This window comes from Eretmochelys imbricata, chromosome 3, assembly GCF_965152235.1.
Source record: "Eretmochelys imbricata isolate rEreImb1 chromosome 3, rEreImb1.hap1, whole genome shotgun sequence".
Taxonomy (NCBI): Eukaryota; Metazoa; Chordata; order Testudines; family Cheloniidae; genus Eretmochelys; species Eretmochelys imbricata.
This window is the reverse complement of record NC_135574.1, coordinates 192016674-192305031: the sequence shown is the minus strand read 5'-3', so window position 1 is coordinate 192305031 and position 288358 is coordinate 192016674. Positions and strand designations below refer to the sequence as shown.

Below are 288358 nucleotides of genomic sequence, written 5' to 3'. Positions count from 1 at the left end.
CCACTAGTGCTTGCAGCACTATTGAAAAGTATCCCTTGCGGGTTATGTACTCACCTGCTTGGTGCTCCGGTGCCAAGATAGGGTTATGGGTTCCGTCTATGGCCCCACCACAGTTAGGGAATCCCATTGCAGCAAAGCCATCCACTATGACCTGCACATTTCCCAGGGTCACTACCCTTGATATCAGCAGATCTTTGATCGCGTTGGCTACTTGCATCACAGCAGCCCCCACAGTAGATTTGCCCACTCCAAATTGATTCCCAACTGACCGGTAGCTGTCTGGTATTGCAAGCTTCCACAGGGCTATTGCCACTCGCTTCTCAACTGTGAGCGCTGCTCTCATCTTGGTATTCTTGCACCTCAGGGCAGGGGAAAGCAAGTCACAAAGTTCAATGAAAGTGCCCTTACGCATGCGAAAGTATTGCAGCCACTGGGAATCGTCCCAGACCTGCAATACTGCAGTCCCACCAGTCTGTGCTTGTTTCCCGGGCCCAGAATCGGCGTTCCCCCGCATGAACTTGCCTCATTAGCACCATGATGCCCAAATTGCCAGGGCCTGTGCTTCGAGAGAAGTCTGTGTCCATGTCCTCATCACTCTCGTCACCGCGCTGACGTCGCCTACTTGCCTGGTTTCGCTTTGCCAGGTTCTGGTGCTTCATATACTGCTGGATAATGCGCGTGGTGTTTAATGTGCTCCTAATTGCCAAAGTGATCTGAACTGGCTCCATGCTTGCCGTGGTATGGCGTCTGCACAGAAAAAAGGCGCGGAATGATTGTCTGCCGTTGCTCTGATGGAGGGAGAGGCGACTGACGACATGGCTTACAGGGTTGTCTTACAGGGAATTAAAAGCACAAAGAGGGTGGCTTTACATCAAGGAAAAACAAAAACAACTGTCACACAGAATGGCCCCCTAAAGGTTTGAACTCAAAACCCTAGGTTTAGCAGGCCAATGCGCAACCCAATGCTCAACCCACTGAGCTATCCCTCCCCCTGGTATTTCAGGCAGGACTGAATCTCCATTAAACTCTTCAAGGTGCCCCGACGGACTTCACCGAAATGATTGCCGGCCATTGATTTCATGGAGGGAGAGAGGGGGCAGCAAATGAATACAAAACAAATCTGGTCTATTTCTTGTTTTGATCCATTCCATCTATCTTTTACATCTTTGGCTGGCAGCAGACAGTGCAGTAGGACTGCAAGCCATCCACATCTCCTGGCAGCTCGGCAGAAGATGGTACAATAGGGCTGCCTGCAGGACTAAAGAGAATGACCTGGTTGAGTCACTCCTATTTTAGTCCCTACACCCATGTCTGCCCAGGCACTCCTGACTGACCTCACTGAGGCGGCCAGGAGCACCTCGGACATGATGATGATGGTTATCAGGCCTATTGCACTATCTGCTGCCACAAGGCAATGGGTTGCTGCTGCTGTGTAGCAATGCAGTCCCGCATCTGCCAGCACCCAGGAGATGTACGGTGATGGTGAGCTGAGCCGGCTCTATGCTTGCCGTGGTATGGCGTCTGCACAGGTAACTCAGGAAAAAAGGCATGAAACGATTGTCTGCTGTTGCTTTCATGGAGAGAGGGAGGGAGGGAGGGCCTGATGAAATGTACCCAGAACCACCTGCGACAATGTTTTTGACCCATTAGGCATTGGGATCTCAACTCAGAATTCCAATGGGCGGCGGAGACTGCGGGAACTGTGGGATAGCTAATGACAGTGCAACGCTCCGGAAGTCGACGCTAGCCTCAGTACTGTGGAAGCACTCTGCCGAGTTAATGCACTTAATGCACTTAGAGCATTTTGTGTGGGGACACACACAATCGACTATATAAAAATGATTTCTAAAAAACCGACTTCTATAAATTCGACCTAATTTGTAGTGTAGACATCAGATAAAGTATGTTCTGACTGATCCTAGTGTTAATTCTCTGCTCCCTTAAATTTACCTTTATAATAGGTTCCTATCTCTAAAATACCTCTTTGAGAACGTTACAAAATTTGCTTCACTACATAGCCAGGTGATAATAAAATCTTTATAGGATCCTCTTCCTTTCAAAGCACTATAGAGCATTAGAAAAACTAGACCAGAGGTTGGCAAACTATGGCCCGTAGGCCACATCTGGCCCATGGGGCCCTCCTGCCCATCCACTGAGCTCCTGGCCCAGGAGGCTCGCCCCCAGCCCGGGAGGCTCGCCCCCAGCCCCTCCTGCTGTTCTCCCTCCCCCACAGCCTCAGCTCACTGCACCGCTGGCATAATGCTCTGGGTCGGGGGGCTGCGAGCTCTTGCCGGGCAGAGCAGCCGCAGAGCCATGGCCTGACCCGGTGCTCTGTGCTGTGCGGTGGCGTGGCTGGCTCCAGCCGGGTGGCACGGCTGCCTGGCCTGGTGCTCTGGGTGGAGCAGCTGTAGCGCCATCAGCCACCAGTGCTCCAGGCAGCGCGGTAAGGGGGCAGGGAGCAGGGGGGGTTGGATAGGGGGCAGGGGAGTTTGGGGTGGTGGTCAGGGTTCGGGGGTGTGGATAGGAGTTGGGGCGGTCAGAGGGCGGGGAACAGGGGCGTTGAATGGGGGCAGGGGTCCCGGGGGGGCAGTCAGGAAGGAGGGGGGGTTGGATAGGGTGGCAGGGGGCAGTCAGGGGCAGGGGTTCCGGGGCAGTCAAGGGACAGGGTGAAGAGGTGATTGAATGGGGCAGGGGTCCGAGGGGGCAGTCAGGAGTGAGAGGAGGGGTTAGATGGGGTGGCGAGGGGCAGTCGGGGCGGGGGGTCTGGGGGTGGTCAAGGGACAGGGAGGGGTGGATGAGGCAGGGCCGGTGCAACCACTAGGTGAACTAGGCAGTCGCCTAGGGTGCCAAGTGGCTGGGGGGCGGCCAAAAGCGCGCTCGGGGGAGGTGGTGGAGCGGAGGTGAGCTGGGGCAGAGGGGCGCGGGGAGGGCCACCTGCAGCTAGTCACCGGGGGGGGGCTGGCGCACAGGGGAACTGCTCCCCGCCCCAGCTCACCTCTGCCCCGCCTCCTCCTCTGAGCCCGCCGCCCGGATCGGCTTCTCTCCCTCCCAGGCTTGCGCGCCAAACAGCTGATTGGCGCCGCAAGCCCGGGAGGCAGAGAAGCGGCAGCAGCTGGGTGCTCGGGGAGGAGGCGGAGCAGAGATGAGCCGGGGCGGGGAGTTGCCGCAGGGTTCCTCGAGGGGAGAGGGGGTGGCGGGGAGCTGCCGCTGAGGGGAGTGAATGTGTGCAAGTGGGTCTTAGGATCCTGTAGGCGGCCTGCAGACACAGCAGGGCTCCCCTCCCGAACTCTTCGGCGGCCGTTCAGCTGCCTTGCGGCCGACGCCTGATCAACGTCCGTGAGCCAGAGCGCCAGAGGGTACAGTATATAGCAGAGTGCTTGAGTATGTGTCGCCCTGTGTCTGTCTAGACAAAACCGTCGTCAAGTATTCACGTCATAGGCTTGCCTCAAAAATATAAAAAGAAATGGAGTACTTGTGGCACCTTAGAGACTAACCAATTTATTTGAGCATGAGCTTTCGTGAGCTACAGCTCACTTCATCAGATGCATACTGTGGAAACTGCAGCAGACTTTATATATACACAGAGAATATGAAACAATACCTCCTCCCACCCCACTGTCCTGCTGGTAATAGCTTATCTAAAGTAATCGTCAGGTTAGGCCATTTCCAGCACAAATCCAGGTTTTCTCACCCTCCACCCCCCACACAAATTCACTCTCCTGCTGGTGATAGCCCATCCAAAGTGACAACTCTTTACACAATGTGCATGATAATGAAGTTAGGCCATTTCCTGCACAAATCCAGGTTCTCTCACTCCCTCACCCCCCTCCAAAAACCCACCCCCATACACACACAGACTCACTCTCCTGCTGGTAATAGCTCGTCCAAACTGACCACTCTCCAAGTTTAAATCCAAGTTAAACCAGAACATCTGGGGGAGGGGGGTAGGAAAAAACAAGAGGAAATAGGCTACCTTGCATAATGACTTAGCCACTCCCAGTCTCTATTTAAGCCTAAATTAATAGTATCCAATTTGCAAATGAATTCCAATTCAGCAGTTTCTCGCTGGAGTCTGGATTTGAAGTTTTTTTGTTTTAAGATAGCGACCTTCATGTCTGTGATTGCGTGACCAGAGAGATTGAAGTGTTCTCCGACTGGTTTATGAATGTTATAATTCTTGACATCTGATTTGTGTCCATTTATTCTTTTACGTAGAGACTGTCCAGTTTGACCAATGTACATGGCAGAGGGGCATTGCTGGCACATGATGGCATAAATCACATTGGTGGATGTGCAGGTGAACGAGCCTCTGATAGTGTGGCTGATGTTATTAGGCCCTGTGATGGTGTCCCCTGAATAGATATGTGGGCACAATTGGCAACGGGCTTTGTTGCAAGGATAAGTTCCTGGGTTAGTGGTTCTGTTGTGTGGTATGTGGTTGTTGGTGAGTATTTGCTTCAGGTTGCGGGGCTGTCTGTAGGCAAGGACTGGCCTGTCTCCCAAGATTTGTGAGAGTGTTGGGTCATCCTTTAGGATAGGTTGTAGATCCTTAATAATGCGTTGGAGGGGTTTTAGTTGGGGGCTGAAGGTGACGGCTAGTGGCGTTCTGTTATACATCATGTGCCAGCAATGCCCCTCTGCCATGTACATTGGTCAAACTGGACAGTCTCTACGTAAAAGAATAAATGGACACAAATCAGATGTCAAGAATTATAACATTCATAAACCAGTCGGAGAACACTTCAATCTCTCTGGTCACGCAATCACAGACATGAAGGTCATTATCTTAAAACAAAAAAACTTCAAATCCAGACTCCAGCGAGAAACTGCTGAATTGGAATTCATTTGCAAATTGGATACTATTAATTTAGGCTTAAATAGAGACTGGGAGTGGCTAAGTCATTATGCAAGGTAGCCTATTTCCTCTTGTTTTTTCCTACCCCCCCACCCCCAGATGTTCTGGTTTAACTTGGATTTAAACTTGGAGAGTGGTCAGTTTGGACGAGCTATTACCAGCAGGAGAGTGAGTCTGTGTGTGTATGGGGGTGGGTTTTTGGAGGGGGGTGAGGGAGTGAGAGAACCTGGATTTGTGCAGGAAATGGCCTAACTTCATTATCATGCACATTGTGTGAAGAGTTGTCACTTTGGATGGGCTATCACCAGCAGGAGAGTGAATTTGTGTGGGGGGGTGGAGGGTGAGAAAACCTGGATTTGTGCTGGAAATGGCCTAACCTGACGATTACTTTAGATAAGCTATTACCAGCAGGACAGTGGGGTGGGAGGAGGTATTGTTTCATATTCTCTGTGTATATATAAAGTCTGCTGCAGTTTCCACAGTATGCATCTGATGAAGTGAGCTGTAGCTCACGAAAGCTCATGCTCAAATAAATTGGTTAGTCTCTAAGGTGCCACAAGTACTCCATTTCTTTTTGCGAATACAGACTAACACGGCTGTTACTCTGAAACCTCTCAAAAATATATATACTCATTTAAGTCATATATGGATATAGTCATTTAAAGTCATGTAAGTCGGTATAATCTTTGCTTTTTGCATGCTCTTTTTATTTCTGTATTTGTTCATAGTCCTTGTGACGATCGTAATAAAAGTCATCTATTGTTATCTTCACCTGTTGTCACGTGATTGCTGAAAATTCTCTTACTAATATAAATTTAGTGAGGCGCGCTTACCACCCAGTGGGAAGTTGTGGTCCATCCCCGGTACTGTCTCTTAATCGGACAGCCGTGGGCTAATTTCCTCTTGCCACGTTCCCTTAAACGTTTTTCTAACGTTTCACTGGGGGGCGCGTCAGGGCGGGGGGGGGGTGGCGGGAAGCTACTGCGGGGGGCACCTCAGGGTGGAGGGGGGGTGTAAGGTGGAAGTTTCGCCTAGCGCGCAAAACATCCTTGCATCGGCCCTGTCTGGGGGAGCCGTAAGGGGACATGGAACTGTGTGTGTTTGGGGGGGGGGGTTGGATGGGTCAGGAGTCCTGGGGGGGCTGTCAGGAGATGAGAAGCAGGGGGGGTCAGATAGGGGGTGGGGGCCGGGCCACGCCTGACTGGTTGGGGAGGCACTGGCCATCCATACAATTTTGGAAACCCAATGTGGCCTTCAGGCCAAAAAGTTTGCCCGCCACTAAATTAGACCATCACTTATGTATCATACTTCATTGATCTGTATAGAAAATAAAACTCAGTTCCAATTTTCTAAGAGCCTGAAGCAAAGTCCTTCCATTGCCTCTAAAATTTCCATTGTTGGGTTTGGCCATAGACTGCTGATGAATCCTCTGTAACTCCTGTTGGATATCTGGCAATGTGCACAGTTTATGGTATTTATTTGTACTACCAAGACTGGGGCCTCATCGTGCTAGGCACTGTATAAACACATAATAAGAGAAGTCCCTGCCCCAAGACAAAGGGTGGGAGACAGGAAGTCTTATCTCAGTTTTATAGGTGGGAAACTGAGGCATGGATGGATTAGGTGACTTGCCCAAGGTTACTCCGGAAGTCTGCAGCAGAGCATGGAATTGATTGTAGAACTCTTCATGAGTCTTAGTCCAGTGCCTTGACCACCAGACTGTGGGGTAAGCAGTGCCCCCCAGGCATCAGGAATACGATCTGATGCACCTGGTTTATTTACAGGGCATATAAATATAAAGGAGAATGCAATAAGTCTCTTTCTGTATCCTTTACACTGTGCTGAACGCATGCTGTAGTTGTGCAGATTATAAGTGAACGGGCTGGCTTCCCCTCTCATTATGCATAAGCCAGGAGTCACTCCATTGTGAATAAAATGAGTGTAAATAGGAGACCTCTAGTTCTTAACCTAAGACACTGTTACAGCATACTCTTGCTGTAGTACTATAGCCCTGTGATGTTGGCTAGAAGACATTTTTTGAGTCTAGTTATGTATCAGCGCTAACTAATGCACCTGTATAGTTACACAGGGCTGTCCCTAGTGGGGTGCGGGGCCCGGGACAAATCAGCCCTCACCGGCTTGGGGCCCCACTCTGCATCGGCGGCTGGGCCGGCAGGACAGATCCAGCCTGGTGCTGGGCTGCCTGCTATTGCTGGCAGTTGCCAGCACCTACCACGGGGCTATTGTTGGCCATAGCACCACGGCAGCTCAGGGCTCCAGCCAGGGCGGGGGACTCACTGCACTGAAACATGGGCGGCCAAGCTGGCTGCTGTCTCTGCTAACTGCCAACAAGATGGCGGATCCTGCGGAAATGACGGATTTGTCTTCTGCGACCAACCGCACTGGCCCGTGGGGCCCCCCAAAGCGCGGGGCCCAGAGTGGTCACTCCAATTTGCCCTTCCCAAGGGATGGCTCTGTCGTCACTGCTGTCTTTGGGCCACATTGTCCCTGGCCCTTTTGTTGGGCCTGGGAGGATGGAAGTTTACATCTTATGCTCTTCTCCCATAGCACATATTGTACAAGGTCCAGAAACATTGCACAATCCCCTCCTGAGCTCCTCTGGCATCAGTGCTAATCTGCATAGCCCTAAATAAAGGACAGCCCCTCCCAGGCCCAGTTGAGTCATTTAAGAGCAATAACACTTATTGCTGGGCCAGTTCTCTGTTGATTACATTTACTGGACTCCATTGGGAATGCATCTTTTCTAAGTCTGCGTACAGTTTGTCCTGCTGTTTTTTGTCACATGGCACAAACCCAGTGTGTTGCAACTTAGGCTCCCTCAGCTACAAGTGAGTAAATTTCAAAGCAATCTAATGCACAATGAAAATTGTTCACGAAATGAAATAATACGGGGGCAGCTGTGGCTTTGCCACAAGCCGCATGTGATAAATAGTGCTGATGAAAATATGAATCTGTTGAAATTGATGGGACACCTTGCACGAACAAGACTTAATCAGCTACAGAATAGCTTGTGAGATCAGGTCCCTAAATGAAAAAATAAAAAAAGTTCATGGAGTCTTTGTTATGCTCTCAGTTTCCATTCAGCGAGACTTTATTGGTATGATGAGCTATAGTAGAGTAGTCTAGTATGAAGTTTGGATCCAGGATTTAGGGATATTCAGCTCTACAGTACTGCATCAGGCCCCATACAAAAAATATACATGCATACGTGCGTCTTTATGTATTAGAGGGAAATGTTCAGTTTGGAAAACAAAAATAAAGAGGCCATCTCTTCAAGTCCTGATTCAATTGTTATTCAGTCCTGATGTAGCAAGAGACTGAATGAGGACAGAGTGATCACTGTGGTCTTTGACCTGCTGCCCTATGGTGAATGATGGTGCATGGGGAAACAGGAAGAGCGCAAAGAGCTCCACCCTTTTGCAGTGCTGTTCAGCAACAGGGGGCATCTGTAGTTGTGGCATTCCCCAGAGTGCACATGCTGTTTCCTCTATGTCCTCTTGTGCATAAAACCCTCTAAAGAGACAGGGAGAGAGGTAGGGCCAGGGACCTATTCCTGCCTCATCCCCTGGCAATGGCCAGCAAAGCTGGTCATTTTGATAGGAGACTGTGTTTCATGAATGAGGGGTGTAGCAGGGGACCCTGTCTCTGGGATCCAGACAGTTCCAAGCACCTGGGCTGGCGCATCCTAAGCATGGAATTGTGCCTTCAAGGCACAGCAGAGCCCTGAGCAAGGATTTTAGGACTGGAGCCCATAACGCTTCACACTGGTACCTAGAGGTTTTCATTCTCAGAGCTTGAGACCTGACCACAGCTTCACTGGAACAAGTTCAGAAGTGAATCTCGATTGTCAGCTTGACAGACTTTGACCAAGTTGGTGCTTGTTCTTAGGAGAAAGTGGAAAGGAATGAAAGAGAAACCTGTCTTGTTTTGGCTTAACCGAGTACGAAGGACTGCAAGCAGATTGATGGTGCTGTCAAGAGAAGGCTAATGCCACGTTTCACTGGAATGGTCCCGGAGCTCAGTTATCCATCCAGCCGAAAAACAAATTAGCTAACAAACCAGTTTAATAGGTATTTGCTCTAATGATCTACAGGACTGGATAAAATCCAGAAGAGGCGGGAAATGGAAAATACCCATTTTGGGGGGCATTCTGATAAACTCGTAAAGTACATTTAAAATACAAAGCACTGGTCTGAATACCTTGGTACTCAGTTATTCTCAGGAGGATTAGTGAGAAATAATTTGTGATGATGAAGGAAAGATACAAGTGTCTTCTTTTAAATAATTTCCCTTTTTGATATTGCAGGTCATAGATCAAAAGGATATATATGCGCAGCACACTATTTCCAAAGAGAGACACGGGTCTCACAAACTTCCAGGTAACAATTTTCCATACATTTCATCAATGAACACACAGAGAACAATGACCTTTCAGAGATTTAGAACTTTGTCTGAAAAGCGAACCCATACAGAGCCCAGAGGTGGATGATGTCTTTGTTAGGGAACTACCAGGAGTGCAATTAAAAACAATCCAGCATTTAATGTGGTAGTTTAATTTCCCATAATATTTGTGATGTTCCCCATTTGAAGTAGAGGGAATTCTAGAAGTATGGCACAGTGAAATACTGTGGCACTGAATGGGCTAAATCCTCAGCTGGTACAAATTGGTATAGTTGCTTTGACTTCAGTGAGGCTACGCTGATTTATATCAGTGGAGGATCTGGCCCTAAATGTTGACTTTTCTTTTAATTGTACCTTCTGCGGTGCTGCTTTTGACCATTCATATAGGCGTTTAGGTACCTGTATTAGGTACCTGCACGCTTAAGTGTTCCTTCTGCACTCTTGTGCAGAACCAAGTCCCCTATCTTAGGCACACAAATGTGAAAAGTGGATCTACAGGGCCAGATCCTCACTCATGCGAACTGGTTCTGGCTTCAGTGGAACTATTCCAGTCTACACTAGCTGAGGATCTGGCCCTTTTCATCAGGTATGAGCTGTGATCCTTTCTATTTGGGAAACTAATTTGAAAGCAAATCCATTTAGTTAACACACATGTGCACTGAAGTTTATAGGTTAAAGCAGGGGTTCTCAAACGTCATTGTACCGTGACCCCCTTCTGACAACAAAGTTACTACATGACCCTGGGAGGGGGGCAGAGACCGGGCCCGGCTGCCTTGGGTGGGGGGATAGGAGGCCACAGCCCGAGCCCTGCCACCCCAAGTGGGGGTGGAGCTCAGGCTTCAGCTTCAGTCCTGGTATAAGGCTGGGCTTGGCAATCCCATTAAAATGGGGTCGCAACCCACTTTGTGGTCCTGACCCACAGCTTGAGAACTGCTGGGTTAAATTTTGCTGAGATTTACCACACAAAAATTGCACTGAAAAATTGGTCCTGTTAGGATGCCTCCTTGAGCCCTCTTTACTGAGTCAATAAAGAGATGCAGCCAAAAAATAAATTCACCTCTTTTGGATGTAGCCGAGAGAACTTCACAAAAATCCCAGAATTCCTATTTTATTTGTGAACACATGAGAAAAGGAAGTTTATCTTCAGTGCAGAATCAGTGCTACTTCGGATGTGCCGTGCAATGAAATCCATGTCCATGATGCTAGTTGTGAGTCAGTACTGTACACATGTAATTATGGGCATTATTCTACAAAAAGAAAGAGGGGACATCTACCTAAGGCTCTATGCGCCACGCAATAAAATTATGAAATCAAAATTAGATCATCCACGTAACACCCAACTTCTTTCTCTCGAGTCCTCACTCATCTGATCTCTGTCAAAGGCCCACTTCCACAGCAGCTCACAGAGGACTATGTTGCTCCACTAGGTATCCTTGTCCAACTTAGAGAGAATGTAGATAATAGCCAACCCTTGCAGCCACAGCTGTATGGAATTCAGTGGTCTCTGCTCAGTATTAACTGTGGGTCTGATTTTCAAAGATGGATTTTTTTTGTTCAACACGTCTAAAAATCAGGCATTGTATCATTGTTAATATGGTGCCAAAAGAACGAATGGTGCTTTACGTGCTGTGTCAAATAAATAGCATCCTTCTCCCAATGAGCATACAAACCAAGGACCAAATTTTCAAAAGAGCTCAGCACTCAAAATTGGGGTCAGATTATCAAGAGCCCAGCTTCTAAATTGGCATCACAGTATTTGGCCAGACTTTCAGGAGAACTCAGCACACTGGCTGTGTGGTGGGTTCTGAGCAGGTTTGAAAATCTGGCTCTTATTTAGGTGCCTAAAAGGGAGCTGAACTCTTGACAATCCAGGGCCCAGATGGGGTACGTTAGCGGGAGGAAGTCAGGGCAGCCCCAAGGGGTTGATCCCGTGCAGCGTAAGTGTGGAGTGCTGCGCATGTAAACACCAGGGAAATGGTCAGGAGCTGAGGCTTATAATTGCAAAACCTAATTTTGTTTCTTTGTATGATTTAGAACCCAATTTCAAGACGTATCCCCCTCAGTTACTTCCACATGCGGGCAGCTAGATTTGCACTTAGTTGCCTGAAGCGTCTCTTGGGGTATCTCAGTGTTGATGAGGGTTCTCAAGTGTACAAGCTGGGCCTCTAACGTAGATGTGCCCCTGTTTGAAAAGCAGCCTCTGATAAAAGGATTATTGACAGAGGCCTGATGAGACGCCATCGTAGTCTCTGAATCCCTGGCTGTGGTGCTGGGTGTGGTTCTGGAGGACAGAGCATAGGACAAGTCCTATTTTGCCACTGGAAAGAGAGAAAAGCATTGGAGTCAATGTCTCCACTGCTCACAGGGCAGCGAGTTGAGGCAGGGCTCACTTGCACTTTCTGTATGCAGCTCCCCTTTTGTTCTGGAACAATCACAAAAAACATTAGACCAGGCAAAAGGTAAACATGACTCTTGCTCATCCCCTCATGCAAAACCTCTGATTCAGCAAAAGGATTCCATACACAGTCCTCGTACAAACAACCCCAAGCCCAAAAAACCCCAGCCACCAAATGCTTTGAACTCAAGCCTCTAAAACTGCAAAGTCTTTGTTTTGTGGTCGCTTTATAGCATTCTAATCCACCGACAAAGCTGGACGCCACTCTCTCTTTCATACTGGCCACACACAATTGCAGCTCATGGAAAGAAAGAAAGAAAACAGTCCCCCAAACTGCTGACAGCCTCTGGAAAGGGAGAGAGGAATGAGGCGGGGCTATTTGATTTTATTTAATTTGCTGCTGGTGGCTGGCATTTAGTGCCACAAATTGCAGTGGAGAGAAGTCATAGGCATTGGGAGATGGGTGGCCTCGCTTCTATTTCTCCCCCCTAAGTCCCCCAAACACATTTCCGATCCAAACTGGAGAGACAGAGACACACAGAAGAGGGGATCTTGGGCCTGCACGGCCTCCCCCAAGCCATGTATAGAAGTAGCTACCTGCGAGAAGTGCGCAAGGAGAAGTATGAGCGATCTGATGCCTATGATGAGCTGCAGGGCACCTCAGACTTCAGCAGCCTGGCCCAAGCCCAGGGCCTGGAGAACCTGCAGGAGCTCAATGAGAGGTTTGCCAACTACATCAATCGGGCCCGGATGCTGGAGCAGCGCAACACTATCTTCCGTAAGCAGCTGGAGACCTTCCAGCGCATGGATGTGCTGGCCGGCTTGGAGGAGGCCTTTGCTGAGCAGATTGAGCTGAATCGTCTGCGCATCCGTGAGCTGTCTGCTGACCGGGCCAAACTGGAGCGAGAGGACAAGGATTCACAGCGCATGCTCGATGAATACCGTAACAAGTAAGCCAGCCAGAGTCAAGGGGTGCTGCCCAGCTCCTCGCTCTGGGTGTCTATTACCACTACATGTTACCACTCTCTAGGGGTGTTTATCACTGTTAGGGGTACATACCCTCTTTCATCTCTAGAAGCACTTTACTCTGAAACAACATGTTAATTTTGCCTTGCTCTGGCTCCGGAAAGCTCTCTTAGTTAGATGCATTTCTTTAGGGAAGGGGAATGAGTCCCATTTCTCATCTTCACAGTCTCTGCTTTCAAATTCTGTTATTTGCTAGCACTCCTATACCAAGAGAAGGCCTGGCTGACAGCAGCATACTCTAATTGCCTAATAAGTCCAAAAGCCATAAGACGTAGTACACGGGGCCAGGATCTGCCCTGGATGTTGGTGCATGGCTCCTATATTGACTTCAGTGTGCCCAAGAGCAGGGGCATTCTCAAGGGGGGGCAAGCTGGGGCACGGGCCCTCCCAACAATTGTCAGGGCACAGAACTTCTCTGGCCCTGGGGCCACGGAGGCATGGAAGAGTGAGCTCCTGCCGGGGTGCAGGGAAGAGTGAACTCTTCCCAGAGCCGGAGTGGGGGGGAAGGGTAAAGTGAATTCCTGGTGGGGAAGAACTAGCTCCTGTCAGGGACAGGGCAGGGTGAGGGAGGAAAGAGCAAGCTTCTGCCAGGATGGGGGGAAGGAGTGAGCTCTTGCTGGGGCTGGGGTGGTGGAGGCAGTGAGCTCCTTCTGGGGCAGGGAGAAGGTAGAGCAAGCTCCTAGGGGGAGGGCACAGAATATGCCCCTCCAAAAGGGGTCAAAATTTTAATTCCTGTGCACGCCCCTGCCTAAGAACTAGGAGTTGATGTCAGAGGGAGCCACATGGGAGCATCTGAGGGAAGATCTTGACCCTAACTGTATTTGTTTAGGACTGTCCATATTCACTGCATGAAAAGAGTTACAGCACCACAAATTGCTTTTATTTCTTAATTCCATGAAACCCAGAAGAATATACCTGAGTGTTTTCTTGAGAGATTGCCATATCTAGGCCAGTGCATTTCAATTACCCTAAGCTAAGGATACAGTTATTACTTGCACTGATCTACAGGTTCAAATTGGTGGTTTTTGCTTTGCTTTTGCTATTGCATGTGGCGTCCCTTCACACCCAGCCCTGCACAGCACGTGGGCAGAATATAAGGAGAAGAAGAAAAGTGATGAACATGACTAGGCACACCAGGGAACCCTTAGGCTGCATTTCATGAGAGTACTGCTCTGTGGGCCCCGGTTACTCCTGCCTGTTAGCAGTAGAATGGTCTTTGCAGGGAATGCATAGGTGAGCACCCTTTTAGCTTTACGAGCATTGTGCTTATGCCTGCAAGAAGCACAGTAAAAAAGGCACAACCCAGTTGGGAGGATGAGGGACAAAGATGACTTTTGTCTGATGTATTTTCATGTCTCTCTAGCACAAAACCAATTTGCTGGTTATTCTTAGATGTTTTAAGTCTATCTGAAAACTCATTCATGAGCTCTATGTGAAGACTGAGATTGTGAGGAATAATAATTATCAAAGATTTTTTCCAAGGCCCAGTCATGCAGCCAATAATGCAAATGTACTCCTATGCTAAGGCTATATTTACTATGTAAGCCCTCAAAAGGTAGGGAAATGATGCCTAGTCCTTTGACCTTCTGCATAACAGTAAATTTTACCCATTAAGGCATTAAATGTGTGTGAGATGGTTGTCCTCAAAGGCAGATAGCATCTTGAATGGACATAAAGCTTCTTCTATATGGGATGGTTAGGCAAGAACATCTCTAAACTCAGGCACTAGTTAGGTGAGTTAGGATCTGTAGAAGCAGAGTCCTAGACCAAGCTCTGCAGATGTGCTTATTAAGGAGAGATGGTGGCCTCTCATCGCTAAGATTACAATTACTCTACAGCCGTGCTGCTCAAAGTGGTGGTCCTTGGACCGGTGCCGGTCCGCGAGCCATCAGCTGCCAGTCTGCGTGCACATTGGGGGAAAAAATTGCCGGTCCCCCACATCAGATAGTTTGAGAAGCACTGCTCTACAGGACAATTTATGAGACTGATTTTGATCTCATATATAGAAGAAGAAAGAGAATAGAAAATCCTTGTGCTCTCAAGTGTTTAGGGTTAAGTCAAAAATAGGGATAATGTTACTGATTCCTCTGTAAAGTGCTTTGAGAGCTCTTGATGGAAGGCACTAAAGACAAGCCAGGTATCATTGTTATTGTTACTAAAAAAAAATGATGTAAATCAAGTAAGAACTTTTGAAACTGAAATAATGTTAAATGTCTCCTTTTTGATTTCCCCCCCAAAAGTGTCTAATGCTTCTTCCTAGTCCTCTCTCCTAGTTTTTAAATACATTGGGAAGTAGATCGAATCTATTCTTATCTATTAGTGATATGAAAGAATTACTGTGAAAAGTATGTTTTCTTTATTATCCATATAGTAGAGTGTATTTTTTAACATATAAGTTAATTATATTTTCAGATTCATAAAGTTCTTAGTAGGTTCTATGGGGGTCTTGGACCATCTGGGCTTGGTTCTGCAATCCCTATTCACATTGAGTAGCACTTAGTCTCAGGAGTAGTCTTGTTGAGATCCCTAGAAATATTCACATGAGCACATGCTGCCCATTGTAAGGCATGCGGCAGTGCGCCCTCCTTTTTGTGTCTCTCTTTCTGGGATAGAGATCCTAGAGTAACTACACTGATTACTTTTTGTCCTTCTGGCTTGGATCCTCTGGATTTAGCTGCTACCTGCTTGTTGTGAGTACTCACCATGACCCACTAGAGAACTACAAATCAATGCTCCAGTAGAAAATACTAGAGCCCAGGAAAGAAAAAATTAGCACAGATTAAGGACATGATAGGCACTAATTCCTTCTGGCAAACCAGGAAAGAGTTTAAGCCAAATAAGCAAAAAGAAATCCCAACAATATAGATTTGCAAAAATCAAGGCATAATGCTTCTGTGATTTATATAAAGGAATTCAACCTGGATAGTTGACACAAGAATAAAACAGCATCACTAGAGAAAAACAGTTGCACCTGAAGACATCATTAGAAACTACCATCCCTCCTGGTCCTCCTTTAACAATACAGGAACAAGAAGAATCCTTTCAGAAACTCATACCTATGTAGCCCAAATAGAGTAACAGACTCAGATTGGGTTGCATTACAGGAAAAACTTCTGTAGCGCATTTACACTCTAAAGAATATAATCACTCCCCAAGATCAACATCTTTAACTTCCTGATCATCAGAGCAAATAAATTTGCCCAAAGCCACAAAGTACTCCAGATTTTAATCCGATATCTAGATTACCAATATACAGGTCACTGGGAAGAACCAATCAAAAAAAGCAGCAAGCTAGACGGCTACAGAACTGTCAGGCCATCAGACTACCTCACTACAGTAAATGTGCAAAATGGAAACAGCCTCTCCTTGAATACAGAATGTGATTATAGACTAGAGATCAAAATAGGGAGGCACAAAGCAGTCCAAACCCAGAGAGGAGTAACTATGCAACCATTGTGACACAGTGACAACATAAAAATGGTCATACTGGGTCAGACCAATGGTCCATCTAGCCCAGTATCCTGTCTTCCAGCAGTGGTCAGTGCCAGGCACTTCAGAGGGAAGGAACAATACAGGGCAATGAGCAAGTGATCCATCCCCTGCCATCCAGTCCCAGCTTCTGGCAGTCAGAGGTTTAGGGACACCCCGGAGCATGGAGTTGTGTCCCTGACCATCTTGGCTAATAGCCATGGATTGACTTATCCTCCCTGAACTTCTCTAATTCTTTTTTTAATCCAATTATTCAGTTGGCTTTCAAAACATCCCCTGGGAATGAATCCCACAGGTTGACTGTGCATTGTGTGAAGAAGTACTTCCTTATGTTAGTTTTAAACCTTCTGCCTATTAATTGTGCTATGTGACGGGGTAAATAACACTTACGTATTCACTTTCTCCATACCATTCAGACTTTTGTAGGCCTCTATCATACCCCATTGGTCGTCTCTTTTATAAGATGAGGAGTCTCAGTCTTTTTAATCTCTCCTCATAAGGAAGCTGTTCCATACCCCTAAACATTTTTGTTACCCTTCTCTGTACCGTTTCCAATTCGAATATATATTTTTAAAGATGGAATGACCAAAATTGCATGTAGTATTCAAGGTGTTGTAATACCATGAATTTATATAGTAACACCATGATATTTTCTGTCTTACTATCTATCCCTTTCCTAATGGTTCCTAGCTTTATGATAGCTTTTTGGACTTTTGCTGCACATTGAACGAATATGAGACAGAAAGGCACTCTGCTCCAATGTGCAAAGGATGAAGGTGTATGAGGAAGACACTTCCTAAACTGTCAGGAATCATGAAAAATCTCTCATCAAAAAGCAATAAAGAAAATCGGTACCTAACCCTGGGAGAAAGGAGAGAAATGATAGAGATGGCATCATGCTCATGTAGCCCCCTGGAATAGACATTGCTAACAAATGGGAGCATGGAGCTAGCATGAGTGAATTGTGCCTACCTCTGACAGATATTTAAGGGGTCTGTCTGGTTTTGGTTTGGTTTTTACTCTTGTATAGCTTTTCATGCTAATAGAATCTCACTGAGCTGAATTGTGTACTGTCCTAGCTGCTCTATGTTTGGTTTCTACTGGCTGGACTGGCCGCTCACTGATGTTTTTCTACCCCACCCACTCATGGTACCCACAACTTACAAATGTTTTATATCACTTTTTTACAGTACAGAATACTTACTTCTTTCTGTGACCAAAAAGCAAAAATAACATGGCACATTTTATTACTTATTTTCAAATATACCACCTCTCCCTCCCCTGCGTCTTACAAATACAAAGATTTTAGCATGAGGGCACACACATGCACACACAAACACACACACACACAGAATGTATCCTATTGACTTGCATCATTAGCTAGACCAGTGGTTTTCAACTTTTTTTTCATTGTGGACCCTTAAAAAATTTTGAATAGAGGTGCAGACCCCTTTGGAAATCTTAGACATAGTCTGTGGACCACATGATCCGTGGATCACAAATTGAAAACCACTGTGCTATGGAAACCACAACCCTTTGCGGACCCCTTAGACAGTCTGAGGACCTCCAGGGGTCTGTGGACCTCAAGTTGAAAAACCACTGAGCTAAATCACATGTACTTCTGAAGTTACATTTTAAATGCACTAGGGCTGCTACACTATTTGCAGAATTAAATCCTGATGAACCACTTGCAAACAGATCTTACATTCAAATTCATTTTTTGCTCATCTTTAATGGGATTCACATCTCTTTCTATTAGCATGAATAATTCAGATTCTGTGTCAATGGATAATGACTTCTTTCTCTAGAACTCACTTAAGTATTCCTGGGGACTGCCTACCACAGCTTGCAATATCATTTTGCTAATTATCTTAGTTGTATTAAGCATAATTATCATAGCAGCATTATATTTTGTGTGTAGGAAGGCTGAAAATACAGCGTATATTTCTCTCTCTCTCCGTGGTATCCAGAAAGTTATTATAAACTAGATTATTTTAATGTCAATGTCTAAGCATAAGTAATTTTTAAGTGAAAAAAAATTAAAAGTTTACTCATTAAAACAGAGTGTTTCATTTAAAAGATATTGAAAAATAGAACTCATGGGGTTTGTGTGTAGTGTAACTCCCTGGAAATTGCTAGATATAAAGCTGGGCACTGGATTCTTCAATAATTCTTCATAACTTTTTTTTTATGATCAAATCTAATTGATATTCCTCCCAAATTGGAACCCTTTTGTGAAGCCAGGGTGACCGTGTAACTGGTAATCAGAGGTACAGGCCACAACTCTAGTAGCACAACAGCTGGAATGTGTGAGATAAGAAGAGCTCCATAGTCAGTAACCATCTGTGAAGCCACTTTCCAAACCGCATCTGCAGAAGCAAGTGCTTTTGGCTTGCTCAGAGTGAGAAGCGGCCAGGGCATATGGTATTGTTTAATGCTCTGCGGGAAGGTGCTCAGATACTTTGGTGATGTGCTCAGTATAAGAACCTGAACAGAATAGAATAGACTAGAATAGAAGAGTAGACATGTCCTAGCTCCAGTCTTCTTACTCCCCTGTTACCTATGACTTGTTTGATGTACATACATGGTGACTGGACCCATAAAGTGCACCATGACTGGCGCATCAGGCACTGGACAGCAGTGAGCCTTAGTAAGAGGTTGGAGGAGGTGGCTGTACATGCCTTCAAAATGCCATCCAGCTAAACAGTCCCAGACCATCCTGTACACATTCTGCTGCCCTCAACATCCACTGGCCCATGGTAACCTTAATGCCTCCCAATGCAAGAGGGCAAGGGGCTCACAGATTTTTTAGTAGTACGTTTCAGCTGGCCTGGCCAGTTCAGTGTACCCCAACACACTAATTTCATAAGCTGTATCTAACAGTGTTATGTAAGATATCAACAGAAAGCTAATGACATACTGATCATTAATATTAGTGTGTGGTATACGTATGGAGGACAACTTTAAAATTATAAACATATTAGAAATAATGTTATCAAAGTACGTCTGACAGGCAGCGCTAGACAAAGGAATGTAGTTCCGCCACCTGGAAGATATTTCCAAGGTACATTAAGAGACAATGGGCATGCAAATTCCATAAACGGTCAGTAGGACCATCAAGACAGCAGGGGGAGGAGATTGCAGGAAACAGATCAATTTGCATTTTAGGAAACTCTAGAGTGGGAAGAAGCCAGCATGAAACTCCCTACACCAAGAGACTCTATATCACTTTCCTCACAGCTTGAATGAATGATACTTTGAGGGTGTGGGGGACCTGCAGAAGAATTCATTTAAAGATTCACTGGACTACAAAGGAATGAACAGAGAACCCCAAGTTATCTTTCACCTATGAAGACAAAGGAACTGAGCACTTTGGACTTTGTGGGAGATCCTGACTAGAGGGGTTAGTCAGCCATCTTGCTGGAGATAGTTTTCTTACGAATCTATCATGGACAAAGGCTGTAGCCTGTTTTGTTAAGTCTTCACTTCCAGAAAGCATTTTTCTCTTTTGTTTGTTTGCTAACTTTGTCCTTTATATGTGAACTCATTTATAATCTGATCTCCTTTTGTTAATAAACTTGTTTTACTTTTAATCTAAACCAGGCAGTGCTTTGTTTTGTTTAAAGCGAATGTTAGCTCTGGTTAATGTGGCAAACTGTTAGGTATTGTGTCTTTAAAGGAACAAATGAACCTTAATATCTGTCTGAACGGTCTAGGGGAGAGCTGGACATTGCAGAACACATGGGTTTGGGGAAAATTTGGGACTGAGGGGTGATGGGTCATTTTGCCAGGTGTAACCAAGGCTGCTGGAGTCCAGAGATGGACAGGGTATAACAAGCAGGGCTGCTGGAATCAGAATTGTTGAGTCAGAGCTGCTTAAAGACATTCAAGTGCATGGTTGTATGTTGGCTGGAAGCATCTAGACAGAACCACAACAGCAAAGCAGGGGAGGCGGTGACACCACCCCTCAGGGGTCTGGATTGCACCACAAAATGTGATACCACCTAGAAGAGGGATGCCTTTACACATAAAACACATAATTAGGGCCCTACCAAATTCACGGCCATGAAAAACGCATCGCAGATCATGAAATCTGGTCTCCTCCCATGAAATCTGGTCTTTTGTGTACTTTTACCCTATGCTATACAGATTTCACAGGGGAGACCAGCATTTCTCAAACTGGGGGTCCTGACCCAAAAGGGAGTTGCAGGGGGGTCGCAAGGTTATTTTAGGGGGGGTTACAATATTTCCACCCATACTTCTGCACTGCCTTTAGAGCTGGGTGGCCGGAAAGTGGCGACTGTTGGCCAGGTGCCCAGCTCTGAATGCAGCACCCCGCCAGCAGCAGCACAGAAGCCAGGGTGGCAATACCATCCCATGCCACTCTTCCTTCTGTGTTGCCATCTTCAGAGCTGGGTGGCCAGAGAGTGGCGGCTGCTGACTGAGGGCCCCGCTCTGCAGGCAGCAATGCAGAAGGAAGGGTGGCAATACCATGCCATGCCACCCTTCCTTCTGCACTGCTGCTGGCAGTGGCCACTGCCTCTCCCAGCCAGCTGCCACTGCTCTCCAGCTTCCCAGATCTGAAGGCAGCATCGCCGTCAGCAGCAGTGCAGAAGTAAGGGTAGCAGTACCGCAACCTCCCCCGTGCAATAACCTTGCGACCCCCGCCCCCAACTCCTTTTTAGGTCAGGACCCCTGCAATTACAACATCGTGAAATTTCAGATTTCAATAGCTGAAATCATGAAATTTACTATTTTTAAAATCCTATGACCATGACATTGACCCAAGTGGACCGTGAGTTTGGTCGGGCCCTACACATAGTGGAAGGGCACAGCTGTGCCCTGGTGAACTGAACTATCCAAAGGGGCAGCATAGCAGTGACACTACTTCACGGAGAGTGGTGTATGGTAAGAACTAAATAAGGAAGATTTTGGGATTGGGCTCATTGTTCTTGTTAATACAAGCAGTAGTCTGTAGCTCAGAGATAAGCAGTATAAGCCATGTCATGTATATTCTTAGTCTGCCAATCACAGGTACTGAGAGATGAAATGCAAGTATTTTAGACTTGTGCATCATCTTGGTAGGACTTGCATTCCATAGTTTGTCTTTTCTTTGGCAGAGGTATCTATGGGGAAGAAGGACTAACCAGCCAAAGCATTGCTGTTTCTATTGAGAAAAGGTTAGTGAAAGTACATGTCTCCTTCATTGTGCCATAAGGAGGCAAGACATGGGGTCATCCTAACCTCCTGTACCTCAGAGTTCCTCTGCTGGGCACGCTTTACTGAAAATGTTTTGTCTCCAGCTCTGGCAATCTTCATCCCAGATACCTTCATCTTCATCTTCCTTGCTGATTTTAATATTCTTGGAGTGGGTCAAGGGAGAGGCAGCTTTTAGGCAGCTGGGCACGTTGAAGGCCAGGACCAAGACCATGAACTGAATCCAGCACTGAGTGACTGAATGCTGAGTAATGCTGTGGTGTTTTCTTGTCTACTGTTCTGCTTAGGAGACAAGATGCAACATTTTGAGCCACACTCAACTCCTGGAAGCCTCCCAGTGTCAGACCCAGGGAAAAAACATGGCCGTAGTCCAGCTTTGAATAATAAAGATATGGATCATTGTGACAAGGTCTACATCTGTGAGGAACAGGTTCACTCTACTTGTCCACTGGAGAAGGGAATAGATATTTCTAGCCACTGCTGAAGCCCGGCATTTCAGAAGTGGAGATGAGTCCAGTATAACTTCTAGACTGTGCATGTCCCTCACATTCAATAGGCAGACCCCCTCAGCTAACGGGAGTGCTCATGGATTCTGCTAAATATCTGAACTCTGGGGTGCAGTGGCAGAATTCCCACATTGGTAGCTCTCTGACAGCTGAAAGAGGAAAGCAGTGTGGTGGTGGATCTTTTAAAGGTCTGCTCTAGCTTACTTGAATCAGGCAGCTTCTTCAAAGGACATCTACTAGCTTTTCCCTACTCTTATGGCAACTAATACCCTCTATGCAGCAACACAATGCTGACTTCTGCTTGCTGCTTGGCAGTGGACGAGGCACGAAGAACAGGGCCACCACTGTCCAGCCCTGGATCCACGCTGCCAGCTAAGGATCACATTTATATCAGGACTAAGGATCTCAGTACCTTTATCTGCTTCATGAGGGTCAAAAAATGACTTTGCAGACCTTGGCCTTCATCTCGTCAGTTTCAGCCCCTCACATACCTACCATATCAGCACAGGTACATCAGTTAGTCTGTCCTCTGACTGGCTTGTCCTTTTGCTTTTCAAGATTTTCAAAAGTGACTGGAGATTTTGGGTGTCACAATTTCCAAGTGCCCAACTGGAAGCAACTTAAAGAGGCCTGTTTTCAGAAAACACTGATTTCCCAACCTCTGAAAATCAGATCCCTTTAAGGCGGTCTCCAGTTGGGCACTAAAAAATGGCACAGAAAATACTAGTCACTTTGAAAGTCTTGGCTAGCATGTGATTTGTTCACCTTTGGGGATGGTCAACTGGTCATTGCACTTCTTCAGCACAGTTTCCCATGTATTTTTATATTGATGCACTTTTTTTTTTTTTTTGCATGATTGGGCTCCAGGGTAGAAGAAACAGCTAGAGAGAAAAAGAATAGAATAGAATTTTGTTTTATATCGCGCCTTTCTTATGGGAAATGTACTAATGAGCTTTATAAGGCAACAAATACCGTAAGATCCTGGCAATATAGTGAGTGTATAAAGCCAGTGCAGTAACCATGCATTTAAACATGTGATATCCGTGTGTATGAGTGAAAGACTTTTTCAGATGTCTTATAGATCTCTTAGTGTACAGAGAAGAGCAGAACAGAATGGGGATTGATTTAAATCTCTTCCAAGAGATGGTCACGCTAACATCACAGTATATTGAGTGTAAAGCTCTATCCCCATAGGATACGTGAACTCACAAGGGAGTGTGGAGTGGAGTAATGTGTGTGTATTATAACAGCCTTCTTATGCCATTAGCTTTTGGGCTAAAGGATAATGATGGAAATAGCTGCTAAATATATTTCAGTTAATGGGGCTATATGGAAATTCAAGCAATAGACCAGAATCAGACATCTCCTCCCCTCCCAGATCAGAGCAGCCCTGAATTGTGGTGGGGTTGAGATCTGGATTCAGACTCTGTCAGCCTCATCTCTATTGAATTCAGATGGTTATATTATGGGGAGAGCAGCATTTTATCATGGCTATATGATTTTCATGATGTGTTGTGATCTTCTTCATTCTTTCCCAGTTGCCAGAATACATCTATGCAAATTAATGAACTGTTTGTTTTCAACTGCACATTGAAGAGATTTACAAGGTCCAACAAAATTTGTTTTAGGTCAGCAATTTAATAAAGCTCCATACTGAATATGGTCTTAACTCAGAGGATGAATGGTTTTGCTGGTGCACTGGGAAACATTTGGACAGCTGTTGTGATTTAATGACAAGCTCTGCTTTAGGAAGCTATAGAACAGCATTTCAGCAGAAGAAAGTCATGAACGTATGGAAGCGAGGGTGAAACTAAGCAACCTTTTAATTTTTTTTACCAGTTTGCTAGCAGTTCCCAGTTCCCTACTGGCACTGAATAATAGCATTCTGTCCTGCCCTTACAACACTGTGTAGGGGAGTAAGGAGGCTTATTTAGCCCCACCCCCTCCCTTTCACTTTTGTAGACTGTCTGCACTGTGTGGAAGTGAGGGGCTGCAGAGAGAGACAGGATAGCCCAGTTCTTGGGTGCTAGCTTAGGACATGGGGTAACCCGCTTTCAACTCCCAGCTCTGCTACAAACTTCCTGTGTGACCTGGGCCAAGTCACTTGGGGCTAGACCCACAAAAGGTAGTTAGGCTCATCAATGTGATACTTAACTTCAGGCACCCTGCCACCTCCTGGAATCCTGAGCCTTGAGTTCGGCACCCAGATGCTCCTGTTGAGATGCATGGGGAGAATTAGGAGCCTTAACAAGGGGATGCACGGAAGCCAGCATGCTGAGCAGGGAGCTGCCTAAGTTAGACGGTGATAAATGCCAAGGAGAGGAGTGTGACCTATGCCCCACCCCCACCCCCTGGGCTGGAGGAGCTGCCTTCCTCTGCTCAGGATTCATAGCTGTGAAACCTTTCCTGGAATGAGGTGCCTAAGCTAGATCAGTCCTTTCTCAAGAAACATTGAGAAGGAGAAGTCCCTTTATACTCAATAGCCCAGTGGTTAGTGCACTCACGCAAGATGTGGGCGATCAGGGTTCAAGTACCCATGCTGCCTCATTGGGAGCAGACTCTTCCTCCTCCCAGGTGAGTGCCCTAACCACAGAGCTATAGGGTTTTCTGGGAGTGGGTCTCTTTCTATCTCTCAATAGTCATTGGGTCAGAAAGAGGGTGAGAACTAGTGGTTAGCGCACTCTCCTGGGAGACCCATGTTCCAGTCTCTGCTCCAATGAATATTTAAGTATTTTATACAAAGTGGGACAGCGTCCACAGGAGAGAATGAATCTAGTGTTAAATGAAAGGAGTTTTCTAGTGACTGGACAGGTGCCTTGGAAACCATGAATTCACCTGGAAGGAATTGATGATTTCGGGAGAGAGCTGAAGGATTAAATTATTAGGACAAGAGAACTTTCTTCTAACTCTTTGATGCTTTCCTCCTAGGTTAAGCCTCAAGCAGTGTTCAGTACCATAGCCTATGTTACACCTACTCTAGAGATAAACAGATTTCCATTCCCTGGGCTAACAAACCATATTTTAAAATGTTTAAAGGAGAAGATGAAAAGATGGCAATTTTGTTTTCTGTACTTCTGTAGTAGAAATTACTTCAGGGAGCGAGGAATAAACAGACAGGCTGTGTCTTTCTCACTCTTCAGCCACCAGCAACAGCTTGACTTTGATGAGCAATTTGTTCAGAGTTTGATGATAAAATCTTGTTGCTCAGTATTGTAATACATTTCTAATTGTTTTTTTAATTGCATTCTCTCATTAAATTGCTTCTCTGGTGTAGCAGTTTATTTACAGTCTTGCTTTTCTTAAAGGAAAAGAATCCACAACAGGATTCTTTGGTGCCATCTCCAAAGAAAGAACTACAATCAATCAATCACCCTTTAGGGGTGATGGTGCTTGTTTCTTTCCATGAGAAAAATCTCCTTACAAGAGAATTCTTTGTATGTTACAATACAAAGCTGACATTCTTAAATTATAACTTTTTATGCCATGTTTATCTTAATTCAGAGAGAAACAGCGTAAACTACAAATTATTTCCAATTTTTCTCTAATATAGGAAATTTCACATATACATTTGTGTGTGTTTCTGTACGTATACATAGGAATATATTATAATGGTATAGAAAAGTTCATGTGTTTTCTAGTTTCAGCAGGCAATGTTAATAATGTGCTCATTAAAATCTGCCTTGGAGTTTATGAACAGTATTAAACGGTGGGTAATATTAAAAAAGAAGACCTAAACCCCAAGAAAATCAAAATGTATCCTCATTCTGCACTTCTTTCTCAGATGAAACTCCCATTGAAATCAACTGTACACCACAAATTGCAACATTATTTACAGTGCGCATAACTCAAATATCAACATTTATCATTGATTTCTGTACCACACCAGATTATCCCAGATACACTGTCACAGTTATCTCCTCTAACAGCAGAATGAAATATTGTGATATCTCAGCTATCAAGTCTGGTAACTATTGGTAAATAGTGACTTTTAAATGGTGAGCACTGTTGTCTGATATAGTTTTGTATAATGTAAATCACTGACATTTTATTGGAAATGATCTATGCTCAGACTTTCTTTGGAGAAGTCATGGCAAATGTCCATCCACTTCATTGTGTTTGTTGCTTGATGAAAAGACTTGAGGGACTTAATCAAAACAAGAATTACACTCACCATCTGAAGCCAAAGATCTATGGTTAAGTTATGAATAAACCTTGTGGGCCCGGTCAAGATTCAGAGTCAACTTAAATGTGACGCTTCTGTACTGCAAGATATTGTAGATGGAGCACAGTATGTGAAGAGATAAGCCACTCGACTTCATCTTCACTTTGTCCTATTTGCAGGTACAGAAATGAACGTGAATATCAGCAGATGCTAAAAGAGACCCTTGAACGCCTTAATAAGGTGAGCCTGTTACAGTAGGAAGTGTGCTGTTTGCATCAGCTGCTTCCTTTCATTTCATTTACTAGACAAAATTGCTTTGATGTCCATTCAGTTTGGTTCGATTAACTTTTAAGCAGTTATTTTAGTTCTGATGGAATTTATTTTGGTAATATTATGTAATATCACTTCCCCCCTCACCCCCCGCCATAGTCACACTTACAGGTGCTCCCACAAATCATGAAATCACTACTTTATGTGTAGTGTTCCCATCCTCTCTCCTATTTCTGGCCATAAGCTATTAGTGTGTGCAGGTAACTTTTCTGTCAATAGCATTAAGAAATCAGAATCTAGGATAGTGAGAGAATTTGGGACCTTTCCTCATTCTCCAGTGCTGGGTGATTTTTTTTCATCCTGTAAACTTTGAAGGGGAGCCCTTAGGCACAGATTTTCAAAGGTTGATTTCAATGTGAATTAGGCACCTAACCTGCTTAGGCCCTTATGAGAAGGCCGTTAGGTGACTATCTGCATCTTTAGGCACTTAAATACCTTTGAAAATCTGGCCCTTAGAGCCTGATCCTAAACATGCTGCAGTCTGTGGGAATAGGTTTTGGAGTAGGCCCTTAGCGAGAGACCTATCTGATCACTAACTGGACTTATTGTCTCCTTTGTTATCTTGCATGTCCCTAGACCCATGGAATATAAACTTTGTAACTGATCCAATAATATGGGGCCCCTTTAAGTTACAGTTATGTGCATTAGTAAGTGTTTAGCTGGATTTGGGCTATTAGGCATGAGTTTGAGTTTACTGAATTAAATGAGAGTTTTTCCTGAGAACGGAGTTCAGGACCAGGTCGATAGAACAGACGATGGCTTGATTTACAGTTGTCAGTAGGGTTCCTTAATATCTAGACAAATATAGTCACAAACCAATCAATAAGAGAAATGAAAGCCCAAGAGAACAGATTTTAAACTCATTTCCTCTACAGATGTGTCTTGTGTGTTTTCCCATACAGTGCCTCATTTGCCTGGGATTTTTTTAAGCCCTTGACAGGCCTTTATGGCAACCTACATATCTCGTAAGGATCCTTCACTAAGCTTTGCCCTGAAAAGCATTCCTACTGTATATCTCTTGCTGTTGTGTGGCTCTGGCCACCTGTGGGAGAAGTCTACTGATATGATGATAATGATGTGGAAAAGTGGAGCAAAGATAGTTACATCTAAATATGAATATGTATCGTTTTGGCTATAAGGTGGAAAGAAATAAAAATGACTGTTCTGGTTGCTGTAAACTGCCACTGTCTGCATGGTTGAAAGCACCATACCAATGAGCTCCTTAAGAAAAGAGCTCTGGGCCAGAGGCAAGCAAAGTGATCCTAGAAAAAAGGCAGTTTTCCCTAATCATTGTTTTTGTTCTTTTTGCATTTATTGACCACTAATAGCTGAAAGCCAATGTTGTCACACTGTTGTAATCTATAAAGTCAGGTGTGTTAAAAAAAAGGGGGGGCCAAAAATGGCTGAGAACTTAAAAATTGGATGATAACAGACCATGGATCCCAGTGATGATCGAACCTGGTGATATTCTAAACAAAAAGAGCTCTCAGCCATGCTTGTAGCTGTTTCCATCACTTCCCACTGACTCAACAAACCTTCTAGGCTTCAGAGTGACACAGAGAATCCTGGAATTTTATTATATAGATTAGCAGTTCTTCTCACTGTGGAAGGGATCTCACTTAACAAAGATCCCGTCTTTATGTGTAGTGTCCTGTTTTTTAAAGAAATCCCTTTAATCTGATGTATTGTACTTATTGAGCTCCTGGTCAGAGAAACTGCATGAGTCTCTCCACGCACAGGTTTGTCAGTTTTTTGTCAGTCCTGTTATGACAGTCTGGGAGCTTCAAGGAGATTATCTGGCTTTGAGGACTAAAACTGTATTCTATCCTGCAGGAAAAGGTCAAGTCCATTAAATAACACCAAGTTCCCATTAACCAAAAAAATAGACATTTTATTCCTCAATTCCTGCAGATTAAGAGGATTTTGAAGGGCCTGATCTCTGGCATACCTTGAATGCTGTTGTAATCAGAACCCTTGAGCAGAGGCTTATCTTTAAGGAGGCAAACAACCCACTGATGGAAGCTTGATTTTGGTTTTGGAGTGCAGATGGGTCAATACCTACGGAAGGCCATAACACAGTTCCCTAGCTTGGCCCTGTACCAGTGTTGTCCTGTTTCCATGACAAAGAATAATACCCAGTCCTCAAACTGTGCTAGACAATCATGAGCCCAAGATGAGGGACCCAAATGTAGGCAGAGTGCTGAAGCTATTCTGTAAGTCATACAGTGAAGCCAAACGGTGATCAAATGAACCTAAGACTATTAAGGGAAAACACAGAAAATAGCAGATGAATCTTAAAAAGAGTTAGTGCCAAGCTCCCCAATTCTTATCACGGAGAGAACAAATGTCTGTCATTTGTAGAGCAGTTCTTTCCAGTGCCTCAAAAATATGTGAGTGCTAAACAGCATAATGACTTGAGCTGGGCTTATAAAGTACCAGTTGAAATCAGTGGGAGTTAGGTGCCTAAACCCAGGGCCGCGGTGAAATCCTGGCTCCATTGAAGCCAGCGGGAGTTTTCCCATTGACTGAGGTGGAGCCAGGATTTCATGCCTGGTATTTCATGCCTGGCAAAGGGCCACAGTCAGCCTGACTCTTTTGCAGGGGGAGGCCATAAGCAGCTTTGTTGCCATTTGTCTGATCCTGACTTGAGACATGCAAAATTCCAGTTCCTGCATTTAAGCAAGCACAGGGACTCCCAACTTACTGCCCTAGGGACAGGGAGAAGATGGCCTCTGGCTGTCCGTGGAGCTGCCCGTGGATCCATCTGACTGCACAGCAGGCAGTGAAATGCACCCTAGACAGGGGGTATAGCAGAGCACATGCAGCTCAGCAGCTGCAGGAGCTGTAGTAGTGAGAATGCTTCCCCACGCTCCCTCTGGGACGGTGTGATTCTGCACCAAGTCCAGCTCGGACTGTGCCTCTCAGGCACAACTGAGCCTTGAATTACTAGTGCTGTTTCTAAAGAGGTTAAAATGAAACATTTCCTGGCAGCTTTGTTTCCTGGATTCTTGTGTCTTCAACTACCGTGCAACATTTAAACATTTCTTACTGGAAACAGCTAACAAGATATAATAGCACCTCTGTACCTCACAAGGGTGTTGTAAGGATAAATACATTAAAGGTTATAGACTACTCAGATATTCCAGTAATGGGGGGCCAACCACGGGCAACAGATAGATAAAAAAAGTTCTGAAGTTTCTTGCTCTAACCAGTTTCTTCTATATCCTTTATCCCTTAGAGCAGAAATTAGTGACTGTGTTTTCCCCATTCCCAGACTTGCCCCTGGAAACAGTAGACATGATTAGTTGGGAACTTGCTCACAAGGGACATCGTATGCAGTGCCAGTTAGGCCACTCACACGAATTTGGTGGCTTATGACGTTATGACTCAACTGTACTATACTTATAGTAGTACAGCTACTTAGACTCTATCGGAGAGGAGGGGAGGTTCTGCTAACCTGCCTGAATTTATTTCTTCTATAAGCTACTCAAGATAATAATGTTTAAGCTGAGCCTGAGTAGCCACTTATCAAAAGGCAGTCAATTAGCAGCCCCTTTTCTCCATTGGTTTTTCTTTGAATAACCATAGACTTTAAGGTCAGAAGGGACCATTATGATGGTCTAGTCTGACCTCCTGCACCACGCAGGTCACAGAATCTCACCCACCCACTCCTGTAATAAACCCCTAACCTATGTCTAAGCTATTAAAGTCCTCAAATCGTGGTTTAAAGACTTCAAGGTTCAGAGAAAGAAAAGGAGGACTTGTGGCACCTTAGAGACTAACCAATTTATTTGAGCATGAGCTTTCGTGAGCTACAGCTCACTTCATCTGTAGCACTTCATCTAGCTGTAGCTCACGAAAGCTCATGCTCAAATAAATTGGTTAGTCTCTAAGGTGCCACAAGTACTCCTTTTCTTTTTGCGAATACAGACTAACACGGCTGCTACTCTGAAAAAAGGTTCAGAGAATCCTCCAGCAAGTGACCTGTGCCCCCCACTGCAGAGGAAGGCGAAAACCCCCCAGGGCCTCTGCTAATCTGCCCTGGAGGAAAATTCCTTCCCGACCCAAATATGGCAATCAGCCTAACCCTGACCATGTGGGCAAGACTCACCAGCCAGACACCCAGGAAAGAATTCTCTGTAGTAACTCAGATCCCACCTCATCTAACATCCCATCGGGCATATTTACCGCTAATAGTCAAAGATCAATTAATTGCCAAAATTAGGCTATCCCATCATACCATCCCCTCCATAAACTTATCAAGCTTAGTCTTGAAGCCAGATAGGTCTTTTGCCCCCACTGCTCCTCCTCTTTCAAAGCTGTGATCTTATGTCTACACTGCAGTTTTGTCACCAAAAGTTATGCCATTGTAATTAAAGCACTTTAATTAAACTGCAGTTGCATGTCCACAGTATGCTCCTTGTGTCGGCACAGCACATCCACACTAGCAGCTCTTGTATCGACACAGAGAGCAGTGCACTGTGGGTAGCTATCCCACTGTGCACCTGGCTGCAGGGTGCTTTGGGAAGGGTTTGCAATGCCTCATGGGGCAGGTACAGCGTCACATGATGCAGGTTTCCCAGTCCCATTAGTCCATGGGCATCCTAGTAGATTTCCAGCCGCTTTTCAACTGAAGTGGGTGGGGGGCAGGGGAAGAGTGTGTGACAGGGAGCGTGGCGGGAAGACAGAGACAGAGTGTGTGTTGGGGGAGAGTGTGTGCCCCTGCATGCTGTCTCCGTCAGTTCAGACAGCCGCCAGAAGCAACCAATCCTGGGGCAGGGGAAGGGGAACACCCCTGACATCAGCCCCCACCTCCCTCCCTGGCTCAGCACAGCAGCCTCTCTCTCTCTCTCACAGGCGCACACACATCTGTCCCGGCCTGCCTGCGTCTGTGTTCCTAGTGTGGCAGAGAGCAGGAGCAGTCCACCTTCATGATTTGCTTTGTTGCCCAGTGCAGAGCAGCAGGCTCAGCTGTCAGAAGGGAGCTTTGAAAGGGGAGGGGCACATGCCTGTAGGGCTGCTGAGTTCAAAACAGTGAGCAGAACGGTCCTGGCAGGCATTGTGGGATACTGGGAGAGGCCACTTCCGGGGATATAATGAACGGCAGTGTCTACAGTGACATTTTGTCATTTTAACTTTGCTGCAAAAAGCTCTATGCCTCTCGTCGAGGTGGTTTTATTTTGTCATTGAAATGGAAGAGTTTTGTCACCAAAAGTGGCATTGCTATGCATACACTCCACTGTTTTGTTGCCAAAAGCTGCCTTTTAGCAACAAAACTCTGCAGTGTAGAGAAGGCCTAAGGAGATTAAACGTCTACCCAGACTATAACTCTGACAGACTGAGCCACTGTTTATGGATGCCCCTGAAATCTTAAACTCTGCTCTTATCATATGCAAATGGATTGCATAAGTTCATAATGTTTAAGGCCAGAAGGGACCATTGTATCATCTGCTTTGGTCTCCTGTATGTCACAGGCCATTAAATTTCACCCAGTTACCCCTTTATTGAGCCCAATAACTTGTGTTTGGCTAAAGCACATCTTCCAGAAAGGCATTCAGTCTTGATCTGAAGACATCAAGAGATGGAGAATCTACCCCTTCCCTTGGTTGTTGGTTCCAATGATTAGTCAGCCGGACTGTTAAAATTTTGAGCCTTATGTCTAATTTGAATTTGTCTGGCTTCGGCTTCCAACCATTGGTTCTTGTTATGCCTCGCTCTGCTAGAATGAAGAGTCGTTTAGCACTCAGTATTTGCTCCTGGTGAAGGTACTTCTACACTTTAATGAAGTCACCTCTCAATCATTTGATAAATTAAACAGATTGAGCTGTTTACATCTCTCTCTATAAGGCATTTTCTCCAGCCTTCAAATAATTTCTGTCTCTTTTCTTCAACTTTCCCAATTTTTCAACATGCTTTTGAAAATGCATGCACTGGAATTGCATGTAGTATTCCAGTATCGGTCTCATCAATACCATATACAGAGGTAAAATCACCTCCCTCCTCCTATTTGCTACTCGCTTGTTTACATATCCAAGGATTGCATTCAGTTTTTGCCACAATACTGTACTGGGAGCCCACGTTGCGTTGCTTGTCTACAATATCCCCTGTATCCTTTTCAGTCACTCTTTTCCAGGATACATCCCTCATTCTGTAGGTATGGCCTGCCTTCCTTGTTCCTAGATGCATGACCTTGCAGTAGGCTCTATTTAAAATATGTTTCGTTTAAAGGGGCCCAGGTTATCAGGAGATCCAGATCGCTCTATGTTACTGCCCTGCCATCATCATCATTTACTTCTCTGCTAACCTTTGTGTCATTTGCAGATTTTACCATCAGTGACTTTGATGAAAACGTTGAATAGCATTGACTTAGTACCGATCCCTGAGGGACCTCACTAAAAATACCCTCTTTCCATGATAATTCTCCACTGGCAGCTACTTTTTCACATCTGTCAGTTAGCAAGTTCCTAATCTATTTCACTTGTGTTTTACTGATATTGTAATAGGTGAACACAGACCCCAATGCTAATGTTTCAGTCAGAATGTGTGTGGCACTAAATCAAATGACTTATAAAAGTCTAAGTATACTACAGCTATCAAAAAATGAAATCAGGTTTGTTTGACAAGACCTATTTTCAATAAAAACCATGTTGACTGGCATTAATTACATTCATATTCTTTCAGTCTTTGTCAGCTGAATCCTGTATCAGCTTTTCCTTTATTTTATCCATGATTGATAACAGGCTAACCAGCCTATAGTTACGAAAGACATTCCACTTGCCCTTTGTGAATATTGGCACCACATTGCACTCTTCCAGTCTTCTGGAATTTCCCTGGTATTCCAAAATAGATTAAATTTTAACATTAGGAGGCCAGAGATCTCCTCAGCCAACTCTTTTAGGACCCTTGGGTGCACATTATTTGGATTTGCTGTTATAAAAATGTTTTCCCCAATTAAATATTGTTTAACATCATCCTTAGTTATTAATGAACTAGGTAGTACTTCTTCATTCTCACGTGGTACAAGTACATCATCCTGCTTGTTTCCAACTATAGAACAAAATATTTATTGAACACTTCTGCCTTTTCTGCATCATTATTAACAATTTTACCATCTCCATCTAATAACAGACCTATAACTCTACCATTACTAGAATTTCCTTTGTTTCAAATATATTTTAAGAAACTTTTTATTGGCCATGACCCTGCTAGCCATGGATTTTTCCCTGAAGTCTTTAGCTTCCCTGTCAATTTTCTATATTTCATAACATTTACAGTATATTGATTGTTATATATTTTCCCTTTTTGCCATTTGTTATAAATTGTTTTTATATTTCTAATTACTGCCTTCACTTCATCACTAAACATGATGGGTTTTTTAGTCAAAGTGGGTTATCTATAAACTCTTTTTAAATAACTCCCAATTTTTCTTCACATTTTTCTGTCCAAATTTTCCTTCCCAATCAATTTCACTCATAATTCTTCTTAGCTTTGGGAAATTAACCCATTCTGACTGTCCTCAAAGGGTTGTAACAGTGTTGTGAACATTCCAGTCATGGTAATTGTCCCAGTAGGTTTTAGTCATATCAATTATATCCAATTTCTTTTCATCAATGAGAGTTTCCAATTTCTCTTACTTGTAACCCAGTCTCCTAATACTGGTATATAAGCAAATGAAAAAATTCTTCTCTTCACATTGTTTGCCACATTGTGTCAATTTGGTTGCAACTCACTGAATTTGCACTGTTTTAAAGAGTTACATTCAGTCCTAATGAGGGGGAATGGAGGAGAGAGAGAAAGAGAGAGAGAGAAAAAATCTGGCCCAGTATTTCTAAATTAAATCATCCACTCTATTCATATTCCGTGTTTTCTAATGACTCAAGAAGGGTGGGTATCAATGTGTATTCTCCTAGCCATGTTACTTAGCGTTCGATTCTGCTCCCCTTCCTCATGGTAAATGGTACCTTCCTGGGCAGGCAATCACAGGAATGTGAAAGGGACAAGAGAACCAAGAAATGGGAGCAGACATTGGGCCAACTTCTGGAATTCTTTTCTACTTGAGATCAATAGGAGTTTCGCCATACTACTGGCAACAAACCAAGGTTAAACCAACATTGATACCATTGAGGGAGTGGATGAGAATCTATATGTAAAGACTGATGTATTAGTGAATTCTTTATTAATTTGTTCTGGCTATTTTCCATTTAGCAAATATGTTTTTATTGTTTATTGGCTTTCCTTGAGTCCATTTTAAGGTATCCCGGGCACTAAGGTAGCAAAGAATCCTCTGAGAAATCTATGTGCTTTCTAAAAGGAATGTATTCATGGAGAACAATGCTACAAAGCAATCAGTAACAATCAGCTACCTTCCTCACAATCTCTTTTACCATATGACAGGTTTCAGAATAGCAGCTGTGTTAGTCTGTATTCGCAAAAAGAAAAGGAGTACTTGTGACACCTTAGAGACTAACAAATAAATTGGTTAGTCTCTAAGGTGCCACAAGTACTCCTTTTCTTTTACCATATGGATCTTTATTCATCTGATTTTAGTGAATCTGTGCTCTGTAGACCCAACACCTAGGAATAAGAAATGGTTTTGTTAGCGGAGGATGTAAAGGCAGAAATAATTAAGGTATCAGAAGTGGCAAAAGATTGAGTAACCTCTAGCAGAAATGGCTTTGTGCGAACAGGGGTTAAGAAGCTAAGATAACCTCGCTGGCACCTGACCAAAATGACCAATGAGGAGATAAGATACTTTCAAAGCTGGAGGAGGGGAAACAAAGGTTTCTCTCTGTCTGTGTGATGCTTTTGCTGGGACCAGAGCAGGAATGCAGGTCAGAACTCCTGTAAAGAGTTCGTAAGCAATCTAGTTAGATATGTCTTAGATTCTGTTTTGTTTAAATGGCTGATAAAATAAGTTGTGCTGAATGGGATGTATATTCCTGTTTTTGTGTCTTTTTGTAACTTAAGGTTTTTGCCTAGAGGGATGTTTTGAATCTGACTACTCTTTAAGGTCTTTCCCTTCCTGATTTTACAGAGGTTTTTCTTTTACTTTTTCTTTAATTAAAATTCTTCTTTTAAGAACCTGATTGCTTTTTCATTGTTCTTAAGATCCAAGGGTTTGGGTCTGTGTTCACCTATGCAAATTGGTGAGGATTTTTATCAAGCCTTCCCCAGGAAAGGGGGTGTAGTGCTTGGGGGGATATTTTTTGGGGGGAGACGTTTCCAAGTGGGTACTTCCTCTGTTATTTTTGTTATACACTTTGGTGGTGGCAGCATAAAGGTTCAAGGACAAAAGGTAAAAGTTTGTACCTTGGGGAAGTTTTAACCTAAGCTGGTAAGAATAAGCTTAGGGGGTCTTTCATGCAGGTCCCCACATCTGTACCCTAGAGTTCAGAGTGAGGAAGGAACCTTGATGGGATCATTTGAATGACTTGTACTTTTTTTATCTACATTTTAATGTCCAGAACATCTCTTCTCCTCCATATTTCAGAGAGATCATGTGCTTAGAATTTGCCAGTATATTGGAGCTCATTTAGAACACATTTTATGGGTATTTTATAAGTTCACCAAATGGAAAGGCAAATCCAGAGCCATCTCTGGAGGTATAGAGGTCTCTCCTGCATCAGAACCAGTATGGTTCCACTGCACAGGAAGGGCATTTTGAAAATTGACACAGCATGAACCCCAACACGTGGTTCGGAGCCCAGCTCCATTGGCCTACCTGTGACAATGCAAGGTTGGATGGGGGCAAGGTAGAGCATGAAGTATGTGCTGCATGGCTCCTCAGTCCTCCCCTTTCACACAGGGTCATGGGGTGGTAGTTCAGCCATTGCGCAGAAGTAGCCCGCTCTGAGCATCTCTGCAGCCATTCTGCCAGCTGAGGAGAAAGGTTCCCGCTCCCTAGACCCTTCGTGGAGATTACCAACGACTGGTTTGAATCCAGTGCCACAGATTCAGAAGGGACAACTGTGATCCCCTAGACCGAACAGGGTCTGGCTCATAGTGATCAGAGATGGGTGAAAGTGAGGACACATTTTCCCAAAGGTTCACTCAAAGATTTTGTTTTAGAGTTTGGAGACTTGGCTTTTCTGCAAAAAATTGAGATATTTGTTCGTCACTTAAAACATATGAAAACCTGAAAAACAAATTTGTTGCTGGGAAACATGATGCCTTTGAAGGTGTGTGAGCAGACGTGGCAGGGGTCTGGTGGCCATCTCTGATGTTTTTCTCGTGTGCCTTATCGATGAAGAGGAACATAAAAAGAGAAAGCAAAATGTAGCAGGCTAGGGTACCACACTAATGAATATAACTTGTACTAAATCCCTTCTCATTATCAAAATGTGAATATGTATTAGAGGCAGAGGTGAAAGTAAGCCAGTATGCCCTGGTACAGCGTATCGGCAAGAGCCGGTGCACCGTACTGGGGCAGCCCGGCTTCCCAAGGGAGCAATTTAAAGGGCCTGGGGCTCCCAGCAGTGGCTGGAGCCCCAGGATCTTTAAATTGCCTCCAGAGCCCCGCTGCTGGATCCCTGGGGTAGCAGCTGCAGGGCTCCGGGGGCTATTTAAAGGGCCCGCGGCTCCCCTGCTTCTACCTGGAGAAGTGGTGGGGCTCCAGCGGCTATTTAAAGGACTGGGGCTGCAGAGGCAGCTGGAACCCCCACTACCCCAGGGCTCCGGGGTCTATTTAAAGGGCCAGGGCGGTAGAAGAGGGGAGCCCCAGGCCCTTTAAATAGCCCCAGAGCCCCGTGCTGCTGCTGCTGCTACCCAGGTGCGGGGGAGCACTTACATTTCAGGGTGGGCTGGGGCTGGCTCTGACCCCCTCAACCCCGCCCCTTCCAGGGGCCAGAGCTGGCCCCAGCATACCGGTAAGTCACTCGACTTACTTTCAGCCCTGGTTAGAGGTCTCTCTCTCTGGCTGAGTCTGTTGGAGCTGTAGGTTAAGAGCTTCAGCTCAAGCTATGCACTTAGCTCTGGAGGTCCCTAGGTCAGAAGATGAAGTCAGATGGCATCTTTCACACAGACAGAAGTGATTATAAATATTAGGTAACGCAATCAGGGAACAAAAACAATATCAGGTGACAAAGATTACAAACCGCATAGAGCAAACTATCAAATGAGCAATGGAACGCTCACTGAGGCAACCAGTTTGTGAGCAATCTTTGGGAAGAAATTTGTTCATACACAACATTCACTGTTCCATCTGAATAATGAAGAGGCTTACTGCGTGTTTGCAGACTACTGCTGAATAGGAAAAGGGGCTCAGTTTAGTGAATGATTTGTTGTTTGTAAATTTTGTACCTCTCTCCATTAACAACAAACAGGGATCCAAGCCCTGCCATGAAGGCCATTTTGCAAACCGTTTACTCCATACATGTATGTGCGTGTGGTAAAATTCTGTGCCACTGATACATTTCACATTATATCAAATGAAATGGAGGATGTTATACATCTTAGCAGGTTTTTGACAGCAGTATTCTCTGCAGCAGGGCAGACAGCAGATATGAGATGCATATTATGTTGAGAGCAAAGTTCTGGCATTTGACATGATTGCGTTGTCCATATTTATCAGTGACACAGAATTCATATCCCCATATCCATCACCTTCCACTTAAACTAGTATTTGAGTACATTCAGGTCAATTTATAGATGTAGGAATGCAGTGGCTTTTACTCAGACAGATAAGTCCATTCTGCTTTGCAGTTCATTTTCTGTGCATAGAACTCAGAATAAATTTATATACATGCAGGAATCTTTACAAATAGGGAAGAACACATCAACATACAGAAGCATTAAACAACAATTCTGCAAAGCACTGGACTTGTCCTATCTCATTGCTATTGCTTGAAAATAGCCCTGATCCTCAAAGGTATTTATCAATGGGAGTTAGGCTGTAAATACCATTGAAGATCTGGGCCTTTGATCACTGCTGGAGTCAGTATCTAAAGTTTTTTTTTTTTAAATGCACATAAAGAATAATGAAAGAATGATACAAAGTTGAGGAGAAAATAACTGGATGATGTGTTGTTTTGATACAGCGTGAGGGTTCAGTGAATACATAGCTAAATCTAGCTTATTTAGAAAGAAAAACTGCGAATGCATTTTCTCCCTTGGGCAAACATTTGAAAAGCTGAAGACTAGATTTGCTCATTACATACAAAAATATTTGCTAATTGGGGATGTCTGCTTCCCCCATAAGGCTCCTAACACTATCATTGTTGTGCTGATCTTTCTCTCAATAGGAAATCATTAAAGCTGCATAAATGCTCCACAAATTCCTGATGACTGGCTTAGAATATTCTGGTCATGGTCGGTTTTAATTAGTGGCATTTGCTCACAGTGCAGTTAACTAGCTCTAGAGTAAAAAAAGTTCATGGTGGTTTTATTGGTGCATCAGCAAACCTGGCTGGACGAGTCAATAGCATGATGAAAATCACAAGCATCAACACATTTCTGAATAGCATATCAGCCCGGGTGATTGCTTTGCTGTGCATGTGAAAAAGGAAATTCCTCTTTCACCACAGTCACATGCCCTGCCCAGTTTAATTCACTGCACATGATCTGATCATTGTACCAGATATTTACCTCTGATAATTGAAAGTGGTGAGTTTTAAAGGGATGCCATATGTTTAAAAATCTGTCTCCCTTCAGCCCCCTTAAGATCCTATTGTGACAAGCAACGTCTAGTGTTACTCTGACTGAAGTCGATTAGGGGAAAATATTTGTTCCCATATTTTCTGTTTCCTTTGTGCATTTGACAGTACTTTATGCATGTTCCTCTGTGTAGTCAGTTATTTATTCAAACCATAGCTACGCTACAGATGCCACTGCGGTTTAGGTACAATGCTGGGACTATGTTGCTGTAGTGCTATAACACAGACACTTCTCACAGGGATGGAAAGGGTTTTTTTCCATTGCTGTAGGAGCTTCAGCTCCCCAAGTGATGGTAGTGAGGTCAAAGGAAGCATTCTTCCATTGACGTCGCTGCATCTACACTTAGGGTTCAGTTGGCATAGCTGTGGCACTCCGGGGTCTGAATTTTTCACATCCCCCGTCATAACTATAAAGGGAAGGGTAACCACCTTTACATCCCTCCTGGCCAGAGGAAAAACCCTTTCACCTGTAAAGGGTTAAGAAGCTACGATAACCTCGCTGGCACCTGACCAAAATGACCAATGAGGAGACAAGATACTTTCAAAGCTGGAGGGGGGAAAACAAAGGGTTCTCTCTGTCTGTATGATGCTTTTGCCGGGACCAGAGCAGGAATGCAGGTCAGAACTCCCGTAAAAGGGTTAATAAGCAATCTAGCTAGATATGCGTTAGATTCTGTTTTGTTTAAATGGCTGATAAAATAAGTTGTGCTGAATGGAATGTATATTCCTGTTTTTGTGTCTTTTTGTAACTTAAGGTTTTGTCTAGCGGGATTCTCTATGTTTTGAATCTGATTACCCTGGAAGGTGTTCACCATCCTGATTTTACAGAGGTGATTCTTTTACTTTAATTAAAATTCTTCTTTGAAGAACCTGATTGCTTTTTCATTGTTCTTAAGATCCAAGGGTTTGGGTCTGTGTTCACCTATGCAAATTGGTGAGGATTTTTATCAAGCCTTCCCCAGGAAAGGGGGTGTAGTGCTTGGGGGGATATTTTGGAGGGGAGACATTTCCAAGTGGGCACTTCCCCTGTTCTTTGTGTAACACTTTGGTGGTGGCAGCGTTTAACATAAACTGGTAAGAATAAGCTTAGGGGGTCTTTCATGCAGGTCCCCACATCTGTACCCTAGAGTTCAGAGTGGGGAAGGAACCTTGACACCCCCTTAGCACATAGTTACGTGGACCTAACATTTAAGTGTAGATTAGGTCTTAGTTTCCCTTGATGACTTTTTAATTGTGTCAGGTTAGGCTCTGTGTGAAATAGAACACATTTTCCTGAGAACTAATCATCAGCCTTTGTATCAACATTGGGATTATCATATATGACAAAATCAATTATATTGAATGGGCCTGGTTCTGATCTCATGGACACCAATGTAACTCTACTGATTTCAATGGAGATATCCGTGATTTACAACAGAGATCAGAATGCCCCATGTGCTGGCAACTATGATACAGGTAGATTCACAGTGCACATGCTCACTTTTCTATCCCAAATCCTGGAAAGTACTGAATCAGACCTTTTCACTAGCATACTCTTACCTTGCGGAGCTGGCATGAGCAGTGTGGTTGGAATTATGAAGAAAGAAATGAGTCAAGAAATAAAAGCATATGCATTTTGAATGTAACTATCTCATAAACTCACACACATGGGACGTGATTCTAGTCTCTGGTGCAAGGCCCAGATTCAGCAAATCAGTATATGCGTAAGTCATATTGATTTCAACAGGAATTAAGTGGGTGCTTAAAGTTAAGAACTTGTTTAAGTGCTTTGTTGAATAGGGGTGGGACTTCACATATGCTTAAAATGAAGCATGTGCTTAAATGCATTGGTTAGTTGAGGCCTAAAAAAGAAGGATCTCCATTGAAGCCAGTGGTGTTACTCTAATCTAGATGAGATCCGAATCAGGCCCATGAAATATTAGTGATTTTAGCATCCATGGCTACCCCAAAGTTGCTACAAAGCTGATGATTATTGCTGTTGAGCACAACTTACCACTCAAAACCTGGTGTGACAGAACTAAAGAGACACCATCACCTTGAAACTACTTAATATAAAAATATGAATTAAATGCACTTTCAGATGTATAGCTGTCCTGGAGACTCACCTTCAAATTTTTGATTTTACAGTCAGATATTCCTGTGTTTTGCAATTTCTTTTTGCTCTTGCTGGGTCAGAGACACACTAATAACGCAGGTGGAATGACCTGAATAGCTGCTTGTAGTGGGAACTTGTGAAACTATACTTAAAGTGCTGTCAAATGCAGAAAGTAAACAAATTGCAAAAACAATTGAGAAAAGGACTCTCCTCCCCTACCCCCCTACCATGGTCTCAGGTTGTATGTACTTTGTTCTCTAGAATAAGATCTACTGAAAATCTATGGGATTTTGTAATATCATAACAAAACCATTGATAGAGAGAGGCTGCAAAGGGCTGAGTGTACATGGTGGAAAAAAATGTCTCCAGGGTTTTCAGAGAGCTTGTGTTATTGAAGGTCCTACCCACAAACATTTGGTCACAGAAGTTGCCAAAATGCATTGATTTCCTGACAAAGAGTTACGTGTAAACAATCCTCCAACGTACTAGGAGTGTAATCTTAGCTCCGTTGAAGTTAGTGGGCTTTTTTGCCATTGACTTCACTGGGGGCTAGGATTTTACTCAAGGTCCAGATTACCCTGAGATTATATAAACTATAGATGCCAAGCCTGCAACTGTTGATATATTTTAACGCCTTTTTTATCACTGCAAGGAATACTTTTGTCTTCTGTAAATGTCAATTCAATTGTATTGGTGCAATTCAGCCAGCTCAGGTATCACATCCGAAGTCCATTGAAAGCAGTGAGTTTCTTTCCCTTGATATCAATGGGCTTTGGATCAGGTTCATATTGCATTTATAGCTGCATGAAAACGCCTCCACTTAAGTAAATTATAAAATGTCATAGGAACCATTGAGTGTTAGGGAGTTGCAAGAAGGATTCAACTGGTCATGTTCAGGAGTCCTACCAGAAACTAAATTTTCACTCTGTTGGTGCACAATATATTTAATGAGATGCTGATGTATTAGATAGCAGTCTGAAACTTATCCCCATAGAACTTGTTATTTTGTATTGTATGATTTAAAGTTACTGAGAATTATTTTATATTCAGGAGCTTGTTTAAAGTAGTATAACTCAGTAATGAGCCAAGTGACCTCTTAGAATTGAAACAGGAGTTAGATACTGGGCCAGATTTCTGCTCTCTGTTATGCAGGTGTAAATCACCATAATTATTGTGAGTTCCATGCTCATTTCTCTAGACCATCTGGACTCTGAGAATCTTCTGCCTCCTGAATTTACAATTAATTGCAATTTTTTGCCCCCAAACTTGCTTTTCTAGTTTTTGTGGGCCACCATGTTAATAATTAATAGTCCCAGAAATGTCACTGAAAAATCCAATTTTATGACGTGTGAGGTGTCGCAAAGTGAAGGGATGAAAAATTTCAGGTTGACACAGAAATATGGTATGTTCTTTAGTGTGATATTTTAAAAAGTGTCAAAATATATCAAACACGGTCACAAACATTGGAGAAATCAGTGCCTTATACTGTTGATTCCTCCTGCTTAGAATCAGACACCATTGCAAGCTTCAGTGACTGGTATTTCATAAAGTGTCTATTCCTTGGCTCCCAGCCATCATAAAGCATATGGTGAATGAGCTGTGACAGCACCACAGTGCTGAAATGTATTTAACTGCTTGTCTTTATCAGCTTTGTTCAGAAAAATAGTGTATACCACGGGAGAGCCGAATGGATAAAAGTGCATATTTTTTGTCGGTTTCATCATACCTTTGTTTCTCCCATTAGTCTTTAATTCTCAACATAGGTGGCTAAAAATTTTAAAATATTCACTTGTTGGATAAGTGGCTCCTCTATTCTTAACGAACCTGAAGCCAGTACTAAAAATGTCATGTTTATCTGCACTGCAGGAAGCAGATGAAGCTTTGTTATGTAATCTGGAACTTCAGATTGAATCACAGTTCCTGCAGGATGACATTAATGCCACAAAGGACAGGTACAAGAAGGTAATTGCACTGAATTCCCCACCTCTCAGAGAGGAGTCTGGAAGGTTGAAAAGTGTCACGCTAACCTTTGATCTCTTTCAGTGGCCACTTCAGACACCTACAGGGTAAAGGTTTGTTGTTTTATTTTATTGTAAAAAGGCATTTTGAAAAGGTTCAAAGAAACCCAGTGACCCCAGGTAAGACTGGATATGTTAGTGAACAAAATACATTCAGTTTGGTATTCTCTAGACCAACAAGTAGGCTGTTGTATTTTATCAAAGCTCACTCACTCAAGGTCAGCAGTCTAGAATCATTAACATGATCTGCTTGAATCCTTTATCATCATTTAATCTATAGAGGGGCCAGTCCTGTTTGAGCCATCCTGAGTACCATGATAAGCAATCAGGCCAAGAGCCTCAAACGTATTTAGGCACCTAGCTCCCACTGGAATCAGTGGGAATCACAGGTCTGAATAGGCTTGTTGATATAGGCCTTACTGTTTTACACAGAGGTACAACAATTTGTTTTGTAGCATGAACACTATAAAATGTTGCCTGATTCAAGTTCTGTAAAGGGTGTGACTGGGAGGATTGTAGTCTGGCATTCCCAGGAAAAGATCCATCATTAAATAGCTTTAGGAGCCATATATAAACTGGGAATAGATTTGGTAAAAGGAGCGAGACTAACGTTAATCCTTTTCCACATTTCTTTGGAATTTTTGCCATTGAGAGCTATGGAAGCTAGATCAGGTCTAGAGGCAAAAACTAGAACAGGGTCAATGGTCAGTGACTCAAACCAGACGCTGGACTTGGTCAACCTTTTCTAAGCACATTTACAAAGTGTCATCTGAAAGGAGTCACAGTCTTACACATCGGCCATACAAATGAAAATACCTCCTTCCACCTGTCTTTATTACACCATTAACCACCCTTACCCCTTCCACCTCTCCTCCACCGGTGACTAGATCAGATTATATTCCCATTTGTTCCTTTAAAACATGAGTAACATAGTACTGAATTAAGACTATGCTGCATCTCATCAGTAACTGAACAGCTTTAGCAAAGTACTATCTGAATGTGGTGATTGGGTTACTAAACTGCGAACACATATAGAGCCCAGTTCAGATGAGTAGACGTCCACTAGAGTCAGGGTGGCATGTATGTATGGCAGATCTGAATTTGACCCATACTTTTACCAGTGAAAGAAGTTATCATCAAGAAATAAATCACAGACATTCAGACAGCTGAACTGAAATCTTGCTCTACTAGTTACTAATTAAAATTATTTTACTCCACCACAGAATATCATGGAAATACAGACCTATGTCAGCATTTTACAACAGATCATCCAAATGACCCCTAGCGTGACCACCATTACAGTTGGAGTGAGCGAGGTAAGTGTTTCACTGAGTAAATAAATGCTATGTAGTGAGCACTCACAATGTGATAGTCAATATTTACCCTAAATTCCTGAGATAGTCCATCTATTTCCTATTCTAAGTAGACGGAGGTGCTGTGGTGTCTGTGAGTAAATGTGGAATTGCTAATGATGACAACAGAAGATCAGAGTTGCAGCTTTGAAAAACTTAAGTGAGCTTTAGGAGCTTTAGGATCAAAAGAGATGTCAGAAGTCTTGAACAGGGATTTCTGCTAGCCAGGTGGATTCTGGGACATGTTAAAAGGCTAGTCCAGCAGCAGCAGAAGTAGGGATGTGTCCCATCAGAGTAAAGAGATTCCAAGATTTGGAGATGGGGATGTGAGCCTACTTTGCCTGCTCCCTCTCCAAAGAGTCAAGATGGGGCAAGAGCAAGAGGGATGGACCCTTGTGAATCAAACTGATTGAATGAAACCAGGTGAGACAAAGGTGATGGGTTTCACTTTCGCACCAGTGTAGGACAGTACCCCAGGAAACAGTTGTTGTTTGGGTGTGAATGGCAAACCTTTTCCTTTCAAATGAACTGAACTATTTTAAACCATAAGCAGTGCTTCTACAGTGCCTCCATTGGGAACTTGAGACCATTGAAGTTATGTAGCAAGAGGCGGAGGTGTCATCTCATCATCATTCATGTTGTCTTTTCAGATTGACTGTAGGTAATGAAATCTCTGGTGGCATGTTTACATGATCAGACATTCTTTCTTCTTTTCTCTCAGGAAAGGCTGATGGCAGAAAGGAGAATTCCTATCCTGCAGAGTCAGCTGGAAGAGTACAAGAGCATTCTTTGTCAGCTGCAGACTCAGAAATTGAAACTGCAGACTGAGGTACCATACAACTAACTGGAAAGTCTAGTGACCCTCATTGATTCAGACTAGTGTAATTGCAACAAATCAACACCTAACACTGAACAACGCAGCATGGATGGTATTTAATGGGGTTTTGAGCATATGTATTCTACCTACAAATAAGATGAATGCCTGAAAAGGATTTTTTTTTTATTCAAACTTTACCTATCTCAGCTTCTGCCTTCTGTCTAACCATGGGATGAAGATTTATGTAGTTAGTTTCAGAGGGTCAGTCATGACTGTGTGATGGCTGCTTAGTAGGTTGAGTAGAAGTGGTTGGAGGCCTTAGTCCAGTACATGGTGGAACAAGATGCCCAGATCACAACTGGGTTGCTGATGGACAGTCTCAGCAGACAGGCCAACGACTGAAAAGGTCCAGGGACTGAGTCTCCCCCTTGCTCAATCCAGTATGAAATGCACTGGCACTGTGGGATAAAATCAGAGGTCTTCAGAGATGTCAGTTCAGCACTTTCCCTGAGCACTAAATTCACTCCACAAGCTCTGGGGTTGATGTGGGAATAACTGGGTGACATTCTATGGTCTGTGCCATGAGGCAGGTCACACTCAATGATCACAATAGTCCCTTCTGACCTTAAAATCTATGTATTTCCTCAAAAAGTGCATGTCAGGTTTCACACAGCAGCCTACACATATCCCTGATTACAATAACAATGAATTAGCACCTTCAGCCACACCCAGGGACCAACAGCAACAATGGTCTGTGTGTCTGTGCAGTGCTGATTCACAGGGCATGAGTTACCAGGACTTTTCCTGCAGCTCCTGCCTGTCCCCAGCCAAGTACGTCATCGTGCAGCTTGTGTCTTCTGCAGCAATCCACTGGGCTCTGTGATCCTGTCAGGCTAAGCTGAAAACTGAACAGCAACCTAAGCCATGAAGGTCAGGACCTATATGTCCACCCCTAGGAAGGGCCTAATTAATGGGGAGTTGTGGAAAATTATTACCTTAACGCGGCAAGTAAGGGCTCCTTTGTGCCTGTTCCGGGGATGGTGTGCTGATACACAGCACCTCCCAGAGATCTTGGGAAGTGCAGCCACTGCAGTGGCTTGCTGAGTCTCGCCGGCTCTTCTGGCCAGCACACAGAGGGGTTGGGCTAAGGCCACACCTCTACCTCAGCCTCCTTGGGGTGTCTGACACCCTAGTCAGGAATTCACCTTGCACTCAGGGGAGAGCACAGACTGTGATGGTGCCTGAGTTCTGCTCAGATGTACAAGTAGCTGGAGAAACCTGCCTTCAGATGGTTAACCCAAGAAAAGATTAGCATAATCTGGCCTTTACTAGTCCTAATTTCAGAATGAAACCTTCATTTTCAAGGTGACACTTTCTATTAAGATTCCATTTATAAAGGGTTAATAAATGACAAATATAGCAGTTATACTCATATTGAGAATATCAGTAAAAGGGGTAAGAGGTGGTTATAAGCCATGGTTATAATCAACCTATTGAGCTGTTGGAACCTCAGGGTGGAATTTTCCCAAATAAAACAAATCACTCAGGTTCTTTGGAAATGGCTCTCCCCCGCTCCTGCCCCTCCTCCTCCCTCCCCCCCCCCACGGTCTATAACAATTGAGTAATGAATTATTAAAGCAATATATTAATGATTTATTAACCCTCTACAGCAGTGGGTCTCAACCTGTTTACCATTGTGGGCCACATCTGCAGAGCTCTGTGTCTTGTGGGGAGCGTGCACACAATATATACACTACCTGAACAGCTACACAAAAAAGAAGTTTAGTATTTGTTATATGACAGCAATACAATTCAGATCACTACAGCACCTTTCATTTCAACACTGGCACATGTCTGCCAAGAGCATTTTAAATGAGTAAATAAGTCAAAACACTAACTGTTAAAATTAATTTACTGTAAGGGTGGCAAGGCTGCACTGCATTGCAGCTGGGCTGAGTGCCCAGAGAGCATGGCTGCCGAGCCTGCTGGCAAAGATGGGGACCCCTGCCCGGTGCAGGGTGCCCCCAAGCCAGACACTGCCCCCCGTGTATCCAGCCCCTCCAGTCAGGGACTATATCCCAGCCCCCCAAGCTTGCCCCCCCCTCCACAGCCAGGGAATGCCCTCCATCAGCCAACCCCACTGGAACTGCCCCCTCCATCATACAGTCCCCCACCCAGGGACTGCCACCCATGCACCCAGCCCCCCCCACCTAGTAACTGCCCCCAAGAACTCCTCGGCAACTGCCCCCAGCACCCAGAGCTGAGAGCCTTTGAACCAAATGGTAAACCCTGACTATGATGGAAACCACTTCAAGCCAGGGGGTGCAGCAGCACCTCCAGCACCCCTAGTTCCATTACCTATGGCCCAATCCTGCACCACCCCATCTTTACACACCCACCGGTTCTGCATCTGGGGCAGGTGCCCCTCCTGCCCCTCCCAAGTTATGGCCCTGAGGATGTCACATGGACCACAGCTGTGTGCTGATTGAGAACGACTGCTCTATAGACTAGTTATGAATGAACCCTTCTTATAAAGTGTGACTGTTTGTAAAAGAAAACAGAGAAGGTGCTATAGGAATTACATAATAAAACAGAGCAATAACAGCAGAAGTAACACTTTGCTGCAATTCCCTAGCTTGCTTTTTTTTTTTTTTAAAGTGACTCAGCACCATCTTGTGGCCAACTTACGTTCCAGTGATGCATTAATAAAATCCCAGTTCTCTGCAGGAGTCACTGCACAGGCGGTTAAGTTATTCTACAAGCCAGAATGTTCTGATAGTAACATTTAAAGGCAACTCCCATGTAGTACTTCCTTGGTCATCATTTCACTTGCTGGTGGAGTGCAAATCCCCTGAGGATTAGATGCTGCTCGCTCGCTGTATGTGACTCTCCCCAAGTGTTTTGTGAGGGTCAGTGGGAGGATGCAGCTTGTAACGTTAAAGTTTGTCTTTCGATTGCTACACCTGTACTGCAGCTAGCTGTAACTTGGTCTGCAGCACTGCACACTGGGCTCCCATAGTGCCCATGGCACCAGTGATGTCACATTTAGTAACATGGCTGTACAACTGGTAGTCTCAGAATTAATCACTTTCAGTCTCATGTGGCACCTTTCCATCTAAGGTGAGCTTTACAGTCAATAATGAGCTATGTAAGTATTATACTCCCCAGCTGACAGCTGGAGAAACTGAGGTAGAAAGAGATTATGGGCCAGATTTTAGTCACCTCCCGATTGGGCAGAACAGACAGCTCTCTTCCCTCTGTGCTCCTGTCCAGTCAGCCCCTGTAATCCTTGTGCTGGAGCCTTTAGAGTGCCAAGTACAGGGGGAGTTTAGCAACTTCATTGGTGCTACACAACCTCCTGGGGCTGGGTGGGATGTAAAGTGCCTAGACCCAAACTTCCTCTAAAGAAGAGGCGATGCAAGAAGAATATAGGCTGAACCTCCAAAAAGGAGCAGTAAGAAGCAGCCATGAGCCTGCTCCTGCCAGAGGAATTCTGGTTGCCTGGGTCTTCCTCTGGCCATTGCTGTTAGCATAGTGCAGTAATGTGTCTTCCCCACCCGCAAATGCAGCACTGTGGTCACTAAACCACCACTGAAACTCTGATTGACTTGCCTGGAAACATACATAACATCTGCAGTGGAGTCAGGAATCGAGCACAGATCTCCTGGCTATGCTGCAGCCCAAAACCATCCTTCTTCTGCCAATTTTCAAACCTGCTCCCCCTCCTCCCTTTAGTCTGCCAGAGACCAGCTTTGCAAAGCCCATCTTCTTACTGTCTATATTAAGGCTGCTTAGGGTGGTGTGGGCTATGATTAGGGTGACCAGATGGCCCGATTTTATAGGGACAATCCCGATAATTGGGGCCTTGTTTTATATAGGTGCCTATTACTCCCCACCCCCTGTCCCGATTTTTCACACTTGCTATCTGGTCACCCTAGCGCTGACGGGTATATTTATAGAAGCGCCTTGGTCTATGTTTTAATTTATGGAATAGACCATGGCACGGGGGGGGGGGGGGGAGCAATAGATGTATTTTATAATATGAATTAATAATGAAATGAATGTAATGAACGTGCCAATTGGCTTTAATGGTGCAGCATCAGATCCAGTTTTCAGAGCTTGTGCAAAGGAATCCAAGACCTTTGTAGAAGCTACTCATCTGGCCCACTTAGATGCTCTCTGGGAAACATCTTCATAGTGAGAGCTGGTGGGGAATTTTCTGACCTAAATACTTTTTCATCGGAAAATGCAGATTTGTAGAACCCCCAAACTGTTCGCAGAAAAGAGTCCGTTTCGACAAAGCTCCCAATTCCAAACATTTCTGTGGAAACGTTTTGGGACTTTATTTAACTTAGACTTTAAAAGGGGTTTTAAAAGATCAAAAGCAAACCAAAAGGCTTCAGCATTATCAAAACAAAACATTCTGATTTACCCAATCTGAATTTTATTTTTTTCAGATTATTGGTCAATGAAAATGTTTGCGGTTGCAACTTTTCATCTTACTTCAGTATGGGAAAAATATTGAAATCTCAAACTCTCGTGGGATTGGAAAACCATCTCCCATCCATCCATCTTCACTAGCCCCTCTCACTAGCCATGCATAGTATTGTAGTCAGTTTCCTCTTCAATAATTATCCAAAGCATACGACTTTTTTTCAGTCATTAGTTTGCTGACATAGAAAAGTACTTCGCACCATTTAACGATTCCTCTGAAAATGTCTGTGAGTCCCCACATAGGAAATGCTGTATATCATTGCTTCCAATTTCCTTTATTTCAGACAACCGTGCTGGAACAAGCTATTAAGAGCACTCAAGAGAGTTATGATGATGAGGTTCAGCTATACAACGAGCAGATTGAAACTCTTAGGAAGGAGATAGAGGATGCTGAGAGGACCTTGGAGAAGTACACGAGTGACTGTCACCAGCTGGTGATATATCAGCAGTCCCTGGAGAATGAGCTGGAGCGGTACAAACGTATCATTGAGAATGAAGACAACCGGTAGGTCTACTTTGTGTATGGTGTGTAGGGTGGCCAACTTTCTAATTTGTGAAAACCTGACACTGAGTGCTGGAACCTCTCCCACTTGCTGTGCCTCTTCCCCCGAGGCCCCACCCCTTGCTCCACCTCTTTTCCTCAAGGTTCCGCCCCCTGCTCGTCTCCCGTCCTGTTGCTCGCGCTCTCTTCACCATCCTCCCCCTGCCATCTAAGCAGGGCTCTAGGGGTGGAAGGGTGACTGGGCAGGATGGGGAAGGGAGAGCCACACTCTGGGGGTGAAGGGGTGACTGGGGCAGGCGAGGGAAGGGAGAGCTGCGCTCAGGGGGTGAAGGGGTGACTGGGGCAGGGCGGGAAGGGAGAGCTGCACTCTGGGGGTGAAGGGGTGACTGGGGCAGGGCGGGGAAGGGAGAGCTGCACTCTGGGGGTGAAGGGGTGACTGGGGCAGGCCAGGGAAGGGAGAGCTGCGCTCAGGGGGTGAAGGGGTGGCTGGGGCAGGGCAGGGAAGGGAGAGCTGCGCTCAGAGGGTGAAGGGGTGACTGGGGCAGGGCGGGGAAGGGAGAGCTGCACTCAGAGGGTGAAGGGGTGACTGGGGCAGGGCGGGAAGAGAGAGCTGCGCTCAGAGGGTGAAGGGGTGACTGGGGCAGGGCGGGGAAGGGAGAGCTGCGCTCTGGGGGTGAAGGGGTGACTGGGGCAGGGCGGGAAGGGAGAGCTGCGCTCAGAGGGTGAAGGGGTGACTGGGGCAGGGCGGGGAAGGGAGAGCTGCACTCTGGGGGTGAAGGGGTGACTGGGGCAGGGCGGGAAGGGAGAGCTGCGCTCAGAGGGTGAAGGGGTGACTGGGGCAGGGCGGGGAAGGGAGAGCTGCACTCTGGGGGTGAAGGGGTGACTGGGGCAGGGCGGGGAAGGGAGAGCTGCACTCAGAGGGTGAAGGGGTGACTGGGCAGGCGAGGGAAGGGAGAGCTGCGCTCAGAGGGTGAAGGGGTGACTGGGGCAGGGCGGGAAGAGAGAGCTGCGCTCTGGGGGTGAAGGGGTGACTGGGGCAGGGCGGGGAAGGGAGAGCTGCACTCTGGGGGTGAAGGGGTGACTGGGGCAGGGCGGGGAAGGGAGAGCTGCACTCTGGGGGTGAAGGGGTGACTGGGGCAGGGCGGGAAGAGAGAGCTGCACTCAGAGGGTGAAGGGGTGACTGGGGCAGGGCGGGGAAGGGAGAGCTGCGCTCAGAGGGTGAAGGGGTGACTGGGGCAGGGCGGGAAGAGAGAGCTGCGCTCAGAGGGTGAAGGGGTGACTGGGGCAGGGCGGGAAGAGAGAGCTGCGCTCAGAGGGTGAAGGGGTGACTGGGGCAGGGCGGGGAAGGGAGAGCTGCACTCTGGGGGTGGAGAGGTGACTGGGTGGGGCGGGGAAGGGAGAACTGCACTCTGGGGTGAAGGTGTGACTGGGGCAGGCCAGGGAAGGGAGAGCTGCACTCTGGGGGTGAAGGGGTGACTGGGGCAGGGCGGGGAAAGGAGAGCTGCACTCTGGGGGTGAAGAGGTGACTGGGGCAGGGCGGGGAAGAGAGAGCTGCACTCTGGGGGTGAAGGGGTGACTGGGGCAGGCCAGGGAAGGGAGAGCTGCGCTCAGGGGGTGAAGGGGTGACTGGGCAGGGCGGGAAGAGAGAGCTGCGCTCAGAGGGTGAAGGGGTGACTGGGGCAGGGCGGGAAGAGAGAGCTGCGCTCAGAGGGTGAAGGGGTGACTGGGGCAGGGCGGGGAAGGGAGAGCTGCGCTCTGGGGGTGAAGGGGTGACTGGGGCAGGGCGGGAAGGGAGAGCTGCGCTCAGAGGGTGAAGGGGTGACTGGGGCAGGCTGGGAAGAGAGAGCTGCGCTCAGAGGGTGAAGGGGTGACTGGGGCAGGGCGGGAAGAGAGAGCTGCGCTCAGAGGGTGAAGGGGTGACTGGGGCAGGCGAGGGAAGGGAGAGCTGCGCTCAGAGGGTGAAGGGGTGACTGGGGCAGGCCAGGGAAGAGAGAGCTGCGCTCAGAGGGTGAAGGGGTGACTGGGGCAGGGCGGGAAGGGAGAGCTGCGCTCAGAGGGTGAAGGGGTGACTGGGGCAGGGCGGGAAGAGAGAGCTGCACTCAGAGGGTGAAGGGGTGACTGGGGCAGGGCGGGAAGAGAGAGCTGCGCTCAGAGGGTGAAGGGGTGACTGGGGCAGGGCGGGAAGAGAGAGCTGCGCTCAGAGGGTGAAGGGGTGACTGGGGCAGGGCGGGGAAGGGAGAGCTGCACTCTGGGGGTGGAGAGGTGACTGGGTGGGGCGGGGAAGGGAGAACTGCACTCTGGGGTGAAGGTGTGACTGGGGCAGGCCAGGGAAGGGAGAGCTGCACTCTGGGGGTGAAGGGGTGACTGGGGCAGGGCGGGGAAAGGAGAGCTGCACTCTGGGGGTGAAGAGGTGACTGGGGCAGGGCGGGGAAGGGAGAGCTGCACTCTGGGGGTGAAGGGGTGACTGGGGCAGGCCAGGGAAGGGAGAGCTGCGCTCAGGGGGTGAAGGGGTGGCTGGGGCAGGGCAGGGAAGGGAGAGCTGCGCTCAGGGGGTGAAGGGGTGGCTGGGGCAGGGCAGGGAAGGGAGAGCCATGCTCCGGGGGTGAAAGGGTGACTGGGGCGGGGAAGGGGAAGGAGAGCTGCACTCCGGGGCTGGAGGGTGAGTGGGGCAGGTTGGAGAAAGGAGAGCCATGCTCGGGAGAGCCACCGGTACCTCTCTCCGCTGGAGCTGTTCCTGAGTGCTCCTCCAGGCTCCAGCAGCAGCTACTGCTCTTCCCACTCCCTGGTGGCAGAGGCGGTTACTGCAGGTAACCAGACTTTTAGTGTCCAGTCAGCAGGTTCCCTTTTCAACCGGACTTTCTGGTTAAAAAAAAAAAAAAACCCTGACACCTGGCAACCCTAATGATGCGTCCCTGGGGGTTGTGAGTGACAGTGCAGGAGCCTAGTATTTGATAATGGGAATTTGTTTAATCCCGCTAAAGCCTATGTGAACTTTACTACCCACGGGGTTCTCAAAGCAGGAACTTGAGGACAGTGGTCCTCATCCAAAGCCCACTGAAGCCACTAGAGAGAGACAGCTCCGGGCCAGTGCGAGGAGAGTATGAGGTTCTCATCCAGCCTGTCAGTCTAGTCACCATTTGCCTGCTGTCTTTTAGTTTCTGTACACAAAGGACAGGTGCAAACGAAAGCCTTTCTATGATTCTGTGAACTGACTGCCCCTTTGCAGAGCTCTAATAACCCGTCAGTTACAAACTGGGGGCTAGCTGTTTAAAATCTTGCTAGCAGTTTGGGGCTAGATCCTGAAAAGGGACTCACCATTGTAGTGCTTAACTTTTAGGTGTCCAGCTGCCTTGTGGAATCCACAGTCCTGAGCTGGGTGCCCCGGCTCCCTATCCATGCCTGGGAAGGGTGAGATGCCTCAGAATGCGATTCACAAAAGCCAACATGCTGAGCAGGGAGCTACCTAAGCTAACCAATAGGAAAGTCCCAGGAGAGGTGTGCAGTTTAGGTCCCACCCCGCAAAGGGAGATAGGTGCCCAATGGGAGGCATCTCCCTCCATTTGGGATTGACCACTGTGAACGTTATGCTGGAGTTAGGTATGTCAATCAGGGCAGCCCTTTCTTTCCAAAACCAAAAGCCAAGGAGATAGCATCCACATATAGGAGGCCAGAGTTCAATGCCCCCTCTGCCTGATGTGAAACAGTGACTGGAACCCAGGTCTCCTACCTTGCAGGTGAGTGCATGAACCCTGGGCAGGAGGTACCCTGGGGTCAGGCTTTCTCAATCTTGACTGTTACAGTGGCTTCACTTTGTATAAAACACTGAAACATTCATTGGGGCAGAGAGAAAATGATTCTCCAGCCTTTATAAACTGTGGACCAGGTTCAACAGGAGAGATTAAGAGACTTCCACAGCAAAGTATCCCATAGCTAGCGCACTCACCTAAGAGATGGGAGACTCAACGTCACATTCAGTCTCCGCCTCAAGCAGAGAGGGGAAGTGAACCTGGGCTTCTCATATCCTTAACCATGAGACTAAGGTGTTGGAAGTCTAGGTCTACCTCCTCATCTGCCCTCTTCCCTCCCCAACCCCACGGCCATTTGATGTGGGGTTAGGTGTGCTCTGAGCATGCCTACAGAACAGGCCCCGCAGGTGAGCTAGGTGGGACAACACCCGGTTCGAAGATCTCGCTGGGGTTTAGGTGTGAGATAGCTGCACTGCTGCTGCTGTCTGCACTTACAGGACAGCATGCTGACACACTCAGCCCCCCAAAACACCTGCACACAACACACCCCCTGTCACACTCCACCACCACCCCCCATTTGAAAAGCACGTTGCAGCCACCTACGCCCTGGGCTAGCTACCACAATGCACTGCTCTTTGTGGCGTTCCAAGAGCTGCTAATGTGGCCACGCCAGTGCGCTTCCAGCTGACAGTGTGAACACACGGCAGCGTTTTCCCTGCTGCGCTCTCCAAAGGCTGGTTTAACTCACGGCGCTCTACATCTGCAAGTGTAGCCATGCCCTTCGCTGCCTAGGGACGTTAGACACCTCCAAGATTAGAAGGCAGCTGAGCAGGGTAACTGAAGATCACACTGGTGTCTTTGGAGCTAGCACTTGGCTCTAGAAACAGGCAAAGTTTTATTTCCACTGAAGGTTCCTGTGACATCCCCCCCGAGTGCAGTCTGGATTGTGGAACCACTGTGACCCCTTTAACTCCCATGCCCAGGCCGGTCTCCTACACTGCTGTGCTAGTGAACAGCAAACGCCACCAGGCTCTGTTCACTCAGCCATCAGCATGCAGGGGCACACCCAGCGAAGTACATGAATGCTCTCTCCAGCCACTCATGAACTGTATACAAGGAGACACCAGCAAATCCCCCCCAGCTCCAGCACTGCACCCCAGAAATGTGGGTCTTACACTGCTCAAGACCTTCTTGATCAATGCAAGCTCATTAATTAGCTTGCCACTGTGTCAGAGGGTGGTGGATATGCATCAGCCTTTGTATCCTGAATAGATTCCCTAAACACTTCAGCCAAAACACACTGGTTTAGATTAAACATAAAAGAGATCTATTAACTACAGGAAGATAGATTTTAAGTGATTTATAAGTGGTACAGGCATAGGAGTTCAGAATTGGTTGCAAAAAGAAATAAAAGATAAAATTGCAGTCTAATTCCTAAACTTTATCAAGCGAGGTACAATTTGAAGTCATAAGTTTTCTCTTACCCCAAAACCCACAGCAGTTCAAATGTTTCTTTTTCTTCCAAACGATCTTGTTGCCTTCAGTGTAGGGGTGGAGGGTAAGAGGGAGGAGAGGTGAGGTGGTTATGTCACTGTCCCTTATTTTATACTCTCCTCCAGGTGCTGGAAAAATCCTTGCTGTGTCATGGGGGTTAGGCAGCCCCATGGTGTACATGCTTGAGCAACTGACTCTCATGTGAATTGTAAATCTCTTGTTTACAAGGCCCTTGCTGTTGAATGGCTGATGATGGTTGCTTGACACCTGATGGGGTGTTGGTCACTCCTTTGTTCCCAGACATGAGCTAGTCTGTGCGTGTTTTCCAGATCGCAACATGTTTCAGTGATAAACACAGAGCAAAAATCTCGTAACTTCATGTACAGTAATGATACCTACATTTCAACAGCATCGTAATGTTCAATAGATTATGATTTTTCCAATGATACTTCACAAGGCATTTTTTTTTTTTTTTACAAAATAGCATAACCATACACAAGTGGTGCATATGGGGATACAGGTGGTTATTTTGAGGTATAGTGTGTGACAGTTATATTATGTTTTCTGACTCCGCTGGCTGGTCCCCAGTTCTGCAGAACCTTTAGTGGGGGGAGCTGAGAAGTGACCTGATTTGGGCTTTTTTTGACCTGATACGTGTCACCATAAGCCTTATCCTTAAACTACATTTGTTATATGACATTTTCTCATATAACAAATGTAGGGGCATTTTCTCCTCTTATTTCATATGCCTTTGAGCTCCCACTGGTTCATTCAGAGTTGCAGATGATATGCAAGGTTAATTGAACAGAGCAGGATCAAGTAGGTCCAGTGCCTGGCTGGGAACACTAGAGGGAGCTTGCATGAAGAAAAATGAGCAGATGGCAAGAGCTGTTGCACTGAGCTAAGTTAAATAAGAAAGCAGTCAATAAAAGTAAACTAGATTCTTTATTTGCATTAAACGGCATATGCATATGGTTTGAGGGCTGTATATGGCCCTTAGGTCTATGGGGCAGATCGCCAAAAGACTTAGATACCCAGATCCTGCTGCCATCCAGGGGGCACGTGATGGCTAACTGCCCTTTGTGCCTTTCAAAATCTCCTCTTCCATTATGAAATCATTCCCTAGCAACACTAGGGTTGCTTTTTAAAACTACGTGCTTTGCTCTACAGTCTATATGTAAGTAGAGTAGGCCAGATCCTCTGTTGGTGTAAATCAGCATAGTTCCATTGAAGACAGTGGAGGCACTGCTGGTTTACACCAGCAGGGAATGTGGCCAATAGTACAGAGCCTATACATTATATTGATTTAAATGATATTTTATGTTCCCATTTTGATGTGAAGTGAATTGTTCTACTTGTTTAAGGTATTCTGGGGAAATTTGACACATGCAAATTCTCTTTGCCAGGTTAAATTCTGCCATAATTGGAACCCCAGTTGCACTCTTCACACAGAGCTACAGACCCTGCCAAACTACAACCTGGAGAAGGCGAGGTAAGTATCTGATATTCTTTTCTTGTTTGAGTAAATACAATTTGCATTTTAAACCATTTTCATTTGTCTTCAGCATGGACCCCATTGTTGGGGCCTAAATCAGATCCTATTGAAATCAATGGGAGACATCAGTTGGCTTCAGATCTGGCCCTTGAAGGCTGGATCCCCTAACCAATCGGTTCCTTTGCTATACTGGTAGCATGACTTAATGCAACCGAAGCAGCTTGCACTGAATTAATGAGATGCACAAAGAGAACTAATAGAACAGGCAGCCTTTTTAAAAATAATGCAAAGAAATCACATAGGATTGAGGTTATATCCCAAGTCTGATCATTCTTTCATTATCACAAAACAAGATAGGAACACTTGAGTAGCCCTGTAAATATAAACAAGGCTAAATTGCCTATTTGTCTGCCACGACCCAGTTTGAGCTGAATGAAGTCACAGTCAGTGCTGTATGATTGCTCCCCAGAACTGTATGATTAATACATTTAGAATTAAGATGTTCGTAAGAGCAGGAACTAGTGAAGGCAAATATCCAGGGCTAAAGTAGAAATGATTTTCTAACAATGGAGATGGATGGTTTGATACCTAGGTGCTTTACATACCAAGTTGATAGATGTCTCAGAAGTTTCATAAATAGATGGGTAATTGGATGTTTCACTGAAAACAAGGCATGTTAAAAAATGAAGATAAACTGTCGCATGTTCAAATTTTTGGAGACCAAATAGGGTGTTTCCCCAGCATTGTGCCAAATACAGCAGGCTTAAATTAAGTTTGTTAGTGAACAAATTAGCTACTAATACATGGGGACCAGATCCTCAACTGGTGTACATAGATATATCTCCATTGAAGTCTATCAAGCTATGATCATTTACACCAGCTGAGCATTTGGCCCATGCATCTAACTGTACTTTGGATTATTACCTACAGGACTTGACTTGAGGGTATCTAGAGAGTAAGGGAAGAACTTGCCTCTGTGTTAGGACATGAGCAAGTCTCCTGTCACCATTCACATGAACCTGATCCGCATTTATGGCGATAGCTCTGGGTGGAGTCTACAATTCTTCCACAAGGAGTGGAGCAGGGGGAATGTTTTGAACATGGGGATGTTTTTCCCCATCACATCTGGGAGATGCTTCTGCAGCTGGAAAGCCCAGGCGTCCTGTGAAGCAGCCACAGGAGCTACTTCCATCTGGCTATGGCCCTTAAGCCTGCTACTGATTCAAGATAGTGGTGTTGCACACTATATTGAAAAGCAGCAGTGAGCCCTAAATGTACTTTCAGAGCATTAGTCTCATCTTCATAGATGCTGATTTTGTACACTCAGTTTTGTACATGCAAAAGTTAGTATTTATACATTTTATGTATAAAAGTGGTGTTTGTACATGCAAAATGGACACATGCCCAGTATTGCACACTCAGAATAGCCATTTTCATACATAAAATGAATACATGCCCACCTTTGCATCTGCATTCTGTTCTGCACACACTGTACTGACAATGAGGCCCTTTGGTTTGGAGATAGATTGCTAAACTGTCTTGGGCAACACCTTTCAATGTTGTGTGCTGTTGCCTTTGTTTTGGATTTTCTTTAGATATCACCCTGGTTATGCAAGAGATTGCAAGTGCAAAACCAAGACAAAAAGGTCTGGCAAAGAAAATTTCTAGGAGAAAGGAGATCACTTCCAAAGACATAGATGGGTTTTCACCAGAAAACAGCTATGAAAGAACTCTGGAAGACTTTCATCAGGATCAGCTGCAATTTAAACATGAAAGCACAGTATGTGAACCTAAGCAGGAAGAATTAGAACTAGTTGAGCAAGAAACAGTCCCAGAGGATGTGCCTGATGGAGCTCGGATAAGTAAAGCTTTTGATGAATTGTGTAACACTGTGAGAGAGAAAATAAGATGCTTCAAGAGACCCGAGCCTAAGACTGACTTGTCTACCAAAGAGAGCTATGTACTTGTCACAGGGGAAGCAAACTATGACCATCCTTGCTTCTATTCTTCCTCCACCCCGGCTGGAGGTGGGATCATTGTTTCCACTAGCAATGGAAAGATGCCAAATGGTGGGGAGGTGGAGCCAATTCCAGAGCTGCCTGAACCCTCTGAACCATCAGCAAATGAGAAGGGGGAAGTCCATGAAATGCAATATGAGCTTGAAGAGAGAGAAGAAATAAATGAACAGGGCAGAAAGTCAGAAGAAAAAGCTGAAGAGCCCTCAAAGCAGCCTGACATCACTGGGCCTGAGGCAGCACCTCCAGCTGGTGTAGCCGGCCCTTCTGAGCCAGACGTATTTGAAGAGACAGAGCATGACAGAGAAGACCAACGAGGAGGCCAAGCATTCAGAGAACCAAGCTTACCCAGTTCCATGAGCTATGAGAAGGTGGAAGTAGTGGAATCTATTGAGAAGTTTTCAGATGCCAGAATTCAGACTTACGAAGAGACAGCTATGATTGTGGAGACAACAATTGAGAAGACAAGCAAGAAGAAGCTAGGAGACAAAGGCTCTTAAGTTACATCATTTGATAAGCAACTTGTCTGGCATAGTTATTAAATGACAATATTTTTCCCCTGACCCAATGCTAACATAGTGAGACTTTTGCTGTTTGATATAAAACATTGATACATGAATGGCCATTCTGCCTGGTGTAGGTTTATCTTTAATGTAATAATCACTAAAATAGTAGGTTCATTTACGCAACACTTTTTGTGATTAGGACAAGTAAAAAATTATTATTAAGAAGTTGCCTGTCTAAACCACACCTACGTAATCTGTGCCCACTACAAATTGGCCCCTTACAGTTTATATTCCTCTAATGATGCTTTAGCTGCCATTAGTTTCCAATTTTCAGACAGCTGCAAATGTTAGCTTGTGACATCTGGTTCATTGAATAAAAGCTTTGCATCCTAAAGAACATAGTCACAGTGGGTGTGTGTTACCTTTAACATAAAACAGTAGCATTAACGAAGCTAGTATTAACCAATTAACCAACTGACTGGCATGATGTTTTCAAGATGAAGGACTAAGCACTTTAATTCAGTAACGTATTTCAACCATCCCTTGTTTATACTCTGTAGGTATAAGAGAGCTTAGCAATCATTTATTTTTAGCTATGTTACCAAACAAAAATGTGGCTGAATTTGTCATTAAGATCTTACTACATATCATCTAGGCGGCTGAGAATAAAATATGCAACGATGCTAAAAGAGAAAAAGGGACATCTTTAAAAAAGAATGTATTAACAGTCTTCAGCCTTTACACACAAACCTCTCATTGACTTCAAGGGGGCCAGGATTTCACTAGGGTTTTCAATTGTGTTTATTTTTAAGCAGCTTGCATCTAATTTTTATGGTTAAATGTCTGTTACTGTCTGATTTTAAAAAATAGCTTCCTTGAACTCTATTAAAAAAATTGTGCCCACTGCAAAATCTTATGTTACTGAGGTTAAGGTCTTTAGTGCACATTGGAATATCTTCAGAGGATTGCAGACATTTCAAAGATTGTCCGGTTGGAGTATTCAGTGTATAATTTTTTCCCCTCAAGTTTCTTGCATTTTAGTGATCCAGACCTAGAAACCCTATATATGATCCTGCACCATCTTACTTATGTGATCAGTCCTATTAAACTCAATGGGATTGCTCAAGCACATAGGGAGTGAAGGTTTGCAGGACTGTATCCTGTTTTTGACACAAGAGAAAATATAGTTACAGTATTACACAACTTGTCAAAAATTGGAATTCTGTCCTGTGGGAAATGCTGAGATTTTGATATTCATTTTCATGTACAGATGAGCCAAAATATGGAAATTTTTCACAGAAGGGACAGTTCCAAAAAAAATTGTCAAAACACTTTATTTCAACTCATTTAGACATTCACCTGCATCCACCTGAGCTGCCACAGTGCCTCCTGTGAGGAGTAGCTTGGGTGCCTTAGGTCTCCCATTCTCCTCTATGGGTCAGGATTGCTGGTTCGACTACAGCTTCCTTGATGTACTACGGTCTTGGGACTCCCATGATGCACAGCAGCAGCAATTCAACCAGAGAGGAGACCATTGTAAATCATGGGAAATATAGTCCAGCCACGGATGCTATAGAGGCTAATGGCGGCATGAGGCTCCTGATTAAAAAAAAAATCAAAATTTTCCCACAGGAAACTTTTTTTTTAAATGGAAAAGGAAGTTTTCTCAAAATCAAATCAATAGAAAATTCCCAACCAACTCTAATAATTACCCAGAACTAAAAATTTATCATGAAATGTTAATGATGCTCCCCTGTGTAGATTGCTTTCCTACTATCTCTTTTTCACATCCATATAGGCCAAATCCTGCTCACTTTATTCATGTGAGTAGTCCCAGCAATTTCAATGAGAATAAAATCTTCCACGTCTAGAACCATAAAAATGTGTGCATAATTTGGGTATTACTTCAGGGCAAAGGCTGTGGCTCCGCTGTGGACTTAAACAAGTACTTCAGTTTAAGCATGCGAGTAGTCCCATGAAAGTTAAGCATGTACTTAAATGTTTTGCAGGTGTCGGGCCTAAACTGTGAAGGCCTTAACTCAGTTTTTACTCAGACAAAACGTATTGAAAGGGCTGAATAAAAACTGTGTAAGGTCTTCAGGATTTATAAGGCCATTGGGATCTAAATTAACAAGAACTTCTGACAAAACTCCTACTACAGCGTATCAGAATGTTCTATATTACATAGGGCTTGATCCTTTCCTCCCCGCAAGCGTGATAAAACACCTATTGACTATGAGGTGAAGAGAATCAGGCTCACACTCCTAATCTGTTCATCCTTATTACATGCTGCGGGGCAAGAAGAACCATCTGTATACTTTTTTCCTTTGGAGCTTGATGATGCATTTTACTAGCTAATCATTTTGTGGCTCAAAATGGCTATTTGAGGGGTTTTTTTAAAGTATTTTTCAAACAAAACTCCCATTTCAGCTTCTGTTCTGCATTCGGAAAAGCTGAATGCCCCTTCCACTTTCAATGAAGCTGGATCTAATGAAGGCTGATTGTTCGCAGGACAAGATATACTGTGTCTCATAGCACTGTTGATCATTCAGGCACTGACTCAGGAAAGTACTTAAGTAAAGTCTTAAAGTTAAGCACCTGAAGTCAATGGGACTCAAACACATGCTTACCTTTGACTATGTGGTTAAGCTCTTTCCTGAATAGGGGCCTCAATCGACCGTGCTCCATTGTATAACACGCCTAACAGCTACAACATTGCTGAAAAGCATTCGTTTTACTGCCTTTATGCGGGTATGCCTTTATCTCCTGTGTATTAAACTTACCTGAGATGTTATTTACCTTATCAGGCCTGCATTATTAAAAGTAGAGCATTTTGAAGTGGTTTCACTGAATACATGTCACATCCCCCATGACTTCTGATAGGCAATGATGATAGGACCTGCCAGTTTACAACATCTCTTTATTTTACTCAGATTATAAAACATCATCACAGGGCTTTATATGTTAACAACATTCACCTGTTTTAAATTGAGAACTGAATTAGTTCCTCTGTTATAAATGCTAATAAATTAATTTTATTTTGCATCTGCAATACCATAAAAACTTATTCTAACTGGACATTTTTCAGTGCTTACCCTGATGCAAAAATTCTGAAGAGTTTGAAGTCTAGCTATATATATATATATTGTATATACACGCATATCAAAACTCGTAATTTCTGTTAATCATCCCTTACAGTCATCTTGCACTTAATAATTTAAGTCAACATTATGAAAATATGAACACCCATTTAGTTATTTTGCTGCTATATAAGACATTTAATGCTTAAACAGAGAATTGCAAAATTACATGAATGCACTAGGAATTAACATACACTTTCATTTAAAATTGCCACAAGGACATTTCTTAATCCAAGAACTTTCCCCATATTTTAGAATACTCTTTAATATATTTAAATGAGCTGTTTCTTTAGTAAATACATACACACAAACATGATGCATGAATGTATATGTATTTATTATGTTCAATACTATATGTAATATATATTAGGTATGCTTGCATATGTATATATATTACATACTAATATATATATATCATGTGTGTTTGTGTGTTATCAAACGCATATGTACACATAATAGGGGCAAATTCTTCCCTCAGATAGAATCATAGACTATCAGGGTTGGAAGGGACCTCAGGAGATCTAGTCCAACCCCCTGCTCAAAGCAGGACCAATCCCCAATTTTTTTTTGCCCTGATCCCTAAATGGCCCCCTCAAGGATTGAACTCACAACCCTGGGTTTAGCAGGCCAATACTCAAACCACTGAGCTATCCCTCAAAACCCATTGAAGACAATGGGCGTCTTCCCAGTTCCAAAGACGCCCACATACTACTTTAAGAATTGGCTCATTGGCTACTTGTGTGGCTCTGAGGTTAGAATTGGGCCCATGGTGTCCTTTGGTTTATTTTAAGGCCACCAGATGAAATATAGTTGATGCTTTCCATCTATTGGAACAAATGAACAACAACATGATTTTAAAAGTCACTCCTATTAGGTGGTATTTTACAACTAAAAGCCTGAGGGCTTCTTTCTCCTCTCACTTACACCTAAGTGTGACTCCATTGTCTGCAATGGAGTAACCCCTCAGTTACACTGGTGTAAGGGAATGGAGATCCTATGAACACTTAGGTGCTTAACTTGGCTTATAGTATACATAATGTAAACATAGTTTAAGTAGATAATTTGTTTGGGATTTGAAAGGAAAAGAAAAAAATCCTGTTATGGAAGGTTAAGAGGTTAATATTCACTTGAGATAATAGAAGAAATATATATTCTGGGGTAAAACTATGCATTTCATAACCTGTTGGTGTCATTTTTAATCATTAGGTAAATACGTATTCATTTTAATTGTAGTTTGCAACTGATTAACCCAAACAGCTCTTGATAACACACATTTTAGATGCATAGCAAAAAATAGAAATTAATCAAATTCTGAAACTAGTTACTGCCAACATCCTAGGCCCCAGCCCTGCAAACACTTATGCACATAACTGTAAGCATGGAGTAGTTCTACTGAAGCCAATGTAACTACTCATGTACTTAAAGCTAAGCAAGTATGTTTGCAGGATTGGGCCCATAGTTACTATTCAAAGATTACTAACTGAGATCCCAGTCTTGCAAACACTTGTGGGTGTTGTGTTTGCCAGTGTGTAATCTCCATTGAACTCAATGGCAGTAGATCGATCAGGCTCAGAGTTTAATTTACTTTTTTGGATCAGATGCTAAAAACACTCATATGTGTAAGAGATTGCAGGACCACGTCCTTTTAAACAGCAACAATGATTTATGGGATAAATTTTCCCAAATTTTTTATTCTTTATTGCTCATCAAAACTAACTTTGCATTGTGCACATATAAAACAATCCAAGCAGCTTTTCTTCTTAAATAAGCTTGTATAACTCAAAACTGACCTAAGCTCTACTTTTTAAAATAAAAGGAAATTTGAACGAAAAATTGCTTTTGGACTGAAAGTTCATATACCAAGTATCTCCCATAGCAAATTACCAACCCTAGAATATAGGGGTCTGTAATGGAAATGCTGACACAGCCTTATCTTATGTTGCTATACTACATTTCAGTATAAAGGAGAGCAGATGCACATCGCAAAAAGAGTAGCCCTCTATTTTAAATTTCATTCCCAATGTGATGATTTGGCATAAATTGGATCTGAATTACCAAATTAACAAAAAATACTTGTGCTTTTAGAACATTTGGACCCTGTTTCCTAATGCACGTCCTTTATCAGACATTTTGTCTCACTTATTACATACAAATGAATCATCTCTAAGTCAAAAAATGTTCTGGAGTGTGTGTGTGTGTGGGGGGGGTGTAAGTGTAAAAAGGAAACAGCAAAAGGCATTGATTTCTGAGAGGAGGTTACCATCTTTCTTAATCTCTGGATTATTTTTTCCTTCTTGGGCCTATTCCTACTCTTACTGAAGCCAATGGGATAACTCCCATTGAAGTCAATGGCGCAGAATCAGGCTGTTGGTCATTCAAAGGCATCTCTAGCCAACATGTTACTGTTAACATCTGTCATGAAAGCTGACCAAATGGGTTCATTACCACTAACTGGCATTTTTAAAATTTTTAAATACAAACAACATTTACGACAAAAATATGAAGGGAAAAGCTATTACCTATTTGTAGGACACAAAATCATTTACAGTCACAAACTGTAGAGAGAAAAGGAGTACTTGTGGCACCTTAGAGACTAACGAATTTATTTGAGCATGAGCTTTCGTGAGCTACTCAACTGTAGAGAGTAGTTGATAGGGAACAACATATTTGTGGCTTAGAGTAAAAAAAAAGATTGCTTCGGTTGTAATTAAAATAATCATTGACAGGATACAAGACTTTAAAATCAATAAAGTATGATAATTTGGCTATGGAGACATTGTAATATGTCTAACACAGAGGTCTGGATAGTAGAAAGGTGAGTAGAATGATCTAGGAAAGGAAAGAGGCCAACATGCAGAACAGTGCTAGTTCTTGCTTAGTATACTCTTCAGACTTCTCTCTACCGCTTCGTCTAATTCTTCTTCCAGCTCTTCCTTCTTGGACATAGCCAGTTTGGACTGGTAATCTCTTACTATTTGGTCTATATATGGTGCGCTTTGTGTCCCATGTAGCATCAGTGTCCATTCCTTCAGTACTCCCCTCTGTGGCATGCTATCAACAAATCCAACTTCCAGAACCCAAGTGCCTCTGGGGTCTTCTCCCCAAGTGTGTGTTGTCATGAAAGGCCATTTGTCAAAACCCACCTTGGAGTCATCATCTCTTGGACGTCGGCTCAGTAAAATGGATTTAGTCCCCATAGGTGATGTCATGTTGATGTTGAGGTCCCCTCGCCTAGTAGAGTTCACGGTTATAACTGCTTGCACGTGTTCTAGGTAGCGGACAAAGTTTTCTTTCCCCTCACAAGCATCAGTTGTAAGTGTTAGAACCAGCTTGCCACTTGATGGTATTTTTCTGAGGGTTAAATAACAATAAAATAAGTTAAAATGATACATACGGTGAGGCACACCTTATTTTTCATTAAACATCTACATGTGTTTATATAAACATACAAAAATACTGTAATAGAATTTGAAGAGCATGAATGAGCAGTGAGAACGGAACTCCTTAGACAGGTAGGAGTTGGAGGTTGTGCCATACATAATTTGAAGAATACAGTAAGTGCTCAAGGATGACCTATTGCCTCACCAAGTTAACTATCACTTCATATGGCTCACCATTGTCATCTTCATATCTACTCATCACCATAAAATAGTTGTGAGGCGACACCATCATAGGACCTAATCACATTAGCCACTCCATCAGGGGCTCGTTCACCTGCACATCTACCAATGTGATATATGCCATCATGTGCCAGCAATGCCCCTCTGCCATGTACATTGGCCAAACCGGACAGTCTCTACGCAAAAGAATAAATGGACACAAATCAGGTATCATAACATTCAAAAGCCGGTAGGAGAGCACTTCAACCTCTTGGGCCACTCAGTAAAAGACTTAAGGGTGGCAATTTTGCAACTGAAAAGCTTCAAAAACAGACTCCAACGAGAAACTGCTGAGCTTGAATTAATATGCAAACTAGATACCATTAACTTGGGTTTGAATAGAGACTGGGAGTGGCTGGGTCATTACACATATTGAATCTATTTCCCTATGTTAAGTATCCTCACACCTTCTTGTCAATTGTCTAAATGGGCCATCTTGATTATCACTACAAAAGTTTTTTTCTCCTGCTGATAATAGCTCATCTTAATTAATTAGCCTCTTAAGGTTTGTATGGCAACTTCCACCTTCTGTCTGTCTGTGTCTATCTTCTTATTATATGTTCCATTCTATGCATCCGATGAAGCAGGCTGTAGCCCACGAAAGCTTATGCTCTAATAAATTTGTTAGTCTCTAAGGTGCCACAAGTCCTCCTACACTTTTATTTGCTCATTGAAACCAAAAAATTGCTATATTTGACATTTTAAACACACACACACAATTTTTCTACATTCTCAATATGTCAAATCCTGAGGCCTTCATTCCTTAGTTATTATAACCCAGTTCTTATGCAGAGAAACTTCAGTTAACTCAACAAAATTTGCCTGAATACGGTTGAAATAAAAACTAGGGACAACATTTATGGCCATCCTCTGCATGAGTGCAATTTATACTTTTTGGGTGAAATCTTAGCCCCACTTAAGTCAATGGGAGTTTTGACATTGACTTTAGAGGACCTAGGATTTCACACTACCTGCAGTGATTAAAGTCCCATGGCATTTTTTTTTTTTGGGGGGGGGGTGGTAGGAGTGAGATTAACTGTTTTAAGAGTATGTGAAGTTCGTAAAGTGCTTTGCGATTCTTTGAGAGGAAAGGCACTGTTGTACATGTAAGGTATTAATTACTGATGATTAACCAAATTCAGATTAAGAGGGGGCAACCTGGGAAGAAGCATCATTCACTGTTCTCCCTTCAACTACCATGCACTTTCCAAACCTAAGGTTATTTGTGTTAAAGCTTTCTGAAATGTATATGAAAATGTGACCTTTTCTTTATTTTAATAATTTAGAATAAAGTTTATTAAAACATCTTAAAAGCCAGAAGGGTATCCAAATTATTATTTATTTTATTATTATCAATTATTAATATTATTATTAAGTGAAATAGGCTCTGTTCCAGCCTGGGTTTTTTAGTAAAGTAAGAAGGAGGTAAATTACTACAAGATCACAGTCATGCTGTTTACTGATGTTTTTATTTTTAATGCTTTATTTTTATGAGAAATAGGTACAAACTGCTACACATATAAATCCCACCCTTTTCCAATAACAACATAGCACAATTCTTCTAAGAGCAGTACAGAAAGCATTTTACAAAAGGTGTGCCCATAAGCCTGTCTCCTCTTACAAGTAACAGTGTTGATCATGAAATCTTATGTTATAATGATGATATTACATAGCTCTTCTTATCAGTAGATCTCAAAGTGCTCTACAAAGGAATTCAGGATCATTACCCCCATTTTATAGATAGGGAAACTGAGGCACAAAGCGGCAAAGTAATTTGTCTCAGGTAATCTAGCAGACCAGTTGTAGAGCTGGGACTAAAACCCAGCTTTCCTGAGCCCCTGGCAATTGCACTATCCACTAGGCTACCCTGCCTTTCATACAGCATTACTAATGGCTTTGGGCCACATTCTGTTCCCCTTACACACATGGAGTAGTACCTTACCAGCACTACTTGAGGAATAAGTAAATACTCAGTGTGCATAAAGGGAGCAGAATCTTGACCATTGTACATATACATATCAACAATATAAAATGTTCAAAATAAAAGGTATAATGCTATAAAGATTTTATCTTCCAAATCTGATTTTTCACACAGCATGCACCAGCTGTAGATGGGGAGGGAAGTTGATTTAAAAGTCACTTAGATGTGAAATATGTTATTCTGCCAGTAAAAAACTTTCTTTGAACAGTTATAAAAATCAGCAATGATGCAGATCAAATTAATCAAGCTCAGGACACCTGGCTAGAAGTCTACACAACCTCTAACAGTGTGGTGTCATTACTGAGGTCTTGTTGGCATCCATATTTCCTCCATTTTGAAGCCTAGAGAATCTGAAACTTTAAATACAGAGGTCTTTTTGTCACATTACACACAATAGGCTGTAGATTCTTCCCCAGCCTGTTTCTGCTGATCAGCAGTGTTGCTATGGCACACTATGGTGTATCCTGTGCTCACCAACCTAAATATAGAAAAGATTGCTGCAGCAATGCCCAGCTACAAAAATAAAACAATTATCCATGGCCGAAGCAAAATGTCAGTTACAGTCATCATCCAAACAATCTCTGGAGATGGGCTGGATCCTCCTCATACGAGTTTTGATTTTATTTTAAAACCCAAAGTATAAAGATGTTGCAGATCATGAATTTTATTATCCACATAAGAGGCATGTCAGATGTGCGGCATCAACACCGTAATATTTGACAGTTATATAAAAACACAAACAAATATAAGGAGGAGAGGAGGACTTGTGGCACCTTAGAGACTAACAAATTTATTTGAGCATAAGCTTTCGTGAGCTACAGCTCACTTCATCGGATGCATTCAGTGGAAAATACAGTGGGGAGATTTTATATACACAGAGAACATGAAACAATGGGTGTTACCATACACACTGTAACGAGAGTGAGGGTATGGTAACACCCATTGTTTCATGTTCTCTGTGTATATAAAATCTCCCCACTGTATTTTCCACTGAATGCATCCGATGAGGTGAGCTGTAGCTCACGAAAGCTTATGCTCAAATAAATTGGTTAGTCTCTAAGGTGCCACAAGTCCTCCTTTTCTTATTGCGGATACAGACTAACACGGCTGCTACTCTGAAACCTGTCACAATCAAATATGTTAGGTGCATACTGTGAATCAAATGTATGCTAGCATTTTCTGGCTTGAGTCTGTAACAGATTAGGGAGAGATTTTCAAGCACACAGTTACCAGTAAGGTGCCTGACTCTCATTGAAATGGCCTATCATTCGTGCCTTTGAAACCTCCCAGATCTTGGAATTTGTCCAACCTGTGCTAGGTGTAGCTCAGGAGGATGTGAAAAGGTGGCTTCAAGACACTTTTTACTGCCCTGTTTGGCAAGTGGAGCAGCCACAAAAGGAACGTGCAATAAAAGACCCATGGCATGGCCACGCTTGGCCCAGGTCAGCTGACTCAGATAGTCCGGGATCAGCTGTGGAGCTATACTATTACAATGTAGATGCCCGGGTTCTGAGACCCTATGGAGGGGAGGGTCTCAGAGCCCAAGCCCAAATGTCTCCACAGCAGTTTTTAATTCTGCAGCCCCAGCCCAAGTCATCTGCCCTGGGCTTTGAGGTGCAATGGGTTTTTTTAAAATCACAGCATAGATGTCTCCAAAAAGGCTTTCTTGTTCCTGGGAAACCCTGGAGAGCAAATACATTCCAGCCATATCCCTTGTTCCCTGGATACCTCCACCGGGGCAAAGCACCTCTTTAAAAATACTTTAACAGTAAAGAGCACCAACTTTCATTTATTTTGCCATCCCACCATGTCTTTCAGTTGGGGATCTTTTTAGATGCGATGACATTAATCATTGCAGAACGACTGCATACTTCTAATACATTTCAGTGGGAGACTTATGAGGTACAGTACTGAGCTACTTTTTGATGAATATGCTCACAAGACCTTGCTACAATTTTAACTTTTGAACACAGCCCGACATAATGGACTAACCTCTTTCGTTTACCCCAGTATAATCCCAGTTTACTTTAAGGGTGCTGCATTAAAGTGATAGAGGCTGTGACAGTCAAAAATTTTTCAACACTTTTTTTAAATTAAAAAATACTGAGTTATCAAAACCAAAAAACTTTTCATGAAATAGGGTTGGAGTTGACAGATTTTCCCCACTCAAAAAAAAAAAGTTGAAAAAAAAGTTATTCAATGGAAAATTTCCAATTTTTCAGTGTGAAACAACTTTTTGTTTAGAAATTTAAGCTAATACAACTGAAAAAAGTTAACAAAAAGAATGATGAAATCAAAACAACACATTTCAATTGACCCAAAATGGAAAATAAAAGGGTTTTCAGTATGCAAATATTTTTGATGTTTTGACTTTTCATCCTGCCCAGCTCTACTTGAGAGGAGATTTTGGCCCAATTTGTCTTTATAAACAATCATTCTGCATTTTAGTTATGCAGTCAAATCTGAATCACCCCTTGGCTTTGGTTTTGCAGAAACAAAATTTAATGGATGAGGTTTTGCAAAAGCAGCTCACAGCCTTCCCAGCCTATCTTAGATCTGTGCCATGGTGGTATATTGCTTTCTTCTCCTTTTCCTATAAAATAATAATGCCTTTAACAATGGCACTGAAAAGCCAAATTGCAAATGTCATAGGCATAAACTGGCCATCATTAGGTTAGTATTTCAAATAATTAAATTAACTTTAGTTGTTGTAGTCAATTAGTATTAATTGATTCACTTGTTGACTCATTCTGCTTTGCACATGAAAGTAATCAGAAAATAAATTTGCCTACCTAGCTGGCAATTAGAGATGTGGAGAACATAAAACAAACAATTAAATGCTGTAATGTTCAAACTGAATCTTTGATACCTGTGCATGACTGTTTTAGTTTTCTGGAGTTAAAATTATCCATTAAAATAGGAAATTGCCAAGTTTAAATATCACATTGTAACAGAATATACCCATGTGTTCACACCCACACACTACTGTAATAAACTTTTTACAAAGTATGCTTTGTAAGGTATCATTAGAAAACTCATGATTTTATGGTCAGTATTGTCCTGGTAAAATGTGTGTTAACATTCTATGTGAAGCTATAAGATTCCCATGTATGGTGTTATTAACACTTGTTTAAACCCCACAGCTCTGCCCAAACAGAAATTGGCAAACAGGCCTATCCCAAACAAAGGTATATGTGCTCTACTTAATTTGCATTTAAGCAGTAAACAGAGTCATCAAGCAGGAAGGGATGACAAAGGGAGTTCAAACATGTGAGAAAAAGCCAGCAGGGAACATCCTCCCACATAGCCTTTGTGTCCTGTGCCTAGCTGGAAATATTTTTCAAGAGGGAGACTGAAACTACAAAAAAAAAAAAAAAAAAAAAAAAGAGGGACAAATACTCCAAGGCACCCATCTCTCCCTACCAACTGCATTCACTGGACTCAAAGAGACAAAGAAAGCAGGTGTTATACTCTGAGGAGGGGAGTTTGGTCAATAATCTGCTGGAACATATGAGAAATTTTGCTTGATTCTAATTTAGTTTGTTAAATTAGGCTTTAGCAAACATCTTATCTTTATTTTTCTCGTAAACATTCTGACTTTTATGCCTCATTACTTGTACTCACTTAAAAATCTCTTTGTAGTTAATAGACTTGTTTTACTGTTTTATCTAAACCAGTGTGTTTAAATGTAAGTGTCTGAATAACTATTTGAGATAATAAGATGGCATATTATTCCTTTTAAGGAATAATAGACTTAAAATATTTGTGCTGTCAAGGAGAGGCCTGAGCAGTACGGGACATAAATTTCTGGGGGAAAAAAATCAGATACTGAGGGTGTGTTGGGGTCACTGTTTCTGTGTGTGTCTGTGTCTGTCTGTGGTCACTTAAGTGCCTGAAAAGGGAACAAACTCCATAGAGCGGGAAAAGAGCATTGTCCTCACTTACTCAGGTTCTTGTATTGATCCTCCAACACAGTGGAATCTCTCTGGAACAGTCTTCCAATCTTTTGCCATTTTAACCATTGCCCCAGCATCGAGGACTCCATAGCCAAACAAATGGTTAAATTCCAGACCAACACCATTTCTACGCCATTGATGGACTTCATCATGAAGTTGGTTCCTTTTGGAGGTGAGCACTGTCAGATGCTGCAGGTCTCTCCACGTCAGTTCCAGGCTATGGAAGAATAACATAAAAAAGGTTGTTATGTTGTGGGGTTTAGAAGAGGAATGACAAAGTATGACATGTCCAAACTCTTTATTCCATACAACCTGCCTCAGAAAAATCCTCCATATCTTTTGGCCCAGAACAATCTCAAACCAAGATCTATTGACACAGTGCAGCTAAGAGGATCTGAGCACCATCATTGCCAGGAGGCGCTGGAGATGGATCGGCCGTGTGCTTCGGATGGAAACTGATTCCATCACCAGAGTACCAATAACATGGACGCCTGAAGGCAAGCGAAAATGAGGCTGCCCGAAAACAACATGGCGAAAAGCTGTGGAAGTCGAGCTGAAAAACCTGGGGCACAGCTGGGGAACCATTGAAAGACTTGCCAGAAACAGACAGGAGTGGAGGAGCTTCATCACTGCCCTAAATGCCAGAGGCGTAATAGGAACATGATGATGATGGTTTTCTCTTTCCACAATACGTTTGAAAGGACTGGTGTATTTGAACACTCAGTAAGGTAAATGCACTAAAAATAGCAGTGTAGATATCATGGCTCACATTTTAGCTACTTTTAGTATGCAAGACCAAGTCTATCTACTGAGACTGCCTACAATGGCATGTGGCCCATCAGCCACTGCCAGTAGCAAAAATATGCAGGAGACAGGACACTAGCTGGGAGGGCTCTGAGTTACTAGTGAGAATTCTTTCCCAGGTATCTGCCTGGCAGGTCTTGTCCACATGCTCAGGGTTAACTGATCGCCATATTTGGGAATTTTCCACTGGGTCAGACTGGCAGAGATCCTGGGGGTTTTTCACCTTTCTCTGCAGCATGGCACACGGGTCACTTGCAGGTTTAAACTAGTGTAAATGGTGGATTCTCTGTAACATGAAGTCTTTAAACCATGATTTGAGGACTTCAGTAACTCAGCCAGAGGTTAAGGGTCTATTACAGGAGTGGATGGGTGAGGTTCTGTGGCCTGAAACGTGCAGGAGGTCAGATTAGATGATCACGATGGTCCCTTCTGACTGTAAAGCCTATGAGACTGGGAGGCTTGCTCCCAACTGCAGTGTAGACATACTCTCTACGGTCAGAGTCCCACAGACTGTTCTAGGATTTTAATCGTAGAGACACCTATTAGTCCTCCAGAACTCAAAGAAAAGAGAACCTGTCTGGAGCACAGACCCCAGCCTGCTCACAGCTATAGAAATATGGCAAGTGCACAGGGCAGTGTGATGGAGAAAGTGGTGCTGTGTAGGCAGTCATTCTAGCCAGACCTCTATGTCCAGGGATGGGTGGGGAACTGTGTGCTACCCAGGGTTTATATGGTCAGGGAGCAACTGATGGTAGAGCACAGGAAAACTCAAAAAGGTGGGGGAAGCCCATGGGGACACAGCCAGAAGTGGGGACAGAGGAAAATGGAGGAGGGAAACAGGTGAGTCAGCTTGGGGAGGGGGCATCGGGGAGATAGACGGTGGGGCCAGAGAGAGACTATGAAGAGCATGTCAGCAGGCAGCCAAAGACCAAGCAGGTGGGGTGGGGAGGAAATATCTGTAAAAAGGAATCAATATATGCAAATAAAGCAGTGCACATTATATATACACACTATGCAAATTAGGGCATTGCATTATTTACATAAACTCATCTAAGTTCCTACACCCAGGGCTTGATTCAAAGCCCTTGAAGTCAACAGGGGTCTATTCATTTCGGTGGGCTTTGGATCTGGCTGTTCTAGCTTTAATAGCCCTTAACTTCAGCATTACAGACAAGTAATTCAAAAAACAAAAAAAATCCCTCTTCTCCTAAACCTACTTAGCCTCCAGTGCCAATGCGAACACGCCAGCTGCCTCAGGTGCAGCTGCAGATGTTCCAGAATGACGTAAGGTACAGTTGCCATATAAGTCCGTAGTAGCCTGCAAAAATAACGAAAAAATGTGTAAGAATAGCTATTTCGTTCTCCCTTGTGCTACAGATATGGAAGGCAATACTTGTTGATTAGAGTAATGTTATACTTGTCACTAGGAACAGAATAAATTACTGCCATTTCAAACTAAGATCACCTTTAAAATAGAACGGATAGATACACAGTGAAGGTGGGAACACATGATTGGACAATGACAGTAAGTAGTAAATATTCATTAACATCTAAAATTCAGAGAGAGATTATATTTCTATAAATGTCACAAAGCCTCTCCATCCCCTTTGGTCATCAATAGGATTTGAACCCAAGACTTTTAGCACCATAATAGTCTTCAACTGCTTGAGTTACAGGAGTAGCTCCAATAGCAGGCAGCAGTAGTAGTGTGCTATCATCTATGAGGACTAGCCACTAAAGGCAAATGTGACAGTCTGCTAGCAAATTGCACAGTGATAGTCACGTACATAATGTAGATTGCTTCATGCATACAACTGACCCAATGAAATAAGTCAGTGTTTTCAAACTCATACAACAGATCTAGGACAGTCCACTTTGTCCCTATACTCAGAACATGAAATAACTGGAAAATGTGTAGTATCTGTTGACAAACACTGACCTTTTTATTAAGACACCTGCCTGGCCCTTTTTAAGTATCAGAACCCACCCTGAATGATCTGAAGACTATTAAAGTAAGAGAATCCCCACCACACACTAGCATATTGGGAGGAGCATGCTGTACCCTTCCAAGAGGTGGCATAGTGGAAACATTTCCAGTGTACACCTGGAACCGTGAGGGATTGTACCCCTAGGGTGTGAAGCTCCACTCTGCCCTCAAGACAGGCCTGCACCTATCAGGTATAATCTGACACCTAATGCTTCATCTTTGGAGCAGGTGCCATGTTCTGTTTTGTACAGTACCCATGCCTGGGGCTTCTAGGTGTTACTATAATGCTAATAAAATAATAATAATAAATAGATCACTGTTGAATTAAACAATGGGGATTTGTGATGCAAGTGTCAAGGTTGTTTATTTAGAGTTTTACACACATTAAAAAGGATCTTTAATGCTTTGCTCTAGAGGCTTCTTAAGCTATTAAATAAACCACCATGTCTGTAACCACACTCCTAGCCGAACCTCTCAAGAAAAACACTAAGCAGTCTGGCAAGGAGCAAGAATATGCAGAAACCACCCAAGAAGCTTGACAATATTCCATATTTCACTACTACTTTGCCCTGACCTTGTTTTCTTATCATCCTTATTCTGCCAAGCATACATAGGATTACAGACAAATTGGCAATGACTGTATTAGCCTAAAATATGCTCCAATTGGAGGTAATGTGTTACGCTGGGTCTTTCAACTCTTCATTCTCATGCAATTACACAAAGAATGTCTGCCTGGGAATTAAAAATTCTGAGGACGTATGAATAAATAAGCCCCAGCTTCACTTTCCAAGTTGCATTCTGATAACTAGGGAACACCACCTACATGCAGCCATAAAGCATAGAAGCTCATTGCTGTTTTCAATATCGACCTCCCTTCTCATCAGATGACAATTTGGGCATTGTCAGGTATTGTGAATGAGAAAAATATTAGTTTTAACAAAGGAACATCTGCTGCTCCTAAGCAGAAAATGATGCATACAGACGTGTGTGAGTGTAGGGAGCAGGACTACAGCACAATAATATCTGCACTCACCACACCAGCTTCAGGATTTCTCTTCCTCCCATTGCTGAACGTGGAGGCCAAGGTCGAAGAGCAGCTTTCATCGTACAGAGCTGTCCGGCCATCATTAATAGCAGAATTGATGGAGATAGTCCACATGCTTGATGCATAGCCGTCACAGTTACAATCATCATAGCTGCCTCCATCTCCAGAGGCCCAGACGTAGATGCTTCCCTTGCCGCCACGGCCCTGTGGAAAAGAAATTGAATCTGTCAGGTTAAATTATGCATTCAAACATGAAGCAAAGCATCCATCTGTCAAGGAGAAAACAGGCCTTAGATAAATGTACATCAGTAGCAAGCTGAAAGTTCATGGACTTCTGCAGACTTTAAAAATCCAGTTAACTATTAATCACAGCCTGTTCTGCAATCTTTTATGTGCAGAGTGTTCTCATTTATCATTTTGTTTGCTTGGCACACCAAAGGCTTCTGTGCTAAGACATTTTATGGATTCATTAGAACCTGGAGTTGATATCAGGCACTAAGCACTATGGGGACATAAGAATACAAGAACGGCCATACTGGGTGAGACCAAAGGTCCACCTGGTCCCCAGTATCCTGTCTTCTGACAGTGGCCAATGCCAGGTGCACCAGAGGGAATGAACAGAACAAGTAATCATCAAGTGATCCATCCCCTGTCGCCCATTCCCAGCTTCTGGCAAACAGAGGCTAAGGACACCATCCCTGCCCATCCTGGCTAATCCTCCATGAATTTATCTAGTTCTTTTTTTGAATCCTATTATAGTCTTGGCCTTCACAACATCCTCTGGCAAGGAGTTCCACAAGTTGACTGTGCATTTTGTGAAGAAATACTTCCTTTTGTTTTAATCCTGCTGCCTATTAATTTCATTAGGTGACCCCTGGTTCTTGTGTTATGAGAAGGTATAAATAACACTTCCTTAGTTACTTTCTCCACACCAGTCATGAGTTTATAGACCTCTTAGTTGTCTCTTTTCCAAGCTGAAAAGTCCCAATCTCATTAATCTTTCCTCATATGGCAGCCGTTCCATACCCTAATCATTTTTGTTTCCCTTTTCCAATTCCAATATATCTTTTTTGAGATGGGGTGACCACATCTACACACAGTATTCAAGATGTGGGCGTACCATGGATTTATATAGAGGCAATATGATATTTTCTGTCTTATCTATCCCTTTCTTAATGATTCCCAACATTCTGTTCACTTTTTTGACTGCTGCTGAACGTTGAGTGGATGCTTTCAGAGAACTATCCACAAGGACTCCAAGATCTCTTTCTTGAGTGGTAACAACTAATTTAGACCTCATCATTTTAGATGTAGAGTTGGGATTATGTTTTCCAATGTGCATTACTTTGCATTTATCAAATTGAATTTCATTTGCAATTTTGTTGCCCAGTCATCCAGTTTTGTGAGATCCTTTTGTAGCTCTTCGCAGTCTGCTTGGGACTTAACTATCTTGAGTAGTTTGTATCATCTGCAAATTTTGCCACCTCACTGTTTACCACTTATTCCAGATCATAAATGATCTGGAAAAAGTGCTCCATTAAAATGGATCTATTGTTCATCTAACTGACCAGGATTATAAAGGTACACTTAAGGTTTGAGTGGCTAGAAAACCAAGTAAAACTGTCATCACTTTCTTTGCTCAATAGATTGGCTCCCTGGGTATTTTTTACTCATATCTATTTGTTTTACTGACCAAACTAGCTTGAATTATTGTTAGTGCTGGAGAACCAATACCTCTATGAGAGCAACTGAATTAGCAACAAAAAAGAACTCCCCTTATGAAGCTGGAGTTGGATGGAGAGATCTAAGCCAAAAGGAGACATGATGATAGAACCCTCTCAGTCGCCAAAGGGAAAGAGTAGTATCCTCTCAACAACTCCATGCAACCAGGAAGAGGGAGGGGTTATTTCAGCACCTTACCCCAGAGAAAAGAGGAGTGAGGGGTGGATAGAGAAATGTTTTGATTGCAAGTCTTGAAACCTTGGATGAAATCCTGGCTACGTTGAAGTCAATGGCAAAATTTCCATTATCTTCACTGAAGATTTTACCCTTTGAGTTTAAATCTTAATCCCCCACCCCCGTTTATTTCTGATAATATAAGAGAGTCAGAGCACAGCTTAATATCTAACTCTCGGATATGTCTGCAGTGCTGAAGGTTAGGAAAACTACCTTCTGGCTAGTTAATGAGCAAATGTGATCTGGAAGTCACGGAGCACATAAATATAGCACCCTACAATGTCATTTTAATAGGGTATGTTCTCAGACTGTACTTTAAACCAAATCCCATTTCACAGCAGTGCCTCATACCTTTTATCAGAACACAGTAGACGATGCAACTTCATTATTTTTAAATGAGTTAGCAAATAGCACTATAATGTGCTGATATCACAGTGGGATTTTTGCCGTTAGGATGTATTTGTTCTCTGGAGAAGGACCCTTGTAATAAAGGTGATGACAATAGATAGCTTATTGAAATCAGCCTAAGGGTACCCATATAGACTTGAGGTCAGTCATTTTAGATATAGGTGATTAGATATATCGTTCGAAAAATTTATGTTGTAAGAACAAAAGCTAAGGGGTAAGCTAAAGCTACTTGTTGTATCTGTCCGACAAGTGATTCTTAAAAAGCAAAGCATCAAAGAAAAATAATGCATTTTTCTTCCATTTTTAAATACCCCATTTGACTTGAAACCCCCAGCTGGTGCTAAGGTAGCTGTAGGTTTGGGGAAAAGGGGAAACAGGGACCCAGTATCCTAAAGTAACTGCTTGCCAGAAGGCAATGCTTCCCCTCTATGGTGAGATTATATTTGTTAATACCACAAAACTATTCCCAGTGATGGCATTGAGATGAGGCCTTTGAGTCTTAGCAGTATTAGCATAAAGAACACCTCCCTCCTTAATTTGCAGGACTGCACCTTTAATTGGATAAGAATAGTGATGTTATACTTTAGCCAATTTGCTAACTCTGGAGATGGAAGAGTAAGAGAGGCTAAGTGGTGTTTTTGTTCTAGGAATAGAAGATAGCATAAGCTATTACCAGCAGGACAGTGGGGTGGGAGGAGGTATTGTTTCATGGTCTCTGTGTGTATATAATGTCTTCTGCAGTTTCCACAGTATGCATCCGATGAAGTGAGCTGTAGCTCAGGAAAGCTCATGCTCAAATAAATTGGTTAGTCTCTAAGGTGCCACAAGTACTCCTTTTCTTTTTACTAATCTCCTTGTTAACTTTCCTGCATTTAAATACATCCTTCACTGGGATAGTTAACAATGGACTCTTGAATCACGTTAGCAAAATCTTGTGAAATGTTAATACAGTGTAGAAGAATAAATCACAAATAAAATACACAAGGTGATAAGTGCAAGCAGCAGAGTCTAAGGCTATAGAGTGCTGGTTGGGACAGGTTCCTAAAAATAAATTCATTCATATAAAATATTAAATGCCCTGAATTATCATCCTCTAGCAACAAGTAAACAATTTTTAGAATTCAAAAAAAGTTTAACTCCCTTGTCACATTCTCCCCAATTCTCTTACGTTTTTCCTCACTTCTCTATTCTAGCCAGGACTGGAAACACCATGGGAAAGGCTTTAATAACCCAAATGAAGGACTGGAAATCTCCTCAGAAATCCTGTTCTTTTGAGATTTCCACCCCAATGTGGTAGATTTCAGAGGTTCAGACAGTTTGCCAAGGGAAACTTTTGGCTGATTATTTGAACATTTCAAGTTCTCCCTTTATTAGTGAAAATACTAAAGCGGATCAAAACTTGCATAATAAAACCTGGAAACACGGGGCGGGGGGGGGGGGGGGAGTTTATCCAGTCTGGGGCTTAATTACAAATCTGGAACTTGGGCCAGTGTTACTTAATGGTCATATTGTGCCAAGTTTTGAGTAAACCCGAGCTGTTTCAGGTGCCAGGAAGGGATTTATGGTTTCAGGCAATTTCAACTGTTTTCAGTAATCACATGAAACTCTTATTTCAATGGTATTAGCCTGAAGGAGAAAAAACTCAGTGTTTTCAACTTAGTGTTGTGTCTAATGCTGAGGACCTCCTTCTGAAGTCCGGACACTCACATGTCACACATGAATATACTCAGACTAATCCCACTGACACCAATGGTAAGTGTTACTCAACATGAGGAAACATTGCAGAAACAGGCCATGAACAGAGTAGGAGTAAGTAAATGCTGAACATAACCGAGACACCAGAGGGAGCTTGGAGAAAGACACAAGGAGGAGAAGAGAAAAGAACAAGGAGACAGTGGACCTGTTACATTTTTCAAGTTTGTTTCACCCAGATTCCTGCTGGTTTTCCCAGAAAATACAACTCTGAGTCTAGCTTCCAGATTTGTGGTTCTTTTGAATCCAAAACTCGAATTGGGAGTTTAGGGTGAAGCAGTGTGGATTTGGCACAGGTATAACAGAAGTCTAAAAGACACTGTTCATTCCAACTTCAGTGTACTGAATTGCAATACAGGGGCACGTACAAAACATGGAATGTTGTCGACAGCTGTTACACTATTTTAACACAATATCTAGCTGAAGAAACCAACAAGTTGCCTATTTGTAATCTTCTGTATACACTACCAGTTAAAATAGGCATGACTTGCCCACTAGGTAACTACGTTTTCCATTTTAACTGTTGCTTTGTAGAGCTCAGACTTTTAGAAAACTCCCATTACTGTTGTCTAGCCAGCTAGACTATTGGGTAACACTGCAGGCTAATTATTGAAATATCTCCTTAAATAAAACTCTAGATGTCTCTTTATCAGTATTAAAGATATGCGTACTGCAGTCATGTCTGGGGCCCCAGTCAGGGAGTAGGAATCCATTGTGCTAAGTGCTGTAGAAACACAGAACAAAAGAATGGCCCTTCCTCCCAACAGCTTACAATCCAAGTATAAGACCAGGTCTACACTATAAACCAGGAGTGGCCAAACTTACTAGCCCTCCAAGCCACATATGACAATCTTCAGAAGTTTGAGAGCCGGAGCACACCTGCTGGGAGCTGGGGCTTCAGCCTCACTCCTCCTGAAGCCCCGAGCTCCGGCAGGTGTGCCTTGCAGGGCTGAAGCCCCGGAGACCCTCCTCCCTACTGAAGAGAAGTCCCTACCCAACTACCTGAGCTCTTCCCTCCCTCCTCAGGTCTGGCAGGCAGAGACTGCGGGGTGGAGGGGGCTTGCAAGCCGGACTTTCATGGTAAAAGAGCCACATGTGGCTTGCGAGCCACAGTTTGGCCACCCCGCTGTAAACGTACACTGGTATAACTGTGTCTGTCAGGGGTGTGAAAAATCCCCACCCCTGAGCAACACAGTTATACCAACCTCGCTCCCGGTGTAGATCGCTATATTGATGGGAGAAGGGCAGACTAACTATGCCACTGCTGCGTTTTAAGTGTAGATCTGCCCTAAGAGACAACTGGTTGATACAGACAGATGGGGGATGTACAAGGAAACAATGCGACAATACTCGTTTCAGCATACCAACTGACTCACGTTGTCAAGTATTTTTTTAGAATCCATGGCAAAACACAGTTTTAAGAAGGGACTTGAAGGATAACATGTTGACAGGTAATTTCTCCCATGTGTGAGGGGCAGCACTGGGGGGGCGGGAAACGTGAAGGTGTGTCTTAGTACAGATTTTTTTTCTAACAGTTATAATATGACAAGGAAAAAGAAAACCCAATGACAAATTCTGTTTCTTGACAAAAAAAAAAGAGTGTTCCCAAATGCATCATGGTTTTGTTATATTTTTCATTCTCTCTTTCTTCCCTTTGAGAGAGAAGAAATGTTTTGGAATCTCCTGTATAATTTAATAGCAATTTTTGTCCCTGCCATAGAGTTAAGTAGGATGGTTGTTTTTTGTTTAAAAAGATAATGAACGATATTCTCTAACTCTGTAGCTTTTGGGGTCCTTTCTATAGGCCCTTATGACACTTCCATAGGACTATATTGGTTTCATTCCTGTTAAATTCCACACTGCTTTCCCATAAGAGAAAGTATATTTCTTTCTCTTCTAGTGTTGTAGTTAAGGTTAATGCTTTTATATTGAATCCTATAAACATTTAAATAAGAATAAATACTAACCATGTCTTTAAATAAGAACTGCTAACTACATTCAACAGGGGTGTATTGTTACTCATGAGACAATGTGACTGGAACATGTTGCTGGGCCTGAATGCTTTTTAGCAGATTGGTCTGTGCAAGTCACACATCAAACATCTTCCCGTCACTCCTCAGGCCAAGGTCTGACTCCTCCTGTCCCACATGCGAAGTGTAATCTAGAATCCTGCATCCATCTGCAATAGCAACATGTCTTTATATATCAGTACCTGTTTGGGTGCTGGCTAGCTGAATGGCCTGGATTGCCAGGTTGTAGGTTAGCCCTAATCCCCATCTCCATATTTATCCCTGTATTGAAACCTTTTCACTAGAGCTTCAGATTTGGATCATGCCTCCCTTAACAAGAGCTTTTGTCTCTTGAGTGATCAGTTTCTAGATTGGATTAGAATCCAGAATATAGACAACATTTTTATCAAGAATTACACAGCCTAATGTAAGGCATATGTGAGTATGGTTTCCCATTATAGCCTAGAGTTATGTACTTAGTGCTATATTCAAGGAAATCCATTACTGCATCCTTTAGAAAGGACTCACCTATAGCCCTTACTTTGAGTGGTCTCTTGAATTATTTATACATTAATTCCATTAACAGGATTTATCCTTCCTCCAGGCACATTCCTGCAAGTATCTCTTATATGCAATGCTCTTTGACCTGAAAGGGTGTCCTGCCTATGGAGTTCGAAGGCATAGGCCATATCTTATTGAATCACAACAGGTGGCTCAGACTTCCCTGCCCACTGAAAGCTCTTATTGGAAATGTTAATGTAATGGTTACTATTTAATAATTGATATTTTCTTTAACTAAACTAATAAATAATGAACTTAATGGTCAAGCCATTTTCCATATCTAAAAAAGGCATTAATATAGAGGAAAACAAAGCTCCATTTAGGTCATACGTAAACAAAACACAAACAGATCTTTCAGGAGTTATCTTCAATCAGGTAAGTCATTTGTAATACAAAAATGTATGAATGGAACTGAACTTTAGTCCAAAGCTTGAATCAAGCCTCTGAGGTTCAGAAGAGTTCAGATACTGTTTGCTCCCAATATTTGTTCATCTCCATAGGCCAGTGCTCTGCTCAGCTGTTGTAAATTGGCATAGCTACATTAAACCACACTGATGATGTGTATTCTTCACATAATCACCCTTACTTCAGTGGGACCCCTTGTGGGCTCTGGTGGTGTTTAATGTGAGTTAGGATATTTGAGTCTGACCTTACATTTTTGCAGGAAGTTTGCACAGTTCTAGTATTGATCACATTTCAAAAGTAATCCCTCATCAGTGGTTTTTGAAACACCTTAGACTATTAATGGAGAAAGGATTTTAAACATCTCATTTAATTTTCACCACTAAAAGTATAAAATTTTTTCCCAGTCAGATTATGCTATGAATATAGGCCAGTCAGTTTCATTTTTGCATTCTCATGCATTAGTTGAGAGCTGTTTTTTTTGTTTCAGGCATTGAAGGGAAATGGCTCCACTCCACTGTTTTCACTTAAAAAAAAAGTGCACAAAATTAATGAAAATATTTTTCATTATAAACTGAATAGAATCAAAATTGAGTTGGGCCTGTGCCTTTAAACCAATAAGGTAAATCCAAAAGGTGAAACATGTAAATCAAGGACCTATCTGCATTACAGAAGTTACTACGCTGGGGGACTGTCTTGCAACATGGTAACATTCTCTCTCTTTTAGCAGTAGCTGCCTCTTGTCTTTGTAGAGAAGAAAAAAAAAAAAAAGAGTTCAACTGCCCAAACACGGATGTCAGCTTTACCAGTGGTAATTAAATCAGTTGAGTAACATCAGATTTACAACAGTGTAACAGAGCATGGAATTTGGCCTCAGAGATGCAACCCAGTTCTGTAAGGTTACAATAAAGTTTTAATCTTAATTCACACAAACAAGACAAAACCCGCGATTACAACCTGTAGCTTGGACACTGTAAAAACTGTAGTAGTACATTGCTCCTAAATTTAAAAGAGAATTAGCAAGACTTCCTTTGAGAAAAAAAAAAAGAGCTAATACACAAGATTGCCATATCTCAAACTCATTTTTTGATGCCCACTAAACTACTGAGTTGAGTGGGTGGTAGTAGGAATAGCTAAATTTGAGAATGTATTGCTCTCGACCTTCACCTTCCAACAAAAGAAGTGCAATTTCCATAGCACTAGATGGGGGAAAAATGAGAAATAATTTTCTTGCATTTTTAATATTCTCACAGCTTCTTTCATTGGAGAACACAATTACAATGACATGATCAGCTTATAAATTATTTCTCCCCTGGCAATTTCTATCATCACAGCATTTTCTTAGGTAAAAACCATATTATGGGGGCAATATAATATTCATCAGCAGTGGAAGAATAGATAACATATTGTATAGTCTGGTTAAGCAGGCCAAAGCTAAATAAAATTATTTTAAACCATGAACTATCCTTTAGCACACAGTAATATAAAAAGCCTACATGATAAAAATGCAATAGGCAGAGACCAGCTATTGTGATTGAATTTAAGAGATTGAAAAAGTAAACAGCTGAAGCTGGAAGACTGAAGCAGCATGAAAAAAAAAAAAAAAAGCAGCCTATTGGATGCACTCATAAAATGGGGACATATCATAAAACTTCCAGATTGCAACTATGGCCTATATTTTGGGCTAGAATCAGCCCTAGTTCAGATGACTTCACCTGGTTTAACTCCTCTGCTACGCGAAGCGCTACGCCCATCTGGCCCACCTCAGTCAGTGCAGCCCCAAACGTAGGCAAGAACTGGCCAAAAAGGGAGCATCTCCTCTTGCAAGACATCTAGTCAACCATGACCTTTATATACCCATCTATCCATCCAGGATATCTGCAGGGTGCCACTCAATGCTGTGTCTAGGTGTGGTGGCTTGTGCTGACCACTCTTCCTTCCATATGAGCTCCTAATAGTCAGCTGATCCATCTTGAATCTATTGGGGATGGAATTAAAGATCAGTCCCTTTTCTTTTTCTGTGCTCCATATTTGTGTCAGTTTGGGATGAAATCCTGCCCTAACTCACCAAAGAGAGGGGTGTGCTCATGCCTACATGTCTATGTGTGGGAGAGTCTGAGCACAGTAGCAGTAGAGCTGAGGACCCCTTTTGCCGGTGCAGGTTAAGAAAGCTCAGTAGGCAACATGCTCAGCTATGCACCTTACTGTGCATCCGAAGTGAAGGAGCATGTGTCCTCTCTCATTAAGCCCCAGCTTCTGCTGCTGACCACAGATGTGGACAGGAAGGCTAGAGGCCTGCACCGCAAGCCAGATGGCAATGCCACTTGGAGCATTGGGAGAGAAAGTGTATTAGCCTGGCCCCTTTTTTAGTGCTCAAGCAAGTGCCAAGGAGTATAACCTGCCTTGCTCCTGGCAGGGGTGTTTGGGAAGACAAAGCTCCCTGTGCATTTTTCCCTCCGGCCCAAAGCACTTGTGCATGACAGGACAGAATTTTGCCCTTTCTCTACTATGTTTTTTTATTTAGGCACATAGGAATTGCCATACTGGATCAGACCTATGGTCCAACTAGTCCAGTGTCCCATTGCAGACAGTTTGCCAGCACAAGATGCTTCAGAGGAAAGTGAAAGAACCCCACAGTAGGCAGCTGTGTGATAATCTGTCCACGTACCCCCCAAACACCACAGAGTTCATCCTGGTTTCTCATGGTTAAAGATGACTTAGACCCTGAAATCTTGCTTACCCTCCAATCATGCTGAACCTGTTTTGCAAAATAGTGTTTCCTAGATAGGTGAGAACAGAGCATGATGTAAATTATGCGGTTTATTTGTGTAAAATGCATGCTTGTACTAATTGTCAGAAATTCCTGAGGTTTACATGTATGAAATTTAATCAAATTTTATTCTGCTAACTCAAGAATTAGTATATTTAGTATTTATTATATTATTTACCTTTCTGCTGATAGTAATGACAGTCAGTGAACTTGTCCTACAAAGCCACTGATTTCTACTAAGTGCACCCAACTCCCATGAAGAGCAGCCTACCAGAGTGCAATAAAGAACAGAGAGGTCACAGATTTATTCTATACAACAGCCCAAGTCCATTTACACTAGCATTATTGTTATTATTCTTTGATATTTGCAATACAATAGCAACTAAGAAATCCACTCAGGATCATGGTCTCATTGTGGTAGGCAAAACAAATAATAAAAGGCTGTCCTGCCCCAAAGCGCTTACAATCTGAGACAGATTCTGCCACCCTTTCTTATGTGGAATAATTCCTATAACTTTACTCACACCAAGCAGCACTATACTCCACAAGTAAGGTATCTGTCCCTTGATTACAACAGGATGCAAGAATGAGTATCAAACAATCAGAAGGGGGAAGGCCAAGAGAAACAACAAGTGTGTGTGTTCACATGTTATCACAGCAGTTTTGAGTTGCTTCTTTTTTAACCATCAGATAAGAGTAACAAAAAAAAAAAAAGAAGTCTGAGAGATCTCTGCCATTATCCCAATCTAACCATTATCAGGTGACATTTTATTGCGGAGATCACAGCAGGAGGAGGTCTGGAGGAAGGATTTTAAGGAGGATATAGCAGCTTGTGCTGGGGAATTCTCATGAATGTCTTTTCTCCTTGAATTTATTTCCAAGTTGCAGTGGTAACAGGATGAATATTACTTGTGCTTGTCAATTTATTTAATTGCATATTCCTAATGAAAAAAAAAGTTACACTCCATATCGCTCCCAATTATTTATTTTCATGTATTGCATCAGAGACAAGGATATCAAACTTGCTGTGCGCAGGGGTTTTATTATCTTAAGTTTCCTTCCAGCACATTGCAAGGATCATTTTCAGCTTAATAGCGCATTTAAATTCTTGACATGTCCCTGATTCACTGCCAGCATTTCAGGTCTCATCATTTATTTATGAGTTACTACACTAGTGTCTGAGAATCATGCTCTGGACTGCAAAAAAGAATCCCACATGTTTATTCATCTTTGAGTATATAAAAAGACATGAGTTTGCTTTTTGATCAGTATTGTACCATTCTGAAAATTGTCATAAATTAGATTTGTATTTAGAGTCAATATAGTTTTCAGATTGTACGTTACAGAAAGAAAAAAGAAAGGAAGATCTTCAGGCCTGATATTGAAATGTATTTAAGCATTTAGAATCCAGTAAGGCACCTACAGAGATTTTCAAAACATCTAAGCAAGTTAGGCCCTTAACACCCATTGAAATCATGTAAAGATGCCTAAATACCTTTGAAAATCTGGCCCTCAGAGAGAAAAAAAAAGCCCAAGCCAAAACAAACCAAAACTCCCTACATTAATGCAACATTACAGCTCAGAATTGGATGGCCCAAAAGTCAGGCTATGCAAAGCTATGGCTCTCAGCGCAAATATGGGGCCCAGTCCTCAGAAGCCGTCAAGGAGAGCAGAGCACAGTTGAGAGGTGTGTGCATAAGTGGCTTTAAACTTCCTTTGTGCTCTACTGATCAGACTGCTGGCAGTGTGCTATACTGCTGCTCCAGAGCAAGAAGGATCTCAGCCGTCAGGCTGCTTTAATTGATGCCAGCCTCCAAATCGCCCCTAGGGCCAATATGGCAACTGGAGACCACTGAAGCACAGAGAAGTCCTGACTATATCCCCCTTTCCACAGTCATGGTCTCTATGCTGCAAAAAAAAATGACATCAGATGATCCAGCCTACACTGGGATGATCTTCCCAGAGCAGTGCTTGAAAACAGTTGAGGATCAGGGTTATAATTTGCTCCTTTGAGCGCGAATATGATTACACATGATGGTCTGTATTACACCCATGGAAACAGGAACTTCAAATGTCCTAACTTGGGTGCATTTATACTCTCAGCCTTATTGTTGCTGTACTGTACCTTTTTACAATGAATTTCCCTAATACTTTGCTCACACATTGATCCAATAGCACTTATCTGGAGCTGTGCACCTCAGAGCACTGAGTGGACAATCACACATCAGACATGTAGGGTGGACAGTTTGCTAATGCCTATCATTCGGATTTCAAACTGAATTTCTCTGGGCCTGATCCAAAGACCACTAATGCCACAAGAATGGTCCCAATTACTTCAATCTAAAGTACTTATCTGGCTCCTGTCACTGCAGTATCCATGTGCCTCACAGACTATAATGTATTTATCCTCAGAGTACCCCTGTGAGGTAGGAAGTATAGTTATCCTCACTTACAGATTGGGACCTGAGACACAGAGGGTATGTCTACACTGCAAAGTAAGCCAGTGTTGGAACTCAGGCTCAAGCCTAACCTCCCTTCCGTCTACACATAAATCATGCTAACCCAGGGTCCCAGGATTCCATGGAGTGGAGGATCCAAGCCCGAGTCAAGACAGGACTCAGGGTTCAAGCTCTATTGCTGTGCAGTGCAGACACAGCCCCACTGGACTCGTGCTCTGGAAGTCCACAAAAAGCATCCCACTATCCCACAGGCCGACTTTCTTTCTCCTCTAGACAGTCAAGTTTGGTGGAAATCAAGTTTTCCCATACTGCACCATGAACAAAGGGCTAGAGAGGCCACATTTTGGGAGGGCGTTAGGACGTTTGGGATATGGGCAGTTGCACTGAGGCCCACATAATGCAGAGTAGATGTTGCTGCCCCAGGTTGGGACCCAGAGTTCAACAATTCCTAACCGGAGGTTACAAAGGAGTGTAGATGCTCGAGTCCTAGGTTAAAAACTACCTCGAGTTCTAGTAACCCTGGGCTTACTTTGCAGTGTAGATATACCCTCAGGGGCTAAGGGACTTACCCAGCATCACAAAGAGAACCTGTGGCAGTGCAGGGAATTGATGTTAAAGCTCCCAGTTCCCAGGCTAGCACCCTAGCCCCTGAATCATTCTGCTGTGGGCTTTGAATAATGCCCTATGCACTTAGGGAGCTGGGATTTTTAAAAAGCAGCTTCATAGAGCATATGAACTTGAAATTTGCTGATAGGATGCCCAGCAGCAGCAACCATGTTGGGTTCCTTCTAATATCACATGAGTGCCTTAGGACTCCGTTCTCCACGACGATCAAGCAAAGCTGTATAAGCAGCACAAAGTGAAGCAGATTGGAAAATACAGCTGTATGCCTCCCCTTTCTGTAAAGGCCCAGTGCCACAGTGTTTACTTACCCTTTGGGCTGAAATGCCGCATGCTTCTTTGAGCTCAGCGGTGATCGCTTTCGGTGCTGTGGAATTTACTGACATTCTATTTGCCTTGTTGGAGAATAGCTTTAATTCACCCCCAGAATAATTATTGTCTCTGCATTTGTCTAGTCTTGAGGACTGTCATACTTCACAGCGAAGCAGCCGGGCGCAAGTGCAGTTCTCTGACAGATATGACTCTGACACAGTGAGGACGCTACCAGAGTAACCTGGGAGCACAAGCACTGGAATAGGAAAAGGTAACTGAAGCCCAGCTTTGCACACTTAACTCAGCAAAATGTGTTTTAAATGTCATGTCAGTGCACAACAAATAGCTGGTTACTATAGAATGTCCCACCCCAAGCCCTAGCCATCCAAGTGTTTTCTTGCCAGGAAAGCATTTGCAATACACAGGAATACCGTCTTGCCATGGAGGGGTTTACCTTTTGCACTGTAATAGGACAGAAAGAAACTGAGGGTGTTAATGCACTTAATGAAGTAGCTTTCACCAAAGAAATATAGAGTTCTGCTTTTCACCTTCCCCAGCACCCTTCCCAAACATCAATCCGCACCAATTGGATTTAAAAAGGTGAAAATGGAATGTCTGTACCACAGCAGAGAGACAGTGCCAAGGGTCAAACAATAAACTTTTGCATTCACAAAAACATTCTCCTTGCCTGCCCGTTCAGTATCACAGACTCCCCAGCACAAGAGCTTAGAGCAGTGGAGGGCCACCTGCGGCCCCCAGGCCACACGTGGCCTGGCAGGGTAATCTGCTGGTCGGCTGTGAGACAGTTTGTTTACATTGACCATCTGCAGGCATGGCCACCCGCAGCTCCCAGTGCCTGCGGTTCGCCGTTCCTAGCCAATGGGAACTGCAGGAAGCCGCAGGGACGTGCTGTTGAGCCTGATCCACAGCCTGCCCTGGGACTGGTATCATTACAAGACTCACTTTATGATCCTGGCTGGGAGCCTGCTGCTGGATGCAGTCAGTCCCCATGCTGGATTCGGGGGCCAGCAGCATTCAATCCCAGCTCACCAGGTCATTATGAAGCACAGTAGGCTCTGTGCTGGGCACAGTGCCCAGGACCTGGTCAAAGTCATCCTAAAATGGGCGTGTTGCTGGCGAGTTGCCCTTGGTGCAATTTTTATCCTGGGTCTCCTGTATTTGCTTTTCAGCATCATAATTTGTTCCCCACACTGATCACCAGTCTGGAAAATCTGCAGAGCTGCCAGCTTTTTAGCTATCTGCTGGTATGCGTGGTCACGCCTTGTGATTTTGCTGAAGTCCACTGTTTTACTGGCCTCGCTCCACAGATTCACCAAAAACTGGCCATGCTCTTGTGACCAGGAAGCAGATCTCTTTGCAAAAAAGCTTCTTCTGATCCATCTCCATTGAGAACCCTGCAGACTCTCAGATAGTGTGTTTGCAAACCAGTGTTCAGCAGACAATGGGTTAACTCTGATCTGAGCTGCTGCCATTTGCAGGGGCGCTGGAACAATCTGTATAGTGGGGGTGCTGAGAGCCATTTAGCTAAACTGTAAACCCTGTATGTGATGGAAACTACTTCTTGCCGGGGGTGCAACAGCACCCCCAGCACTCCTAGTTCCAGCACCTATGTCCATTTGCAAAGGGAGGCGTGGCATCCATTTGCAACAGACTGCACCACAGATTGTTGGCATAGAGAGAACGAAGAAAGTTGCCCCCAGGAACTCTGGGATACATCCAGAAGACTTCTGGGACCTGAGTGAAGCCAAGGCTGTGTGCATGCAGGAAAGCAATAGGGTTCTGACCCTAGGTCCCAGCTTAACATGGGCTCGGACCCTCCAGCCCTGCAGGGTCCTTGGAACCTAGGTCCGAGCCCTAGGTTAACGCAATTGATGTGTGGATGCAAGAGGGGATAGGCTTGATCCCTGGCTTACATCGCTGTGTAGACGTACCCACAGAGATACTTGTGAGAAGCAAATGGGAGGAACAAGCTGGCAAAGAGGAGGGGGCGAGGACGATGTGAAATGAAGGAAGAACAGATAAGTAGTTAGAGGCAGAGTTAAGTAAGACTTGGCAGGTTAAGCAGAACAAGAAGCTTGAATTTGATGAAATGGAGAAGAGATGGCCAGTGGAGGGAGTCAGGTCTTGACTCAGCAAAACGTAAGCATTTTAGTTTTATTCAGACTGTGGTTGTGCATAGACACCCCAGTCCAGTACTATTGTACTAAGTGCAGTGCAGACGTAACAACTGTAACAAAAAGATGGTCCCTCTCCCAAAGAGCTCACAATCTCAGTATAAGACCAGAGACAGCAGGTGGCTATAGACCGGGGAGAGCACAAGGGAACCACCAAATTCTATGGCTTAGTAGGAGAAGAGCTGGCACAGCACACTATGGTCATGGCTGCCCATGCCCTGAATGCAGCTGGACTTATGACCTAGCAAAGTGCATAAATGCATTGCTGAACTGGGCCTTCAAAAAGAGAAGCAACATGATCGGAATGGCAAGCAAGGAAGATGGTGTTAGCAGCTGCAGTTTGTATGCACTGGATGTTGAGAAAAACAGAGACCAGATTCCCCCATGCGCTATGATCAGCACACCTTGGATCTGAACATTTTGATAGTACGGTAGCTGTTGAACTCGACACTAGAAGCATTTCTAGCTAAATATTCCAGGAAGACTGGAGAGCTTAGTTTACTTACAAATTCAATAGGCTGATAAGGTAGATGTGTCCTGTTATTATTTTCAATGTACCACTTAATAGAAACATAAATATTGATTCCGGACCATAAGCTCTTCAGGACAGCGGCTGGGTCTTCCTTTGTAGCATGCAGCAACAAGTCTATTTTGAGTGCAACAACAATATAATTCAATAGCGTTAGGCAACAGGATTGTTTTTATCTAGCGTCTCAGTTTATTCCTGCCGCAGTGTAAATTCTATGAACATCAGCTGGACTTGTCCTGGGATTGCTTTTGCACTGATTTTGAAATTTGCAATGACATGGGAAGGCACGTAATTTGAAAGTGGCAGTGCACCATGTCCCTCCACAGCAATTATGTTTTTAAAAGGGAGCTGCAGTCCTGCTTCAGAGGGAAACAAATAAAAGAATCTGATATGCCCAAAGCTCAGATGCTTGGGCTGTGTTGAGATAATGAACCAGAGGGGAAGAAAATCTGTTCTTGAATGCTCAACAGCCATAAAGCAGGTGTGATGCCAGTATAATTCTACAAAACAAACCAGGGCATATTGTGATAGGATAGCAAATTAATTAAAAGCTCTTTAAATACCACAAAACTGCACAAACAGAGACTACATGTTAGAATCTGTTTCTCTTGAAAACATAAAATACCTCTATTGAGACTTGCTCACATTCCCTTGCCAAGATTATTAGTGCCTTTTCTGTCACTTTTAGATTCATTCTGCACGTGAATGTTATAATAGGAGACAAGTACAGGTCTGGAACTTTTCTAAGGGCCTGATTCTGCTCCCACTGACTTCAGTGGGAGTACAATCAGACATGAAGACAATTAATATTTTCCCAGTGGACTCTGATATACTGAGCTGGATCCCTGAAGCTATGTGATAAGATGGCAATGTTGGTATGGTGGGTCCTGCACTTTTCTTGGCAGGGGGCTAAAATGCCACCCCTTGCCCCTGCTCTTGGGGCACCAAGGGCCCCACTAGTGGCCCGGGAAGGTGGTAGAGGAGGGAAGCAGGGGAGAGGTCTGGGCTTGCTCCTCACTCTGAGCCTTAACCCCTACGGGTTACTTACCTTCTTCCCCCTTGGATGGAGTTATCCTCAGTCCTTAGATGCTGGGGGAGGGAGTCTCCCTTACTTCAGTCATCTGGTCTTTCAAGTCTCACAACACACTTCCAAGCTCCAATCCTCTCTCCTTCCTCACACACCCTGTCTGCCTGAAGGTTTCATTAGATTCCTTCCAGGGCCTTCATTGACTACAGGTGCTCCAATTAACCTGTAGTAACCCTCCCTAGTCTACAGGGAACCACACCTTAATTAGCCTAGGGTTTACATATCTCCCCTCCACCACTCTCCCACTGCGACACCTGCCCCTTTTGCGGCGTGAGGGAAACCCTGGCGCACGTCTATCTGGAGTTGCAGCCCCTATTCCGGCTCCTCACCAATCTTTTGTTACGGTTTTGGTTGCACTTTTCTCCTCACCTTCTTATCTACGCACTCCCTGTCCATGACCCCACTAAGTCGCGGGACCTCCTGGTCAACCTCCTCCTGGCCCTGGCTAAAGCGGCCATCTATAAAACCAGGGTGAGGAAGTTGGCCGATGGAGTCTCCTGCGACTGCGGGGCCTATTTCCGATCCTCTGTCCGTTCACGCCTCCAAGCGGAGTTCCTCTGGGCGGCGTCCACTGACTCCCTTGACGCCTTTGAGGAGCGGTGGGCGCTGTCCGGGGTTCTCTGCTCGGTGTCCCCGTCCGGTTCCCTTCGTTTGACCCTTTGACCGCACTCCCGTCCCTGTTTTTCATTAGTTGTCCCCCGTAATTAGTTGGCTCTCCAGGCCCTGTGGATCTCCCCCTTAGGCTGGGGGGGGGGCTCCTTTCATAGTGGACGAGCTCCGCCCACCCACTTCTTGGATCCCAATAGACCACTCTCCCACTGCTCCCTGACCTCCTATATCACAGGTATTAGCGTGTTATTTAAATAATAGTCTGCATACCACAAATAAAAGTTACCATCCCAAAACAAGGGGATGGTAGAAGATCAGGAAAGCCTTTGGTGAAAGTTTGAGTAGCTTGCTAAGGTGAAAGAATGTAGCAGGCTGGTGCAGTTCTTACTGTTAATGAAGGATTGTTACAGTAATAGCGCTATGCATGCCCACGACAGTGTCAACCATTTGTGAACTAGTATTCATTTTATCACTGTGCATTTCATCTCTTTATTCACTTTCTAAAATATTCATACATAGAAAAGAATCTGCCTTTCATTCTTTTTTCTTAAATGCCATCCTAGTGAGCCAGATTTTAGATACTGCAAATACATGTAAGCAGTCACAGTTTTTAAAACACATTAACAGCATAGGACCAGATCCTCAGCTGGTGTAAGCTGGATTCAATGGAGCTTATAGTCACCAAGGATCAGGCCCACAGAGTTTTATAATATTTGTACTATAGACTGATTGGAGTCAAAGGAAATCTCTAACAAGTTTGCTTGAGTTATTTGAGCATGTTGCTGAATTTACAGACAAGAGTGAGACAGTGCCTATAATTCTTCTGCTAAGGGCAAATCACCGTAAACTGTGGATTCAAGAAAGCTTTACTACCTACAACAGTTCATTTTAATTACCATGTCACAAAACATGGTACACTGAATGTACTGTTCTTGGGAAGGTAGTGGAGGAGAGGGGAGATTGGCACAACCAAGAGAAGGAAATCATTCAGGTGGAAAATGAGTAATTGCAGAGCTCCCACACAATCTCCCAAGATTTACTGGGGAAGTTCAAAGAGATTTACCATAAATACACTGTGTACAATCAGCTCAAGGGAGAGGAGTCACTACATACAGCATTGAGGGCAAGATTGTTCAAACTAGCTGGGCTGTGCTAAGGAGATGGAGACAGGTAAACACATTTCACTCCCTCTGTTCTTCTACCCTAAACACATTTTGAACCTTCTACCACTTCCTGACGTCCCTCTTTTCCTCTAGATCTGGATCTTTTTCTCCCCATTCCATCCATCCTTCCCTCTTCCTCTCCATTTCCTCTTCCTTGAAATCTTTCCCTCCTATTCTTCCACTTTTGCCCCTTATCTACCACAGCACTTCCTCCCAGAAAACAAACCTACCCAAAACTCTCTCGGGATCAAATTCCTTCCATGCTCTGCCCACCTTCTTTCTGCCACCAGTTCACCTCCTTTGTGCCGTACACCTTGTGTTTGTTCCTTCTCTGACCTCTCTCCAGATAACAAGCTTCACCCCCTGGTGGCTCCCAGCCCTGTAGAACTGGGTGTACGAAACCTCATCATATGATTGAGGGGTCAGGAAGGGTTTCCAGGAGCAGGGGGTTACATGAGGGGGGCTCACTATTCTGTCCAATGGTTCCAAACCACCTCTCCTCCTCAGCATTAGAGGGTCACTGGGAGTCTTTCCAGTTACTTCAATGGGCTTTGGATCAGCTCTTAATAATAAAGAAAGAGAAATGAAAAGGTACAGACAAGACAGGCAGAGCTGGTTCAAGCTCCAAATTCCTATTCTATGATAAATTTTGGAATTTGTTTTCATTCTGATTCAGAACAAAAATATTTTTGAAATTTCTCCTGGAATTGAATTTACAAAAAAAATTCAATTTTGGAATTTCAAAATGTTGTTTTGAATTTTATTATTTGAATGTTTATATTCTTTTTATTATTTTATGATACATCAGCAGCAGTAGTACATACAATTTATTATTATTATTTTTTAAACTATTAAGGGCAGTTGCTGCTACACTTTGATCTAGAAACAGATAAGATGTTTCATTCAGTACTAAGTAGCAACCATCTCTAATTTTTTAAAATAAATAAAATAGCATATTTCAGCTGTTATATTATGCCTTATTAAGACATCTCAGCAGTACATGTTATGTACTACTACTGACATGTTATGAAATAATGTAAAATAACACAAACAATAAACATAAAAATAAATAAAATTAAAAATGAAATTTCAAAATTTTCCAAAACAAAATTTCTGACAACATTCTTTCAAATTCCATCCCCCCAGGAACTTTAGTCAAAATCTACCATTTTTCAGAACATTTCAATTTAAATGAAAATAGCATTTTTTGGTCAGGAAAAGAAATGGAGAACAGTTTACAGACCAGAACTGAAAATAGATGGTGAGCTGATTCTAGTTTAATAATAAATAATAATAATAATAATAATAATTAATGAGATGTACATACTGTTCTGTTAGTATAAACAGTAGCTCTGATTTCCCCTCAGCATTTGATCCCTCTGAAGAAGAATCTTAAAGTCAATTCACTTTTGCTCCCTACCCACCTCTCTGTAGATTGTCTTACCTCCTTGCTCTGTCTCTCCAGTCAGTTCTTTCCGTAACCAGTACTGATGCATGCTCATAGCTAATGCTGACTTTCCTGCTTATATCTGGCCCAATGGTGGGAAGAAAGAGACAACATCCGAGAGGCAGATCACGAGATAGAAGGGGGATTAAAGAGGGATTCTAGTATGGAGGAGGTGAGCTTATGTACAGGGGATCAGAGAGCTTCTAATAGATGAAAACCCCAATGGCCACAATGCAATTACTGTGCATCACCTTTGCAATGAGGGTTATCTATAAATGACTGAAAGACAGTACAACTTCAAAATGTGATAATGAAACTGGTGACACACAGAAAGAGCCAGAGTTGTGCCAGCTTTACAAATCACATGTCTGGTGTTGGAGGACATTTAGAGACAATGATCTGATAGGTCTTTTACATTTTGACTGTGAACCCATATGATAGAACAGAACAAATACATGCAAGTTGATTTAGAGAGAGAGAGATTTTAGTGTAGTCAAACTGTGTCCTGAGACCAGTGAACAAATATAAGCAAGCATTGGTACTGCAGGAGGAACAACCTGCAGTGCAGACCATGGCAAAGATTTGTGAGCAATAAATCAATAATTGGGACAGCCTGACATAATCAGATTGTGTTCTGCAATGTTCAGAAGCGATTTGAAGAGTTTTGACCTACCCATATGCAGTACTTTCAATGCCCAGTGCGTGTAAGCATTACAGTCATCTTCCCCAGCTTCTTTAACAAAAACATTACCTTGTTCACACCATCTGCCATGGCTTGCAAAGTTAGCTCTCTAGGTCCATCCACAGTCTTTCCGTTATCAGTTGGCCCCCAGCTGGCACTATATATATCTATGACTTGGGGCATGTGACTGATAGAGGAAGCCTCAATAATATCTGTCATAAAAGGCTGGTCCAGCATTCGGATACCTGTCAATGTAATCAACAGAAACATGAATTATGAATTGCCAAAGACAGGGTCTCGGCTCAGGGTCTGATTTATACCTGCTGTTTCAGGCATTACAGCTCACTGGTTATTTCAGTCCCACGATAATTTTGTATTAAAAGTGCAGATTCCAGTCTGTACAACAGAGCGTTATCGTCAAAACATACAGTTCTAGCAACGAAGTGGGGGCACAGAAAGGAGCGAGTGGTTTATTACTGGTTCTACTATTGAACTTTGCAATTCTACAGCTCCTTTCATCCAAGTGTTTCCAAACACATGAAGAAACAATTAAACTTCACACGCTCTGTAAGGAAAGAGTCATTACACATGTTTTACAGATGGGGAAGCTGAGACAGAAATTATGTGATCTGACCAAGATCACACAGAAAGTCAGTGGAAAAATCAAGGACTAGAGGACAAATCTCTGACACAGTACTCTACCCTAACCACTAAATCACATTCACTCACATGTTATATACTTCATTCATCTCCCAACAGGTTTTCCCTTCTCTTTCTCCACAATATGGGATGGTGTTTATGATCAGAAAGGAGAGGGAAACCCACTAATGTCTTATATGGAAATAATGACACCTGCACATTTGTATGCATGTGCAGTAGGGAAACATGGCTATTGTTCTGAAAAAGTTTTTTGGATAACTTCCAGTATCGGCTGATTTAATTTTGTCTCTGAATTCCAGCTCCAATCAAGCCAAAGAGTATGATGATTGGGGCAACACAAGCCTTTTCTGGGACAACACTAAATCATGATTCATTACAAACCCAAACACAGGCCAGGCTGAGGGTTAGAGACCTTTCATTGAGTCTTGCCTGAGACTAGAGTAACCTGGAATGGCTTAAAGTAAACTCATTCCATGTATGGCTTTGGGAGGGAACTCAGTAGTTTTCAATGTTTTAAACTAGGAATGGACTGGAACAACAACATACAGCTGGGTGGGAAACAAATTTCCTATCCCTCAAAATATTCTGAACAGGGCAGAAAAGTTGAAATCTTAAAAACCTGGAGAAAAAATGGTTGAGGTCAATCAAAACTTTTTATTTCCATAATTTTGAAACGTTTCATTTTGATTTTGACCAGTTTTTATTTTTTTTAAATATAATGAGCTTAATTTTTTAAACAAATAGTTGTTTTGAATTGGAAAACTGGAATCTTTCATGTTTTAAATGCTGACATGACCATTTTGACAATTTGAAAACTTATTTTCTCAGAAATATTTCAAGTTGAACAATTTTGTTTTCAACAAATCGTCATTTTCTGAAACTCAGGGCGTGAGATCCCGCATAAACTCAAAGAAACAAAGGCTGGCATGAATGTTTATGACTTGAAACTGCTGAATTTCACAGACGATGACAAGAGCGTACCCAAACAGAGCTAAAATGTGAGCCAAATCATCAGATTTGACTTCAATACAGAAAAGTGGGATCAAAGGTGAAAAAGTTAGGGGCCAGAGCCCCAGCTGGCTGTGACGTCTTACGCCACTTTACACCTGTTGAGGATGGGACCCAGAGACATGTCATAAACATAGCAGCTTCCTCCAGAGGTTTGATGGATTTACTGATTTCCACTGGCCCCTTGGTGGTGCTACAGACCTCAGTAATAAACCAGAGCTTTTCTCAGTTTAGAAACATGGGATGTTGTTTGCCTTAAAATAAATGTACCTCAAAATGGAATTTGGTTAGGAAATTGACAAGTATGGTAACTTGTTACAGCTTCTGTAGGACATCAGTACAGCCCAAGGGCTTTGCTGTTTAGCTTCTAAATAACTGGCTTAAGGTTACAGAGTTGCATTAATAGTAGAGATAGCCCTGAACCAAACCCCCAGAACCGAATGCATGCAAATGTGGGTGTTCAATATCAGAATATAAATACTGTGTTTTGTGCCCTTCTCTGATCAATGTGTGTAATTACTGAACAATGGTGACATGCATTAGGTCCCTTCTCAATGCAATGCTACATATAAATTTGAACTTCATGTCTCACTGACTGCCTCAACTAAAACAATAACACCACTCCTTCCCTTCATATTTTGAAGAGAAGGTCTAGCATTGCAGTGGAGAGAGGCTAGAACGACCTGCAGTCATGAAGACCTGTACACTTTAATAAGTAACTGACCGAAAGGAAGCAGGAAGTAACAGATATCTCATAAGAAACCCTGTTCTTACAAGATTTTCAACTCAATTCATGCACATCCAAGAAGTCTGGCTGCTATTGTGTATTTTCCCATGCATATGCACACATCCACATCCATACCATAGCCACCCCCACCCCTTTCCGGGGTGCATATCTAGACCAGACTCATCATCCAAACCCTTTAAAGTTCATTCATTGCAAGTAAAGTATCAGAAGTTGAAATAGCACTTTGTACATGCTCGTTGATTTTTGGTTTTTGAGGGTAGGTTTCCTGAACAAATACCATTTCAATTAGTTTTTTTGATCATGATTTGTAGTGATAATTTGCTTAGCATAGGAACACAGGAACTGCCAGACTGGGTTCAGGTCAGTGGTCCATCTAGGGCCACAGTGGGATAACACCCTCTATAGTGTGAGATTTCTAAAGCACATTAATGTGTTGTGCATTAATTGGTCTGTGTAGACTCTGCAGCTGTACACTAAAGATTCCCTAGAGCTCTTTAATGTGGTCCTGTTTCAAACAGCACTACATGAAAGTGAACCAGCAGGGTCTACACAGACCAATGAATACATAATATGTTAGAGCACTTTAGAAATCACACCCCCAGAGAGTGCATTACCCCACCATGTAGACAAGCACCAAGTCCTGTATGTTGTCACCAAGAGTGACTGATGACCATTGCTTCAGAAATCCTTGCAAAAAAAAATCCTACATTAGGCAACTATGGGATGGCTTGCCCACAGAAAGTTCCTTTTTAAGTCTCACTAGTCAGAAGTGATTAAAACACTTCCTGAAACATGAGTGTTTATATCCTTTCCATAACTCCTGGCTTTTTATTTGTTGGAAGGGTTTTTTTTGTTCATTTGTTTGCTTTTATTTTTTACTGTTATAAGCCTAGTCATGGCTTATTTAGTAAAGCGCAAAGCAGAAAGTCTGTGATCTAGGTATAACTTTGGTCTAGGATGGTCTAGGTTTACTTAATCCTGCCTCAGTGCTGGGGGGATGAACTACATGTCCTCTTGAGGTTCCTTCCAGCCCTAAAATTCGATGATTTCTATGATTTTCCTTGGGTTTTCAGTCAGGACAGAGTTTTGTACCATTTTGAGTGACAGATAAAAAACGATACTCCTTGTGAGAGTGCGACTTGGGGCCAATTATAAAATGATATAACTGTCTTAGCTTAATTGCCTAGTAGAAAATGCTTTGCCATTGCATCACGGAGATTTTGCTTCTGGGCACGTGCCCGATTTGGAAAGCTTATTATTTTATGGATCTGGATGTGGTGATCATTCAGATATAACAGCAAAAAGGGAGGCCAGCCAAACGGTCAGAACAGAAATCACTGTGCATGTACTCCAGGAGCCAAACTGTCAACCGGGGTCAACAACCATCAACATTAGCTACATTGATTTACACCAGCGGAGTATCTGGCCCCATGCAAACCTAGAATAAGTTCAGGGTAATGGAGTGGATTTTGCTTTTACTGAGATGCACAACTGATAGGAAAAAAATCTGAGGCAGCTCATCTCTGCATCATATTAAGTACAACTACCAGTATATTTCTTCGGTTGCACATTTAGATTTGATTCAGATAAGACCTACAACAGTACACAAAAGCAGAAATAAGTTAGCTCATATTGAAATCAGTATGAAAACAGGACTTGAAATGAGAATGGGCAGAAGGAATGCCATTCCCCTTGTAAAATAATTACCGGTATGTATATTAACAATATAGGAGAGTGGAAAAAGAGAAGGGGAGATGCCCCTTGTTAAATGTTTAGCACTTAAAACTTCTGTGACAGAAGTACAAAGTCTGGACCAAATCCTGCAGTCCTTACCTGGGCAAAGCTCCCGTGATCTACAGTGGGAGCCTTACCCAAAGGAAAATCTGAGCGAGGAGAACAGGATTGGGGTTTCTCACTGTATTGGTATCATACCTGCCACCTTCGAGTTGTATGCCACGCCAACTCCACAGATGTTATTGTTTGCTGCAGCTGACACTTCCCCTGCACACCTGGTTCCATGACTGCAAAGATGAATAGAGAGAGACCATGTAAACCACTGCTCCTGATCAACATTATTACCCAGTTTGCACATATAGTATCACACACCATTAGGAGCATGCTGGATCAGGCCATTGGTTAATCAAGATTGGTAGCTTGCTTCTTGTCCCAGTTAACACCAGATGCTCCAGAAGAAAGCAAAACTCCATTGCGGCACTTAGCAAACTGCACAGTGCTGTATGTGAAGAAACCAGTTTACCCTCTAAAGCCTGACGGATGTTTATTCTAATATAAACCTGCATAATTATGCTCAATTTAGTTGTAAAGTTGTTCAGCCCTTTTTAGAATCCAGTTTTTCAAGCAGGCTCTATCTTGGTGGACAGTAAAAATAGCACTGGAAAGAGTAGTCTAATGATAATACTAATACTTAGCACTTCAACAGCGTATAATAATAGTACTTAGCACATTTATTATTTATTTTGCATGTTATGGTAACACCTAAAGGCCCTCCACGGATCAGGGCCCCATTGTGCTAAGCGCTGTACAAACACAAAGCAAACCGACTGCCCCTGCCCTGAAGAGCTCACAATCTAAAGAGGCAGCAGATGGATGCAACACACAGACGGGGGAGCACAGGAAAATAATGTGACAATGCGGGTCAGCAAGTGAAGCAGCAGTCACGACACACCAGCTGCAAAAGCATTGCCAACTTAAGCAGGGTGCTGTATGTGTCTCATCCTCCTTTAGCGGGTAGTCCACAGAGAAGATACCAGCCACTACTGCTGTTAGCTAATAAAGTGATTTCTTTACACTCATGTAGGACAGGTCTGTGCTTTGGCACGGAAGGTCCCAGGTTCAAAATCAGCCCATTGTGCTTCAATCATATTTTTCATCTTCAAAGTGTTTTCAAATCATTAACAAATTAATGCTGAAAATACGTACCGAGTGTGACAAAGTTCCTGTGCTACCTTGGTGGGTCTTAGGCTTATTGGCGGATTTGCTCACCTTGGAGCTTCACGGCAGCCCTCAGCTTGGCCGTTTTTCTGAACCCACAGTCCAGGTCGACTCCTCCTGTGTCTGACCAGATTTGGGGGGAACCCAGGCCCACCCTCTACTCCGGGTTCCAGCCCAGGGCCCTGTGGAATGCAGCTGTCTACAGTGCCTCCTGGAATAGCTGTGCGACAGCTACAACTCCCTGGGCTACTTCCCCATTGCCTCCTCCCAACAGCTTCTTTATCCTCACCATAGGACCTTCCTCCTGGTGTCTGATAATGCGTGTACACCTCAGTCCTTCAACAGTCCGCGTTCTCACTCTCAGCTCCTAGTGCCTCTTGCTCCCAGCTCCTCACACGCATACCACAAACTGAAGTGAGCTCCTTTTTAAAACCCAGGTGCCCTGATTAGCCTGCCTTAATTGACTCTAGCAGCCTCTTGATTGGCTGCAGGTGTTCTAATCAGCCTTTCTTAATTGTCTCCAGAATGTTCCTGATTGTTCTGGAACCTTACCTGTTACCTTACCCAGGCAAAAGGGACCTACTTAGCCTGGGGCTAATATATCTGCTTTCTATTACTCTCCTATAGCCATCTGGACCGACCCTGTCACGCAAGTTAGGCTTGTAGGCCTAATGGGGGGAGGGAGGGACGGCGTCTGGTTTTTCTCTCCAATAAAATAAATATATATTTTGAGTGATTTTTTTTAAATTTACCATGTTTTAGCAGATGGGATATTTTCTACATCTAAATTATATTACCCTCTATGCATGTATATTGTGGTTATCTCTATAGTATCCTTGTGGCTCACAACATTAGTGTTACCATATTATAAAGGCCACATACACTCATATGCTCTATACCCTGAGGCAGCTGGATTATTTTGTTTTATTTCTTTTTTAAAATTCAGCCTCTATCTTCTTTCCCTCTCCCTCAAAGTGCAGGTTGAAAAGGCTGGTACAATAGAGGTGTGAGAAAACTTGGGATCATGTATTCTTCTTCCTGTAATATTTCCTAGCTTATTTTTTTTAGAGATACATCTATTGTAGGAAAATGACTGGTTTCCAAATATCCCACCACCATGAAAATCTTATGCCTGTTTCAGGACCCTTTTCTGAAGGCTCTTTGGGCAGGGAAAAGATTGAAATACGTTTCTTGTACATCTGTTGGATAAACTTCTGTCACTAACTCAGAAGGTTTTCCTTGACTATCCTTGTTAAAATAACTGAAAAGGCTACAGCGTGGCTGGGCATTCGTTATCTAGTCACTTGTAGGATATAGGGTGTGACACTGCTCCCAGACTGTACCCTGGGGAGTGACAACCCATCACACGGGGAAGCTGCGATGTTCAAAAACTTTCTAAAAACGCCAGGTCATACCCACCCCCAGATTTCTCCCCTGGCTGAAGGAAGCTCTACAGACTCCCACCCCCACCCCCGCGCTTCCTGCACCCATCGCTGCTCAGCTGCAGGGGGAGGGATCACTGTACAGGGAGCTGCTCTCCCATCCGTCCAACCCCCGTGCATCCATACCCAGACCCTCCTGATGACCCCACTCCCACTGCACCTGGATCACCCCAACGAGCCACCCACACCCGGATCCCAACCCTACCGAGCCCCAACCAGCTGCACCTGGATCTCAACTCCACTGATCCGCACTCCCCCAGCATCTGGACCCTCCTCACTGAGCCCCCCCACTCAGACCCCCATGCTGAGCCCCAAACACCTTCACCTGGACCCCCCTGCAGAGTCCCATTGCACCCAGAACCCCCCAGCAAGCCCCTCTGCATCCAGATTCCCCCTACGCCCGGATCCCACACTGAGCCATCCGCACCCAGATTGCCCCACACTATAGCCCTCTCAACCCACACCTGGATTCCCCCCACACTAAGCCCCTCCAGCCCCTCCATACTTGGATCCTGCCCTACTGAGCCTGCCTGCCCACACCTGCTGCACCTGGCACGGAGGGCCAGAGCTCTGTGGTGTTTCTGGGGCAGGCCCAGTCCTTGCGCGGTGTCAGGTTTGGGTGCAGCCTCACCGCTGAGTCTGTGTCTTGGGATGGGGGAGCTGCACAGTGATCTCTCACCTCTGAGCAGTCAGTGACCTGTGCTCTCCAATGACATGCTGGAGCCTCCACATTTATTTGACAAATAAAAATTGCAAAATTTTGCAGAATTTTAAAATATTGTGTACAAAAAATTAATTTTGGGGGCAGAATTTTTAATTTTTTGGAGCAGAATGCCCTCAGGAGTAGTCAATGCAACAGAAAAAGCTGCTGTATCTGTTTATACAAATACCCAATCATCCATTATGTTGTTCTCATTATATTGACTGAAAACTATGAGAGGGAAAAGTGCAGGTATGGCCTTTAATAAATAGAGGTGAAGGGTAATTGTAACTGTCAAGGTTCCTTCCCCACTCTGAACTCTAGGGTACAGATGTGGGGACCTGCATGAAAGACCCCCTAAGCATATTCTTACCAGCTTAGGTTAAAAACTTCCCCAAGGTACAAACTTGCCTACGCTGCCACCACCAAGCATCTTACACAAAGACTAGGGAAAGAGCCCACTTGGAGACGTCTTCCCACAAAATATCCCTCCAAGCCCTACACCCCCTTTCCTGGGGAAGGCTTGATAAAAATCCTCACCAATTTGTACAGGTGAACACAGACCCAAACCCTCGGATTTTAAGAACAATGGAAAAACAATCAGGTTCTTAAAAGAAAAATTTTAATTAAAGAAAAGGTAAAAGAATCACCTCTGTAAAATCAGGAAGGTAAATACCTTACAGGGTAATCAGAGTCAAAACATAGAGAATCCCTCTAGGCAAAACCTTAAGTTACAAAAAGAAACAAAAACAGGAATATACATTCCATCCAGCACAGCTATTTTACCAGCCATTAAACAAAAGAAATCTAACACGTTTCTAACTAGATTACTTACTAACTTTTTACAGGAGTTCTGAGCTGCATTCCTGATCTGTTCCCGGCAAAAGCATCACACAGACAGACAGACCCTTTGTTTCGCCCCCCTCCAGCTTTGAAAGTATCTTGTCTCCTCATTGGTCATTTTGATCAGGTGCCAGTGAGGTTATCTTAGCTTCTTAACCCTTTACTGGTGAAAGCGTTTTGCCTCTGGCCAGGAGGGATTTTATAGCACTGTGGACAGAAAGGTGGTTACCCTTCCCTTTATATTTATGACACGCCCCCCCCCCCCCCCCAAATCACAGATAGGGTGAAACACTGGCTGTGATTTCTTCCTGGAGCTCTAGGAGAAAACAGAGTTAATAAGACATATGCACCTCTAAATATACTACCAAGTGTATAAAGAATAACAATATTTTCCACATCTCAAGGACGATTTTAACCAGTTGAGTCTGGGAAACTTTCACGGGAGAGTGCATCAGCCACTTTGTTAGAAGCTCCTGAGATGTGTTGGATGTCGAAATCAAAATCTCGGAGAGCTAAACTCCACCAAATAAGTTTTTTGTTATTTCCCATGGTGGTATGAAGCCACTGTAGCGCAGCATGGTCAGTTTGCAGGTGGAAACGTCGTCCCCAAATGTATTGGTGTAGCTTTTCCAGAGCATAGACAATGGCGTAACATTCTTTTTCACTGACTGACCAATGGCTTTCTCCCTCAGACAGCTTCTTGCTGAGAAACATGACATGATGGAACTCTTGATTTGGTCCTTCCTGCATTAAGACTGCTCCTATACCATGCTTGGACGTATCTGTGGTTACTAGGAACTGTTTGTCAAAGTCTGGGGCCCTTAGTACAAGGTCAGACATGAGTGTCGCTTTAAGCTGGTTAAAGGCCTTCTGACACTCTTCGGTCCACTGAACGGCATTTGGCTGTTTCTTTTTGGTAGGTCTGTCAGTGGGGCGGCGATTTGGCTGTATTGCGGTACAAATTGCCTGAAATATCCAGCCAAGCCTAAGAAGGATTGAACCTGTTTCTTTGACTTTGGGACAGGCCACTTTTGGATAGCATCCACTTTGGCCTGTAGGGGGCTGATAGTTCCTTGACCCACCTGGTGTCCAAGGTAAGTCACTCTGTTTAGGCCTATTTGACACTTCTTAGCTTTAACAGTTAGTCCTGCCTCCCTTATGCGCTCAAAGACGTTTTGTAGATGTTCCAGGTGTTCTGCCCAGGAATCCGAAAATATGGCCACATTGTCAAGGTAGGTGACTGCATATTCTCCTAATCCCGCTAGGAGACCATCTACTAGTCTTTGGAAGATGGCGGATGCATTCCGCAGCCCGAAAGGGAGTACATTAAATTCATACAGCCCGACATGTGTGGTGAAGGCTGACCTTTCCTTGGCGGATTCATCTAGCGGTACCTGCCAGTACCCCTTGGTTAAGTCCAAGGTAGAGATGAACTGGGCCTGTCCCAGTTTCTCCAATAGTTCATCTTTGCGTGGCATTGCATAGTTGTCGGGTGAGTTACAGCATTTATCTTACGGTAGTCCACGCAAAAACATATCTCCCATCTGGTTTGGGAACTAGAACCACTGGAGATGCCCATGCACTGCCAAAGGGGCAGATTACACCCATCTGTAGCATACGCTGCATCTCCCGTTCTATAGCAGTTATAGCTTGAGGAGACACCCGATAAGGTTGGACTTTAATTGGGTGAGCATTACCTGTGTCAATGGAGTGGTATGCCAGTTCAGTAAGTCCTGGGGTGGCTGAGAATATTGGCGCGTAGCTAGTGCACAGCTCCTTGAGCTGCTGTCGCTGCATACGCCCAAGGGTCATGGAGAGGCTCACCTCTTCCATGCCACCATCAGTTTTCCCTTCGTAGTAGACACCTTCAGGCCACTCAGCGTTGTCTCCTCCCTGGGCTGTAAACTGACAAACTTTTAATTCTCTGGAATAAAAGGGCTTTAGAGAATTAATATGGTACACCTTAGGCTTTTGGTTGGAGGTGGGGAATGCTATGAGATAATTAACAGCTCCCAGGTGCTCTTGGACCGTGAATGGCCCTTCCCACAGTGCTTCCATTTTATGGGCCTGGAGCGCCTTTAAGACCATGACCTGGTCCCCTACTTTGAAGGAACGGTCTCTGGCATGTTTATCATACCAGGCTTTTTGCTCTTTTTGAGCATCCTGTAGGTTTTCTTTAGCAAGGGCTAAAGAGGTTCGGAGGGTGTTTTGTAGGTTGGTTACAAAGTCCAGAATGTTAGTTCCTGGAGAAGGTGTAAACCCCTCCCGCTGCTGCTTCACCAACTGTAATGGCCCCTTAACCTTGCGGCCATGTACAAGTTCAAATGGTGAAAACCCTAAACTGGGATGTGGTACAGCTCTGCAGGCAAAGAGCAACTGCTGCAACACTAGGTCCCAATCATTGGAGTGCTCATTTACGAATTTACGTATCATGGCCCCCAAAGTTCCATTAAACTTCTCCACCAGGCCATTTGTTTGATGATGGTAAGAGGTGGAAACTAAGTGATTCACCCCATGAGCTTCCCAAAGGATTTCCATAGTTCTTGCCAGGAAATTTGTTCCTGCATCGGGGAGGTTGTCAGAGGGCCAACCTACCCTGGCAAAAATGTCTGTTAGTGCCTGGCACACACTTTTAGCCCTGGTGTTGCTTAGAGCTACTGCTTCTGGCCATCGGGTGGCAAAATCTATGAAAGTCAGTATGAATTGCTTTCCTCTGAGTGTCTTTTTTGGAAAAGGACCCAGAATATCCACAGCTACTCGCTGAAATGGAACCTCAATGACGGGGAGTGGCTGGAGAGTGGCTTTGACCTGGTCTTGGGGTTTTCCCACTCTTTGGCGCACCTCACAAGACTGGACATAGGTAGAAACATCCTTGCCCATTCCCTCCCAGTGGAACAACTTTCCCAAAAGGTCTTTGGTTCTGTTCACCCCAGCATGGCCACTAGGATGATTGTGAGCTAAGCTTAATAGCTTTACCCGGTACTTAGTTGGAACTACCAACTGTCTCTGAGGATGCCAGTCTTCCTGGTGTCCACCAGAAAGAGTTTCCTTGTATAAAAGTCCTCTTTCTACAACAAACCTGGATCAACTAGAAGAGCTGAGAGGTGGTGGATTGCTCCGTGCCGCCGTCCAAGCTCTCTGGAGGCTTTTATCTGCTTCCTGTTCGGTCTGGAACTGTTCCCTTGATGCTGGAGACATCAGTTCCTTACTGGATTGTGGACCTAGGCTTGGTCCCTCTGGAAGCGATGCAGGTGATGGGGCTGTTTCCGTTGATGGTGAACCGCTCTCTGCTGGTGCACTATGTTGGGGTTCAGGCTCTGGCTGAGCCTCTTGTGTAGGGTTATCTGCTGCTGCTGGTGTAGGTTCGGTGGGGCCCTCTGGTGTTGGGGTTGCAAACACTGGATTCAGTGCTGGCAATGGTTCTGGTGCTGCTTGTTCCGCTGGTTCCGGTTCTGGGACTGGCTCTGTCTGGGTCTCTGGGACTGGATCCACTGCTGCTGCTGCTGACGTTGGCATGGGGTCCGGTTCCATCACCTCTGACCGGGTCCTGGTAGAAGTTTCCAGAATAGAGCTAGGTGTGACAGCTTGCATAGCCTGGCTGCGGGTGACCATTCCCACCCTCTTCGCCCGCTTCACATGATTGGCCAAGTCTTCCCACAACAGCATGTGGATGGGATAATCATCATAGACTGCAAAAGTCCACATTCCTAACCAGTCCTTGTACCGGACAGGCAACTTGGCTGTAGGCAAGTCAAAAGCGTTTGACTTGAAGGATTGAATCGTCACTTGGATCTCTGGCCACATCGATTAAATTGGGGTTCACTAAGGAAGAATGGATAGCTGACACTTGTGCTCCAGTGTCCCTCCACGCAGTGACCTTCTTCCCACCCACACTCACAGTTTTCCTCCGCTCCGAGGGTATCTGGGAGGTATCTGGGCCTGAGGACCTCTGGTGTGATTCTGGTGCAATGAACTGTAATCTGTTGGGGTTCTTGGGGCAGTTGGCCTTTACATGCCCCAGCTCGTTACATTTAAAACATCGTCCAGCTGACGGGTCATTGGGGCGAGGTGGGTTGCTGGAGAATGGTGTGGTGGGACGATAAGGTGTCTGGAGGGTTCCTTGGGGGGTAGTTGGGGCCTTGGGCTGCCCCGGTAGTAGAGTTTGGTCTGAGGTTGTCCTTTCTGGTATCCGCTCCAATGGCGACCAGTTTTTTTTTTCTGCCACCTCCACCCATTTGCTCCAATCTCCCCCGCCTTGATTACAGTTTTGGGCTTCCCATCTAGGATGTATCTTTCTATTTCCTCAGGAACACCCTCTAAAAACTGCTCCATTTGCATTAGGAAGGGCAAATCTTCTGGAGATTTAAGACTTTCTCCTGATATCCAGGCATCCCAATGTTCACAAATGTGGTAGGCATGTCGGGTAAATGACATGTCTGGTTTCCACCTTAGGGCTCTGAACCGCCAACGGGAATGCTTGGGTGTTAGCCCCATTCCGACTCTCGCCTGGGTTTTAAACAGTTCATACTTGTTCATGTGTTCCTTAGGCATTTCAGCCGCCACCTCAGCTAAGGGTCCACTGAGCTGCAGCCTCAGCTCTACCATGTACTGGTCTGTAGAGATGCTGTACCCAAGGCAGGCTCTTTTGAAGTTTTCTAAGAAGGCCTCGGTATCATCGCCTGCCTTGTAGGTGGGGAACTTTCTGGGATGGGAAGTGGTACCTGGAGAAGGATTGCTAGGGTTTGTTGGTATATTCTGCTGAGCCTTTGCCTTCTCCATCTCCAGTGCATGCTTCCTCTCTTTTTCCTTCTCCTCCAGTTCTTTTTCCCTTGCCTCCATAGCTCTCCTGTGGACAGCCTCTTGGATTTTTTCTGCCTCTTTTGCAGCCTCCATTTCTTTGTCCTTCGCCTCCCTAGCTCTCCTGTGGGCAGCCTCTAGGGCTTTTCTGCCTCTTTTGCTGCCTCCATTCTGGTTAACTGCAGTTTGTGTTTTGCCTTGGTTTCTGTCATCATAGCCTCTCTGTTTTTAACTAACTTTACACCAGAGAGTTAGAAAGAAAACCACAAAAAAAACTGGCTTCTAAAATTTTGCTGTGCTGTAATGTGATACCTATGTTCTCTGATAGCTATTCTCAGCCTACAGAAAAATCCTTTAAAAAAAAAAACTAAATCCTTTGTCTCCAGGCAAATAGACAGATAACCCCTCTAGCTGCTCTTAGCTTTAAAAAAAACCTCTTCAGGTCTGTGAAAAACTTATGAATTACCCTGCAGAAGGTTAACTACCCTGCCTTTAGGTCGAGAAAACTCCAGCTCAAAAAAGAAAGATCCCTTTGTTATGCCTGCTGCTCTGTCCCCCCAGGCAGAGACATAGAATTTACAGCTGCAATCCTCTTTTACAAAACCTTTTAAAATCCTGCTGCTTCTGGTTCAAAATGATCTCAAAATGATCTAAAAAAAAATCTCAAAATGATCTAAAAATGACCTCAAAATGATTCCACCGCTTTGCCACCACGTCAAGGTTCCTTCCCCACTATGAACTCTAGGGTACAGATGTGGGGACCTGCATGAAAGACCCCCGAAGCTTATTCTTACCAGCTTAGGTTAAAAACTTCCTCAAGGTACAAACTTTGCCTTGTCCTTGAACCCTATGCTGCCACCATCAAGCGTGTTAAACAAAGAACAGGGAAAGAGCCCACTTGGAGACGTTGTCCCACAAAATATCCCTCCAAGCCCTACACCCCCTTTCCTGGGGAAGGCTTGATAAAAATCCTCACCAATTTGTACAGGTGAACACAGACCCAAACCCTTGGATTTTAAGAACAATGGAAAAACAATCAGGTTCTTAAAAGAAAAATTTTAATTAAAGAAAAGGTAAAAGAATCACCTCTGTAAAATCAGGAAGGTAAATACCTTACAGGGTAATCAGAGTCAAAACATAGAGAATCCCTCTAGGCAAAACCTTAAGTTACAAAAAGAAACAAAAACAGGAATATACATTCCATCCAGCACAGCTATTTTACCAGCCATTAAACAAAAGGAAATCTAACGCGTTTCTAGCTAGATTACTTACTAACTTTTTACAGGAGTTCTGAGCTGCATTCCTGATCTGTTCCCGGCAAAAGCATCACACAGACAGACAGACCCTTTGCCCTCCCCCGCCCCCCACTCCAGCTTTGAAAGTATCTTGTCTCCTCATTGGTCATTTTGATCAGGTGCCAGTGAGGTTATCTTAGCTTCCTAACCCTTTACTGGTGAAAGGGTTTTGCCTCTGGCTAAGAGGGATTTTATAGCACTGTGGACAGAAAGGTGGTTACCCTTCCCTTTATATTTATGACAGTAACTCTGACCAACAAGTACTTCAGAAGTACTTAATATGTTTCACAAACTAATATCCGGCAGAGGGGGAGGGAACATGGAGAATATAAAGTGTTAATATTTATAGGGCCGTATAGTTGGAATAAGCTGTCTCTAACTATTTATTTATATTACAGTAGGACTTAAAGGCCCCAGCTTAGAAGGAGCCCCATTATATTGGGCACTATATAGTAGAGTTGGACAAAAAAATTTGGTCAAAACTTTTCTGGGGTGAAAAATGCAGATTTGGCAACCCAAAACATTTTGCAAATTCATGTCAGTTTTGCTGAATGGTTCATGTTAAAAAAAAAACAACCCAAAAAAACTGAAATGTTTTGTCTCAACATTTTTGAAATTCAACATTTTGATTTTTTGGTTTGCAACAATCTTTTGTTTCAAAATGTCCTTCAAATCTATTTAATTTGTTTGAAAGTGCTGAAAAAGACTCAAAATCAAAATGGAATTTCTTTTGGTCGAACACAAAATTTATTTCAACCTAAAATGATTTTTTTACTTTTCAAGCCACCAAATTTTTTGAAGCTTTTCATTTTTGGTTTGACGTGAAATGAATCTCCCCCATCCACTTTTCTGGAAGTACCAGCAAATTGAAAAAGCTAATATTTTCACAGGTCCTCTCTATAATACACATAGCAAGAGACCCTGAAGCGCTCACCTTCTGAATAGGGAAAGAAAGAGTAGGAAGGGAAATAGAGAGGTGACTTGATCAGCATCAAGCAGTAGGTTAGGGACAGAACTGGGAGCAGAACCCAAGTCCTCCTAATTCCCTGGCAAGTGCCCTACACACTGGGCCACACAGCACCGCAGACACCATCCCTCTGGGCCTTAGTGCAGGGGTGTAACATGGGTAGGCCATGACCCTCCCAATCAACACCCAGGCCCACCCAAATATGAGCTTGTGTGACACCCCCCCACATACACCCTTTCCTGTAAGAGCAGCAGCAGATTGCTCCAGGGGCTGGGCAAAGAGACAGAAAGCCTCTGACCCTGGGAGCATCTCCCTCTCCCCCAGCTGTTCCAACTCAGTCAGTAACTGCTCCTGCCACTACCCAATGGGGAGGGAAGAGGCACACAACTTGGGAAACACAGATTCCCTGCAAGAGCCTGCATCGGTGGAACCGTACACCCTGGGAGGCAGCAGTCAGAGCCAGGCAGCTGCAACTATGTGACAGAGAGAAGCAGAGGCTGCTGCTTCTGTGGTGTGGGGTACAGACCATGACACAAGAGGTGATGGGGAATGGGTAGCTGGGATAGGAAAAGGGGCCCAGGAAGCTGGAGCCAAAAAGGGGCGCAGCCAAGCTATCTGGTCATTGCTCATCTACCATAAGCTGGGGCCCTCCCAAATTCCTATTCCTCACTATGCCATGGTTTCAGAGACCACTGTCTATTAGAATTAAGGTGACAGAGATTTTTTGCTGTCTTAAATAGCATGAGTTAGAAGAGGTATCTGCATTTACAAGCAAAGCAGCTGTGGTGAATATAATACTCTGAGCATGAACACCTCTCCCTGAGTCTTTGAAAAATCTAATGACATTTTGCACATGCAGCTGCCTGATAACAAAAGCCCCCTGGTTCCTGTTTTTTAAAAGTTCTCCACTTCCTGTTACACAAATCACTTAAATTGTTCACAGAGAAATATTTTCTTTATGTAAAAATATTTCACTTTGCAGTTCCTTCTTGCATGCATTGAAGTCATTTACTTTATCATTGACTGCAAGTGGAGCAAAATTGGACCCTTATAGTCCATTCTTTGAAAAGCTAGCCATGTACGACTCTTACACCAGCTAAGGATCTGCCCCTAAATATTACCAAATGCCACCCATCCACAACACTGGGTGGGAGAAATTGATGGGGCCAGTGGTGAAAGGGGGACTGTCCCAGCGGCAAGGGAGGGACAAACTCACCAAAGCACAATACATAGCTCCTCCCCCTGGGAGTCTCTGGCACCCATTGGCCAGTTGGGAGACAGGGGTGCTCATTGGCCAGCATTCCCCAGTTCCCAGAAGAGGTCACATGGAGCCTATTTGACTCTGTTACAGCAGAGAAAGGGTTACTCACTGCCTCCTACCTGCATCTCATGGGTGGGTAGGCTCCATGTCAGGGGCTGCAGCTCCTGACCCAGCCCTGGAGCAGAGGGAGCCCAGCTGAGGGTAGGGGGAGGGAGGGAGGGAGGTGGAGAGGATTAAGCAATGAGGAAAGGGGTTGAGGGAGAACAGTGCGCCAGGGGTGGGGCCTTGAGGAAAGAGGCAGAGCAGGTGCAGGACCTCGAGGGAAGAGGCGGAGCAGAGGCGGGGCCTTTGGGGGTAGAGGCAGAGCAGGGGCCAGGATGCACTCAGTTTTCGTGGGACTGGAGATCAGTCGAAGACCAATGTGCCTGCCGCAGGCGCAGGAGGAGAGTCACAGGTCGAGAGGAGCAGCTGGGCAGGAGCTGGGACCTCAGCAGGGATAGTTCATTTTGCAGATACTGGTGAGTCAAAAGAGTGTGTCCTTCCTGGTTAGGATCCAGAACCCCTCCTATAGGAGGTGGAAGGGATGGATTTGTGGTCTGAGGTTGAAAATAGTGAGGGTCCAAGCCTCAGAGGTGGACAGAGATGATGAGGAGTGGGTGAGTGGCCCTGGGCCTGCGCCTCACACCCATAATCTGCCAAGAGCCCTTCAGACATCCTCAGGATGCAGCAGTGGAGTTTGTCAGCAGCCTTCAGGCACTGAAGGAGGGAATTGCCAATCTCAGTGCAGTGGGGCAAAACAGTGACTCAGGTCCCTCCTCCCTCAGACATCCAGCCCAGGGATGTGGGCTGACCTGGCAAAATCATTGGCATTGGTGGCCCATAGGTTGGCAGCCTGCCTGATGAGAGCGGGGTAGGGGGTAGGACTGTCACAGGTTTGGGGGGACTGGTACCCCACAAAGGAATATGGAGCAATTAGAAAGGGACCCCCCCTGTTTCCAGGTGGCATCATTCCTCATGCACAAAGTTAGGAGACATGACAGCTGATGATCCTTGAGCTTATGTGAGATCCACTGTCCACTTCTCCAGGTAAGATACAGGTGTTATGGAACTTTTATTGGACTACCCTAAGAAAACAGATGCTGCTTACTTACGGAATGCATTTTCAGCTGGTTTTCAAATCCCTTACGAAGGCAGGAGGTGACACTGCTAGGCAGAGAACTTGAAGTCCATTAAAGGTTTTGAGGCTATAGTAAGGGCAAAGCTCACCTTGGAGGTAGCAGCAGGGAGAGTGGTAGGCCTCTTCTGATTCATTCCAGTGCCAGATTTGCGCATATCTCCCCTGGATGTGACACCAAAGAAGGCGAAGAGGGAATACAGGCTGCTCCATCACCTGTCCTACCCCTGAGGCTCATCAGTAAATGACCATATTGTCCCTAGGGTGACCAGATGTCCTGATTTTATAGGGACGGTCCCAATATTTGGGGCTTTTTCTTATATAGGTGCCAATTACCCCACACACCCTGTCCTGATTTTTCACACTTACTTTCTGGTCACCCTAATTGATTCCCTGCTGTGTTCAGTGAGATATTCGTCATTTGATGGCGGGAGTAGCCTGAGGTTAGGGACTGTGGTCATGGGGCACCGTGGCAAACTGTGGGAACTTTACATGTGTTTTCAGGTTTTTCCTCAAATTCCTTTCCTGACAGATTCCCCGCTGCTCATAGGATCCCAGCCTCCATATTGCTCCCTTTAAAATAACATGAAGGCTGTGGGTGAGACATGATGATGGAGGAAGGAGAACAATACAAAATTGCTATGAAGCATAAATTCAAACCTAGGTATCATGACTTCTTCAGTTAGCAGTCAGAAAATTATATACAGTTATCACCTACACAAACATTTCAGGCATGCCTTCGTCTTTCTGGAGTAGCAAACACTTTAAATACCATAACTTGGCTGATCAGAGTGATAGAAGAGGTTCCCAGTAGAACACACTAGATAAAAAAATCAGTGTGAAAACTGCAATATCTAATCTTCAGACGATAGCAACACAGCAGCTTCTGTGCTGAAAACCACATAGTTTAGTGGTGAGACAGACACTGAAACTATCAGCAGAGCCTTATGATTTCCTAATACCTGAAGTGACAACTGACTGAGCTCTATTACCTGTTAAACCAGTCATCTGTGTAGCGGGGATATGGGTAGGGATCGTTACTGCTGAAGTCGTAGCTGGCTTTGGCATTCTGGAAAACACAAATATTTTAATGAGTCAGCATGAAAACAGGCCAACAAAGCAAAACAGAATGCAGAATGAGGCAACTTGTAAAATGTTAATAAACTCCCCTTTTTCTATTTTATCCATCGGAGTGTCGTCTAATATACCTGGTATGCTGGACATAACACACCTCAGCTATAATTAGTTACCACATGAAATGTCTGAGATGAACTTTCCTCAAAATAGTATGTAAGCAGCATGGGCTGGTGCTTGGTACTATTCCTATGTAAGCAGAGTCAGGATGAGCTCCACACTCTGACATCTGGTGGTGAGTTGTGTCAAGTTGTGGAAAAGAACTTCAGGGGCTGATCTCATTTGCAGAGGCACACCCACCCTGCCTAGCATGAGCCCATAGCTGCCCAAATGGTCACTTTGGCTGCTGTGGGAGCCCCAGTGTCTCTGTTATTGGGACAGGAAGAATAAATTGTTATTATCCTGATTATGTGAATCAAGGACAGTGGAACTGTACTTGGCCTTTTGTTATGATGGAGGGACTCGCCAGCAACGCAGTAGCACTTACTAGGCAGGGGACATGGGTTCCAAAACACAGTGAATAGAGAGAGGCTGGGGACAGGTATTAGTACGTGGTGGTGTGGGTCTTTTGTGAGGGCTTGAAACATCAACTGCATCTCTCTCTTTCCCTCCCTGTGGAATATCAGAGCTAATTTTGGGTCTATTAGGAGTCTAGCTACAGGTACTGAGCTGAATTCGTTTTGGGCTTATGGTGTACCAGCACTGAGGCTCCCACTACTACAAGCTGAAAGAGCTAAAATTACTGAGCACTGTGTTAAGTAGTGGGGAGCCTGAAGATATATTGCTGGGCAGTGAGTGGGGTGGAGCAATTTATGGGATGGCGGGTGGGGTGGAGCGGCTTGCGGGACAGCTGGTGTGGTGGAGTGGAGCGGAGCGAAGCCCTATGGAGCGGCGGGGCAGTCCACTTTGGATCATGTAAGGTGCCCCTTACCTCTTACACACACACACTTACTTACTTTCACCCAGACTGGGGAGTAACACTCTGCAGATGAACTTTTGAACTCCGGGGCTAGGCTTTTGGGTTGTTGGACTTTTGGGACTTTCGGTGATCTTTGGGTTGCTGGACTCGGGATGTTTTGGTTGTTGGACTCAAGAACCAGAGGGAAAGGATATGGCCCAATCTGCTGGGGTGGCTCTTTGCTCATGGTTTGGTTGGTGAACCCTAGTTGTGGTGTTTTCCCAATTTAATGCTGATGTCGTTTACCTCATGTTATTAAAGATTTTCTGCTACACCGAGACTCTGTGCTTGCGAGAGGGGAAGTATTGCCTCTTTGAGGCGCCCAGAGGTGTGTGTAAGATTTTCCCAGGTCACTGGGTGAGGGCTTGAGCCAGTTTTGCATTTGATTTGTTGAGAGGGAACCCCTGTGTACTGAACCTGGCTCTTGCTGCTATCAACTCGGCCTAGCAGAAGGGTTACACCTACTTCAGTCTCTGGGTCACCATGGGCAAGTCATGCCATGTCTTTGTGCCTCAGTTCCCCCCAAATGGGGACAAGGACATTTACCCACCTTTTACAGTGCTTTGAGATATTTGTATTACAACTGTTGGGCATTATTATAATTATTATTATTGTTGTTTGTATTAGAGTGGTGCCCAGAAGCCCCACCTGAGAGGGAGAGCTCATTGTGCTAAGCAGTGTATAAAAATAGTAAGAGACAGACCCAAGTCTGAAGAATTTACATCTAAATAGACAAGGAAGACAAAGGGTGGGAGGGGAAACAGAGGTCCAGATCGGTAAAGTGCTCAAAGTCACACAGCACATCAGTGGCAGAACCAGGAAATGTCCATAAGGGGAGTTTTTCTTTAAGAGGAGAGGTAGATTCAAGCTAAAAATTCAACCTAATTTTTACATAAGGAGATAAGAATGGCCACACTGGGTCTAGCCCAGTATCCTGTCTTCTGACAGTGGCCAAAGCCAGGTGCCTCAGAGGGAATGAACAGAACAGGTAATCATCAAATGATCCATCCACTGTTGTCCATTCCCAGCTTCTGGCAAACAGAGGCTAAGGACACCATCCCTGCCCATCCTGGCTAATAGCCATTGATGGACCTATCCTTCATGAATTTATCTAGTTCTTTTTTGAACCCTGTTACAGTCTTGGTCTTCACAAAATGCTCTGGCAAGGAGTTCCACAGGTTGACTGTGCGTTGTGTGAAGAAATACTTCCTTTTATTTGGTTTAAACCTGCTTCCTATTAATTTCATTTTGTGACCCCTAATTCTTGTGTTATGAAAAGGAGTAAATAACACTTCTTTATTTACTTTCTCCACACCAGTCATGATTTTATAGACCTATCATAACCCCCCTTAGTCATCTCTTTTCCAAGCTGAAAAGTCCCAGTCTTATTAATCTCTCCTCAGACGGCAGCCGTTCCATACCCCTAATAATTTTTGTTGCCCTTTTCTGAACCTTTTCCAATTTCAATACATCTTTTTTGAGATGGGGTGACTGCATCTACATGCAGTATTCAAGATGTGGGCGTACCATGGATTTATATAGAGGCAATATGATATTTTCTGTCCTATTATCTATCTTTCTTAATGATTCCCAACATTTTGTTCGCTTTTTGAACTGCCGCTGCACGTTGAGTGGATGTTTTCAGAGAACTATCCACAATGACTCCAAAATCTCTTTCTTGAGTTGTGGTGGCTAATTTAGACCCCATCATTTTATATGTATAGTTGGGATTATGCTTTCCACTGTGCATTACTTTGCATTTATCATTGAATTTCATCTGCCATTTTGTTACCCACTCACCCAGGAGGTTTGTGAGATCCTTTTGTAGCTCTTCACAGTCTGCTTGGGACTTTACTATCTTCAGTAGTTTTGTAACCTCTGAAAATTTTGCCACCTCACTGTTTGCCACTTTTTCTAGATCATTTATGAATATGTTGAATAGCACTGGTCCCCGTACAAACCCCTGAGGGACACCACTATTTACCTCTCTCCATTCTGAAAGCTGACCATTTATTCCTACCCTTTGTTTCCTATCTTTTAACCAGTTACCAATCCATGAGAGGACCTTCCCTCTTATCCCATGACCACTTACTTTGCTTAAGAGCCTTTGGTGAGGGACCTTGTCAAAGGCTTTCTGAAAATCTAAGTACACTATATCCACTGCATCTCCCTTGTCCACATGCTTGTTGACCCCCTCAAAGAATTCTAATAGATTGGTGAGGCATGATTTGCCCTTACAAAAACCATGTTGACACTTCCCCAACAAATTATGTTCATCTATGTGTCTGACAATTTTGTTCTTTACTATAGTTTCAACCAGTTTGCCCGGTACTGAAGTCAAGCTTACAGAGCTGTAATTGCCGGGATCACCTCCAGAGCCCTTTTTAAAATTGGCATCACATTATCTATCCTCCTGTCATTGGGTACAGAAGCTGATTTACACAATACACTGCAATTTCACATTTGAGTTCCTTCAGAACTCTTGGGTGAATACCATCTGGTTCTGGTGACTTATTACCATTTAGTTTATCAATTTTTTCCAAAACCTCCTCTAATGACACCTCAATCTGGGACAGTTCCTCAGATTTGTCACCCCAAAAGAATGGCTCAGGTGTGGGAATTTCCCTCACATCCTCAGCTGGGAAGACGATGCAAAGAATTCATTTAGTGTCTCTGCAATGGCCTTATCATCCTTGAGTGCTCCTTTAGCATCTCGATCGTCCAGTGGCCCCACTAGTTGTTTAGCAGGCTTCCTGCCTCTGATGTACTTAAACAATTTTTTGCTATTACATTTCGAGTCTTTGGCTAGCTGTTCTTCAAATTCTTTTTTGCCCTTCCTAATTATATTTTTACAGCTCATTTGCCAGAGTTTATGCTCCTTTCTATTTTCCTCACTAGGATTTAACTTCCATTTTTTAAAGGATGCCTTTTTGTCTCTCACTGCTTCTTTTACTTTGTTGTTTAGCCACGGTGGCACTTTTTTGGTTCTCTATGTTTTTTTATTTAATTGTGAAAGACGCTTTTCATAACTGTGAGAACTACATGGGCTACTGCCAGCAATTTTGCACCAAAAGCCAGACCATAGGAATTCAAAACAGTACATAGGTGAAGTGTCTAAATGACAGAGAGAAAATGTATTGCCAGTTCAAACACCCCATCTTAAAGTATCAGGATGAAATCCTGGCTCTGTTGAAGTCAGTGGGAGCTTTGCCATTGACCCTCCCTGGTGCTGTATAACACACCGAAGAGAAGTGAATGAGTCAACAGAAAAAGATCAAGTCCTTTCATGTATTAACACGTACTATGTCCACTTATAGTAAGACCAGCTGGACAACTATCTAGGCATGGTAAAGTCAGAATGAAAATCCTGCCTCTGTGGGTAATTTAATTAGGAGCTGAAGTACACCAATTTCTAGGTTTGTTTCCTCTAGAGAGAAATGTACTTGAATCAGGAATTAAAGAAGTTTCTAATGCTATTGCCATGGATTATGCATGGCATGGATTTTAGGCAAACTGGAAGTAACTAATTTTAATTCAAATCTCATTCTCCTAGCCAGTAATGTGAGCATGTTCACACTCAGAACCTAATTTGATGAGTTCTGGGCTTTGCCTGTTCATTTGGTGCAGTATTTCTGACCTTTTTCCCATAAAATTCTCACTTTAGTGAAAATTACAATTTCAATCTTGGTATGGGTAGATTCAATTGAATCCCCACCTGCTAAACCCAAAGGAAATTACAAGTGGCTAATTTGTCAGGAAGGAATTAGACATGCAGACACCCTGTGTACGCTCATCAGCTGCTCTTGGTGTTGTTATCAGACAGTTTGTCCAAAGAAAAAAGATCCTTCAAGATATATAAATATATCACCATATATTCAAAGTAAGGATGGGCAAATTGCTTCAGAAAACAATCCAACCCACCCTACAGACTGTAGCTCTCCTGTATGTTCAATTAAACAAAGCATCAATTTCAGAAAAAAATTCCTTTTAAAAAAAGACACCTTTCAAAATTCCCTCTCTCTGATCTACCTAATTTTGGGCTACCCATTAGAGTACTGCATTCACGGAAGCAGAGTATTTTTTCTAAGAAACAGTCAGTACAGTCCAGAAAGAGCCGAATTAGGAAGACTAAGAAAATAACTGCAGATTCAAGTATTTATTTCCCTCTTCCTTTTCTTCAGGCCCTTTCTTGAAGACAGCAAGCCTTCTGCAGCCTTTAAAAAAGAAAATCTTTCGGACACTGTACAAAGTACTTTATATTAGAGCTGGTCAGAAAATGGGATTTATTTTCATGGGACACTTTGACTTTTTGATGAAAACTCAAATCAAAATATTTTGTCAAAAAAGCTATGCTGCTTCAGAGCCTCATGGGAGCTGAAGTTTGCATGCCTTTCGGTTTCAGCTAAGTACTTCAGTTTTCAGCCAAGAACTGAAAACTTCCTTTTAGTGGAGTACAGTTTTTTCATTAAAAAACAAGTCAGAGAAAGCAGACACTTTCCCCCTAAAAGTTCATTTAATCAAAAACCCAATCTTCCTGTCAAAAAACTGTTTTGGCAGAAAATATTTGATGAGCCCAACTTGATATTATTATAAACAGTAGACTCAAAAATATATCCATTGTTACTGCATGGAGAGACTACTCATCCTGTATTTTAAAGACCATCTCTAACTTGGTTCCTAATGTCCTACTACCCTTACCCTAATAAGATACTACCAAGTAGCATTTGATCAGAAAGTAACATGCTATCAAGCAATAAATCACACATAATTTATATACTGTGATATAAAGATATGATTTTGGCCCATGAATAAAAACAAAAAAAATAAATAAAAGCTTTGGCTTGCATTTTTCATACCATTGCCCTGTATTTTCTTGTGGCAAACCCTTCTATTGTATAACAGTTATTCTGTAATGGATGGAAAATACTAAACCAATTGTTTCATATGCTGTTTAGCAATGATTGTGTATCTTGAATAATAATGAACACTTCCTGATATTTTACATGGTTTTATAGGCCTCTAAGGAGCAATGCATAAGCAGCTATGTTTTCCTATTTAATTCAAGAATTTTTCCTACACTTAGATGACAGTCCAGGAGGCAAACATTAAAAGATATGCCTCTCACTACTAGTAGCCTAAATTCATCTATGGTATTAGAATAAGGATGACTTTGGCCCACTGGTTTTTGGGCTTTAAAAATATATATAAAGATTCTTAACATAGTGTTCAGTTCTTTGCTCTCTTGTATGGGTGCAATCCCCTGTGGAACTGGTCCTGTAACTTCCGTTTTTCTCTCTTGACTCCTATACTGACCAAAAGACAAAGAAACACTAAGCCTAAATGATGGTGAGTAATGTCTTTGACAAATTGCTCGTGAGTACTGTTCAAAGCCGTACAGTGGAAATAAATAATTCAGTTGTTGTACATAAGATCTTAAGTACAGAGGATAAATTCTTCATGAGATGGAAAAGCAAACAGTGTATTCTTTGCCTAGAGGAATATAACTGAGGGCAAAATGCCTCACTGAAAAACACACAAACAATGGCACCAAAACAATATTGATATGGGGGAAGGCTTCCCCTATTTGCAAGCTGAAGCATTTGCCTTGTGTTTGTTTCAAGACTATTCAAAAAATCCCACAGGGTTCTTGCTGCAAACAGTTCTGGCATGAAAATTTCTCAGAGCCCTGGTAACCTTTTATTTACATTTTAAAAGGCATCTATAAATAGATGCATAGGAAATATGCTAATTAGATTTTCAGTTCATTTTATGTGTACATGCAGAGGTAGATAAGTTTGTACAGGTAGAGGTACTGGTGAACATTATAAACACCATTTCTTTTGGTCCAGCATTGTTATTTGCAATTAGGTGTTCAGGTATCAGCAAATGGACACCAGGTTGTCAGCCTGCAATTTGGTGTTAGCTCTGGGCCATTGCTCTTTATCCCTGTTCTGTGGGTATAGAGTATTGACTAGAACCCAGTGATCCTTTATTGAGACTGTCAAAACTCAGGCTAGGATTGTCCCATAGCTTTAATTTCTTGTGTTTTCTTCTGTCAGAACATGATCATATGACTTTCTGATGTGCGCAACACAATTTCTTTTAAAAGACTCTTTCTCTTTGGAACAAGCCTAGCTATTTGTTTTCTTGTATATGTAACAGAGGGCAGTCAGATGCTACAGGGATGGGTGGCTTTATAGAGACCTAGCTAGATATATAGCATGGACCCCTGGGCAGGCCTGGACATGTGTAGAAACGGAGTTATCCCCTCTGTCACCCACAGAGGACTGGGGATATTTTATCTCATTTTGTTGGTGTTTTCTAGTGTGGAGAATGAGGGAGTTCTGTGTATTTTTTATAACGTTAGTTTACCTGTATGATACTTTCCTGCCTGATAGATGATATGATAGAACAGTATTAAATCAGAGGAGGCTGATGCGGGGGAAGCAAACATGAAATGAAACAATGACAGATAAGTCTCCTTAGGGAACAGTAGGGCAAGCTATGAACTGGGGAATGTCTCTGCTAGGCTTCAACCAGGCTGGCCAAGTTTACTTTTCCCAGACATTAGCCTAAGATCAAAGGGGATACTAAAGCCTTAGAGATGCCGGCTTAGGGAAGAAGAAGAAGGCTGTAGTGGGTTGTCAGCAGCTGCCTTGGTGGGACGAGATTGACAAAGACACAGTGACAGTGAGAGACACAAACTGTAGCAAGCATGGAGATAATTGGAGTCAAGGGAACATATAAAAACATGCAAGGAAAGATTTTGGTGTAGGTAAGTCCCATGCGTACAGGCCTTTGCTCTGTGTGTTACATACATCTGTGTGAACAAATCATGCTTTGTTTTGAAGAAGTTGGTTTTGAATCATTTTAATCAGCTGCTGTCACAGGCTCATGGAGGTAAAGGTCTTACAGGTGTCAAACCCAGTTGGATCTGTTGGGTTAACATGGTTGGGAAACAGGGGGACTGCAGACCAGAGAGATAGTCTAAGAGTGGTAAGAGTGTGTGGTCTCCCTTCTCCCCAGAGAGGGATGAAGGTGGCAAATCCTATCCCCAACAGGATAATAGATGGGCTGCCAGAACTCATTTAAATGAAGTAACAATTATACCTAGCTATTGCATAGTGCTTTTCTTCAGTGGGTATCATTATCTTATTTTACAGATGGGGAAACGGACACAGAGGGGGAAGTCACTTGTGCCAGGTCCCCTGGCAGGCCAGTGGCAGAGCCAGGAATTTAGAACCCAGGTCTCCTGCAGTACAGTGCTCTATGCACTCGCCCATCCGCCTCACCTACATAAATCTCTTTCTCTCCCCCACCCCCAATTACAGAAAGCACCATCACAATTGATACTAATTGGCACCCTCACCAGCAGCCTCAATGAATAAGGTCTAGGGCTGAGTAAGCCAGGGGAGTAAATCCCCTTCTTCTCGCTAGGGATGACCCCCCAGATAAATGGGAGGTATCCTGGCAGGAAGATGCCAATCTTTCATGGTTCATACGGCACCATTCTGTGGATAAAATAAGGACTTTGCTCTTCAGTTCTATTTGGTATCTTCCATGAGAACAACATTTACTAACACAACATTCAGAAAGAAAGGGTATTCCCTGCACCAACTCCAGAAAGCAAGAGGGGAAAGGTGAAATCCTGTGAACACAAGAAAAAAAAGTCTGTTCACTCACTAACAGGCTCCTTGTGGTGTCGGGCACCTAGTTTCATAGGTTTTAAGCCCAGAAGAGACTCACTAGATCTTCTAGTTTGACCCCCTGTTTATCCCAGGCTATAGAATTATTCATTTATTCATGTATGGAGCCCAATAACTTGGATACAAAATTCCCATTACAGTTAATGAAAGTTCCCTGTGTTCATCTCCAGCACATTAAGAAACAAACAAACCCTAACTATTTGCAGCATTCTACAGGTTTATACATACAAGTGATTTAGTTTGGGCTGAAATGTGACTGTGATGGAATAGTGCTGCCGACAGCCAGAACACATCAATAAAGTGACAAGTCATCTTCAAAAATTCCTTGCCTGTAAATACAATAGTTTGCTTCTAGCAATATAATAAGCCCCTGTACTTATTAGTTATAGGTACATCATAAAAGGAGAAGATTCTCAATTAGGTAAAACTAAGCAGACTTCTAATACTAAAAGGGCAGCACAATTTATCCAATCCTTCTCTCTTTGAAAAGAACCAGATTATAATAGATTGGAAAGGCATTTGAAAAGGATGGGATATGCCGGCCCTTGGTTAGCACCCAAGCACAGACCTACTGATTCTTCTCCACTGCTGATCCAGCTATTCAGTGTTGCCTCAGGGATTCTACTTCTCCTCCCAGGGCGATGATATATTGCATACTGCCTGTTCTCAGACCTCACTAATTACTGACAGTACAGTACAAGGTGCAACCCTGATTTCAGAATGCAAAGCAATGGTCCACAAAGCTTCCAACTGGAACAGCTGCTCCAAGAATTAAGCAGTTTAAAATAAAATAAAACATTGGACAAGATTGGTGGAGTAGGACTCTGGCTTGCCAGATGTTGTGTTTTGCACAGACATCTGCAGATGTAAGCAGGAGCTGAATGAGCTCTTCCTTGACATCTGGTGATGAGCTGGGGAAAAGACTTCAGGAACTGACTTTGTTTGCACAGACACACTTACTCTGCCTAGGTGCACAGCATGATGGAGCTTTTTTGCCCAAATGATCATTTTTGGCTGGTGTCGGATTGCAAGTCACTTTGATGTTGGGTGCCAGGGTGATGAAAGATTGTTTGTCCTTGTTGTGTGAGTGGGGACAGCAGAACTATGCCTGGCATGCCCTGATTGAGGACGGTCACTCTCAACTGAACTGCACTCTCTAAGCAAGAGGTAAGTGGAGAGAAGAGTGGGTCAGGACAGGTGCTTGTACCTGGTGGTGTGGTCTCTGCCCAAACAGTCCTAGACATCATTTGACCCTTTCCCTCGCCACTGTTTAATAAAGAGCTGATTAGACTCAACTGGGAGTCTTTTGTTTTGTTATGGATCCACCAGAGCTGAAACAACTGAAAGCCCGGTCTAAGTGTTAAGTCTTAGACCGGCATGTGGGACATGCTTGCGAATCATGCTTGTGGCATTTCCCCCAAATTAATGCCAGGTTCTTTCCCCGTTTTTTATTAAAAGTTTTCTTCTCTATACTCAGACTCAGTGCTTATGAGAGGGGAAGTATTGTCTCTTAGAGGTACCTGGAGTGTTGTGTAATTTTCCCAGGTTACTGGGTGGGGGCTTGAGCTGTGTCTGTGCTGTATTGTTAAAAGAACTCTTAGATATTGAACTCGGCCCTTGTCGCTGCCAACTGCACTTGGCAGAAGGGTTACACAAACAATATCACATTTCTGTTCATTCTTGTATTCTTGCCAACCAAATCTGGAGTGGAGACATGGATTTCCTTAGTTAGGAAATGCATTTGTTGTCTGCATCAGAGCTGGTCAGAAGTTCTCTGTTGGAATGTTTTTCCATTCGGAACACCAGTTAATTGAAATTGGAACATTGAGTGGAGATAGTTTGAACCTGCCTGGTTCCTTGGCTCGCCGGACTGGTTTTTCAACACCCACTTGGCAGTCTGATGGGGAGCCAAGAGCCTGGAAGCCCTGGATTCCAAGCACCTAAGCTCCCAGCTCCTTGGTTCCTTTGCAGCTTACGTGGCTACTGTGGAACGGGGCTCCCCAGGCTTCCTGGCTGGCCGATGGGGAAACAGGAGCCTGAAAGCTGTGGGAGCTGTGCCTCACAAGCTCTGAGACTCCCTGCTCGGTGGGGGCTCCCCAAGCTCATAGCTTCTCCACAACTCACCAAACTTGCTGTCAAACAGCTGGGAGCCTAGAAGCCCTGAGAACCAAGCTCCAAGGGTCCCGATTTAGCCAGGGCTCCCAGGCTCCCAGCTTCTCAGCAGCCTGGGCTCTTAGAGTTTCCAGGGCTCCCAGTTCCAGAACAGAAATTTGGGGGTTTCATTCCCAAAAAGGAATAAAACTGAATTTCAAAATATCAAAATTCTCCATGAAATGGAATTCCCTTTCTGCACAGAGCTCTAGTCCGCAGTCACAAGGACAGCTTAGTTTAATTGGAGCAGATAACATTCTGGATAATATCATAGTAATAGGAATTTGGGACATAGCCCTCAAGACAGTTCTTGCATTAAATTTCCTCAAAATCAAACAAGTCTGTATTAGGTTAGAAACCTAACTATTTGAGGAATTAGGTAGCAAGTGGGATAAATTGTTTAAAAACAAATCACTGACTCTTGTATGATTTTATATCAGGATGCTGATCTTATTTGCTCTGGTCTATGTCTTATAGTGCTTTGACTCTTCTGTATTTTTTTTGTCTTGTATAGGTAAGAAAACAACTTGTACTGTCAACATTTGTTTATCTTCGTTAAAATAATATTTTAAAGGCAACTGTTTTAAAGGAGAACTGCTTCATTAAGAGAATCATAGATTATGTTCTTCTGCTCTTTAGATCAATTTGTGAAGTGCAAGCTCTTCTCTTCATTTCTACTCAGCACTAGAATGTCATGTAGTTTCTTATTATATCTCCTTTTCACTCATTTCTTTCCTACTTTCCCTGAAGGCATGGCCAGTAAACCTACACGAGCAACGTTATCAGATGAAGCTCTTCAACCTGGGTGCATCCTCACAAACAAGATCTGTATCCCCAGATAACCTTCCAAACTCTAATTATTTCACAGAAATACATGGGGCCAGATCCTCAGCTGGTGTAGATCAGCATAACCCCATTGATTTCTATGAAGTTTCACCAATTCCCAGCTGAGAGTCTGGCCCATAATTTATATGACATTCTTTGCAGATAGTGTCAGGAACAAGAAATTCTTATAACCCTCAGCCATGGGAAAATAATCATGAACTCCCTACTTCTCTGCCACACAAACTGCTAAGATTTCCCCACTGCAGTACTCCAAACCACGTGAGCACAGAATACTTGCCCTTAACTTCAGAACCCAGCAGTTCCACCTGCAAAGAGCTAGCAGCCTTCTCCATAGAAATCACTGAGAGGCAACAAGAGTTGGCACATAACTCCCTTAGACTCCTTTGAAAATCCCAGCTTCACTCTCTTAAAAATTAGGCCTCTCTGGAATGAGATGACAGCCTGAGTCCAATTGCAGAAGAAAACTGTCCACATCACAAAAGCACAACTGCAGCTGTCCCCTTGGTTGCCCTTCTTCGCAATTTCAGTAGAGGCTAAGGTTGGAATGGGCAGGGAGACAGCTATCATATGACCTCCCATGGTGGTTCCTCTGGAACAGGGCTGAGCCACATTGGTACAGCAGCATGAAGGAAGCATACACTGCCCCTGCTAATGCTGTGTCTGATCAATGGATGGATTTGTCTGGATGGCAGCCATGAGCACTAAAGTAATGGCGCTTCATTTTGACCTCATTTACACCAGTGAAACTCCATTAACATAATGGAATCATTCATAAATGTAAATTGACTCAGAATAAGGCCCATAATATTAGTGTGAATGGGGAAATGGGAATCAAAACCTAGATCTTTTATTCTTGTAGATTCCGAGCTAAATTCTGCTAGATTCAACCTTACTGACGGATACGTCTCTACTGTGACTACAGTAACTGAGAGCAGAATTTGGTTTTCTCTATATATTCCCATCATTAACAATGACAGTGTATTTCACTTCTCTGGACATCAAATTTCCTGCTCCTAATGTGCAAAAATCATCAGTATATATGATTTGTTGTTAAGAGTTGGATAGGTTCTCACTTTAGTTTCTTTAAATGCAAGGTGTGCATATAGAAGAGTTGTTTTCCCAAACTCTCAGTGCTCAGTACTTATAAATACCCCATTGTAATATTACTTATGTTTTGGCCAAGTGCAGAGAAAAATGTTCCTTTCACATATATCTTTCATGCCAGCAGAACAGTCCTGAATTTATAGTACTTGATAAACTTGAATAATCTGTTATATTGGAACAATAAAAACCTTTTAACAAGATACTTCCTATTTAATTCTGCTTAGGAAACACTTGCAAGAAAGTGACTGTTTATTTAGTTTATTTTCTTCTTATAAGCCACAGTTTTTTCATGTCGTAACTCAAAATCTTATTTTTTAAAAGCATAAGCATTAGTAATAATTGCAATTTTCTTTTGATTGCTTCGCAGTTTCCCATTTCAGTAATTTTCCTCTGCACTGGCTGTGTTTTTAAACTGGGAAGGCTGGATTTTCTTGGCAATGTTTCATTCACACTTGTGAATACATGCCCAGATAAATAAAACTTTGCTAAGATAGAATGAAAGTATCCGGTCTAATTTTTAAAAGTGACTATTGATTTTGGCTGCCTAACTAGAGACTCCGACTCAGTGAAAAGTGGGCACTTTTAAGGGGTCTCAGCTTGGGTACCCAAAACTGAAGCACCTAAAATCAATAGTCACTTTTGAAAATTTAGGTCTACATATTTCCAAACTTCAGAAAAAAGGATTTTAACAGAATTCTATAGTTAAAAGCAAGCAAGCAAACAAACAAGCAAAAAACCGAAAGTTTGCTAAATGGGGGCTAAACTCTACAATCACTGGTTTCGGAGTAGCAGCCGTGTTAGTCTGTATCCGCAACAAAGAAAAGGAGGACTTGCGGCACCTTAGAGAGCATAAGCTTTCGTGCATTCGATGAAGTGAGCGGTAGCTCACGAAAGCCTATGCTCAAATAAATGTGTTAGTCTCTAAGGTGCCACGAGTCCTCCTTTTCTTTCTACAGTCACTGTACATTCAGAGTAGCATTTTACTCCTTAGATAAAGGTGGCAGAATTTAGCCTTAATGTCTAAAATAAAATTAATAATAATAATGTGTTAGAGTAGAAATTAGGTGACACTGTTAAACATAGTCTTACAGGTTCTTTTTCTTTGCGCATGAATAGTCTTGGGAAAATATGCTGAGTTGTTAGTTTTGTTTATGCAAAGTTGTGGGTAGAAGGTGTTGAGTGGACAACAGGAAATTTTGCTCTCTGCCTGCACCTCCAATTTGAGACTCAATAATTGAGGCAGAGGAGTTCCTTGGGAATTGGGCACTGGTGCTGGGCTCCAATTGCTGAAAGAAGGGATTGCCCTGCAAGCTGTTTGACCACCTTGTGGACTGTTTATGTGTAAATAAAACAAAGTTACACTTAGTGTATACCTACACTCTGCATCACCAATTACCACCACTCAGCAGAAGCACAATGCCGGTGTCAGAACAGGACACTGGTGTTGGAAGAAGTGTAACAAGCGAGACAAAGTTTTAGGGTTGCCTACCCACCAGGATTGTCCTGGAATCTCCAGGAATTAAAGAGTAATCTTTAATTAAAGATCATGTCAGGAGATGAAACCTCCAGGAATATGTCCAACTGAAACTGGCAAGCCTACAAATTTTCCAAAATGGCAGAAGGGCAGCAATAGTGATAATAAGCTTGGATCAGAGCTACTTTGTTTGCAGTTTATAAACTACCTAGGCATAGCTTGCCAAGTTTGTAATCTTCTTCTACTAAAAACTATTTGGCTTACTGAGTTTACAAACCCTGCAAGATCTATCAGAAGTTTATAAATCCTATAGCGCCTTCATGGAATTTTTGGATGTTCAAATATTGAAGATGAACAACTCCAAAATGAGTTACAATTAATAAAACACATTTGGAGTTTCAGTATCGAGACATTTTTGAACTACAGTCTGCTTTTACAACAGCAAGAATGGGAAGACTTTTCAGAAAGAGAAAACCTACCATTTTTAAAAGTTCCTTAAAACAAGGAAATTATTAATGAGATTCAAGAAACCCCCTGGCCTCCTTACTTAATGCTGCAGTAAAGGTGCTGCATTTTAAACAGAATGACATTTCATTATTATTGTTACAACTAGTCTCTGTATTGCACCTTACTGAAACAATGTGAGCCCCTCCTCTAGTGGAATTAGAAAATATGGAGTGTTCTTGTAAGGGAAAAGCTTTCACACCAAGTTGTGCACAAGAGAAGAGCCAGAAAGAAGCCCTCGGTATTTAGAAATCTGGTTACGGTTTCTAGCATACTTAGAGGAGATAGGTTTCCCAGTTAGCAAACCAGACTCTTTGTTCACATTCTTTGAATATTAACCTGATCTTGAACAAGTAATGTACAATGTAGTATGCTCACATTCTATTGTAACTGCCTTAATTTTTTTAAGTGGCTTATCTAATTACCCTCAAAGCTTCCCTCTCACCAATATTTCTTTGGCTTAAGCAAAAGCATGAGAATTTTTGGCAGAAATCAGGTTTTATCGAAACACACACACACAATGATTTGGGAATGAAAAAGTATCAAAATGGGGTTTTTAATAAAGGCAGTGGTAAAAAAAGAAATGGGTAAACTAACCTAAACTATGCTCCGTATTCCCCAAATGAGAAGTGGGTAAACTCAGTTTACCCTACCCCAATTATACTACTAAATAAAGGCTACCTGACAACTTACCTTACTACATGGCTCTGTAATTTTCACTGTGATGTGTAGGAAATCAGAAATACTACTCCCATTGTTAACAGGATTTGAACAGCTGATTACCTAGCCAGGTTCTATTTACAAATGGAAAAAGAACCTAAAGTACAAAAGCTGATAACTATCAGTTTGCTTAGCTAGCTACCCTTTAACTTTCAAAGTGGTGCACAATAGTCTTTGAGGTTTGCCCATCATAAAAAAAGGGGGGGAATTGGACGGCTTGTTGCTTTGAAAGTTAAAGGATTTATTGTTAAGCACTGTCAGAGCAACCAACACTTTTTCAAGTTCTTATTATGGGCTGTGCTCTTTGCTGATTTCTTTAAAGTGAAGAGAAAAAAGCATCTAGAAGATTAGAAATGTAAGATTCATGGATTCATATTCATATATTGTATTTTATTAGCAGTTGGACAAATCTCAGTAAGTTTTACTGAAAAATGTTAAGGACCTACACAGTGGCTGGCATTAAAAAAAAAATCAACTGTTATTACACCGTGGAATTAGAGATTGTAAGAAACAGGGCCTGATTCTCCCATCTGTTACGTGGCTTTTCCATTAGTGTAATCCCTTTGAAGTCAATGGAGTTACACAGGTATAAAGCTGGTGCAAAAGAGTGGAAATTCAGGTCCGTTATCCTTAATTATATTCCTACACTTAGAATAAAAAAATAACAGTGCTGTCTATAAACACTGAACTGTGGTAACCAATAATGAATGCTGAGTTTGAATGGCAGCCATTGCATACCTACACCATCTACAGAGAGATGAAATGGGAGGAAGAGAGGACACTTGTCTCTTGTATGCATTAGCTAATCTCAGTAGGCCTGATACAAAGCCAACTGAAATCAGTGGAAAGATTCCCATTGATTTCAGTGAGTTTTGTATCATGCCCAGTGTGAAGATCTCTTTGTCAAATGCCAAACGGTAGCTGAGGAATTTTTTTTCATCAGCACTAGAAAACCCCACAAATTAAAGGCGTATAATATGAAGTGAGCTGTAGCTCACGAAAGCTCATGCTCAAATAAATTGGTTAGTCTCTAAGGTGCCACAAGTACTCCTTTTCTTTTCACAGTCATAACTGTAGCAGAATGACATGGTTATGTGGCCAGGATGTGAGGAGACCATACATGGTTATAGGGACTACTTAATCAGGAACACAACATGGGATAGAAGAGTTTGAGGGATTTATTGTGGCTAACATAGTTAGGGATCAGTCTCATTCACACTGATGTCAAAGGCAAAATTCCTTTTGATTTCAATGGGTGCTAGATTAGGCTCTAGATCTATCTGTAAGAAAGACAAAACAAGACTTTAGGGGTATGTTTCCAGAGGTGTACTCTAAACCAGAAAAGGTCATTCTGGCATTATACCTGGTGTTGGTGAAATGTGGTCATCACCTTAAAAAACCTAGCAATTACAAGATTGATTATAACAAAGTGCAGGGGATAATGCAAATGCTGCTGTAATCTCATTTGTTTCTCTAACGTAATACTGGCAATATTTTAAGGCTGCATCATGTGAAACTCTGGTCATATTATCACAAGAAAAACAAGGTAGAAATTCGCAAAAAGAAAAGGAGTACTTGTGGCACCTTAGAGACTAACCAATTTATTTGAGCATAAGCTTTTGTGAGCTAAAGCTTATGCTCAAATAAATTGGTTAGTCTCTAAGGTGCCACAAGTACTCCTTTTCTTTTTGCGAACACAGACTAACACGGCTGTTACTCTGAAAGGTAGAAATTAAAACTCTGCAGAAGAGGGAAGCCAGTATGATTCGGTTTGTTGCAAGTATTAGTTATAGCAGCTTGACTTGGCCAATATTGCTTTTTTTAAATAAAAAGGAGAAAGAAAAGATGTTATAGATCTGATATAGATAAAGATATAGATCTGAAAGGCAGCGAAGAGACTGAAGGCAGTAAACTGGTTAAGACAGTGCATTCTGAAAGTTTTACAGATTGAAATGGAAGGAACAAGCCTACAGGCAATTCAAGCAGAGTTTCACTTAAATTGTACAAAGGTGAAACAAGATGTAAGGCCATATTATAATAGTATTGTAAACCAATTCCAAATTTCCAAGAGTAAATCAGAAAATACTATTCAAGCTACTAACTAGATTTCTTTTGTCAAGGAGAGGAGATGCATGTTGATTTTCATGCTTTAGGATTAAAAGTTCCTGAGGAGCCACACTGTATACTCTATTCTATTCTACACAAGTTCTTAACTCTCCATCTTCAGCCCTGAGCGCCTTCTAGTAGTGCATTAAGTGACATGACTAATATCTGCCATGTGCTTTCTCAAGATCTTCAATGTTCCTATTTATAAACTCTTTTCATTTATAAAAAAATGTTTTAATGGTTTCTTTTGTATGGAAGCCTATGAAACCAATGGAAAAATCAAAACATAAAATTCTAGGAATTGGGGCTGAGATGTCTGGAACAGATATTCACATGCAAGAGCTACTCATGGAACATTTTCCAGTTGCTTATGTTCTTGACAAGAGCACATTACCATTTACATGTCATCAAAAGGCTGTTCTCTGAAAGATTTATAGGTTTGACCATAGCCAACATTTTAACAGTAACTTACTGGAAATGCAAATGGGGTATTTTAGTTACCATTAGTTGACTGAACAAGAGCTTCAGAATTACATTAATCAGACATGGTATCACTGTTGACTGATTTTACAGCTGACTCAAGTGCCATGGAGGTTAAGATGACTTAGCTTCCAACAGGATGTAAGACTGAAACATTATCTAGCATTCAAAGTACAAAGTATACAATCTCTGAAAGCTCTATAGTCTTTGTGCTCTCCTACAGTCTTACTTAAACAAAGAAAGACTTGTAAAGTCTAGAACAAAATACAGGCACAGAGTTTCTAAACAAAAACTCAGACATAGAGTACACAGTATGTCAAATATTAAGATCCTGCCATTAAAGGGATCCACGAATGCTATGAAGATTATGGGTGAAATAGTGGGCTCCATTAAAGCCAATGGTAAAACTCCTACTGACTTCAGTGGAACCAAGATTTTACTCTATATATTGTATGTTCTGTTCTACTCTGCTATTAATTTTATAATGTGTATTGCATCCACCAGGAAAATTATACAAACTTAAAACTATTTTAAAAACAAACTGATTTGGGCCAGGCAACCAAACAAAAACATAATTATAAAGTTGTTTAGCTGAGAACAAAAGAAATTTCTATTTTTATACATTTTTTCATATTTTGAAAATATATACAACAAGTGCACATCAGAAATCCTAGTGAGCACTAGGATAATATGGAGAATATAAATGCTGTGGATTAAGAACAATCAATGCAAATAAAAGATCTGTAGGGTCAGGGAGAAGCAATGGAACAGAAAAACTGTAAGCCATTTCAAGTGAGCAAGAATAATTTATAGATAATAATAGTGAAGGACAAGCAGTGAAGTATGAGAAGTCATCTTTATCTAGTTGTAACAACAAAAGACAAATTATTACCCAATTACATTAGGGTAAAGCGGGAGTAACTTCACTGTATCAAACTTGTGTATGTGAGAGGAGAATCAAGCCCTTAGATCCCTTCGTTAGTTCCCATCTTCCATGCATTACCTGCTCACGACATATATTGGCACCTGTTGCAATGCATTCCACTAATCACACACTGTTCTCAGGGGCAGTGAACGACATAAGCTCATGTCAGATTTGCAAGGGATGATAGTCAATAAAGCCAAAGGCATGTAAATGTTTCTCTCACCACTCTCAGGATCAGTGTGTTCATGCACCAAAGAACGGTCAAACAGAATAGTAAATAAAGATTTCTGGCTTTCACTTTCCTTAATCAAGAGGAGAATGGTGCAGCTTGTGGATCCAGAAACCATTCCCTCTAGTCTGAACCCCAGCTGGTACTAGATGGAAGTGCTGGGAACTATATAAGGCGTTCAGGAACTTGTAAGGCACAGGCACAGATTGGTAGTGGCATGGAGATGCACTGCCCCTATACCGGCTGTGAGAAGTTTGGGCATAGGTAGTGCACAACAAGGGTATGATTCTCTCCACAGCTGGCCAGTTCTACTGGCTTGGGCTCAGTGTGGTGGGGTCACGGTCTCACCTACCCCACGCCTCTCAAGTGGTAGCTAGGGACACTAACCAGAAGCAGTTCTTTCACTCAGGACTCTGATTGTGACTAGCCCTAAAGAGCAGGAAGGCTCTTCCACAAGCTTGCATATTCACACAGGGCTTGGTCACAATCCATCCCTTACTGCCTCCCCCTCCCTTTATTTTGTTGCCCATTCAATTACTTTTGGTTTTGAGAACTGAATTTTCCTCACTAAACTTCTCAGTGGGCTTGAAAGACTCCCACTTACTTGTCAGTTAAAAAAACCAAAATATTCTGATTTGGATCAAATTGATCCAAAATAAAATATTTTAAATTTAATTTTCCCAAAAGAAAAATCAAACATTTTCTGGAAAATCAAAATCTTTTGGCGGAAAATGTCAATTTTGCAGAAATACCCTTTCCATCATAAAACCACAGTGATAGAAAATTCCTGATCAGCTCTGTCAAAGACTGACTCAAATTAATCAACGGATTGAAATGCAAACAAAAAAAACCCCCAAACAACCCAATACTACGTCTCTCCATGAGCACAGCAAATAGAGCATCTGTGCATTTTTCCTCTATGCCAAATAATGAAGGGGGGAGGGGAATTTTCAAAAATGGAGTCCACAACACTCACCTGAACAAGCCCAGGAAGTAGTAACAAGCTAAATTCAAACGCATCAGCCCAGAATTGATGCAGGTGTGTCATTTCCTGCACTCCTAGACCTTCTGTACACTCGTGGTAGTGTGTAGGAGATGTGTAGCTACACACCACAGTGAAAGTAAGGCTCTGTCCACACTCACTATGGAATGTAGCTACGTGCTGCAGTGAAAAGCTCTGGCATGGGGGAGGCATTGGGAGCCTTTCCCCACTGTCTCCTCACTGCCAAAGCATTTTTCTGGTGCTGAAGACTTTCACAGTTGTGGGGAAAAGGCTTTGATGGGACTGGGAGAGCTGCCAGAACCTTTCCCTGCCACAGTGAAAGACTCTGGTAGTGGGGAGCAGCTCCTTTCCCTGCTGCCTCCCCTCTGCCAGACCCTTTCCCCAATGCTAGAATCTTTCACTGCAGCAGAGAAAGGCTCCAGAAGCAAGGAGGAAGCGAGTGAATGCACTGCTCAAAACAGCAATGTAGATGTGAGAGGCACTGCTTGAGCATGCAGAGAGCCACTTAGGGTACATACCTTAGAAGTTCCAGTGTGTATGGCACTCTCCTCCACACACCTAAGCAGTGCCTCACCATCTACACCACTATTTATACCTGTGCTAGTTGCACATTCAGTGTCTGTTCCCTACGCACTGCTTCAGTGCAGGCCCACTCCTATACGTGTGTGCTCCTCATTTCAGCAAACTATAGTTAACTTACTATCCACGGAAGACACTTCGAGTGAAAAAGAATAGTAGTAGGTAACTATTAAACTGGTGAACAATCTTGCACCTCCTCAGGAGGCAGTTGATTAATTACTTTAATTATGTGGAGAACTAAGTGTTGAGGACAAAACTGTAGTCTTTAGTTTATCAATGAGCATGCTTGGCGCTGAGCTTTTCTCTCTCTCTCTCTCTTTTTTTTGTTTGGTGGCTTACACAACAGGAATACATTTAACTCAGACTTTCCTCTCAGGTGGATGTAATAGGGAAGAGATCTGACAACTCTGAGATCCCTGCAATGCTTTCAGGATAATCTTAGTCTTTAGCAACTGTGATATCCAGGTGCCATTTTCCTCCTGAGTGGCTTGAATTGTACACTGAGAATATTTTATAGCCAGATCCTTGCTGATATAAATCAATGTAGCTCCATTGCAGCCATGGTTGTCAATGGACCAGTGCTGATTAGTACAAGTGGAACATCTGGCCAGTGGCTCCAAATCCTGAAAGATGCCAAGTGGTTTTGGTTTCTCTCATGTTGTGCTAACATCTATGCTTTACCAAAGCAGCTAGAATAATATTTCTGCAGCAAGAAATAATTTTGGTTTGGCTCCAAGCACAGCTGTGAGTGTGACCCAAAATACACTATCTGAAGCAATCCCTCCTTCCTTGCAAGTTGCAGGTTCTTCTGCTGAACAAGGCTAGTTTTATCATCTCAGACAATATGAGATGGGACTGATAAGCTCCTGTCTTCATCTATTTTTGAGAAGATTTAAACTGTGACCCTCCGGCCATTTTCAACTATTCATCTTTGTAATTGCTTTTAAAGCTAAAAAGCTTTGGTAGTATTTATGATTATAATGGAGTACTTAGAGTCTAAGGTGCCACAAGTACTCCTTTTCTTTTTGCGAATACAGGCTAACACGGCTGCTACTCTGAAACCTATGATTATAATGTAGCTTCATAGTTCATAAAACAAGAAGACGCTGCTGTATTCTTCATAGCATTACAGCTTCCCTTTGCTATCTCATTAGCTGCGCGCATATTAAGTTGCTAGAGAGACAGAAGAGAGGAACTTAACAGTCATAATTAATATATAATATTCAAGGAATATTGTAACTGGCATATGCACACACTTCCACTGCTGTAGAAAACACTTGTTTATGTACAGTAAATTTAGGACAGGCTCAAGGGCACTCTTGAAATCAGCATTTTCCCACTCCAAAGCAGGTGGACATCCCTGCTTAGCATTTTGCCCCTGGTAAGATGGGCTAGCTATTTCCTACACATCCTCACCCAAACGAAAAGGCTAAGTGGTATGAAGAGAATCGAATCTATTGGTGGGATGAACCTTGGAAACAAATCTAGCACAATCTCAAATGTACTTCGTCTTTGCCAGACATTTGTCTAAGCCAAAACAAAAGGCCTGATTCTTCTCTGACTTACATCAGTTTTATACTCATGAAACTTCATTGCCTTCAACATAATTGAGTATAGGATCAGGTTCAAAATCCAAAATAATTATTTAGCCCACCCTCAGAATGCCAAGGGCAGCTATCCAGCTGCTAAGAGTTGCCTGAGCAACACAAACTAGCTAGACAAAGGGCTGAGGAACTGGCTGAGGACAGAGGGCTAGATGTCCAACATCTATATCTATATCATTCTCTCTGATTCTATTTTTAAGCCATCTAACAATCTGATATATTCCACCACCCTGGTGGAAAAAAGAGTTTGTGGTCACTTTCTGCCATCTCAACTTCTTCCACTAAAGAATTTTCAGCTGCTTCCATATCTACTGTGTTCTACTATAACAGAATCTAGCATAGACACTGTCAGAAACTTGCCTGCCCATGTCATCCTAAAACAAGTTTTCCCCCATCCTGTACAGTTTGTAGGGTAGTGCAAGGTATAGCAGGATGGGGTGGCTTTTATGCAGAAGGACTTAGATGATTTTCAGAGTACGTGATGTAAATACCCACACATTCACAACAGTTTGCCATACTTCAGTAGACAACACTGTACAAGAAGGGTTAAATCCATAAAAGGACTTAGGTATTGCAACACTCAGCCTTGCAACATTTAACTCTTAAGGAACCCTATTGCCCAATAGGATCCTGGGCCCTAAGTTAGGTGCCCATGCTCCCAATACAATGCATGGAGAGAGTTAGGCACCTAAAAATGGGATTCACAAAACCCAGCAAGCTGCGTGGGGAGCCACCTAAACAAGTCAGTAGGAAATGCCAAGGAGAGGGGTCTAAGCTCTGCCCCTCAATTAGATAAGTGCCTGACTTAGGGCCTTAGATCTGCTTGCGATTCAAGGCCATGAACCCGCTCATGGAGTTAGGTGCCTAAGCCACATCAGCTCTTTCTCATGAAAGAATCCAGAAATAGAGAGACCCCACCACATCATAGCCATCTGGGCACTCACACGACATGTGGGAGATCTATTTTCAAATCCCTACTTTGCCTGATTTGGAGCAGAGACTTGAACTGACGGCTGCACATCCCAGGCAAGTAGCCTAATCATCCTTTCTCTTTTTCTTTCTCGCATACTGAATATTTTATTATTGATACAAAGTGGAACAGCTTCAACCAGAGAGCTCCACCCCCAAAATACCCTACTGCCTGGGGGGTTAGAACACTCACCTGGGATATGAGAGACCCAAGTTTAAATCCCTGCTTCAAATCAGGCAGGGGAGTGAGGGGTGTATTTGAAAACAGCTCTGCCCCTCACAGGTGAGTGCTATAACCAATGGGCTATTGGGTATTCTGGGGCCCTAGCTCACAACATTCCTGATCTAGATCTCCTGGCCCTCTTTTGTGTGAGGCCCGATCGGCCGGGTATGCTTGAGAAAGCCTACCATCTACAGCCCCACAGGTGAGAATGGGGAGAGGGGGATGCCTCATTTGAGAATCCTGCCAGGGCTCAGGTGAGCGCCAGGGCACGGAACCGCTCAGTGGCATCAGGATTTAGGCAGCTCTGTGCATGCCCACTGGTAATAACTTAGGTGCCTAGGAGACTTTGCCAGCAGAAACTTAGGAACCAAGGGAATTTAGGCACGTACAAGGTTAGGCGGCAGCTGAGGGGTGGTTTTACGAATGCCAGTGGCGCCTAAATGTTGGATGTAGCTGCCTAACATGGCATTTAGGAGCCAAAATCTCTTTGTGGATCTAACTAACAAAGGGCCTGATCCAAACTGAAGTCAATGGGAGTTATTCCAGTGGGCTTTTATCAGGCTAAAGAAACAAAAAGTGCATGCATTGGGTGCTTATTTAAATGAGTCCTAGCATTTCACCCTAGGTGCAGTCATTTCACCCTAAATTTTTTGTTACTTACTTTTACTCGCTGTGCCACTGTTTATCTGAGCATGCCTATGAGCAAAAAAACAACAACAACCCTAGGGGAAGTCAAAAAATCTAAAATCCAATTTGCCAGGCTTCAAGCCATCCAGAATGGTTTTATCCTGTACTTTATTTTTTTATTATGGAAATGTGATTTCAGCATTGCAATAAAAAAGTAGTTGTGGAAGCTACCTTGGGCAGGGCGCCCAACACACTTTGAAATTCATTGGGAGATGGGTGCCTAAGTCCCTTAGGCTACTTGGAAAATTCCAGCCCAAGAATCAGCCCCTATTGAAGTCAATGGGAGTTTTTTTCATTGCCTTGGAAGGAGGAGACTCTAACTCGCACCCTACTGTGGCTTTGTTTTAAGCTGCCATTGGCCCTGCCTCATGGTCTTCTGTGGGAAACATTGCAAGGAGACTGAAGTATGGAAATCCTTTAAGGAGTTCATGGGTTTCCAACAGATTGCTTTCTCAGGAGGGCTAGTGTTTGCTCACCATAAAATGACTTGGGGGCTTGCCACCCAAACTCCAGAAATCTCTCATGATCCACTAGAGACCCAGGTCATTGAGTGCAGCTCCTGGATCCCATGCCCAACCCTCCGGCTATGTAACCACAGCTCAATGACCTCAACACTGGCCTCTGCCTTGGAACTTCTCACTAGGCTCTACCATTGAATCCATTCCAGGGAGGGGGTTAGGTGTTCTGCAGCCAGGAGGCACCCCATGCATAAGTGTTCCAGAAAGCAATGTTCTAAACATTGCTCAGACTTATAGGGCAGCTTTAATGCATGTGTAACATCATATATGACTGTGGTGGGGTGGTGCCCCACCTCCAGGCCAGATTGGGCTACAGCAGGCCAGAGCGGCTGAGCAGACAGGCAGCCAATCAGAGAGGCCCTGTGGGGAGCCAATCAGGGCTGACAAGAGGCAGCCAATCAGGGCCAGGCTAGGCCCTATATAAAGGCTACTCAGGCAAGACACAGGTAGTCTCTCTCAGACCTTCAAGGGAGAAGGGCTGTCGCCTAAGTGAAGGGGGTGGCTGTGCTGCTCCAATACTTGCTAGGCTGTAGGCCCTGATAGAAGGGCCCACAAGGTGTAAGGGGGCCGAAGGGGAAGCAGCCCAGGGAGGAGAGGCGGACAAGGGGAGTGAAGGAGGGCAGGGAGGCTGTTGCCAGAGAGTCCTTGGATTAGGACCCAGAGGGTGGGCCTGGGTCCTGTCTTGTACTACTCCTGGCTGTTAGAAGTGGCCATAGCAGACTGCAACTGACCCCTGATAGATGGGGTTAGACTTTGGGGATGTGGTTGGCCACTGTGGCTGGGGCGAAGTGAAAAGATTGCTGCTAACCTGGTATGCCCCCCCCCCCCCCAGAAGGGGGTGAGCATGGACTAGAGGATGATGTGAGAAGGGAGTAACTTGGGTCGGGACACCACCAGCAGAGGGCGCTCCACATGGACTGAGCTAATTCCCAGAGTTGTCAGTGGGAGGCGCTGTGGTGGTGAGTCCCAACCCTGTCACAATGACAAACAGTGAACAGTGGAATACCTCCCACCAGATATCACCTTACTTACTACCAAAAATGTTGGAAGGCTTTTGTTTTAAGGAAATTATAAGAGACAGAATCATGGGGGTAAAATGAGTGGGCCTTTTTATTTGAATTACTGAATGACTGGCTGGGGCCATTATAGTAAACTGTATGGACTGACAGTGATCACATATCAGTTTTACTTGGTGCAACCCCTTTGGGCCAAATCCTCAGCTGATGTAAAGCAGCAAAGCCCTCTTGACTTCAATAGAGCTATAACAATTTACACAAGTTCAGGATAGTTAATGGAGTTAGTGATTTACACTGATATTTCTGCAGAATCAGGTCCATAGTCTTAAGCTGAGCAAATAATTGATTTTTCAGTTCAGTGATTGAGTAGATTTCTTTAAAAAAAACCTGGCTAGTTTCAAACTGAAACTGAATTTTTTCTGTTGTTTTTTTTTCTGGCCAAAATGGAAAAACAAAAAAATGGTTTGGGTCAAACAAAATATGTTTAATGGTGTTTTTATGCTTTAAAGCTAACTTTTGAAGTGAAACATTTTGAAGCAAAATCAGAAATTGTGTTTAAAAAATGTTGAAGTGAACAATTTCAACTTATTTTCATTTGTTTTATTCTGTCAAAACTATTTGCTGAATTTGACCCAAATTTGTGAATGGTTTTGGTCACTCCCAAAACACTTTTTTTTGGGGGGGGGGAGGGGGGCAAGTTACTATTTGACTGAAAATTTTCACACAGAAAAGTCTCCAAAACAGGTCAGCAGTGCTTTCAAGAGAAAATAACTTGGCTTTATTCTTTCTAAATGTTTTGACTTTGTAAAAACAAACTCCTTATACCATATCGCTGTCATTTATCTTTTTTGTCAAGCCTCATTTCACATATTGCTGTATATAATTTATTACCAGTAATTTTCTTTTCTTTCATTGTCTTAAACTACTCAATGGTGGGTTGTGTTTTGTTTTTTCCCAAGAGCAAACAATGGAAATTGCAGGTCATAGCAGTGGAAGAACATTCTTGGCTTCATGGCTTACGTGATAGGATAATTACTTCAACACTGTGCTCATATTTGCCCCCCCAGCAAGGAGGGGATTGATATTGTGTTAGCTGGTAGTGAGTAAGCAATATTTGAGAGAGTAAGATCGCTTGGCTGCTTTGTATGAGGGTCATACCCAACTGGAATGACTCTTAAAGGAACATTGAGGTTATAGTTCAAAGGCAAGCAACAAGACGGGGGAAAACTGAAATGGCATCTACATCTGAATAAGAAATGTTAGATCACTCAAAACTGTAATTAACACAGGGCTAAATCCTGAGGGCTCTGACTCACTACTTATGTAGGCAAACACTCACTGAAGTCAATGGGCATTTTCCTGAATAGAGAGTAAAAAAACTAAGTAAGGACCTCAGAAAGCGGACCGCAGGATTATAGCACGAAAAATTGTGTTAGAGGGATTACATAAAGATGGAGGCTCATGAGGAGACCTTAAAGTGGGGTTGGGGGGTGCTCACTTGTATCATTTGTATACCAGTGTAATTCCATGGACTTCAAGAGTTACTTCTGTTTTACACACCAGTATATGTGAAATCAGGGTCTGGTGGTGAGTCATGATATAGCTTTGGGAAGAAAGGGAATAAGTAAATGTTTCTAAATCTAGTCACTCCAGCTTTTACTACAGTATAAGCTTCCTTTCTTTATCATGCTGTAGTGAGGTGGAGTGGCCTCCCTCCAAGGCTGACCAGGAGGAACCACTCCCTGCCACCAGGTGGGCAGAGTGAGGCCAGGCCTGCTCCCCTGCACCGGAAGCAGAGAGCAGGGTAGCAAGCATAAGAAGCAGGGCCTCCAGCTTAGTTGGGCTGGAGCCAGTGAAAGAGGCAGACACCCCTGCCTTGCTGCCATCCACCAAATACCCCGAGGAGCTGCTTGGATTGTCGGCCACCGAGGACCCGCGAACAATGTAGCCCTACGAACAGACTGGGGTAGGAAGTAGCCCAGGGAAACCAGATATTAGTCCGATTGTGGTACTGGTAGCTGAGTCAGTATGGTGTGATGGGATCCCCACTAACCCAGTGGCGGGATCACTTGCCACTGCTAGAGTCCTGGAAAGGGACCCGATGGAGTAGGTTGAGCTGTAGTCCCCCTACACCCTGCTGCCGACCCCACCTCTGGAGGCAGCCTACCCAACGGAGGCTGAAAGGCCTGTGTTTGTTTGTGGTCTGCCCAAACCAGGAAGCTGGGCTAAAGACAACTAACTGCTCTGCCCTGCCCAGAGAGCCAGAGCCTGGTTGTGTGTGCTGTCTGCCCCAGCTAGGGAGTCTGGGCTAAAGACTGCTAACTGCGCTGCCCCCCACAGAACTAGCGCCTGATGGAGGTTGCTGTCTGCCCAAGCAAGGGAGCTTGGGTGACAGATTGCTGGTTTCCCACCTCTGCCCCAAGGGGTCAGGGCCCTAGACCATTAACTGTTACTATACCTTGCTAATCCCCTGCCAATTGATTATTGAAAACTAGGTGACATAGTGAGACGGAGTGGCCTCCCTCAAAGGCTGACTGGGAGGAATCACTCAAAGCCACTACACATGCGTTCAGGTTCGGGCAGAGCAAACTGGTCTCTCGCAGACCTGAGCTAGGCGACTGCTTCATGTCTATAGTCTACTGCCTCCTAACCTTTACCACCAAGTATCTGATGATTTTTTGGAATCTTGCTGGATTGTGCCTGTCATAAATATAAAGGGAAGGATAAATCCTTTTAAAATCCCTCCTGGTCAGAGGAAAAATCCTCTCACCTGTAAAGGTTTAAGAAGCTAAAAGTAACCTCGCTGGCACCTGACCAAAATGACCAATGAGGAGACAAGATACTTTCAAAAGCTGGGAGGAGGGAGAGAAACAAAGGGTCTGCGTCTGTCAGTATGCTGCTTTTGCCAGGGATAGACCAGGAATGGAGTCTTAGAACTTTTAGTAAGTAATCTAGCTAGGTATGTGTTAGATTATGATTTCCTTAAATGGCTGAGAAAAGAACTGTGCTGAATAGAATGACTATTTCTGTCTGTGTGTCTTTTTTTGTAACTTAAGGTTTTGCCTAGAGGGATTCTCTGTTTTGTATCTAATTACCCTGTAAGGTATCTACCATCCTGATTTTACAGGGGTGATTCCTTTACTTCTATTTCTATTAAAAGTCTTCTTGTAAGAAAACTGAATGCTTTTTCATTGTTCTCAGATCCAAGGGTTTGGGTCTGTGGTCACCTATGCAAATTGGTGAGGGTTTTTACCAAACCTTTCCCAGGAAGTGGGGTGCAAGGTTGGGAGGATTTTGGGGGGAAAGACGTGTCCAAACTACGTTTCCCAGTAAACCCAGTTAGAGTTTGGTGGCGGCAGTGGATATTCCAAGGACAAAGGATAAAATTAATTTGTACCTTGGGGAAGTTTTAACCTAAGCTGGTAAAAGTAAGCTTAGGAGGTTTTCATGCAGGTCCCCATATCTGTACCCTAGAGTTCAGAGTGGGGGAGGAAACTTGACAGTGCCAAAGCAGGAGCAGGTCAAACTCTCTTGGCCAGATTCTGATGTCATTTACACCACTCTTAGTGAGTGGTCAGTTCCGTAGCTAGTGTAAATTGGGTAATGAATCTGTGCCAGTATATACCAGTTGAGGATCTGGGCCTGGAATACTTGCACTAGAACCAAAACCAGTGTGATAAATGATAACCGGTTTCTCTCAATCTTCCTGTCCTCTTATCTCCAAATTCCTCTGCTCTCACACAGGCCTTTTCTCTCAAAGAATTTACTGAAATTCGTGAACACAAAACCAACAGCTGCTATTCTCCTTTGTTTTTCTCTTTTAATACACTAGAATCATAGAATATCAGGGTTGGAAGGGACCTCAGGAGGTCATCTAGTCCAACCCCCTGCTCAAAGCAGGACCAATCCCCAATTAAATCATCCCAGCCAGGGCTTTGTCAAGCCTGACCTTAAAAACTTCTAAGAAAGGAGATTCTACCACCTCCCTAGGTAACGCATTCCAGTTTTCATCACCCTCCTAGTGAAAAAGTTTTTCCTAATATCTAACCTAAACCTCCCCCACTGCAACTTGAGACCATTACTCCTTGTCCTGTCCTCTTCTACCACTGAGAATAGTCTAGAACCATCCTCTCTGGAACCACCTCTCAGGTAGTTGAAAGCAGCTATCAAATCCTCCACATTCTTCTCTTCTGCAGACTAAACAATCCCAGTTCCCTCAGCCTCTCCTCATAAGTCATGTGTTCCAGACCCCTAATCATTTTTGTTGCCCTTCGCTGGACTCTCTCCAATTTATCCACATCCTTCTTGTAGTGTGGGGCCCAAAACTGGACACAGTACTCCAGATGAGGCCTCACCAATGTCGAATAGAGGGGGACGATCACGTCCCTCGATCTGCTCGCCGTCCTAAGTGCAGGACCCTGCACTTATCCTTATTGAACCTCATCAGATTTCTTTTGGCCCAACCCTCCAATTTGTCTAGGTCCCTCTGTATCCTATCCCTGCCCTCCAGCGTATCTACCACTCCTCCCAGTTTAGTATCATCCGCAAATTTGCTGAGAGTGCAATCCACACCATCCTCCAGATCATTTATGAAGATATTGAACAAAACCGGTCCCAGGACCGACCCCTGGGTCACTCCTCTTGACACCGGCTGCCAACTAGACATGGAGCCATTGATCACTACCCGTTGAGCCTGACAATCTAGCCAACTTTCTACCCACCTTATAGTGCATTCATCCAGCCCATACTTTAACTTGCTGACAAGAATACTGGGGGAGACCGTGTCAAAAGCTTTGCTAAAGTCAAGAAACAATGCATCCACTGCTTTCCCTTCATCCACAGAACCAGTAATCTCATCATAGAAGGCGATTAGATTAGTCAGGCATGATCTTCCCTTGGTGAATCCATGCTGACTGTTCCTGATCACTTTCCTCTCATGTAAGTGCTTCAGGATTGATTCCTTGAGGACCTGCTCCGTGATTTTTCTGGTGACTGAGGTGAGGCTGACTGGCCTGTAGTTCCCAGGATCCTCCTCCTTCCCTTTTTTAAAGATTGGCACTACATTAGCTTTTTTCCAGTCATCTGGGACTTCCCCCATTCGCCACGAGTTTTCAAAGATAATGGCCAATCGCTCTGCAATCACAGCCGCCAATTCCTTTAGCACTCTCGGATGCAACTCGTCCGGCCCCATGGACTTGTGCATGTCCAGCTTTTCTAAATAGTCCCTAACCACCTCTTTCTCCACAGAGGGCTGGCCATCTACTCCCCATGTTGTGATGCCCAGCGCAGCAGTCTGGGAGCTGTCCTTGTTAGTGAAGACAGAGGCAAAAAAAGCATTGAGTACATTAGCTTTTTCCACATCCTCTGTCACTAGGTTGCCTCCCTCATTCAGTAAGGGGCCCACACTTTCCTTGGCTTTCTTCTTGTTGCCAACATACCTGAAGAAACCCTTCTTGTGACTCTTGACATCTCTTGCTAGCTGCAGCTCCAGGTGCGATTTGGCCCTCCTGATTTCATTCTGCCATGTATGAGAGCTGTTTATCTTCATTCTTCCGAGGAGATCATTTATCTTGTGCCTGAAAATCACTAACTCTGTGTATATGGTCTGAACTAAAGGTAAACCATGGAATACCTTATGCTTCATATTTTAATGATCAGTTCATAATTAAGGGTTCTCGTAGTGGCAAAAATAATTCCCTGAAGGCAGAGCCTCTGCAGGGTTTCCAATACTTGGAAGAAAAGATGGATACTACATCATCGATAGTCTCTGCAGAATGGAAAATTCCAGCTTTGCCGTAACTCCCTGACTTCTAGAGAGCAAGTAGCTATACCCATTATATCCAGCTGCACCAGAAAGGTAGCCTGTACAGTATAGGAACAGCAGGACGCTGCTCTCCATGAGTATGTAAGGGCTTTCAAACTCTAATGGAGAATACCATTGCAGTAATCAACCTTATAGGGAAGCACTTGTAGCAATCCTGTCTCAGAAGTGTTTGCTCCTGGCAGAGGAGCAGCCCTCTGCACAGGACAGAACTGGGGCAGGTGCTTTAGTAATACACAAAGACACTGCGTGTTTCGTACATTGTTGCTTGAGCATTTTCTGCCAGGATATTTAAAAGCATTGTGTATCTGAAAGAAAAGGATGCTGCATAAGGTATCTTTAAAGCCCCCACCATTCCTCCCTATCCCCACAGTCAAACCCATTGTCTAGGCCCTGATTGTTTCTCTTCTCAGCTATTATAAGGTCTGGGCCTAAATGACTCTCACATCTCCTCCTTTTCATGGAGTTCAAAATGCAGCTGTAAAAATCATCTTTCTGGGTCTCTCCTCTGACCATGTCCAACTCCCTTCACTGGCTTTTCTTCATCACACATCACACTTCACCTCCATGGCTTAGCTTGCAAGGCCCCATACAACTTACTGCTTGCTCACCTCTCTGCTCCCATCTTCATCTTTCACTCTCACTTCACTCTCTTCTATCCAGCCCAGGGCCTCTTCCTATCTTTCTCCCACTCTGGACGTTGTGCATTTATGCTTTTATCCAGACTAGCATTGGTCAGGAGATTTCCCTTGGAATGATTTTCCAATAGAAAATGCAGTTTCTGGTAAATAGAAATTTTGGATTTTTCCCTACGAATGTTTGATTTTTCCTTTGGGGAAAATCAGAATGAAATAGTTTGCGTCAGTTTGACCTGAATTGGAATATTTCATTTTTTTTGAAGCAACCCAGAACATTTTATTTAAAATTAGTTCAACATCATATTAAGATGCAGTTTCCTATCAGCACATTGTGAATCAGAACTACAACTCCTATAAGACATTCTCTCCTATGGGCTGGACTCCCTGAAGTCACATAAGGGAATGTGGATTTGCCTTGGACTGAGCTGTGAGATCATTCCTGGGAGTTACATGATGTAGTGCATTATGGGACATGTAGCCTGGCCCAGAGCAAAGAATGGGAATAGTGCTTGGGGTATGCTACCGACCCCCAGGATCCCATTTGGATATGGATAGAGACTTCTCTAATATTTTAAATGAAATAAATACTACTGGGAATTGTGTGATTATAGGAAACTTTAATTTCTCAGATATAGCCTGGAGGACAAGTGCTACAAATAATGGTAAGGCTCAGATATTCCTGGATGTGATAGCTGACTGATTTCTTCATCAAATAGTCACCAAACCAACACAAAGTGATGCCATTTTAGATTTGGTGAATAGTGAGGACCTCATAGGAGAACTGGTTGTGGGGGACAGACTTGGTTCGAGTGATCATGAGCTAATTCAGTTTAAAATGTAAGGATAAACAAAAATAGCTCTGGAACTCGAGTCCCTGACTTCAAAACTTTAAAAAATTAATGCAATTAGTTAGGCAAGTGGACTGGACTGAGGAACTCAAGAATCTGAATGTGGAGGAGGCTTGGAATTATTTTGAATCCAAGTTGCAGGAGGTACCTGAAGCCTTCATCACAAAGAAGGGGGAGAAATTTGTAGGGAAGGGTTGCAGACCAGACTGGATGAGCAAGCATCTTGAACAGGTTATTAACCAAAAGAAACAGAAGATGAATCAGCAGGGAAAGTTACCTCTTGGAGATCAGAAAGTGTGGGGAAAAAGTGAGAACTGCCAAAAGCCAAGCAGAGTTGGATCTTGCGAAGGAAATTAAAACCAATAGTGAGAGGTTCTATAACCATACATAAATAAGGGAAGAAGAAGTGGGACCACTAAGTACTGAGGATGGGGAAGAGATTTGGCCCAACATCTAAATGAATACTTTGCCTCAGTTTTTAATAAGAGCAATGAGGAGCTTAGGGGTTGTTTCATGGTGGCTAATGGAAATAAGGATATGGAAGTAGAAATTACCACATGCAAGGTGGAAGGCAAACTCAAATAGCTTAATGGGACTAAATTGGGCGGCCTGGATAATTGCCATCCAAGATTATTAAAGAAACTGGCACATGAACTTGGAAGCCTAATAGCAAAGATTTTAATGACTCTGTTAACTCAGGGGTCATACATATGACCGGAGAACTGCTAATATAGTACCTATTTTTAAAAAAGAAATAAAGTGATCTGGGAAATTACTGACCTTTGATCTAGTTTGATCTTGTAATGAATTTTGAAAGAGAAAGTAGCTAAGGACATAGGGGAAACTGGGATAAAATATAACATGGTTTTACAAGAGGTAGATTGTGCCAGATCAACCTGAACTTTCTTTGAGAAGATAACTTTTTTTTTTTTTAAGACAAAAGGAAATGCAGTCAATCTAATCTACCTAGCTTTCAGTAAGGCACTTGATCCAATTCCACATGAGAAGAGGACATTACAATGGGTAATACTGAAAGGAGAACGGTCAGGCTGCAAGGAGGTTACTAGTGGAGTTCCTCAGGGATCAGTTTTGGGAGCAATCTTATTTAACTTTTTAATTAATGATCTTGGCACAAAAAGGGGTGTGTGCTAATAAAATCTGTGGATGACACAAAGTTGGGAGGTACTCCCAATAGGGAGGAAGACCAGCATATCCTACAAAAAGATCTGGACAAGCTTGTAAACTAGAATAATAGAAACTGGATGAAATTTAATAGTGCAAAGTGAAAGATCATGCATTTAGGAACCACCACCAACAACAAACTGGAGACTTATCAATTGGAAGCAATAGAGGAAGAGAGAGACCTGGGTGTACTGGCTGATCAAAGGACTATGAGCCACCAATGTGACGTGGCAGTGAAAAAGGCTAATACAATCCTAAGTTGCATCAGGCAAAGTATTTCCAGTAGAGATAAGGAAGTGGTAGTACCATTATACAAGGCACTGGTGAGACCTCATATGGACTACTGCGGGCAACTCTAGCCTCCCATGTTTAAGAGAGATTAATTCAAACTGGAACATATGCACAGAAGGGCTACTAGGATGATCAGAGGAATGGAAAATTCTCCTTTAGAGAGGAAACTCAAAGAGCTTGGCTTGTTTAGCCAGTGGTTCTCAAACTGTGGATTGGGAACCCAAAACCCATTTACACCAGCTTGTCAACCATAAGCAGCCAGTTCTGAATGAGCATTTTTACAGCAACTCTTGAAACTCATGGAAAAACAAAATTCTCTCAAGGAGATTCGTAAAGGTATCACATCACTGTGTCCCCACTATCTTTCCACATTTCCATCAAATATATAGAACCTTCTGCATTAGAGTTAGGATTTAATAAATGTTGCTTTTTCATTCATAAGCCCATTTCCAAGGGAATGGATTGGACAACTTACTGCCATTAAGTCTTTTTTCCTACCCTATTTGGAACATTCACCATAATTTTTATTTTAAACTGTATTTGTCATTTTTTTATTTGTGGCACCTTAGAGACTAACCAATTTATTTGAGCATGAGCTTTCGTGAGCTACAGCTCACTTCATCGGATGCTCACGAAAGCTCATGCTCAAATAAATTGGTTAGTCTCTAAGGTGCCACAAGTACTCCTTTTCTTTTTGCGAAGACAGACTAACACGGCTGTTACTCTGAAACCTGTCATTTTTTATTGTGTACTTGATATCTTTTACAGATGTACTTGATTTTTTTATTAGAATAAATTGATATTTAAAAAAACTTCCGGTTGTTGACAGTGCTTGCTCAGAGATGAACCATACTTTTTTTTTTCTGGTAATATCATGGCACATTCTCACAGTTCCTACTATGATCAACCCCAGCTCTCACTTCTCGCGCGCGCGCGCTACCCTGTTGTGAAACTGACTAGAAACAGAAAGCATAATAATGATAGGGACAGCACAGCTGAGGAACCATGTGGGTTGGGGGCACTTAATATGAACAAATATTTACTGTGAATTCTGCTTTTTAGGGGGAGTTGTTGCAGACAAATATTATTTAAAATCTAACAGAAGCCCAAATTTGCTCCTTTTGTAAGACAGGATTTCCACTGTAGAATGTTGGATGCTTCTTTTGCCATAGGGAATATTTTCATAACATGTCAGACTTCAAAGCTGCTAAATGTCTTATTTCACCTTCATTTTAAACCTCTGAAATTCCCTTTTGTGGAATGATGAAGCACCCAGTAACATTGGGAACACAATTGTAATTGTGCCCCTTAATGTCAAGCTAAACGTTATGAATTCAGTTAAATATAAAACCAAAATATTATGGAGGATAGACACAAAGGTTATTTAAACTTAAAGTTCACATAAAATATGCATGGACTGATTTAAATATTTATAATCCTGCCGCCATAGAAATAGAGGTTATGAATTCTTTATAGCATCTGGGCCATTGTGTGGGCCATCTAGTTATAATATCCATAACCGTAGCCTTTTCACTATAGGCATGAAATTCTGAACTTAATTACACCAGTATAAATCAGGAGTAACTCCTATAAAATCAGGGAGTTAAACCAAAGTAAAACTTGTGTGCAAGTCCAAAATTAGGCAGAGTATCCCATCCGGAATGGCTACACTTAGTTGCACTTGGGCCGCATCCTCATCTGCACCAGAGCTCATTCAGCACAGCTGAGGAGGTGGTTTTAAGACACCCCTGCAGTCCTCTGATCCCTAGGCCAGCTGAGGTCAGCTTGGCCCCAAGCATAACTCAGAACACCAGCTTGTAGAGACCCCATGGGTTCTGTCTAAACCCCATCATGCTTCCAGGACACCACATGTAGCAATGAGGGGGTGGCACAATACTATGACAACTAGTTCTATGCCACCTCAGGATTCTCCCATGTCAAGGGCATCCCCAGCTGCCTATTAAGGGCATCTTTAATGTCCCTTTGCACTGTGCTGAAACCCCATGATTCTTATTCATGAAAATAGAAGCTGCAGGTATTTTAGAGCCTTTGGAAACCAGGCTACTTTTATTTAGGGGCCTAAATATAGACCCCCCCCAACTTTAGGCACCCAAGTTTTAAAATGTCAACCAATATCATTAGTAAAAATGTTCAATAGTAATGTTTTGCTAGAAGCTAATTCTCACTCATGTCATTCTGCTGCTCTTGTAAATGTCAGGCTAACAGCACTCCGATCATGGGATGGCTTACTCAAGAGCCCATACTTTATAAGGCTAAAACAAAGCCCGTGATGTAACAGGCTAGGTGACATGTTAATAAGAAATGTATTGCTGTATGGTCTCCATAGGAGAAAAAGATTTCTGTCCTAATTCTCCTTTGACAACCTATTATACTCCGACCTCAAGTGGCTTGGAAACAGCTGAGAGAGTTCACTTTTTAAAGCAGTTCTCAAAGGCTTTTCTTACAATGCCCATAACATGGAGAGATGTCAAAAACATTCAATTACTTGTCTTGAAGGGTTATGATGTGAATTTTTAATTGGGCAAACCTCACTCCCACTCTCTGTCAGTATGACAGAAGCACTGTACCCAGCCTTGGGCTAATTACTCTGTCTGTCACACAAACTAAGGGAAAATCTTTAACTGGTGTAAATTGTCATACCTATATTGAATTTCAGGGAAGGCAATGGAGCAAGGTCAATTTACACCAGCTGAAGATCTGGCCCAATATAGTTTAGGATAAGAGGATGAGATCATTCTTTACTTTATACAACATGGCATCAGCATTACTCTCCAATATTTAACAGCTCAGTTGTCTTTTCACTGAATTTCCTTGCCACTCAATATTGAAAGTTTATAGATGATTACAGTGGGTTGGGGGAGAGGGGAACAAGGGAGGGGATTTCCACTTCTGGAGCAAATCAGGTGAATTCAGAGTCTGACTGTCTTTAGGAACAATGCTAAACCTACCTCTTCTAAAAGGTCTTTCCACCATAAGAATGACACTCCCTTCTACCCCATAAATCCCAATCAAGCATACAACAAAGGAAATTAACAAACCTGTTTTAAAAAAGAAGCAGCACAATTTACCCTGAAAAAGGAGACATGCCAGAGACTCCACGAAATCCAGTGGAAACTATTGCTGTCAATTTTAGGTAGGAGGTGCTCACGTGCTATGCTGATGGGCAGTAGAATAAAACACTAGATGTCAGGCTATGTATCCTGGTGAGTCATAGATGCTTTGGATGAATAAAGAGCCTCCCTACTCTGCAAATGTCACAAAACTCTGAGGTCCTGTTTGCGAGAACTCTCACGTCTCTCAAACAGGTGACTACAGGTCTTGTGTGAGCTTGGTGATGTGAGGGATCCAGTCCCAGCACTGTGATTTAATCTCATTTTTAGATCTAGGTCTGGTGTTAGATCCAGCTGAAACCAAATCTTTGATACCTGCTTCAAATTACAGCTCACTCAAGCAAAAACAATTCTCTGCATAAGTAACATGTTTGCCCCAGATGATGACATTTTAAAATGGCTTTTTGTTGGCTCAATTATGATTAGTGTGGATCAGGATATTACTGTGCCCCATCCTATATTTCCAGCTAATTCATACTGAATCTAGGACCAGCTATATAGACTGTCCTTGCCTTGATTGTATGGATAGCATTTTCTGTGGAAGCACTGCAATATTTGAAACACAATGGCTTATTTCAATTTATTCCTCATGTTTTTAGGCTCTTGTATTAGGTAGATCAAGTTTGTGTTGGTGTTTTAGAGGGTGATCTTGTCAGACAGGGACCACGACCTTTCCTGTTTGTCCCTCCTGCCCTCTGCTCCCCTCTTGTTCCTTTCTCCATCACTGCTGGAAAGTCCTCTTCTCTCTGTTACTCATGTCAATGTCACTTTCATCTCCTCCTTTCCTCTCCCTTATTGAGCCTGTCACTTAGTATTGTTTTTCCTCTACATCTGATGAAGTGAGCTGTAGCTCACGAAAGCTTATGCTCAAATAAATTGGTTAGTCTCTAAGGTGCCACAAATACTCCTTTTCTTTTTTCCTCTATAGCATTTCTAAATGCCACCCTTTCCTCTCCATCCCTATAAACAAATCCCTTATCTTACGCTGACCTATTTTCTCTCTCTCTCTGGCTTCCCAGCTTGTTCCCTGCAGTCCATCAAAGATGTCACTGCCAAAATCATCTTCCTCACCTTCTGCTTGGACAATGTCACTCTCCTGCTGACCTTACTGGCTGCTGCTTACATTCCACATCAAGAGCAGCCAGTTTGAAGGCGCTGCACAGCTCCGCTGTAGCCTACTATTCTGGTTCCATTTTCCCTAGCTCTCACGTCTCCCCTGCTCCCCCATGCTTCCTTTCTTCTGACCATGTTCCCTTTTTAACACTTCCACTTGGTCCCTTTTCACATTCTTATGCTTGCGCCTGCTCTCATGTTGCTCCTCACTCCTGGGACCCCCTCCTTTTCCAGATGAATCGAGAATCCTCTCTGCATTTCAAATACAGTCTTAAAACACACTGCTCCAAAGCCTGACAATATTCATTTACCAGTTCAAGGTGGAAGGTCCCTTGAAATATGTGTTAACTACTTACGCTAAACAATCTTCCACCTTGTATTTAGCTGTGACGCTCTGCATGTTTCCCAGACCTGAAGAAGAGCTCTGTGGAAGCTCAAAAGCTTGTCTCTTGCACCAACAGAAGTTGGTCCAATAAAAGATACTACCTCAACCACCTTGTGTCTCTATTCAAAGCATAAGCTTTTTAGAGACCGAGTCATCTTTCATGTTTTGCCCACACTATTACTGCTGGATAAATGATATGTTAAAGGTAGTAATAACATATGCTATTCTCTTGGCTCTAGATGTAAAAAGACACACATATAAAGGTCATCTTTGTGTAGTGTACTTTATTTGTTTCAATTTAAATAAACTTCTGGCTTAGTCACTCATTTGGGATAAGCATATTGTAGTTAAAACACAGGATTTAATAACTGCAATCAAGTCATTAAGTAGATTAATAAGGTGTGAAACTGACCACCCCTGCACTTTACATTCTTTGGCTATTTTCCAAGTGCATTGTCATTCATGGATGCCTCCCTCTTCTACACAGTCCGGGTGAAATCCTGGCTCCATTGAAGTCAGTGGGAACTTTGCTATTGACTTCAGTGGATCCAGAATTTCACCCTTTCTGTGTGCTTGTTGTTCTCTTAAATTGCACTAGAGGATTTTGAAACGGTTTTAAAAATAGCTGGCTGAAAAGAATCCCATGTAAGAATAAATGTATCATCATCTCCCCTATCATTTTTGTGCCAGTGTATCTGTGTAACATCTCTTTAACCATCAAGCCTGGCTTTCCTTGTTCTTTTTAATCACGCTTGGAAATCAAATCTATTTGCAATTTTGCTTTCAGGATTCCCAAATTCATAAAATTTGTAACCACACCTTCCAACATTAAACCACAAGTCAATTGACAAGAATGGCAGTAGTTGTCCTGTCCAATGGATGGAGAAAATGCCAAGGACATGTTGAGATTGTTCAGCAAAGCTATACACTGGATGATTTAGAACAGCTGATAAGAGCTGGTCGATTTTACATTGGAGACCGCCAACTAATCCAAATCAAAACATTGCACAAAGATGGTTCAATTTTATCAAAGTTCTCACAGAACAGAGACCAGGGTCTGATGGAATCCTACGTGGCAGCTCATCAACCTGGCTCCTCAGCAGCCCATCTGGCCCCCAGCTTAGCTGAGGCTTTTAGGCTCCCAGATGCTCTTCAGCCTGCCAGGCCTGAGTCAGGGCTCCATTCCCTTTCACAGGGGACTGAAATCTTTGGGTTTTGTCCCAAATCAGAATGGAACTAGATTCTGAAATTCCAATATCCTCTGTGAAACTGAATTACCCTTCTCCACATTATATCTGTGGTCAGCCATAGAGCTAGACATGACAAGGTTATAAGCTGTGCTTATCTTTCACAGCAAGCTTTCATTAATATGAAACAGAGATGACATCAATGAGCCTATTGTATAGCTAAAGATTACCCAGGACCATGTGATAGGCACAGTGCATTGCATGGTTTTGTATATTCCTTTATTGTGAATTGCATCCCAGTGTAGAGAGCCTGCACAAGGTCTATGCACCACTTAAATCCTGTTTAAACCTACAAAATATAGTTTAAATGAGACTTAAGCAATGCATGAGCCTTGGTGCCTGGCCTCTGCACTGTGATGAATTTCACCCTTAGTATCAAAAGAAAACTGTGATACTGAACTGTCTCACATATTCCATACATAAAAATTGGCATACATTATAATGGCAGTAGTTGTCCTGTCCAATGGATTGAGAAAATACCAGAGACATCCTGTGGTGAAGCAGAGGAACCACCCACCAGCATAGAAGGGGTTAAGGAGAGCATTTGGTTTCAGCTAGCTCCGCCCCATTATACCTACAGCCCATGCCAGGTTTGGAGAGGAGAGAAAAGGAGGGAGCCTGGCTCAGTTCAGGGATGACAGGCGAAGAGGCAGGAGCTAGCTGCCGCCCTACCTGAGGAAAGAATCGCTAGCCTGCTGGCCAAGACAGCCACCAGGGACCCAAGTAGTGTCTTTTTGGCCAAAGGAGATGGAGAATGAGACCTAGGAGCACCTGGCCTGAGAGGAACCTTGGTGACTGAAGCATGGAGACCTTGTGGGGGTTCTGATCCCGCCAAACTTACAGCTGCCCTGCCCCGAGGAATCTGGGACTACATCAAGATGTTATCCAGGGCCCACAAGGAGGCACTACTAAGAGACAAGCCACCACAGGAGCTTGGACTGTAGGGGCCTTGCCTCAACCTAAAGGGGCAATAGTAGGAAGTAGCCCAGGGCATTGAACATAGACTCCCTGCTGGGAGGTCCCCTACTCAGGGGTGACATACACAGGGCCCTGGGCTATGACCTGATGGAGTGGGAGGGAACAGGTCCCCCTACTCCCCCTGCCTTAAAGACTGAGGCACCTCAACCACAGAAGCAGGGGCAGGAAGCCAGGTACTCTAGCCACTAGGCCAACTGGCCCTCCAGGCTCCACCACCACCTCTTGTTACATAGTCCTATAACAAAGACCATGGAATCAATCCCTTATGTGGAATGGAGGGGGGGGAAGTATGCATGGCAAAAAGATGTTTCAAAAAATGTTCCAGAAAGTGGTACACCCTCTCACCTTGATATGCAATGAGAGCCCCACCTATTGTGCATGTGGTTTTAAGAAAGAGGCAATACTGGCTACCTAAGTGCTTCAAAAGCCCCATCAGTGTTACGCTTCTTTGAGCCCCATTGCATAACAAATGGCCTAACCATAGCAATCAGTTTCAATGTAAAAAAAGCATAACACGCAGAGAGTGGCAACTGAGGGCACCAGCAGAAGCAGGTAGACAGAGAGCAGTAATGTCAAAGATGACAGGACAATGAGAACAGCGTCTAAAATACTAAGAGATAAGAGCCCATGACAACAGAGGTAAAGCAGAGGTGAGTTTGAAGAAACAATCATTTTACACTGTACACAGTGTCTGATTGTGCGACAGACACACAGTCCATGTGCAGGATCAGGAAATGCTCTGAAAAGTTGAATTTAATCACATGTTGTAAATGAAGTACATGGTTACCGTAGTTTTGAAACTCTCATACACACTATAGCCATTGTGAACAAACAGCAGCCCTGCCATAGCCCACGGAAGTAGCATCTCTGTTGTTCTCCATGTAATAGGTGAATTTTGCATTTTAACAGCAAGATTCAGAGCCAATTCCCGGGTTACTCATTTCTGTCCTAAATCCAATATTGCAGACTGCAGCTTATTAAAAGGTAGGTAACAGCATCATTCCTCCTCACTGTTTCATTCCTTACCCAGGAAGCTCATGTCTGGCAGGTCCCATTTTTAGACCACTTGCTTTCTATGTAAAATTTATCATCTGCAAGATCAGTAGCTCAGCTGCGCAGTTCCTCCATTCAGTGTGTAAACATTTTGTATGAAAGACAGACCAAAACAATAAAGAGTCTCACATTTTACAGGAAAGGTCCGTGTGTACTTACATAATTTGAGGCAAGATCAGGATGAAGATAATCAATTCCTGCAATAAGACAAAGACAGCACACAAACCATAGGTTAACATTCCAAAAAAAAAGAGACCAAACCAAAACCCCTACAACAAACACTTTATAATAACCATAAAGCGGAATAAGAGTCGATTGCTACTATAGGAAAAACCATAATAAGGAATAATGCTGGTCTCAAAACTTGTTTGGACTGAGAGCCCAATATTCAAATGTGGACTTTTAAATTAGGGTACCAATTCTGCTGTGATCTTAGTTGGGATCTTTTAATCCAGTAAATCAATTCTTAAGTGCCAATTTGCCCCTAAAAGTGTGAAATGAGCCACCAAATTTATGGGACAAGTATCTAAATTGGATAATATATGGTTAGTAATGGTAGTTCTAGTAATATTTTACATTTATATAGTACCTTTCATCTGAAAGGATCCCAATACGCTTTACAAACATATATATCTATATTCTATTATTGAATATATTGACACACAGATTACTTCACCCACCTCTAAGATGCAGCCACCTCTGGTTAAGGAAACATCAAATTTTTAAAGACTCGATCAAAAACCTACTGACTTCAGTGGGCTTTGGATTCAGGCCCTAAAAGCATACAGTTTTAATACACAAAAGTGTAGGAGAGGAAAGGAAACTATCATAGCCATTGGAAATGGCACAGAAAAATTAAGTAGACAGAATATTACCTAAATTAAAAATGGAGAGATCACTGGGGCAAACATGTCTGTTTCCGCAAATAGTGCCAGAGAATTCTTAATGGTGGAACAGATTGATTTGCAAACTTCTGAATATCATTACAGACTGAGCATTCAGCTTACTAAGGTATTTCACAGTGCTTACTGAGCTTAAAACTAGATGTGTGTGATGTTTAAGACATGTGACATTCAGTTAACTGCTTTTGAATTTGGTTACAAATTAGAAAATCCCCCAAAGATTCACTCACATCCATTGATATTTTGAGCAAACTGGGCCTATTTATAGTTTTGCACAAAAACTATGAAAAATTTGTGACTTCTCTGTGATTCTGTCCAGAAACCAAGAGATGCTCATAATGAATAAATTCTGCAAAACAAAACAGTATAGTCCATGGATTTAATCTAGATCTGTGAATTGATTGATTAATTGATTTTTTGGTTCAATGCCTGAACCAGAAGATTGAGAAAATTTTGTTTACATCCAAAACAGCATATTTTATTTTCAGGGGTTTCCCCCCCCCCCGTTTAAAAAAAATCAAAATGAAAAATCATATAAAAAATCAAAATGTCATTCAAAAAATGTCAAAACAAAATTTGACTTTTTTTTTTTCAGATTCCACCTACCCACCCCACCAAAACAATTCAGCAATTTTGATGGAAATGACAAGGGACCATGGGCTCCTGGTAACTTGAGCTGGGTTGGCTGGCCTTCACAGGTCACACACAATGTTTCTGTTCTTTGATTGGATGAGCAATGAGTGAGAAAGTATTAATTATTTTGGTTCTGCTCTACAATGTCAATATTTTAACATGGGAAAATGCTCTTATATCTACTGTGTGCAAGGCAATTGAAATCCCCACTGAAAGCCCACTGAAGTCAATGTGAGTCCTCACGTTCACCTAATGGCCATAAAAGAGCTCTGTGTGTGATTTATAATAATTAGGGGTTACTTAAAGTTGTATAAGGTTTGGCTGTTTACACTTCAATGGCCCAATTATAACACGTATGCTTATGGTGCCTTTCCCCTGCTGCTCTCAAAGTCTTTACAGAATCTGGAGAGCAACATTGGCATTATCATTAATCTAGGTTATACTTTATTTCAAATTTTTAAAAAAATGTTTGCATAAGATTATACTGAGTAAGCTATTTAAACCTCTAAAACTGTCGTACGTATCTTCAAAAATAACTAGAAGTCCAGTGGCACCTTAAAGACTAACAGATTTATTTGGGCATAAGCTTTTGTGGGTAAAAAACCCACTTCTTCAGATGCATGGAGAGAAGGGAGTTACCTTACAAGTGGAGAACCAATGTTGAAGGCTAATTTAGTTAGGGTGGATTGGAATCCTCACTTACCATCATCCATAATTCCTATGGTAACACCTTTCCCTGTATATCCCAGCTCCCAGGCTTCAGCCACATTTAGATCAAGTCCAGGGGTCCCATCTGCTTGACCAGTGTTGATCTAATACATCAATTGAAAAGCAAAAGAGTATTATTATTTCTTCTTCTTTTGTGTGCGTGTGCATGCATGCACGTGTGTGTGTGCACGGATAGTCCATTTTCTACAGTCATTGAGTTTCTGCCTAGTACATACTGCACATATTCTATGTCAGGTATGTCTCATTTACCCTGGAGCACATATTTATATAATATGGAAGATGGAAAAATAAACCCACAACAGCAAGAGAATTCTGAGACAGCATAAGGTTTGACCCCTCTTAGGGCCTGATCTCACAAGGCACCCATGTGTAGAATTCCCAGTGAATTCAGGGTCAGGCCCTTAGATTCCAGTCCAGAGAAGCATGTAAGCAAGTAAGTCAGCGGTGAGCAAACTACGGCCCACGGGCCAGATCCGGCCCCTCAGGGCTTTGGATCCGGCCCGCGGATTTGCCACCCCCATGATGTCATGGGCCCTGCGCCACTCCAGGAAGTGGCCAGCACCACATCCCTGCGGCCCCTGGGGAAGGGGGGGCAGAGGGCTCCGTGTGCTGCTCTTGCCTTTGGATACCTCCCCTGAAGCTCCCATTGGCTGCGAACGGGGAACTGCGGCCAATGGGAGCTTTGGGGGAGGTACCCACAGGTGAGCAGAGCCCCCCGGGGCCGCAGGGACGTGGTGCCAGCCACTTCCTGGAGCGGCGCTGGGCCAGCGCAGGAAGACAGGGAGCCTGCCCTGGCCCCGGTGCATGCCGCTGCCACCCCGGAGCTGCTCCAGGTAAGCTGCACCAGGCTGAAGCCTGCACCCCAACCCCCTGCCCTAAGTCCCCTGCTGCACCTCGATCTCTCCTGCACCCCAACCCCCTGCCCTGAGCCCCCTGCTGCACCTTGTACCCCAACCCCCTCCTGCACTCTGCACCCCTCCCTGTACCACTGCCCTGAGTCCCCTCCCATACTGTGCACTCCCTCCTGCACCCCAAACCCCTTCCCCTGAGCACCCTCATACACCCTGCACCCCTCCTGTGACCCAACCCCTTGCCCTGAGCCCCTTCCTGCATACCACACCTCCTCCCACACTCCCTCCCGCACCCCAACCCCCTGCTCCAGCCCTACATTGACGGCCCTGCAAGCAAATTCCCCACCCCGATGTGTCCCTTGGGCCAAAAATTTTGCCAGCCCCTGATGTAAGTAGTCCCACTGAAATCAAATGGGATTATTCATACGCCTAAAATTAAACACACTTAATGCCTTTGTTGGACTGGGGCCTTAGATAGGGTGCTTCTGTACCAACCGGTTGGTCAGATGTTTGAGGGTATCTGCTCAATATCACCTCAAATATATTCTCACTAAGGACATAAAAGAATATACACAATAACCTCTATTTGTGATAAACATTTTTTCAAGGACTGTATTGAACTATAGATAGTTGAATTGCTTAGTCATGTTCTGCACTCCCACCATATCCCTTATTTCCCTTCCATCATCAACAACAGTAGAACTGGTTGACACTCTCAGTTTCTGGTTTGAGGGAACGGTCAATATTTCTAAGTGTCTTTTGTTCCAAATTGGACTCAAAACAAATATTTGTGAAATTTCCCACAATCTGGAAATTTCAAAAGAAATTGTTGAGGAACATTTTCATATCAAAATTTTATTCTGAATTTCTAATTTTCTTTTCAGATTTCAGAGTAACAGCCGTGTTAGTCTGTATTCGCAAAAAGAAAAGGAGTATGTGTGGCACCTTAGAGACTAACCAATTTATTTGAGCATAAGCTTTCGTGAGCTACAGCTCACTTCATCGGATGCATACTGTAGCTCACGAAAGCTTATGCTCAAATAAATTGGTTAGTCTCTAAGGTGCCACACGTACTCCTTTTAATTTTCTTTTGGAATTTCTAATTTTCATTCTGAAATTTTGAAATCATTAATGGCAGCTGCTACTTAGTGCTGATTAGAATATAAGATGTTTCATTCTAGATCAAAGTGTCTCCTGTTTGTGTTGTAATGAAACAGATAGTTGAATTGACCTGAAGAAGAGCTCCACATAGCTCAAAAGCTTGTCTAATTCACCAACTGGAGTTGATCCAGTAAAAGGTATTACCTCACTCACCTTGTCTCTCTCATAATTTGGGAACAACATGCAAACAATATTTGAAATTAGTTTAATAGATTGTTTCATTGCAACACAAATAGGAGACACTTTGATCTAGAAAAGAATATAATATGTTTCAAATCAGTACGAAGTAGCATCTACTCTTAACAATTTTAAAAAGTAAAATAAAATACAAATAACTACTATATTGTCATATTTTGACACATCTGTACTGCATGTTATGCTCTTCTACTACTGACATGTCAAGAAATGATGTAAAAATAAATGTAAAATGAAAAAAAATAAAATTCAAAACAATTTTAAAATTCTGAAACAAAACACTGAAATTCTGAAATTTAAATCCATAATTTTCCTAAATGAAAATTTTCTGAAACAATTTTTTTTGTTTTGATTTTTTCCTGGAATTGTTGTCAAAGTCAACATTTTTTTTAAAATGTTTCAATTTTGAAAAAAAAACCAAACACCCCGCATTTTCCTTTGGAAAGCAAAGTTTCAACAAAAATGTTCTGACCAACTTTAATCAACAACTTTCCTCTAGCTCCTGAGGTCCCTCCTATTCCCATTTTGGTTTCTTTCCTATGTGTGACACCTCCACCTTCAACTATAGCTGTGCAAACAACTAATTTTTTGGTTCACTGGTAGGTCCAAAAACTTTTTTAAAAAATCAATTCAGGTCAACCCCAAACCAATTTAAAAACAAAATTCAGTGAATCAAGGAGTCAAGAAAAAATTGTTTTGATTTCAAGCCTTTTTAACTCTGTTTTTATCTGTATATTTAAAAAAGGGAAATCTGGAAGCAAAGGGTTAGATTCATAAGGAAACTATGGGTATGTCTTCACTACCCGCCGCATCAGCAGGCAGCGATTGATCCAGCAGGGATTGATTTATTGCATCTAGTCTAAATGCGATAAATCGACCCCTGAGCACTCTCCCGTGGACTCCTGTACTCCAACGTCATGAGAGGCGCAGGCAGAGTCAATGGGAGAGCGGCAGCAGTCAACTCACCAGGATGAAGACACCATGGTAAGTTGATCTAAGTATGTTGACTTCAGCTACCTTATTCACATAGCTGAAGTTGCATAATTTAGATCAATCCCCCTCCCCCGACACCCAGTGTAGACCAGGGCTTAGGGACAAACCCAAAGAGCAGGAGCAGAAGGTGGTGCTACTCTCTCTCATACTCAATAGCCCAGTACTTAGAGCACTCAGCCAGTCTGTAAGAAACTCAGGTTCAAATCATTTAACTTTGGGTCATGCTCCTAACTCCAGTCCCAGCATGCAGTAGGCTCCCTATATATCCTGGGAAAAATTATCTTGGAATAAGTTCAAAGTTCTGGTGAAAAGTCTGGAGGGCATGTTCCCAGACTAGTGCAATAAGTTGTAGGGGAGAGATAGCTCAGTGGTTTGACCATTAGCCTGTTAAATGCAGGGTTGTGAGTTCAATCCTTAAAGGGGCCATTTAGGGATCTGGGGCAAAAATTGCAGATTGGTCCTGCTTTGAGGAGGGGGGTTGGACTAGATTAGGTCCCTTTCAACCCTGATATTCTATGATGAACAAGAAGGAATAATGTGTAAGTAAACTGGGTTTTTTTGGTTACTGAAGATCTTTATTAAAAATGACTGATTTGCTTACCAGGTACCACTGCTTTGTAAATAAAGGATCATTCATGTTTATGTCAATTTCATTGATCTCTCTATAGCCTCGCTTTTTTCTGCCAAAGCCTTCCTGCTGCACAGCCTTCTTTATCTGGAACAGTAATGTTTATATTATTAACACAACATCCGTATTTGTTTAACATTTTTTTCTGCTTGTTTTTTCTCAGAAAAGTCAAAAATTCCTAATCAATAGAAGTCAAAGCTATTTAAGAAAACCCACTCCAGGCATCAGGTTTTGGTTAAAATAATGACATGGATCTGAACCAGTACTGACTTTTGATTTTTTCAGGCTTTCATCGTATGCATTTCCAAAGCCAGCCCTGCTTTCCTGTATCAAAAATAGCACACTGGATACACAGAATAGTTTAATAACATTTCATTTCTACCAAAAGGTTGTGCTATGAAAAACATATCTGGTGTAGGAGATTTCATCTGTGCATTTGAGGTTCTAAAATATTTTTTGTGTGTTGCCAGTTTTTATGAACTTCTTTACTATAAATGCCTGGCTGTAAATGAATTTCCCCTTCAGCACCTGGAAACACTGTAGACTGGTAAGCCCTCTGGGTGAATTAAACAGCATACATGATCTACCAGTGTACCTGCACCAAGTGTCTTTATTGTCACTGTTTCTCCCCTGTGCACCAGATAGATCACAGATATAGTAGCAACTAGAAGTCCCCCTTTCTGCTCCCTGGCTCAGCCTTTTATACTGCTTGCCTTCTTTTCCCAGCTGTCCCATTCATGAGCTAATTACCTCATCAGCTCATCAGGTTCTCTACAGGTCCAAGTGATCCCTTCTAACCTTCCAAACCCACTCAAACTACCTAAATCCCTCCTACTCCATCCATACCCAGTACCCTTGGTGCTCTCTAAGCCACCAGGAAGCTGGCTAACACCACCTTGTCACAAAAAGCCTGACAGTGAACCAAATATATTGCCCAGAAAGATTCAATGGAAAGAGTCAGCTTCGATGGTTACACGGAGATTAGAAGAAATGAAAGTTTTGCTTATTACACAGAACAGATCAAACCACAGATACTAGAGACAGAGTAAAAGCATTTTTTAAAAGTACAAGTGTATGCACCAAGTGGCAGATCATGACCAGCTCAAGTGCGAGTATATGGGTAGAGACTACTAAAGGAGTCCACCTCTACTTGCCCACACTGTGTAGGGCTCAGTCAAAGTTGTACTCCCTGTGCTAGATTCTCAGCTGGTTTAAATAATCAAAATCAATAGAGTTCTAGCAAATTATTTCAGCTGAGAATCTGGCCCTTGTGCTCCCTCTGTGTACACATGGGAACACACGTCAGCCACAAGAATGAGAGGGAGGAAAGGCCAAGGCAGAGCAGAGAGAGAAGACCAGGAAGAGCATGCACCATCCCAAAGGTAGTGTAGCCCATACACCACACAGGACCAGAAAGTGCAGGGATATCCCCCTGTGTTATATTTTAAAGCTCACAAAGCACTTTAAAAAAAACCCACACAACACAATTAAACTCGTACTGTTTGCCACAGGATATTAGTGAGATGGAGAGCTTAGCAGAATTCCAAAAAGGAAACTTAACAAGAACTTCTATATTTATACTGAATCTGGCAATTACGCATTTAATCCATTTTTTGGCCTTGCAGAACAAGCAGTTTGCCAACTCTGATTTTTTGGCATATTTCTTAAAGCCCCCGCTCCTGGAATCAAGAAACTGCATGAAAATCTCAGCTTCCATTTTTTAAAAAAATTCAGTTTCTAGCCCTCCTGGTTACAGAGAAAAGCTTGAAAATGTGAGGCATGTGTGACCTAAGGCCACGGGTGAAAGTAAGTCTAGGGACTTACCGGTATGGGGCTGGGCTGGGGCCGTCTCTGGCCCCCAGAAGGGGCAGGGCCTCAGGCGGAAGAGGCGGGACTGGAGGAGGTCAGCCCCAGCCCTTTGTACCAGCAAGTACCTCCTTCCCCCTCCTTGGGGTAACAGCAGCAGCCGCAGGTTCTGGCAGCGGTTTAAAGGGCCCTGGGCGGTAGCAGCGGCCGGAGCCCTGGGCCCTTTAAATCATCCCCGGAACCCCGCCACCGCTTCCCCAGGGCTCTGGGGACGGGGCTCCGGCCGTCACTACCGCGCCGGGCCCTTTAAATCGTCTCCAGAGCCTGCCGGAGCCCTGGGGAAGTGGCGGCGGGGCTCCAGGGACGATTTAAAGGGCCCAGGGCTTGGCTGCTGCTACCGCCCCAGGCCCTTGAAATCGCCGCCCCAGCCCCGCCGACGCTACCCCAGGGCTCCGGCAGCAGGGCTCTGGCAGAAATTTAAAAGGCCAGGGGCTCCAGCCGCTGCTGGGAGCCGCAGGCCCTTTAAATTGTGCCTGGGGAAGCCGATCCACCCCGATACGGTGCACTGGCTCTTGCCAGGACACCGTACCGGGGTGTACCGGTTTACTTTCACCTCTGCCTAAGGCAAAGAACCCAAAGACAAAGTAATCTGAAATTTATTATTTTTAAAACATCTGGCCATTAAGCCAATTTCATTATTTTGGGGGGTCTGCCTCATGATTTTTGAAGGCTTGGGGTTACTGTTAGGATTAAAAAAATAATGTCTACAGGACATAAACCCTGCTGCAGTATGCATAGGCCAGCCACTAACTGACGGGTAAAATTTGGTCTCTGAGCATATTACTTCATTGTTATCCATTATACCTTTTCATACACCTTCCTCTGAAGCATCTGGGACTGGCTGCTCTCAGAGACCAGAAAGCATGGACTACAGGTAATAGTCAATGACATGACAATGATATGGCAATTCCTTCATTTCTAAAACCCACTTACATTAGTTATATTGCTTTTAACTAAACAGAAGAGGTGAGGGGAAAGAACTAATTCAACAAAAAGGGACTTCTATTTTTTTTTTTGCTAGTTTTATTTGTAAAGGTTCATTAAAAGTGATGGAGAATGTTCTGTTTAAAAAAAAATCTTAACGAAAGTTGAAAAGAGGGTAGTGATTAAGCAGGAACCACACTGAGCTTACTGAACTTTGCCAGATATCTGTACTGAGTTAGAGAAAGGGATGAGCAGATTGTCGGAGATCTCTAAAATAAGGTTTGGGGTTCCATGGAGACAACAGAGAGATGATCCATGATTATGTCTTTGTCAGCTACCACCTCTGCTTGCTATTCCAAACCCCAAGCTGTCATCACATAAAATAATTACAGAACAGAAATCAAACTGCATTACAGGAGAATGCCAGAAAAAAAGAACTCGAGCGTTTGTACTCCCACACAAGCCCACTGGCTCTACATGACCCACTGCAACAAGGGAAGAAGCAAAGATCTGATACCGTTGGAGCACAACTCCTTAAACAGCAATTCTTCATTTCCATGTCTTTTCTTCAAGATGACTTGAAAAAAATGGTTCAGGACATCCCAAAATTGGCCCTGAATGCTTTCATTATTCAGTGTCGCCCCGTCTGTTTGGCAGTGAATTGTTACATCTTTATTACAGTCAGAAGAGGAGCTGTATCAGAAAGGAACATGCACCCTCCCCCAACAAAAATCATGCTACAGGAGGTTTTATGAATGTTTTACATAAAGATGATGGATGGAGTATGTCAAAACCGAAAAATGCAATATTTTTCCTCTAAGGTTTGTGTTCACTGAGAAAAAAGCTGTGTTCTTACTAGAGCTGGGTGAATAACTGATTTTTTTTTGCTTTGGTGATAGTTTCAACCCCCTCCCTCCCACCACCACCACTAAAAAAAGCAGGGAAATGGTTCAACCATCAAACCAAATCAGAAACTTTTTGGAATTTTTGGTGGATTGAAGAAGTGTGTTGTGGGTCTGTTCCAAAGTGGGGATCTGGACGTGGGGTTTCTACAGCCAAGGTTGGTGCCCTAACCTCTAAACAACAGCAGCACCACTAACTAGGCCTCCTCCACCAGTTGCTTTGCAAACAGCAAAAACTATTTGGGTCAAATTCATGAATAGTTTCAGATTGACTGAAACTGCATTTTTGTTGAATAAACTATTCCTCTGAAAAATTATGTCCAGCTCTAGTTCTTATCTCATGCTAGCTGACATGTGGTACCTAACACAAGGTAAACTCACAGTGGAGAGAACGTAGCTGAAGTTTTGTATGAATTAGCAGGCCTAAGTGAACCCTAATATCTCCCATGGTCTTTACCTTAACCTGCTAATATGTGTGAAAGTTCCAAGCTGCTTTGTCTTTACCAGGATTTTATCTCATGTTAGCTAGCCCAAGGCCAAAGCGCACCTTCATCCCACTGAACATACACACAGAAGGTGTAACAATGTCAAGTTCATATGATGACTTCAAATTCATATAGGTCTCGGAAAACAACCAAAAGTTCCCCATAAGGCCAAATGCGCCATTGGCATAAGAATGCACAACTCTGTTGACTTCACTGGAGTCATGCACCTTCATAGCAGCAGAGAGTTAGTTTAGAGCGTTTTATCCCCTTTCCAAAGGTGCGTCTAAAAGAGATGTATTTTTTTAGACCCTGATAGCTAATATGTTTTAAAATCCTAGTGTAGATGGGAGGAGGGAGAGAGGGGGGAAGGGGTCTATGGTTCACTTTGACCAGCCAACATACTGAAACAGATAAAGTTGCCCTTTCTACACTAGGATTTTAAACATCATCTTGATCACCTTGATTGATCAGTCTTTCAGCCCTCATATAGATTGCGCCGATCACAACACATCTTCCATTCTTCTCATATCCAGGCCTTCCTTCTCCATGTGTGGCCATGTCTTTCCATGATAAAATCTTCCCATCTCTTTCGAAGTCAGCCAAGTGGTTGTTTCAGTTCCCATGAGTACCACTCAGCGACAGCTGCAGTCCACTGATTGTCAGTGAACCTCGCCACATGCCTGGCCCATCGCATTTTACTATGCCAGCTCTCAACAATGATTTCCTGCACTCCACTCTGCTGTCTGATTAGTTCACTGGGGACTCGGTCACGGATTGAAATTTCTGGAATTCTTCTTTCCATTGCCCTCTCCGTGACAGTTGCTGTTCCTCTGTCTTCGTCAGTGCCCATATTTAAACATGTTAGCTATTATGTTCTAAATACACACATTTTTCCTTGTGTAGATAGGACCCTTCTCACAGCAGAGATCTTTGGGTTGCATCAACACATAGGCAAAACTAGAGAATATACAGAGCCATTGGGGTACATTCTGATCTCCTTTCTTGCTGGAGTAAAGCCAATGTTACTCCATTAACTTCAGGACGGGCCCAATCCTGAAAATGCTTGTAGATGAGGTCCAATTGTCTTGCAAACATGCATAAACTTAAGTAGGTAAGACTGTTTGCAAGATCAGGGCTTTAAACTTTTGAAAATGGCATCATGAAAGACTGGCTTTGTAAAAACTAATGGAGAAACAAGATTTGCTTCCTAAAATGGCATGTTATTTTCATTCTCTTAAAGTCTGGCTCATTTGTCAACACTAATGGCCTCTTGTTTCTTTCATTCATTCTATAGTATTTCATTAAGCGCCTGGATTAAATGGTGAACACAATCTAAGCATTTAGATTTTTATTAGTATGTGACTAAATCATTTACGAGTTACTAGCTGGGTTCCAATTAGAGAAAAAAAGGGTCATTAACAAAGAAGGTAGCTCACTGATGATAAAATACCTACAAGGAAGAAAAAAGATTAAAGTATTGATTTTTAATATATTTCCATTTATGCATGGCACATAAAGTAACTTGGATGGTAATAAACCAGCAGGACTTTGATACAGGACAAATTAATAAAATAATCAATTGACTGCACTACTGCTCCAGGAGAGCCAAGAACCACTGCACTGTAACTGAGTGCCTCTCTCTGTGCAACAGAAAAATGCCAAGAAAATCAGCTCATTTTGAAGGAACAGGGTAAATTGTACTGCTGAGCTCCTGCAGTTAAATGACCACGTGTTACATATACTAAAATTATTCCAGTGGACACATCTATCACAAAATCAACAACAGCAGAACAGCACACACAACCCCCCACCCCCGGGAGGGGGAGGGTTCATCTCAAGAATCAAGAGAAGTCTCTGTTCTTGAATTTAAATGAAGGAAAGTTCAGACTGAATCCCAGGAATAAAATTCCTGACAGAAATATCTATTAGGTGCTTATTTTTAACCATGAGGGTGATTAACCATTGGGAAAAAACTACTATGGGAAGTGGTGGATTCTCCATCTTTTGAAGTCTTCAGATCAAGACTGGATGCCTTTTAGTACGATAACACCAGTTACTGGGTTCCATACAGGAGAAAATTGATGGAATGCTATGGCTGTGTTATACAGGAGGTCAGACGAGATGGTCTAATGGCCCCTGCTGGCCTTAAAATCTCCCAAGAGAAGTGGTTGAATTCACAGCATCTGAAATTTTACAGATTAGAGTGGACAAAACGCTAGAAAATGTGTTGGTGGGAACAATCCTGAATTGGCTGGGAGATGCTCCTGACTATGACTATTATTGTTATTTTATAGGACACAACAGATTGTGGGAGGTGCTTCACATAAAACATGTGGCTTGAGATTTTCAAAGCAGTCAAAGAGATTTGGACATTAAAATTAATAGAAATTGGGAATCCAAATCTTTTGAAAATCTCAGCCATAGAAGAAAGGTCCCTGTCCCAAACTGATATAAATGATGATCTTTTCCATCTCTAATTTCTATCCACTTCTTAGGACATTTCTTCACTACTGGGGAGATTGATGCTCCTGCAATCGATGCAGTGGGTGTCGATTTAGCGGGTCGAGTGACGATCCGCTAAATCAATGGCACAGCGCTCTCTGGTCAACTCCAATATTCCAGATCCTCAAGAAGAATAAGGTAAGTCAATGGGAGAGCGTCATCAATGAAGTGCAGTGAAGACACCGCAGTAAGTAGACCTACGTTACATCATCTCCAGTTACGTTATTCACATAGCTGGAGTAGCGTAACTTATGTCGACTTACCTCGGTAGTGTATACAAGGCCTTAGTGACCACAAGCACAGATGTTCACATCTCTTAACCATTTCTTTTGTCACATTTATGGGTAACAGAGCTAAAAGATCTTTGCTAGAGAAATATTTTAAACCCACTCATACCTTAGAGGTTGGCTATTTTATAGCAACCTCATCAGTAGAATTGAAAGAAGGCTGTTAAAAACTTAGAGATGTAATGGATGGAAATTAATCCAAATCTCAAGTTGTCTGACGTTTATTTTAAAGCCCCAGCTAAGCAGTAGTCAGGTTATGTGAGAATCTCAACTTTCATTAAAAACAAGAAGTAAATGTGTAGGCCTCCTCATTGTGGAGAAAAGCATAAAAGTATAACCCAAGTGTAACTAAAGGCTGCAAATCCAGAAGGCAAATAAAAAGAACCCACCATTATTTTAAAATCTCATGATTTTTAAAGCAATCTCATGTATTTTTTTGGCTGACTCATATTTTTCAAACACTGGGGTCAGCGGGAGGACCACAATATAGTATTTGAAACCTAGGCCTGCAGGGGAACAAAGAACTTGGCAGATAGAGAACAGCAACAAAGTCTGGAAGCAGAGCGTAGACCAGCAAACAACAGGAACTCAGTAGCATCTGCTTCAAGGAGAGGGTACTGTTTAATAATGCTGATACAGAAGCAGATTTTCCATCCTGCAAAAATTTTCAAGGGTTTTGGGGAAAAAATCATCTGAAATCAGGCCAAAAAGGCAAAAATTTTAAATTTCTTGTGAAACAAAGTTCTGAAAAATGTCAAGTCAAAACATTTTGTTTCAATAAGTTAGAAATGTTTCATTTAGATTTTGACCCTTGTTTATTTTTTGTTGGGTTTTTTTTTGTTTTTTAAATATAACAATGTAAATTTCAAAACAAAAAACTCATTTTGAAATGAAAAATCTAAACTAAATAGGACGTTCTGACATTTTCAAAACATTTCCAGATTTTTTCTGAACAAAATTTCATCAAAATTGATATGGCTGCACACACAAAAAATCAGTTTTGTTGAGGAATATTTTCCAACAGAAAACAGTTTTTACAAAAATTTTCCAACCAGCTCCACTGTATAACACTTCGCCAAGGCAAAAGAGCCTTAGAGAATAACAGGCACACAAGATTTAAGCCATACAGCTCCCACTCCAGTGAGTGGGAGTGGAACAGTTTAGCCAAATTGAAGCAAACTAAGGGGCCTCTCGATGCTCCCTCTGAAGTGGTGTTGCTGTGTACTGCACCCAGCATATGGCTTTACCTACATTGCACAATCCATCCCTACAAACCAGATTTGCAAGTGTTCAGTACTCACAATTGGGGCAGATCTTCTGTAGAGTTCCAAGGCACTTTATTGTAGCTATTCCATTGTGACACTTCATGGAAGATCTTTAAAATAATCTCAGCTCTTTTGAATGTCTGGTCCTAGTTGTGGGAGGTGAGCTGTGCTGAAACTTTAGCCTTTCATAACTAGAGAATAACAGCTTGGCACAGCAGGGCTCCAGAAACAGAGCAGGCATTTTTTTGTGCCTTAAATTCAGCTCATCCAGTAAAGTAAATATCTTAACATATTTAAGAAAATATTCCATAATTCTTGGTAATGTCATTATCAGCAAATTATCGATTATAAAAGAAAAGACTAAAGTAGCCCATAGTCTAGGTCTGCAGACTCAGGAGAATGTAAAAAGTGTGCAGAGATGCAAGTTAACTAACAATAAATCTAAAATTAAAGAGCATTGTAACTAAGACACTGATCCTAAGTATCTGTAGGATTGCCAGTCTAGAAATTTTATTGGATTCTCCTATACCTGCTGAAAAATAATTTCATCACATTCTGAAAAATTCAAGCCTCGTCTGGAAACTATCCACTCAGAGCCTGTGTTAAGGAATAAATAGCTGGCTATGAAAAAAATAATTTGTTTTTAATTATAGAGGTATGAACTGGTTTGATAACTGTTCTAAGTATTTCCAGTGTTATTGTTTTTCCTTTAATACCAACCACTCATCTTATCAAATGAATCCCAAGAGATATGAGAGGAATCTTAAGATGATTCTTGCTATAATTTATAAGGCTTCTCTTAGGAGTGCTGTCAGACTGAGTCTGTAGAAATCAGGAGTTCCCTTGAGAAAGGTACATTGTAGCAGAGAGTAAAGTATGGTCAGATCAGCAAGCTACTTCATCTGGAAATAATTCAAATTGACAATCCAGCCTTGATTCACAATATTCAGGGTGCATCTTTTATCACGTTAGTAGATATTAACCTTTTTTTTCTCTTTTTTAAAATTCATTTCTGTATTAACTATTCTCTCCAAATCTTTACGTTATTAACAGAGTGTGTTTGAATTCTGAGCCAAGAGCATTGGTTCTTAACCTCAGAGTGACCTGTATTCAGGAATTTTATTTGCTTAAATACTGTTAATGGCTGTATCTAATTATCCTGAGCATCTGCAGGGTTGTGGGAATCCAGGTGTCCAGGGAAAAGACTCCTCAAACTAATAAATATGTTTCCAGAAGTATGTTATAAACAAAACTGTGTGATTGATACAGGATACTTGTTATGGCAGATGTTTTCTGGAATGGGCAGGGTGACTGATAAGGAATAATTGTTATTACAGATGGATTCTGTAATGGGTGAAATAATGACCCAAAGAAAGATGTTTTTAACTCATTTGGTTTTCATGGCTGTTAGTAATAATGACTGGATTAGAGGTTCCTTTTTACTCATTAATCAGATAAATGGAGGACCATAAAAGAAATTCCATCACTAATAAGGAAAACAGAATACATGTGAATTTAACCGGGGGAACTATTTTTGTCTTACACCCTATAGAAAGACAGAGGTTTTGGAAATTAGATGTGGGGTGTGCAAACTGCTGGCATCCTACCAGTTACAGAGCAGAGAGACACAGAGGCCACAGCTTTACCTTATCCCAAGAGTGGCAATGTATCTGTGTATTCTGTATAGGGCTGTACTGATCTCTGACTGATAATCTTTGATTAATTAATTCCATTTGAATTTTACAATCTTGAATCACTATTAAATCCAAACATGCAACAGATGGCACTGTGTGGGCTAACTATCACACCTGCCATTACGGAGGGTTACCAAGCTTCCCACAGGAACTAAAGTCAGTGAGGGGTGTTCTGGCAAATAGCGGGACAGAGAAACAACCCCAGAGAGGTACCCCAGGAGGAATATACTGGTTCAGACTGGATTCAAGAGGCCAAGGAGACATTATTGAGGGTCATTACTGAGGGTCAGCAGCAACTAACTCAGAGACAGGGGCACCATTTAGGTAGAGCAGGAAGGGCACTCCCCCCCCGAATTTTGTACCAGAGTAGAGCAGATTTTGGTAGGGGTATCCCCCTACCTTCCCTAAATGGCACCCCTGTAGGTTAGCTCCAATGCACAGCATGTCAGGATCCTGCTGCCAGAGCTTGTACCCCTTCTCCAGGGAGCGGCACAGGAAGGGGCTGTACTTCGCAGGGTGGGAGCGGATCACGGTGCTGCAGATGCTGGACGGCAGCTGGTGGAAAGGGCAGAAGGAAGATGGGCTGTGCGGCTGTTTCCCGGTGAGCTATGTGCAGCTGCTGGAGGTAGGAGATTGGCTTCAGTGAGCGCCTGGTGAGTGAGGAGCACAGGGACGGGGTGCAGGGGGGTAGGGGGTTAGGAAAGGGAGGGGGTACAGGAGGGGCTAGGGGAGTAGGGGTGCAGAAGGAGAGTGCAGGGGTCACACGAGGGAGTGTAGGGGTTAGGAGAGGGAGGGGTACAGGAGGGGCTAGGGGAGTAGGGTGCAGAAGGAGAGTGCAGGGGTCACACAAGGGAGTGTAGGGGTTAGGAGAGGGAGGGGGTACAGGAGGGGCTAGGGGAGTAGGGGTGCAGAAGGAGGTTGCAGGGGTCACACGAGGGAGTGTAGGGGTTAGGAGAGGGAGGGGGTACAGGAGGGGCTAGGGGAGTAGGGGTGCAGAAGGGGAGTGCAGGGGTCACACGTGGGAGTGTAGGGGTTAGGAGAGGGAGGGGGTACAGGAGGGGCTAGGGGAGTAAGGGTGCAGAAGGAGAGTGCAGGGGTCAGGGGAGAAGAGGTTCAGAAGGGGTTGGGAAGAAGGGGTGCCTGCCCCCATCCCTGCAACAGTCACTCCAGCCCTTCTGAGCCCTGCTCTTGCCTCTGCCCTTCCCCTCCCTGTGTGTGTGAATTTCCACTGGGGTGGTCCCCCAGTACTTCCATTGTGGGGGCAGGAGCCCCCCTGATCTTCCTGTTGTGCCTCCCTTGCTGCCTGGTGGGAGGCAACAGCTGGAGGCCTAAGACCTAAAGGGGCACTCTTCAGCAGAGAGGGCAGAGGTGCAGTTATCTTGTGAAAATGGGGGAGGTCCATTTTAAAATTAGTATCAAAAGGAAAAAAAAATCCTCGATTATCAAGTAGTTTTCCATTTCACTACACGTATCTCATACCCCCAGGATGCCGAAAGCTGGGAGGAAAGCTTTGATGAAGTGCTTAAGTTAGTCCTCACCCCAAAGGACGTGTCTTTATGTTGTCTAGTACAATGGGACCTGACCTATTTGAGATCTTTCTATGCTACTGTAATACAAATATCAACACAGGCCATTCTGGGAAATACTGTAAAAAGTTTCATTATTCAGTCAGTAATAAAATACCAAAGAAGTGCACTTTCTGAGCTCAAAGATTTCACTGCTGTCTCCATCAGCAATGTTAATTGTATGATTTAAACACCTCCTCATTTAACCAAGTTCAGGTTAAGAAAAATGAAATTACTGACTTGGCGGCACCTCACTTTGTGAACTTTCATTTGCCCGATATTAGTTCAGAGCCTGGGAAATGAGAAGCTTTCACCAAAAGGGGCGGGCAAAAAAATCAATATTTTGTCTATTTAGCACAGACTCACAGTTCAGTGATATTCAGGCAGCGCTGAGTAAAGAGAAAAGGAATCAATGTGTACAAGGAGGCTGCAGATCTCATTCAGTCAATTCCGCTAAGGAATCGATAGTGCTCAACTAGCCTCTACTTTGAAATTCAAGTGAATTGGCTAGGCTGTAATAGCAAGAAGAATGAAGAGATTGATACTGTACTTCTGCATTTGCAATGATAGGAGTCTAAGAGCAATTCGGTAGTTCCAACAATGCCCCATTGCAAGACAGCAAACCAATTTAATTTGATCAGGAAATAAAAGCTATCAATGAGAATGGAATTTCACAGGAATGGAATATAACTGTACAACAGTAAACACCTACATTCCAAGGACATCTAGTTAAGAGCTTGTAGATAAGATTTCCATTACACTGTTTCTTCTATTATGCCAGGCTCCTGGTATAAAAATTCTTCATTGCCAAAGCAGAAGGGCAGCATTTTACATTCAATTTGCATAGATGTAAATTACTACAGACATTGCCAGGTAACAGAGAATTAGGCCCAATGAGCAGAGATTTTTTCTGTAAGCTTCATGACCTCACTATTTATTTTGTGAAATGCATTGTTACAAATAGTAGATTTCCATTCCTCTTTCATCCGTTGCTACTACTGGTTGGACCAGAATTGTGCACACAGCAACTCTGTGCTAAAACATCCTACTCTTTTTTGCTACCTTGTGCCCTTACCTCACCCGGTTTGTCTCATATTGGGCCTGATTCTCTTTTACACTAAGACCACTTAACACTATTCTGGCAGTGGAAACTAGGTCAAATAAAAAAGGGTGAATATAAACAAATGACACAAGTATCTAAGGGCAAAATTAGAAAGGCCAAGGCAAAAAACAAGATTAAACTAGCCAGAGACATAAAGGGTAACAAGAACATATTCTACAAATACATTAGAAGCAAGCAGATGACCAAGGAGAGGGTAGGTCCGTTACTCAATGGGGGGGGAAGGAGGAACAATAACAGAAAATGTGGAAATGGCAAAAGTGCTAAATGACTTTATTTCAGTTTTCACCAAAAAGTTTAGTAGCAATTGGACATCTAACTTAATGAATGCCAGAGAAAATGAGGTAGAATCAGAAGCAAAAATAGGGAAAGAACAAGTTAAAAATTACTTAGACAAGTTAGATGTCTTCAAGTGACCAGGGCCTGATGAAATACATCCTAGAATACTCAAGGAGTTGACTGAGAAGCTATCTGAGGCATAAGCCATTATCTTCAAAAAGTCATGGAAAACGGGAGAGATTCCAGAGGACTGGAAAAGGGCAAATACAGAGCAAATCTATGAAATGGGAAATAAGGAAAAGCCAGGGAATTACAGACCAGTCAGCTTAACTTCAGTCCTGGAAAGATAATAGAGCAAATAATTAAGCAATCAATTTGCAAACACCTAGAAGATAATAAGGTGATAAGTAACAGTTAACATGGATTTGTGAAGAACAAATCATGCCAAACCAACCTAATAGCTTTCTTTGATAGGGTAACAAGCCTTGTGGATGGGGGGAAGCAGTAGATGTGGTATATCTTGACTTCAATAAGGCTTTTAATACTGTCTTGCATGACCTTCTCATAAACAAACTAGGAAAATACAATGCAGATGGAGCTACTATAAGGTGGGTGCATACTATAAGGTGGGTTGGAAAATCATTCCCAGAGAGTAATCATCAGTGGTTCACAGTCATGCTGGAAGGGCATACAAGTGGGGTCCCGCAGAGATCCGTTCTGAATCTGGTTCTGTTCAATATCTTCATCAGTGATTTAGATGATGGCATAGAAAGTACACTTATAAAGTTTGCGGACTCTACCAAACTGGGAGAGGTTGCAAGTGCTTTGGAGGATAGGATTAAAACTCAAAATGATCTGGACAAACTGGAGAAATGGTCTGAAGTAAATAAGATGAATTTCAATAAGGACACTTAGGAAGGAACAATCAGTTGCACACATACAAAATAGGAAATGACTGCCTAGGAAAGAGTACTGCAGAAAGAGATCTGGGGGTCATAATGGATCACAAGATAAAAATGAGTCAACAGTGTAACACTGTTGCAAAAAAAGCAAACATTCTGGGCTGTATTAGCAGTAGTGTTATAAGCAAGACACGAGAAGTAATTCTTCAGCTCTACTCTGTGCTGATTAGGCCTCAACTGGAGTATTGTGTCCAGTTCTGGGTGCCACATTTCAGGAAACATGTGGACAAACTTGAGAAAGTCTAGAGAAGAGCAACAAAAATGATTAAAGGTCTAGAAAACACAACCTATGAGGGAAGACTGAAAAAATTGGGTTTGTTTAGTCTGGAAAAAGAGAAGACTGAAAGGGGACATGATAAAATGTTTTCAAGTACATAAAAGGTTGTTACAAGGAGAGGGGAGAAAAATTGTTTTCTTAACCTCTGAGGATAGAACAAGAAGCAATGGGCTTAAATTGCAGTAAGGGAGATTTAGGTTGGACATTAGGAAAAACTTCCTAACTGTCAGGATGGTTAAGCACTGGAACAGATTATCTAGGAAGGTTGTGGAATCTCCATCACTGGAAATTTTTAAAAGCAGATTAGACAAACACCTGTCAGGGATGCTCTAGATAATACTCAGTCCTGCCATGAGTGCAGGGACTCTCGAGGTCCCTTCCAGTCCTATGATTCTATGATTAATGGTTGTGATATTGGGAGAGATTTTTTATTCCAAGGCAGGGTAAGATAATGGAGGGGAGTGTTTTGGGGAATGCACTCCAGACCGTAACAAAACATCACATGCACAAGTTGATCAATTGCCTGTATGAAATGGCCCATTCACATGCACTGGGCTTTACCCTGGGGTGCTGGAGACCTCAGACCATTGTCTCCTGGAGCATCCTTGGGCTAAGGGAATCAGAGGAGAGTTTGCTAAGATGTGGCACTTCCTCTTTTCTTGGGACAGAGCAGAGTTCAATAGACCTTGGAAGCTGGTGTGTGAAAGAAAGAGAAGGGATACCTGCTCTCTGCTCAAAGGTCCTGCTGGACTGGATTAGCTGTTATCTGTGTCCCTTTTACTTAGTGTCTGGGCACTCTCTTGCATGGATAATAGTCCTTGATAGGAAATACTATCAGCTGTTTTGGGACTCCAGCCTCCTTTCTAATATGCAGGATGTTTCTGAGAATGGTGGGGAAAGAGGAATAGCCATAGGCCTTCAGTGTAAATGAGTGAGCTTCCTTTGGAGTCTCTGTGATAACTTCTGGCCCTGGCTGCAGCTGCTTTGGTCCATTCGAGTAGTGCAAAGCTGCCAGCTACCTGGGGGTTCCCCCCTTGCATAAGGACAGTTGTCAAGGCACTGACATCAAGTATTTCAGCATAGAGAGTCCAATCATGTGGTCTTGAATCTTGTGAAAGAATTTGTGTGTGTGTGAGAAATAGTATACAGGCTACCACAACAGAATTCTCCTCTCACATCAGTGGCAGCATTCTACATCCTCCTACTGCAAGTGACTTCACAAGGTACAAGACTAGAGTCAAGCTCAGTGCCTTTGAAATACGATAGATACACTCTATTAGACAATGAAGAATTTAATTAACATCTACAACAATTTAGAGATATTACTTTGGTCACCAGAGGGCTCTTGTTTTTCCATGAATACAATAGAAACCGAATCTCGAAGTCAAAGTATGGTCTCTCAGGTGCATCTACACAGAAGGTGGCAGCCTGTGGCAAAGAATTTCAGAGCCCAGGTCTTCAGACTTGGGCTTGCACTGCAAAGCTAAAAATAGCTGTTTAGACATTTGGGCTCAGGTTGGGATACAATACCATACCAATCCATACCATGCCACGCTTACTTCTGCGCTGCTGCTGGTGGCAGTGCTGCCTTCAGAGCTGGGCAGCCAGCCAGCTTTGAAGACAGCACACAAGGAAGGGTGACAATACCAAATCACTAACATTAGCTCATATTTCAAAAATCTGTCTGGACGGAGATTGCAGGACCAAAAAGAGGTCATGTCCAGGAAAACCTGGGCATATGGTAACCCTATGTTAAGGGTTAACTAAGAACTGTAATGAAATACAAAGGATCTAAAGGTTATCGCAATATTTTTTGTGATCTTGCAACCCCCCACCCCCTACAGCCTTGGGATCCTCTTTTGGGTCGGGACCCCCAGTTTGAGAAACCCTGCTCTAGATCATCAGCTCAGGATGGCAGCAGCTAACCATTGACCGCATAATACGACGATTATCTTAAATGACTTCAGTGTTCTCTATCCAGTTCTTAGTGAATAAGCAACTATATCAGAAAATCAGCTAATACAATGTGTAGTAATGGGAGCACTTGTCACAAGATGGAGTAGGAACACAAAAGATTGAAAGGGCAGAGAAACTGGCCCCTGCTGTTCATTCTTGATCTTCAATAACTATTCACCTTCAGTTTAAAATAAGACAATATAGTTCTTATAATTTAGCTATGCATTTCACCACACACCATGGTGTGATTTTGTATGTACTTTTATACTAAGGATGTTCAGAAACAGACTGAAGTTCCAGTGGCTGAGACAATACCCAGACTCCCTAGTGTTATCTCTACAGTGCCTAAATTATGCTTGGGGCTCTACAAACCAAAGACACAGGCCAGATCCTGAACTGCACCCAAGTGCGGCTCAGTACAGCTGAAGGCGGTGGCGGCAGTAAAAGGAGGTGTGATAGGGTGTGTACCCCACACAGGCAATGAAAGGGTTAACAGGAGTCTGAGTCCAATTAGGCCACTGGGTGACACTTGCCAGGGTGTTAGACAAATAACCCCTATAGGGAAATGTTGGATCTTCATAAAGGAAGAAGGATAGGCTCAGTAGAAGGAAGGCCAGGGAAGAGCCTCAGGTAAGAGGTACCTGGGTGTTTCCTCTTCTGGGCTAAAGGCTGAGAAAAGGCTGGGAGGTGTAAATCGTGGAGCTAGACCCAGAGCTCTGGAGCCAAGAGAAAGCCTGGGATGCCAGGCTCTGAAATTAGAGCAAAAAGAACTTTGTGGGCATGAGGCTGAACCCAGCAAGAAGTCTTGAGGAAGGCCTGTGTGGGACCTGGAGATGAAGCCTGAGAAGCTGAGCATGCCAGGAAAGGCTGCTAGAGGTAGCAGAAACCCTGGGTATGGACAGTAAAAAGGCAAAGGCTACAGGAGATAATGATTCTCACCACAGTGGGCCCAAAAGAGAGTTCAATATGGAGCTGAGACAGAGGGAGTACTAAGATGGTGGAATACAAAGGGTTCTCACCATGACGTGCTTGAGACAAGGCTCAGTAAAGTACTGGGAGCTGCCTGAGTTGAATTTTCTTTGAGTGGTCTACATTGAAGATCCCAGGGGAGGACACTGGATCTTAGTAACCCCTAGGAAGAGGAGCTGAAGAGACTGGAATGCTGGTACTGTTCTATGTGGACTTGGAACTGTAGTACCTTGGAAGGGGGAGTGGAACTGAATTGTGACCTGGAAGGATGGCCAAGTGCAAAAAGAGGTGGTCCACCACAGAACTGGAGTGACCCTCAGCAGAAAGTGCTAGACTAGAGAGATCTGCTATGCCATACTCAGCCAGGAGGGGGTAACAGCAGTGAGTCTACTGTCCCACCTTTCCACTTCCCAAACCATGATCTGTTCTCTGCCAGTCTAGACACTCAGCACAACTCATAGCAGCCTGAATGCGCTGAGCCATCTCATGCACCCTGAAGGCTGCTCTAAAGATGCCAGAATCCCCAAAGAGCTATTACATCAACCAGGGATCATTGAGGCACAGGGAAATCCCAGCCCAGCTTTCTGCACTGGCAGCAGGGGAAGAGCAGGTCATGTAGAAGCTGCTATGGCTGCCCGAGGATCCAACTATAGTGGGGAAATCCCAGGACTATCTGGATTGTAGCACTATTGCACTGGGGGAATGACATAAAGCCGCCCTAGTGGAGCCCTGGATCTGCCCCAACATCCCTACGCTTACAATCCAAGCAAGACTAGACGGGGAAAAAGAGATGGAAGAATATGGTGAACAGTAACAGGATTATATGGGGACTTGAGTTGCTAACACACATTTTTAAATTTTTTTCCTCAGGCTCTTGGTCCTTTTTGTTATATTTATTATTAGCAGAAAAATGTGGCCCTCCTAGTGTGAGAGCCCAGGAGCACAAGGGGGTGCAAATCGCCTTCTCATGCCCCTGTGCCAGTTACCTGTATAACAGCTAGCAGTGTGGGAGAGGGAACTGGTGCAGCAAAGTGGTTATGTTATTAATCCCTAGTGCTGGCTGGTAGGAAATATCAGGAAATTGGCCCTTAATGCACCTGGTGGCATAGCTGCATGAGCGCACTGGGGAGTATATGCTGCCCTAGTGTGGATAAACTCCCTCCCCAAGCAGCAGGGACAGTGGGAGGAAGACTGTGATTGCAAGCTGCCTCCTAGGTTATTTCAGGACACAAAGCTCATGATCCAAGCCACAGGATTTATCAAGTTCATGCTCAGTCCTGGAACAACAGTAATAATAGTAATGATACACTGCATTTCTTGCATTTTCCACCTAAGGATGTCAAAACACTTTACAAGCATTAGGGTGAAATTTCCTCCATGCAGAGGGCATCATGAGACCTTTGACTTTAGCCTCACAGTACTCATGTGTAGGAAGCTGTGACAGGATGCTAAGCAGAAAACTGCTTAGCCGACCCTCTGTCACTGCAGCTCCAATTAAGGGAGGTGAATTGGAGCTGGGTAGACCAGCTGGAAGCTGGAACAGCTGCTGCCTCATCAGGCTGAGGCTGAATAAAAGCCCCAGGGGAACGAAGCCAGGGGAGGAGCTGGACAGGCTGTAAGCTGCACTAGTGGCAAGGCAGCAAAGGGAGGGAGGGAGCGAGCGAGCCTGCCTGCCTGCCCGCCCGCCCGCCCGCCCGCCCCCCCTCCTGCTGTGGGACTGTAAGAAGGGGATTATATGTATGGTGGAAAGGTGGTGGGAACACAACCTGTACATAAAAGCCCCAGGTGAGCACTGCACCAAGGTCTCTGGATGACTTTCTCAGCCCGGCAGGAGCCAGGAGGGCCCTGCAGGGACCCCATTACACGTGGGGGCTTGTCTGGGATTTGTGCCAGAGCAAGAGTTTGGCAGCCTGAGATGGAAGAGACCTTGAAGTGGCTGATCAAGCAGCAGGAAGAGCTGCAGAAGGCACTATAAACCTCTCAGTAGTCCCAGCAGCTGGAGAAGCAGGCCCTGCTCAGCTGCCAAGCTGAGCAGCAGAGGAGCCTATGAGACTTTATTTGGGAGCAGATAACCGCTCAATGTAGCTACTCCAGAGGGTGGTGAGTCCCCTGGTGGGGGATGGCATATGGGCTCCAGGCTTGGGACTATGTAAAATGGGCCTGGCAGATGACCCCGATGCCTTCCTAAGCACTTGTGAGCAGGTAGCTATGGGGGTAGGATGGGACAGGACAACCTGGGCCCTGCAGGTGGCTCCCTACCTGGCTGGCGAAGCCCAAGCAGCCTATCTGGCCCTGAGTTAGGAACAGGCCAGGAGATACGACATGGTAAAGGCAGCTGTCCTAGACCAGGTAGGGCTGTCGACCGAAAAATATCACCAGCGCTTCCAGGCAGCGAACTGGATAGGGGGTTTGAGGCCCCGGGCCGTTGCCCAGAAATTAATGGACTGGGCCACCCGATGGTTGAGAGCTGGTGCCAGACTGTAGAGGAGATTATGGATATGCTCATCCTGGAACAGTTTTTACAAAGCCTCCCTGAGAGGACAAGGGTATGGGTGAGACGTCATCAACTGGGCACGGTGGAGGCTGCAGTAAAGCTGACAGAGGAGTATGTGGAGGCAGACTCCCCCAGGAAGGAGGGGCACTCCTGTAGGGATGAAGACAGTGGGAGAAAATCCAGGGATATCCTGAACGGGACGGGTCCAGAGAAAAAGCAGGAGACCCACCGGGGAGCTCCCACTGGGGCCAGGTAACTCGTCCACTGGCAGTGCAGGTGAGTGGGACATAAAAAGCAGGACTGCCAGGATATGGACTGTGGCTTTGTGGAATTTTGTGGATGGACCACCTCTGGAGGGTGGAGGAAGGGGCAAAAACTGTCCACCATTCCTGTAAAGGTGGGGAGGAGACCCCAGCGGGATCTGGTGGACTCGGACTTGGCCTGCCCTCTAGTAAGGAGGGGGCTGGTGAAGCTGCAGTGGATAATCCCTGGGACCAAAATAAATCTGGGATGCATCCATGGGGATGAAAGGTAGTGCCCAATGGCCCAGGTACCCCTTAAGGTTCAGGGCCAGTTCCATTGGAAACAGGTCAGGGTGGGCACAGAGTGGGACCCCTGGCCCAGTGGGAAAGGAGATTGGGCAAGGAAGCCCAAGGTGAGAGAAGGAAGAGACCCATTGAGGAAGGGGAAAGAGGTCTTGGAGATAGAAAACCCTAGACAACAGAGCCCAAGTCAGGAAGGATGGGGGAGGGAAAAGGTAGAAAGAAGATAGGGAGGGAGTATCCACCCCAGAGCTCTCAGCAGAGCCAGTGGGCCCAACAGAACTCTCTGTAGGCAGAGCCCTGGGAGACAAGGCCCAAATCCTGCTTGAGGGGTCTTGGGAATCGGGGGTCCTGGGTGCCCAGGAGGAAGCTGGGGCCAATCCTGAATCCCTGGTGGAGGTGAAGGAGCGCACCAAGGGGTGGGACTGGTGATGACCTCTGGACGGAAGCAGCGCTAGGGGGTGGCCCACCCCTTGCAATGTACTTGCTGTGAATGGGGGATGGCTGAACCCTGCAAGGAAGCCCCAGCAGGTCACCCAAAAGATGAAGGCCTCCCGAGTAGGACCCACCTGTTAGAAGGGGGAAGAAGGGACCTGTATGGTCAAACCGGGTGGTTTGGAAAAAGGGCGAGAGGCGTGTGACAGGGTGCTAATTGGAAAACTGCTTAGCCAACTCTCTGTCACTTCAGCTCCAATTAAGGGATGTGAATTGGAGCTGGGTAGATCACCTGGCCCTGACTGGGAAAGCTGGAACAGCTGCTGCCTCATCAGGCTGGGGCTGGATAAAAGCCCCAGGGGAAGGAAGCTGGAGGGAGCTGGAAAGAGGAAAGCTGCAGTGGAGGAAAGAGCTTACCCCCTCTCTCTGGCTGGTGGACTGTAAGAAGGGGACTATATGTATGGTGGAAAGGTAGTAGGAACACAACCTGTAAATAAAAGCACCAGATAAGCACTGCACCAAGGTCTGTGTGTGACTTTCTCAGCCTAGCAGGGGAAGGAGCCAAGAGGGCCCTGCACAAACCCTGTTACAGAAGCATTATTATCCCATTTTACAGCTGGTAAAAATGAGGCACACAGTGGTCAAGATCTTAAATGGAGCCTGTAGAAAGTTCAGAGAAAAGAACCCCAAACTGATTCCCAATCCTGTGCTTTAAACCTGGCTTCAAGTCACTATCGTGACTCTCAGTGTTTCCATTTAACTCTGTACACAATTCTTCCCACTTGACTATCCTCCAAGAGCCCATCATTTGCCTTGAAACATGTTCTTTGAAAAAATTAATCTTATTTTCCCGTAAAACATAGACTTGTCCCCCCCATTGCTCCACTCAACAATCAGAAATAAGCAGAGGACCCTGCTGTATTCTCTCATTCATTTAAGAACTGCACAATAGCCCTTCATTCTAGGGTCTTGATTTTGCTTTGAATGCTTATTCCTTGCCTAAATGACTTCCCATTAGAGGAGACAAATATACTTTTGTGTAGCTACCCTAAGAAACAGCAGCAACATTACATTGTGGTGATGGAGGCTCCATTCATTCAGTATGGCTAAGAGTAAAAGCTTATTTCAGCTGCACTTTGACATTTATAGCTCTCCTGAGCAGATGATGCTTTCTGGGTGGGAGGTCCTATAGCAGTGAAACATTATCATACACAAATGGCTTTAGAATCTGATATTTTCCATTAGTGAGCTGTTAGTCACATGAATGATTGTCCTCAAAGTCAAGAGGAGTGATCATGTAACTGCTCATCAGTATAAGAATGGGTTCACAATCTGGCCTATTACAAGTCAGGACACACATTTTCATTTGTTTTCCTACCAAAGCACTGGCCATTTTTTTCCCCTTTCCTTGTTTTGTCCAGGTTATGAGCAGAGACCAGACCAACCTATAACGTTTGGACTTTGATCTGAATCCAAACTTTCCCAAAGATGATGTTTAGGTGGGGGGAAGAGGAGGAAGGCAGGTGTAGGGAGCAGAGTGGCTAATCTGCAGGAGACTACAAAACCTGAACAAGACACTGGTTTTGTATATTATGAACACCCTGTTCTGAGGGTCATCTGCTCCAATTTGATGTAACAGAGGGCAGGCCCCTCTGTGGAGGAATGAACCATTGCACATGGCTGCTTTCTCTTCCTCATGGAACTCTTGCAGCCTGTCTGCAGGTGTGGCTCTCCACTTCACCATTCAAGCGTATAGGAATCATTGACTGTTGTTTATTTGCCATCAAAAATCTTCATCCCATCTACTTCTCTGACAGAGTGAGTGAATGAATGATTGAATGAACTTTGCTTTAATAAAAAAAATCCTTATTTTCATAATCCTTCCTGCTTGAAGTATACCCTGACATTCACCATCTTTATTAAAAAAAGCCCATCCTTTTTAACACTTAAAGCTGCATCTCCCCACATGTTTAATTTTAACAATAATGAATGTATGGGAAGCAGGATTTATTATTGGCTTTCTAATACCTTCAGGCCTTGCTGTTGCTATCTCACTCAATGCAAATGAAAGATGCAATCACAGAAGGATGGCCTTTGGGTATTGCAGAGGCTTCCTAAGGACCTTCATAACTAGAAGCAGCCACAAAACAAAAGCTGATCTCATGATAAAGGGAAATCACAAGACAGTGCTGCTTGCATTAGAATCTCTGCTCATGCATCAGCAGACAGCAGCAGAATTGTTTACAGCAAAGCCACTTCCTTATTCTATTAACATAAATGCATTGCATGGTAGAATACAAGGGATCCACTCGTATCCATTTCTTTCACAGTATAATAGGAAGATACTGATCATCTGAATTGATCTAGCTGCACACTAGGAAGGCTGTTGTCCCATCAACACAAAGACGCAGAGATTTATGTAAAGCTATCATGAAACACACTAATAAAAGAGGTGGATAGGAGCTGTGATTTTTATACAGCATCATATTAGCACTGTTTATAGCTACCACCATAACAGCCCAGCCCCCGACCCCGCTATGAAGTGCCAAAAAGGAACATTTCTTCTGGAACAATTTCCTTATCCAAGGAAAGAGTTGGGAGTGCATAGGGATGGAAAATTGGTTTGAAAAAGACAAGATCTAGCCCACATCTCAGTCCTTTCCACCAAACCAAATTCCAGTTTAACAGTATTGATAGTTTCTCTCTTCCTTAACCTTAGCTCTCGACAGGCCACCCCCAGCACACAGAACTCTTCTCTTAACCCTCAGATAGACTTCTACAACGCTGAACCAGCCACCTTGGACTTGCCTCTGCACGGGAGGAATTCCAGGGTGGTATACAGCCAGCTTGAGTTTTACACTCTCCCACCAGACATGCCAAACCTGAGGAAAAACGCAGAAATTAGGCTTGTTTTTGGCTTAATTAGCTTGTGAGTTGCTTGTTGGCTAATTTTTGGCTTGTAGCTTGTTGCTTCTTTTTTGTTGGTCGGCTCCTGGCAAGCAGGGGTAAGGGGCAAGGGGCGGGAAGAGAGTCAGGGATGCACAGCAGGCCCACCACAGTCCCAGACTGCACAACGGGGGTGGGGAGGGGATATAGTCACAGAGTGTTGGGGTTCTTAGGGATTGGCTTGTTTTGGCCTTGTTTTGAAATGGGATTAGCTTGATTTTTGGCTTATTGTGAAAGTCGGGGTGCTTATTTACTGTGTGAAAGTTGGCAACTGTGTCCCCCACCCTAATGAATAGGGGGCATGAGTAAAGGCAAGAGATCTGGCTGGACCACAGAGGATGTTTTCAGCTGGTCCCAGAATCCAGAGGTTGTAAAGGTAGCATAAATCCACTTTTACTCCTCTAACACTCTGAATTGTGCTGAGCACAGCTTGGACGCTGCTCAGAATCTGCCATAAACTTTGTGCCTTTCCCTGAGTCAGAGACCCACAATTTATTATTTGACAAGCTGGCCTCCAGAAATGCCTGAGATTGGAAGAGAGTAGCTGACCTAACAGAGAGATTGCAGGCTTCAGAACTATTGATAAAAAATATCATGAAGAAGGGTGGCAACGAGAAGTGTGGGGTCAGCAGAAGGGAAGGAAGAATGATTGGGCTGGCCTGCGAGCAGAGTTTGGAACAAGCTGGTACTTAGAATAATAAGGAGGGGAAAATGAAACCTCAGAAGGTTCGGATGAGAATTAAAATTTCAGAGTTTCTCCAAACTTAACTGTTTCTGGGTTCACCCTTTATCAACATAGTACCACAGACAACAAAAATCAAGGCTTTATGCTTGCCACAGGCATGGCTTTCTTGACATAACCCTTGACTTTTGGGGCTTTTTCATACCTATGCATGTTCTTTGGCCCTCCGTCGAGCCTGTTCTTGAGCAAGTCTGCTCCATCTCTTACACGTTTGGATCTCTATATGTCCAGTGTGGAGGGCTATGGGACAGCGACCTTGATTTCTAGATTGCTGAGAATTTCCATGGCAAAACAGATTATATTTGGCTCAAAATAAGATAACCTGACTCAGATCCTGAACAATGGCCTAGGCATGTACAGAGCCACTCAGGAGAGGGAATGCACACGTGTTTGTCAGCTACTTTTGTGCTCTCTTGATCCTGGGCTTTTCTAGTACCTGGTGCAACCTAGAACACTTGCATGCTCTCAGTTGCACCTTCTGCCAGGGGACTATTCCAGCAGTCAAGGATCTCTGGATCATGAGGAGACGTGGACATGTCCCCTACAACAGCAGCCAGAAAGGAGGCTGCAACCCAAACTTTCCCCTACACATAAGGTTGTTCTCCATGGGCCAGAACTCCCAAGTATAAGGATGCAAAGCCCTAGTGGAGCAGCATAAAGCATAGTCCAAGGCCATAATTTTCCAAACATCAGTGGGGCCAGAATTTCACCCCTGGTTTACATACATAACAGGTGCATGCAAATCTGTGCAGTTCTCCCATTGCATAGGACTTTGAAAATGTTCCCCTAAAGGTTGTAGTCACTTCCCGTGAATTCATATTAATAAGAGCTGCATGCATACATGAAGAAGGGATACCCCTAAAACTACCATGTAGTTTGATGCTGCATGTGTCCCTCATGCTTACTAGGTATATGGACTGCTTTATGTTCAACTTAAAAGTAATAAAATGGTCATCATGCTAGGAAAGGTTTGAACTATTGCTGCTTTATTATTGTACTTTTGGCCTGGAATGAAGAAACACATTTTCAACTCAGCAATTAGCATAAAATAATTGGACTGTGGAGTATATTTTTCTCTCAGTGCACATGCATAATTCCTATTAATATTAGTGGAGTTGCTTTATTCACATGCACTGAACGAAAGATATACCCCAAGGTGCTGAGAGAAACTCAGTCTGAAGTGTGCTTTTGCTTACTGTTGAAGATTTCCATACGCTCTAAATTACCATTCTCATTACACACTTCTCGCCTTTCATGGCTCACTTCCATTGAGACAGAATGTTTAGCATACCATGCACAACAATTATCTGCCCCAGCTTCACACAGTAGATAACTTGGTTCACAGAATTCTCAAACATTTTTTTGTTAGCATCAGTTAATGATGGCCAAAATTTCAGATTTTCTACTTACAATAGGCAGGGCTGGTGCCTTGCACAGAAGGGAAATATCAAGGGAAAGTTTCTTCCTTTTTTTTTTGTTTTTTTTGTTACCCCCCTGCCCTCCCCCCCCCCCCCATAGATGAATCCATGGTCAACTCTACCAGGTGTCTGCTACCCCTAATGATAATGGGGAATTTAATAATCTCAAAATGCCCAATATTAATCTGTGTCATGGGAAACAGTGATTGAGACTACTACTACTGTATAGAATAATGTAATGTGGCTGTAAGGAAACAAACAATAAAGGTAGGATCATCTTTATGATGATCTGAACCGAATATCTCAGTCTAAGAAATGACACTAAACCATATCTTCCTTATTTCAGTGAGTCTTTGGACAATGCTAAATAGTCTAGTTCAAAATCAGTCCCTGTCAGCATTATAATGGTGTCAGTTCTCAAGTCTTTTGTTCTGTGTCCCACTCTTTTAGATGCAGGCCAGTTGTTATATCCGTGGAAGGCTATCACAGAAGAAGAGTGGTGACAACCAGGTCCGGTGCTAGAGATACAATGGATTATATCAGGGATGAAACTTGCCCACTGTATTGCCAAAGTCCTGGGTCTAAATACAGTTTTGCAGGATTATGGGCACCAATAGCACGGTGCAAAAGTAACTGAGGAGCAATGAAAGAGAAAGATGGCTGAGGCACCATGAAGTGGATAAAGTGGCAATTACAAAGTGCCAGTAGAGGCCCCTTTTATAGGTTGGTTGTCACTTGGAATTAAATTGTTCAGCCAGAAAGGTAAGTGCAATGGGTCAAGCTCTGCCCTCACGTACATGTGTCAATACAGAGTAATTCTTTTGACTTCATTGGAGCATCTCCAGATTTATATTGGTGCATGTGAGGCAAAATTCAGTCTCGTATGGTGATTGCCTAAAAGCCATTTCCTTCAGTTCCAGAGAAAACTAGCATTTCCATGTCCAGTGGAGCCAACGGAACCAGCATACGCAGAGGTCTAGATCATGGAGTTACCAGTGCATCAAGTAAGGGGCACTGCACAGTTGTGCTGCGCCAGGAGCAGAGTAGGAACTAAACTGTGACTCAGAGTCATAGTTTGCTCCCTGGTTTTCCTTTGCACCAAGGGAGAAGTCATCACTGCTAGCCCCTTACTACTTCCCGCTGCATGCCAGGTCAGCAGTGCTGGTTGATGCAGTGGGGTGACAAGATTGGCAGGCCACTCCTCATGCAGCTGTGCAACCTCAGGAGAGGACACTCTCCTGTCTGCGTTGTGACCCACAATACAGGTAGCTGACACTGGAGAGGCAGGGGGCAACTTACATGCTCTTAATCCCCTACATAGCCATATAACTCACGTCACAATTTGGCCAAGGATGAGAAAAGAGCTCCGACTCATGGAACAAATTAATGCTATACTGGAAGCACTGCCAACAAAACATGCACTCAGGAACAGGAGGCCTGCTTTACATGAGATCTTGAAAGTGTCCTTTGTATAACTTCCTCTGACTACAGCTTGGCTTTCTTTGTTCAGTTAGCTTCAAACCTAATTCTTCTGATTATACGAACATTCTCCATAAATAGCTGCACACTGGTGTTTGTGGCTAAACAAGCAAAAGGAGTTGCTCACAGAGAATTAAGAAAAGGGGCTTTTCCAAGATTTCATGAATTTGCACAAGCAAGAATGCAGATTTTGAATTCTGGAAATGTTCTGTGTACATAAATAACTACAAGGAAATGTTCTGTGTGAATAACTCCAAATAAAATCATTTCTATTCAAGATTATCGGAGCCTCTGACACAGAACACAGTTGGAAAACAAAGTACAGTTTCCCATTTCTCACCCACACAACACAGAACAAATAAAGACTTGAGATAAGTCCTCCCTTCTTTCCCTGCTGTCTAGCTCCTAACTAGATAAAAACACACCAGAAACAAAAGAAAAATCATTACTCCCTTTCTTTTTCTGAGCGAAACTAGTAGTTACATATACATTTGTGCCTGCTGTATTAATGAGGTTTCAAATCAGTTTCTACAATGTATGTAAATAGCTTTACTATTTCACTGTACTTCTTAATATAAACAATAATATATAAATCTGACTCTAAAAACACAGCATCAATTGCTAAGAAAGCAGCCATTTGTTACTCTATAAATCATGTTTTCTGCAGAAAAGATTATACACTTGAGGTGTGCATGAGTAAACTGGACCACATTTGATCAAACCACATTTTTAACTCACAGAATATATGTTAAGTTATCTGATTGCTTGGGGGAGAAAATCTATTGGACAATAAAAGAAAACACAAAGAAATAAGGAAATTATGCATTAGATAATTAGGGGTTTTTTTGGGGGGGGGGGAGGGGGAATGAGTGTCTCTTACTTTGTTTGTACAGTGCCAAGCACAGTGATTTCAGTTGAGGCCTATAGGTGTTCCCATAATATAAACAAACAATAAAACTAGCATATTTGGGCTTTATAGGATCTAGACTGACTTGTACACCTTTTTCTCCCTCACTGCTTTCTTATCATGTATCTGGTTGCTGTTGTACTAATTTAGATGGAATATATGAGCCAAAGGTGTTAACGTAACCCAATTACTGTCCAACATTAAACAGGGTTCAGGGTTTGGTATACAGAGACCTCAGCCTGCTTAGTACCATGGCATCCGTTTAGCCTTTTATTACAAGCAAAGAAAAGGGAAAACAGTTAAAGCATTTGAAATGTAAAGCATTCAGTAAGGCTTTCATTTTAACAGCAACCCTTATTCCCTTTCCCTTTAGCATGAGAGAGTTTTCTAGGGAAAAGCCCCCTTGTCTGACAGTCCCTTAGATGGTATCAAAGATTGTAACAACCGTCCTTTGGGGGAAAAGGGAAGAAATTCATTGAGATGGGCTGGGGCCGTTGTTGTGGCTGTTGTTAAAGTCCGATCCTGTTTCATCCCAGGTGGTGCTTGGGATTCAGCTGGAGCCAGTAGAGGTGGCCATGTCATCTGGGTCCCTCTCTCTGGCCTAGTCCAATCTGAACATCTCTAAGGATTAAGAGGAAGAAGGTCCATGGTCCCAGGAGATGGTGGGGGAGGCAGCCATGATGGTAAAGCTCACTCCAGAAGTCTCTGTCTGTTCTTCCATATTTTTTCCCAGAAGTCTCTTTCTTTAAGGACCCCAAAAGGGAGTAATGGGCAGCACTGCTCATCCCTTCATTATGTTGTCCACCCATTAGGCCTAATATCCAACACATCAGTTTTGGTTCATTAATTTCCAAGCCCACATTTTCTTGTTTACCAGGCATGATCTTATCACACTCCTTGAATTATATAGTAGGCCTTTGTATTTGGAATAATTCAGATTTTCTGTTTCCCTTTCATATCTTTTTCCCATCAACATTTGTTATCTGAGGTTACTGTGACATCTTATGAACTTTTACATACTTTTTACAGTTGAGCTCACAATTAGGATAAATATGTAGGCCCAGTTATCATAACATTGCCCAAATACTACAGAGACTCCTAGATTCTGCCATGGCACAGAACTGGAGTCAAGAGACCTGAATCTTTGCCAGTGATTCACTGCATGATCTTTGGTAAGTTGCTTAGCCTTCCTATCTTTAAAATGGGGATAATCCACCTGGAGAAATTGCTATGAGATCTATGTATGAACAGTATTATATTATTAGTTGCTAGACTGGCACTCTAAAAAATACCTAAAATAGACTGGCTGATCATTTTATTGGGAATTTTGTGGGTATTAAAATCAGATGGCAGTTTCTATCTCAACCTCTCCTGTTTAGTAAGGAAGCATTTTGCCAAGATCTCATTTACTTACTGGTTTCTATCTGAATTATTCATTGTTTCCAAAGCAGGTAGGCCATTTACCTTGCAACTGAGTCTCAAGGACAGTACAAGTATGCTATTAGTGGACCCTTCAGACATAAACATTATTCACAGAAAAAACTACCATCTTTTTTGAAAAAGGCTCCACTCCATGTCAACAAATTCAGCATTCTAGAATTAATGGTATGACACTTTTAGACTTAAAAATGCCTCATATACCTAAGCTCCAGGTCCTCTGCATGCCACTTATCTGCATTTGGAGTCTACATTTCTTTCAGACACTCCAACTTCCTTACATTCCCCTTGGACCAGATGCTTCATAACAGAGTGACACATTTGCATTACTACAATGAAGTGGTACTGCAGTCAATAATAACAGACAAAAGGCAGAAGGGTAATATAATTAATGCCAATCAACATGGGTTTATGGAAAATAGATCCTGTAAAACTAACTTGATTTTTTGTATATATTACAAAAGTTTGGTTGAGAAAGGTGTTGATGTAATATACTTAGACTTCTGTAAGGCATTTTGACTTGGTACCACATGACATTAATTAAAAAAAACTACAATGATACAAAATTAAGATGGCATACATTAAATGGTTTAAAAGTGGATAGCTGACAGGTGTCAAAACGTAATTGTAAACAGAGAATCAACATCAAGCTGATGTGTGTCTAGTGGGGTCCTGCAGGGAGCAGTTCTTGGCCCTGTGCTATTAAACATTTTTATCACTGACCTTGGAAGAAAAACTTAAAATCAACATTGATAAAGTCTGCAGATGAGACAAAGATTGTGGGAGTGATAAATAATGAAGAGGACAGGTAATTGACAGAGCAATTTGGATTGCTTGGCAAGCCTACTGTAAGCAAACAATATGCATTTTAATACAGCCAAATATCAATGTATTTGTCTAGGAAGAAAGAATGTAGGCTATACTTACAGGATGAGGGACTCTATCCTGGGAAGCAGTGAAACTGAAAAACTCTTTAAGGTTATGGTAATCAGCTGAACACGTGATCTCCCAGTGCAATGCTGTGGCCAAAAGAGCTAATGAGAAATTAGTAGTAATAGGAAATTATATTACCTCTGTATTTGGCAGGAATACTGTGTCCAGTTTTGGTATCAACAATTCAAGAATGGTGTTAATAAATTGGAAAGGGTACAGAGAAGAGTCACAAGAATGATTAAAGGATTGGAAAACATACCTTGTAGTGATAAACTCAAGGAGCTCAGTCTATTCAGCCAATCAAAAAGAAGGTTCGGGGTGACTTCATAATAGTTTATAAGTACCCACACTTGGGGAACTAAAATTCAATTATGGGCTCTTCAGGCTAGCGGACAGAGATCTAACAAGATCCAATGGCTGGAAGTTGAAGCTACACAAATCCAGATTAGCCGTGAGGCACAACATTATTTATGGTACGGGTAATACCATTGGAACAACTTACCAAGGGTTGCAGTGCATTCTTCATCACTGACAATTTTTAGATCAATATTGGATTTTTTTGAAAAATAGTATGCTCCCGACCTGGGGTTTACCTCAACTGGCTATGTCCAGGTAAAAATTACCCATGCCTTGTTACCCCTAGGATTTTACACTAAGATACCTATCACCAGTTATCTATCTCCATGTAAATAAAACTTGTTTTTGCTGTGAAGTCATAGCCTCTGAATAAAATTCACTCTTGTGCGAAGGGCTGCCTCTTGTAAGCCCTATTTGGGGGACTTAAGTGGTAAACTCTGCATGAGGTAAATTTCACTCTTTGTCCTTGGGCATTGAACAAAGGCAGTATGGGCTCATACAAAGGCTTTGTTTGTGGTAAAGTCTTCAGGCAGTTACAGATAGAAATTGCCTCCTAGACTGATATGTAATGAGGTGTAACAAGTTTTCCATTCATACGTCATTGCTCAGCGAATTATTAGTAGAAAATGTTTTGCCTGTACCAAGCCTCCTTTGTTTCAAATTCTCAGATAAGGTTCATGGATATAGCCCTGATAAACTCTGATTGTTCCTACAACATACAGGAGCAATGTAACTTAGCCATTTGTGTGACTGTGAAAAACGAGCCCATATAGCAGGGATACAGTCTAACTAAACCGGTAAGTTCCTATTTCTAGGATTCTTGCAGTCTAATACATGGGTCCCATGCTGACAAATCTAACTCAAAGTAAACATGTTTATCTACTTTTCTTAAGATCACAGGCTTCTATAGCCATACTTCTCCTTGGGCTGCCACCTTGACGTGGTGGAGAAGCTTGTGTATACTTAAACCCTAAGAACGATGCCATCTGGAGTCCTGTACACCTGGTAGGGTCACCCATGGCAGTAAGGTCAAAGGTGAAGTACCAGACAAAGTGCAGCCCAGCACAACACAACCCAGTTCAAGACCTCAATGGTAGAACAGGTGGATGAAGCAGGATCATCTCTCAACGGCTGTGAAGGCGGACAAAGGCTGCATCGGAGGAGAAACCCCTGGTTGTCTTGGATCTCCTTGCCACCAGCCACAGGTGCCTCGTCCGCCAAGATGTGTGTGGCTGCTGGTGTGCAACAGCTGCCGCACATTAAATTACTTGTGTGCAGGCTTCTTTCACAGGAAGAACTTTTTCCCCACCCCTACCCATAAAAGTCCTGTGGGGTGATGGGCAAGTGGTGACGAGGACAGGTGAAGTGATCACCAGGAGTCCCTAGTCACAGACCCACATGCAGGCGGTAACCACAAGATGGTCGTCATGTGCCTCTGGACTGTGTTAGGGGGACATTTTCGGCAGCAGCAGTGATGACTGAATGGGCTTTCTTAGGAACCCCTCTGCTCACCCCATATGGGGAAAGGGCTATAAAAGGTGCCCCAAACACAGGCTATCCCACCATATCTGACTGGAGAACTGTTTCCAGAGGGATCACTCCCAATGGGGTCGAAAAACAAAAATGTTTCTTGCAACTGGGAATGTCCGTACCCTGCTAGATGGATCAAAAAGTTCAAGACCTAAACACAGAACAGCAATTGTTGCCCAAGAACTCTTGAGGAACAACATCAACATCTTGCTTTCAGCGAAACAAGATATGCAGATGAAGGTCACTTGAAGGAAAAGGACAGTGGTTACACTTTCTTCTGGAAAGGAAAACCAGCAAGTGACAGGCAAATACACGGTGTTGGCTTTACAATCAAAAACCTTCCAGTGAACCGCCTGAGCTCTGCATCAGCATCAACGAGCACCTTATGACCCTTTGCATTCAATTGGTCAATAAGTCATTTGCCACAATCATCAGTGCATAAGTCCCAACTCTTGATGCTGAAGAAGAACAGAAAGAATCCTTCTACACTGACCTGGATAAAATTTTGTCATCATTCCAAAAACGGATAAGATAATCCTCTTAGGGGACTTGAACGCAAGAGTTGACCGTGATTCTAATGCATGGAGTAGCACCACTGGGAAGGAAGGAGTGGCGATGGCATCCTTCTACTCAGCAAATGTGCGGAGCATGACCTTGTGATCACAAGCACAATCTTCAGAGAAAGCAACAAGTACAAAACAACTTAGCAACACCCCCACTCAAAACAGTGGAAGAACACAGGATCTAAGATGTCCAAAACACCCATGTCATGAGAGGAGCCAATTATTGCTGGACTGACCATAACCTAGTGAGGTCAGTCATGTCCATCAGGATTGCACTGAAACAGAGAAAGCAATCCAAATCATACAGACGGCAATACAACATCCAAAGACTTCAATCCTCATTTCACCAAGAGAACTTCCAAACATTCCTCAGTGAAAAACTGACCATATGCACACCTGGAAATGACAACACAAGAGTTGAAGAAGACTGGGAAGCCCTAAAACAGACCATCCATGAGGTCTGCGAGGAATCCATTGGCCTTGCTACCTGCCACCATCAGTACTGGTTTGACAATAACATTGAGATTACAGCCCTTTTGGACCAGAAGAGAAAAGCTTTCTGCTACTGGCAAAACCAACCACTTTCCAGTCAGAAGCAGAGCTCTTTCCATCAGCTCAAAGCTGATGTTCAAAGTTGGATCTGAGAAATCAAAACCAAATGGTGGGAGTACACCGCAAAAGAAATCCAAACCTTCGCTGATGGACATGATATGTGGAGCTTTTTTTGTGAGACAAAGACCCTGTACAGACCAAGCTCATGTGGCCTCATGCCTCTGAGATCCGAAGATGGTAGTGCCCTTCTTAAAGATAACAAATCCATCAAAGGGTGCTGGAAGGAACACTACCAAAAGCTTCTAAATCAAGAATCAATTGTGACTGATGATACCATTGACTCCAACCCTCAGTACCCAACCTGGGAAACTCTTGCCAACCCACCAGCACCTGAGGAGGTCTTCAAAGCAATTAAACAAATGAAGAACAATAAAGCACCAGGTCCTGATGGCATACCAGCTGAAGTACTGAAAGTGGGGGGAGAAACACTGACTAACAAGCCTCACTTACTACTCAAAATCTGGCGCACCGAAGAAATCCCTGCTGATTTACGTAATGCTAACATCATCACCATTTTCAAAAAGGAAGACAGGGCCGACTGTGGCAACTATCAAGGCATTGCCCTCCTCTCCATCGCTGGGAAGATTTTTGCTAGAGTCTTATTGAATTGCCTACTCCCTCTTGCAGAGAAAGTACTTCCAGAGTCCCAGTGTGGCTTCAGACCATCACGAGGCACAACTGACATGATTTCTGCAGCCAGGCAGATCCAGGAAAAATGTCAAGAACACCACCAGGAGTTGTATATGGCCTTTGTCTATCTGACCAAAGAGTTTGACTCTCTCAACCATGAGGCTCTGTGGAAAATCATGTCAAAGTTTGGCTATCCAAGCTAATTTATCACCATTGTAAGACTCCTCCGTGATCATATGACTGCCTCCATCCTGTGCAATGGCTCTACCTCTGAGCCCTGTGTCATCTGAACTGGCATAAAACAAGGCTGTGTACTGGCACCCACCCTATTCTCCATTTTCTTCGCAGCTATGAAAATGTTACCCCAAGACTGTCTACCACAGCATTGGCATCCAATATCAGACTGATAGCAACCTCTTCAACCTTTCTCGTCTCCATGCCGGAACTAAAGTAATATCAGTAACAATAACTGAACTCCAGTATGCAGATGACTGTGCTGTAGTTACACACTCAAAGGAGGATCTACAAACAGCCCTTAATTGCTTCTCTGAAGCTTACAAAAGCCTTGGGCTAGCTCTGAACATAGGGAAAACAAAAGTTCTCCACTAGCCAGTCCTCGGTCAATCATCAGACCCAGCAAGGAAGATCTACATCGACTAATTTCAGAGTAACAGCCGTGTTAGTCTGTATTCGCAAAAAGAAAAGGAGTAGAAGCACTGGAAATGTAGAATACTTTTCCTATCTTGGCAGCCATCTGTCAGAGAGGGCAGACAAATATCGAGATTCAGCACAGAATCTGCTGTGCCAGCCTTGCCTTTGGCAGATTGTCTCGCTGGGTGTTCAACACTCACAATATCAGAACACATACTAGACTTTTAGTTTATAAAGTAGTGGTAATCCCAACTCTCCTCTATGGCTGTGAGACTTGGGTGACCTATAGAAAACACTTGAAAAACCTGGAACACCAGCATGAGCACTTTCTTCGGAAGATCCTCAACATAAAGTGGCATTCTTCCAAAAAGTTTCTCTCATTTGTCACTTTTTTTGCACTAGCTATGCATTTGAGGTGGGATAGAGAAGAGACTTAGAACTAAAAATGTTTGTAAAATGGAATTTTCCTTTTGCAGAAAACTTTGACATTTTTAAATTACTTTCCATTCCAAATCAGAATAAAGTCAAAATATTGATAATTTTAATGAAACAACAAATTCCAAAAAGTCTCAAACTGGAAATGTTGAAACAGAAAATTTACAGTTTCAAGCTAAGTGAAATGATTTGACATGACTAAACATCACTCTTTGTTTTAAATCAACATTTCTGAATGTTTAAAAATTGTTTCTAAATGAAATTTTTCTTTGATTCTCTTGATGAGAAAAATGTGGTTTCATCAAAATCAAAACTTTCCTTATTAAAATGTCAATTTTTTATTAATTTTTTCAACATCCTATTGAAAAATTTTGATCAGCTGTTCTCAGAACATGTCCTTCAGATATGGAGAAAGATCTCCAGGGGTGATAGATATAGATTATATATATCGTGACAGTCTGTACTCTTATGTTCACCATTTTTGCAAGACTATGATGAAGTTTGTACAAAATATGCCTTGTGAGGTATCATTTGGTAACAATCTGCAGACCATATTGTCCTGGTAAAATATGTGTGGCAACATTGTATGTAAAGTTATCAAATTTTACCATAGAAGACATGTTCCAAGTCTGGGGAAGCTGGTCCAAACCAGTTCCCCAGAGACAAAAGACAAACTGGTGCCTCAGCCAGGTGTCAGCAAAATCAAATGGACTATCACCCGTTTAAGTGGCCATTCTTTGGCAGGAAGACGGGAGTGAGCAAGAAATTTACACCTTGGCAATGGAGCAGCTGGAGGTTCCCAGGTAAACAGACTGGCTGTCACCTGAGCACCAGCTGGAGATGATTCTCAAAGAGGAGGAAAAAATATAAAAATGAGGAACAGAGGCCCCAAATCACCTCTCTCCCTTGGTCTCTCATGGTATCAGCAATGTTTAAAAAACAAAGAAAGCATAATTGAACTGTGGGCGAGGTCCTGGCTGAAGGAATCCAACCAGACTGCTGTAAGCATGTGGTGAGAGAAACCTTTTTGCTTTAAATTCTTAGCATGTTAAGTTAGGTATTAGTTTGCCTTTTAGCTTTTATTTATTTGTAACCAATTCTGACTTTTATGCCTCGTTACTTGTAATCACTTAAAATCTTTCTTTCTGAGTTAATGAACTTGTTTTTATTATTTTATCTAAACCAGTGTGTGTTTGGATTGAAGTGTCTGGGAAGCTCCATTTGAGATAAGCTTTGTGCATATCATTTTCTATTAATGAAATGACAGACTTTCTATGACCTTGTGTTGTCCAGGAGGGCAGTACAAGATGCACATTTCTGGGGGAGAGTCTGGGACTGGGAATGTGCTGATGTCACTCTGCAATATAATTCAGGAGTGGGTGGCTAAGAGGATTCCTATAACACAGCTTGGAGTAATTTACATGCCAGAGGCTGTGTGTGAGCAGGCGAGAAGTAGTTATTCTCAGAGCAAAGCAGTGTAAAAAGGACTCTAGTTTGGAGAACTGAGGGGACACAGCAGTTAACAGTCCAGATTGTACCCTGGATAATGTCATATATTTATGGGACTAGGTCTGAAATCTAGACAGTTAATGATTTAGCCATCAAAGAGAATCCCTCCTTCAGAAGATGAGAAGCCTCAAAACAAAAGGCACTTTGCTATAGCGAACAAGAAAATCCTTCTAATAAAAGCTCTGGTTCACAAAAAAATAAAATTGATTCCAGGAGATGTTTTCCCAGGAGAGAGTTATTGCTTAGAAATGAAAAAGCTGTGTTCAATTATATCATCATCTCTGGGTTTAGAGAAACAGATCTCTTGTCCAAACCTCTGTCAGAGATTGCTTGTTGTCCTGCAGTATCAGGATCATAAAAATATGAAAGGCTGGCTGCTAAAGAAAGGAAAGGAAAGGGATTCACTTGCTCTGTGCCAGAAAATATAATAATAATGTAACATTTATAGCATTTTATATCTAAAAGACATTTTGCAGACATTGTCAGGAAATATGTGCAAGTTCTCCAAAAGGGAATATATGCAGTCACAGCTAGAACTGATGATGGCCCATTACATAGGAATAATTTCATCCCATATGTAACTATGCTGACTTCAGTGGAGTTACAACAGGAATGAGTTTGGTCCACTGGGCCAGACTCTCAGCTGGTGAAAACTAACATAGCTCCACGGAAGTCAACAAAGTAACGTGGAATGATTGGAGGATTTGGCCCATTACATCTGCTAGATGGTGAAGTCCAGGTGGATAGATACCAACTTTAACAAATCACTGAACTTCAGAAAATCACTTCTGAACCAAATGCCTGACATCTACTGAACACATCAGTTGGTTTTGTTTCTGACGTTCTTGAGAAACATCTACACAACCCATCATTGTGGAGTGGTAGCAGAAAAAAGAAACGAGAAAAATAAAGTTTGGGGATTCTTCCAACTAAAGCAAGCAGAACTGAGGCGAGATGGGAGGAGGAGAACCAGTTAATAGTCAGAAGAACACTGCAGGATTACATGAAGCTAAAGACAAACAGTAATCATCTTAGCAATTTTGTTCTGAGACCTGTAATATAAAAGACCTAACTAAGTCTGGCAATGGTTTATTCGGTGGAGATTTCAGGTTTGCCACAGCTGAAGCACACGCTATGGCATATCTTTCTTGACCGAGGAAAAATACTCAAGAGAAATGGAGACAGAATGAATGGAGACAGATTAAATTAACTGTGCATGTGATTATTTATTTATTTTCAGCATTCAGTCTGTAGTTTGGTTCCAATATAAAACAAAGCAATCACTTAAAGCAATGTGCCTATTTTGTTTCCACTTCATGCAAGTAGATTATACTGCAATATCAATCAGGATCTATTTAGGATAGCAAGGAGTGCATGGAGCTCCTGACTAGAACAAAACCCTTTCCCACAGAGTTTTTAGGGTATCCATTAGAGCATCATTTCATACTGATTTTCCTGCTCTGCTCTTTCCTGACCTGATCTGTAAACAGTACAAAAGTTCACAAAGTAAGAAGCATTTGTCATCTTAGATATATTTCACTGGTTATCTATTCACATTTGTAACTACTAATTCTGAGCCTACTGTTAGAGGCAGCCATCTTGCTATAAAGAATGTAGAACCCAGAAAAATATTTGAAAACATTTGCTAGAATAGAACCTTGAATTCATTTGGATGGCATTCCAAGGCCTTCCATTTACTTTCTGTGAGCTTTTGTAGGAGTAATTTTTGCATGCAAAGAAAATTATGTGTGTGCTTGTGCAACCTTTTGTTTCACCTATTCATAATATGAACCTTTCCAAACTGGGAGACATTCTCAAAAGGTGCCTCTGTAATTTCTTTTCCTATGTGCTAGATATTAATTGGCTAACCTCAGTGTAAGGTAAAACTTGAAAGGTGGACATGAGCACTTAAGAAAGGAATTATATGAGACACACAATTCTAGGTTCTGCCAAAGAATAGCCCTGGCCAATCTGTGCATGCAAATATGATTCATCCACATATTCACTTGAATTTGAAACAATATGGATCCTGCCATTACGATATGCAAGTGCAGTCAGAGTGTACGTAAAGAATTACTGAGCCAATTTCAGCAGCATGAACTGAACTAAACCGAGCACTGGTGAGTGCAGAGGTAAGTATGCACGATGGGGGTGAGTAGATAGGAGTGTGATCAGGGAATAAGTGTTAAATTACAATCCAGTGAATGCAAATACTGTGCACAGATGCCCTTTTTAGGATTTTTAGTTTTTCTTCTCTCTAAACAGTGATAGTAGCTTATCTCAGGGCAAGTCTACACTACAAATTTAGCTGGACCTAAGCTACGTCGACATACAGCCACCACAGTGATTAAATCACTGTTGCATGTCCACACTATGCTCCTTGTGTCGGCAATGCGCGCCATCACTAGCAGTGCACCATGGGTAGCTATCCCACTGTGTAACTTGCCATCATCTAACAGAGGGTGTTTTGCGAAGGGTTTGCAATGCCTTATGGGGACAAATGAGTCGCGCAGGGGTGACTGGGAACATGGTTTCAATGTCCCATGATGCAGTTTTCTCCATCCCATAATCTTATCTGCATCCCATAATAATTCATGCCTCTTTTCAAAAGTCCTACAACCCATGCATTGGCATCTGTGTGAGAAGCATGGATCCTGAACAGCTCTGCATTACAGTGATGAGTGTTCCAAGCATGTTGCACCAGATCCTGCAGTATTTGCAGAGCCACCAGAGGAGCCATGGGGAACATGAGGATTCCTTGGAGGCTAGCTTGCTGTGGGACATAGAAAGGAACCATTCAAAGTTATTGTTGGTATTCACAGAGCAGCTGCAGAGGGTGGAGTGCTGGGTCTGGGCCCAAGAAACGAGCACTGAGTGGTAGGATCACGTCGTTATGCAGGTATGGGATGACAAGCTGTGGCTGCAGAACACTGGTGCTGTCTACTCATGAGATTAGAGCTCAATGGAAAAAAATATGCCAATGGTTATAGCTGCCTGCTGTGAGTTTCATAATATCTGTGAGGCAAAGGGGGGAAAGTTTTCACCCCAGTGGAGGTAGAGCAGCTATCTGCTGATTTTGAGCAGTCAGGTACCAGGGCTATAAGAAGAGCTCAACAGGGAGCTATATGGCTCAGGGAGGCTTTGAAAGACCAGTTTAATAGAGAGCTGCAGTAATGCATGTTATGGTAATGTGTTCTGCCTGCATTTGTTTTTTGCACGCTGGTATGAACCTTGTAAGAAGTGCTGTGTATGTAGTAATATAACATTGCAACTGTACCTATTGCTGTTCTCTGTGAAATATGTCAGCTTCAGCCAGCATATGCTGTGAACTAATAAAGATGAATTAAGTTTCCATAAATAGACTTTTAGTCCAAACCCAGGCAGACAGATTTATAACTGAATGAAACTTTATAAATACAGGGGAAAGAACTTTTGTAGGGGAAAGAACAGTCATTTCCATTTAACAAACACATACACCGACCCCGTCTCTCACAGCTCAGGGTATGTGTGGCTGTGAATATCTGTACTCTCCCCCAAGGTGGAATGGTAGCGGCAGTGCAGCAGCCCTGGACGCCACATGAAATGTGGGTGGTCGTAGTGTAGAGATGTCCCAGAATGCTATTCTCCATGGGTTGTAGAGGGAGGCAAGCAGGGCCTGTTGAATCTGAAGGTCAACAAGAGTCTCCAGCATGTCTGTTTGCCACTTGAGAAGTGCTAGCATCTCCTGCTGCATGTCTTTCCTTTTACTGTGCTTTTCTCCTATCTGCTCTGTCCCTGTCCATTTTGTCTGCAAGGGTGATCCTTCAATCCCTATGCTCGGTATCTAAAGCACCGGAGGATTGCAGGATCTCTTGGAACATGTCATCCCACATCCTCTTCCTTCTCTTCTTTATCTGGCTGAGCTGCTCCACTGGTGTGGATGGAGAAACTGTCCAGGCCCCATTTGCAGATGCAAAAGATACAATACCCAGAGGTACTATTGTGAGAGTATTCACGAGATAAATGGAAGCTTGATATACTGTACTCATTCCCCTTGATTCACACAAGTTACAAGCACTACATTCTCATTTTTCCTTGGGATTCAGAGATCAGGGCAGCCGACCCAGCCATGGTGAGTATGGCCAGGTGGGGAAGGAGCGAGTTAGGACAATAAGGGGTGGGCGGAATAGCTCACGGGCATGAGTATCTGTGGATAGGGCAATTGAACTGAACACTGGCACCATTTTCCACAGGCAGTGGTGATTTTAGCTGCTCTCTCACTCCTGAGGGTAACGGCATCAGAAAAGGAACAGCTCCTGCACGCATCTGGCTGCAGACTGGGTCCATATGCTGCTAGTCTGTGTGCCTCAGTGGTGCCTGATGGTAATCACTGAGTGATGTGGAATAGTGTCCTACTGCAGTGGAAGAAATAAGGCAGCCCTCCCCAGAAACCTTCAGCAGAGGATTGTAAACTACTTCCAGAAAAGTTTCCTAGAGATCTCTATGAAGGATTCATGGGATATCCTGGTGCCCATAAACTGTTCTGCCTAACTGTGAAGGGGAATGAGAAGCAGATAGCAACTCTACCTCTATTTGGTTATTTCATTATCTTTTCTAGCACGATTTAAAAAAAAGAGTAAAGCAACAGATGTGTCCCTGCAATATCAACACAAACGACATACTTACCAGAGGTTCCTTGCCCTGCATCTGGTCGCCCGTGCTGGACTGTAGGGACTGGTTCAACTGCTCTGGAGTCAAAAACAGGTCCTGGCTCGCTGCACCATTGGATCCCCCAGTCACCTGTCCCCCATACTCCTCCTCATTCAACACCTGCTCCTCACTGTTCACTTTGGAGCCCTTTGAAGTATCCATCAGGTACTTGGGGGTGGGTCCTCCACCAAGGATGGCATGCAGCTCTTCATAAAAGCAGCATATTTGCAGCTCCGCACCACAGCAACTATCAGCCACCTTGCCTTCTGGTATGCCTACCACAGCTCCTTGGATTTCACTGCTATGGATCCCTCTTGTAGCCCTTCTCCTCCATGCCCCAAGTAATCGGCTTATAAATACTGACATTTCTGCAGATGGATTTGAGCTGTGTATGCACAGCCTCTTTTCCCCACAGACCCAGGAAATGCACGACCTCCTGTGTACTCCAGGCAGGAGAACATCTGCAGCATATAGCCCACACGGTCCATTGCTAGGTGAGCTCTCCATGTGGAGCAAACAGGAAATGGAATTTCAAAAATTTGCATGTCTTTAGAGCAGAGGGGCATATACCTGTGTACCTAGCTGCCAGGCAGTGGAGTTCAAAACAGTGACCAGCGTGGTCAGACCACCGGTAGTCAGTTCCTGGAGGCCACTAAAGTTGACATAAATAATAGTGTCTACACTGACACTGCATCAACCTAACTACGTCAATCTAAGCACTACGCCTCTTGCAGAGGAGGAGTTAAGTTGGCATAGTGGGTGAGTTACTTTGACAGGAGCAACATTTTAGTGTAGACATTTACAGAGTTAGGTCAACATAAACTGTCTTACATCGACCTAAATCTGTAGCGTAGACCAGGCCTGAGCGTGCTTAAGAGCTGCACTAAAAGGAACTAATAGGCGCTGTCACGGCTACAGAAATGTGCCTACAGGCTTTATCAGCTTGATCCAAAAACCCCTGGAATCAATGGAAAGGCACTCATTTACTTCAATGGGCATGGACTCAGGCCTTTGGAAAAGAGTAGCTCTTACAACCAGTCGTTCCATGTTTCATGTCATATGTGGGTGCTATGTTCCTGATGGTTCAGCAACCTAGAGAATCTGCTCCACTCAGCTTACTTCACCCGACTGAATCATTCAAAACTCAGCATCCTATGACTACCTCAGCACCGCTCTCTGCTAACAATCATTTGCACCTTTTTAGCATCAAGCCCCCCATGTAAATCCCATGACTGTTGCTCCTCATTCCATTAGTCTCACCGTTATCATTTGTATTGCAATAGAGTCCAGCAACCCCAATCAAGGATCAGGGCTGGGAACTGCACAGACAAACAACAAAAAAGACAATCCCTGGGCCACAAGGTTTACAATCAACATGTGAGACAGGGCACACCAGGTAAATGAAACAGAGTGGGAGGCTGACTGGAGGATGAGGTTACAATAAAACACAGTTTAACGGAAAAGCAGAGGTCTGCACTCACCACGACTGACCAATGGCAGAAAATAACAGCTTGTAGGCATCACAGCAGCAGCAGAGGGTTTTTTAAACCAATTAATTCTACCTTTTCTAGATACCTACTGAGTGTCTGGGTTGAAATGTATATTCTTAAGAAGCAAAGCTCAAATAAAGTATTTTAATATTCTACATATTTCAACTACAAGTAGAGATGGAGAAGTCTCATGAACTCATGATGTAAGTGATACAGATAAAGTACAATAACTCCCACACTGGTTTCTGGTCAGTTGTTTTTGATTTTGTTCATTTTAGACATTGGTTAAACTTAAGCAATTTCCTAGCTTTATCCTGCTGTTTAAATATCATCTTCAGCAATGGCTTGTCATGGTTTACATATGTCACCACAGTATAAACCAACTGTAGTTTATACTGTAGTTTTAGTTTCTTTTATACGATTTATATTTTACTCATTTATCTATATAGCTATTTATACATTTTACACATGATACAGATTGGTTTCAGAGTAACAGCCGTGTTAGTCTGTATTCGCAAAAAGAAAAGGAGTACTTGTGGCACCTTAGAGACTAACCAATTTATTTGAGCATGAGCTTTCGTGGGAGGAGGTATTGTTTCATGGTCTCTGTGTGTATATAATGTCTTCTGCAGTTTCCACGGTATGCATCCGATGAAGTGAGCTGTAGCTCACGAAAGCTCATGCTCAAATAAATTGGTTAGTCTCTAAGGTGCCACAAGTACTCCTTTTCTTTTTGATGATACAGATTAACTTTCTTTGTCCCAGTAATCCTATATAGTGTTTCTTTGCAATACATTATGTTCATTTTTTCATAAAACATAACCATACCGTGTCCAATATCATGGTTATTCTTTTCTGTAGCAGTTTTTTTAATCGCAAATCAATAGATTTCAATTTAGCAATTAGATCATTCAGAATGGACATGTTTTAGCACCTTCTATCAGGAATTGTTTAAATTATTTAATTTTCTATATTTAATAAGGTGGTGTGATACTCTACATTAGACTGCTCTTGTACATGATGAGCACATTGTAAATATCCAATCAATGCAAGTAGTATTAGGAGCTCTACTGTGGTTAACATAGGCGATTCAAGCCCAATCCAGGAAAATACTTATGTGCTTAACTTTAAGCATGTGCTTTATCCCATTGGAATTAGTGGAATTATTCATGTGCCTCAAGCTAAGCAGGAGTTTAACTGTTTCGGTGAATCAAAGCCTCATTCTTTTTTAAAATGCTTTCACTTTGACACTTAACGTAAAAATTGGCACTTGTACAATAGATTTACAAATCTAGCTGAACAGAAACTTCTGAAAGCAGTTCATTTTCAGTGACATCCTATTTGCATGTGCAAAGCCTCAAAGTGGCAAGAGAGGCAAAATACATACTAGAATACTTACTAGATGAAAGAGACTGAGATACAGCTAATCAATTGCAAAATGGCCGCTTAAGGAAATGGAAATCAATGGAAAGACTCCCACTGACTTGTTCTCAGGGCTGCAGCCATTTGGCCCTGGCAAATTTAAAGGGCCTGCCCCAGAAAGGCATGCTGTGAAAAAGATTCCTATAATGTGATAATCCTAGTGGTGGGAGAGAGAGTGAGGATGTGGTAGTGACAAAGGACGGTTCTTCTGCGCAATGTACATTAGCACTTCACCCTATGTGTCTATAACTTCATTATTTTAACTTCAACATCTACGGGATTTTCCTCCTCTCTTTTGTTTGTCCTCCTTTCTTTAGTCATGATCCCAAACATGTAAAATCTCACTGTCCAGGGTTTGGTTTCTGCTTTATCTCCCTGATATGTGACAATATTTCTAGTCTCACTGATCACTGCCAGCAGAATCAAGATGCCAAACCTAGTGAGAGAACTTTCTTTTCATGGCTCAGTCATCCAAAGCACTCCATTCAGCCTTGATTTTTCCTCCACTTCATTTCCTTTATTTGGAATGATATGTATCAGAGGACTCAAGCAGACATACTGTATAACAGTTACATTTTTGTCCTGTCAACCGTGACCTTTCTTCCTTCACATTTGATGTCAAGGTTATATTTTGTCCCTCCACATATTAATTCTGATTAGATCACAGTATTTACATTCTGTACTTAAAACTGTGACTACTGCTTCTTCATCCCTTCACAGAATATCAGTTCTGAACTTGGATAATTAAATGTCTATCATGCTCATAACCACACCAAAATTTACGAACGGTTCAAACATTGTGAAAGCAAAGTGTTTACTGTGTGTCCCCTGCTAGTTATAGAATCTAACAGATTCTGTTTTCTAACACTATGTAGCGCACCTGGCATAAAAAGTCTTGTAAGGAGGCTCTGAACTGAGCTATAAAAGGAAATAAATGATGTCCAAAATGAAGTAAACTTGATAAAGCTCTAAACTCAACACTCAGGCCTAGCTGGAACACTCTCCTAAAAGCCAACCCTCACATAGAGCACATAAAGCACAAGAGAACTGGCCCCAGGAAGACATTATAGATGGAACAGCGCTCCACTCATAATGGAAATATTACTTGTTTCCTGCAGAATACAGTGTACTCTAAAATGTGACAGATGAGAAAAATACTTCAGTTCTTGTTTGATGAAAAAAGCAATATATTTTATCCAATATTGTGCGGGTTTTTATAAATATAGGAAACAAGACATACCCACTAATCTGGTTGCTTTGCTTGTTCATTATTTATTAAAACTACTTAAACAAAGCCCCTTATTAGTTAATATTTCATTTCCTTTTTAACAGATTATGCCAGTGCTCTCTCAAAGCTGCCATACAGTGCTATAAAATTTATGGGCACAACAAACCTTTGCCTATCCATGATTGTATTGGTCTGCCACCACAATTAAACCATTCTTCATACTCTACATTAAATAGTCTTAATTAGGGAAGTCTGTCAACTTCACAACTTGTAACATGAGTTTACTTCATAATTACACACAAAAAACCAGAAAATGGGAAAGGACTTTTGAACTGTTTGTTAATATGGAGACATTAAGTCCACGCTTCTGGAAAATTGGCTAGTGACTCAATGCCAAACATTGCACCCAAGTTTCAAAAAAGAATAGCTAACTTCTGGGACTAATACTTAAGATAAAACTCCCGTAGCAGGGCTCTTGGGGCCAGGTGGCCTAGTGGTTAGATTGTCTGCTTCTCAGACCCCTGCAGGCTGAGTGGACTCAGTTTTTAAGGCTGCAGGGAGGAGAGGGGGACCCGGGCCCTCCCTCTCCACTGGATCCTGGCCCAGGGTCCTGGGGGTTGAAACAAGGGGATTGGAGTCCCTCCCAGCAGGGAGTCAGAATCTGCTGCCCTGGGCTACTACCTACAGTTCATTCAGTTTGGGACATGGACCTTCTAGTCCAATCTACTGGGTGGCTTGCTTCCCCACAGGATTCTCTCTGGGGTCCGGATAGTGCCTTGCTGTGGTCCCAGGCTACTTCGGGGGGGGGGGTGGGGGCAGGGTAGCCTCAAGCTGGTGAGGGCAAGTCCCCCAATGTCTCTGGGGTTCACACACTCAGTTACCTCCTTTGCTGGGGGTTCCTCCACAATCTCCCTTGGCTGGAAAACCAGTGCTTACTTCCAGATGGTTGACCTGACTGGCAGGCCAGCGCTCTGTCCCTTCAGACAGGGGGACAACTAGCTCCTGCCTGGTTGCCAGCCAGCCCTGAACTGAGCCAGGTTCCCTCCTTTTATCCTGCTTCCAGGTCTGGTATTGGCTGCAAGTATAGCAGGGCAGGACTAGCGAACCCCCCCAAGGGTTTATTTAAACCCTGCTGTGCTGTGATGGCACTTCCACTGCTTTATCACAACTCCTAAATATAGAAATTAAATATTTCAGCAGAATCTGAGTAAATCTGAGTAAAAAGGGGTGAATTTCACAAGGAATGCCTCACTGATTTTAGGGAGACAAGGTGGGCGAGGTGATATCTTTTACTGGACCAACTTTGGCTGGTGAAAGAGACAAGCTTCCAAGCTACACAGCACTCTTCTTCCATATTCTGAGCCTCAAGAAGAGCTCTGTGTAACTCGAAAGCTTTGTCTCTTTCACCAACAGAGTTCATAGAATCATAGAATCATAGAATATCAGGGTTGGAAGGGACCCCAGAAGGTCATCTAGTCCAACCCCCTGCTCGAAGCAGGACCAATTCCCAGTTAAATCATCCCAGCCAGGGCTTTGTCAAGCCTGACCTTAAAAACCTCTAAGGAAGGAGATTCTACCACCTCCCTAGGTAACGCATTCCAGTGTTTCACCACCCTCTTAGTGAAAAAGTTTTTCCTAATATCCAATCTAAACCTCCCCCACTGCAACTTGAGACCATTACTCCTCGTTCTGTCATCTGCTACCATTGAGAACAGTCTAGAGCCATCCTCTTTGGAACCCCCTTTCAGGTAGTTGAAAGCAGCTATCAAATCCCCCCTCATTCTTCTCTTCTGCAGACTAAACAATCCCAGCTCCCTCAGCCTCTCCTCATAAGTCATGTGTTCTAGACCCCTAATCATTTTTGTTGCCCTTCGCTGGACTCTCTCCAATTTATCCACATCCTTCTTGTAGTGTGGGGCCCAAAACTGGACACAGTACTCCAGATGAGGCCTCACCAATGTCGAATAGAGGGGAACGATCACGTCCCTCGATCTGCTCGCTATGCCCCTACTTATACATCTCAAAATGCCATTGGCCTTCTTGGCAACAAGGGCACACTGCTGACTCATATCCAGCTTCTCATCCACTGTCACCCCTAGGTCCTTTTCCGCAGAACTGCTGCCTAGCCATTCGGCCCCTAGTCTGTAGCGGTGCATTGGATTCTTCCGTCCTAATTGCAGGACCCTGCACTTATCCTTATTGAACCTCATCAGATTTCTTTTGGCCCAATCCTCCAATTTGTCTAGGTCCTTCTGTATCCTATCCCTCCCCTCCAGCGTATCTACCACTCCTCCCAGTTTAGTATCATCCGCAAATTTGCTGAGAGTGCAATCCACACCATCCTCCAGATCATTTATGAAGATATTGAACAAAACCGGCCCCAGGACCGACCCCGGGGCACTCCACTTGACACCGGCTGCCAACTAGACATGGAGCCATTGATCACTACCCGTTGAGCCCGACAATCTAGCCAGCTTTCTACCCACCTTATAGTGCATTCATCCAGCCCATACTTCCTTAACTTGCTGACAAGAATACTTGTTGATCCAATGATTCACCTGCCTTGTCTCGCTAATATCCTGGAACCAAAATGGCTACAACACTGCAATCAGTCAGTTTTAGGAACCCAATTGTCATAAATATAAAGGGAAGGGTAAACCCCTTTGAAATCCCTCCTGGCCAGGGGAAAGCTCCTCTCACCTGTAAAGGGTTAAGAAGCTAAAGGTAACCTCGCTGGCACCTGACCAAAATGACCAATGAGGAGACAAGATACTTTCAAAAGCTGGGAGGAGGGAGAGAAACAAAGGGTCTGTGTGTCTGTCTTATACTGGTTTCTGCCGGGGATAGACCAGGAATGGAGTCTTAGAACTTTTAGTAAGTAATCTAGCTAGGTATGTGTTAGATTATGATTTCTTTAAATGGCTGAGAAAAGAATTGTGCTGAGTAGAATAACTATTTCTGTCTGTGTATCTTTTTTGTAACTTAAGGTTTTTGCCTAGAGGGGTTCTCTATGTTTTTGAATCTAATTACCCTGTAAGATATCTACCATCCTGATTTTACAGGGGGGATTTCTTTATTTCTATTTACTTCTAGTTTTATTAAAAGTCTTCTTGTAAGAAAACTGAATGCTTTTTCATTGTTCTCAGATCCAAGGGTTTGGGTCTGTGGTCACCTATGCAAATTGGTGAGGCTTTTTATCCAACATTTCCCAGGAAAGGGGGGGTGCAAGTGTTGGGAGGATTGTTCATTGTTCTTAAGATCCAAGGGTCTGGGTCTGTAGTCACCTAGGCAAATTGGTGAGGCTTTTTACCAAACCTTGTCCAGGAAGTGGGGTGCAAGGTTTTGGGAAGTATTTTGGGGGGAAAGACGCGTCCAAACAGCTCTTCCCCAGTAACCAGTATTAGTTTGGTGGTGGTAGCGGCCAATCCAAGGACAACGGGTGGAATATTTTGTACCTTGGGGAAGTTTTGACCTAAGCTGGTAAAGATAAGCTTAGGAGGTTTTTCATGCAGGTCTCCACATCTGTACCCTAGAGTTCAGAGTGGGGGAGGAACCTTGACACCAATCATTTTCATCTCAGTGACAGACAACAACTTGGATCATCATCAAGATTCATTTTGCATAACCAATGGTCACGTCCATGGTAAAGCACTTTTCTGCACCTGCCAAGTCCAAAGGAAATTACATAAGCGACAAACAGAACACACACGGAGACAGGAGAAGGCTGTGGTGTGATCTGACCCTCAGACAGGCACAGCACACTGAGCAACAAAGTAATGGATACACCTCCTTTCTCCAACATGTGACCCTCTTGGTTCCAGTATTTGAGATGGACTGTAGGGGTTGGTGAAATACCTCATCAGGTGCACCATCACACGGCAGCTCATGAAGTGAGAGGAAATAACTGGTGCCAAAAAAAACTGGCAAAAAAAAAAATGTAGACAGAGTTGCTGGAAGTAAATATATTGGTATTTGCATACCACTATATTTAATGACTATGCAAAAGGCCCTTTTTCCTTAATGAAACCTGTTTTCCAACCCACTCATCTTCAAGTAGTACATAAGATATGGCAACTTTCTTGGGACCACAAATAAAGAAAATGAAATAAAACTTTCTTCACCCCCTGAAGCCCCAACCTATTCAAGTGTGCATAGGCTTTTGTGCTTGCCTTTTCCCTTATACATTGTCAGTCACTCTAGACAAACTGTGAGGTTCCACATGGCATTGTCTGTGCATGTGGTCAGCCCAGGATGAAGCTAATACCTTTTCCCTGCAACCTCACTAGACTTTTAAAAAGCTTTTATTTAAAATTGCTACATGTAGTTTTAGGTATCTCGGACTCCAGCTGTATTACATTTTAGTTTTATGGAGCTGCAGATAGTACTGGGGCTCCTGAAAGATGGATTAGAATTCCATCACTGCCAGGAAGATTCAATGACCACACGGCGTCCTAATGCAATTGTGTCCTTGATAAAGGCCAAAGCAGGATGTGGGCTAAGGATGATTAAACAATGAATAAACTTCTTTTTGTACTTTCAAGTGTATTGTTTTCAGCACATGTATGGGGATAAGGAGGCAAAGGGAGGAATGTAGGTGCAAAATACAGCCACTGTACTGGTTAAAAAAAGGCAAGATTTTACACTCACATTCATTTATTTTTAATTTCTAATGAAATGCTGTAGAAGTGTACTAAGTATGCCAGCTTTTGAGTTAAAGACTGGTTAAGGTTTTGATTTTTTGCAAAACTGGGGATGTTTTGGATCTGAGTTGTGAACCATGAAGTTTCAATCAGAGCACTTATACTGAAGATAGCTTTGTAACAGAAAAAGTCTTATAACAGGGGCAATACACTTTATATATTACAGTTATTCATTTTCAAATGTACTAGCAGTTATGGAGTATTTTATGGCTGTTTGCTTTCTTAACCGAAGACAACCAGCAGATCTTTCATTCATAGACACAAGGCATAGTCCACCTCTTGTGATATTTTCACGTGAAGAAAGATTGTGTTGAACCGTTCTGAATTTAAAATATATGTGATGCTCCATAGGAAGCTGTCCTATACAAGACACTGCTGACAGAGTGGTGCAAGAAATACAAACAATGCAAAGAATGTGTGGTTCATGTGTATTTGTCACACCAATTTCTAACAGACTTGAATGATGCTGAAAATGCTCCCCACCTGTGGAAATAAAGCCACTTTTTTAAGATGCCTGAACACTGGACATCCAAGTTTGATAATTTTGACTTAAGTTCACATTCTACACCATTTTTTACACAGAAAAATTAAGTGATTTCCCATTATCCTTCCAACATTTATCACTTTGCCATCAAATTGGTCAATGTCTTTCTGCTTCTGAGATGTGTTTTTACTAAGCATGATCAATTAAATGATTCCTGTCATGGGATAGGAACAGGTGGTTTAATCTCAGCCTCCAAGAATAAGACGTCCATTAAAACAATCATTTCTCTTAACTATTTTAGGTGCACACACAAATAAATGCAATGCACAATAATGCACTTTGAGTTCTGATAATGGGATATGGTCAGTTAAATATATATACCCCAGGACAGTACTTTAATGTTATTTCAATGCAGCTGTTCTTTTTGAATATTAGACATACAAAAAATCTCCCTTGGCTAATTACAGTCAGACATCTCTTCCCATTCCTATATACAATTGTCCGGAAGGAGAGCAGTAAGCCCAGTGTGGCTTTTGGGTAGCTGCATTTGCAGTGCATTGTGCCCACTGTTAGGTCCTTTCAGTTTGTACAGTGCACTGAGGGCCTTGTTCAAAGCCCACTGAAGTTAGTGGGAGTCTTTCCATTCATTTCAATTGGCTTTGGATCAGGCCCTTAATCCTGTCCTTTCTGATCTGGGGACCTGGCCTCTTGGGAGAAAGGGCAGACTAGTCCACATGTGCACATGTGTTCAGAGCAGGAGAGGAGCCACGGGGACTTGAAAAGCAATATGAGAACCAAGATCCACCCTGATTTCCCAGTGCAAAAGTGCTGCTGCAGGCCAAGTGGCAGGTGATTCCTGGACTGCTGTCCGCCTTGCTTCCCCAAATGCAGCTGGCCACAGAAATACCTAAGACATCCAGGGTCTCAGACTCTGGGTAAGTCTACACTGAAATCTCAGGGTGTGTCTGCAGCTCATGCAGACATACACAAGTTAGCTTGATTCAAGCTAGCTTGGGTACCACAGGTACCCTTAGGCATCATGCAGCTTTGCGGGGAATGAGGGTCACAATCACATATCAAAGCACAAAGATGTGAAAATAAGGACAGAAGAGAGAACATGGAGAGAAGAAGAACGTGACAATTTCCCTGCAGCCTAGCACAAGGTGGCATGCATGTTAGTATGTGGGGACACCCAAATGTCAATCCACTCAAATAGGGCTCCAGCAGAATGGTTGGGCATCTCTGAACAAGCGGTCATACCAATGAGGGTATATCTAAAATATAGTAAAGATGCATGGAACAAGGAATTTTTTTTAAGATTAAAGGTCAGATACTCTACATTTAAGGCTCCCTGATTTTCTGTCTTGGCCTCAGCCCTGGCAGCATTTTGAGCAGTTTAAGGGCTCCTCCAAACTGTGTCCATTGGTCACAGAGCCCAAGAAACCCTACATGGTGTTCTCCTTCTACCACTGACATAGCCCTTACACATTTACTCTTTAAGTCTTACTTTCTAAACCATTACATTTACAGTAACCACTAGTAGATGGCTATTCATCTGGATGTGTGTTTCTAATGCACTCATCACCACAGCATCAAGACACCATGCTCAGAATTGAACATATGTATCTATGTGAAGATAGAACCAGATTGCCTCCCTATATTAAAGCCTCTTTCTTGAGTGGACTTAATGTAGGCAGCTCCCTGAAAGAAGAGACTGTGTGGGAGGAAAATGTCTGCATTGTTTTCTTTCAATTTTTAAAAGAACTCTTGTATAGAACAAATAGGTTTTACAAATTGAGTTTCAACTCCTTGTCCTTATAAGAGAGGCACTACATACCACCAGCAAAAGCAAAAAAACTAAAAAAAAATTAATTCACCTAAAAAGCGAAATAAGAGTTGTGTATTCTTAACATTCATGTTCATTTTCAAAACATTTGCTAACAATACCATGAAGCCTCCCAGCAAGAGGCTGGATTCTGAGTTCTCTTTTAAGATGTTACAATGTGCGTGAAGGAAGGAAAAGCCATTGTTTGCTTGCAACTACTAGGTTGGGAAGGCCTCTGCTCTTGGCACAGTCTCTACTCTGCAATCAACTTGCATTCTCTTTGTTGACTGAAGGAGGTTACACGTCAGAGAATCAGGTACCCCATATAAATAAAACAATGGGGAGAGATGCAGTTTTAGTTTCACTGAAATGGTTACACAACTATAATTGTTGTATTCTCACATTGGCTGGTAAATACCCCAGTCTTCATTGTTTGCCTCCTACTCATATTGCCATCCTGAACACTACTGGGATTTTAGCAACCGCCATGGGTGAGCTCCAGTTCTTGCACCAGCAGGCTGATGTGCTCTTGAAGGGCCTGTCCGTTCACACAAACCTTCTGCCACTCCTGCTGTTACTCCCAGCCATCCTTCATCTGCCCTGTAATCCCAGCTTTTTCACCTTTGCGGTAAGTCTCTAGGATTCTGGCACCCAAGCTGCCAGGAAATGGCTGCAGTGGCAAACATCCACAGCTTCTTCACCCAGCAGACATCATTGTGGACAGTAGTGAGGAAGACTTAGAATCAGCCAGAGCTGTTGAAACCTTCACAAGCAAAAGTGGATTCTGTGGTCATCAAGATTGAGCGTTCAGGACACAGGGTTGAACCATATGAATGGCATGGCTTTTGGTATAACCTATAGCTACCGATAAGTCCACCACTGTTCTTTTAGCATAGATGAAAGGATTTGGCATGGGGAGTTGTCTTGGAGTGCACTCATTGCTAGGGGCACCTCCTCATGGCTACGCTGGGGATTAGCTCTTTCCAGGTCCAACACCTGCTTCTGCTGCTTGCTGCATGCCTTACTGCTGCTGCCTCTCTCTCTCTCTCTGCAACTCAGGGTTATGGTGACCAGACAGCAAGCGTGAAACATCAGGACAGGGGTGGGGGGTAATAGGAACCTATATAAGAAAAGGACCCCAAAATCAGGACTGTCCCTATAAAATCGGGACATCTACTCAGGGTGCTCCATCTTTGCGGCTTGGCCCTCCAGCCAGATGACTGTGTTTTCCTCTTCTAGGGTATCAAAGTCTCTTCCTCCAAGATGAAGCCTTTCCTTCTCTGCCCAAACCAGTGCCACTTCCCCAGTGCCTGGAAGGGGAACCCGGACCCACCCTCTACTATGGGTTCTAGCTCAGGGACCCGCTAATCAGCGGCCAAGGTCTTTACCACCTTAAACCTTGCTGCCTTTTCCCTAATCCTTTTCCTACACCCTTTCCACCTGGTTTCCTTTCCTTCCCTATCTACTGTCCAGAGAATGGGTACAGGCTCCCTCACTACAGTCCCATGCTACTGCCAGCTTCCTGGCTTTATCCTAGCTCTCCCTATTTAGTTCCAGCTGAGTTCTATCATTATTCAGAGGTTATTAAGGCCAGCTAATTCCCCTCAGCTGTGGCCTATCTGGTTAATTGGTCTCTCCTCACTCTCACGAACCCTTCTAGGCTGGTGTGGGGTGAACACCCCATCACAGGAGTACACAGAGTTATTGTCTTTCCATGAGGTGATCCCTCCCTAACCCATTAGCTTCAGTGTCCTGATGGGTTAGAAGAGACAGCAAGAGATTAAGAAATGATTGCTTGTTGAATGGGTTCTACTTAACTGCTGTGCAACTACTTGGGTCCATCACGCATGAACACGGCAGAACAGACTGAGACAGCTTTGCTGTGCTTCACCATTTGTGATGCCCAGCTTGCTTTTGGGGGTGGGGGGAGCGGGATGTGTGGTTGCAGTATAAGACCTTCCCCAAGGACATGTTGTCCCTCTGCAAAAAAATCCTCATAGGGGAAAGCTCTACAAATTCAGGACACATGGCAAAGTTCACATTGCAGAATGTCCTTGCTATACACTCCCTTCCCTTTCGAGAGATAACAGAGGGGGCAGGGAGCAAAGCAATCAGGATTTGACTGAAAGTGTGTCAAATGATTGAGAAGAGGGAAAACATACACCCTTGTTAAGACATTTCTGTAGAAGCATGTTTCCACACGTATAACAACCTCTTTTCTCCTCTTCTGCAGAAACAGACAAACAAAATAACCCACCCTAGAAACACTCGCTAATACATAGCTCTTCATTTTAAATGATGGCTTTCAAGATGTAAGCAGGGTCTGAATGAGCTCTCCCCTGACATCTAGTGGGGAACTGGGGGTGAAGAGTTCAGGAGCTGACCTTGTGCGCAGCATGATGGAGCTGCTTAGTCCAAATTATCGCTTTTGGCTACCATAAGAATGTGATAGTGTGCATTTCCTTCCTCTGTTTCCCCTCTCAGCCTCAGTGGTCTTTTCATGATACCATATATGAATCATGAATAAATTGCTAGAATAGTCCATGGACACTCTCAGATTATACTTGGCACTTCTTTTCTACATAATCTTCTTTCAGTGTATACTGAAAGTATACAGGATATTCAGCAACACACACTTGAATCCAAGTCAGAATTTTATCTGATAAATATTTTATGCAGAAAAGTATTTTAAGTCATTATAACTAGATTTCAGGTCTTGTAATCCTTTTGTGATATGCCTACTTTAAGAAATCATCTTTTAAAACAAGATCAAGCGTGGATAGCCGCCATTCAAAGTAGTGCAATTTATTATGGTACTTGCCATTCTGAGAGAAAGGAATATTGAAAATACTGTGAGGAGGTTTATGAGCTTCATGTGCCCATTTCTGAATCTTCACCAGTCCCCGGCAGTACTGCGTTCTATGACACTATTGCATATACCACCCTCTGCTGTTAATACGGCTTCAAACTTCGTTAATATTGAGATAGCTGTTGCCAAACAAATGGCAGTAAGGTTGTTCCTCCAAACAGTGCTTCAGCTCCTGCTGGAACTCTATGAAGGCATCTTAACATACATTTGAACCCGGCTCCCGCAACTACTGATATTTGCCATATAAATTCTGACTACATTTGTCATATCTCAGCATTATTTTGGCACCAAACATAGATAACATTTTGCCCAACTGACCCTTTTCAAGAAGTTTAAAGACCTCTTGTTTCATGTGCAGTGTATGGAGATTATATAGTAACTTCTTTGCAGTAGCATTCTGCTGCCTGTCTCCCAGGACTCTTGCAGAATTGACATGGTTTCCTCAAGGGACTTACTTGATTAAAGAACATTAATTAATTGAACGAACATCTGCACTGTTTTCAACTAATAATTAAAATTAGCTAGGAATTGTAGTCCCTTCAAACTGAAAAACATCCAGCCTACCACTTCAGCTCATACTCACAGATTTTATTTCTCACTTTCTCAAAAAAATTGGGTAGAAATAGATAACAAATACACAATTAATCTTACTGGCTCATCAGAGATTCAGTGGACCCTGTGTTTTGGAGACAGTCAGTTTGCTTTCTGGCTATGCTGACAATTTTAATAGCATTTTATTCTTCGTTTCATGTGCTGAATTTATTAACCATGCCAGTGCTGATGTTTATTCCTTAGCAAACATGGAAGGAAATGATGTAGAAAGAAATCATTACACTTAGGTGCCCGGGTGGCTGCAGAAATTATTTTTGGAGTTCAAAAACAGAGTGCTGTGTCTTTATTTCACATTTGCTCTTATCCGGGCACATGGCTAGAGCTTTAATGACTGCTCCCACACTGATCAGAGCTTGCTTTATTTGCGCTCATAACACGTGTAATAAAAAGTGACAAACCTGTACAGCGATTTTCTTATTTTGAAGTCCCACAGGAGCTTTGAGGATCCCCTCATAAACGGTGAGATAATGAGGGGTGAATTATTATGGCACTGAAATCACACTTTGGAATGTTAATAATTACAGTTCTCTAAGTCAGAGTGCTTTGACCAAAAGTCACCTCTTTAGAGTAAAAAAATCCAAGTTCTCTTGGATGACCTTCCAGCATGAATGGAGAGGAGATACTAGGATAGTGGTGAGAAACATCAAGCACTCTAAGGGCAAGCTTGAAAGGCCAGGAGTTCATTGGAAGAGAGTGTCCTAAAAGCACCGGGGGAGTATTAGGACTGCTGGGAGGCTATACATGAAGTTGCTAGGAGGGCCATAGAGAAAACCTCAGAGAGCCTACTGAGCAACACAGAAAGATAGGAAAGAATCAGAGAGGTCAGAGTATGCTTCCAATTTGGAAATTAAAGCAAATCAGCAGTTCTGTTTGAAGCTGAACAGTGTACCAAAATATCAGGGCTTATCCATGGCCATGCTTTGCCACATTTTGGGGATATTCCCAATTATTTTATGGTATGGGTTTATTCAGTAAGGGAGAGCAGGTCAGCAGTTTGTAAAGCTAAGTCATCATTACACTATGTGAGCAGTGCAGGAATCAGCAGGACAATCAGGAGGCAGTGGAAATTAAAACCAAAAATTCAAGTGAATGTATTGGTTATGAAAGGTCCCAGACTGAGAACCCTGGAGACTGAAGTCCTCTTTACTTCCATAGAATGGATACAAAATAGAGCAGCTCTGAAATGTAGGCTACATGTAATCAAACAACCTCCATATTGACCCATATTCACATTACGCAGTCAAACAGTTCAAGCGTAGTCAGTGCAACAGCAATTCTGGTATTAACTAATACGGGGAGGCTCACCTTTGCAATATTGAGGGCCACACTGACAACTTAAGGGACACTTCTGATTTACACAGACCTCTACAGATAAGTAGAAATATTTGTTTCAAGTACATAGAGCTACACAGCCATTGGCTTGAATAATATTTGCCTACTCCTGTTCTTTATTAAATAGTTCTTAATAAACTTACAATTTAAGGACTGGATGGTTAAGGGAAAATGGAGACTTTTACTTCTTGGTCCACTCATTAGTATCCTGCAATGGGCAGTATTGTCTGAAAGTTGTTACTGTCCAATCTTTGTTTCGTAGATTATATGAAATGAGTTTGGGAATCCCAGTTTAATGCTAAGGGGGCAGGAGTCTGCATTACACACACACTCAAACTCTAGCTGGTGCCCTTGTTGGCAGTCTTAAACCCAGGAGTGAATGGCCATGGAAATCCTTTAACCCCTGAAGATGGTAGTTCAGAGTATCAAGAAACATACTACACACCTGATTGATACAGGACTCATGATGCCGCACTGAACTCTCAGTATCATAACACAATGTGACCTAAAGGAAGTGGGGGTGACCAGCAGCTGGCAGTTGCTTGGTTTCAGCTAAAATGGCTGGTGCACCACACATTAACAGCTGTCAGATGGGCTGACTACAATTTGGAGGGGTGCCATATGGTTGGTGGATCTGTGCCCAAAATACTTTAATCATCTCCTGCAAAGGCAGAGAGAGTGAGCTAGAAATTCTTCAACCCTGCTTCCCGACATAGCAACAGGCAGCTTCTCTGTTTTAGTTAAAATAACTTTCTTCTTGTTTATTTAATTTTGAAAGGTGCTCAGATACCATGATGATTGGCAGGGCAATAAAAGCCTAGGTAGAATGGAACAGCACAACTCTTTCCCACACCAAGAGAAATGGAGTTGGGTATGCAGGGGACTAACTTGGTCATCTATTTGCTTTCATAAGATGAATGCCAAAAGTGACTATTTTCTTTGGGCAGTAGAAACACTTTTCTGTGCTAGCTGGTCCTGACCATGTCCTAGTATTTATCTTGTGTAATAGCAAAAACTCTGAAGAAGAGAGGGAGAAGAAACTGCTGCTAGAGCACTGCATTATAGTGAAGGACCTTTTCTTTCCACCAGTGAGATGAATGCTGGGGGGCGGGAGTTGCTTCTTAAAACTAAAAGTTTCATTTGCAAGTGGGACCTGGAGTTTCTAGACTAAAAGTTAAAGTCTGATGGGCTGAATGTGCAACTGGTCTTGCTTAGGTTTGAAACATGCCTTTTGGAACTCATTGACTGCAAGTGAGGCTACTAGCAGAGAGTGCAGTATTACTAAGAGTGAGCAAGGGTGGAAGACTCAAGCTCGAAGCTGTGACTGTTGTTGTCATGTTAAAATCAAGGCTTAGGTTGTTTTAACTTCTGTACAGCAGCCACAGAGCTTGGGTCAGGCATGGAATTACCTGTGTTAAGACTTCACAGTTATCTGATCCCATATTGCACAGTTGGTTGGGGATATGGGGATTTTGGAAAATCATGGAAAATCATGACTGCTGGATGGCAAATCAATGGGAAAAGCTTACCCTCGGGTCTTTTTCCAAATGAAGCTTGTGCTGAAGACTGCGTCTTCTCCTGGCCCTGGAGATGCCATTATGATAAAAATGATACCCATCATCAATAAAGGGAAGCTGGGGAAGAGAAAGAGCAAATTAAAAAAAAAACAAAGCCAGAACAAATACACTGAAGAACTATGGGGATTTTTTTTAAAGGAGCTTAAGTCCTATTCACTTTGTAAAGACACAGGCTCCTATGTCACTCAGGCACTTTTACCCTATAACGTTAAGGTTATATGCTATGAATATGCAATGTATTGTTTCGCTCGTAAACATTGGTATCAATGTCACTCTGCATTCAAGGTCTGCAGCACCAGTATTTCTGCAGGGCTTCCAAATTACATCAGAATTATTTCTTATTTCCCTGAAACCTCCAAAATAAAAGGACAAAAGGACTTTAAAATTACCACAAATTGTATTTCAGCAATAAGGCAAGACAGAAATGCTTTTCTGAGCCATTATATTGCACCTAAAATGAAGCTATAAGATTTAGGGCAGAAAGCAGAGTGGTTTTCTCTACCGGATAAATGCAGTGTCTGGAGTTTCTTCTCAATACTGTGGAATGAAATTGATAAAGAAAAAAAAAGGGAAAAAAAACAGATGGTCCCATGCATTATTAGCATGGTCCAACATTTCTGATAGTCTATCAGAAAGCTCCATTTGTGTCTCAAGTTCCAATAAATTACTTAAATCTACCAAAAGCTTTTTTTAATTCTCTTTTTAGCAACCTAAAATTTTTACTTCTCAAAACAAGCTGTATTTTCATGTCGCTAACATTTCAATGTCAGGGACTTAATTTAGCTGCATTATCAAGGGAATAATTAAGAGAAATTACAAACACTCATAGGGGTTTTAAAAATATTTTAAATCAAAACATTTTATCAATGAGTCTGCAGTACTTATGAAAATATAAACATGGAAATTATTAATAGTGATTCAACTTTTCTGATTGAAAATTGAGATCAAGGGCCAGATTCCAAAGGGTCTACTCCTATCCAGGAGTCTACTGCACTTGATAGGTAACATCAAACAGCAGCTCACAGGGGACTCTGCCTGTCTGAGACTTTTTTGTAAATTAGTTTAAAGTGATTCAAGTGAAGTACAAATGGTCTAAAAGAGGTACCTCCACAAAAAGGGTAGCCATTTCTCATGGTAATTCCCAGAATCCAGCATACGATGTTAAATCCTGGCCTTCCAGATGAAAGCCCTTAGACAGATCGCACAGGATATATTTGTGTATACCACAAAGATGTACAGTGAATATAGAGGATAAACAACATAGCTGGATTAGTTACCATTTGAAATACACTGGCTAGATCTACTTTAATGCTAAACTGGGGACAGATTGTGCCTACCCTTTCATAGCTACACTGTATATGCAGGGGCAGAGCGGAAAGCCACAACAAAGCTTTTTTCTCCTTCTGCAAACTACACAAGGGCTTCACTTGACTGCCATCTCTGCATCCCCTACAGCTACAGTATATATGGGCCGGAAGTGCATAGCTCCCAAAAGGTGCAGGAGGAAGTGAAGTCCTGGACCCATCTCTGCACTGACATCAGCCTGCAGGGCAAGTAGGCTATTCTCTATAAAAGGGTGTAACAAGAGCTGCACTCTCCCAGCATTGCTAGGAGGCTCTGAAGTCTTCCTCCATTATGTGGATCTCCTCTCTATAACCCACCCTGAAAAAGTGCAGTTCCACATCACCTCCATTACAGGGCTGTGCCTCAAAGGTACAGTTGAACCCAGGGACAGTAAAACTGCAAAGCAAGAGAGGGGAAGAAGAGAGGCCAAATTTTGCAGGTGACAAGGTCATCAAGAGAGAGAGAGGAAGGAGAGGGCATGGAGAACTTCTCACCATTCGAGGTAACAATCTGAGTGTAACACACCGAGCATATCACGCAGCAAATAAAAATCTTCTACTGCTACCAGGTGACAGAGTTACTCCTTTAATTCAAGTGACCTAGACTTGCACTTTTGGTCCTGCTGACTCCCCATTGTGGAAGACTTGTTATGTATTTACACTGCCCTCATCTCCTTAACGGAGGGTACTACAAGGATTGTTCCAGCTCTCTTAAATCTATGGTCAGGTTTCCTCCCTATTTCCCCCAGTCAAGTCAGGTTATTTTTCCTTTTTACCAAGCATCCAAATCAGTTCCTATTAAGAATTCATTTCTGATGCTTTCAAAGAAACCTGTGTTCTCTTGGCTATTTTGGACACATTTGGAGAGAAATAGGCACCTGTGGCTCATTTTCTATGTGCATTTTGTTGGGCTGAGCCGACATACTGTACAGTATAGTATAGCAAAACTATGGATATGTAGAGGACCTGAACATAAGCAAAAGCAACTAGACCTAGTCAAGTAATGAAAATCACAGATTCAGGGTCACAAAAGAGCTACTTGAATTTGATTCATTGTAATTGAGAGTGATAGCACCCATAATTTATTAGTATTCAGATCATCGGTTTTCATGATATTTGTGAATCCCAGAAGCTTCATGAATTTGAATTGGAATTATTCATTATTATTGGTCATTTGTTAGTCTCCTGTTGAAAGGCTTCAATCACGGTAAGGAAACAAAACCAGATGACCAACTGCTTACCAGGAATTGTCAATAATTAATAGTGGTAGTGAACAATTTGCAAAGAGTTTGTGAACCAACAATTGTCTGAAAATTATTTGTCTAAACTCTTCAGTGAACACTTACAAATAATGAAGATATTCAGAGAAATCAGGAAGAGATCACACACAAAACTAAGCCCAGAATGTCAAACAGTTTCATGACTATGACTTAACTAGCTGCTCAAAACCAACAAACAGCCATGTTGGGCCCTCTGCTTTTGAGAAGGCTTACTGAAGTACTGTACTGATTCAGCAACATCTCATTGACCAGTGAGACCACAGGGGAAACTAACTAATGGTACAATATTGCTCTTCACCAGTGACTTGGAGCTTTGCAAATGAAAATGCTGACCATTGCTTTGTAATAGGGTGAAATCAGAATGAAAGTATGTTACAAAAAAGAAATAAAATGTCAGTAACAGTAACTCCATGGCCAATAAGGAGGAAGGACACGCTAGTGCAGTGGTTCTCAACTGAGGGTCCATGACCCCCTGGGGGCTGCAAGCAGGTTTCAGGAGGGCCACCAAGCAGAGTCAGCTTTAGACTCACTGGGGGCCAGGGCAGAAAGCCAAAGCCCAATCCCTTTAGCTTCACGGGGCCTCTGATGTGGGGCCATGGGCAATTGCCCTGCTTACTACCCCCTAATGCCAGCCACAGACTTCCCATATGTCCTTTGGCAAGTCTCTTACTCTGCCCTGTGACTCAGCTCCTCATGTATAAAATGGGACCTCAGAGAGAGTTGTAAGGATGATTAAGTAGAGTATTAACCATTCTGAGGGTCTCAAATACTAAGGTGATGAGGACCATGTAAGTACCTACATAGAACACAACAGCAAACCAATTAATCTCCACTTGATGTACAAATATAACATAGCACTGAGTGCTCCCAGTGTGTACCAAGGTGAGAATAAGCCTCAAAGGATTTCAGGAATATTTTATATTGATCATGTTCAACACTTCCTTACAATCAACTCTTTTGATACAACCACTATAGTAAATTTAAAAAAAAAAGCTCTAAGATCCTGCAAAATCATGAAAAAGCCTCTCTATATCCTGCTTATCCCAACTCTTCTTTCAAGATAACACTCTCCAAATGCTTTATTCTCCAGTTAATAATATCAACAACATGGTAAAAATGAAATCATTTTTGGCTTCTTCCTTTATTACAATTGCAGTCACACCTGCCAGACCCAATCATGGCCAGGGTCCTGCATTGTGCTAGGGGTTGTAAAATACAGAACTAAAAGAAAGTCCCTGCCCCAAACTGCTGGTAATCCTGTAAAAATAAATTTCAAAAATCTTGTTACAAAACAGAAGGGGGAAACAAAGACTATTGAAAGGGAAGAGGCTTTGCTAATGACAGGAATTACTAGAACATATTTTTAACTACAGCAGCAAGATTACATTTTACAGATGTGAAAAGTATTCCACTGGGTGCTGTCACGGCTTGCGTGTGACTCTGGGATGTCTTTGTTGCTTCTCAGGCTACTGTTCCAACTGATAAGCCAGAGAACAATTACATAATTAAAGTCTGTGTAGGAGACAAGTACTTCAACCCCTAGCTGTACCTTCCTCCTGAAACCCACACTCTTGGGGGTAGAAATTATCTTGGTTTTAAATGACTTTTTTAATTTGCTCATGAACTTTGCACCTGTTCTGTGATTCTTCCTTCCCAGATGCAGAAAAGAGGGTGAGGAATTTGCCAAGAGAGACTCAGTCACAACCACGCAGCCCGTAGAGAAAGATGATGCTTAGCTGTGCTGCTACAGGAGTATCCCGGAAAGGGACTGTAAGCTACTCAGCCCCAATTCTCCTGCTGCTGCCCCATCACTCAAGGAGAGTAATTTGCTGTTGGCCTATCCCGTCAGCAAATACCCCCTCTGCATCCCCAGTGTTGGTTCAGCAGCTGCACAGTCTAAAAAAGTGTGAGGTGGAGCCAAGTCTCCACCCATTCGCTGTCCACTCAATGGCCCCCCCTCCTCTGAGGAGGGAATAAACAGATGTACTGCTCGCATGTCCTCATCTGCACCTGGATCCAACATGTGGGTGTCCCACATAGGACTGTCAGAAGGTAGGGGGGTGCTCTTCTTCCTTTTTGTTCCCCTGCACATGTGTAAAGTACAAGTTACAATCCTGCCTTTAACCCTTTTTCAGTCTTTACTTGGACAAAAGATTTTTTGATATCAAAAGGGGGGTTTCTTGGATAAGAGATAAAGACTTGGCACAGATGTTAATGAAAAGGAACCATATAAAGGGTCAAATTCAGATTTTAGATGTGCAACAGCATATTTTGAGATACACACACAGTTCTGTCATGGTGCATGCAAGATTAGAAACTGACCCTGTCTTTGATGTGTGACAAAGTTCCTCCTCTACCTTAGTGGGTCTTGCGCTTATTGGCAGATTTGCTCGCCTCGGAGATTCACGGCAGCCCTCAGTTTGGCCATTTTCATGAACCCACAGTCCAGGTCAGCTTCTCCTGTGTCTGACCAGGAGTTGGGAGGTTTGGGGGGAACCCGGGCCCGCCCTCTACTCCAGGTTCCAGCCCAGGGCCCTGTGGAATGCAGCTGTCTAGAGTGCTTCCTGGAACAGCTGTGCGACAGCTACAACTCCCTGGGCTACTTCCCCACGGCCTCCTCCCAACACCTTCTTTAGCCTCACCATAGGACCTTCCTCCTGGTGTCTGATAATGCTTGTACTCCTCAGTCCTCCAACAGTCCGCGTTCTCACTCTCAGCTCCTAGCGCTTCTTGGTCCCAGCTCCTCACACGTGCACCACAAACTGAAGTGAGCTCCTTTTTAAACCCGGGTGCCCTGAATAGCCTGCCTTAATTGATTCTAACAGCTTCTTGATTGGCTGCAGGTGTTCTAATCAGCCTGTCTGTCTTAATTGACTCCAGAGGGTTCCTGATTGTTCTGAAACCTTCCCTGTTACCTTACCCAGGGGAAAGGGACCTACTTAACCTGGGGCTAATATATCTGCCTTCTATCACTCTCCTGTAGCCATTTGGCCCAACCCTGGCACAGATGGTAACTTCCTTATTCTACAGCAGTAGAATTCATTCCTTAACCAGCAAAGGGAACATTAGCCAACAGAACTGCAAAAGAATTTAATATAATCAGAATGGAAATATATGCATAACAAGCATATTATGATGCAATAGCTAAACACAGCTAAAGCTCACAGGGGAATCAGTATTGCTTGAGGCTCAGTGAGAGATGCAGCATTCAAAGGCTGTAACCAGTTTTAAGAAGTGACATACATGAAGTAATTAACAAACAAAGGGTCTCAGACTTATAATATCCTTAACATTGAATTGTAATGATTCCTTGCCAATCAGTCAGCCTATCCCACTGTATTATATATCACAATGTTTCCATTGCATGTTGCCAGTTGTGATGGGGCGCACGCACCTCTCGCGAGCGGCCCCTGGCTGAGTGCATGTGCCTGCACACACTCTCTGCCTGTTTGTGGTGGGTCTTCAGTGACTCAGCCCTCTGGCCTAGTCATACGAGTCTGCCAGTGAGATCAAAGCAAAGCAAACCCCTTCCAGAGTACAAGGCCAACAGGGGCCTCTCTCAGTGCCCTCTGTAACATCTCTCTCTCTCAAGTTGTCCCTGCTCCGGTATTGAGTGGTGCTCCAGGGCTCCCTCCCTGGAGGCAGTGTCTTCGCCCTCTCAGGGCCTTTTTGGCCACAGCTCTCCAGCAGGGCCACTACAGTTCAGTTCCCCTTCTGGGGTGGCTCAAAGTCCAGGCCACTTTCCCAGGGGACCCAGGCACGCCCTCTACTCTGGGATCCTACTGATAGCAGCCATCCGCCACGTCCCTTTATATAAACTGCATTGCAACTACAATTCCCTGGGCCACTTCCCCATGACCCCAGCATATTCTTCACTCTTACCTCAGGGCCCTGTCCTGGTGGAGTCCCAGCAGCCAGCCTGGAGCACCATCCACAATCCTCCAGCTCTAGCAAGGATCTCAGTCTGGCCCTGCAGCTCTTTTCATATTAGCCTGCTGGGCCCTGATTGGTTGCTTCCCATGCATCTTCTCTAGGCAGCCTACAGGATCTCTCTACTGCCCTTTCCTGGGTTGGGTGTGGCAGGACCATGAGGCCTCCAGCAGGGGGTCTCAGGGCCTAGTCCACCCTGTCACAGATAAACTTAATATGGAGACAAATACACGATTATAAATTGGCCTAAAGAAGGGATATTGACAAGATAAACTACCAGTCGCTCTTCAACTTTGTGGTATTGATCACATATTGTAGTTGATGTATTTCTACTGTTCATCTTCCTCTCCCATCTTGTCGGTTGATAATGTCAGTTAAAGTCTGTCATTATCTCATGTTTAGGTTCAAACTTCTGGTGTTCTTATATTTAGATGTATAACCTGTTTATTAGTTGTCCAGTCAAAACTCTATGCGATATTAAGCTTCTCCTTTTTCCTCCTATTTTCCTTATTTTAATATCTTAATATTGATATTAATTTGGAATATTGTTGAAGTGGTTTCTCCCTTTCTTAGTATTTAAAAAAAGTTCTCAAATGATCAGGTTTGGTAGCAGGCAAGGACCTTCTTCCAGAAAACTACAAGAAGTTCCACCATATTACTAAGAAGCTATCTTTTTTCCTTCTCCCCTGTAGAACTCTAACATGAGGAGTTAGTTTTTCTAGAACCAGAATATCCCACATTTTTTATATGTGTCAATAGTTTTAGGGGAGTCACTCCTCTTCCATCACCTTGCTGTGGTAATCCTAGCAGGATCTAGGAGATGAGTATTTTTTTATGGCTTTTATGAGACTCAGCGTTTTCAGGACAATTTAATAAAAATTCTAAGGAATTATCTGACACCTGATTCTGTTATGTCCCTTATGGAGTCTCCAACAGCTTTCCAAAATGTCTTAGTTTCAGGGCAGGAAATAACTACATTCCTACAATGTATTCTGTTGTAACAAAGCAGCATCTTTTGGTTCATATGCTTGTTCTACAGGTCATGCAAGAGTTGATCCAGAGTGACTAGAGGACACAGATTTGAACTGTATCTGCCAGAAAATGCACTATCAATCTAAAATATAGTCCCGCATCACCTATTGCCACTATTCCTTAGAAAGGTTGTGTCTGATGTGCTCTGACAGGTGCAATTCTGCCTGAGTGGTGAATCAAGTTCATAACATGCCCAGATGCAACAGAGCACTTAAACTGAATAGGAGCTTCACAGAACAACTTGCACATATAACGTCAAGCATGTGCTTAACTGTTTAACTGAATTAGCATTTAAGCAAACACTTGTGCTATGCAACCATTAAAGATCCCTGTTTGAAAGGAATTCTCTCTGTGCACGGAGGATTAAGACAGGAATAACATCAAAATCACATAGCACTTAATAGTTGTTTTGCTAGAGCCCAATACAATCCAAACTTCAAATATTTTAGGTGTTGATCTACATCTCAAACTCATTTTCTGAGTGGGTCATAAATATGGTGAGATAGTTTCTTTCTTCTTATTACTTGTGCAACAGTTCCACCCAAAGGAAAAGAAAATCTATATCTTCCAGTAGTAAATGCATTCAGAAGATTCACATTTCCCCAATGAACTGACTGGCTCTGTTACAGTTAGTCAGAGAACTAGGAACTGCCTTGCAGCAGAAATTAGAAACCTTTTCATCCCACTTACCAAATGCTCTGAGGAGGCTTATAAATATTCAATATGCATTTTAAAGCTCTCTCTCACTCCAGTTAGCATTAGCAATTGCTTTACTTCTAAATGCACAGATGAAAGCCAAGTTAACCCATATGTAATCAACGAGTGATGAATAGATTTAAGTGGTAGGTATAAGTATAGGAATATGTAGGATAGCGTTATAGGGATATGGGATTGATAAGCATGTATTATTGGTGACAGATTTCAGAGTAGCAGCTGTGTTAGTCTGTATCCACAAAAAGAACAGGAGTACTTCTGGCACCTTAGAGACTAACAAATTAATTAGAGCATAATGGAACATATAGTGAGAAGATATATATATACTTCCACAACCCATGAATTTTAGGGTGCCCAATTTCTCATAGGCTACTCCTGTTGTACTCCTGTTCTTTTTATTATTGGTGAGAGAGTGTTAGGTATATAAGTAAGATAAAGCTATAACACAAGGCCTACAGGCTTTAGGTCTGTAAGATATGCAGCTTGGCCACCGAAAGTCTCAGGCCGCAAATAGGTTGGCACGACTAGATGGCCAAGAGATAACCCTGTACCAGTAAAGTGTAAGATTATAATAAAAGATGTCTTACATCCTGATATTCTGGAAACAATGCAGCAATAGGCTAGAAAATATGCCGCAATCCACCAGTTAATATTGCAATGTCCCATAACATTTCAGGGGATTCTGTAATAACTTCAAATTGCTATGGTAACTCATTGATGTAGATGTTAATGAGAATAAGGAGAACAACAGGAGTAGCCTATGAGAAATTGGGCACCCTAAAATTCATGGGTTGTGGAAGTGCAAAAAGGGAGAAAGGGATTGACACTCTCATGCATATGCATGGTTGGTGTCAAAAGAAATTCAGAATAAAAGATGTTGCCTAGCCCAAGAGGACAGGGAAGCACAACAGGAAACATCCAAGGGGATGGTCACCTGATGGTCACCCTACTCATCTTCATGTTTCCCCAGGGGATGTAAGTATGAAATCACTGATGCTGGACGTCTTATGGTTTGTCTCTGCATATGTTTTAGTAGTTGTGGCATTGGTCATCTGCTTAATTAAATTGTTAATAAAAGGACTTTGATAACTTGTGAAGGTAATACTTTTGGCCATTCTTCCTCGTGTGCTCCAAGTCTTCAAACCTAATGATATTTCTAATAGTGGTTCTCACCATGCTAATTCTGATACTGTAGCCATTAGGGAGTGTGAAACTTTGGCACAGGCCACTGTGGTTTAAGATACCATTGGTAATACCAACCTGTCAGTATTATAAAGGCTACAGGATCCAAGTACTAATGAGGCCTGGCTTTGTTTATCTTGGGAAATCTGATATGTTGAGGGGATAGGCTATAGCAAAGCCAACATTAATCTCATTAGTATTTGACATAAGATTGTTCTTGCAAAATACTTTCAAAGCCAATTAAAGCCAATTATCTCCCACAAGATAATTCATAAACGTGGGGCTAGTTATTCATCTGTATTTATAGTCTTATTTGATGTTTCCTATCCAACCCTCTTCTTTTAAACAAAAGAGTTTCAGACAGCAATAAATATACATTATGAACCACTTGGTTTAGTCCTATTTGATCTGGTTGGTTTATTTGTTTGTTTGTTTTTGCATAAGTCGTCAATGGAAATTGTGTAACATATACTGTAATGTGAAGGTTTGTTATTGTACATCATGATTATCCTAAAAATGCATGTTGGCCTGACTTACAGGCTTGATCCAAAGGCTGACATGGGTTCTGAATTAAAATGGTTAAAAATTTAGATTTCAGTGCTGTGAATCATGTAGGTTCCATTGCATTTACACTGCAGTTTACTTGATCATTTGAGTGTTCAATTCCGCAATATACTGAGCACTGGTATAAAGAATTAGTATAAAGGTAGTAGATTAGTGATCTTTGTTATTAGTTTATTGCTGTAGGAAGAAACATCTCAGCCTGTGATAAGTGTTTGTGTAACTTACATAAAAGAATCTGCACGGCTTAGACAGATTTTTCTATTACATTCCAACAACTCTGAAACCTGGTACTGTCACCATGACCTACAATCTCAAATCAAACCAAAGCGAGTCAATAGTTTCTAGGTTTGGAGAACATGTACATAAGAGGTTGACACATTTTGCACTAGTTTTGCACTGTCTGTTGATCCAGCAAATCATTGCCTGAAGCTGATGACCATTATCATTCAGTCAAAAACCTGAACTGGAGGCTTAGCAACAATGGTTACTTCTCTGGGCACTGACACCAACAATGTTACAGGAGAAAGAGAATTCTTCAACCATGCCAAGAAACAAGAGCTAGATAGAACACAGAAAAGGGTACGGTCGTTGTGGGTGTCTGACAGGAGATTCTTCCATTTTTAGCAGCAACATATAACCACTGGGAATAAGAAAAACAGCCTCATAAAATCATTCGGCTAATTGGTTCCATAACTGCTGCATATACAGCAGGCAAACATGCTACATTATTTAGAACAATAAAGTAAATATGATTCCACCAGAAGCTGAAATCAACACAGTTATCTCAAACATATGTTAATGGTTCAAAATTTAAGACTGATAATTTTGGTCAATTTTGGTCATTGTGTGAACTGAAAAAAGAAAATAAAATGTTTTTCTTTAGATGCCAGGGGCATGCTTTCTGATTTCGCTTATGCTGATGGCAGTGTCAGTGGAGTTACTCCTCAATTAGTGCACTGTAAATGACATCAGAACCAGAAATCTGCACAATACATTACCCACACCACCTCTGTTCTTATGTGATTTACATTGTGCTAAGCTAACTAGATTTTTTCCCCTTGACCCATATCTGTAAACGGGCCTTTTACTCTTTTGTATTTCTGGATTCTCTGCTCAACACTTCCACTTGATAGATCCCAGTACTTAAAAATCTATAACATAGAACTTTCATTAGTGAGGCCACCACTAGTCGGACCATTACAGAACTTTAGGGTCACCCTGGAAATGCTAACCCATTCTTCACTAATGGCCCAAAGTGATTATTGACATCTCCAAGTCATTTGCAAAAGTCACCCCACTCCTCACAAATATGAAACTCACCATAGACATACATCCCTTTGTCACCTCCATCAGAGAATATTAAAGTAGTCTCCTTCTTAGGCTTCCCTTGAAGTTGATGCAGAAGCTTTTGACACATCATGCTGTTCACTTGCTCCTTAATACAGGTGCATGGGAGTGAGTAAAACCTGCCCTATGCAATATTCCATGGCTGTAAGTAAATGGAGAACTTCATACTCTTCTTAACGATAGAGAACTCTTAAGGACCTAGCAGCAAAGTACCCACATGACTTTCTTTCACATTCCTGTCCCACCAGGACAGTTAAAGATCAGTTGGATTATCCTTACTCACTATCTCAAGGTTCATTCTGTACTGAGACTCAGTGCATATGTAACCTGGACACCTCCTGGGTGTGGTGTTCTGTCCCATTTAGTGGTACCGAGACCACTTAGAGAGAGGTAAATGAGTCTGCTCTACAGCCTTAGCTAAGAGCCAGTTGGCTTTTAGCTCATGCAGTAGAGGCTCATGCACTAAGCTCCAGAGGCCCCAGGTTCAATCCCACCTGCTGATGACCGGAATCTGTCAGTGTTACAAGTGGGAAATGACTGCCTAGGAAGGAGTACTGCAGAAAGGGATCTGGGGGGTCATAGTGGGCCACAAGCTAAATATGAGTCAACACTGTAACACTGTTGCAAAAAAAGCAACCATCATTCTGGGATGTATTAGCAGAAGTGTTGAAAGCAAGACATGAGAAGTAATTCTTCTTCTCTACTCCCTGCTGATTAGGCCTCAACTGGAGTATTGTGTCCAGTTCTGGGCACCGCATTTCTGGAAAGATATGGAGAAAGTCCAGAGAAAAGCAACAAAAATTATGAAAGGTTTAGAAGACATGACCTATGAGGGAAGACTAAAAATATTGGGTTTGTTTAGTCTGCAGAAGAGAAGACTGAGAGGGGACATGATAACAGTTTTCAAGTGCGTAAAAAGTTGTTATAAGGAGGAGGGAGAAAAATTGCTCTCCTTAAACTTCTGAGGATAGAACAAGAAACAATGGGCTTAAATTGCAGTAAGGGAGGTTTAGGTTGGACAGTGGGAAAACCTTCCTAACTGTCAGGGTGGTTAAGCACTGGAATAAATTGCCTAGGAAGGTTATGAAATCTCTATCATTGGAGATTTTTAAGAGCAGGTTAGACAAATACCTGTCAGGGATGGTCTAAATAGTATTTAGTCCTGCCATGAATTCAGGGGACTGGACCAGATAACTGCTTGAGGTCCCTTCCAGGCCTACAATTCTATGATTGTGTGAACCACTGCAGTAATTACTGCAGTGGCTATAAGTCGACCTAGCATAGGTCAAGTTAAGTTTATAGTGCAGACATGCTCTCAGATGCTACAGTGCTGAGATTAGGGCCAAGAGAGAAATTACAGACACGGTTTTGTGTTTGAGAGAAAGCTTTGAGTTTTATGTTTGAGAGAAAGATGTTTCTGACCTCTGTCCAATAGATGTACACCATCTCCAAGAAACAAGGTGTCAGAGCTGCTAATATTTCTATGCCATACAGTCCGGTCAGCCATGAAGCCTCCAATTTCTTGATGACTGTTCTTCCAGTACTTATTACTAGCTTTCATATTGTCACTGTAGTGATTATTCCAATGCTCAGCCAAATCAGAGAAAACTATCACAGCTCTTGGACACAAATTTCTGATGAGGTCCAAATCTGGTCTCATAGGTTGTATGAGATGTACACCGGGAATAAGGCCCAGATCATCTCCACCTGAGGGATTTGCCACAAACGGTTGATCACAAACTCTTGAGTCAGTGGTCCTAGATGCTGCAGAGTGGGCAAAATGTGATTCCAATGCAGGCCATCTCTCTCCACCCAAACCAGCCTGTAGTCAGCAATCCCTATGTCATGGTGTACTCCTTGCTCTCTCGCAAACTTCTACAACCTTGAGATCCAAGAATTGCCCAGAATCCATATGTTGGCAACCCTGGCAGCACATATATTTATCTCCCCTCAGTGGCCAAGGTAGTTGTGCTGTCAGTTCCAAATCTCTGTGCAGTGCATCTTGGGAAACATCACATTAATCTGCCCCAAGATCAGGAAGTAGCCACTTACCATCCCCTTTCTCCCGCACCCCACCACCCACCAGGGGCTAGTAAAATACACATTTTCTCAAATAACCAATCCAAGCCATCCCCTACCACCCATCCTCATTTCCTGCCCCCTCTGCAGCCAGAACCCCGCTTCCTGTCCCTAAACCTCCATTCCACACACCCCGAGCCCCACTCTCTCTCTCTCTCACACACACACAAACACAAAGTCCTCTGTCTCTGGCTTCTCCCAACCCACTCTAATAAAGATGTCGCTAGACCAGCTCCTGACTATTCTGCTGTGCTCACAGTAAACCTCCCCATAAGATAAACATGTTATATTATAACAGACACCATGAGTCATTAAATCTTTATTGCACAGATGGAAACACCACTGGCAAGGCATTCACTGATGGGGAATGGCATCGGCATGTTGCCAGAAACTACCCCAGGCAAATAGAAGTGGCTGCACAGAAACCCTGTCATGGTTTGGGTTTTTTTTTCCTTTGTTGGTACATGTGCACTGTACTCCTTTCAGGCTGCACATCTGCGCAAGGGAAGAAGCGATCATGTTCTTAAATGCCATTCAGAAGTTGAGTCCCGCAAAGACTCTAGTGGGTGCCAGGCACTAACCTGGGTAAAATTAGTCCAACTGAGCCATCTGGACCCGCATCCTAGTTTGAGCTCTAGCTCTGTGCCAATAAAACCTCACCTACAAATGTTTTGGAAAATGGCTATGCGGGGAGGGGCTTATATCTCTACAACCAAGTTCAAACAACTCCAAATATGGCTCATTTACCCTATCCTGCCCCCTTCTGAGGCACACCAAATTTCAAAGGATTCTGACCAAGCATGTTGGTTTTGAAGGACTTGGAAAGGTTGATGCTACCTTAACTATAGTGGCACTGCTGCACCACTTTAGTAACAACCAAGACACAGTATAAGTGACTGGCGGGTGTGCACAAGACGTGTACCTGGGTTGGGGTGCACAGGCAGAGCTAGCGAGTACAGAAGGTTAGAGCTCAGAATTGGGGTGTACTGGTAGAGCTACGGTGTGCAGGAAGTTTGGGGTGCAGGGGGTTGAGGTGTACTGGCAGAGTTGTGGGATGCCACACCTCCCTCATCCGATCCCGCAGCCTCTCTCCCTTCCCCTTATCATGATGTATCCACTTCCTATAACTCCCCTCCCCCAAGGCATCCCCAAACCCCTCTTTCCCTGTTCCTCCACTGCTCCCCTGCAAGACCCCTCCCCTCCAGGAAGCATTCACATGCCTATTTTTCCTCCAGATACTTTGATTGCATCCCCCCCAGAATAAAACTACTTTTATCTTAGGTGGGAGGTTTGTGATTAATTTATCCTTAGTTATGTTAATTGAAGGGAGAGTTCACAGCCATCAGCCTCAAGGAGGTCTGTGATTCATCCAGTCATTATAGTACCTCCCAGTTTAACACTACAAGACAGCAGAAGGAAACAGTTTATCTGGGCGGGGGACTGTAACTCAGGAACCTGTCAGTGAAAATGACCCCATATTTGGACCCTAACATTGCCCCATGCCCACATACAAAGCAATCCAAGAAACTGTTCTGATTTTAGAGCACTTACAGAAGCATATAGAACTGTGGGAATGGAAACCTGTTTTTCTGTATTGGCAGGCACATTGTAAAAAAAATGCAAATTTTCTTATAATCCTTCCTTTGGGTTCCCCAAAGATTTCATAGAATCATAGAAGATTAGGGTTGGAAGAGATCTCATTAGGTCACCTAGTCCAACCCCCTGCTCAAAGCAGGACCAACATCAACTAAATCATCCCAGCCAAGGCTTTGTCAAGCTGGGCCTTAAAAACCTCTAAGGATGGAGATTCCACCACCTCCCTAGATAACCCATTCCAGAGCTTCACCACCTTCCTGGTGAAATAGTGTTTCTTAATATCCAACCCAGACCTCCCCCACTGCAACTTGAGACCATTGCTCCTTGTTCTGTCATCTGCCACCACTAAGAACAGCCGAGCTCCATCCTCTTCGGAACCCCCCTTCAGGTAGTTGAGGGCTGCTATCAAATCCCGCCTCACTCTTCTCTTCTGCAGACTAAACAAGCCCACTTCCCTCAACCTCTCCTCATAAGTCATGTGCCCCAGCTTCCTAATCATTTTCATTGCTCTCTGCTGGACTCTCTCCAATTTGGCTACATCATCTCTGTAGTGGGGGGCCCAAAACTCCAGATGTGGCCTCACCAGTGCTGAATAGAGGGGAATAATCACTTCCCTCGATCTGCTGGCAATGTTCCTACAAATGCAGCCCAGTATGCTGTTAGCCTACTGGGCAAATAGGGCACACTGCTAACTCATATCCAACTTCTCATCCATTCTAATCCCCAGGTCCTTTTCTGCAGAACTGCTGCTTAGCCAGTCGGTCCCCAGCCTGTAGCAGTGCATGAGATTCTTCCTTCCTAAGTGCAGGACTCTGCACTTGTCCTTGTTGAACCTCATCAGATTTCTTTTGGCCCAATCCTCCAATTTGTCTAGGTCACTCTGGACCCTATCCCTACCTTCCCTATCTCTACCCTATCTAACTCTCCTCTCAGCTTAGTGTCATCTGCGAACTTGCTGAGGGTGCAATCCATCCCATCATCCAGATCATTAATAAAGATGTTGAACAAAACGGGCCCCAGGACCGACCCCTGGGGTACTCCGTTTGATACCGGCAGCCAACTAGACATCGAGCCGTTTATCACTACCTGTTGAGCCCGACAATCTAGCCAGCTTTCTATCCACTTAATAGTCCATTCATGCAATCCATACTTTTTTGACTTGCCGGCAAGAATACTGTGGGAGACCGTATCAAAAGCTTTGTTAAAGTCAAGATAGATCATGTTCACTGATTTAGTGTGTATCATGGACTACCTTGGATAAAATTCAACAGATTGAGACCTTTTTGGCCTGCTTTACATCAATAGTTTGATCTCTAGCTCTGTGCAAAAAATAAAAAAGCATTTTTTGCAAAATGGCTATTTTTCCTGGCTTATATCACCACAACCACTAGCTCAAATGATCCCACATTTGGGTCACTAACCCTGTCCTGCACCCTTCTGAGGCACACTAAGAATCAAGAAATTTGACTAAGGATTTGTACTTTGGAATTTAGCAAGGTCAGCCTTTAAACAGAAGTCAAGACCCAACCTATAACTACAGCAGTGCTGCTGCACCATTATAATGAATCATTGCTTGAGAGAGACAGTGTTCTCGCCACTGGACTGAACCTGCGCTGTAGCACCTGAGTTTGTAATCATGGCTCTGATACTCACTTGTAACTTGGCCATGGTACATATGCCTCATTTTCAGATGTGCCAAGCAACCACCATGCCTGCGGACTTCAATGACAGTTGCAGGTGCTTAGAGCCTCTACAAATCAAATAATTTACCTCGTTACATTTCAGTTGTCTTGCCTGTAATACGGAGGTAATAATACTTATTTATCTACGTCACCTGTTGTTAGCATTCACAAATGTTTGTACAATGCTTTGAAAATATTAAGTGCAACGTATAATCATAATATACACATATTCCGGTGCTTGTCTGGTAATAGATATTCATAAATATTTTTTAAAATTTAAATAATACATGACAGCAATTTCCTCATCATAACAGCCACATCTGCCTAAAGGAAAAGCCATGTTACTAAGCTTAAGCAATTCTCCTAGCAATTTATCTCCTCAGAATTTAGGGGTACATAATATATTCCTATTGAAGCAGGAATGGTATCACCGAAAACAACAGCCCACTCCTAGCAAAGGCTAATTTGGCTAGATGACCTTTCCTCCCTTTTCTTTGTTGATGCAGGTGACCTTGTTGTTTGCATAATAAAGAGACTAGATCTGGTGAAAGCTGGGACCATATTTGCCCCAGAATTCATATAGAGGTGGCTTCAGAGATAAGGCTGTTTTCTTCATTCTATTAAAGTTTCTTGTTTAGTGTTAGAAGAAAGTGATTTACTGAGATTCTTTAGCATTGTCACATTATAACTCCTGGCCAAATTCTGCTCTCATTTACACCGGCATGAGTCTGAAGTAATTCTTTAGAACCCAAGGGAGTTACTCCAGATTTGCACCAGTATAACAGAGCATCTAGCCCTCTGTCAGGAATCACAGTAGATTTAAGAGCTTCTTCTTGGAAGAAACAAAGAAGATGAACTAAACTCACTGCTGCTGTAGGTTAAAGGGGGGGAAATGGCACCCCACCATCAAAAGTCCTTGCTTACTGATTTTTCAGGCAGCTGCAGAATAAGACTTTATTGTTTGTTAATACCAATTAATAAATGTTAGCAGTTTATTGCCATCATAAACTGAGGTTAATCTAGTATGTGCTGATACGTTATCTTTCTTAAATTACATCAATCAAGTGAGGCAAATGTAGGCTTTTAATTAGCTACGCAGCATGATTCAGCCTTTAGATCCTGGAAAACTCTACTGGGGTACCATGCGCTTTGGATGTAAGACACATTCAAGAAAGACAGACAGACTGTGTTTTGTAAATGTATGAAAGAATTTGACTGTATATGTGTCTGAGAGAAAGAAAACAGCTGTTTGTGGGATTTTTGAGATTGGCTCACAATGCAAAAATGTGGATCTGGATCTCAAACACCCAAAATTTCAGGCCTGTTTGGATCAGGGGTTTTGGATCCACCATTGTAATAACAGAGGCCTTAACAAAACTGAGTTTAGATCTGGGTTCTGATTCTGAATACCTCCAACCCAAATTTAGAGGTTCAGACTGAGTGGGGGTTGGCTCAGGCCCATAACTAGACATTTAGTGATCAAGAAAAGTATGATATGTGCATAATACAGAAATGTATGATTAATTACTTATGTTGCAGTTACATGTAGAAGTCCTAGTCAGGGATTTCTATCATGCTAGGCATTGTACAAACAAGTAAAACAAAGGCAGTCTCTGCCCCAGAGAGCTCATGGTCTAGGAATCATAACTGTGAAGAGACTCATTAATTTCACACATGCACTTCCACAAAGATTGTATGAGAAGTTAAGAGAATGGCTACAGAATGCACATGTAGAGTAGGCTGCATAATACATACTCTCTTTTCTTAGGTACCTGGAAGAATCGGAGACTCTACCATCTGGCTCTAGCTTAATATCCAAACAAGGCATAATAATATTGTCCATTTCTCTCTCCGTTTTTTTTTTTTCATTAAGAATTTTTTTTACAACTTTAAATGTTATTTTGTTTCAGGTTTTTAAATCATGATTATATAATTTTGGGCATAATAGAGTGTTGTCTTGCATAGTTACCTTCTACTGAACAGGTGAGTAAATGCTCTAGTTCAGTCATGGGTAGCTGGAACACTCATTTGCTGCCTGAAAACAGGTTATATATGGGCATTTAGGTCATTCTTTTCATTTGTTTTAGGTGGGCAATGAAGTAAGTTAAGAACATAACCTCTACATGGAAATTTACTGGGGAAGGTTGATAATACATAACAAATCTCTTTGTGTCCTAGTTATTCCTGTTCTGGGTGTAAAAATGAAAAATATCCCCACTTACTATAGACACACAAAATACAAATGGATAAATAAATGAAATGTGAGAATAATGGGCCAGGCCCCAGTTTCCTTATTCAATTATCACTAAGCCTCCAATACTGACTGAAGACAACAGGAGTTCAACTGGATGGACTCAGCTTCATAATCATGTAACAAATCTATGGTCAACAAGGATTTCATGCTTGCTGCTAAACTGCACATGACAGCCATGTAGAACTTCTTGCAACAACAGGGATAGAATTCAGATACTCCTAATCCAAAGTACAAACCCTCCCCACTTGAGCTACAACTTTAGCACTACAGGAGGATAGCTCAGTGGTTTGAGCATTGGCCTGCTAAACGCAGGGTTGTGAGTTCAATCCTTGCTGGGGCCATTTAGTGATCTGGGACAAAAATTGGGGATTGGTCCTGCTTTGAGCAGGGGGGTTAGACTAGATGACCTCCTGAGGTCCCTTCTAAGCCTGATATTCTATGAATGGGATTTTTCAAAAGCAGCCAAGGTAGTTAAACACCCAGTTTTCATTGATTTACATTAAGAGCTGAACTCCAAACTTCCTTAGCAACTTGTGAAAATCCCGTGTAGAGAGACTGACAAAGAGTTGAGTTCTTATTCCTGCCAGTAGAGAGAAAGATATACATACCCCTTAGCCAGGTCACTACAGCCTTTATAAAATCACCGTGTATCCAAGCCCTCTGGGGATCTGACACAATTCATAATATACTTTAGAAATGACTAGGAGGATAGTACAGGAAAAAGATCAATTATACCGATAACACATTGCACAGCATTTTTGCAATTGAGATTCTTTCAGCAATTACCAAGATATTATTTTACAAATAGAAACTTCACAAATGGGTTTCTGATGTTTGATATTTTTAATTACAGCTGACTGAATCATACCCAATAATTTGATTAATTTAGCTTATTTTTGGGTCAGTGAAATTGTCTCTGAGCAGCTGACAAGTTTCTCAGGATTTGTTACTTGAAACAATCCACCAAAGAAATTTCCAGATATAATGCAGCAACTACTTTGCAAGTACTTCATTGTAACTATTTGAAATTTGAGCTGCAATGGTTAGGGATTTTTAGAATAATCCTGTAAATGCTTTAGCAGAAATAGCTTTCACTATAAGCTCCTGTAAAAGAGTAGATCTATACCTGGTCTATGCTTAAAAAGTTTTGCTGGTATAACTATGTCAGTAAAGGATGTGATTTTTTTATTTAGAGATAGTTATGCTGGTAAAAGCCTTAGTGCAGACACAGTTATACAGGTAAAAGGTGCTTTACACCCAAATAACTCATTTCATTTTGCTATACCAGAATAAGTCCTTTTATTACACTGATATAGCAACAAACACTAGGGTTTTTTGGTTTTGTTTTGTTTTTTTGCCACTTAAACAATGCTAGCATAGTTAAAGCAGCAAATGTTTTACATATAGGCAAGGCCTTATACCTTACAATTTGTTTGAGTGAGGAAAAAACTGTACAGGACACCAGGTTATCGCCTACACTTAAAAAGAAGTTGATTCTCCTGAAAGGTGGCAGATTGGCAGCTCTGGAGATCTCTGAGGCGCAACAGAAATTCAAGCATCTCCACAATGCCTCAGTCCTGGTTTGGAAGGATCAAGTCTAGCACTGGGACAGTAGGTCAGTGTCCAAGTCCATTCAGTCCTTGGCCTCTGACACTTGGGGTCCAGACACCCCAGAGGAAGAAGAGAGGGTCTGAAACCCAAAAATAAGCAATTGAATCAACTGACTGTAATATTACTGCACTATAAAAGTGTATCAAGTAAGGTCAGGGCCAGCCCACAACATTTTGGCACCTGAGGTAGGGAGCTCAAATAATGCCCCGCATGCCCCCTCGCTTGGGCCAAAACTTTGAAAGGTCTCAATTCTGCCTTCTTCCTGTTCTACTCCTCTCATGGTACTGCTCTGCTACCTACCCCAATAAAGGAGAACTAACAACTTAAAATGCCTTGTTCAAAAATTTTAAGTAACACTTAACTTTCAAATGCCTGAATAGCAAACGTAACTTTTCTTGTCTGCATAGTAAACACTGGCATTTTTATCTGTTTGAATAATCAAAGTGGTGCTTTCCGTGCCTTCTTGGTTGCAAAGTTTTGAACTGCTTCCTGCTGAAGGTCCACAACCTGGGCCAGCTCATCCTCTATTGAGATGGTTGCAAGGCCGACCAGCCTCTCCTGTGTCATTTTGGAGCATAGATGTGTTTTTATTAACTTCAGCTTGGAGAAGCTGCGTTCTCCACTGGCAACTGTTCCAGGAAGTGTTAGGAATATGCGTAGAGCAACAAAAGCATTTGGAAAGAGGGTGGTCATCTTATTTGTGCACATATATTCCAGAACAGCCTTTGGAGTTGACCCTGCTGAAATGTATCTTGAAAGGGCTTTCAGTTCATCACCTAAATCACTCGCATCAATATCACACATATCATGTCTCAACACTGTCTCTAGTGCCCTGCATTGCTGGTGTACAGGTATAGTGAGGAGATTTGGAATATCATACAACATCCCAAATATACTGCTGTGTTCCTTGAGCTGCATGAAACGTTCTTCAACTGACTGTATTGCACAATCCAGCACCTGGTTGAATTTTGTTTGGGGTCTCTTATGGGATTATCCCGTGCCTCGTAATCAACATGTCTTCTTCTTTGGTGACTCTTGTATTCTTGAATGGGTGGAAAAATAGCTTCTGTGTGAAGTTCCTCTGCCAACTTCTGTGCACTCTTCAGAACATTTTGAAATCCCTCATCTGACTGGTAAGATTGGAGGTATGACTTTGCTTTGTCCAGTTGTTCCATTGCTCCAGATATAGCAAGGTCAACACCTTGGAGTCTCTTGCTTACAACATTGATTTCAAACAGTATGTCATGCCACAACACTAAGCCACACAGAAATTTGGAGTTATGTATGTATCTGGTCATTCCATTTCCCTCTGCCACTATTCTCCCTCAAACTTCCTGTCATAGCATTATCCTCCATAACGGCAACTATGGCATCATCTATCTTCCCAATGTGGTGTTTGACAGGCTTTATCGCCTCCGCTCGACTTTCCCATCATTTGGCACTCAGTGGTTTCAGTGTCAGAGAGGATATTCCCAGATGTTGCTTCAAAATTTGCCATTGATGAGTTGATGCAGAGAAAAATACATAGATGCTTTGAATTACATTAAAATTCAGCAACCTCACTAGAAGCTGATGCTGCATCACTGACCACCAAGTTCAATGAATGAGAACTGCATGGGACAAAGAAAGGTCAAGGGTTTAACTCTCGGATCTGTGTCTGCACTCCTCTGTTCTTTCGTCTCATGTTGGCACCATTATCGTAGCCCTGACCTCTCGTGTCAGCTATCGCAATTCCCATATCTTCCAGCTTTTTAAGAAGCACATTTGTCTTACCAGCTTCTGTAGTATCATCAGTATCAATAAATTCTAGAAAATGCTCTCTGACAGTCACCATTGCAGGGACATTTTCACTAGGTTCTGTTGTTGTTGTTACAAAATGCACCATTAAAGTCATTTGTTCCGTATTGCTGATGTCAGGTGTGCAGTCCAGAATAACAGAGTAATATCTTGCTGACTTCCGATCTGCCACAATCTTCTGTTTGACTTTTGTTGCCAGTAACTGTATCATCTCATTTTGAATTGTTTTTCCAAGGTAGTGGTGTGTGTACATTTCTTGGGTGGTGACTCTTCTTAGATGCTCCTGGAGTACGGCATCAAACTCAGCTGTCAGCTCCACAATTTTAAGGAAGTTTCCATTGTTTGGCACATACAGCTGATCTGAAGTGCCACGCAGTGCTAGGTTTTGGGTAGCACGCATTCTCACAATGGCAGTGAGCCTTTTCAGAACATTTTGCCAGTAAAGAGACTCTGATGCAATCTTCTCTTGATGCTTATCATCTATGGTGACCTTTAACCTTTGTCTCATCTCAAGCTTTTTCTACACATGGAATGCTCTCTGGTGATTTGCTGCCTTCTCACGGCATGCCAGATTTCTAGCCAGATTCGTCCAGTCCTTTGTTCCTGTAGAACCCAATGTGGCTAGAACATTAGACTGGAAGAGTTTGCAACAAAAACAGTATGCAGCATTTTGGATTTTTGAGTACATAAGCCATGGCCTCTCCACTTTGTCACCATTGGGGATTTCACGCCAGTAATGTGTTGGATGGAAACTTCTATTTTCATTGTCTTTGGGGAACATGAAGTTTTTAATTTGCTGTGGCCCATGCAGTACAAGGAAGTCCCTCAGGCTACTGCTCAAGTGGGTCAAGTGGGTCATGGATCATCTAGACTTAAAGAACTAAACTCTCCTCAACTGGGTTCAGGGAAGCAGCAGGAAACAGGAAGCTCCCTGAGAAGCTGGTGTTAATCAGTCCAGGCTCCTGGGGGTGCTAGAGAGGTACATAAGAGGCTCCTCCTCCTCTCTCTCCCTGCAGCTCCTGATGCTTTCTGTTATTCCCTCTCACTTTTTCTCCTGCCTGCCTGTTATGTCTCTTGAGCCCTCCTTCCTCCAGCACAGCTCTCCACCATCTCTGTGCATCTACAGCAGAGAGAATACATATGCACCAGCAGCAGACACAATTTTCTACACTCTGGTTCCTAGTGGCGCACCCCCGCTCCCACAGTCTGGCACCTGAGGTGGCCACCTCAGTTCACCTCTGATAAGGCCAGCCCTGAGTACGGTCTTTTCTGATAGCCTGTGGGACACTGGTGATTAAGATCATTGTGAAATGTAAGGGAATTATGGATACTCACTGATATTATGCTTTAGACTCTGGGACTGCTGGGAGAAACAGACAGGAGAGAAGGCAGCTATCTACCTGTCTCCAATGTAAATCAAGCATTATGGAATCAAAACAATGGAAGCCCCATTTACATACAAATTAGCTGGGGGATGGGAAACCCACAGAAATGGAAGAACAACAGGAAGCCTTCCTGCTCCTTGTAACCAGGTCAATGCACTTTGGGAGATACAAGTGGAAACAGAGAACTATTTTAGCATCCTTCACCTGAAGCGTCAAAGAAAGCAAGCGCTTTGGGCTTTGTGTGTTGGATCCTGGCTAAGTACTGACCAGCTATGCTGAAAGAACTGTGGTGAGAAACGACTTTGAACAAAGGATTCTAGCTTGTTAAGTTAGATTTTAGTCTCAGAAGCATATTTTGACTTTTGCTGGTTTGTAGCCCTTTCTATCCCAATGCCTTTTACTTGGTATTACTTAAATAGTTGTTCTCTGTTAATAAACTTAATCTTGTTTGATTACACAACCATCTCAGTGCAGTGTTTCAAACTTACGGGTAAAATCCTCCGCCAAACTGACTGGCTGGTGCTGTGGACAATGTCTGTAAAGGAGCAGTGACCTGGATACGGTTTTGTGACTGCTACAGTGAGAGGGGCTGAGCTCTGCAGAGGAGACGGTTTGGGGGGACACTCAGGGCTGAAAGGGTTGTTGGGGTCACCCTGCAAGAAGTAACCAGGCTGGTGGAAGCCAGGGTGAGATCACTGTGCTGAAAACAGGGATCTGAACCAAAGCTGCACAGCACAGAGACCTACAGGATAGGCAGTGACAACTCCTTACTGGTCTGGGTTCAACCCCAAAGTGTCACAGCTTCTCAGTTAAGTCTGCCTACAAATTAATGCCAAACATGCTGTTGGTCCTGTGATAGAATCACTTATCCTTAGGATCTGGACTGTGACTGTCAGTTTACACCCATCATTATTTAATTATGCTGGATTTGAACCTTTGCCCTAAAGGCTCTATTTCATCTACACCATCCTGTCCCCTTGGTGCTTATTTTTCTCCATACTGCAGTGGGATTTTTAACTTCCACCTGGCCTGCTGCCAGAGTTCTTTCAAAAGACAGAATTTTTAAAAGTGCAACAATCCCTCTTCTGTACAGCACTGCAGTGTCAGCACTTTGGGACACATTCAGCTCCCATGTAACTCCACTGATGTCGAGGATCATCAATTTGATCTGGGTTTATCCAGTTCTGGTATTGAAATCATGACTTTGTGGCCTAGACCCAAGAAGGAAATAATCTAAAGAAACTCCAGTACTGGAATAGGTAGGGTAAAAATAAAGGAAATAGAAAGAGCTATTTCATCTGTATCAACCCTATCACCTCAGGTAGCACATCCTGACACAACCCATGTGAGCACAGAAGTCTCCAGCCATTGCAGAACTGTAATGGTTATGTCACCTAGAGGCAGGAAGGGGAGAGGAAAGATTTGGGACGGGGGTTGAGCTCACTGCATGCTATAGATCAAAGCTCTGCAGTGGGTTTGGTTGAGCTCTGGTAAGGAAGGGGAGGTGTGAGGGTTGGTCAGGCCAAAGAGCAGTGGGCTATGCTGTATCACAAAATGTTAAGGAACTCCGTCAAAAAATTCAGCCTCTGATGGCAAAACACATGGTGCTCCCTGGTTAAAATAGTCTCCCTGCACCCTCCTGCCCACAGAATATCCACTAATGTCTTATTCTTTCTTCCCTTCCCAAAAATTCCACACTTACTCCCCCTTACAGTCTATTTATTCCAGGCTCTCACCAACCTCAATTCAATACACCAATCCTTCATCTCCACTCCTCGCCCAGGGCTCCTCAACCCATCACCTTATCATGGAGGCTTCTTTAGGTGGCAGATGTTCCTCACAGTAGCAGCTCCAGGGGGCAGGCAGGTGGCTTTTGGTCTCCACAGACAGCTGTGATTATAGGCTGGTCATCCTGAGGCATCTGGCGGCTGGTCAGGCCCCCTTCACTGGTGGGATAGGTGGGTGGGGAATGAGTATGTTGGTGAGTGGCTGTCCCCTAGCTGTTGGTGAGAGCACACACCCCTCTGGCCAGCATCTCCCACTGGTAACTTAGGCAGCTCAGTACCTAGCCATACTAACTTTTGTGAATCACAGTCTAAGGTACATATTTCCCCCCATTTGTTACATAGGGAGCCCAGGTGCTTACCTCAGGCTTTGTGAATCCCAGTAATGTTCTAGGCACCTAAAAATGTATGCATCCAGGCCTAGGTGCTTACCTTTCTCAAGATGCTCACCTTTCTCAAGATGCTCCTTCATAGGAGGACATGAAACCTCTGAAACAAGGGGGTCACATCAGTGGGAGCAGTTCTAATACAGCCACCTTTCAAAGGCAATCTACAAATCCCAAGAGCTGGCAGAGCTAATGTAGCCTCAAAACAGTAGTGGTGAACACTGATCAGCTTTGCCTGTGAGGTCACATTCCTCATCTCCACAGAATTCCCCAGGGCACTGCCCAGTTAGCTGGGCTGACCGTGCACTTGGGGAAGGCTCTGTGGTTACATACCAAACTATAGCATGTCTTAGGCAACATTCATTGGGCCTGCTCTTCACCTAAAGTAAATAGAGCTAGACCAATATATGCCAGTTGAGGGTCTGACCCATTGTTTTTAAATCCTCCATTTATTGGAAGAGTTATTCACATGTGTCATAAATATAAAGGGAAGGGTAACCACCTTTCTGCATACAGTGCTATAAAATCCCTCCTGGGCAGAGGCAAAACCCTTTCACGTGTAAAGGGTTAAGAAGCTAAAATAACCTCGCTGGCACCTGACCAAAATAACCAGTGAGGAGACAAGATACTTTCAAATCTGGAGGGGGAGGGAACAAAGGGTTCGTCAGTCTGTGTGATGCTTTTGCCGGGAAAAGAAAAGGAATGCAGCCTTACAACTGTTAGTTAGTAAGTAATCTAGCTAGAAATGTATTAGATTTCCTTTCGTTTAATGGCTGGTAAAATAAACTGTGCTGGATGGAATGTATATTCCTGTTTTTGTGTCTCTTTGTAACTTAAGGTTTTGCCTAGAGGGATTCTCTATGTTTTGAATCTGATTACCCTGTAAGGTATTTACCATCCTGATTTTACAGAGGTGATTCTTTTACCTTTCCTTTAATTAAAATTCTTCTTTTAAGAACCTGATTTGATTTTTCATTGTTCTTAAGATCCACGGGTTTGCGTCTGTGTTCACCTGTACAAATTGGTGAGGATTCTTATCAAGCCCTCCCCAGAAAAGGGGGTGTAGGGCTTGGGGGGATATTTTGGGGGAAGACATCTCCAAGTGGGCTCTTTCCATGGTCTTTGTGTAAGACGCTTGGTGGTGGCAGCATAGGGTTCAAGGACAAGGCAAAGTTTGTACCTTGGGGAAGTTTTTAACCTAAGCTGGTAAAAATAAGCTTAGGCGGTCTTTCATCCAGGTTCCCACATCTGTACCCTAGAGTTCAGAGTGGGGAAGGAACCTTGACATAGTGACAGAGCGGTGGGATCATTTTGAGATCATTTTGGGATCATTTTGAACCAGAAGCACAGCAGGATTTTAAAAATTGTGTAAAAGAGGATTGCAGCTGTAGATTCTGTCTCTCTGGCTGGGGGACAGAGCAGCAGGCATAACAAATGGATTTTTCTGTAGGCTGAGAAGAGCTATCAGGAAAAAAATACATAGGTATCAGGTTACAGCACAGCAAAATTTTACAAGCCAGGTTTTTTTTGTTTGTTTTGTTGTTTTCTTTCTAACTCTCGGGTGTAAAGTTAGTTAAAAACAGAGAGGCTAGGATGACAGAAAGCAAGGCACAACACAAACTGGAGTTAACCAGACTGGAAGCAAAAGGGAAAGAAAAGGAACACCAGAGAGCTATGGAGGCAGAAAAAGAGGCAGAAAAAGCCCAGGAGGCTGCCCACAGGAGAGCTATGGAGGCAAGGGAAAAAGAAATGGAGGAGAGGGGAAAAGAGACAAAGAATGCACTGGAGATAGGGAAGGCAAAGGTTCAGCAGAATATACTGGATAACCCTAACAATTCTTACCCAACAATCCACAAATGGGAGTGACTATGTCCACAGTATGATGAATCCAGTGATATTGCTGAATATTTTCTCACCTTTGAGAGACTGTGCACACTCCATAAAATTCCTGAAGCTCACAAGATGACCATATTGGTCACAAAATTGACTGAAAGAGCTCTGGACATATTCAATAAGATGCTTATTGATGACACTTCTGACGATAATAAATTCAAGGATTTGGTTTTAAAGCAATTTCATGTTACACCTGAAACTTACAGAGTAAAATTTAGAGCCCTTAAGAGAGGACCTGGACTAAGTAATGTGGCTTATGTAAACCAGATGACAGATCTGTTTCATAAATGGCTCAACAGATGGGCTATAACTAGCTTTGGAGGAATGCGGGATTTGATGATACAGGAGCAATTCCTAAATATGTCCAAGGATGATATAAAACAGTGTTTATGGGATAAGAAAATGGACTCAGCAGGAAGTCTTGCTTCTTATGCTGATCAATACGAACAGTCCCAGACCGCCAGAGAGGTGGGACAAACCAGAACAAAACGGGTGGAGGGAGGAGAGAGGAACAACCCTGGTCGCAGTTGGAGCGGATACCAGAAGGGACAACCTCAGACCACACCCTACTACCGGGGGCAGCCCAAGGCCCCAACTACACCCCAAGGAACACTCTAGACACCTTATCGTCCTGCCACACTGTTCTCCAGCAACCCACCCCACCCCAGTGACCCACCAGCTGGATGATGTTTTAAATGTAATGAGCTGGGGCATGTAAAAGCCAACTGCCAAAGAACCCCAACAGATTACAGTTCATTGCACCAGAATCACACCAGAGGTCCTCAGGCCCAGATACCTCCCAGATAACCTCAGAGCGGAGGGAAACTGTGAGTGTGGGTAGGAAGAAGGTCACCGCGTGGAGGGTCACTGGAGCACAAGTGTCGGCTATCCACGCTTCCTTAGTAGACCCCAATTTAATCGACCCAGAGGTCCAAGTGACGATTCAACCCTTCAAGTCAAACTCTTTTGACTTGCCTACAGCCAAGTTGGCAGTCCAGTACAAAGGCTAGTCAGGAACATGAACTTTTGCAGTCTATGATGATTATCCCATCCCCATGCTGTTGGGGGAAGACTTGGCCAATCATGTGAAGCTAGCCAAGAGGGTGGGAATGGTCACCTGCAGCCAGGCTAAGCAAGCTGTCACACCTAGCTCTGTTCCGGAAACTTCAACCAGGACCCCGTCAGGGGTGATGGAACCGGACCCCACCCCACATCTGCAACAGCAGTAGTGGATCCAGTCCCAGAGACCCAGACAGAGCCAGTCCCAGAACCAGAACCAGTGGAACAACCAGCACCAGAACCATTGCCAGTACCAAATCCAGTACTTGCAACCCCAACACCAGAGGGCTCCACCAAACCTGCACCGGTAGCAGCAGATAACCCTACACAAGAGGCTCAGCCAGAGCCTGAACCCCAACATAGTGCACCAGCAGAGAGCGGTTCACCATCAACAGAAACAGCCCCATCACCTGCATCACTTCCAGAGGGACCAAGCCTAGGTCCACAATCCAATGAGTAACTGATGTCTCCAGCATCAAGGGAACACTTCCAGACTGAACAGGAAGCAGATGAAAGCCTCCAGAGAGCTCGGACGGCAGCACAGAGCAACCCACTGCCTCTCAGCTCTTCCAATCAATCCAGGTTTGTTGTAGAAAGAGGACTTTTATACAAGGAAACTCTTTCTGATGGACATCAGGAAGACTGGCATCCTCAGAGATAGTTGGTAGTTCCAACTAAGTACCGGGTAAAGCTATTAAGCTTAGCCCACGATCATCCTAGTGGCCATGCTGGGGTGAACAGAACAAAAGACCATTTGGGAAAGTCGTTCCACTGGGAGGGAATGGGCAAGGATGTTTCTACCTATGTCCGGTCTTGTGAGGTGTGCCAAAGAGTGGGAAAACCCCAAGACCAGGTCAAAGCCCCTCTCCAGCCACTCCCCATCATTGAGGTTCCATTTCAGCGAGTAGCTGTGGATATTCTGGGTCCTTTTCCAAAAAAGACACCCAGAGGAAAGCAGTACACACTGACTTTCATGGATTTTGCCACCCAATGGCCGGAAGCAGTAGCTCTAAGCAACACTAGGGCTAACGAGGGGTGTCAGGAACTATTGGACATTTTTGACAGGGTAGGTTGGCCCTCCGACATCCTCACAGATGCAGGAACTAATTTCCTGGCAGGAACTATGGAAAGCCTTTGGGAAGCTCATGGGGTGAATCACTTGGTTGCCACCCCTTACCATCATCAAACAAATGGCCTGGTGGAGAAGTTTAATGGAATTTTGGGGGCCATGATATGTAAATTCGTAAATGAGCATTCTAATGATTGGGACCTAGTGTTGCAGCAGTTGCTTTTCGTGTAATGCTTTTGCTGGGAACATATCAGGAATGCAGCCTTACAACTGTTAGTTAGTAAGTAATCTAGCTAGAAATGTATTAGATTTCCTTTCGTTTAATGGCTGGTAAAATAAACTGTGCTGGATGGAATGTATATTCCTGTTTTTGTGTCTCTTTGTAACTTAAGGTTTTGCCTAGAGGGATTCTCTATGTTTTGAATCTGATTACCCTGTAAGGTATTTACCATCCTGATTTTACAGAGGTGATTCTTTTACCTTTCCTTTAATTAAAATTCTTTTTTTAAGAACCTGATTGATTTTTCATTGTTCTTAAGATCCATGGGTTTGCGTCTGTGTTCACCTGCACAAATTGGTGAGGATTCTTATCAAGCCCTCCCCAGGAAAGGGGGTGCAGGGTTTGGGGGGATATTTTGGGGGAAGACGTCTCCAATAGGGCTCTTTCCATGGTCTTCGTGTAAAACGTTTGGTGGTGGCAGCATAGGGTTCAAGGACAAGGCAAAGTTTGTATCTTGGGGAAGTTTTAACCTAAGCTGGTAAGAATAAGCTTAGGGGGTCTTTCATGCAGGTCCCCACATCTGTACCCTAGAGTTCAGAGTGGGGAAAGAACCTTGACATGGTGGCAGAGTGATCCAGAAGCACAGCAGGATTTTAAAAGGTTGTGTAAAAGAGGACTGCAGCTGTTTATAGTTTAATGAGAGGTTTTCCTATTTTCATAATGAAGGAATGTTTGTGTGAATGAATCTTATAGGATGCCATTAAAATTGATTATTGAACTCCTAATAGGGTGTGCTTAAGTCTGAGGCCTGATTTTCAGCCCACTGATTTCCATGCGAGCAGAAACAGATCCTATATTTTAAAACAATGCATATCTATGGTGCACACACAAAGGCCTACATTTCCAAAGACTAGTCTCCCCTTTTGCACTGCATATATTTTCACCTGCATTTTATAGAAGTAAAGCTCTGCTCCCATGATAGTAAACATTCTAACATCTGTACTTTGCCTAGGCAAAACGAGCACTTTCTAAATGTGTGCAAACTCGGCACTGGTGCGCTGACCCGCAAAGTGCAGACACAGGTATGTGCACAAAAAATTAGGAAGGTACATGCACAGAGGCTCAGGTAAAAGTCTGGTTGAATGCTGACCTCCAAAAAGGCCACTAAATGTTTGAGTAAAATTGATAAGAAATTCTCAAGAGCCAAATCCTGCATTCCTTACTCACGCAAAATTCCCCATTTCAATCACTGAGTGTTTTCAGTGCACAAAAACACAGGACTGAACCTTAAATGTAGAAATAAGGCACATTTTAAATAGTGAAGGTAATGAGCCAGCACTACCATTTTAAAATGGTTGTGGTGGATTATCCAGCACTGGCAATTTTTGAATCAAGACTGGATGTTTTTTCTAACAGATATGTGCTAGTTTAAACAGGAGTTACTAGAAGATCTGTGGCCTGTGCTGTATAGGAGGTCAGACTAAATGATCCCAGTGTTCCTTTCTGGCATTATAATTGATGCATGTATCCACAGAAAAGCCTCTCTCAAGATTTAGGGGCTGATCCAGATCTGCCCACTGTGATAACTATCTTTATAGCATTCGGTGTGAAGTGGGAGCAGAGCTAAAAACAATTCAAAGCCTGTATACACAAAGGTATCTGAACAATCCTCGGATTACGGTTTTATTCAAAGAAAAACACAGAACAGTACCAATGAGAAGGAAGAAGGAGCCTGACCACTTTGGAACAGGGAGCGGAGGGATTTTGCCCATTGTAAAGAGCTTCCACAGCTGCAAATCTGTCAGTCTGCCACTCATCTAGATTTCTACACCATACAAACTCCTGCCCACACTCTGTGCTTCCCAAGTTTGTGCGGCAGCTCATAAGAGGGAAAAGGGGATGTACCACAAGCAGTGCAGTGTAGTCATTGACAGGGCTGCTTGAATATAAGAACATAAGAACAGCTATCCTGGGTTAGACCACAGGTCCATCTAGCCCAGTATCTTGTCTTCTGACAGTGCCCAATTTCAGGTGCATCAGAAGAAATGAACAGAACAGGTAATCATCAAGTGATCCATCCTGTCATCCATTCCCAGCTTCTGGCAAACAAAGGTTAGGGACACCATCCCAGCCCATCCTGGCAAATAGCCATTGAAGGGTCTATCCTCCATGAATTTATCTAGTTCTTTTTTGAACCCTTGCACTCAGAGCAAATCCCCAAACTGTGTGGAGCACTTGTTGGAATAAATGAAGACATGCACCTAAGCCAGCTGGTGTTAAGCAAAATGGGGAGCAAAGCAATCGCCTGCTCAGGTATGTATCTTTGCTTTCTGCATTGGCACAGCTCTTCTACATCTTTTCAGCCAATGCAGGATTTGGCCCACAGTTTGGAAGCAGCAAACACAAAATGTTTTGAGATTTTTAGGACACTGACCACTGATTGTTCAAAGCATTTCACCACTGCAAGATGAGTGAAGGTGGAGTATATAGACATGATGGCATTTTTCATGACTATGAGATATGTAGCTAATGAAAACAAAATGTGAAACGAAGTTGATCTTACTTAAAAACCTGCACACAAATCTGTAATGATTAGGTGACCTTTGTTTCTGTAATCTGTACTGAGAAAAGCTCTATTGTGGAAACATTGATATTTTGTGAATATTGCTTCATTTAATAAACCAAAGTTTAATTTTCTTGAATAGAGAATACGAACACTAGGAAATGTGAAATATAGAACAATCCTGCTTCATTGTGGATAGAGATTTGGTGACAATCTTTTTTTTCAACTACAATTTATTGATTGTATAATGGACTAGTCAGGGGTATGATATAATTTAACTGTCTTTTCTGTGCAAAGTATCGTAATGCAGAGTTGCCAAGTCTTACAATTTTATCGTGAGTCTAACAATATTTGGTATTATTCTTCAAGTCCCAGATTCTGGATGCTCAGCTTTCATTTCCTAGCCTTCAGGGTTGTGGACAAAAGCGTGAAAACATGATGCAAGAGTGCTTCAAGGGTTCGAAAGCAAATAAAGAGCCATCTTAACATTTTCACTTTTAAATGTCATGTTTTAGGGTTAGAAGGAGTGGGAATGTGAAGAAATGAATGTAGTTTATAAGAGTGACCATTTTATGAGGAATTTTAGAGTTGTTTTAGGAAGGTGCAGATAAACTGGAAAGCTCTCAACCTTACAAATCAAAATACATCATTAAAATGTAATTAAAGCAAAGAAGGGAGTTTAGGATTATTTGAAATAAGATAAATTCAAGTTAAGATTTTCAAGAATCCGTGCCTAATGCCAGAGTCCCAGATCTATATTTAGGCACCTGATTTCAGGAGGGCTGAGCACCAAGCATCTCCCACTCAAGTCCTTGGGCACTGCGCACGAGAAAAAAAATCAAGCAACTTATTTAGGTGCCCAAATATGGACTATAACTAACTCAGATTCAGAGCTGGAGTTAAAGCCCAAAAGGGATCCAAAGCTTGAACTTAAACTTCTGACTAGAGTTAAGAGCCAAGTTGCTGCATCTTCACTGCCATTTCAGCCTGAGTTAGTTAACTAGGGTTAGCTAACCAAAGGTAAGAACACACTTTTTTTTTTTTGCATTGTAGACCTACCCAAAGGGGGTCTGGCCTATCAAAGAACAGCTAAAATGTGTAATATTAGCCCTCATTACAAATTTCTCAGTTACATTTTACTGGAAATCTGCTGCTAAACAACCTGCTATATTAACTCATGTGTCAGTTATGAAAGAACCCTGCATACATTGAATCAGATATTTTTTAAAATCTTCTATGAAACTAATACCTTGAATTATTTAAAAAATTGTTGTCTGAATTATGTAAAAGGTAAACAGCCTCTCCCACATTTCTCCTATATTTACATATATGGTATTCTGTGCCCGTGAAGAGACAGATATAAGACCAAGTAAGTATATTACCAAATGAGGGTTACACTCTACCAGCTTTACTCCCGGTGAGAAGCACCTCCTCTGCAAGAAACACCATTAAAATAAATGTGATTACTTTCAGAGTGAGGTGCTACTCAACATCAGCACAGAGGGCAGGATTTGGCTTGAGTGAATAATTTATCAGACTGTCAAAAACAACCTTTGTGGTTGAAGGATGTAACCATGATCAGTGCTATCTGTGGTTTAATATTTTTAGTATTTTCTGTATGTTTCATTGTACAATTTAGAAGTTTGCAATAAAAAGATCTATTTAAAATAATTGGCTGTTTATTATTCATATAGTACCCACAGTTGTAGGTACCTACCCTGAAGAGTTTAGAACCGAAGGCCCTGATTCTGCATAAACATACACTACATATGCCCTCTTTTAACTTTTTGCACTGATTTAGTCCCATTAAAGTTGCCTTTGAAGAATCAAGGTCTGAAAGGACACTAAGACCAGTGAAGACATGAAGGATAAGAGTCTCCTGAGTTCACAAATACTGAAAAAGCACCAGAGCAGCTGACACATGCCAAAAGGAAGCAGAGATCAGAGCACTGAATCAGAGCTATCAAACTCTGTGCCAGACATAGTGAGGATTCCCCCGTCTAAGTGAAGATAGTAATCAGCCTCCTTTGTATTATCCTCTGCTGCAGAACTTGATAAATGCAACATGTTTTAAAGAATGCAATGATATTTCCTCTGCTGAGAGAGGGAGAGAGAGAGAGAGAGTGTTGGGGATGGAGGGGGTGAAAGAAGGCACAGGTTGGTTGGGAATAACATCATATAACCTAGAAGTCTCTCCGAGCAGCGTGTGAACCACAGCAGAATAGTTTATGAGTGTCATTCCTGGAAGTGCACACACATTGCTGTGGGCTAGTCTGGTGGCCTGGCACCGCTTTTGTCATTTTACCTGGAAGGTTTTATTCCCAAATAGAAGCATGTTCATGGAATATAGCTCCCTCTGCATAGATTTTATGGAAAGCAGGTGCTCTGTTGGACACCTTAGGAGACCAGGAACTTTGCCTTGGCTCTCTGTTGTGAGAAGATACAAGAATAGGAGCCAGGCTTGTTCTTAATGTAAAATTAATATACCTGGGAAAATTCTTAATATGCAAAGGAGATGTGTGAAATTGCACAACCCCAGCTGTGGATTTCAGACAGGATCAGGACTCTCACCCCAAGGCTGCTGGAGAGTGGCCCTTCCCCACCTCCTTCTCTCTCTCTCCTCTGAATTTTCCCCCACCCGGATCATAAGAATATACACATTAAAAAAGCAAAGGTGAAAATAAGCACTGCCAGAGACCCCCAACCTCACTAGTCAGCACCAGCAGTGACAGGTCCCAGGACATGGTGGCAAAGGAGCAGGCTGGGAAGAACAGGGGAGACTGATGCCAAAGTGTCCCATCCAACAAACCCGAGCAGTATACAGAAGCTCAGGTATAAGATCACTTCCAAAAGGCACCAGCAATGAATTCCTGTTCCTAACAGAACAAGGATTTCAGTACTACCAACCAACGCAGTATCAGTCAGAGCTGGAATGAGGCCAAAGTGGTAATTTATTTTGCCTTCATTTCTCTAATGAAACCTCAGTGGAGCTGCCATAATACTGCCCAGATGCAGTGCGTGGCTCTGGAGAAGGCAGTCTAACTACACATGGGTTTTGATCTAAATGGAAGGGCCCGATCCAACGCTCCCTGACGTTAATGACCAGACTCCCATTCATTACAATGGAAGTTGGATCAGGCTGTTATTGCATAACTACTGGGAAAACAAAAACACCAAAGAGCAGGTTTCAGAGTAGCAGCAGCAATGCTAACTCAATTCCTCTCCCTGTGTACATCTGGGAGTTTATCCTTACCCTGACTGCTCCCGTTGTATTGACCTCAAGCATTTAATCAAACCTGTTCCCTAGTTTAATCTATTTATTAATGATATTATTAATTATTATTAATTATTCAGTGAACCTGGATTAAGGGACCCACATCTAGGTTTAATTAATATTTGATCTGGAGAGATTGCCAGTTTGGGGTTTGCCTGGGTTGACTTCTCAGCAACCAGAAACAAAACAATGTAAAAAGGTGCTTCAAGTTCTCCAGGTCAAATAACTGTGTACAATCCTGCATTACCTTTTATCAAGTTCTCTTGTCCTAAAATCTCACATTGCTCTTAGAGAAGACCATGACTATCGATGCCTCTGTCAGCCTGGCTCTGAGTGTCAAAGCAAATGTGAAACCTCACATGTAAATTATGTAAGCTCCTTCGGTTAGTTACCTTTAAATCTTTTATAGAGGTGCAGTTTCTAAGCAATTTCAATTAGTGATCACTGTATGCAGGTTTTAGGAAGCGCATGGGTGTGCACCATGCATTCTTTTGTTCAGTCCCAGAAATTGCTTAGTACTATTTCAGGATGAGAGTTAAATTGGAGGATGTTTACACAGCAATTTAGTAGGTACTGAACTAACCATGCGGGGAAACTCCTTGTTTTTAGTCCAAGAAGCACTGATCTGAATCATATCGTGTCACCACTGATGAGTAGCTTGTAGTGGATCTTTGCACATCCACTATTTCAATATGTTACACCACAGGAAGTAAGGAGCAATTTTAAAACAGCTCTTATTTGTTTTCATTCCTTTACATTAACTTGCTAGCTGGGCTGATGGAGGGGTGTGTTCAAACAAATGATTGCCTGCTCTCTTTCTGAAAACTATCAGTTATCAGGTGCATAGACCCACAACGTTCAAGCATGACCTTAGTCCAAATTGAAGGGCATTTTAACTAGACAACATTTGCGGGAGGGGGGACACGCACAGCCCTTGGGGCTCTGTCTGCAGATGTATCCTGCTGTGTTATAAAATGCGTGCAGAGATCTCATCAACGTGCAGCAGCGGCGGTTATCAAAACAATGCACCACGCCACGGCCTTAACTGTCGAAGCAATTAAACGGAGCGCGGCTCTTACCTTTCGGACCCCACTAAAGCCGTATTCGGCCGCGAGTTGCTTCGCTTCTGGCTCGCCCCCTCGGTGCAGCTCCACCCAAAAATGATTCGTGTAGACGGCTATTTCAGCGGATGCCAACAAAAGGAGACCCAGCCAAAAGAGCCCAGCGGTCGTCCACGGGGTAAGGCGCCCCCCCTTCATGGCTCTCTCCGCGGGAGCGGGAGCGGACACCCACCAGCCCGCCGCCGCGGGGGGTCCGGGCTGGGAGGGAGGCTAAGCAGGGCGCTGCTGAAGGCGCCGCCTCAGCCGGTGCGCTCCCTCGGCAGCTGGCGCGGCGCGGGAAGTCGGCGGGGCGGCTGGTGAGCGGCCGCGGGCGGGTCTGCGCGCGGGGGGCTCGCGGGCAGATCTGCGCTGTCAGCGCCTCCTCGCCGCTCGTATCGGCGGCGGCTCCAGGAAAGCGCCAACCGGGCTGAGGTGAGATTGCAGCGCTGCCAATCACGTGCGGGGAGGAGGTGCGCGGGAGGCTGGGGGGGGGGGGAGCTTTCCTCTCCCCCCCTCCTCCCTCCCCTCCCCTCCGCGCACGCCCGCAGCCTAGGGCTCGCTAACCCGGGGCGAGCGGTTCCCGCTGCTGCCTGGTTCAGCACCCTGGAGAATTCCTCCATCTCTCGGGGCAAGGCGGGGAGAAGCCCGGGGAGACGCACGGGCTGGGACCAGCAGCAGCGCTACCCCTGTGGGGCGTTACACAGGGGGCGAAAGGCGTGTTTCCCTGCGGGGACGGTGCTGAGCCAGGCGGGCAGGAGATGCTCCTTACCCCATGCTTCAGTCCCAAATGTTGGCATCAGTGCACCGGGGCTGCCGCCTTCCTGGCGCGGGCTTTCCCCCGCCCATAACCGCTCTGGTCCCAGTGTCCCCCAGGCTTTGTGATACAGTGCACAAATCAAGTAGGTAAAGAAGGCTCCGGGACCCGCCGGGAACGGGCATTTGGCGACCCTCCAGAGGACTCTAGCCTGGCTTCCCTCGCCCCTGCCATGATGAGAGAGGGATTGTTTATGTTTACAAGGACCGTGTCTTGGGTCCAGGGAGGAGGTCCAGGTCCACCACTGCGCAGCCTGAACTCGAGCTTGTGTCGTTTAGTCGTTAGGTGAGGGCAGCTGAGCAGCCCAGAAAATGCAAGAGCCGACCACGTTGTTCCCTGTGCAGAGGGAAATATAAATCCGTGTCAGGGAAACGTACAAACAAAACCTTCGTTCCTAAGCCAGTGGGGAGGAAAACGACGCTAAACCCATTCAGATCTTTTAAAGAAATGAATGCTGTAGTGGCAGTTAAAGTAGTAAGGACTTATACAGCTTCCTCTATGGGTGGCTGCATAAGGAAGCAAATACATGTGGGGTCATGAGAAGTATTCTTGTGACCCAAGTTTCATCACACTATGTGTGTGTGAGACCTACCTGGATGTACATTCCGTCTAATAAACTCTTAAAGCACACTGAGAGGAAGAGAAACAAAGCAGCAATCCATGCAGCCTCTGAGTGTGGTAAGCAGGTAATAAGATATTCCGAGCTAAATTTATGGGCAAAACATTTATAAGAATGTATATTGTCATTTAAATAAGGCAATCATGGATGAGGGTGGGGGACACACAATGCACTAGCAGGGCTTCATACAAGGGATATAGCTTTAAAAGGGGGTGGAAACTCAGTTTTTTAGACAATAAGCCTTAAAAGCCCGCAAAGAGTCAATTTGCAAAACTCCAATGGGAATAAATAACACAGGAGACTGGATCCTAGGGTAGTTAGATTTCTGCAGGTTTACACAAATGTATTTATTAATGTGTCACTCAGAAAGAAACTCCTTCAGTTGCCCCATCCTATTTTAAAAAGGAAGCAACATTCCCTGAGGAACAGAAAAAAATACACTCCTTTGAGATGTAACCATTGTGTTGTTAGAGAGTGTGTGCCAAGTGGTTATTAATTTTGAAATAAATAGAGCAGTAGACTTGTGGTAATCCATTTTACAAATGGTTAAAATAGAGAAAAGATTAAAACAATTTGCATAAAAGAAGTTGTAAAACAGTAAAGATTAAAAGGTATATGGGTTGTCTTATTTTCATTATCCTAAAATACTCTCAAAAGAAGGAAGGAACAGATAACCACAGTTATAGAATAGACACTCCAAAACCAAATGGGAGCTGATGTATTGTGACAAATTATTGATTTCCTTCCTCTGCATGAAAATCCCCTACGCAGGCAGAAGAAAAATGAAACTTGGGGCCTGATCCAAAACACATTAAAACCAAACTGAAAGCTTTAAAATGAATTACTAACGCTAAAAAAAGCTATGCATTACAAATGGAATATCAGGGAGAAAAGCAATCTCTCAACCTATTAAAGAGATTATGTCAATGGATTGCAGGTTTTTAGATGCCTGTTCAAAGAGCAAGTATTTACTGAAAATAATATACACTATTAAAAAAATCCAAGTTTTTTTTTTAATTGATCTGCTGACACTCCCATTGCAAAATGCCTTTTTTTTTTTTTTTTTTTAAACACACTACTAAAGCATTTGATGTGTTCCTGGGGAATTTTGGTGCTCATGAAATTACAGGATGAACAGCACTAATTAGAGCTTGCCAGAGAGGAAGCAAGGACTGTAGTGACTTCTGCACAAAGTTTCTCAGGGACAGAAGGGGAGATTTCTAGGATCTACCTGCCTCATAGAAGCCCAACTTCCCTATAAAAGTGTTTAGAAGAGTCCCTGCCCTCTAAAACCATCCCTCTGATCGATGCTTTCCACTTTGCTGCTGCCATATATAAGGTGGAGCATCAATAACAAAAAAACTGTTCAGGTCTATAGTCAGGAGCAAGGGAACAGGGCTTCCTGCCATTTCTGGTTGCCTTAGAAAGTTTGCCAACTGCTTGAGGTGAGGCAGAACAAAAAGGGAGGGACATTAGACAGAAAAAGGGATGAAGGAAAAGAGCAAGGAGGTAGCGAGCTTTGTGATTAAGGCACTGGACTTAGACTCAGGATACCTGGGTTCAATTCCCAGCTCTAGGACTGACCTGGGCCCAGATCCTCAAAAGATATTTAGGTTGTAGATCTGGGGCTTGCTGTGTAACCTCAGGCAGGGAAAATTCCATTAAATAGGTCCAGTTAAAGAAAAATAGTAGTTATGAGTCTGTGATCTCAGTCTAGAACCCAGTGGATCAGTTTCTATAGCTTAAAACTACCATAACTGGCAGTTCAAGTTAAGATGCTATAAATGAATGGACATGGCAACTGAACTACTCCATTGGCAGGGCAAATTGGTGAGGCACTCTGATAAATGTGTACTGCCATTGTCCTCCTATACTTCCTCTACAGACAAACCCGGGATAGCCAATCCATTTCCTACCCCAACAATTAAATTCTCTTCATTTTTCTTACAAAAAGAATCTGGAATTAATACATGGACAACAAAATGCAAACATTAGTTTAGGGATTGGGGGCAACAGAATTGGATGGTACTATGCCAAAGAAGTCCCAATATGTCAAGGCGAATTGTAAATGCTTTTCCTCTGCATGGAAGCCAGTGGAGTTCTCTGAGAACAAGATTTAAATTGCTTAAATCTCTAATAGTGCTAGTAAGCATGTGAGCAGTGGCATTTTGAAAAGCTGAAAACAGAACATTACAATAATCCAATTGCATGGTTATGAAAGAATGAATCATCATCCGAGCATCATTTTGAATAAGCTTGGGTCTCCCTTGGAAATTTTTTTTTTTTTTGGAAGTTGCCAAATGAGAATATAACTGTATTTCTCACTGGAATCTGAAGCAGCATCAAAGATAATACCTGGATTTGTAGCAACAGATATAGGGAAAAACAAGGGGTTATGGGGAGATTTGAAATGAAGGAGTCAAGTGCATTTTAGCAATTAATGGCTTGAGATGGCATTGCTTCATTTTAGAAAGTTGGACATTCATGTTAGAAGTTATAAAGGAAGGGAGTGAGAAAAATAGTTTCTCTTCAAAGGCTAAGTGCTAGGACATATAGCCATGACCCTACTATGTACACAGGGACACTGGAGCGGGTTCCTGGGAAAAGGTTTCCCCAGAGCCAGAACATGTAAATAAAATAAAATAAAATAGGGCTTTGGAAAATACCTAGGGAGTGGGAGACCACGGAGGAAAACTTATGCTGTGACTACTTCAAGTAATGATAGGATCAAACATCACTTCAAAGCAATGCCATAACAAACAGGCTAGGTTTCCAACAAATGCCCCTATTATACCCTAAGTACCACATCTTAGCCAAGGTTATTTTCCTCAAAGAGAAAGACCAGTAAGTATCTACTAGTCTCTTCCACTCTTGGGCCAGAGACTCTTCATTCTATCTGCCTTCACTTAGTGGGGGCAGGTTCTCTCTGGCTTCTATCAGTGCTACTCATCACATCCACCACATCCATCATTAAAAAATGACAGCCATTGTCCCCCTCCCCCATCTTTCTCTTTTGTGCTTATCCTAAAAGAACAAATTTAAAAAGAGAGAATTTGACCCAGAAACAGCCAATATCTTAAGGTTCATGCAAGCCCCTTAAATACTGTTGCAGAGCTGTGTATTGACTGAAGCATAGACTGATACGGGTCCAACAAATTCTGCTATCAGGCATTTACATTGCAGTAATTTCTGGAAGCCTACAAGGGTCAAGGCTCCATTGTGCTAAGTGCAGTAGTAGTGAATCGAAAGATGCCCGTACAATTCCAGGTACAGAGGTGATCTCTCAAATCTTCAGTACTTTGCTTTTAATAACTAACCACCACCAACATGGTACTTGCAGTACTTATATAGGAAATGCCGAGAGAATACTATGAATACAGCAGTAACATTCCTCAGTTAGCAAAGATTTACGGCTGGCAACTATTTTTGATAGTAAAGAAATAGTCACATGCTTGCACCTGCAACTGCAGATGCAAAATACTTGAATGCTCACATTAAATAGTCTAATATTTGTACACATGTTCATATTGGCACCTGTGAAGGTCACAGAGGCCAATTGATTTTGCTGGTGCATGGTTTTAAATATGTACATACATGCAATTATTATACTATTTAAAGTGTGTGTGCAGGTGTTAGTAGGTCCACAGGTGTCTGTATCAACAAGGGGCAGTTGTATATATGCATGTACATAATTTAGTGCATACAGAAGGGAGCACAGCCTTGGAAAATTTAGATTTATGTATGTTATGTTAATAGAGCCCTGCTTGGGGTGAGAAGATTTGTCAAAATAAGCACTGATACTAAAACTGTTGTAAAATGGGTTCGGGGACATTCAACCATAACAAAAAAGAGAGAATAGTAATCTGAACAATCATAGCAAATCAACTAATCAAATCAACAAGTGCTTCTCTAGACCAAGGATCAGTCCTCTATGTGCTTGGTGTACTTACTCTGGAGGGTTTCTAGAGTGTCCTGTGGCATTTGAAAAACCTCAGTCTGGACTAGTTGGTGGTATAACAATTTGAACAGACCTCTGCTGTTTGAGGTTGTTGGGCTTTTTGATTATAGATTTATTAATGCTGGCAACAGCATTTAAAGGTAACTGGCTCCTGATCGTCTGCATATTTTGCCTTAAAATAAGCTGCTGTTAATGGAGAAAGAGAGAGGATTAAAACATATACTGCTTTGCATTTAAGGTGTGTGAATCTAAGAGGTTGGCATTTAGCTGGTTCTACAACTAAAATAAGTCCCCTACCATCCCTTTTTAGTATTGTATGATCCTTCAAAACTTAGAACACTTGAAGTTCAGATGCACCCTAACAATCTTCCAGTCTACAGTTTCTGGATTTCATAATCCTACATTCTTCAGAGCAGGAACCAGCAAAACATAGGATATTTATTGTACCTGTGCATACATGAGCCATGGTGTCAGTTATCGGAGTAGCATGGAATTATAAGTACCAACAGAACAATATGGCAAAGTACATAGTGGAAAATGATTAATGTAATCAGTGAAAGCAGTTTCCCATACTTCATATTATATTTACTTTCACATGCACATGATCCAGAAAGATGAAAGGTGGGTTTAAAGATACATTTCAGCCTATGTGCCTGCTACATTTGGAAGGATGAAGAGAAGAATGTGAAATATTGTTAAACTATAATTTATGCAATAAATTCACAGGGGCTGTGTGCTTAAGCCTTGATTCAGCAAAGTACATTTCACTTTAAGCAGGAGCTTAAGCCTGGCTGACTTCAATGAGATTTAATTAACATAATTAAGTATTTTACTAAATAGAGCACACACAAAAATAGATGTGATTAGTCATAGGTGTAAGTGCTTTTCTGAATCAGGCCCTAAATAGCCAATGCAGAAAGTTCCCTTAAAGTGGTGAATTGAAATCATTGTGGGTAAAAAAACCCCACTTCTTCAGATGTCCTGGACCCCATCCCACACTCCAAACCCACGAAAGCTTATGCCCAAATAAATCTATTAGTCTTTAAAGTGCCACCAGACTCCTCATTTTTGTGGATACAGACTAACACGGCTACCCCTCTGATATTTAAATCAATGTATTTGTATGATGCATTTGTATTAAAAAGATAAGCTTGTCAGATTCAACAATTTTGTATCATTTTTATGACTTGTTAGAGAGAGTCTTCAGGGGAGGTCTGTGAGAGTGATTTTAGACCTAGAATTGCTCAGAGAAATCAGTGAGGCTTGGACCAGATGGCTTCTCGGTGACATTTTAGGAGATAACAATGGATGAAAAGAGGACTCATATGAGACTGGAGAATGCTGTGGGAAAGATCAGAAAACATTTAAGGGAAAATAACTTGGTTGAGGGCCAAGGGAAAAAGGAAACCCAAAAGGTTTACAAGACAATGGGGACACCTGGTAAGAGGCCAGGGGGAAATTGTAAAAGATATAGGGTTGGCTCAGAGAGGTACAGGTCATATATTAGTAAGGTTCAAAGTGACTAAGCATGGAGCTCAGAAGGGGAAATTAGAGAGACCCAAAGAAGGGGCTTCTGAGAAAATCCAGCTAACCAGATGACAAAACAGTAACAAATTATTCATTGGTCAGTGGGGGCAGGTGACATGTAGATAAGGCATACACCAATACCTTCTCAACCCAATCAGGGCTCTAAACTGGAATCACTTGAATTTAACCTGAAGAAAGCCAGTTGAAAAGTTTAACAAAGTTTTTGGTGGGAAAACTGCATTTTTCCCACCATCAAAATGTTTCGCAGAAACATTTCAATTTCTATGAAATTTTCAATGGGAAAAAGTGAAAATGAATCATTTCAACTTACTGATTTAATTTCAATAATGTCAAAGTGTTTCTTATATAATTTATAGTTGTTTTAAATCATCAAAAACAAAACTCAGAATTTCCAAATCAAATTTATTCTGAATTTCTGTTCCACAAGAAATGTTGAAATTTCTGTTTAAGCTCCTGGGGGCAGGTGCTGTCGCTTTTGTTCTGTGTTTGTACAACCTTAGCTCACTGGTGACCTGTACCATGAGTAGGCATTACGATCATACAAATAATAAACATTTTATTTCAGTTTTGAATAAACAGAAAATTTCAGAATTTTTCTTTTCTCCCCCGCACAATCAATAACCTTGAGAAACATAGTACACTGAAATTCCACCTTCCCTCAATATACACATTAGCTGCCATGATTTAGGAGATACTTATTGTTTGCTTGGGAAGGGATGAGAGAATCTTACTGTTGTATTTGGCCCCTCCCTAGCGATCATCAGATTTTTCATAGCAGAAAAGACACTAAGAGTGGAATTCATATATTTTCTAATGAAAATATAAATGCCTTTTTCCAGATTTTCAGTGCTACTGCTCTGTACATGTTGATTTTATCATCAGCCCCTTGTTCCAAGAGTAGAATAGATTGCATAGTACCAGAGTCAGCATAAGAAGGGAAACGAGATAGAAGCTGAATTTTGTACAAAGAAGAGGTGAGCTGATTCTGAAAGAGCTGGGTACTTATCAGTCAGGAGCTATGATATTCTATGGAATAAAAACACTGAGGAAGAAAGAGGCTCTTAGTGTAATCAAGATCCTCTTGTTAAGAAATTGTTGCTTTAGACAGACAACATGTTTGCTTATGGCTGGGGAATAAGAAGTGAAATTCATCATTAGGTTAAGCCCATGAAAGTAAATGGAGTGGTGGGAGGGATATATTGGACTCATATCATCACTGGTGTTTCTTTACCCCACATCTTTTAACCCCACACAAGTTTAAAAAAACTGTTTGAAAAAGGATAAGAATTCAAGACCCTGTTGCAGGTGTTACCGATAAAGCACTAAAACACTGGTCTGTGTCCAGCCAAAATAAAACTCTCCCAGCTGTAGAGAAGGGTAAGACAACCAGAATTCATGGTCAGGAGAAAGGATGGATATTATTGGTACAAGTACTTAGCAGGTATAGGGGGGTTAAAGTACCTTTTATTCCTCTTCCACTCAATAATTATAGGGAGTTGTGCCCAATTAATTTTTGTGCTGCCTGTAGTTAAAAGGTGCAGCAAGATATAAAATGTACAATAGATACTGTCACTCTACATAATCCCTGGCATAAGCTTTGTTGAACTGGTGTCAAGGTTGAGAATACACATCACTTGGGTAAATTTGCATGCCATCAGTAATACAGGGTCCCTACAAGGGAAGGAGTCTATCCTGAGCCTCTTAGAGAGAGCACTAAGATTATGTCTAAACTGTGAGCTAGTGAGGTTGTTCTCCTGCTCGCATACAAGGACTCGTATTAGCTCTCATTGAGCTTGCATGAGTATAAGTAGCAGCGTAGGCATGGTAGCATGGGTATCAGCAGTGAAGGCATGGCTGAGTCATGCGAACTACAAACTCACCTGACGCTGGTGGGTATGCACTCAGCACAGCTCAGCTGTGCCTCCACGGTGGTTACATGGCTACTTATGCTCACGCTAGCTCGAGGAGAGCTAGCATAAGTACGTGTACTCGAGTAGGGGATTCACACCCCTAGCTCGTAGGGTAGAGATAGGGAGTGCCCTCTGAGACATTTGCAACTCAAGCCACTTCGCAAACCAGTGCTGTGTAGTGCACATTGTTTGGTACTCGCCCCACCAGCGGTACTAGTGCAGGATCATCACTATCTTCAGACATGTTAAAGCCTTTATGGAAGAGGATGACCCAGGGAAGATAGAGGAAGGCAATGATATAGTTACCGGCATTTTCAAATTTAAGGGGTCTGCTACATGCCTTTTTTAGGTTACAACCTTTTTTATTAAAAGCTAAGAAGACAATCTGATCAAATGACAAGTTACAAAGCAGACAAGACGGGAACTCAAAAATGGGAAGGACGGGAAGCCAGGGTCTCTATGGGGCAAAGTTAAGGTTGTTTGAGTGAAGTAGTTCCATACGTTGAAAAGTTTGGGTTTTTTTTCAAGTTTATCCTTAACTTTGACTCTCCTCATTTTCTAAAGTGTCCATGAAGATGTCTGCTTGCTTTCTTTATTCATGTTGGCACAGTGACAAAGATTAAAAAGCAGTTTGGGTGAATAGCATTTTAACAGAGATTTGCCCTTAAAGCTCAATATTTTCTACTTCAGATAAAATTTCCATAGCCCAGTGAAAATGAAAGGCCAGTGGAAGAAAAATGAACATCCTTCCATCTCTGCTGGGGCTTCTTTGATTACTCTTGTTCCGGTCATTCTTCTGTCAGTTGCTGCCAGAAGGAACAAAATATTAAGAAGCCCCAAAATGGGTTGGGGCATGTCTTGGGTAAGTTTGTTCATTTTCTTTTCATACTGATTTCACACATTCACAGCTTATCCCCAGGAGAATGCTGCTGACCAGCTGTTAGTTTCCCCATGTTGTGTGTGAAAAATCTCAAACAACCAAAACATTGCTTGAAGCAGAATGTCCCAGAATAACAGTTTTCAGTAAGTAAATCAATTTATTTATTTCTATCAACATCTATGTCCATTAGCCTCCCTTTGGAGTGGTCTTTACGCTTTGTAGCATTCTGCTGTCTCAACCTAAGGACTTGGCCAAATCCTTTCTCCCTTTTAATCAATCAGCTTTTGCAACTGTTGGTTTTAGGGCTTTTAGCTGAGGGATGTGTGTGGGGTTTGAGCTGGGCAAATGCTGAAGATTTTCTACAAACATTTGTTCAAATATGTACGAGTTAGATTGTAATGAGTCCTAAGACAGCCATGCAGTGTGTGGTGAGGGGGGAAAGCCTCCCTTCCAACCCCTATGTGCATGCTACTCATGGGCCTAGGTCCTGTGCAGAATGCTGCAGGCCAGATGCTCCCTCTAGACAGCAAGTGAGCAAGGAGATAAAGAGAGATGGAGGAGAAGGTGGAACCTTGGTGGCATCCCTATGCACTAGCCAGCTGAGGTGGGTAGGTGCACAGAGAGAAGTAAGTTGCATGCTTTCAAGAGGGAAGCATGGATGGAATTGCAGCTGCTGCAGGAGCTTCCTTCCTTCCTTCCACTGCAGGAGCTGCTGTTGCCCATTGCCACTACTCATGGCTAAGTGCAAAAAGCACAGTACCGCCTCAGGATCCTATTCAGTAAAGCATTTAAGCATGTGCTTAAGTCCCATTGACTCCAATAGGAATTAAACCAGTGCTTACAAATGAAGGTACAGAAATAGTCCCTTTCTCTTTGTTTCCTACGAATAATTGCACAACTGAGTTTTACTCACATGGATGTTCCTGGATAGTGAATGTCAAGTTTGCACACAACAGTATTTATGGAAACTGAAGTTTAAGCTGACATGTGAGTATTTGTACCAAAAGTGCTCATTCACTCATCCAGTGAGTGTACAGAAACAATGTTGGAAATATCAAACACACAGATGCAATTTTCAGAGAGGAATTCTTAGGGTTTAAAGAAAAAGCAGCAAAATAGTGCTGAATCCTTTTGAACAAATACATTTGAGAAAATATGGATCTATTCACAAACATTCTAGGAGCAGAAAAGAAGGTTAAATTCAACAGATATATCAATTGTGAATTATTTGCTCAGCTATAATACTAGACATGGGATAATTCTCCTTTTTATGCAACTGTACAAATTCTACTTACTAGACTGCCCCAATGATAAATCCAGATTGTGATAACTACATAAAGTGATGTTGCATATGTCATTTAAATGTGGTTTACATTTTTAAATGACTAAGTATATATAATTACATGAAGCCATTAAAACAACAAGGAGTTCGGTGCCACCTTAAAGACTAACTGATTTATTTGGGCATAAGTTTTCGTGGGTAAGAAACCCACTTCTTCAGCTGCATGGAGTGAAAATTACAGATACAGGCATAAAATATATATTGGCACATGAAGATTCATAGATTCATAGATTCATAGATATTTAGGTCAGAAGGGACCATTATGATCATCTAGTCTGACCTCCTGCACAACGCAGGCCACAGAATAAGAGAAGAGAAGGGAGTTACCTTACAAGTGGAGAACCAGTGCTGACAGGGCCAATTCAGTCAGGGTGTATGTAGTCCACTCCCAATAACTGATGAGGAGGTGTCAATACCAAGAGAGGGAAAATTGCTTTTATAGTGAGCCAGCCACTCCCAGTCCATATTGAAGCCCAAAAATTGATGGTGTAAAATTTGCAAATGAATTGTAGCTCTGCAGTGTCTCTTTGAAGTCTGTTTTTGAAGGTTTTTTGTTGAAGAATGGCTACTTTAAAATCTGTTATTGAATGTCCAGGGAGATTGAAGTATTCTCCTACTAGCTTCTATGGGTTACCATTCCCAATGTCCAATTTGTGTCCATTTATCCTTTTACATAGAGACTGTCCAGTTTGGCCAATGTACATGGCAGAGAGGCATTGCTGGCACATGAGGGCATATCACATGAGTAGATGTGCAGGTAAATGAGCCCTAGATACAACCACATTTGCTCCAATGTCTACAGCCAAGCCTTAAGATACAACTGCATTTGCTCTAATACCTCAGACAGAGACAAACACCTACAAGATCTCTATCAAGCATTCTTAAAACTACAATACCCACCTGGGGAAGTGAGGAAACAGATTGACAGAGCGAGATGGGTATCAGAAGTCACCTACTACAGGACAGGCCCAACAAGGAAAATAACAGACCACCACTGGCCACCACGTACAGCTCCCAGCTAAAACCTCTCCAGCGCATCATCAACGATCTACAACCTATCCATCATAGGACCCAACCACACCAGCCACACCATCAAGGGCTCATTCACCTGCACATCTACTAATGTGATAGATGCCATCATGTGCCAGCAATGTCACTGAAGATGGTGTTCAGAAAAGAAAATGTTTATAGAGTATTTTTTATTTTGAATTTCTTAGAAATAATTAAACTGTCATACAACTTTATACAATTCTTCACCTGCCAAAGAGTTTTTAGTGTTTGCCAGACACCTGGCAATGCTTCAGTTCTGTCAGTTTGGCCTCAGTAACTGAGCAGTTGAAACCTTCAGGATTGCAGCAAGGTGCGCATCAGATAGTTGTGTTTGGTATTTTGACTTGTTTATATTCATTGTGGAAAAAAGTGAGGCTGCCTCCATGCCTGACTGCCTGGCAACTAATGATTCTGCCTGGCAACTAGTGATGGTATCTCTGTCCCTCTCCCCCAGCCAATGGGAGCTGCAGGGGGTGGCACCTGCAGCAGACATTGCCAGCAATACATCTGCATGTGTCTTTCCTCCACGGGCTGTACTGGGGAGGGTCTCGGGCTGCAGATGGCCCACGGGCCAGGACTTTGAGACCCCTGGTCTGTGTCATCTGTTATCGTTCCAGCTTCTCAGCTCTCATTTCCTTGTCACTGGTTGCACAAGTTGTTCAGTTTCTCTGTTTGTGCACTGTTGAGACAAATGCTTTTCATAATCTATACAGAGAATTTATGGGAGTGACGCAGCAATGAGGAGAGTTTGTGGGCTGTCAAAGATCAATCAAATCATTTCAACAGCTGTGAATGGTTCAGTACTTATCTTCTATCTTGATTTCACATATAATTGGTGAGAGCAGAATGTCAATGCCACTAGCAGTTAACAATGGTGGAACTGGAAAACTTCTCCAGCTCATTCCTGTGAACTATAGACGGTCCTTGATGTGGATGTCTGGGCCTTTATCATCTCCTAGGCAGCAGACACATTGTTGTACCTGATAGAGGCAAAGTGCTTCATATTTCATTCATTCCACCATCTATTAGCTGATTTTTGAGGCAAAAATTTCAGTAGTTACTTTTTCATTAGAGTAGCAGCTCCAGTTGGAGAACATGAACCACTTCTCACTGAAAGTGATTCAGATTGTCAGAAAGAAGAACTCATGGAGATACCCTGGGACTATGAAGGCCAAATGAACTTCTCATTGTGCAAATAAGTGTACTGTTACTTTCTCCATCCCTCCATCTGTTTATTTGCCTGTTGCATATTGTGCAAAACAGGGATAGACAAAATTTTGGCCTGAGGGCCAGATCTGGGAATAGAAATTGTATGGTGGGCCATGAATGCTCACAAAAATTGGGGTTGGGGTGCACGCTCCATAAATTAGGAGTTCATGGTGCAGGAGGGGAGCCTGGGGGAGTGGGATGCAGGGGCGGGAAGGGCTCTGGAATGGGGATGGGGCTGGGCATGACGAGTTTGGGGTGTAGGAGGGTGCTTCAGGCTGAGACCAAGGGCTTCGGTGGACGGAAGGGGAATCAGGGCTTGGGCAGGGGGTTGGGGCACGTGGAGTGTCTTAGAGGTGTAGGCTCCGGGCAGCGCTTACCTCAAGCAGCTCCCGGAAGCAGCAGCATGTCCCCTCTATGGCTCCAACATGGCAGCATGGCCAGGTGGCTTTGTGCGCTGCCCATCCACAGGCACCACCCCACAGCTCCCACTGGCTGTAGTTCCCAGTCAATGGAAGCTGTGGGGGCAGTGCTTGGGATGGGGGCAGCGGCAGCGTGCAGAGTAGAGCTCCCTGGCTGCCCCTATGCGTAGGAGCCGGAGGGGGCCATGCTGCTGCTTCTGGGAGCTGTGTGGAGTGGCCCCTGATCCTGCTCCCCAGCTGCAGAAGTTTGCCCACCCCAGTGTAAAATCATAAATTGTAAGTAATCCAGGGAGGGAGGGTCTGTGTTATCGGTTTGTTTGGTATCCAGTGCAATAGGTCCTAATTCCTGCACAGGATTCATAAGCGCTATTGCAATAGAAACTTGGAAAACAAATATGGAGGATTTTCAAAGGTACCAGGACCAGGCAGATATTCAAGGCCCACTGAAGACCAACAGGAGTTGGATGCTAAACACCTATTTGTGCCTTTGAAAATCTTCCCCCAAAGCAATAATTTTGTCTGGAGACTTGTTTGTTTTTATGCCAAAATCCAAATTAATCTCCTGAAAGTTATTTTGGGTTGGTTTGTCTTCAGTGATGTCTCTGCTCAAATCATTATAGGATTCCTGAGGTATGAGGAATGTGCATCAGCATGTGTAGGCCTACATTTGTCTGTGCCTCTTTATGGTGATTAACACCTTGCTTCAGAAGTGGTCATATTGACTTGAAGCGAAATGGAACTATTCACAGAGCAATGTACTACTTAACACGTGGAAGGGTAGTCAAATCTGGAGCTATATAAACAGAAAGAATGATTAAACCAAAGGGAAGGGAAAACACTTGTTTCAGACAACTCTTATCTGATCAATATTTGGGGGGGGTTCCTTTTTAATAAAGAGAACAATGCTTTTTTTGCCTTAGAATTACAATGGGCGCATCCCAAAAATTGGGAATGCATAACTTGTGGAGTTAGTTCTAATTCATTAGAAATAACTCAGGTAGAGGTTTCTAACCATACCTACAAGCTGGGCATTCTTGACAGAAAACTACCAAGCTAATGAGTGAAAAATGATAAGAGGATTCTTCAAAAATCTGGCAATAACCGAAAGTCACAGATATTTATACCCTGCTATCTAATTAGATTTGCAAGCAGAAGCATTTTAGCAGTCAGAACTGCAGGGTTAGCATGGAGGGCAACCTTCAGAATAATTTGTCGGTGCTGTGTCATTTAAAAGGGTTGCGATAACTCTCTATTTCATTCAGTGTGAAGTGAGAGCAGAGCTAAAAACAGTTCAGGGCCCAGTATATGTAAAGGTATCTGAACAGTCCTCAGATTATGGTTTTATTCAGAGAAAAGCACAGAACAGGACCAATGAGAAGGAAGGAGCCTGACGCTGCATTCTAGATACACCCAAGTCTTCAAGCATCATGCTCTAGTAGCTTAGGGCATTGGCATTAATTAGGAAACCTAAGTGCTATTCCCACCTCTGCCACTAATTGGCATGATCATAGGTAAGTCACTTCACCTCCCTGTGCCTATGTTTCCCCTCTGACCTTTTGTCAGTTTTGATGGTGAGCTCATCAGGGCAGGGTGGTCTCTCGCTATGTGCCAGGCAACGTACAGACAACAGGTCATCAGCTTGCTGGGCTCTCTGGGCACTACTGTAACACAAACAATAAAAAAGAAAAGGAGTACTTGTGGCACCTTAGAGACTAACCAATTTATTTGAGCATGAGCTTTCGTGAGCTACAGCTCACTTCATCGGATGCATACCGTGGAAACTGCAGCAGACTTTATATACACACAGAGAATATGAAACAATACCTCCTCCCACCCCACTGTCCTGCTGGTAATAGCTTATCTAAAGTGATCATCAGGTTGGGCCATTTCCAGCACAAATCCAGGTTTTCTCACCCTCCACCCCCCCACACAAATTCACTCTCCTGCTGGTGATAGCCCATCCAAAGTGACAACTCTTTACACAATGTGCATGATAATCAAGTTGGGCCATTTCCTGCACAAATCCAGGTTCTCTCACCCCCTCACCCCCCTCCCAAAAACCACACACACAAACTCACTCTCCTGCTGGTAATAGCTCATCCAAACTGACCACTCTCCAAGTTTAAATCCAAATTAAACCAGAACATCTGGGGGGGGGGGGGGGGTAGGAAAAAACAAGGGGAAATAGGCTACCTTGCATAATGACTTAGCCACTCCACAACAGAACCACTAACCCAGGAACTTATCCTTGCAACAAAGCCCGTTGCCAATTGTGCCCACATATCTATTCAGGGGACACCATCACAGGGCCTAATAACATCAGCCACACTATCAGAGGCTCGTTCACCTGCACATCCACCAATGTGATATATGCCATCATGTGCCAGCAATGCCCCTCTGCCATTTACATTGGTCAAACTGGACAGTCTCTACGTAAAAGAATAAATGGACACAAATCAGATGTCAAGAATTATAACATTCATAAACCAGTCGGAGAACACTTCAATCTCTCTGGTCACGCAATCACAGACATGAAGGTCGCAATCTTAAAACAAAAAAACTTCAAATCCAGACTCCAGCGAGAAACTGCTGAATTGGAATTCATTTGCAAATTGGATACTATTAATTTAGGCTTAAATAGAGACTGGGAGTGGCTAAGTCATTATGCAAGGTAGCCTATTTCCCCTTGTTTTTTCCTACCCCCCCCCCCCCCAGATGTTCTGGTTTAACTTGGATTTAAACTTGGAGAGTGGTCAGTTTGGATGAGCTATTACCAGCAGGAGAGTGAGTTTGTGTGTGTGGTTTTTGGGAGGGGGGTGAGGGAACCTGGATTTGTGCAGGAAATGGCCCAACTTGATTATCATGCACATTGTGTAAAGAGTTGTCACTTTGGATGGGCTATCACCAGCAGGAGAGTGAATTTGTGTGGGGGGGTGGAGGGTGAGAAAACCTGGATTTGTGCTGGAAATGGCCCAACCTGATGATCACTTTAGATAAGATATTACCAGCAGGACAGTGGGGTGGGAGGAGGTATTGTTTCATATTCTCTGTGTATATATAAAGTCTGCTGCAGTTTCCACGGTATGCATCCGATGAAGTGAGCTGTAGCTCACGAAAGCTCATGCTCAAATAAATTGGTTAGTCTCTAAGGTGCCACAAGTACTCCTTTTCTTTTTGCGAATACAGACTAACACGGCTTTTACTCTGAAACAAACAATAAAAACTCGCTCCTTTGACATAAATGGTTGGTTTGTACAATGGTTTGATGTGGTCAGTTCTTAAGGCCAAATCCAGCGCCCCTTACTCAAGAGCCATACCTTGGAAGTCACTGGAACTACTCATGCGAGCAAGAGGAGCTAGACCTTGCCCAAAGTAGGCAAGTTTGCCAGGGGTGTCCACACATCCCCCAAACTAGCACCACCTAGAGAGAGATGCTTCTGAATGGGAAAATCATCAATTCAGTCTTCTAATTCACAGCAGAACATAGAGTAGTTCAGATAAATGATGATAATAAAGGCCATTATGACTTCATTGCAATGCATCTTAGATATTGATTGACCACTGGCAATTCAAGGAAACAAAAGGAGAACTACATGAAAGATACAGGACAAAGCTCATTTTTCAAGGTACAGCTTCCTGCAGTGTTGTATTGGTGGTACAAAATCTTACATCACAAAATCATGCATGTGTATCACAATGTATGATCCTTTGCATGATTACTGCTGAGATATGGGATAAAGTGCATCCTGAACATTAAGCAACAAACAAAGGATGTCTTTTAAAGTAAGGGACAGATGGTCAACCTTATTCAGGCAGTTTAGAAAACAATGATTTACCACCAGGCTCCAGATACTGAAACAGATTCGGATATGCTTATGCCTATTGAGTAACAGTATCAGACTCTGGACTTTAAAAGTGTTATAGCACAAGCTGGTAGAAATGGCACAAGGAGCTCTTTGAGGTAGGTACTGCCTACCCTGTTTTGAGTCAGATGTGGTATGATCCTCACCCACTGCTATAAACTGGCTCTGAGCAAATTTTTACTCGCCTCCCCACGTTTAGATGAACAGGGCCCCTACTGGCAAGTGGAGGATGAAGGCTGGAGCCAAAGGCTAAGAACTTTTAAAGTATTGATATGCTATAAACAGAGAGCCTCTGTACTTATACACCACACACACACACACGACCAGAGGTAGAGAACAGAGGCAGCATGTAAAGAGATGTAGCGGTCTTGAATTGAAACACTTTCAATGTGAAACTAATTCAGTGTCCCTGTGTTGGATACACTGCCCTCCAAGCAGGATGTACAAGCTGTAACCAGGACAATGGAACAGAATCAGCTGAGACATAAAAGCAGATTATTTAGTACAACAGTGGCTGAGTAGCAATAGCTGCAAGCAAAGTCCCCCTTAAATGAAGGCAATGGGCAAAATCTTGGCCTCACTGAAGTCAATGGCAAAACTCCAACTGACTCCAATGTTGTTTTAAATACCATTTATGGCCAGGTCAAAGTAAATTGGCAGTGCCACTCAAAAGCACTTGGAGGAAGGCAAGAAGCAAATGTGAGCAAAATTTTAAGGGCTTGTCATACTGGATCAGAAGTTGGGTCCATTAAATCCTGAATCCAAAGTCTTAGTAACCAGTAATCTCATGAGGCCAAGGCCAAGACTTTAGCAAATTTGGGATTGACTTAAAAAAAAAAAAAGCGCAAAAACCCACTGAAAAGGAATAAGCATCCTATCACCTGTAGCACTGCTTGAACAATAATTTTACACAAATATATTTCATCACTATGTAATACTGTTCTAAATTTTGGAATACACCTCTTTACCGGAAGTCCTCCAGCAGCTGGTATAATCCTCAAGTTTCACTGTTTTGGTGTCAGCCATCTCTGGGGGTACTAAAATAATCACACAGAACTGAACTCTCATTAGTGGTAGCTGAAAATACTGCATTTATTTAATCGATCAACAGTAGATACAGAAAGAGCTACTACCCCAAGCTTTCGGCCATGACCTTCTACACAATAAAACAAAAACCAAATAACCCCAATATCAAAGGATTTTATTAAAGTTTAAACCCTTCAAACAACCCCCCGGCCGCCCCACACACGCTCACTCTTCACTCCACTCCTTGTGAGCCAGGGGGAAAAAATAAGAGCCCTGCAGCCCACATTTGCATTTTGCAGACTGGTGATTGAAAAGCTGTTTTCCCTGATTCACTGCACTTTGTACTGAATGCTGGGCTTTGGAATTTGGAGAGAGACGTTAAAAAGCTAACTTTTCATTTTTTCCCTCTTGAACTGTGTGTTGTATGTTAAATTTGCTAATGAAAAACCTGGAAGCAAGAAAAGGTGAAGGCATATCCTTTCGTGTTACTACTAAACTATGAGTGAAGTTTCAATAGCATGTAAGTGATTTAGGAGCCTAAGTCCCATTTTGAAAAGTGCTTTGGCAAGACAGACTCCTAAATAGATAATGGCATAGAGAGTACACTTATAAAGTTTGCGGACAATACCAAGCTGGGGGGAGGGGGTTGCAAGTGCTTTGGAGGATAGGATTAAAATTCAAAATGATCTGGACAAACTGGAGAAATGGTCTGAAGTAAACAGGATGAAATTCAATAAGGAAAATGCAAAGTACTCCACTTAGGAAGGAACAATCAGTTGCACATATACAAAATGGGAAATGACTGTCTGGGAAAGAGTAATGCAGAAAGGGATCTAGGGGTCATAGTAGACCATAAGCTAAATATGAGTCTACCGTGTTACACTGTTGCAAAAAAAACACCAACATTATTCTAGGGTGTATTAGAAGGAGCGTTGTAAGCAAGACACGATAAGTAATTCTTCCACTCTGTGCTGATGAGGCTTCAACTGGAGTATTTTGTCCAGTTCTGGGCACCACATTTCAGGAAAGATGTGGACAAATTGGAGAAAGTCCAGAGAAGAGCAACAAAAATGATTAAAGGTCTAGAACACAACCTATGAGGGAAGATTGAAAAAAATTGGTTTTGTTTAGTCTGGAAAAGAAAAGACTGAGAGGGGACAGAACAGTTTTCAAATACATAAAAGGTTGTTACAAGAAGGAGGGAGAAAAATTGTTCTTCTTAACCTCTGAGAATAGGACAAGAATCAATGGGCTTAAATTGCAGCAAAGGAAGTTTAGGTTGGACATTAGGAAAAACTTTCTAACTGTCAGGGTGGTTAAGCACTGGAATAAATTTCCTAGGGGGATTGTGGAATCTCCATCACTGCAGATTTTTAAGAGCAGGTCAGACAAACACCTGTAAGGGATGGTCTAGATAATACTTAGTCCTGCCATGAGCACAGGGATCTGGACTAGATGACCTCTCAAGGTCCCTTCCAGTCCTATATTTCTAGGATTCTAAATCACTTGGAAATTTTACCCTAATCCCCATTTTGAAAAGTGAGTAAGGAGATAGACACCTCAGTGCCTTAGACACATTTCAAAATGGGGATTAGGGTAAAGTCTCCGAAACTGACTTAGAGCCTATGTCTTGCCTGCTAAACTAAGAGAACATGTCAGAAACAGGGCCATATTATTTTTCTTGCATATGGTTATTCATTCCGCCTTCTCAAAGGGACATCCAAGAAAGAGACTATGCATTTTCACAAGAAAGTGTTGGGACCATTATCTTATATATAGGGTTTACTTTCCACTCATATTATACACACACACTTTAATTCCCTTTACGCCAACTATTTACAGATTAACTCCATCCTTGAGACCCAGCCTCTTGTACAATGTACACTGAGGGATCCACCCACCTTTGTTTTGATTGACAGGATGAAGATTCTTCGCTTTCATTTTGTATTTGACCAGCCCTCTGCTTCAAACAACAGTGCTCTGATAAAGGGTCAGCAATGGAGAATTTCACAAGACTTACCAGCCTAAAACCAACTCCAGCCCTCGGGACATCAATCTTAATAACTGGTGTCATAACCAGCAACTCTAGTCTCTGGAAAGAGTTGATTTTCAACTGCCCCAAACGGCAAAGCTGTCTTTTCAGCAGCAGTTTGTGGCCATTTCAGGCAGTTTCTGGTGTCAAAGCTAAATTCAGAGCTTTTCCATAATAATAGTAAACACCGCAATGGAGAATATTTTCATTGTCTCCAAACTGGGCTGGGATATTGTTCAAAAGTGAAAGATTATTCCAAGATCAGGTAAATTCCTTCTCCTCCACCCCTCCCATTAAAATGCCCCCTTGGCCTAGGAGGGGAATGTACACAGGTCCATTTTCTAGCTAAGGTAAGTGGGGAACAGAGTTTAACTGACTTACCAAAGCTTATCAAGGCAGTTTGTGGCAAACCCAAGTACTGAATGCTGATCTCTCAGCTAGTAGAGCCTGTTTCACTCACCCGGCTACAATGCCTCTCATGAAAATTGCTTCCAATCTCCGTCATTAGGTAACTACAACTGTACAGTCAGGCTGACAGTGCTCACTCATCTTTGTGAAACACTTGAGCTCCAAGAATGAAGCAGCTCTGTGAAAGTGTAAAGCATTCTCCTTAGCACCATTTGTCAGATGGGGGTAAATTAAGACCTTGGATACAGAGAAATGTTTCACCCATTCCACTAACTAGATTTAGAAACTAATGTAGATAAATTGGCGCAACTCATGTGGACACAATTAATTTCACTACATCAGTTTCTGTCACGTGCGCCTCACCCATTCCACCTGCTTCCCACTCAGGGAATGGGTTCCCTTCTCAAGGATGTAGTTCCTGGGGGAATGATTTTCTTCTGGTTGGTGGATGGACCTCTCCCTGCCTCGTTTGAGGAGTGCCAGCTACCTTGGTGGGCGGGGTCTCTGTCCAAACCCCACCCTTGCACATCAAGCATATGTACCATTCCCACTGAATTCATTGGTGAGCAAGGCTCAGTGTGGATGCTTTAGCATCATTCTATATTATGGACGCTAAACCATATTAAGAACCACTGTGGTTCACAGGCATTTTCAAAAGCTTGGTACTGTTATATAGGGAGAGGCTGCATATGTGCATATCGTTATTAAGGAATAATTAGGTAATCTGTAAATAGTCTTTAAAACTGACTGAGATTAGTATGTCATATTAAAATTATTCACAATACAATCAAGACAATTACTCTGACCACAGGGTATAAAATAGAAGATGAGTCTGACAATTAGCATACCCACTCAACAGCAAAAAGCAGCATTATCTTAAGGTTAATGCATGTGAATCAGGAGATCTGAATTCTCTTCTGGGCCTCTGCCAATGACATGCTGCCTGACTTTGGCAAGCCACACAAGATCTCCAGACCTCAGCGTTCTTGCCTGTGAAATGGAGCCAGAGGGGTGTTGCGAAAGCTTTATTTCTGAATAGTTCTAGAGTTCTTTGGGATTCTTGGATGGGTGATTCTGTGAAAGGGTAAACTGTATAATTATTCCTTCAAGAGTTTCCTAGCTACATAAGTCAATCTGCTGGCCCCCATTGCTTTTGTAGAACCACTGTGCACAGGAAAATGGACCTTCTTTGCAAGAGCAAGCCATTCTGAAAGCCATTAATGTTGACCAGTTTGTATGTAGCCAGATGTTTCACCATCCAAAGGCTGACTCACCCAACTCCATTCATTTTCTGTAGCAGCTTTCATGAGATTTGATGATATATAAAGGGTAAATGATTTGCCCAAGATCACGCAGAGGTCAATGCCAGAAGCAGGAGCAGACATACGTCTCCCAACTCCCCCACATTACCAGGAGCAAAAGGATGGTTTGAGGTTTAAAAGCATAGACCAGATTCTGCACTGATTAATATACTGTGCAAATCTCTTGACCTCAGTAGCATTGGTCAGTATCAGATTTGGCCCATTAAATTTAGAGAGCGGAATCACAACAAACTGAAGCAAACACTGGGGAGGAAGCTATGCTAATTATAGTACCAAAGGGAACCACCAGGCATATCTGAATTTGGTATCTGACATCCAGCATATATTCCTCTGGTTATAGCAAAGAATGGAGACCCCAGGAGTTTGAATTTCAAACCAGTTCACCTACTTGCTACCTTCTTGCCTTAGGCAAATCATATCCGCCTCTTGTACCTCAGTTGGCCCAGTTGAAAGTTTGGATTAAAAGTAGGACTTCACTTTTACTTTGCATTTGATGAGCCAAGGATTTTTGCTAAATAAATTACAAGCCATTATTTCTGTAGTAAAAACAAGGGTGGAATTTATTCATAGTAATTTTCTCACCAGATACATACATTCAATGAACTGCTTAGAAGTTAAGTTTTATTGTGTAAATTTCAAAACAGTTTGTTGAACACCATTCTTATTACTGTTAAAATATTTGTTGTCACTACTTGGTGGATAAAAGTAGAGGTTGAGAGTAGCATTTTCTCAAAGTGTGACAGTTTTCTGAAAAGTCTATCAGCATGGCATGACAGCCAGCAAGTAAATTACAGCACCCAAGCTCATGCTGGCAATAGCTAAGTTCTGTGAGCTGAATAAATGCCAGAGCTGGCAGCAGATATTAAAATAATTATAGAATCCTTCCAAATTTGGAGGGCTTCCTCAGCTATCTCATCTATTATCCCTTCCCTTCCATGCCACTACCACCAGTCATGTTCTGCTGCATGCAGCTCTTGGACAGGAAATCACCACCACCATGTGCAATAAGATTTATCGTTCCATTTTAACAAAGTGAGAACAAGGACAACTGGGAGGAAAATAAAACCATCTGGTAAGCAAGCTCTGATCCGATTTGTTTTAATGACAGAGGTTTTCCAGCACAGGAGATGGAGGCTTAATTGGTAGCTGCAATGGTGCTGCAGAGTAAGGTCCAGATCCTGCAACATGCATGGGCACAGGGATCTGCCCAACAGAACTCACTGCAGAATCAGGGTCTCGCTTTGTGGAGAAAGTACTGACCAAGGATTTTGAGTGAGTGGAACTTGCTCCCGGTTTCTACTCTTGCTAGTTGTGAGTAAATACAAACACTTACAATAACCCCCAAGAATACAGATGGAGACAGTACTGCAGCAAAATAAAGAACTCCAGGGCGAATCAGCACTAGAAATAAACCATTAAAGAACAAAGGTATTAGAAAACAATGTCATTAGAGAACAGTGGACAGGTGAAGAACCCAAAGCGTTCAGGTCCAATCCTAGTAGCAGCAAGGCAGACCCTACTGAGGTTAATGGGGCTACCCAGTTTCCCTTTCCCATTTTGCATGTCTGTTGCATTTGCCAGTGTTTTCTGTGCTGATCTGTCTAGACGATATATTTAAATTTATTTATTTAAAGAAAAAATGTGTTTCAGAGTACTAAATACGGGGTGGGGGCGGGGGGGGATCCTTTTCCAGGAGTCTCTGGAGCAGTGGAGGACAAAGACTCCAGTACACCAACTTTTATCTTGGTGTTACTTAAAACTAATATGAGAATGTAGGTGTAAGCCTGCTTTCTCCCCCACCCCATCTTATTCCCAACTTTGATGGAGGCAAGTAGTATCTAGCACAACTCCCATTATTCTAATGGTGCCAGAATTTCACATCTATTGCACAAGAAATTCTAACTCTAGCAAAGAGGCCAGCGCTCGGTACATTGTCTAGCCTAAATATTCATATTGCTAGCCCCATAACCCAAGTATTTGGCACAATCATATTTCTCTATAGCCTCCATTAAAGAGAGGGAAAAGGGCTTGCTGCCATATCCACCTACACCACCCTGTGTATGTGTAAAGGCTGATGGGTAGCACTACTCAATAAACAAGGAGCAACTTTCAGCATTTTGAAGCAAGTCGTAGGACTTTTGCTGATTCATGCACTTTCCTAGAGCCACATGAGGGCTAAAACCTTCTGTTAAAGTCACCACATGAATTGTAGAGAAGTGACTTGAATTATGTTTAGACTGTGCTGAAAAAGGTAAATGCCAAGGTTCAGGATGCTTCCATCAGAGTTTTATTCCAGGAGGCCAGTTCTGCCTCACAGCTCCTTCTGAGCGCAATGGAAGTTTCACCTGGGTAAATAAGGCAGAAAAGCTGAACCACTTTCACACTATGGCAAACAGATATCTCCAAAGAGATTGTGGCCCCAATTCTGCTCTCAGGTACCCCTATGACATCCCCAGTGGGACTGTACCTATCAGCAGAAGCTGGCACTGCCTGTTTTGGTCATAAAGGAACCAACTAGTCACTATTGAGCCCACAATAATACCTACCAACTCACCACACTAATTTGAATTTGGTGTCCAAATGCTGCCAGAAATAGAGAGAAGTCCCTGTTTTGTGTGGAATAACTGAGGTGCAGCAGCCTCCTCGGGTGCAGAGCCAGAGGGAGAAGATGGACAGTGAATACATTTATTCTATGTCTGACGCATTCTTTAATATAAAAATATCACCAATTCAGGGGAGGATCTGAGGCATCTCTTGGAGGATTGTGGAGGGTGCTGTTGATCCATTCAGTTGGAGAAAATTCTTCTGGCAGGGTCTTAGAGCTTGCCTCCTGTACAACCCCTTCCTACATCCTTCCTGAGAAGCAAGGAGTCCAGCCCACAAAGAGCACAGATCCTTGGGTATCCAGCGCCATCCATGTGAATTCACTGCACCTTTGTGCTGGATCCGGACCCTATACCTTTCTGCTGCTCGGCACAATGATCTCATCAGAGCTCTACAGCAGGTGCCTGTCTCTGGGATGCCCTTCTAAGAGGGTTCCTCATTGTGGGAGGTGTTCCACCACAGAGTTAACAGGCTGTAGCTGTGTTAACTTGCCTCTAACTCCTTCTACCAGATGCAGCAGGCAATGTGAAGGCCCTGGCCCAACCCATGCCTGCCCACCCCAGCACCCATTCCCTATTACTTCATACACACCCACCCTCTGAGCTCTGTGAAGAGCCTCTGAAGGCTAGTGCCATGAAAGTGACTGACCCTCACCTTCTGCAAACAGAGGGTTAGATGCACAGGAAGACGTTAAGGGCATATTCTAACCCTCAAAACTTATTTTAGCATTGCTGTCATTGATGTCAGTGTCCATTTCATTGAAGTACTAACTGAGTAAATACCAAGCAGTTCAGGATTTGGCCCTATGTTTTTAGCAACAGAATTTAAACGTTCAAAAGCAGAATATGTATATCTGTAAAATGCCAAGTTACTTACAAAAGGATTTTTGGTTTTGGTTTTTAATACTGATCAGTTTATTAATTTGATTCAGGAAAAATAATTAGGCCAAGATTTTTTGGATGCCTACAGTACAGATCTTAAGTCCACATCTATGCACGTAAATAAGTGGCCAGGTTTTCATAAGTGCTGAGCATACAGCAGCTTCCACTGATTTCAGTCGGCTATACTTGGTGTAAGTAAAGGCAGAATTTTGCCATATACTTAAACTAAATAATTGTACAAACCAATATTATTTGACCAGCTAATTTAAAGATGAGAAACATACACTCCTGTAGAAATTAAATTGATATAAGTTAGGCAGGTAAAGTCTCTTTACCCTGAAATTGCTTTGCCTGATTCCTCTCTCATTGCTAAGTGACCTTTTGATCTTACAGTTTTCTTTTTATCTTTTCCCCCTTCTGGTACCTAACAGAACAGCAGCAACTCACCAGTATACACTTTCAAAATTACTAAGTGCTACTCAGTTAATTAACCCAAAAGGCACTGATGGGCATCGGATAGTGCAATCAGATACCTTCCCATAATTCTGGAATATGATATTCACGTTCCACAGCTTCTTATGGCCCCAAAGCCAGGATAAAAATTAACACTGGAAAATGCCCCTGCAAACCCAGTTCAGGTCTCCCAATTTACTGTACAAACACATGCCTGGCACATTGCAAAGCCAAACAATGCTGCTGAGCTTTGAAATGCATTTTTCAGAAGAAACAATGAATAAATAAGAATTTTGATTAAACTTTAGGGCTCGGGGGTTAATTGAGACCTGGGTTCTGAGTGCGAAACGAGGATTGTCAGACATTGCTTAGGGAGGGAAGGATGGCACTGCTCTCAGTTGTTCTTCAGTTATACTCCAAGCCATTAACCTACTCTCTTAACTGAAGGCAGCAGTTATGCAAGAGAGTATTTCATAATAAGAGAAATGAATAGCAAAAAAGGTAAAAGAAAAGCACTGAAGGAAGAAGTAAAGGCAAACAATTTAGTCAGGATTCAATTTTTGATGGTGCACAGCAAGAGGTATTTGGCATTTTCATCTTCCAGGATTAGCACTTGCAGGTATTGATTTAAACTAGGATTTATACCCTGACTGTCATTTTTATGAAGCACACAATAAGAGAGATTAACAAGAAATTGCAAAGCATACCAACTCTAATCAATTACAAACTGCTTTCATTTTAAATTTGCAGCTGGGCTGTGAACACACACACACACGAAGGAGCAGGACATGAACATTATGTCTGAGAAAAACTAAAAATTGTCACCCTGACCGGGCACATTAGAGAGCTGTTTCAAACAAAGAATGGGTTCACAATTTGTTATGCCATTTTTAACAGTATTCCCTAGCCTGGATTATAATTTTCTTGAAAATTGAATGCATGCCAGTTTACTGTGTATTCCGCAATGAACAAATGTATGCGCCCCATCCCAGCACCTTGCAAAGAATAAGTAACGTAGACAGTTGCACTCCTATCAGTGTGTATAAATATTAGTATTTTACAGATAAAAAGCAAGAAGTCAATTAGACTGATAATTAACGACAATGTCATTTTGCTCATATGATCTCACAGGATCACTGCATACTTTGCTAAACCAATACATTAAAATCACTGGAGGGAAATGTGTAACTAAGAATTCCTGTTGGCTTCTGTGGGAGTTATGCGTGAGTAAGGAATCATAAAATCATAAGACTAGAAGGGACCTCAAGAGGTCTTCTAGCACTCAGGGCAGGA

General features: G+C 43.0%; 2 protein-coding genes across 3 annotated transcripts; one reads left to right on the top strand and one right to left on the bottom strand.

The window, feature by feature from the left end:
- The first annotated feature begins 12251 nt into the window (after positions 1-12251).
- On the top strand, positions 12252-59580 carry BFSP1 (beaded filament structural protein 1). Its single transcript, XM_077812030.1, has 8 exons — positions 12252-12622; positions 26252-26312; positions 43014-43109; positions 44389-44481; positions 45239-45346; positions 50113-50333; positions 56977-57062; positions 58661-59580. The coding sequence occupies exons 1-8, from the start codon at positions 12252-12254 to the stop codon at positions 59578-59580; spliced, it is 1956 nt and encodes a 651-aa protein (XP_077668156.1).
- Positions 59581-65590: 6010 nt separating this feature from the next.
- PCSK2 (proprotein convertase subtilisin/kexin type 2) lies at positions 65591-260886 on the bottom strand. 2 transcript variants are annotated; one of them, XM_077812028.1, is made up of 12 exons: positions 260707-260886; positions 223536-223640; positions 164656-164769; positions 160829-160937; positions 158750-158787; positions 115960-116036; positions 101469-101557; positions 97190-97365; positions 76147-76362; positions 74344-74444; positions 72312-72539; positions 65591-66077 (listed from the first exon to the last, which is right to left on the bottom strand). In XM_077812028.1, exons 1-12 carry the CDS (start codon positions 260884-260886, stop codon positions 65591-65593), a joined length of 1920 nt encoding a protein of 639 aa, XP_077668154.1. The 2 variants fall into 2 exon arrangements, with proteins under 2 accessions (XP_077668154.1, XP_077668155.1); XM_077812029.1 differs by lacking the exon at positions 223536-223640.
- Positions 260887-288358: the final 27472 nt, after the last annotated feature.

Excerpts from the sequence above, each read along its gene's own strand:
- BFSP1 (XM_077812030.1), top strand. The coding sequence starts at position 12,252 with ATGTATAGAAGTAGCTACCTGCGAGAAGTGCGCAAGGAGAAGTATGAG. Across the intron at positions 12,623-26,251 it reads CTCGATGAATACCGTAACAA|GTACAGAAATGAACGTGAAT; the intron begins GTAAGCCAGCCA and ends TCCTATTTGCAG. Across the intron at positions 45,347-50,112 it reads AATTGAAACTGCAGACTGAG|ACAACCGTGCTGGAACAAGC; the intron begins GTACCATACAAC and ends CCTTTATTTCAG.
- PCSK2 (XM_077812028.1), bottom strand. The coding sequence starts at position 260,886 with ATGAAGGGGGGGCGCCTTACCCCGTGGACGACCGCTGGGCTCTTTTGG. Across the intron at positions 164,770-223,535 it reads ATTTGGAAAAAGACCCGAGG|ATAAAGAAGGCTGTGCAGCA; the intron begins GTAAGCTTTTCC and ends TTACTGTTCCAG. Across the intron at positions 116,037-158,749 it reads CTGATCTTGCCTCAAATTAT|AATGCCAAAGCCAGCTACGA; the intron begins GTAAGTACACAC and ends TGTGTTTTCCAG.